This window comes from Delphinus delphis, chromosome 13 (assembly GCF_949987515.2).
Source record: "Delphinus delphis chromosome 13, mDelDel1.2, whole genome shotgun sequence".
NCBI lineage: Eukaryota > Metazoa > Chordata > Mammalia > Artiodactyla > Delphinidae > Delphinus > Delphinus delphis.
The window spans coordinates 17,611,682-17,826,827 of NC_082695.1; the positions used below are offsets into that span (position 1 = coordinate 17,611,682).

The 215,146-nt window shown below is 47.9% G+C and overlaps 5 protein-coding genes across 14 annotated transcripts; 2 read left to right on the forward strand and 3 right to left on the reverse strand.

Moving 5' to 3' along the window:
- The first annotated feature begins 6,375 nt into the window (after positions 1–6,375).
- On the forward strand, positions 6,376–29,600 carry FOXN4 (forkhead box N4). Its single transcript, XM_060029407.1, has 9 exons — positions 6,376–6,461; positions 20,279–20,424; positions 23,404–23,528; positions 23,622–23,735; positions 24,043–24,170; positions 24,802–24,898; positions 25,803–26,010; positions 27,888–28,280; positions 29,341–29,600. The coding sequence occupies exons 1-9, from the start codon at positions 6,376–6,378 to the stop codon at positions 29,598–29,600; spliced, it is 1,557 nt and encodes a 518-aa protein (XP_059885390.1).
- A 4,668-nt stretch (positions 29,601–34,268) lies between these two features.
- On the reverse strand, positions 34,269–153,535 carry ACACB (acetyl-CoA carboxylase beta). 6 transcript variants are annotated; one of them, XM_060028231.1, is made up of 55 exons: positions 153,232–153,533; positions 149,993–151,269; positions 149,028–149,891; positions 131,414–132,069; positions 111,540–111,672; positions 109,396–109,534; positions 107,207–107,316; positions 106,911–106,992; positions 105,660–105,758; positions 104,558–104,667; positions 104,352–104,462; positions 101,187–101,396; positions 100,728–100,898; positions 98,360–98,521; positions 96,330–96,493; positions 94,177–94,327; positions 93,975–94,078; positions 92,852–92,933; positions 90,258–90,403; positions 88,968–89,118; positions 87,318–87,452; positions 84,863–85,009; positions 83,237–83,425; positions 81,603–81,703; positions 79,952–80,040; positions 79,735–79,859; positions 75,622–75,735; positions 75,344–75,457; positions 74,675–74,764; positions 71,499–71,617; positions 70,271–70,408; positions 69,365–69,464; positions 69,169–69,276; positions 65,977–66,033; positions 65,699–65,740; positions 63,759–63,974; positions 62,172–62,327; positions 61,095–61,298; positions 59,578–59,733; positions 54,172–54,294; positions 53,584–53,853; positions 52,566–52,663; positions 51,412–51,532; positions 49,586–49,696; positions 48,575–48,718; positions 47,109–47,229; positions 45,458–45,554; positions 43,530–43,626; positions 42,042–42,177; positions 40,860–41,037; positions 39,147–39,259; positions 38,047–38,201; positions 37,168–37,338; positions 36,921–37,057; positions 34,269–36,690 (listed from the first exon to the last, which is right to left on the reverse strand). In XM_060028231.1, exons 4-55 carry the CDS (start codon positions 132,058–132,060, stop codon positions 36,564–36,566), a joined length of 7,371 nt encoding a protein of 2,456 aa, XP_059884214.1. In that variant the 5' UTR covers positions 132,061–132,069; positions 149,028–149,891; positions 149,993–151,269; positions 153,232–153,533; the 3' UTR covers positions 34,269–36,563. The 6 variants fall into 6 exon arrangements, with proteins under 6 accessions (XP_059884214.1, XP_059884215.1, XP_059884217.1 ...); XM_060028232.1 differs by lacking the exon at positions 131,414–132,069 and having other exon boundaries at positions 34,270–36,690; XM_060028234.1 differs by lacking the exons at positions 131,414–132,069; positions 149,028–149,891; positions 149,993–151,269 and adding an exon at positions 117,127–117,281 and having other exon boundaries at positions 34,271–36,690; positions 153,232–153,532.
- A 9,543-nt stretch (positions 153,536–163,078) lies between these two features.
- Positions 163,079–175,590, reverse strand: UNG (uracil DNA glycosylase). The gene is made up of 7 exons (XM_060028238.1): positions 175,462–175,590; positions 174,586–174,792; positions 173,769–173,864; positions 171,142–171,239; positions 170,406–170,494; positions 168,641–168,819; positions 163,079–164,451 (listed from the first exon to the last, which is right to left on the reverse strand). Exons 1-7 carry the CDS (start codon positions 175,588–175,590, stop codon positions 164,311–164,313), a joined length of 939 nt encoding a protein of 312 aa, XP_059884221.1. The 3' UTR covers positions 163,079–164,310.
- Positions 175,591–179,008: 3,418 nt separating this feature from the next.
- ALKBH2 (alkB homolog 2, alpha-ketoglutarate dependent dioxygenase) lies at positions 179,009–182,823 on the forward strand. 2 transcript variants are annotated; one of them, XM_060028243.2, is made up of 4 exons: positions 179,009–179,166; positions 179,540–179,979; positions 180,768–180,966; positions 182,503–182,823. In XM_060028243.2, exons 2-4 carry the CDS (start codon positions 179,703–179,705, stop codon positions 182,807–182,809), a joined length of 783 nt encoding a protein of 260 aa, XP_059884226.1. In that variant the 5' UTR covers positions 179,009–179,166; positions 179,540–179,702; the 3' UTR covers positions 182,810–182,823. The 2 variants fall into 2 exon arrangements, with proteins under 2 accessions (XP_059884226.1, XP_069397415.1); XM_069541314.1 differs by lacking the exon at positions 180,768–180,966 and having other exon boundaries at positions 179,009–179,979; positions 182,503–182,822.
- A 325-nt stretch (positions 182,824–183,148) lies between these two features.
- Positions 183,149–211,100, reverse strand: USP30 (ubiquitin specific peptidase 30). Of its 4 annotated transcripts, XM_060028239.1 has the most exons (14): positions 210,925–211,100; positions 208,067–208,176; positions 206,740–206,922; positions 200,704–200,807; positions 196,171–196,269; positions 195,381–195,426; positions 194,168–194,262; positions 189,456–189,515; positions 188,877–188,963; positions 188,028–188,108; positions 187,713–187,932; positions 186,108–186,228; positions 185,268–185,442; positions 183,149–183,987 (listed from the first exon to the last, which is right to left on the reverse strand). In XM_060028239.1, the coding sequence occupies exons 1-14, from the start codon at positions 211,005–211,007 to the stop codon at positions 183,871–183,873; spliced, it is 1,581 nt and encodes a 526-aa protein (XP_059884222.1). In that variant the 5' UTR covers positions 211,008–211,100; the 3' UTR covers positions 183,149–183,870. The 4 variants fall into 4 exon arrangements, with proteins under 4 accessions (XP_059884222.1, XP_059884223.1, XP_059884224.1 ...); XM_060028240.1 differs by having other exon boundaries at positions 183,149–185,442; XM_060028241.1 differs by lacking the exon at positions 208,067–208,176 and having other exon boundaries at positions 210,925–211,044.
- Positions 211,101–215,146: the final 4,046 nt, after the last annotated feature.

Here is a 215,146-nt window from a genome sequence, read left to right on the forward strand (position 1 = left end):
AATCAATTATAGAATTCAGAGGCAAGAGCCTTCCCCACATGCTGATTGCTGAATGGGAATTCCTGGTGGATAAATGAAAGAAAGGGCTTAGATTGGGTAAAAGTACAGATTGGGGCAGGAGATAACGATCTTGGATATTTTTTTCGTACCTAAAACAGCATTATCTTGAGGGAGCCTAATCTCATGTCTCCCTGGATGCCAGAAAAAGGCTGTCCAACCTTTCAGAGCACGAGAGAACTGTAGTAAATCTAGACTATTGATTTGAAAGGTTGAGAGCTTCCCAGAGTGACTCAGTTGATTCCTTATTTGCTCCAGCAGAATCTAGCTACAGAACAATTAAGGACCTTTAGGAATTCTGGAAACACAAGCCCGTCATTGGTTGAGCATCTCCTATACATCAGGTGCTATTTCCAAGCTTCACACAGCCCTGACAGATGGGTGTTGTTTTTTCAAAATGGGGAAACAAAATTACGGGAATAACTCACCCCAAAACTACTCAGAAGGGAGGGGCAGCACTGAGACTTGAACCCGGGTTGGCCTCACAGCTGAGCCATTACAAAGTCCCCCTCCTAGGGTGCTGTCATCACATTTAGAGTCTGCAGGGAATGGGCGATTCTAAATCTTCTAATTCATATGGAATTGCCATGTTAAGATGTCTGTGATTATTTACTTTCCAAAAATAAAATATGCTTCAGGTCAAGATTACGCCAAACCATTAGATATGTCTTTTTTTATTCAAGAAGTATCTCACAGTTTTTCAGGGCCGGATAAATGAGCGTTACATCAAGGAGCATTATAACAATGTAGGTAGCCAAGATCACCCAGCTTTTTAAAATATTTTTATTCTAGGAGCCTGTTTTAGTCTCTAAAGTCTTTGGGTTTTTGTTTTTGTTTTTAAGTCTTTGTGTTTTTAAACTGAAGCCAAATAGAAAAACAGGCCAATAGTTTCAATGGGGTCACTGCCCAGATACATACATTGAAATTGATACCGGATTTTAAGGGTTTTTTTAAAGCATTTTATTTTTTTTACTCTGAATTATCACGATTAGCTGTAATTAAATTTGTTAAAACAACAGAAACTTGCTTGTCCATGTTCAACAGAAAAATTGCTACTTGTGTACATGGACTTGGCACTGACATTCTAGGGTGAGGTGTAGAACTCCATGGAATTTCGGCACTGGGTGAACCTCAGAGCTCTAATCCGACTTGTCTCTGGTTTGTGAATCCCCCTTCACCTTTTCTTAACCTTTGCATCAGCAGCTGGGTCAAGGGCACTTTCTACCATCAGAGGAGACAGGCCAGCCTGGGACTGCTCTTAGTGTTAGCAAGTTTTTCCTTATCCGGGTTAAAATAAGCCCTGGAACCTACAACCCAGTGATCTCAGTTTGGCTTTGGGGAAATCGCAGAAAAAAAAGCCTCTGGGTTTTATTCTTTCAACACTCAAATTCTCAAAAGAAAAAAAATTCATAAAAGGAATGCCTAGACATTGCCAAAACAACAACTAAATTAAGTTATTATAAAGGGGAGGACAAAGCTCCAACAACCTGCTTGGAGCACATTCAAGGGTCCCGCTCCATAAAAGGCTGAATTTATTAGCTACCAACCACCTTTCTGAAGAGTAGGACAGGGCAGTGATTGAACTAGCGGAAGCAATAGGGTACCATCAAGATATAAAAACCTTAGAGTACTCCCTTCCTGGAAACCTCCAAGGGTTTAGCATCCTTTTATTAAATAAGACGTATGCCAACAATTATAAGTGGCATTATCCTCTACAGGCGCACTCCCAAAGAACCATAATACACGTATCAGTCATGCTAACAAGAGCAAAAGAGATCAACGGCCCGCGTACTTTCATGATCTCCCACAGAAAAAACCCATTCTGTCCTCCCATCTGCAGAAACTGTGTTTAGACATCAAACAGGGGCTTCACAGCGCCATGGAACCGACATCTTAGGAAATCAGAATCAGAAGTTACTTTTAGAGGCAGCATCAACCTTGGGGAGTGAATACTGGGTAAGCTTTCTGTTGAGAACTTTCTTATGAGAAAATGCCACCTGACTAGATTTTGCAATTGACAAAGCAAGAAAAAAAAATTTTTTTTAAGCCTGTAAGTCTCCTGCGTGCCAGACACAGTCCAGGGCGCTGTGGCCTAGACGGGTTGTTCTAGTATAATCATTCGTGAAAAAGCACCTTGACGTTTCTGCTTCAAAGATACGCCCTGTGGTTCACTACACCAGCCAGTGAATCAGGGTGGGAGAAAGAGAAGTGATTATTTATTGCTACAAATCATATATTCCTGACCATGCGCCCTTTGCCCCCTCACTACCGGAAAATTAGAAAAAGCAAAGCAAAAGTCAAGAACTTAGGAAAAAGAAGAAAGAGTCATAGCCTGTAATAATATCAAGCTGCTTTCTGGTCAAACAAAGCCTGCTTTAAACTTGCTAAGTGTGTGAGTAGTTTTTAATCCTTCAAGAGCAGCACAGTTCCTACACACTGCCTATGAACTGGTCTTCCCAGTTATGACTGAGTTGGTTTTAAGCTCATCAACAACATCCCAAACAAACATTTCTTACATAGCCTTGGGCACCCTAGCTCTGAACAGACCAGGCAAATTAATCTACTGCTTAACTCCCAAAACTTCAGAAATAACCAGCCCAAGTTGGAACATTCTCTGCTACATCAAACCGGAGAGCAAGCAGAAAAGCCATATACCTATTGTTTTTGCTCCTTTCTGCATTTCCTTTATAACCAGAGGACTGAGGAACTGTTGAGGCTTTTGGAAATCTTGCTAGCAGGGAAGCAGATCCATTTGCAAACTCAGAATCGATCTGAGGCTCTCCGTAGCCAGAAGCAAATGATAAGGTGCTATAGAGCCATGGAAACAGGTGAATTTCACATTCTTTCATTTAAAAAAGAAAAAAGGGTAGTATTGGCCATCTTTATGTAATTCAGTAAGATCACCTGGTACAGGCGCCCATATTTATTCAATCAGAGAATCGCCGGAGACTTGTTACAAAACAAGAATTCCCCAGCTCTTCCCTTTTATGGTTCTAATTTCACCCCAGGTGACTCTTATAATTCAGCAAGCTTGAGAAATACCATACATTTATAAAAGGGAAAATACATTAACCTAACAAAAGAAGGATTTCTGCTAAGTTACCTGGGTTTTCTGAATAACTCTAACAGTAGGCGTTTGAGTGCCAATATCGTCACCAACCAACCCTGAAGCAAAGAACTCAAAAGCTCAACTCTTTAGGGAAATGATACAGTTGCTAACCAAAAATCCCTGCAGAGAGGCCAAGTTCCTAAGGAAAACAAGGGGGTTTTGAGGACTGCCCGGGACAAACTGAACCTCTATTTTTAAAAAATGTTTTATTTTAGTGAAAGGTCTTTGCTCTTTTTTCTCCATAGTGCATGAGTCTACAGAACTCAGATTGTCTGCCTTTTATTTTAAAAGCTTTACTGACTCCACCAGGCTTCAGAAGGGAGACTTTCTTTCCAAACCACTCTAAAGATATAAAATTATACCTGGATGAAAAGGACTGTTACTTCAAAAGGAGGTTGTCACGTCAACCCCACACCCCTCCCACACTATTTACTGACAACTCCATTAAGGATTAACAGAAATAAACCCAAATGCTTTGAATGCTTACAACTTAACCTCTGAATTAATTGGAGGTCATTCGGGGACATTCAAAGCAATGTAAACTACATTGCTACATTAGTGACGTAGTGAACTACATTACTACAACGTAAACTAGAACCGGTCAAAATACACATTTTCAATATATGCAGGTCGCAGAGAGATGAAAACTGAGACGTTTCATGACCATGACCATGACCTTAACTAACATCTGTAAATTACATTTTCCCCCCTAGAGACTGCAAGCTGATCTATTTACTTCTGGCAGAGAAGAAAGGAGCAAGGGCGCCCAGGTGCTACAAGAAAACCATTCGGGACATGGAGCAACGCCAAGGTCACAGCCCACCTGAGTGAAAAATGAAATCCAGGTACTGTACACTCAGCCTAGGCAGTCCCGGCTCCTTCTTGAAAGTAAACAGTAGGTCGGAAAGGCTTCCCAACCACAGGTGCGGAGACGCGGTTCCCCTGCCCGCTACGGGATAAATAAACAACGTGAGGACAGCCTGGAGAAACCCAAGAAGCACTGGATGCCCGGCCTCACTCGGCCAGAGGCGCAGATTTGAGTCGAATATCCACACGCAGGGGCAGAGGCTGTGGAGTCGCCGTGGCCTAGTTCGAATCCCCACTCTGCCCGTGCGCCCTTGTCCACTCATTACCTCCCAGAGCTCCAGTTTCCCTCTGTGCCAAAAGGGGACCATCCTCTCCCCTAAGGGGATGGTGTGAAGGATAAACGAGGCGGCAGAAATAAGCAAATAAAGGATGACTGTGACTATTATTGCTGTTGTTATTTCAAACTATTCCAATAGAGGCTCAAGAGGGAGGGAGTCGAAAATGCAAGCTTTTTCGGGGGATCAAACTAACTCAAGCCCCACTTCTAAGGCGTCTGGGGAGACCTTTGTCCGCGCTCGACCCCGCCGCCGCCCGCGGTCCGCGCCACCTTTCCCGCGGCGGGCGCGGGGCGGGGCAGCCGGCGGCGCGGGCCGGGCGGCGGGGAAGGCGGGAGCGCGGGCGCACCGGCGGGCCGCGGCTCCCAACGGCTCGGCTGCGCTCCGCTGGCCGCGCGAGACCCCGACCATCGCAGCCTCTACCACAGCCGCTGGCCCAGCCGCGCTCGCTCCGGGCCGACTCACCCTCCACGCGGGACAGGGGGGCGCGGCGCGCAGACCCGAAACGCCCCGCACCCGGCCCACTCCCCCCTCCCAACCCCCAGCGGTCCCAGCAGGTGGAGGCACCCGGCGCGAGCGCTCCCGGCTCCGAGGGCTCCCTCCGGCCACGCGCCGCGCCTATGCGCGCGGGCGCAACTTTCTTAAAGAGACAGGTGGCCCGAATCCGCGTCTACCTGGTGCCCCGACTCGGCCTCCTGGCCCGTTCCCCCTTTGGGGAAGAGAGGGGGCTGCTACAGATCTCCACACCACCCACCTCCTTTTCCCCTGGGCAGTGACGGATTGCAAATTTTAATGCACCCAGCATCCTTTTGCAACTTAATTCTTTTGGCCTAAATCACCCTCCCACTGCTCCTCAACGCATGCTCGCAGGCGTGCAGCTGGGGCCACTGCTGGCAAAGTTTGAAGAGGGGTGTCCCTACCCCTGCACCATACCCCACTCGGAGCCACGGGGCGTGCAAGGCTCGCTGCTGGTGGGAAACGCCCGTTGCAATCCCCTTGACCCTGCCCTGTAACTGACCCTTGGGGAAAAGCCCCCCGCACAGCTACTGCGCATGCTCTGAGCTGGACAGCTCCAGAGAGGGAAATTTAAAAACGGTTCGAGCTGCGACGGCGGCCAAATTGCAGAACGCGAGGGGCGAGCGCGAGGGAGTCCCCCTCAGAAACCCCATCCCGCCCCAGGAGCGCCTGCGGCGGCGGCCCAGCGAGGATCGGCTCCAGGTACCGCCTTGCAGGGTTGGCTTTGCTCCCTCCTCCCGGGCAGTGCCCTGCATTGCGTTTCCTGGGGGGAGACCCGGGGCAGGGGCAGCGGGGGGCTGCCTCTCTCTTTGCCCCCCTTTTCTCCTTTCCAGGGGTCCTTGATGACTTTGGGGGCGGATCTGAGAGTCTAGTGGGTTTCTGTGTTCGTTTCAGCCTCTGAGTTTGAGAAACTTAGGGAAGATTTCTTTTCAAGGTTAAGTTTGTGTGCAGCGGGGGCTGAGGAGGTGGAGTGGGGAGTTGGGTTGGGTTTCCAGCAAGGGCATGTGGCATTTTTGAAGGCATTTCCAGGGCGGGAGCCCTCCGGAGATTATTCCCTTTGCAAGTGGGAATTTGGCTCCCCCAGAGAAACATACATGACACATCAAACTGTCCTTTTTTGTTTATTTTTTCCAAAGTGGTCAAGCCAAGCCGTGGTTGAAAACACTAGGCTTGGAAGGGAATCGGGTTTTTCTGCTTCCTATTTTGCAAGTCCACATTATCCAAGACTTGACATTTGGATTCTAGAGGCTTCCTCTGCCCTTCCCCCATTAATTTGAAAGAACCTGGAATTTCATTCCATTCTCTTCATTTGCTTCTAAAGCCCTGTAGAATTGCCCTGGGAAAGTGACCTGTGACACCCAGGAATCCTCTAGTACTTTTTTTTCATTTATCTTTATTGGAATACAATTGCTTTACAATTTTTTTTTTAAAGTGTTCTGTTAGTTGTTTGAGCTCCATCCTTCTGAACTGTGGGAAAACTATGAGTTTTCTGCCCTGTCCACATCGTTGCTGATGGGAGCTTTGTTTTCTGCTTGTCTTTTCCCCAAGGAGATGATAGAAAGTGACATCTCACCCATGATGTCAGGAATTATTCGAAACTCAGGGCAAAATCACCACCCCTCTCCACAGGAATACAGGTGAGGGCTTCAACAATAACAAATGATAGCTTTTTGAATTGTTTAAAGTGTTTATGTGCTGGTTACAGTTTGTGAAATTGACCAAGAACTATGGTTACATTAAATTCTGTGATTTTGCAGGAGAGCTGGAAGATTTTGGTTTCGAAGGTGGTCTCTCTGAGGGTGTGTGACTTGTGGCGTGGGGCAATGGGACCACTGAAAGCCTGCAGTTTTTTGTCCCCTCCTGGGTGAGAGGCTGGGCAACTGGGTAGATGTTAAGAGGACAATAGCAGTTATTGCTTCTCCTCCAGTGGTCTTAACAGGGCTCCAGGAAATGCCCCCCCAAGAAAGGAGAAAGGGCTTGTCCAAGGTCACCAGCAAAGGGAGGGAGGAGGAGAAAAAGGAAGTATCGCAGCCTCTCTCCCTTGAGCCACTGAAGGGCTGCCCTGGTTCCCAGTGCCCCACCCACAAGGCAAGTACCGTGTCCATGGGTAGAGGGGGCACAGCCCAGATTGTGGAGTGGGGACAGGACAGGGGCTGGCCTGGGAAGAGCAGGCTGTCACGTCAGCTCAGCCCTGTTTCCCCAGCGGCTGTCTGACCTCCCGGAGCCATTGCAACTCACCAGCGGTGCCTTTGGCGAAGACCGAAGCCCCCAATTAGCGGGTGGCTGCTTCCCGAAGGCTGTGAGCCTGAAGGCTGCCTTCTGAGGCCCGAATGAGGCCACACATTCAAACAAATATTTGCGGAGAGACTGCTGTGGGCGGGGCTGGGACCCCAGATGTGGGCCAGGCACACAGCAGTGTGTGGGCACCTACTGTATGCCCAGCTTGGGAGGCTGCTCAGATGAGCCCCCATTGTACAGGTGAGGAAACTGAGGCTCAGAAAAGTGAAATGGTTTTCCCAATGTCGCACAACCAAAGACCTATGGGCTTCCTTTCTGCGCTGAAAGGGTTTAAATTATGGCAAGTGGGCTGGGGACAGCCTAAGGGTTAGGAGCTTGGCTCTGGAGTCAGTTAGAATCCCAGCTTCTCTGGTTGTGTGGACCTCTGAGCCTCAGTTTCCTCATCCATGAAATGGGGACAGAAATAGTACCTACTGCATAGACTTGTTAGAAAGATTAAATAACAATTTAACTCTATCACTTGCCAACTATATGATCTTGGAAAAATCCTGGGGGTCCAGCTGTTCCTTTCCACATGGATTCAGGGCTGTTTTCTTATGTTAAACAGCATAAACAGAAGGCAGAATAACAAAATAACAACAACAACAATAATAATAGCTGGTGGTTTCTTAACCCTTTAGTACCTGCCTGCCCTGTGCCACAACCACCCTATGAGAGTAGCACTCTTGTGCCCATTTGGCAGATGAGGAAATCAAGGCTCAGCCAGATTAAGTGACATTACAAGATGATGCAGGTAGTTACGGGGACAGTGGGGACTCGAACCCTAGGCTGTCCCACCCAGAGGGTACCATGACCACCGCCCCCCCCCCATGCCCCACTGGTGAAGAGCGCATGGGGTTGGAACAGAGCAAGTTTCTCCACCACCTCACAGCTGTGTGACCCTGGACAAGTCACTGCCCCTCTCTGTGCCTCAGTTTCTTCATCTGGGAAATGGAGCAATGAAAGAGCCCAATTCGTGGGTCACTGGGAGGATCCTGTGCTTCCATCTAGAAATGGTGTTCAGCCAGGCCTGGGGTAGAGTGCTTTCTCATGGAGGGGAGATTTTATGATTATACAGAGACTCCCCCACCCCTTCCAACCACTCCCATTTTTCTCCCTGAATAATAGCCCAGGAGAAGTTTATGGGCTTCTCATTCCCCCTCCCACATCTCCAGAGAATGACTCTGAGGACCACTCAGGCTGCTAGTGCAGCCTGGTTCCAGCCCCCTTGCAGCCCTCCATGCAGCTGCCTGCCCCTCCATCCCCAGGGGCTGAGTTTGGCCGTTAAGCCTCAATGGCTGTGTGCAGGGAGGGTGGGGGGCGTAGCAGCTGGAGGCAGCTGCCCTGTCCCCAGGGAGCTGTCGAGAGTCAGTGGCCCGGCCTAGACAGCAAATGGGCAGCAGCATCCCGCTAACAACAGCTCGTGCTCAACGTGGGTTCGCTGCTTTCCCCTTGGCTCTAAACTAGGAGGGAATCCACTCTTAGAGGCACTAGGAAATAATGAGAGTTATTAAGCACTTACTGTGTGCTAACTCCTTATTTTAGAGGTCAGATCTAACAACCTCCTTTTACAGATTGGAAAACTGAGGCCCAGAGCTGCAAAAGGAGGCAGGCTGCTAGCTCCTCGGAACTTCAGCTTCTCCCAGGGCCGTGCGGCTCAGTGGTTATCATTACAGAGCCTTGTGCCGGGTGTTTATTCCCCAAACCCTCAGTCCCTCCTCTAATAAAGGAGGTGACTTTGGGCAAAACCCTTTCCCTCTCTGGACAGTGGTTTTCTCATCAGTGAACCACAGTGCCAGGCACACAGTAGATACTTTATAAATATGCATCGGATGGAGAGATGGATGGATAAATATCACATGAGAAATAGCACATCCACGGAAACTCAGGGAAGTTTCACTCTCAAGTGATGACAAAGTCCTGTCCCGTGGACCAGGGCAGGCGGACACCACCTGCCTTTCCTCTTAAGCCTCCCACTGCATTGACTGTGGGGGACGGTTTACCCCCATTCCAGAGTGGCTCCACCCATAGGTTGTAATCTCCGTGGGTGAGGGGCTCCATATGGCAGAAGCAGTGACCATCTGAGCATCTTTACAACCCTGCACCCTTCAGGGTGTTCAGGGTGGCCAGAATAGCTCCTTAGCCCACCCTCGGACAAGGAAAGAGGGGTAGCCTTCGTGGGGTGCAGTCCTCCTTTGGGGTCTTGTGTTTCCACCCCTAGAAACACGCACACAGCATGCCTACGCACACCAAGTCCTGAGCCAAGTTCTAAAAAGGAAAGAGTCTCTTTTCCAAATTCCTAATCCAATCATGTCACATTACGCTCACTCTTGGCCCAGTTGGGAATTTCTAAGCTTGCTAAAATGGCATTAGATTTTCTTTTTCCTGTAAACGGTTAGGAAAGATATTACAAATGATACGTTCGCTAAATAAACAGCTCCGTGAAATGTTTAATCCCTTTTGTGTAAAGGTTGGATTGTAAACAAGAACAGTTGCTAACGATGTAACAATTTCTTACTAACCATATCTCCAGAAGGCAGGTAAAACCTCCTGGTTATAATCATAGCGGACGTGCCTCTCTGTACTGCAGGGATGCTGATCTGACACCCCACTCCCGCAGAGACAGTATTTTCTTGGCAAACCCCTCCTAGTAGCCATGAAAGGTCAGAGGAGAAAAGAAAGAAATGTGGTTTGAGTACCTGCCTGGTGCCCTTTCTTACAGGTTATCTGATCTTATCCTCACAATTTCCCTTTGCGGTGGGAATTCTTATTCCATTTTACAGATGGGAAAACTGAGGCACAGAGATGTGAAGTGACTTGCCCAAGGTCACACAGCTACAAAGGGGTTGAGATAGGACTCGAACCCCAAACAGGTGTTCCTTCCACTGCACAATTGCTGTCTCAACTCAGAATTCCCAAGATAGGAAATAAAGGGTTAAATGTGGGCTCTGCCCTGAGAAGGCAGGAGTAGACAAGAGAGTTAAAATTAATGAGTGATCTCAGGAATCTATGCCATGGGTAGATACTGATGGCACTAGTCATTCCCGTGGATGGAAACACTGGGAGATGTTGGACTGGTCTGGGAGGGCTTCCTGGGGGAGGGGGTGTCTAAGCTGGGCAGGAAATGGATAGAGATTGGGGAACATAAGATGTGTTGGAGCTGAACTGGGCTGGACTGGGGGGGATCCCTCTTCCCTTTCCTACTCCAGCACGTATGGAATAAATGCCCACAGGGTGCCTGGCCCTTTGGTGGGTGCTGAACAAAATAGAAAGCCTCTCCATCCTTGCCCTCCTAGAGTGGAAAGACTAGAAACATGTATAAATGAATATACCTCATGGCAAAATGCTAAATGTTCTGCAGACACAAGACCACCAGGGGTGGGGGTGACCAGGGAGGACCTCTCAGAGGAGGGAAATTTTAGGCTATGGCCAGAAACATGAGAAAGAGCCAGCTGTGAATGAGTGCATGGAACAGCATTCCGGACAGAGGGAACAGCATGTGCAAAGAGAACATAGAATGTTTGGGGAACTGAAAGATGGACAGGTTTGCTAGAGGAAAGGGGAGAAGGAAGGAAATGGCCAAGGACCAGATCATGGCAAGGAGCTCGACTCTTACTACCCCGATGGATTTTAAGGACAGTGACAAGTTCTAGTTCTAATGTCCCTTTTGAAAGGTTGCTCTGAATTCTGGGTATGAAATCCATCCATTCCACAAACACTTGCCTAGCACTCGAGCCACATACTGTACCACGTCCTGCAGTGATTTACCTACCCTGAACCAGGAAGCAGGCCAGGCCCTTTGATCACCTCTATTCTACACCTGAGAAAACTGAGGTTCGAAGGCATTGAGTCACTTGCACAAGGACCCCCATTAGGAGTGGAGCCAGGACTGGAATCCAGGCCCCCCCTGGGCTCACCCCATCCAGTGCCCTACTCTCCCGGCTCATCTTCCATCCCTCCATGGGATTAGCTAACACGGCTGATCAATTAAGGATATTGTTAATTAATGTTATCAGCTTGGTCCCCTGGCCAGTGCAGAATGGCAGCCATGGACTCCAGTTGTATCTCACTTTGCCCAAGGCTACCACAGAGTCCCCTGACCACTGGCCCCATCACCATGGAGGCACCCTGCAGCCTGATCCTTCTAAAAATAACGTGATAATGGTTTGCCCTTCCTGCTTACGTCTTGATTTGTTTCAGCCATACTGGCAGAACATCGAGTGAAGAGGCTCCAGGGTGGGTGGTTTAAGTCCCAGCTCCTTTGCTGACATGCTGTGTGGCTGAGGGGTATCCCTTCCTCTCTCTGGGCCTCAGCCATCCCTACGAAATGGGCATGACAAATAGCCATCCCACAGGCCGTCAGGAGACAAGGGAGATGCAGACCTAAGAGGGCTGGCAGGAAGGTGGGCATGCCACGGGGCAGACTCCCCCTTCTTTGAATCCCTAGGTCAATTAGAAAGTTCTCTCCTTGGAGAGAGGGAACTGTGTCTGTCTGCCAGAACAGGGCCTGGCAGGTAGGAGTTCAGGCAAAATTTGTGGAATGAAGCTGGTGCTTCCTGAGTGTCGGGTACTCTGCACGTTGACCTCTCCACGGAGCCCACTTTACGCTGAATCCATACTCTTCGGAGGATGTTGACACTAATCTGAACCACTAGCACGCAATACACATTGATGGGCTGGGCGCCCTACCTGAACTATCTCATTCAGTCCTTACAGCCACCAATGAGATGTGTGCAGGCGTTAGCCCTCCCATTTTACAGATGAGCAAACTGAGGCTCAGAGAAGCAGATGACTGCAGACAAATCTCACAACTACTAAGTGACTGAGTGGGATTCAAAGCCAGGCCTGGTGGACCCCAGAACCTACCCTCGTAACCAACTACACTGAAATGCTGCAAAAAGAGAAACACGGGAGCCAGGGCCCAGGCTTTCTAGCTGAGATGGGCTCAGAATGTAGCATTACAGAGGGCAGGCCTGGGCCTTCTGATAAGCCCAGAACCTTTAGAGCAAAACTCATTACAGGAAACACAGGTAAAGTGATAAGCATGGAGGAAGCACTTGAGAAATGGCAGCCCCATTATTGCACTGACAAGAAAGGGTTATCACTCTGATGTCGACTTTCCCGGGGTACCACCTGGCTCCTAACCAGGGTCTGCCACCTCTCAGACCCTCCATGCCGCAACCCCCTCAGAAGGGGACTGTACCCTTCAGCATTTCACTTCCCGGCAGAGGTGGGCTGCCCACCTCTACAGTCTTCCACCCCACGTGGCCCTGTAGGTGGTGTGTCCCAGTGGCCGCCCCATGGAGATGGAAGGGGTTCAACCCCCTTGTGTTCCAGATGGGGAAACTGAGGCCTGGGGAGGGTCAGGCTGGAGGTGTTGAGGCCAGTACCTGGGGCCACTGCCAAGAGGCTGCTGAGGCGAGTTCACCTGGCTTGGCCTCACCTTTCCTATCTGTGAAAGGGGATGATGATGCCCTCTGGGTGTGTGTGCGCGCGTGTGTGCGTGCGTGTGTGTGTGCGTGTGTGTGTGTGCGCGTGCGTGTGTGTGTATGTGTGTGTGTGTATTTTAATCAGGAGAAGATGGATGTGGCCGAGCTTTGAAATGAAACGCCTCCTGTATGGGCGGGGAGCTGCGAGTGAACCCTTTTATTCAGAAGGGGACTCTGGAGTGCTACCTAGGTCTTTTTCTTTTCTTTTTGCCCCCAAAGCTTTCTATTCACTAATGAGGATCCCCTGCTGGTGACAAATCCTCCACTTGGTTTGAGAAGGATGCATGGCCAGGGGTCCCCTTTGGAACCCTTGAGGTAATAGCTTAACCTGCTTTTTCAGGTTAAACTGAAATCAGATGCTTCATCTGATATGATGCTTAAATGGACTCTTAATGTGTTCTCAACAGCCCCCTTAGGGTAGGTGCTATTATTATTATTATTCCCATTTTATATGCAGGGAAACTGAGGCCCAGGGCAGGTGATGGTCATACAGCCAGGAAGAGGTCAGGCCCGGGCCCACCTGTCTTGGGGTTCACACCCACTCCTAACCTTGGGGTGCTACTCTGCCTTCCTAGAGCCCTAGGACCAGTGGGACCCTGTGGGAACTTCTACTCTGCCAGTAATGCTTTATAGATGGGGAAACTGAGGCCTGGAGAGGGAAAGGGGCTTTTGCCCAAGATGTTAGAACTTTGCAAATGCAACCAGGGATTTAGCTGCAGACTGCTCCCCTGAGTTACAGGGTCTTTGTATCAAAAGGAACCTTGGAGGTTGCTTAAGGCTCATCTTTCATCCAACAGGGGCCTGACAGGCCATCCCTTGGCTCCTACTTGCATGCTCCCAGGATGGAGAGCTCACTACTTCATGAGTTGCCTTCTATGCAGCTCCAGTTTTTACAGAGCCCTTCCCCATAACTTCCTCACTGGTGGGTGGGTGGGGTGGAGGACCCTTTTACACCCACATCTAATAAAACTCAAATGTTTTATTAAATGTCCAAATCCAAATCAAATGTCCAGTTGTCTTAAGGCAAGGTAGAAACACCACAGACTGTTCCACCAAGATTGAAGAATGTTCCAGAAGGCTGCCGCCTAGTAGGATGCTTTGCGATGATGGGAATGTGCCACATTTGCCCGGTCCACTATGGAAGCCATTGGCCACGTATGGGCACCAAGCACTCGAAATGTGACTGGCGTGACGAAGAAACTGCATCTATCATTTTATTTAATTTTAGTGAGTTTAAATTTAAATAACCACCTGTGGCTCCCTGTCAGGCAGCACAGTGCCTGGATTTTCTAGAACTCACAGAGCACATTTCTTCAACTGTTCCTTGTAGGGCAGAGAGAGAGGACGGTGGGGCTGTATTCAACCCAGGCTCTGGCTGGGGGACCCTAGACAGGCCTGTTTCTCCTGGGCCTCAGGGTCCCTACCTGGCAAATGGGAAGGTAGTAATGGTAACATACCTCCCTGATCAGGCTCTCTTGAGGATGACGTGAGATCAGTCACTTCCATTAGGGACAAGGTGCACCCCGGGGGCTCACTCACCCCAACCTGTGTCCACAGGCTGTAATAAGATTCAATTTCATTTAACTGTAAAATTAAATAAAATTACACTGAGTCTTTCACCCCCGCCTGGGCCCCGGGGGCAGTGGGGGTGGGACATCTAGACAGCCGGATCTGTTTGCTCACTTGTCCAATCTTTGAGCAATTATTAAGCACCCACTGTATGCCCGGCCCTGTGATGGGCTCTGGGTGTGTGGCCCCTGCCAGGGTGCAAGGGTCCTGCTTTACCATCAGCACCCAGCAGCGAACTTGGCCCCTGTCCCGGCCTCCTCTTTGCCAGATCTGGGACCCCCCAAGATCTGGGAGTGCAGCCCCTGTCCTCCCTGGGGACATCAGCCAGGTTCAGAAGGTGGAAGCTTGTGGCCCACTAAGGGGCTCCCTGGAGCTCAGAGAAATGGGGGCTCAAGTGAGGGGATGATGACAGGTCCAGAGAAGGAGAAGGGAAGGCATCCTTTGTGAAAGAAGAGAAGATACGCAGGCACAATGGAGGGTGCTGGAGGAGGTGGGAACATTTGGTACCCTGGGGCCCAGGGCCCGTCACACACTACACCCGTGTCAGAGCATGGGGTCACCTGAGCTGGCAGAAGGGTGTGGCGGGGGCCATGGCTCCCCAGCACTGGGCGTGTGGGAATTACCTGGGCGCGGGAGCATGGGTTAACTGCTTTCATCCCCTGAAAGCCTGGCTCAGTGTCTTTAAATAGTGCTGACACTGGGGACACAGGAATGATGGGTGAATGAGTGTGTGGGACGGAGACGGGTCTGCAAGAGATCTGGGGGCCCTGGATGCCGCATCAGAGAGAGATGGGACAGGAGAAGAGGATGGACGTTTGCTAAGAGCCTCTTGTGAGCGCTTTGCCTCTGTCATTGTTACCCCACTCTGCAGAGGAGGAAACCGAGGCTCAGGAAGGTTTGGAAGCAGGTCTGATGTCACCAGGCAGGACAAGTGGGGCCAGGACTTCATCACTGGGCACCATTGACACAATGACAGAGAGAGAGAGACAGAGAGACATACACAGAGACAAACACAGAGATACCAGCAAGGAAAGAGTGGGCGAGAGTCAGAACAGAGGGACGGGGGTGAGATAGCAGCGGGGGCGCGGTGGGGAGAGCGGAGGGAACAGATGGAAGGAGCTGTGTCTCTGAAGTTTCATAGTTTTGTTCTCCTTGTAGCTTCCTCTGGAGGTGACCCTGGGTGGGGAGGCATCAGCGACATGGTGACCTGGGGCTGGCTCTCCTCCTCACCCAGAGATGCAGAGAGTGAGTAGGACAGGTCTTGGGAGATCCCAGGGCGATGGGGCTAGGTTTGCCTCTTCCTTTGCATTGCAAATATCCCATCATTTTCCAGCAGATGAGAAACCCACTCAGGAGACTGACACAGGGTGTCTCTGTCTCTGTCTCTGTCTCTCCCTCTCTCTCTCTCTCTCTCTCTCTCTCTCTCTCTCTCTCTCTCACACACACACACACACACACACACACACACACACACACACACTCCAGGGAATAATCCCAAACCCTCGCAGATGACAGGATGGTTCACAAGCCACTTGGCCTCCACACCAGCAAGCCGGTCTCAGGAAGGGTATAAGATATTACAGCTCATATTATCATTTGTGCCCATTTTATAGGTGGGAAAACTGAGGCTAGGGATTAAGTGCCTTTCCAAGGGCTATGGCTCAGAAGCCATGGTGGCTCCTGAACCAAGAAGTCTTTCTCTTGTCACAACTGCCAAGGATCCCATGGTTTATGCCACTTAAAATGAAGTGCTAGGAGAGGGCAGGAATGGGGCACACGGGGACACCTTGAACGAGGGGATTCTAGGCATTGGTAAGGGAGAGGTTTGGGGGACCTTTACATGCCACCGTGGAGAGGGGGCTTTGTGCCTCTTTGCAAGGGCACAGGAGGGTGGGAGAGGAGACAGAGATGGTCAAGGCCCCGGGCCGGCAGTGGGTATGGGACACTCCCATTTAGGCCCTAGAGCATCACCTCCTGGTTCCTGTGACACACAGTGAAGAGGTGCCTGGATGCCAGGTGAGCCTAGGGGGCAGCAGGACATAAGCCAGGCTTTGGGGCCCGCAGACTCCATCACAGAGCTCTGGGGCATCCACAGCCATCTCAGGAGACCAGCAGGGCCAGCTGGGCCAGACACGTGGAAGCAGGCATTCTGGCCTGAACTGGAGGGGGGACCAGACCACCCTGGGATGCCTGAGGCAGCAGGGGAACAGGACCTGGCTGCCCACCCCCAGAATGAGCAGCAAACCCCCAAGAAGGGAGAATGGGGGCCAGGCCTGTGCCAAAAGTTGAACACACACTGGCTCATCTGATCCCTGCAACAACCCAGGGAGATGTGGTCTGTTCCTCTCCCATTTTCCAGATGAGAAAATGGAGGCTCAGGGGCCGGAAGTAACTTGTTTGAGGTCTCACAGACCGGGGGGGGGGGGGGGGGCAGGTCATAAGGACTTGAACCCAGACCCATCCAACCAGAGCCTGAGCTGTGCCGAAGCCCCTGCCACACCCCCTCAGGGCTGCCCTCCCCCCAGAGCTTAGGGAGGCACTAAAACACAGCTTCCCAGGCCCCACAGCCCCAGGGTGGGATTCCAGGGTGTGGGATGGACCTTGGACTCTGCATTTGAACCAGCCCCTGGGTGATGGTCATTCACACAGCCCCAGCTGAGAGCCCAGGACTCAGGGTGGGGCATCTGCCTGAGAGGATATCAGGTTCTCTGCCTGTGGTGCTGCAGGTACAGCCCAAGATGTCAGCAGATAGACCCGAATTCGAGTCCTGGTCACAATTTTGCTTTCACCAGTCTGGCCTCAGTTTCCCCATCTGTAAAGTGGGGCTGTCTGTTCCCTATCCTTGTCCTGAGGCTGTCTCAAGGACTCAAGGGGGCAGAGGACAGCTAAAAGTGCTGGATGTGACAGTCACTGTCAAGCAGTTCTCTGGGTTGGTGGCCTGGGGTCAGCCTGTTTCAACTGGCCAAGCAGGCATTTAAGTAGTGCCACTGTGTCCTGGGATACAGGGTGATGGGGGGGCTCAGGGCCAGCCCTCAGCGAGCCAAGGGGCAGGATGTGGGCAGAGGGATGGCAAGGCAGGACTCACTGGCCCAGGGAGCAGTCAGGATGCAGAGGGGGTCCCTGAGCTTGGGGTCTGGGTGGCAAAGACTTCCCGGAGGAGAAGGTACTCCTGGGCTAGGAAGGGCCACGTGGGAAGCCAGGAGCCCCTGCCCTGGTCGTTTCCTGGAGTATGACATTGGAAGCAAACTGCCTCCTTTCTCTCGGCCTCAGTTTCCCCACGGGTAAAATGAGGGGTGGGGTCAGGTGATGTCTGAGGAGACTGGCATTAAGAGGCCAGAAGACAGAGTTTGAAGTGAGCCTCCAGGGATAGGCACAGTTTGGGTGGGGGAGGAAGAGCCAAAAGGGCTTTCCTAGCATGGAGGTGGGGCCATGGGGTGTTGGGGCTGCTGCTATGAGGGAAGGGGAGGCCCAACAGGGCTTACAAACAGCAGGAAAAAAAGAAAAGAATGATCAGAAGAGCACCATTAACTCAGCCCCTACCACACGTGCAGCTGTGTGCTAAGCAGTTACATTATGTGATTCTCACTCTGGGGGAAATAAGCTCAGAGCATTTGTGAGCTCGGGGCCTCAGTTTCTCCATCTGTAAAATGGGCACATCATGCAGCCCAGCATCTGGCATACAAGAAGTGCTCAGTAAGTGGAAGCCGCTAGTGGTAGCTGCAGCAGGGGAAGGTCTGTGTGACCCCAGAGCCCAAAGCTTTGATATATTTCCAGTCCCCTGAGGACTTGGCTAATATTATCATTAACATTAATATTGATATTAATGACAGCAAAGTCAGACATGGTTCCAGGTCTTTTCATGCAACTCTATGTTTAATCCTGAGCATACCCTATGTGATAGGAACGATTATTTTAGCCCCACTTTACAGATCAAAAAGTGAGGCTCTGTGGTCATCCATTTACAATGCTTGGTGTCAGTTTATCTCTTGTAAAAATAAAATACAGTGCATGTGTGTGAAAAAAAAAAGTGATATGAGAGAAAAGAAACAAAAAGGATATAAGGTCTTTCTAAGGTTACCCAATTAACACTGTCTCTCAGTCTTTGTATTAATACTCCACCTATTTCCTTGTGCATTAAACTTATAGTTATTTATAAATTCTTAATAATTGTTTTTGTGTAGTTCACAGCTTTCACAATCATTAGTTATTGTGGCATATTACTTTTGTAGTAATAAATATACATTATTTAAAAAAAAACAAAAACTGAGGCTCAGAGAGGTTAAGTCAGTGGCCCAAGGGCACACAGGTAAGTGAAGATCAGGAGTAGAGCCTAGAGTCCAAGCTCTTAACTAACACATAATCTAACAGATTCACCCTGCCGCCAGAGATCCTGCTCCGTGGTGATGCCCAGGAACCTGGTGTGTTTACAAGTCCCCCACCATTCAGGGGGCTCTGATGGGCCCCCCTCTTGAGAAACCTGCCACCAGGGCCTCATTTCCACTCCTCCCTGAGGCCCCAGCACCAGGTAGAGCAGCAAGGACACTGGGGAGCCATAGCAGGTTACTGAGCGGGAGTGGAGCTCGTACCACCAGATGCTGGGAGGTCGGCTGGCCGTGGGGTGAGGAGGAGCCTGGGTGGGGGCTGGCCAGGCTCCCCCGACAGCTACAGCGGGCGGCACGTCAAGCCCTGCCCCTCAGCCTCACCCCATGGTCTCCACGGGCCTGACGGGACAGATGGCATCGCCCAGGCCTGGCCTGTGGCTGTCACTTGTCCAGATGAGTTATGAGTGGGTCAAATGGGCGGCAGCCGGGGGGGCTGTAAAAACAATTGCAGGGAGACCCCAGTACAATGGGAGCCACGTGCCATGGGGGCAACAGTCGTTTGTCACACAATGGGCCGCCAGGGGACAGCAGCCGGGCCAACTGCTGCTACGGACACGGACCAGCCGAGTTTTCAAATCGTTTCCAGGCCCTGTTTTCCTACGAGGCAGCCAATCACCGGGGCAGCCGGGTGGTCACCTGATGCCAGCTTGGTGGGCTGAGGGCCCAGGCCCGGCTACAACCGAGCAGCGGGTGCCATGGCAACGCTAATTGTGGCCCTAAAACACAAGGAAAGAGAGAGCAGGAGAGATGGGAAGGAGGGGGGAAGAGAGACAGAGTGAGGGAAGGAGAGAGAACACAGGCCTGAGGCAGCCATGCAGATGGCAGGAGCGGGTGGAGACTGATGCCCCAGCTGGGTCCACGGTCACGTGCATGAGAAAACCACAGGCTGCGTCCCTCTCTCTCTCTCTCTGAGGCCCCAGGACACCTAGTTTTGAAACCTGGAGTTTAGAATTTGGACTATGGGCCTCTGGGCAACAGACCAGAAGGCGCCTGGCCTGCGGGGCCTCAGGTGTGCTGGGTGTGGCGTGGGCTCCTGGCCGGTTTGCAGCCACATTATAACACGGGCAGGATGCTGCTGTGAGGCCCAGGGCCCTGGAGCTGTGGGGTGAGCATGACTTCAAGGGCACCGGGGAGCCATGGTTACCCCAAATTGGGGTACCTGCCTGCTGTCCTCGATGGGCAGACTTTTTCTTTCCATAGAAAGCTATGCTTTTGCTTGTGAATCAGTTGAGGGTTGGTGGGTGTGGGTCCTAACTGGAACCTCCAGGGGCTGCCTGGGGTCACGGTGAAGAGTTCAGGCTGGGCTCCCAGCCCCACCCCTTCCTGTTCCGTGTGGCCTTGGGCAAGTGACTCAGTGCCCTGAGCCTCAGTTTCCCCATCTGTGAAATGAGAATAATAATAGCACCTGCCTCATCAGGTGACTGGGGTGTTCCGTGGGTTAATACCTGTGAAGGACGTGATTCAGTACCTGGCACATAGTAAGTGCTCAACAGACATTAGTGCTTATTACTTGGGGGTAGGGACTGAGTAAGACGTGTTAAGTGAATAAAGGAAGGGAAGATTTGAGGGTGTGCGATCTGGCTGCCAAAGGGGGATCTCTGGGAGTGGGTAGATTGGAGGATTAGGGTGGCTTGGGGGAGGTGAGAGGCTAAAGGGGGTGATTCCAGAGGTAGGCGAGCGCCCCAAGAGCTGGCCTGAGCTCCCCACCCCTGCCCGAGCTCCTGCCCCTCCCCGCAGGCTCCTGGCCGCCACCAGCAATGATGACCTTCCTGGGGACCTGCAATCACTGTCGTGGCTCACGGCCGTGGACGTGCCGAGGCTGCAGCAGGTGACGAGTGGCCGTGTGGACCTGGGTGGCCCCAGTGCGCCACACGCGCACCCAGGTAGGCGCGGGGGCGGGGTGGGGTGGCGGGGGAGGGGCGATGCCCAGCACTGCCATCCACCACTGTGTGGCCGTGGCCAGGTCACCCTCTCTCTCTCTGGGCCTCTGTTTCTTCCTCTGTAAAATGGGACTAACTCTACCTTCCCCAGGGGGATGTGGTTTGTTCATCGTCATCACTGTGTGCCAGGCGCTATGTGAGCTAAGTTTTCAGCAACAAATAAAGACAGACCTTCCCTTACCCCTGTCCATCTTGAACACCTAGAGCAGTCAGCAAACGATGGTCTCCAGAACCAAGTGCAGCCTGTGGCCTGTGGCCTTTGTGTTAAGATTGCTTTTACATTTTTCAAGGGTTATTAAAAAACAAAGAAGGCAGATGACATGGCTGGCAGAACCTAAAGTATTTGCTGTCTGACGCTTTACAAAAGTTTATTTCATTTACCTCTAAAAAGTAAAGAAGTACTTTGAGGGGGAGGAGAGATAAATTAGGAGTTTGGGATTAACATATACACACTATCATTGATTATATATAAAATAAACAACAAGGACCTACTGTATAGCACAGGGATCTATACTCAATATTTTGTATAACCTATAAAGGAAAAGAATATGAAAAAGGACATATAGATATGAATCGCTTTGCTGTACACCTGAAAGTAACACAACGTTGTAAATTAACTACGCTGCAATTTTTTTTTTTGGTTGCACTGGGTCTTAGTGGTGGCAGGCGGGCTCCTTAGTTGTGGCCCGTGAGCTCTTAGTTGCGGCATGCATGTGGGATCTAGTTCCCTGACCAGGGATCGAACATGGGCCCCCTGCATTGGGAGCGCAGAGTCTTATCCACTGTGCCACCAGGGACGTCCCTACGCTGCAATTTAAAAAAATGATCATAAAAAAAATTTTTTTTTAAGTACTTTGACTTCTTCCAAGAAAGTGCTGAGCTCAGGACCTGGCACACAGTAGGTGCTCAGTAAATGGCAGCTAGTTGCAGTCAAAGCAAGTGGATTAAATGTTTAGAGACAAAGAAAGTGTCAAAGAAAAACAGTCAACAAAAACAATCACTGCAGTGCATGCACTAGGCAGCCTTCCTTCCCCAAGACGGAGGATTAACTGTACACAAACACTGGGTTTGCTTCTGTCCTCTTATGAGTGGTTCTCAAGTTCCTATATTTTATAAAGCTATATTCTTAAAATAAAACACAGATGCTACAAGCAGGAATATATTGTTCTCACAGACTTCTGTATTTCTGTGCTAAAATTAATGGAATCAGATTTTTAGATAAGTGTAATTTTCTCTCCAGCAGACCAAGTGGTTACATCTGAATTGAATGCCTGTCAGTGATCAAAAGAAACTCAAAAAATGGACCAGAGAGAGGCTTTTGGTATTTAAAAATAAATATGCCGTGGTAATTTTAAGCCAGAAAAAGAAAATCACCACAGTACATTAAAAGTACCCGTAGTTGAAAAATTAATGCCTAGGAGTCAGTCTTTCTTTCTTTCTTCCTTTCCTTCCTTCCTTCCTTTCTCTGTGCTGCGTGTGGCATGTGGGAATCTTAGTTCCCCGACCAGGGATCGAACCCACTCCCCCTGCAGTGGAGGCACAGTCCTAACCACTGGACTGCCAGGGAAGTCCCCAGGAGTATGTCTTTCATTGGACAAATTGTTCTTGGCCAAGTAGCAGGGGTCAGCAAACTTTCTATAAAGGGCCAGTAAATATTTTAGACCCTGTAACCCAGATGGTCTCTGTTGAAACTTTCCAACTTTGTCACCGATGTGCAAAACCAGCCATACACAATATGTAAGTGAATGGGTGTAGTGTGCCAATAAAACTTTATATAAAAAAACATGCTGTGGGGCTTCCCTGGTGGCGCAGTGGTTAAGAAGCCGCCTGCCAATGCAAGGGACACTGGTTCGAGCCCTGGTCCAGGAAGATCCCACATGCCGTGGAGCAACTAAGCCCATGCACCACAACTACTGAGCCTGTGCTCTAGAGCCCATGAGCCACAACTACTGAGCCTGCGTGCCACAACTACTGAAGTCCGTGTGCCTAGAGCCCATGCTCCGCAACAAGAGAAGCCACCACAATGAGAAGCCCGTGCACCACAACGAAGAGTAGTCCCCGCTCGCCACAACTAGAGAAAGCCCATGCGCAGCAACGAAGACCCAACACAGCCAGAAATAAGTAAATTAATTAAAAAAAAAATGCTGTGGGCCAATTTGGCCTAGTGGCCAATAGTTTGTCAATCCCTGATCTAGAACCCCAAGGGACAGCTGTGTGACCTTGGGTGGGTGCCTTCCCCTCTGAACCTCCTTCCTCATCTGCAATGAAAAGATAATAAAACTGGCCTCATAGGGTGCTGTGAGGACTCGATGCAGAAAGTGCCTTGCACACAGTAGATGTTCCGTAGATGTGGACTGTGAAATAAGAAAGCCCCTTCCATCACTGCACACCTCCTGCGTGCCTGTCACTATGCCAGGTGTTTGGAGCACTGAGTCACATAAAATAAGGTCCTGGCTCTCAGGGAGCTAAGGATCTGGTCAGACAGAAGGACAAGGCAGACAGACCAAAGCACAAAGGATGAGCCCAGGTGGCAGCCAGAACTCAGAGGAGAGCTGAAGGCCCCAAGGCAGGACCACCTTGTACATCAGCTTTGCTGGATTGGAGGTGGCTACCTAAAGGCAGGCTGGTGCAGTGAGAATCCGTGACAGATGCAATGTCTGTCACAGGCCCAGCACAGGAGAAGGGGGTACATCTGCTATCCCTGAGCTAACGCTTGGCAGAAGAGCAGATAGGGGCCGGCAGCTGGTAGGAACCCACTCTCCCCCACTATACCCAGAGGAGTAATTTGTCAAGTACCTACTATATGCCGGGCCCCAAGGGTGGGGGATGGCTCCATTCTCTGCAGGTGCCCAGGGACTGAGCTGTCCCTGCCCGCAGCCACCATTCCCCCAGCCTGGGCATCTCTGTGCTTCCTTCATCCAGGTGCCTTGGCCAGGGCAGCTGACCTGCACGTGGGAGCCGCCCCAGGTGCCCTGCTCCATGGCCCAGCTGGCATGGCCCCCCAAGGCATGCTGGGTCTGGGTCACCTGACCAACCAAGGAGCCAGCGTAAGTGCCACCACAGGGGTCAGGGAGGGAGGGGGGTGTCCGACAGGGCTGGAGTGCCCCTTGACCCTCCGTCTCCTTCTCTCCCGGCCCCAGCAAATGAACCAGTTCCCTGTGGGGGGCCAGCCCGCATCCAGCCTGCAGGACCCGCCACAGCTGTACTCTCCCACCTCCCAACCACAGTTCCCGCTACCCCCGGGCGTCCAGCAGGTACCGGGGGCTTGGAGGGGCCCTGGACTCAGAGGCAGACACTCCTCACTTGGACTGGCGAGGGACTGTTCTGAGCCTCAGTTTACCTACATGGAACATGAGAATAACATGCTTCACCATGTCATGGGGTTGTCCATTCGGCTCCCCCGAAAACCCTGCGGTGGGCGGAGACAAGATGGTCTGCTGGGGGTGTAAACCCTGCATCTGGCTCTCTGAGGTGGGGTGGGGCGGGGTCATCGTGAGTGACTGATGCTCTCTCTCACCGTCTCTCTCTCTGCCACTCTTCCCCGTCCCCACCCGTGGGAAGTGCGCTCCTGTGGGCCTGTATGGTTCCCCGTTTGGGGCACGGCCTCCCTACCCCCAGCCCCGCATGGCTGTGCATTCATCTCAGGAACTGCACCCCAAACACTACCCCAAGCCCATCTATTCATACAGGTGAGGTCCAGGGGGGCTGGGGCTGTGGGGACCTCAGGGAGGAGAGGGGTGAGGGCTGCCTTGAGGGCACCTCAGACAGCTGGGTGTGGTGGCCCAGGCTTCCAAGGGGGAGGTTTCGGGGAGTGGGGGACCCCCAGGTGGGACTCGTTCGTAGGAAGGACCGTCATGTGGTCAGTCAACCCCCAGGGTTGAGAACCCACCCCAGACACAGAGCCCAGCACTCCACTCTGTCACTCACAAGCTGTGTGGTCTTGGGGAAGTGGCTTGGCCTCTCTGAGCTTCAGTTCCCTCTGATGTAAAAAGTCATCAAATAATAGTATTATGTACCTCACAAGATTTTGGGGAGGGGGGTAAGCAGCCCAGTGAAAGTCTAAAGGCCCATTAGTTATGGGAAATGGATAGAAAGGAGGAAGAAAAGACAAGGTTTCTCAAATCGGTACCAATGGCTGAGCTCAGGGTCAAGGTCAGCGGGTGGGAAAGACATAGGGCCAGGAAAAGGTATCAAGAGCTAACACTATGTGTAGGGGCTGGAACCAGTAGGATTAAGCAGGGCCAGCTTCCTGGCAGAGGAGGCTTAGGCTGTCAGCCTGAGATGACTTCATGCCTGGCCTGCCCCACATTTTGCCTCCAGCTGTCTGATCGCCATGGCCCTGAAGAACAGCAAGACAGGCAGCCTGCCTGTGAGCGAGATCTACAGCTTCATGAAGGAGCACTTCCCCTACTTCAAGGTGAGGGGCCCAGCCAGGGTAGGGATGTTGGAGTAGCTCTGGCCTCTCCCTGGCACTGCTAGAACCCAGGATTGGCCCCGGGCCAAACGGGACCACCCTTTTAGTCCCCTAGTTATGTCCATAGACACCTGCAATGTGCACTCACACAGACATGGGCCAAGAAATCCAGAAAGAGAAGGGGGCATTTGAGTTGGGTTCTGATGGATGAAGAGGAGTTCACCAGGCATCCCAAGGGGCAAAGGGTAGAGGGCCAACCTAGTTATTCAGCACAGATTCAGTAAAACATAATGATGCTACACACAGACTTGGTGAGAACCTTTGCCTCTCTGAGCCTCAGTTTCCCCCTCCGTGCCTCAGTTTCCCCCTCTGTAAGATGGGGAGAATGATACCCAGCTGGCAAGGTTAGTAAGGATCTGCATGTAAAGGCACTGGCAGCTCCGGGCACCTGGTTGACCACTAGTAAGAGAGAGACAGAGAGAGAATAAAATGAATAAGGTATGAGGTGCATTGCAATATCTGGTTACCTAACAATAAAGTATGAGCATTTATAAAAATGATCAGCATTTAATGCACTCGACCAGTTATCCACATATTAGCATCATCTTGCTTGCTTCCTGAGTGGGAGAGAAAGAGCGGGAGATCTGGCAGCCCTGGGCCTTGTCCTCATGTCTTAACCACTGCCCAGAGCTAAAGTGCAGCTGACCCATGTACCATCAGGGCATGGACCCTCCCGTTTGCCACTTTGCCCCCCTGCTCTCTCTTGTCTTCCTGACTCGAGGTTGAGCATTGGACACTGACATCGTCCCCCTGCCCCTCTAGCCCTGAGTCTGAGATCCCCAAGGAGAGAGAGGGTTCAGAGGGGCGTCCCTGCAGGGGTCTCCCACAGGCCCACTTCTCCCCACAGACGGCTCCCGACGGCTGGAAGAACTCAGTGCGACACAACCTGTCCCTGAACAAGTGCTTTGAGAAGGTGGAGAATAAGATGAGTGGCTCCTCGCGGAAGGGCTGCCTGTGGGCCTTGAACCTGGCCCGCATCGACAAGATGGAGGAGGAGATGCACAAGTGGAAGAGGAAGGACCTGGCCGCCATCCACCGGAGCATGGCCAACCCCGGTGAGGCCCGGGTGCCCCGCCTCACACACATACACACACACACACACATCCCCACCCGGCATCCTGCCCATCCCACAACGAGCCCAGTCACCATGGCGGGGACAGGGGCGCCTGGTGACCATCCCCCCTCCCCTCCCCTGAATACCCGTCTCCTCTCCATCCCTATGTGGTGGCTGGTCCATTGAAGGGTCTGGTCAGAAACGTGAACAGCTGTAGAATCTCGCTAACAACCCCAGTTTCTCCCACAGACATGTCGAACGAAACACCCATGGGAAAGCACGGCTTCCTTACCTTTCTTACCACATCAGTACAGATTCCCAAAGTAACAGAACAATAATACCCAGTGTGGGCTAGGATGTGGAGAAATCAGCATCATCATGTACAATTGCTGGGAACGTAAGCTGTGAAACTTTTCCAGGGCAAAGTAATGTAGCGAAACCTTGCAAACTTGGTCCTCCAATTTGGTCCACTTATTCTACTCATCAAAGATTTGATCAAAAGGTTTAGGAACAAAGTTATCCATCATGAAGTGATTTCTGATAGTAAAAAATTGAAAGCAATCTAGACATCCTGCAATAGGGGATTATTTAAATAGATGTAATGTTATACCGTGCAAGTATCAGAGATAAGAATATTTTGGGAATATAAAGAAATGCTCCCAATACAATAAGTGAAAAGAGGCAGGTTATGAATCAATATACACAGCATGATCACATTCTAAAATTCTAAAATATATCCACACCCATTTGTGTTTATGTGTGTGTGTGTGTCTGTGTATACATATATATACATACACACACACACACACACACACACACGGACTGGAAGAAATATACCAAAATCTTTACTGTGAATGGAGAGACCACTGAAAATTTTTATATTCTTCACGTTTCTCTATTTTCCAAATCTTCTACCCTGTTCGTGAATTACTTTTAGATTAGAAAGAAAATATTGTACCCGCTTTTTTTTTTTACTTAAGAGATGGAAGCTGGGGACATACAAGTGACATATGAATGGAAAGAGTGACATGGGAGGCTAATGCCACCCAGCCTTAGGAATATTTGGCCTGGCCCTGTGAATGTCATCGTGTTTGAGGTTTGAGTATCGGGGGGATGGGAGTCTAGCTCAGAGATGAACAATTCAGTAAGATGGGGAGAAAGACCATAGCAGGATCCACTAGGCCCTCAGCTGAGAGCTCCGGGGTCTGGTTCGAGATCCAGGGCCCATCCTGACACATATTTGGGGTGACGGCTAGGGCAGGCCATTTCACCTTCTAAATTCCAAGTGTCCTCGTTTCTAAAATGCGTGCAACCCAAATAGATCCTGGGACCCTAGTGATCCAGTCTCAAAACTGTGTTGTAGTCAATGAGATACAAGCCAACAACCAAAAAGAATTCAAGAGTAATTTGCGTCTTGTTCTATCCAAGAGCATTAAGGAGGATCCGGGTTTCAATCCACAGCAACGCTTCATGTCTCTTTAGCAGCAGGGAGTGGCTAGGACCCCTTGTATGTTAATAAATTTTGTCCCAATCTCGTGGGATTTGTAACCTCTGCCTTACCTCCCTCTCGTAGGGCTGTGATGAGGTTTAAGTGAAGTCCTAGAGTTACAGGATTGTCCTGTAAAACACTGTCCCCATGGGAGGAGCCCATGTTATCTGAGACTCCTCTCACTCCTCAAAGTCCCTATGTAATCTGTGATTTCACTCCACTTTCACAACCCTGTGCACAGCGTGTGATGCCATCTCATAGATGAAGCGGCTGAGGCCTAGAGAGTCAGGAGGCTTGCTAAAATCACTGGGATGTGAATCCAGGCCTGGGCTGGGGCCCAGAAACCGTAGGGTGGCTTCTGATGAGTGACCTCTCCCACTTGCCTGCAGAGGAGCTGGACAAGCTGATCTCGGACAGGCCAGAAAGCTGCCGACGCCCTGGCAAGCCAGGGGAGCCTGAGGCCCCCGTGCTGACCCATGCCACCACGGTGGCCATGGCCCACAGCTGCCTGGCCATCTCCCAGCTCCCACCCCAGCCACTGATGACCCTGTCCCTGCAGTCGGTTCCCCTGCACCACCAGGTCCAGCCCCAGGCACATCTCACCCCAGACTCTCCTGCCCCGGCCCAGACCCCGCCCCTGCATGCCCTGCAGCACCTGAGCCCCAGCCCCCTCCCCCAGCCCACCGTGGGAAGGGCACCTGTGGACTTCATCAACATCAGCACCGACATGAACACCGAGGTGGACGCCCTGGACCCCAGCATCATGGACTTCGCTCTGCAGGGTGAGGCTGGAGGGAGTGGGGGAGGGGCACAGAGGGGGGAGGGGCAGCCCGGGGGAGGGGCAGCCCGAAAGGTCAGGGAGGGCAAGGGAAAGGAGGGCGGTCTGCATTTACCCCACAGCGCGTCCCTTCAGAAAACACTTCCCAACCACCTGATCCTAGCAAATTCCAGCAAGCATTTAGTTAGCACTTGCGGTATACCAGGCCTTGTGCCAAGCACTTCAGAGGCACCATCCTGCAACAGTCCTGGGAGGCCACTGCCATTTCATATTCCCATTCTGCCGATGAGGAAACTGAGGCCAAGAGGAGTGAAGTCACTGGCCTGAGGTCGCCCGGCTAGTAAGTGGCAGAGCTGGGATTTCAACCCGGGCCTCTCTGACCCCAAACTTTCAACCAGAAACTGCTTCAACCTGCATGTGCCAACCTCGTGCCAGGTCACACTCTGACCCACATGGTCATCCTCAATCCACGGGGAACGAATGAATGAATGAGCAAGGGGAGTTCAGGCTTCAGTGAAGGCTCATAAGTCATCTGTTCGCTAACACTGGTGCGCCTACTGTGTGCCAGCCAACGGCCGAGAAATCCTCTGCCCTCAAGGAGTTGCGTGTCTAGTGAGGGAACTGGACGAGGTATCAGGTTAGTTAGTTAGCAAGTTAGTCAGTTATAGCTGTGAAATGGGTATGTCTGAACTGCCCTGCTTCTCCGCCTGGATTACCGTGCAGTTAAAACGTGCTGGGAAAATCATGGTTTTGTCCCCTGGCTTTGGCCATGATGGTACCACCTAACGAGGGCCGAGCGTTTCCCACTCATCGCCTAGTTTCAGCCTCTCAATCCTAGGCGGTGGGTTCTCTGATCATCTCATTCCCTCCCGAGGAGCCCAAGGCTCTGAGATGGTAGTGACGTTCCCAAGGACGCCCAGTGGAGAGGGAAGGGCCGGGAACGCTGGCTCCTCCATGCTGTCCTGTGACGCGTGACTTTAAACACCACACGTGGTCTCTGCCCCAGCCCTAAGACGGCCTTCGAACTCGGGTCCGTTTGACATGAACGCTCTTGTCTTTGAAAGGGAACCTCTGGGAGGAGATCAAGGATGAGGGCTTCAGCCTGGACACACTGGGCGCCTTCGGAGACTCCCCACTGGGCTGTGAGCTGGGGGCCTCGGGCCTGACCCCCGTCTCCGGCGGCAGTGACCAGTCCTTCCCAGACCTGCAGGTGACCGGTCTCTACAGCACCTACTCGACCCCGGACAGTGCGGCCACGCCAGCCGTCACCTCCTCCTCTCAGTACCTGGGAGCCCCGGGGAACAAGCCTATAGCCCTGCTTTGAGCCCACAGCCTCGCCTGCCCCAGAACCTGGGCCCAGGAAGGATGCTCACCGAGCCGGGTGTTCCTGCAAGAAAGGCCCCTCACCCTCCCACAGGCCTCTGAACGGTCGCTGGGACTGCTGGCCGACAGGGCAGTAGCTGCTCTCCTCCCTGACCTCCACGGGAAGTTTCTGGGGCCTCCCCAAGTCAGGAGGACAGAGGAGAGCGGACAAGCATCCCCGCCTCCCCCACTCTTGATGCTTCTCCGAGGCCTGGCCGAGCTGAGAACAAGGTCTCTCTAGACTGCTTCCCCAGTCTGGCTCCCAAACAACCTGCAGCCCGCCTTGGGACGCATTGGTGTGCCATGCAAACACCCCAGGGGGAAGGCCTTTAATTTATTATTCTCCTAGGACGAAACACCTGCCTTAGCCTCCAGCGGACAGGCCCTGAGGCTGGGAGCGGGGCTGGCAGACCGTACGACTTCCCTTGGACTGGAGCAACTTGAACTCTGAACCAGGCACCTGCCCCGCTGGCCTCCGGGCCCCCTTCTCCCTTAGTCCGTTAGGGTTTCACAGAGCGAATCCCTGGGCCATGCCGGGCACTGTGACCCTGCGAACATTTATTTATATTTATTGGAGCACGTCCAGGCCACTTCTTCAAACTCAGCCCGTGGCCCCTGGCACAAGACTCTACGGTCCCTCCCGGCAGCCCAGCGATCCTAACTCCTAAATTACCCGCGCACCACGTCTCCAACTGGCTCTTCAGCTCTTTGCGGCCTTGGGCTGCTTTTTAGAACAAGCAAGCACTTTTGATACTGTGAAACATCCTATTTTTTAAAATTAGAGACCAGATATTTTTCTAACCGTTCAGTCATGATTCGAATCTCTTGCCACGTGTACCTAAAAAGAGAGGCGCCCTAGTTTTGAGCGCTGGGGGCTTCAAGTCAGGATGGGAATGGGAGGAATGGCAGGGGGCTTTCTGTACTGGAATCGAAGACACCCCTGATGGAAAGAAAGTAAACTGTGAACCAGGTAAAACTTGACCCACGTAGCGAGTGGGGCTGTCGAGGCCGCAATGCAGAGTATTTATGGGTACTTTTTGGCCTGTCTCACTGCCCCGTGACCTTTTTTATGTTTCTTTCCCGCCTCTTGTTGCCAGTTACTGACTTTCCAAGTGGCAGGTTCTGCAGACAGTCGGGTTAGAGGGGACCCAGGTGAGTGGGCTGGGACCAGAGGAGGTAACCAGGGATCGGCCTACGGCAGCAGCTTATACCACTGTCCTGACCAACATCTGGGAGTTCCTGAACCCTAGAGCCAGAATTTTCTGATTCATCCACAGCCACCTGGGAGGCTTGGTGTTCAGGCCTGTCTCAAAGGACCATCTCTAACTTCTTCCTAATTCTGGAACTTTCCACCAAGCATCACCATTGTTACACACAGCTCAGTGCTGCCCGTCTGACTGGCACTGCTCAGCTGCTTTGTGTGACGTGACCTGCCCCCCGCCGAGAAGATGTCTGAGTCATTAAGGAAGACGCGTGTTCGGGTGATGCCAGGACTGTGTACCATTGTGGTGGAGAACCGTCTTCTGTCAATAAAGGCTGAACACAGCTCTGTGGCTTGGGTGGGTGGGTGGGGTTGACGGGGGAGGGAGGCGTAAAGGACAACAGCGCCCCTCGCCCCTCACAGCAGAGATACCCCCCTTACAGATGGGAAAACCGAGGCCCAGAGAGGGAACACTGAGCCCAGGTCTTCTGATGCCAGGTTCCCATTGTGCCAGACACTGGGAGGACTTTGTCGTTATCGGTAAAATTAGCCCGGCCGCCGGTCACCATCCCATGGTGCCAGGCTCTGGATGGGCATTCGCTTACTGTTCAGAAGGCGAGGCTCAGAGAGGTTGGGTAGGACTCGGGGTCCAGTGAGGAGGCAGGACTGAGTCCGTGTGTGCCAGGTCCAGAGCCCGAGCTCAGCAGCATTCCCCAGAGCTGGCTCTCGGTGCCCACCTGGGGTCAGAGAAGGCAGCAAGGTGGGAGGAGGGGGCACCCTTTTCAGCACCAGGCCCTGCGCCAGTCACTGCTGTAAACTAGCTCATTCCATCCTCGCTACAACCCTAAGAGGCGTGTCTTACTAGTTATTACACCCATTTTGCAGACGGAGAAACTGAGGCTCAGAGGACTAATGGAGGTGACTTGCCACCCAAGGTAACAGCCAAAGGGCATATTAATTAGGAGTTGGTTGAACTCTTAAGCCCACCCAGGAAGGGGCTTGCAGCCTCACTGGGGAGACCAGATTCACACACATGCAACAATTAGCAAGTAGGGGAGGTAGGGGATGATGGGGCTGTGGGTGGTATCGGGAAGTGCTGAAGGGGGCCCCACCTCAGTGGAGAACAGGCAGGCCGCAGGGAGGGGGTGCCTGCAGCAGCCCTGGGATGCCTTTCTCTCCCCAGCACCCCTCTTCCTCAGCTTGGCTCCAGGGTGGCCCTGTTGACTGAAGCCTGACCAATAAGAGCATCACAACCCCCGGGCATCTCCGGTGACTGACTGGGGGGCAAGTGACTCAGGCCATACTGGTCACAGCCAATAAGCATCACCTGGGGGCTCTGTAGAAGCTCTGAGACACAGGGGTGCCCTCCTCCTGGGGTGCTAAGCTGGGAGGATGGCGGCTGAGTGGCTGGATCACCACGTGGAGAGGGCTGGGGAGCCCTTTCTTGAGTCGCATCCATTCCTTACCACAGGCAAATGGGGCCAGGTATGTACAGAGTCAGGGCAAAAATGCCAAGGCCACAGGGTCACGGGCTCTGGGCAAGAGCCCCAGTCACAGCCAGAACCCCACCTGTGCAGGGACCACACTGACGCCAGAAGAAAGCATAGAGGAGAGACGGAGGAATGAGGCTTAATTGAGGGTTTCTCTGCAGTTGGCCAACTAATGGGAGAAACATACTCATTGCCACCCTTTGAGGGCCCGCCGTGTGCATCGTGGAGTTAAACGCTGCTCCCGCAGCATCTCCCTGAAACAGCACAACCAGACACCCAGCCAGTGGGATGGTCCCATTTCCCAGATGAGAAAACTGAGTCTCAGATCATGATTGTGCAGCTTTTCTTCCCCCTCCACGAGAAATCACCCACAGTCTAACAACAAAAAGACAAATAACACTGGCTTAGGAGCAGAGGGGGCTTACTCCATGCTACAATGTGCACTATGACACAGTGTATCTTATTTTTCCCTCCTACTCCCCATGGTGTAAAGCCGCCACCCCCTGTGGTGGGCAGAATAATGGCCCCCAAAGGCAGCCACATACTAATCGCCAGCACCTGTGACTGTATGCTACGTGGCAAGGGGAATTAGGGTAGCAGATGGAATCAATGTTGCTCATCAGCTGCCCTTAAGCTGGGAGAGCAGCCTGGATTATCCAGGTGGGCCCAATGTAATCACAGGCTCAAAGTAGAAGAGGGAAGTCAATGTCAAGCTCTGAAGATGGAACGAGGCCTCTAGAAGCTTCAAAAGCCAAGAAAACAGATTCTCCCTTAGAGCTTCTAGAAGGACTGCAGCCTTGCCAGCACCCTGATTTTAGCCCAGCGAGACCTATTTCGGACTCCTGACCTACAGAACTGTAAGAGAATAAACTTGTGTTGTTTTTAAGCCACCGAGTTTGTGCTAATTGTTACAGCAGCCGTAGAAAACAAACACACCCCCATTTTACAGAAGAGGAAACGGAGGCTCAGAGAGGCCGAGTAGCTTACCTGTGATTAGCAAGGGGTAGAGATGGGATTCCGATGACACTCTGCTTCCCCACGGTCAGTCGTCTGTCTCAGAGGGCTCAGTGGACACTGTCTACTTGCTGGTTTAAAAAGGAGCCAACGCAGTGGTTCAGAGTCCGCCTGCCGATGCAGGGGACACGGGTTCGTGCCCCGGTCCGGGAAGATCCCACATGCCGCGGAGCTGCTGGGCCCGTGAGCCACGGCCGCTGAGCCTGCGTGTCCGGAGCCTGTGCTCTGCGGCGGGAGAGGCCACAACAGTGAGAGGCCAGCGTACCGCAAAATACATAAATAAATAAATAAATAAATAAAATAAAAAGGAGCCAAAACTCTGAGGTTACGCTGCTGGGATTTAACCCTGGGTCTGTAGATCTCCTGGCCCCTTCCACGGCACCGTACTGCCTGGTGTAGTGTTTGCTCCTGAAAGGCAGCTGGTGGGGGTTAGAGGAAGGATAAAAGGTCAGAAGTAGGAGATGAGGTGGTGCCTCTGGAGGATGCTGGTTGTACCGATGCCGTTCCTCTGGGTACAGATGCTGAACCTTCCATCTCCAGAGTCACAGTCCCCCGAGTGCAGGGGTAGCAGGGCAAAGACTAAATAGGCAGCTGAAACACGGGAAACTTCATTGGCGGAAGGAAGGGAGGCAGGGCAACCGGGGGAGGAGCAACTGAGTGGGCAGCGGAAGCGGAGGCAGAGGAATTGGGAATTTACAGGCTCGCTGGTGGGGTCTGTACATCCCGCCCAAGATGTCTGAGGGATGCAAGGAAAAAGGTTCAATGTCTTTTGAGTTAAAATGGCTTCTAGGCTCCACCCAACAGGATGGCTACCATAAAAAAACAACAAACAGAAAACAACATGGGTTAATGAGGATGCGAACACATCAGAACCCTCGTGCAGTGACGGTGGGAATGTAAAATGGTGTTGCCCCACGGAAACCGGCGACTGTTCCTCAAACACTTAAATACAGATTTGCCACGTGACCCAGCAATTCCCCTCTGGGAATATACCCAAAAGAAAAGAAGTGAAAGTAGAGACTCGAACAGATATTTGCCATTCATGTTCATAGCAGCACTATTCACAGCAGCCCAAGTGTCCATCGACAGATGATGGATAAACAAAATGTGATCTATATAATGATGGAATTGTTCAACCTCAAAAAGGAAGGCAATCCTGACACCTGCTACAGCATAAATGAACCTTGAGTACATTATACGAAATGAAATAAGCCAGTCACAAAAAGACAAATACTGTATGATTCTACTTCTATGAGGCACCTAGAATAGCTAAGTTCAGAGAGACAGAAAGTAGACAGAATTGTAGCATCCACCTCAAAAGCTCATGGGATTGCACGGGACGAGGCCAGGGCACTGGAGGTAGCCAGTTGCCGTCACCCTGAGCATTCAGTTTAGACCCGGGCTGCCCACCCAGGCCTCTGTGCACACTCAGGGGTCTGATCCTTTCTCCCTTCCCTGGAGGCGCCTGTGCTAAGTCTCTCGAGGGAAGAAAAGTCGACCCCATCAGGGAAAGTCTGTTCAGCTGCCGGCAGACAGCAGCTTGCGTCCATGTTTGAAATTGAGCTGCAAGCATGAAGTGGTCCCCCGCTCCCCCGGTGGCCTTCGGGAGGGGAAGTCAAATCAGAGCTTTGTCCTCCTGAGATGGGGGCTTGCACAAGATCTCAGTGGTTGTCGGAGAATGGGCAGTGATTCCCCAGTGAGGCGGCCTGCTTTCTCTGGTCCAAATAAGCCAAGGTCAAAGTACTTCCTTCAAAAAATTATTCATTCCACATATTTCCCGGCAGGTTCCTCCGCCCACTGTTCCTGGGTAGCAGCTAGTCATCGACTTATCATCCCTCCCAAACCAGCAGGGCCTCCCCCCAACAGAAAGCATTCAGTTCCCAAAGCAGCATGGACTCTTCCCTGCCCCCTCCAGTCTCAGGATGCGACAACGGCTAATTTATCTTTCTCCCACCCCTCGCTGCACCCACACCACCTTCATCGGCCAGAGCTGTCATTGGCCGACGGCCTCAAACATCCTCCAGCATCCCAGCTTGTAGGGGCTTCCCCGGGCAACCTCGCTGGCCTCCAAGTTGGACAGGTGTAATGTTTGGTGTCCTCAAACTGCCCATCACAGCAGTGGAGGGTGGCCAACTCCCTCCCATCACTGGCACCCAGGGACAGATGGACGGGGCCAGAAGGGTCGCAGGTCCTGATGCTGTGCGGCCTTCAGGTACTGGCGGATGCAGCGCGAAGCCCTCCCTGAGTGAATCAGTGTGGTCCTCGTGCTCCAGTCCTCGGGAACCAACAGCTCTGTCCGTCAGGGCCAGATCCCACCGACGGACATTGAGGCAAGAGGCGAAACAGTGAAGGTGACCCAAAGGGCCCTCCAAGGCAGGTGATAGCAAGCACAGTGGTGACACCTGTGAGCAAGATGGGCTGCGAGTTTGGAGAAGGCTTTCCTTCTCTTCTTTGTCCTCCCAACCTGGGCTGGAGGATGCCTGCCTCTTCATGCACCCTCCAGGACATGGGAGGGTTCGTCCTCTCCTCCTCGGAGGGAAGGGGCAGGCAGAGGGCTGTGAATCACATAAAAGAAGTCTCCCAATGCCCTTGAACCTACGGCTATGCAATTCTCTGCTAATGAGAGAACTAAGCCTGGTAATGGGACGTTGCTAGTGATTCACTACTAGGGGCCACATGGGGAGCAAAATACCATTTTACGCTCTTAATAAAAAATCATTCATACCCTTTCCTGGGTGACGCAACAGGATCCGAATAAGCACCATTACAAAAATAGGTTTTCTCTTGTCTTGTCTCTATTTTTCTTGCTTTGTTATGCTGCTATAAGATGATTACATCATGAGCTGGTCTCAGAGTAAAAATAATAATAATAAGATTCTATGCTCTGATATAAAATGAACCTAAAAAGAACACCTGGATCCCACAAAGCAGGCACCGGAAAGTGGCTGGAAACTGGGGTGTTTGGGTTCAATTCAATTCAGTGACGCAGCAAAATGTCTTAAGAGACAAAACACAGACTTGCCAACAATGGAGAGGAGGTGATTTCTGCTTGGAAGGGGCCACTTCTGAGACTTTTATTGAAACAGGAGCGACTTGGGGGTCAGCAGCCTTGCAGCAGTTTTAAAAAGCAAATTCCCAAGGTGCAGGCGAGGGCCTGCAGTCAGCAGATCAGTGCGGTTTCTCTTGCCCGTGGACCTGCAAGTGGCCGGCAGGACCGGGGTCAGGTGGAGGCCGGGCTGTCCATGGTGGACAGGAGGTGAATGATCTGGGCCCGCTCGGCCGGGCTGACGTGCTGACATATGTACACCACGGAGTCCACGGCCACCTCGGGGTTTTCTTGAACCAGGCTGCATGGGAGGGGAAAGAAGGGTGAGGTCATTCCTGCTCCTGAGTTCAATGGGCCCTACGGCAGCCCCAGATCCCTGTGCAGGGCCCCTTCCCATTCCTGGGGCGGGGGGCAGCCAACCACCCAGAGCTCCCAACACTCTTCCTGCTGTGGTCACTGTCACACGAGTCCTGGCTTTTGCGCTCGCTGACAAGTCCAAGAGGTGGGTGGGCAGGCGGGGCGGGCACTCACCCTCGGATGGTCTTGAGGACAGAGTCTCGCTTCAAGTACTCTATGTTCTCGCGGATGGTGGAGCGCAGCCCCTCTCCCGCCTGCCAGTGCTGCTCCAGCCACTGCACTGCCGTCTGGTTGTTGTCCCACAGGTAGGCCTGGGGAGCGAACAGAGGCTGCGTCAGGGAGGGACACCCTGCCGGGCGGGGCTCCCCCTCGGGCCCCCCTTGGCCCCCGCCTGCCAGCCCACCCATCTCTGCCCCAGGACCTTGACGGCCCCCTCCATCTCCATGAACCAGCGGCGCAGCATGGACTGGACGTGCACGTGGCTGAGGTCGCTGCAGGCCTGCAGGACCTCCTGCTTGACCTGGTCCTCCAGCAGCAGGCGACGCAGACGCCAGTACAGGAAGGTGCGGGCGGTCTTCCAATCCAGGATGTCCTGTGGACAAGCCCCGGGCCTGAGCCCCCAGAAACGGTGGGGCGGGGGACTCGGGAGGTTGCCGGGGCCCGGCCCTGTGCTGGGGAAGGCTCTGGGACCATTCCCATTTTACAGGCCGGGAAACTGAGGCTTGGAGAGGCGGCAGAGGCAGGACACTGCCAGGTCTCTAGGCTGCCTCTCCTGGAGAACAAACCTGGCGCCCACGTCCACCTCCAGACACAGAACACGGGCTCACCAGAGGTACGGAGGGCTTAGGCGAGGTAGGAAGGAGCACGGGACGCAGGGGGAGCAGGACTGGGGATGTCCTCGTGGGGACAGGGCAATAGGGCGGGGTTGTGATGGTCAGTGGTGGGTGAATGCAGGGTGGGAACAATGGTTCCCAAATCTGGACCTGCAGTTCTAAACACACACAGAGGTTAGACTGGTGGTTCCCAAACTTGGCTACTTATTGGAATCTCTTGGGGACCTGAAAAAAAAAAAATACTGATGTCTGGCTTCTCCCCACTCCCACCACCCATATTCTGATTTAATTGGTCTGGAAAGCCACCTAGGCACTAGGATTTTTTTGTTTTAAAGCTCCCCAGGTGATTCTAACGTGTGGCATTTGACTCATCCCAAAGCCCTGAGCCCAAATATCCTCTGTGTGTTGGAAACCAGGTGACCTTAGGATGGGCCATTCGCGCCGACCCTAGAGCTGCAGGCTCTTACAGAGATGGTACCCTTCTCCAACATCCTGCTGGGCTTGTCGTGGAGGTCGGCGAACTGCACCGCCACCTGGTGGTAGATGGGCAGCAGCAGGTCCTCCCGGGCCTTCAACTGGCCCTCCAGCTCCTTGCGGTGCTTGTCGGAGAGCTCAGACATTCCTGCAGGCAAGGGCAAGAACCAGGGTGGGCAAGACAGGCCTCAGCTTTAACTCTGATAATGCCCAGAAGTCAAGTCGCTCGTGCAGCCTCAAAAATGCACCCAGAGTTGCAAGACAGCATTCAACACGCAACTTCAAATTTATCCCCTTTTATCAGGCCCGCTGTGCTTACAGGACACTATCAGTTACCATTTGTAATATATATGGTAAAATCTAAGGGGGAATATTATAAACAAGTCTATGCCAATTCGATAATTTAGATGAAACAGACCAATTCCTTGAAATATACAAACTATGAAAGCTCACCTAAGAGGAAACAGATTAAACTGAACATTCCTATATATAATAAAGGAGTTGAATTTGTAGTTAGAAACCTGCTATCAAAGATTTAAAGACATAGTGCCAATTCAAACTCAGAAAATAGGAGGAAACACTTCTCAACTCGCCCTGTGATATCAGCATTACCCTGATACCAAATCAAAGAAATTATACACCCGTCATCACCATCATCATAAATCCTGTGAATTTATGATGACACAGATCAGTTATCAGTTATAAAGACACTGACACCTAACATGGACTTTTTAAAGAGAATTACACCTAAAGTTACAAGTGAAACAAAGCTGTCACTCAAACAAAAATATGTCTGATGGAAAAATTCTAAAGGGTAATTTTGCTACCAAAATTCTAATGTTTCTTATTGGCTCGAAATACTTCAATTATTATATCTTGTGTGTGCCGAGAAATACATTCACTAAGGCATAGTGTATATTTTTTAATGTTAAAGGAGTTGATACACTGTATGTGAACATTTAAAATATCTCATAATTTTTGCTGCTGTGTTTTGGTATGTCTTCACTATTTTTAACATACCAGAAACCTCCAGCAATGAGAGGGCTGAGCCTCTGTTGACCTCTGAGAAGTGATTCATTTCAGACCCACTCACCTAGCTGTTCCACAAGCTTCTGGTAAATTGGGTCGATTCTTCTCATGGTCTTTACCAGATCTTTCTTCCGGTACTTAATCTCCACTGTTCCCTCTGGCTCCAGAACACTCGCTCTGAAAAAAACAGCAGCAGGGGTGGTGGTGTGTGAGGTGTCCCCCAGCAAGCGACAGCCAGAGGACACGGCAGGGGGAGGCAAGACAGCCAGGAAATCTGGTGTCAGTCCTCTGCTCTTTCATTGACTCACTGTGTGACCCTGGGCAAGTCACTTCTCCTCTCTGGTCATCTGCTTCTACATCCATAGAATGAAGAACTAAACCAGCTTTTAAAATAAAGTGTTCTGGGACTTCCCTGGCCGTCCAGCGGTTCACACTCCGTGCTTCCACTGCAGGGGGTGCGGGTTTGATTCCTGGTCGGGGAACTAAGATCTCACATGCCTCATGGTGAAGCCAAAAAGTAAAAAATGGAATGGACTATTCTGAACTCTGGAAGGCCCTTTCAGCTCCAAGAGCCTATGACTTTCTCCAGAACAACATAAGCCTCGAGCTCTTCAGCCACAGTCCTTTGTGGCCTTCCTAATCTCTGCTCTCCTAGGGCCAGGGTACTGTTTCTGATCTCTTTAAAGCACACAAAGGCACACGGAGGGATCCAAGGTATGAGTGACCCTCTCATTCCCAACTCTCTCACTCACCCCTCAGGCTCCCCCTGCCCCCTTTTCTTTTGATAGCTTGGAAACCCTGAGCAATACTATATGTAGCTCTGAGCTTCCTGGTGGCCAGAGTGAAAAGTTAATGATGGCCCCATTCAAGGCTGTTCTCGTCCTGAGTCTTCCGGGAGGGTGATCTCAGCAGCCTTCCATGAAGGTCTAGGGCCACTGAAGGCAGGGCAGGTTTGGCTCATTTGCACCATATCACAATGCCTAACCCACCACCTGAGACATAGGAGGTACCTAATAAATATTCATTGGATTAAGGAATGAATAAGGGAATAGACACAGGAAGAAGGTGCCTATCTATATTTTGGGCAGAACTACTCTTGAAGCCTTTAGAGTCTACACAGCATTTGGCATAGTCTTCATTTTGAAGGCACTCAAACACTGAGTTGCAAGTATTATTGTAATTATTCTTTCTGTAAAGTTCCTGGGATGAATTCCTGATTCAAAAAAAAAAAAAAAGTGCCAAGAAGGTTTCTCTCCCCTGAAGAACTGGTATCCTCTCATGCAAGTATTCATTCAGTCATTTGTTTGGCCAGTATTTCCCAAGCACCCACTAGGAGTCAGGCACTGTACTGGGCCCTGGGTTATATAAAACTGAAAAAAACCCAGTCTCTACAGAAGAGCTTTGGGAGAGACTCAGAGTCTAGTAAGAACTAGATGACTGGTCATATTTCCCTTTTCATCCTGGCTGCCAGGAAGCTCAGATGCTTTGGGTCTTTCTTAATTTGATTGCAAACTTCCTTGGGAAGCAGGTGAGTATAAGTGATGAGAGAAGAGACAATTCCTCCACCACTTCTGGGCTCCAGCCACTAATTCTACTGAGACCATCCAGTCGCACACTGGATGCTAGTTTCAGATTGGTAAAACTGGAGGCTCTCTGTCCTTTCAGAAACTCAGAACACCCCTGTGATCCTCAAACCAGTGGCTCAAAGGTGATGGGGCCTAAGGACTGGGAGTGAGAACAAGAAAAGGCTAAGGTGGGTTGGGGGTGGCGCATCCACCTGCTCTCTCTGTCCGCGTATATTTCTATGCACAGTGGGTTGATGGAGGTGTCCATGACCGCCCAGGAGCCTCCCCGGAGCTCCGCGCAGGGCGGGATGTAGATCAGGACAGGCTGTTTGTACTTCCGGAGGCCATCTACGATGTAGGCTCCAAACTTCAGCACCTGGTCGTACATGTCTGAAAGGCAAGGCAGCCGCCCGGTGAGGTGACTGCAGGCCCCGGTCTTCGCTGTCCTGGGGGTTCTGGGAGAGCGTGGTCAGCTGGGAGGCTGTACAGCGCTACGGAAAGACTCTCACTGGGCCGAGAGGCAGGAACCGGCCCAGGCACAGATTGCTCCCTAAGTGCTCACGGGACCTTGGACGGGTCCCCCTCCCTTCCTGGGCCTCAGTGTCCGCACCTGGAAAAGGAGGCACAGAATGATTTCTAAGATTCCTTCCAGCTCTGACTCCGAGATGCACCTGGCCTGTCCCACTATTCCCAGAACAGAATCCTCCCCAACAATAACACAGGCCCTTCCCTCCTGTCCACAGGCAGATGGTCCTTATTTTCTACCAAGAGGCGTCCATCCAGTACCAAGCACCCCACATGGTAACAACAGCACCATAACAAAATCCACCATAATCAAACTGAGAGTAAACACCACGTGCCAGTGATGGGCTCAGCGAGTCCTCACCTTGGCCCTTGAGTTGGTCCTATTCTTACTCCCCTCATGGAGGAAGGAAACTGCGGCTCGGAGCAGTCACCCACCCAGCAAGGATTCAGACCAGGTCTGCCGGCCCCCGTCCGGCTCTTTCCTCAACATCCCACTGATGGTCACTGTATCTTGAAATGCGCTTGGTGGCTTCAGAAGCACTTGCCTGACTGTCAGGTCACTGATGCTCACGGCAGCCCCCTGAGGAGGGCAGGCGCCTTCTCCCCATCTTACCAAGCGGGGAGGTGACAGCCCAGGTCACCGGGCAGCTTCCCGGGGCCGCCCCTGCCTCCCCTGCCACTCCTGGTGTGACCGTGACCTCTAGCAAGTCACACCAGGCACCCTCAGTTCCTCAACTGTAAAACGGGCAGCGTTACCTGAATGGCTCAGGGTTGGGGGAGCTGAGCTAAAGTGATGGTGGGACCCCGAGGGGGCTGTCCTGAGTGCCGACCCCGAGGCTTCAGGGCACCCACAAGGAAGGCCACTTTACCTTTCATGCCACCGGAGAAGCCCCTCCAGTTGGCAAAGATCATGAGGGGCAACTTCTCCCGGTTGAAATCCTGGATGGCCTGCGCCGTCTTGTAGGCCGAGTCTGGGAACCACACCTGGCCGGCCTGCTGGATTATCTGCAACACAGAGTGGCCCGGGTCCGATTCCTCTGTGCAAGGGCAGCCCCGGAACACGGGACGGCCACACACTTCACCCCGGAGGACAGGCAGTCTGATCTGAGTTGGCACCTAGCCAACAGCTCGTCTGTAACCCTCAGACACGTGACCCTCACGCTGCAGCCCAGGGAGGTTCCCGTTGCCCGCTGACAGGCACAAGCTAGAAGAGGCCACTGAGTGGGGTCCGAGGACCTGCCCTCTGACTTCTGAACTCCTCCCAGTATGCGGTGTGGCCCACCCTAGAAATAGCAACAGCGATGGGGGCTGGAGGTGGGAGGGATTCCTAGGGACCCGTCATCCTCTGAGGAAGACAGTGCAGAGCATTATGCACCCCATAGAGTGTGCTGAAGCCCCCCCAGGGCCAAGGGCTCCCTTGAGTCTCTGAGCGGGAAAGACAGACGTGTGACCACCTAGGACCCACTCTTGTCAGCTGAGCCAGCCAACACAGCAGCCCCAGCAAAACTACCGTGAGATGTCACCTCACACCTGTCAGAATGGCTATCATCAAAAAGTCTACAATAACAAATGTTGGTGAGGATGTGGACGAAAGGGAACCGTCGTACGATGCTGGTGGGAATGTTAATTGGTGCAGCTACTCTGGAAAACAGTAAGGATGTTTCTCAAAAAGCTAAAAATAGAACTAGCATACAATCCGGCACTTCTACTCCTGGGTATATATCCAAAGAAAACAAAAACACTAATTTGAAAAGATACACGCACCCCAATGTTCATAGCAGCACTATTTACAATAGCCAAGACATGGAAGCAACCCAAGTGCCCACCAACAGATGAATGGATAAAGAAGATGTGGTATATATATACAGTGGAATACTATTCAACCATTAAAAAGAATGAAATTCTGACATTTGCAGCAATGTGGATGGACCTAGAGAATATTATACTTAGTGAAATAAGTCAGAGAGAGAAAGACAAACACAGGATGATATCACTTATATGTAGAATCTAAAAAATAATACAGATGAACATATACGCAAAACAGAAACAGGCTCACAGAAAACAAACTAGTGGTTACCGAAGGTGAAAGGGAAGGTGGGAGGGGCATATTAGGGGTATGGGATTAAGAGATACAAACTGCAATGTATAAAATAGATAAGCAACAAGGATCTATTGTATAGCACAGGGAACTATAGCCATTATCTTGTAATAACTTTTAATGGAGCATAATCTATAAAAATGCTGAATCACTGTGCTGTACACCTGAAATGAATATGATAATGTAAGTACACTACACTTCAATTAAAAAAAACCCAAAACAACACGAAAATAGCAGCCCCAGCTCCCTGGCCCCTAACCTTGGCCTCGGAATCCAGGTTGGCAGGGTCCGCGGGCACAGCCAACTCCACTGTCCGTGTCTCTGCAGCGATCACTCCGACGGGGATCCCCCCCAGCCTGCAAGGTGGAGCACAAGGGAACTGGGGCGCTGGGCAGCATCCCAGGCAGATTCGGGGACCGGTGGGTCCAGCCAGCCCGAGCTGGTATTCTACACGTGATAGTCTACGGGCATAGGGGCTGGGTCCTGGGTGGCCGGGATGAGGGCATACAGAAGACAGTGCTGTTTTCAGTCTGGCAGGTTATTCTACCGGAAGGAAAAGCAGCAGCCCCAAAGCAGTGAAAAGCCTCACAAACTAGCAGGCTGGCAAGGTCCTCTGGGTGACCTTGTTGGGGCAACAGCGGTCATGTTTGGGGGGAGGGTCAGGCCAGTGCAGGGACGGGGGCAGCACTGTCCGCTAGAACTTTCCTTGATGATGGCCACGTTCTCCACCTGCCTGACCAGTGTGGCAGCCGCGAGCTGCACGTGACCACTGAGCATTTGGAATGCGGCAGGGACAGTGGAGGAACTGAATATGTCATGCTCTTTCACTGTAACTCATCTGAATTTGAACTGTCACGTGTGGCCAGCAGCTACCACGGTGGACAGCGTGGGTCCAGACACCACGTCACATCTGGAAAAGGGCTGAGGGATGCTGAGCCTGAAGGAGCTTCAGTCACGGGGAGTCCGTGGCATCGGCATCTATCACCGCTTACCACTGGCTGCCCCCAGCCACATGCAGCGCTTAATTACTCTCATTTACACTCCCAACAGTTGTATGAGGCAGGTTTGGGGAGAGCAGTCTTCAGATAAAGAGCTTCCTTATGGAGGGAGGAGTAGATTTCATCTCATGTTTAAAAAACATATTAAAAAAAATAAAACACTTATGGAGAAGCAGCTAAGTTCTAATACTAGGCTTAGTATTTTCATAGTAATTGCAGGGAGGTAAATAATAACAACAATAATGACAGTGATGGGAGCTGCTACCACATGTGGAGTGGTTATGATTTTTTAAAAGCTTTTTATTTATTATTTATTTTTTAATTTTTTGGCCGCGTTGTGTGGCATGCGGGATCTTAGTTCCCTGACCAGGGAGCAAACCTGCGCCCCCTGCGGTGGAAGCGTGGAGTTTTAACCACTCGACCGCCAGGGAACTCCTTTTTTATATTTTAAGTGCCTAACGTATGTTATCTCTTCTAATCATCACAACAATCCTTTGGGGTGGGGGAGGTGTCAAATTATTAGCCCCATTTTACAGATGAGGATGTAAAGGCCCAGAGAGGGTGAATGACAGAGCTCAGGTCCAACTCCAAACCTGGACTGGAAGCAACTACATCGTGTCAGGAATCTGAGTGGTAAATTATGAGGATGCTGCTTTGGGCTCCATATAAAGAGGAACTTTTGGGCAGCTGGAGTGATCCAAAAAGATACGGGCTACACCACTGAGGAATGAGAGGCTCCGCTTTCAAAGCATTCAAGCATTTAAGGCTTCTGCCAGCTATGGTCTACAACAGGGGTTCCTGCCTGTGGCCCTCCTGAAATGGGAATTCACGGTTCTGACTGCGCAGTTTCCGGGGGGAGTACCACCTTCTGATTCCCAAAGGGGTCCATGGCCCCCTGGCTAGGGAGCCCTGCCCCAGGGGCAGACACGAGGGACAAGGGTGCTGGCCCCCAGCAAGAGGTTGGCTGAGATGCCTAAAGCCAGAGACAAACCCAGACTTTATGAAGAAGTTCATCACCCAGAAAACCACGCCCCCTGCCCCCCACTGGCTTTTCTTTCAGAAAATCCTGGGCCCAGGAAAAAGGGTCCCTAGGGGCCACCTAGGAGGAAAGAACCCCTGGCTTTGTACCTGGGAGTCCCAATACCTGGGGAGGCCAGGTGTGTGCTGCCTGCCCCATCCTCAGGGTTACCTTGCTCGTCCCGTGACCACGGTCTGGGCCCAGGGCACCATGATTTCCTTGAAACTGCCCTGGTCGAAGAATCCACTCTGCCAGGATCCCTTCAGGGCTGTGGGCAGAAGGGCAGAAGTCCAGGCCAGGGGCTGGGTTGATAAGGGCCCCCCAGCATCCGCCTGGAGGAGCTGACTGCTCTCCCGTCTCTCTAAGGACAGCCTGACCTTGACAGCCCAAATACCTTTTTTCCTGGAAAACTACACAGATACCGACCCTTCCCCCGCCCCCCAACACACAAAACCAGGGCTGCAAAAAATACAGCAAGTCAGGAATTCAGTCCATATAGAACATCCAACTATATACATCAACTCCTGTCAAGGCCAAAGACAAGGAGACCCTAATCACCGTCTCTGCCTTTTCTTCCCAAGAGGCAAAGAGAGCTGATGGATGCTTTCAGAAGGTAGGATTTCAAGAAGGGACCACCTGCCCCCAAAAACTCATCCCTGACATGGTGGCTGCAGCTTCAAAACCATTTAACTGGGAAGAAAGTGTTCAATTTGAGAGAGAGAGAGAGAGAGAGAGAGAGAGAGAGAGAGAGAGAATGAATATGATGATGTCAATTGCAGCCATCCCTGGAGAGGACGTGGGGCCAGGAATCCACACCACGGTGTAAATGACTGCAGTTTGGACACGAGGTGCCAGGTAGCACGAGAGATCTCAAGTTGCAGGAGCGGGAGGTTGGGCTTCTGGGAACAAAGCAGCCCAGCCTCAGTGTCTGCCTGGGGGCTGGCCTGACTAGCCGGAGAAAACTGTCAGTAATGTATCAGGCGTTTTTTAAATCAAGATAAAGCCAGTGCTCGCAGGCGAGAGAGCCCAAGAGAAATGGCAGAGGGAGAAGCAGGGCCTGGGGCTTCTTCTGCTGGCAAGGCCTGGCACGCTCCTGGCAGCACGTCCCCTGCCCCACACAGCTGGATGGGGAGGCCAAGTTCTAAAGGGGACAGCGTGTGAAATTCTAGACTCGGGATTGTGGTAACAGGGGCGGCTCAGCTTTCCTGTTCTGGTTGCTCCGAATGTAATCAAATCCTTCCAGGAGGCCTACCTGTCCCTTTCAGAGAGAGAGAGAGAGAGAGAGAGAATTGTGTGTGTGAAAGCACGTGGGTGCACACGGGGGTGTTTGAACCTGTGTGTGCACATCTAGCCACGTGAATCTGCAAACGTGGGGACAGAAGAGGCTAAGTTGCTGGTCCTGAGTAAACTCATGGAGAATCACCTTATTAGGTTTGGCCAAATAGAAAAAGAAAGAAAGAGAGAGAGAGGGACAGAGAGAAGCATTCTTCTCTTTGAAACCCTGATGTCACAGCACCAGAGTTTTCACCTATGTTACCACATTTGGGGAAATTTGGGGAGGGAGGCCATGACCTCTGCTACCCTTCACCTCCATCCATCAGCTCCAGAAACCGGAGGCTGTTTCCACCCCTTCTTGGTCAATAGCTCAGGAAAAGCTTAGAGAAAAATCTCCATTCCTCCACCCCCTTTGCATTCGATCTCTGGTGTATCCCTCTGGGATATCTGACCAAGTAACAGTGCTTCTATCGATACGTTCCTTTATCCCAGGTGCAGAAAAGAAGCCCCAAGACCCAGGTCTCAGGCAAAGCCCTTTAGAACTTACTTGGGTGAGGCCTTCCTGCAAGCAACCACCGGGGGTCATAGGGTGAGCGAGATGGCTGGAATTCAATCTCTCTGTCAATGGGGTCAGTGGGTGTGATGATTGGGACAGGGCTGCGATTATCCTAGAAAAGAAAGCCAGGTCTCCAACTCAGTCCTCTGTGCTTGTCAGTAACATCTGCAGCCTGCTCTTTGCCCTCCTCTCCTCCTCTGGTGGTGATGCCTGCTTACGTGACAGAAGCTCAACCCCAAATAGCTCATCATCACATTTATGAGTAGCATTTGGTGAGGGGGGGCTAGTAAGCGCCGGGCTCTACACATCATGTCACTTAACCATCACGATAACACCCTGGGGTGGGTGCTATTGTTACTCCCATTTCACAGATGAGGAAACCGAGGCTCAGGAAGATTAAGAGATGGTCCTGAGGCCTCATTACTATGGAGGAGGAAGCCAAGAATCAAATCGAGCCTGACTGCAAAGCTTGAGGATTCTCTGTTGTCCAATGTTACCTCTTTTGATGAGAGGAAATGCCACCTAGTTTTTGTTGTTGTTCGAGAACAGCCTTTTATTCTGTTTGTTCAGGCACCAACCATCGACTATTCCCTTAGAGAATTTACAATGACACGGAAATAGTACAGAGGTGATTTTTTTTTGTAAATTATTTCAAAATTATTTTGTAATTATTATTACAAAAATTATTTTTTTGTAAATTATTTTTTTGTAAATAGTATAAACTATTTCCCTGGGTATAAAGAGGATATTTAGCAATTAACTTTCTGAGTTGTGGGATTAACAAACAAAGATTTAAAAATAAATATTAAAGTGGTTGATGTTTGACATTAAAATTCAAAGCACCTTGTGTGTAAAATTCTAGCTGTATTATTCAGGGTAATTAGTTTGCTAGTAACTGTCATACAGGATGGCATGTGCATTTTAGAGGCTTGTTTCCACCCGCTTACTGGCTATATTACCTTGGACAAGGTACTGCATTTCTTTAAATCTCAATTTCCTTATCTGTAAAGTGGTAATAATAATAGCAGCTCTCCGATAGGGCTGTTGTGAGGATTTAACAACATCATGAAGATAAAGGGCTTCACATAATGGCTTTAGTAAGTGCTCAGCAAATATTAGTGATGACTCTTAAATCTTGGTCTTGGTGTAGGAGTTGTAAGAACTCTATTTTGTTTTTAAATTCATTAAATACATCATTCCACATTTAACACATGTCCACCCACACTGAAATTGCCACCTCTTTCTAAAGGATTGACAGAGAGCATCCTTACAGTGGCATTTAAAAAAAAGCAAAGAACAGCAAGTACAGGGCTTGGTATCAGAGAGGGAAGGAGGGAGGAGTAAAGAAAAATTAAACCCAGACACATCTTTAGTGCTCCCTGTTTCCCACACCACCTGGCAAATGAACTTGACAACAGAGTCTTCCAGGCTCTTAGCTGCAGGGGGGGATACTGCACCTTTGGCATATAGGACAGCCACTCCAGGATGGTACAAACACCCTCGAAGTCATCCGGCACGGTGACATGGGAGACACCATTGTAATGCATGATCTGCACACCGCCCAGCTGGTTGTTGGATGTGTAAACCTCTCTGCCCAGGACCTGCTTTGACATGGCAGGGTTAGCAAGGTTCTGCCCGGCCCAGGGCCCTTCCACCTGTTCGGAAGTCATCTCCCTCAGTGGTCCTCAACCCTGGTTGCATGTTAGAATCATCTGGGAGCTTTCAAAAGTCCCGATGCCCCGGCTGTACCCAGACCTATTACATCAGAATCTTTGGTATTTTCTTTTTTAACTTCCAGAAAATTCCAACATGTAGCACAATTTGAGAACCAGTGATCCAGCTGATTACTCTAGTCAACTCCAAAGCAAAACCCTACCTAACATTTCTGATGCAGCAGGTCTGCAGTGTGGCCTGAGAATTTGCATTTTTATGTGATCCCAGGTGATGCTGCCGGTTCAGGGGCCGGACTTTGAGACCCTCAGTGGGGTTTTAGCAGATATTATGTTATGGAGGCTTTACAGCAATGTGGAAAGCATTTTAATACAGGGAAAAATGTCGAATGAAACTGCACTCACTAGGAGTCTAACCATGTTAAGATATAAGACGAGAGGAAAATACACCAAAATTATAGTAGGAGCAAAATTACTTTTTGGGGGGTCTTTTTCCAATTTTCTGCAATGTGTAATGCCATTTTAATAATTTTTAACATTTCAAAAATATTTAAAAATTTAAATTACAGTAATACAGAGTTAGTTCCACCAGAAGAGCCTAATATATGTACGTATTTTTTTTGGCTCATAAGAGGCCCATATAACTGCAAAATGGAAAAACAGCTCTTACATCAGTAGGCATGAAACTGGTTTCATGTTGAGAAAAATCCCCCATCAGGGACACTGGGAAAGTTAAAATGACCCCTCCCCCACCCCGCCCCCTACATGTCCACTCCCCAGTGGCCCCTTCAAGGTCACCTTGTTGAGAGCCATTGCCCCTGTCAGGATGATGTGGGAATTCTCCACCTGGATCACTCGCTGGCCCAGCCTCACCAGGTAGGCCCCGATCCCAAGGGCTCGGCAGGTCACCTGTGGAGACAGGATCCCTCCTGCATTCCCCAGGGCCACGTGCCCCACCTCCCACAGTGGGGACAGCCCAGGGACCCGCTGGGCACCAACGGAAGCTAAGCTTGGCCACTGGCAACCTGATTGGAGGCCAAACAGCGTGACACAAGCCTTCCTTCAGGGTGCCTGACCTCGGCCTCCTAACCAGAAAGAATGGGGTTAGCAAAGAAGAGTGCTGTAAAGACAGCGGAAGTGGAATGTTCTGGCTCTTGCTTCAAGAGGCATGTCTGTGGCTCTTCTGAGCTTGGTCACTCCTGAGACATTGCAGCCGTTCACACAACCAAAGGAGGCCTAAGAGGGCGTGTGAAACTGGAAAAATCCGAGCGAGGTCTGCACCGAGTTAACAGTATTGTGTCAACGTCAATGTCGATCACGTCCGATGGTTATACTGTCATGGGGGAAGCTGGGTGATGGGTACATAGGACCTGCCTATGCTATCTCGTATCTGGTGTGTCCTAAACTATTTCAAAATAAAAAGATATACACAAAAAATAAAAAAAAATAAAAAAATAAAAAGACATACAGGCAGATCTCATTTTATTGCACTTCACGGATATTGCTTTTTTTTTTTTTTATAACAAACTTAAGGTTTCTGGCAACCCCGTGTGTCAGATGATGGTTAGCATTTTCTAGCAATAAAGGATTTTTTTTTAATAAAGGATTTTTTAATTAAGGTGTGTACATTTAAAAAAGACATTAATGCTATTGCACACTTAATAGACTACAATATAGTGTAAACATAACTTTTACATGGACTGAGAAACCAAAAAATCTGTGTGACGTTTATTGCTATATCCACTTTATTGCAACATTTGCTTTATGGTAGAGGTCTGGAACCAAACCTGCAACATCTCTGAGGTGTGCCTGTCTGTATATATATAAATAAAAGATACATATATGTTTATATATTTTTGGAATATGTAAAGATATACATATCTTTTTATATTCTTCAAAATAAAAATATTTTGGAATATGTAAATATATGCATAAATCTTTTTATTTTGAAATATATATGAAACATATTTAAATGACATCTAGAAAACAAGCCTAAGGAAGACACTCATGGCCAACATCTTCCACCTTGGAAACTGAAGATACAACACTGAAGGTAAAAATCGTATCTTGAGGGACAGTTTACCATTGAAAAGTACTATTACTATGACTCTACCAGAAACAGAAAATATTTTTGAAAAGGCCAAACTGGGGAGCGGGAAGAGAGTCATTTAGTACCAGTTAAAATTGGACAAAAGTTCTTCTAAATACTCGGTACCTTTTAAATAAGAGGTGATTGGCCCCTGATTCAAACCAACCAACTCTTAACAGGATATTTTTGAGATAACACTTCAAACTGAACCCAAACTGTGTTCTGATGATATTAAAGAATTGCCACTGATACTGTTGGGTGTAACAGTACCGTGGTTATGTTTTTAAAAAATTAATCTAGTCAAGATCCACATTGGGGTACTTACAGATGGAAAGATATAAGTGGAGTTTGCTTTAGAATATTCCAGAACAGGGGGGCAGAGGGACTGGGGACATAGGAATCGTTACACGTTGATAATTGTTGGAGCTGGTGATGAGTACATAGGGCTCATTAACAATTCTCTTTGCTTTCTTGACTATTTGAAAGTTTCTATAATAAAAAGTTGAGACGGAAAAGAAAATAGGAGGGGACTCACCAAGCTGATGGTGACAATCTCATCATAATCCAGGGAGGTCTCCCCAGCAATCATGCCTGAGCCCCTCAGGTTCTCTACGCCCAGGCCATCCTCCTTCCCAATGATATCCGTGATGACATACCTTCAAGAACCAAATGCGAGTTAAACACTGAGCTCTAGCCCAGAAAAATCCAAGGCTGATGCGTTTCCCAAGGACCCGAGGAAGGAAGGCTAAGCAAGGTGAGGGATTGGAAGGTGATAAAGCAGCCAGAGGTGAGATGAAGGCGGGGGTCTAGGCCCCCGATGACTGGCCCTAAAGTTTCTAGAAGGGCAAGTACAGCATCGATAATCATCACCCCTCCAACCAAAGATAAAGTTTGCCTATTCAGAGGCTGTCCTGATGAAATGTCACCCCACCCTGCATTCCTCCAGAAGCAATCTAGAATAGCCTTTGGTCTACAGAGACATGGGGGTATACAAGGAGAAGCCACGTGGTTCATAATCAATCAGTCAAGATTCCGTGGCCATATAAGTACACTGTACAGCCTAACCCATTAGGGATTCACACGGCATTTCAGTGCATTAAATGTTCTGAGAAGGCCTGCGATAAAGATGCTTGTTGGATCTCATTTAACCCAGTGTTTCCCAAACTTACTTGACTACGGAAAATTTTCACTCCCTCCCATCCTCCCAAATCACCAACTAACATTCCAGGAAACTCAGCCTGGGAAATTCTGATTTAAATCAGAATCTGATTTTAAAAACCCACAACCCACAAGCCGGTATTGCCCTTGACGTTCTCACGAAGCAGGCCCTCCCGGCATCTTCCCAGCTCACCAAGTCACCGCTGAGTCAGTCTGGCTAATTTGGTCACAAAATGTGAACCTGCAGCTCTGGGGACACTATGGGAATCCAACCTAATTCTCCTTGCATGATGTGGTATTTTTGCGAAGGACGTGCCTCATTTGGGGATGACAAGGATGGGCTCACCCTAAAGGATGCCCCAGGTGTCTGAGCTATCAGTGCCCCCAGTGGAGCTCGGGGGTCCCATTGTACAAACGCTACCACCTGCTTGATATACTGTCATAAGCCCAGAGGCGAAGAGGCAGATTCCCCTGGGAGTAGCTGAAATTAACCACAGGCAAAATGAAGGCGCTGGCTGGTCAGTTATTTACCTGGATTCTCCTTCTTCCTCGACGTGTTTACAATGGACGGAGTTCAGGGAGCTGACTGTGGTGTAGTCTTGGGGAGTCAGGTACAGGTATTTAATTCCCTTAAAAATATATACTTCAGTAAGGCTATGAGTCCAGCTTCCTGCACTCAACAGCCACTGTTTTGTTTTAACGTCAACACTGGTTTGGGTGGGTGGGGGCGGGGGTGTTAATAACACCATGTTAATAACACAGTTACCTGTCTGATGTTAATACCATGTTAATAACAGTAATAAAGGGAAGGTCTGCTCTGTGCTTTCCACTGGTCCTTACAATACAACCTCACTTTCTTCCTGGGCTCTCTGATTTAATGTTTTTTAATCATCTTTTCATTCTCTTTCCCCTACGGAGCTTTTTTTCCTTAATGCCAACCCCCCCTGCCCCCCCAATAAAATTTTATTGTAGATATATTGTTTATGTGTGTATGTATGTATACATATATGTGTGTGTGTATGCTTTTTACATGAAAAGAATCATTTTTTGCCCCCATGGCGGGGGCAATACCACCCCCTTGAGAACTCATGCTCCGGTTGCACAGAATGACTCTGTCCCCTGCATTTTCACATCACAAGATGTGTGCTTTTCTCTATTCATTTTGCCTTTTATGGTAGCTGGTGTCTCTAGGTCTCCTGGATGATTTTTAAGAACTTCCTGAGGCCAGGGATTACGCTGTCATTCACATTTGCATCCTCGGTGTGCACTGCGTTCCAAGAGATGCTCAGTATGTATAAACTCTGTGTTTACATAAAAAATAACTTTTTTTCATTATTGTCCCCCTAAGGATCCCATTTAGACCTTTTTTCCTAATCGTCACCCCCTCCCATGAAATTTTACTGCCTGTTTATGTACTTTATGGATATCTATGCTGTCTACACAAAGAGCAAGAAGATTTTGTCCGCCCCCTTGGAGCTGCTGTCACCCGCACAGAAAATACAACATGAGCTTAGCGCAGTCACACTGCCACCCCAGCTTTATGACGTACCTTGTGGGGGTCTTCCCGGTCCACCCAAGCCACCTGGAACATGTGTTTGATCTCCTCCGCAAGGCCAATACGGGCCCCACTGTTGGCAGCGAGGTAGATTTTGGGGATGCCCTCTGCCCGGGCCATCTCGGATGCCCGCAGGTACAGAAGGTCTTCTCCAAGGCCAAAGGATCCTATCCGGAAGGTGATGTCATTGCTGATGAGGATAACGTCGCGCCCTTCTGGGTACTCAAGGGTCTTAAACCTCATTTTGAAGGCCACCATGCCCACCTGGCGAGGACACAAATGCACAAGAAAACGGGCTTGTTTCTTCAGGAGGAACTTATTTATTTATTTTTGGCCGCACTGCACAGCATGCAGGACCTAAGTACCCTGACCAGGGATTGAACCCATGTCCCCTGCAGTGGAAGTACAGGGTCTTAACCACTGGACGGCCAGGGAAGTCCCCCAGGAGGAAATTTTTTTAAAGGGTGATTCCGGCCAGGGGCTGGGCTCTGTGAGCGTTTTTTTTAAAATTTTATTGAAGTATAGTTGATTTACAATGTTGTGTTCATTTCTCCTGTACAGCAAAGTGACTCAGTTCTTTACCTCATTTCCTCCAGGAAGTCGGTTCATCTCCACCAGCTGGCCCTGCGGGTCCAGCACTAGTTCGGTGTATGTCAGGATGTCTTTGGGGTACTTGTCCGGGGAACCCCACATTTTAAAAAGAGCCTACAGAGAGGACAGGAAAGAGAAAAACCTGAAGTCATCAGTAAGGAAGTATATTTTCTACTGCTTTCTCTCTTTTTCAATCACGAACTATTTAAAGCATACATGCAGAAAAATAAATACCCAAGCATCTATCTCATGGCTCTGTCAAATCAGAATTTTTCCACAGTAGCTTAAGATTTTTTTAAAGAAATAAGAAAAATGCAGTTGAAGTCCCTGGTGTACCCCTCCCCATCCCATTCCCATCCCTCCTCCCCGCTGCTCCCCTCAGGTAACTATTATCCTGAATTACTGTCCATCAGTCCTCTGTAGGCTTTTACATTTTTATTTCATCATATGTGCAGACATTTAAAACATAGCATGGGGCTTCCCTGGTGGCGCAGTGGTTGGGAATCCGCCTGCCAAAGCAGGGGACACGGGTTCAAGCCCTGGTCCGGGAAGATCCCACATGCCGCGGAGCACCTAAGCCCGTGTGCCGTAACTACTGAGCCTGTGCTCTAGAGCCCGTGCACCACAACTACTGAAGCCCGCGTGCCTAGAACCCAGGCTCCACAACAAGAGAAGCCACCGCAGTGAGAAGCCCACGCACCACAACAAAAAGTAGCCCCCGCTCGCCACACTAGAGAAAGCCCGCACACAGCAACGAAGACCCAACGCGGCCAAAAACAATAAATAAAATAAAAATAAAACCCCCCAAAAAACATAGCATTATTTTGCATGACTTATACTTTAAATAATGGTATTGCACTGGACACGTTCTTCCACAACTTATTTTTCCAGTTCTCCAATATATTTGAGAGATTTATCCATATTGATAAATTTAGCTCTGGTTTATTCATTTTCCCTGCTGTTCAGTTTTCCATGATATGAACATATCACAATTTATTTATTCATAACCCTTTTTAGGAACATTTAGGTTTCCAATTCTACACCAACAATGCTGTAATCAACATTTTTATGGTCTTTTTTTTTTTTTTTTTTTAATAAAAAAAAATGAGTGTTTCAATGGGTGTATACCTAGGAATGAAATTGCTGGGTCATAGGGTATGTGAAAATTCAGATTTACTGGATATTGTCAGATTGTTTTACAGTTCTAGTAAGAATGTGTGAGAGCTCCTTTGCTCCATATACTTGTCCACACTTGGCTTTGGCAAATATTTTAATGTTTACCCATCTGCTGGGTGTGAAACTGTACTGTGATTTTTTTTTTTTTTGTACTGTGATATTGGTTGGTACTTCACTGATTATCAGTGAGGTGAGCACCTTAGAATATATTGATTGATCTTGTAAGTTTCTCTTTCTTTTGGTCAATTTCCTATTTATAACTCTTGCCCATATTTTTTATAGTTTTGCTTGTTTTTTTTTTTTCCAACTGATTTATAAATGCTCTGTAGATAATATTGCTCTAACCCCTTGCTGGAAACAGATATTTAAACATATTCTCCCAATCTGGGGTTTGTCTTTTCTCTTTTACATAAATAACTTTTAAATTTTAACATAGTCACATTTATGGGATTTTCCTATGCTTATGCTTTCAACTCACTCCGAGCAGTTTTAATCCTCTCGAAATTTATTTCTGTACACCAGATGAGGTAGAAATCGAAAAATTTTTTTCCCAATTAGATAAGAAATTTCTTTGTACCTTTTAGTGAAATTTATTCCCTTGATTCAGAATCCCACCTCTGCATTCAATCAAGGTTCTGTCTGTGAGTGGGTCTGACTCTAGACTCTATTCTGTTCCATTGGTCTATTTGTTTAGCTCTGTTACAATAATATTACACACTGTAGTACGTACTACTGCTTGAAAGTAAATAATGACTTTTTTTTTTTAATTTTTTTTTTTAATTTTTGCGGTACGTGGCCCTCTCACTGTTGTGGCCTCTCCCGTTGCGGAGCACAGACTCCGGACGTGCAGGCTCAGCGGCCACGGCTCACGGGCCCAGCTGCTCCACGGCATGTGGGATCTTCCCGGACCGGGGCACGAACCCGCGTCCCCTGCATCGGCAGGTGGACTCTCAACCACTGCGCCACCAGGGAAGCCCAAATAACGACTTATTTTAAAGGATGGCTAAGACAAGTCCTCCTGATTTTGTTCTTTTTCAGAAGTGTTTTTGCTATTCATGAACTTTTGCTTTCCCTATGAGTTTTTCAGTTGCACCAAAACTCCAGAATTATACTGAATGTATTAATTTGGGGGGAACTATTATCTTTACAATATTGAATCTTCCCATCATACATAAGCATGATATATCTCTCTATTTAGGCTTAAAGTATTTCCGTAAAGTTTCAAAATTTCCTCCATAAAGGTCTTGTATGTTTTTTGTTTGATTTATCCCTAAACTTGGAGCTGATCTTAATATTGTAAATGGCATTTTTTCCAATTAGATTTTACAATTATTGCTGGTCTATGAGAGTACAATTAAGTTTTGTATATTGCTCTTGTATCTAGCGATCTTGCTGTATTATCTAATTGGTTCCATAAATTCTCTTTGATTTCCTGTATAGGCATTTATATCATCTATGAAAAACGTAACTTTGCTTCCTTCTTTCTAGTCTTTATACCTTTTATTTCTTTTTCTCATATTTTTGCATTGGCCAAGAACTCTAGTAAAAAAAAGTTGAATAGAAGGGGTGTTAATGGCTATTTCTATCTGTACCTATCTTTGAAGCGAATACTTCTAACATTTCACCATTAGGTGCTATTAATTTTAGGTGGATGTCTTTTATCAAAATAAACAAATTTGAGGCTTCCCTGGTGGCACAGTGGTTAAGAATCCCCCTGCCAATGCTGGGGACACGGGTTTGAGCCCTGGTCCGGGAAGATCCCACATGCTGCGGAGCAACTAAGCCTATGCGTCATAACTACTGAGGGTGTGCTCTACAGCCCGTGAGCCACAACTACTGAGCCTGCGTGCCACAACTACTGAAGCCCATGTGCCTACAACCCATGCTCTGCAACAAGAGAAGCCACCACAACAAGAAGCCTGCACACCACAACGAAGAGTAGCCCCTGCTTGCTGCAACTAGAGAAAGCCCGCGTGCAGCAACGAAGACCTGATGCAGCCAGAAATAAATTAAAAAAAAAGTCCCCTTCTAGTCCTAGTTTATTAAAAGCTTTTATTATAAATAGATATTATCTTTTCAAATACATTTTTTGCACCTATTGAGAAATTTAAGTTCGTTCGTAATCTATTAACATGGTAAACTATAGACTTCCTAATACCAGACAAGCTGTCACAAGATAAATACTACTTAGTCTAAATTTTTTTAAAAAAATCATTACTGGGTTTCATTTGCTAATATTTTAATTATGATTCGTGTCCGTGTTCATAAATGAGACAATAAACTTCCTTTCTCCTAATGTTCTTACCTTGGATTAATATTAAAGTAATAATAACCTGATAAAATGAGTTAAGAAGCATTCCCTTTGTTTTTTCTATTCTCTAAACAGTTTGTATACAAAGGGAATTATTTGTCCCTTGAAGGTTTGACAACAATTGTTGTAAAACTGTCTAGGACCAATTTTAGTAGATGGGTGTTTCTGACCTACGAATTCAATTTCATTAATGCTTTTTTCCAAATTTATTTATTTATTTATTTATTTATGGCTGCTTTGGGTCTTCGTTGCGCGTGGGCTTTCTCTAGTTGCAGCGAGCGGGGGCTACTCTTTGTTGCTGTGCACGGGCTTCTCATTGCTGTGGCTTTTCTCGTTGCGGAGCATGGGCTCTAGGCACGCGGGCTTCAGTAGTTGTGGCTTGAGGGCTCTAGAGCGCAGGCTCAGTAGTTGTGGCGCACGGGCTTAGTTGCTCCGCGGCATGTGCGATCTTCCCGGACCAGGACTCGAATCTGTGTCCCCTGCATTGGCAGGTGGATTCTTAACCACTGTGCCACCAGGGAAGTCCCTGGCTGGGCCCAATTTTAGTAGATGGATGTTTTTGAACCATTAATTCAATTTCATTAATGCTTATAATCTATTTACATTTTCTATTTCTTCTTGAGTCAGTTTTGATAAGATATATTTTTCTCAGAAATTTTCATCTGTTTTCAAATTTATGTGTTGTCCACCATACTCTGTTTCTTTATCTAAAAGAAAGTGGATGGATTTATTCCTGATTTGTCTGTTTCTTATTCTTATGGCCTGTGACTTCTGAGGCAAAAGGATACAGACAATGACATTCTTAATTATAAAAGTTTCCATTCTACTGAATACTTTATATATATTTCTTACCACAACCTGGGGAAGTAGGTAATATTATTAGCCTCATTTTACAGAGGAGGAAAGTGAGGCCCAGAGAGGTGAAGGAACTTGCCCAGGGACACACAGGAAGCAAAGGACAGATTTGGAACTCAGGCCCAGGCCTTACGGACCCTAAACGGCAGCTTTTCCTACTATCCTGGATCTCCTATGCCTAAAGTACACTGATGCTTTCCTGCGGACAGTAGAAGTCCACGACCTCAGTTTCATGAACGTCATTCACAAGGCAACGGAGAAGATGTACACAGGCACCCATATCACCAATGCCAGTGTGCTCAGTCTCCTGGAAGGGCCCTTCTACGTAAAAAAAAAAATAAAGGCATAGAAAGCATACTTGAAGGAAATACACTAAAATGGTATTGCAGTCCTCAATGGTAGACAAGTGATTACCTACGAGTGAAATTTTATTTGCTTATTCCTATTTTTCTGTATCCAGTGTATATTTAATAATCATAAAAACATAAAACATTATTTTTTTAAGTAGACCAAAAAGTCCTCAAAGGCAGTGACCCCATCCTCTTCCTCATGGTCTATCTACCCTTAGAACGGTTCCTGGCATGTAGCCAGCACTTAATATAAGCATTAAAAAGACCAAAAGGAAGTGGTAAACAATTTGTCTTTAGTACGTGGAACAAGGAGTCACTTTTTCCTTCTTTCCGTTCTCCTTTACCTACCAAAGTTTCTATACTATATTCCTTTTTATCACTGGGATGAAATTAGGTTTGTTTTAGAAAAATATACTATGAAGTCATTCTCAATATTAGCTTCTTTTCCTTCACGAATACTGTGTTCTTTAGAGTGGGGTCTTCAGAAGAGTAACTAAGGGGAATTCCCTGGTGCCCCAGTGGTTGAGACTTGGTGCTTTCACTGCCGTGGGCCCAGGTTCAATCCCTGGTCAGGGAACTAAGATCCCACAAGCCGCACAGTGCGGCCAAAAAAAAAAAAAGAGTAACTAAGGATGGGGGGTGTGGATGCCAGTGGAGTCCCTAAGGGGACCCTGGGCAGTGCTGAGTCTCAGCCTCAGGACTTGCCTGCCTGAACATTTCCGGGAAGTCATACACATAGGTGGTACCCAGGGACTGGGCCTGGAATCGCTTAGCCTGGAGCAGATCCTTGGTGACGTAGGGAGTATTGATCAGCATCCCGTGCTGGGGCCCTTGTTTGTTGCCGAAGGAGTGAAACATGATCTGGACCAGAAAGAAAGAAAAACAGAGAGTGAGGAGGGCAAGTCTCAGAGAACCACACTCCTGCCCAATTTATTTCTTCCCAGTCCTCAGTGAAAATGCAATGAGGGAATACTACTCAGCCGGAACAAAGAATGAAATAATGCCATTTGCAGCAACATGGATGGACCTAGAGATTATCATACTAAGTGAAATAAGCCATACAGAGGAAGACAAATGTCACATGATACCACTTATATGTGGAATCTAACATATGACACAAAGGAACTCTTATGAAACAGAAACAGACCCACAGACATAGAGAATAGACTGGTGGTTGTGAAGGGGGAGGGTGTGTGGGAGAGGGACGGACTGGGAGTTTGGGGTTAGTAGGTGCAAGCTATTATATATAGAATGGATAAACAACAAGGTCCTAGTGTACAGCACAGGGAACTATATTCAGTATTCTGTGATAAACCATAATGAAATAGAATATTAAAAAAATAATGTGTGTATATATATGTATAACTGAATCACTCTGCTGTATAGCAGAAATTAACACAACATTGTAAATCAACTACAATAATGAGGGGAAGCATAGCACATATCACATAACAAAGTGAGTGCCCGGGAGAATAATCTCTTCTCTGCCACTGTGGGAAACAGATGTGGAGACACAGCTCCAAAACTGTAATTATCATACTACTAACACACACACACACACACACACACACACACACACACACACCAAACAAACCAGAGTGCATGTAAAAATTGGTGAAACCCAAATAAGGTCTGCATTTGAGTTAATAGACTTGTCAAGACAGGAAGTGGACCAGTGTCAACTTCCTGTCTTGACAATGTCTCTGGTTAAAAAAGATGCTATCATTGGGGAAAGCTGGGTGAAGGGCACATTAATATTCTCTGTCCTAAATTTTCTCCTCTGTGCTATTTTTGCAACTTTTTGAGAGTCTTTAAGTGTTTCAAAATAAAACCATTATATACATATACATGTAATCTACTACATGTATATATAGTAGTCAATAGGAAACTTGATTCATTTTACAAAAGTCTATTCCAAAACACGGTTGGGGAAAATAACATTTCCCTAACTGAACTAACTTGGGAACTGTATTATAATAAGCCGTAATACTCCACATCTTATCCCAAACATGGTTCTAGACTGGATTAAACTTTGGATTCATTCTCCTTCCCAGAGGAATGAACAACTGGGATTCAGAAGCTAACGCGTTTATCATAAAACTCAGAGGAGCAGCCCCAGTCTGACACAGCAAAGCTTCCAAGTGCCATTTTAATCTACGTCTTGCTCTCCGGGCAGCCTGCCTCCACTTTGACTCGACCTCTGTGAGCCAGCCCGGCCTTACGTTTCCAGATCTGGGGTCGGTCACTTCTTTGTAGAGGCTGATGTCCAGGTAGTAGCCTGACTCGTTGGTGATGAACAGGCGGATGGGAACGGCGCGGTCGGTGGTGGTCTGGCGGATGTTGATCTTGACCTCAGCCTGGAGCACGCGGAGTTTCCACAACCGGCTGCCGTAGCGCATCACCATGGACCGCACTGACTCCTCAATCTGCAGCATACCACAGCAATTCAATTTCAGGACCCATTCCGTGCACACTCGTAATAGTTCTAGCTCTGATTATAACAGAAAGATGAGATATACTGAATGCAAAACACACCGCATGTATATAGCAGAGCAATACGTAGCATGTATCCATTAACTCTAAGCTGATAATAATCAAAGGTATCATGCTAAGCATGTAAGCTCATTATCTCACTCTGTCCCCATCATTACTCAGAGAGGCTGGTATTTTTGTCCCCCACTGACAGATGTGGAAACTGAGGCTGGTAAGAGCTAGTGCCCCTATGTTACCCTGTCTTCCTCTCCATCATGCATCCCAAGCCTATGCATTTTCTTCTTCAAGGAACTATGTGAACTGGTGGAGTTGGGGAATCAGCATGGGCCTCTGCACCCCACACATGCCAAGCTGATGGACTAGAACTTCTTTCATCCAGAATCACCACCACAGACTCTGCCTGCTCGTGAAGAACCAGCCAATGGAGAATGGCTGAGCCACGGACCTCAGGTTCTCACCCCGCTTCCCCCACCCACATGCAGCCCCCAACAGAGCCTGCAACTAGGGAGAGGACAAAATTTTGTTTTGTAAAGGACATTTTGGGCATCTGTGTCTTCCGAAACGTGAAGCGTGCCCACGGAGGGGGAATATCCTTAGGGACAGTCCTAAGGGTGGTGGCTGAAAAACGGCTCTACAATTAATCGATGGAAGGTTTGTTCTCCACCTGCAGCAAGTGAGGCTCAGACATGCACATACGCATCCTGGAGCTCAGGTCTCGAGCACCAGGAGACGATACCCTGAAGCAGGAAGGTCCCAGTGAAGGTGAACCTGGAGCCTGGTGAGAGCCCCACCCCCAGAGGTGAGACCTTAGAGGGGTCCATGATGACGGTGGGCACGAAGTTGAGGAAGATGTGGTTGCAGTCGGTGCGCACGCTGGTGTTGTTGAACGCCACCTCCAGCTCGTCCATGGCCTCCAGTAGCAGCCGCTCGCCTTCGTTCTGCAGGTACTCGAAGGAGGCTTCCTGTCAAAGGGGGAGAGGGGCAGCCGCTAGGCCAGGGGCGCAGGGCCCAGAGAGTCAAAGGGAAAGGAGAGCATCCCCCTCCTCCAAAAGGCGTGCCAGGTCAGACAGCAGAGCCCTGCCTCCAGAGGTAACGGGATGTCCAAGGCTGTCTCGTGTATTCAGCACCTCTGTTATTTTCTGTATTCTGATGCTTTGACAGCTGGGCCTTGCTGACCCTGGAGGGACTGCCCCTCCCAGGTTAGCCAATTCCTAGAGTTTATAAACAACTCACCCATGAGCATGCGTTTCAGGCAAACCAACCAATCCAGACCCCACACCCCAACGACCTCCTTGTCAGGCTCTCACCCTCCAGGCCACTATCCACTGGCCCTAATCACCCCAGGGCCAGGTATCAGACAACTAGAGACAGTCCCTACGCTCACAGCCTGCTGAAATTACTCAAGCTAGCCAGTCCCAAGCCTGCTCACCCTGCCTCACCCATTCCTTCCTGCAGAATCCACAATAAAGGCTCCTGTCCATGTATCCCCCCTCCCTCTGCCTCCTGAGCAGCCCTGGTGCTTCCCCATGTGGCCCCCACGGCTCAGCACGCCCCCTCCTCTTGGAATCTGTGATAACAAATAAACCGTCTTTTCGATCATAACTGTCTCCTGATCTGTCGGCCTTACCGTACCTGGATAATCATAAAAGCTATTAAAATATCTAGGTGACAGAGGCAGCAAAATACTGATTAGCTTAACATCCACCACTAGGGGATGTGTTAAAAAACATTACACACACAAGATATACATCCATGCAAGGGAACTGCATGAAGGAAATCATCTTCATTAACATGGAAAGAGGTCTACAGTGAAAAAAAAAAAAAAGCCTTTAAATGATTTGTCCAGCCTGAGCTCCTATCTGTAACATTACACCTACAACCCAATCCCAATGCATATATGGAATTAGGCCTAGAAAGGGTCACCAACAGGGCTGACCCCTGAATGGCAGGATTCTGGTCCTTTTCCTTAATTTTTAAAAATATTTTCAGTATTTTTTGCAATCTTCACAATATAATCATGAATTACTTTTCTAAATGCAAGAAACAATGGGACCTGATCACTCACGCAATGAGCAAGTACAAAAAAATCCCCTTAACAAATCAGGATATTTCTTTTCTATCCTCCCAATTCTCTCCTCATGCAGAGAGATCTCTGTGACAGAAGGAAGAAACCACATGACGCCCCATGAAAACAGACCACTTCATTTTCCACCTCCCACTCCGTCCCCAGACTGGAGTGTCAGTCACAAGGGCAGGGCTGTGTGTGCCCTGTGCACCCTGAGATCCCCAGAGTGCAGTCCAGGGCCTGACCCAGAGCAGGAACTCAATGAAGGCAAGGGCAGCACGTGAGTGACAAGTTCAGGGGGAGAAAGGAACACCCCGTGACATCCTACCTTGGTGATCAGGTCCGAATGCCTGATGATGACGCGGATGAAGAACCTGTGGTCCGTGACCTCTGCGCCCTCTTTCACTCTGGCAGCGCCCAGGTACAAATGCATCTTGTGGTTGGCGCAGGGCATGGCAGTTATGTCAAAGTTACGCAACCGGCTGAGCTCCAGCTGGAAGGCCAGGGCCGGCTCCAAGTGACGGTAAATGCGATCTTCTGCAAACTGTGGGCCGACCAGAGAGAGAAAACAGATGGACACACAGACACAGGTGGCGTTGGACACTGGGGCTGCGTGCCTGCTTGATCCACGCCCTGTCCTGCAGATCCCTGGTGTTTGCGGGTTTAGAACTCAGGAATGAAGCATTCATGATGTCCTCTAATTGGGAGCTCAAGAGATTTGGGATTTTGCGATGGTGCAGAGGAGAGCCACGAGCATGGAACCCTGTGCTGGCATAAGCCTCTTGGCCCCAGGGGAGCCCAGCTAGTCCCCAGCACCTGCTGGCACCACCGGGCTGTTCTCTATCTGCCACCACACAGAGTATTTCTCAAGAAGTCACTAAGCCTTAGCTTCCTTGTGGAAATCGGTCCTCAGAAGGAGGCGACTGACTGTGCTGGAGACTGAAGAGAAAATGAAGAAGCTGAAGAAAGGATGCGTCTTAACTAGGAAAGTAAGGCTTTGGATAAATTAAAACACTGTTCAGTGGAGACTGGCTTTGTGCTGGGAACAAGCCCACCTGTTCTAGAATAAGGATGAGCAAACTTTTTCTTAAAAGGCCAGAGGACTGATGGAGTATACGGTCGGTCACAACCGCAGTCCACCTTCCGAATCCGCGGGTTCTGCATCCGCGGACACAACCAACTGCGGAGATTCCGTCCATGGTTGGGTGAATCCACGAATGTGGAATCCGTGAACACGGAGGGCCAACTGTACTCGATTCAGCTGCTGGAGCGAGAAAGCTACAGGAGACAGTAAGTGATTAATGGGTGTGGCCTCCGTCCCAATCAAACTGTGGTTATAAAAACAGGGGGCTGGCCTGCAAGCCATAGTTTGCCAACCACTGTTCTGGAAGAACATAAGAAAAAGAGGTTGGCCAAATGTCCATTGACAGATGAATGGATAAAGAAGGTGTGGCACATATATACAATAGAATATTACTCAGCCATAAAAAGGAACGAAATTGAGTTATCTATAGTGAGGTGGATGGACCTAGAGTCTGTCATACAGACTGAAGTAAGTCAGAAAGAGAAAAACAAATACCATATGCTAACGCATATATATGGAATCTAAAAAAACGGTACTGATGAACATAGTGGCAGGGCAGGAATAAAGACGCAGACGTAGAGAATGGACGTGAGGACACGGGGAGGGGGAAGGGTAAGCTGGGATGAAGTGAGAGAGTGGCATTGACATATATACACTACCAAATGTAAAATAGATAGTTAGTGGGAAGCAGCCGCATAGCACAGGGAGATCAGCTTGGTGCTCTGTGACCACCTAGAGCAGTGGGACAGGGAGGGTGGGAGGCAGGCTCAAGAGGGAGGAGATATGGGGATATATGTATACGTATGGCTGATTCATTTTGTTGTACAGTAGAAACTAACATAACATTGTAAACAATTATACTCCAATAAAGATATTAAAAAAAAGAAAGAAAAGAAAAAGAGTTTGGGAGAACCGTCTTACAGAGTTACACCGGCAAGTACAAAAAGTATCCAGGTGAGACAGAAACCTGTAGTGAAGGCTGAAAGGGAGGGAAACGTGGGGTCTGAGCTCCACAGAGCAACACGGGGCTCTCACTGGAAATACCAGCCCAGAGGAAGGCTGGAATCTACACAAAAGTTGCATGTTCTAGAATATGGGGACACCACAAGGACTAAGAACCATATTCTTGCTGAATATCAAATCTCCCAGGGAAGCCAGAACCAGTTCATTGCTCTTCACCATACCTCGTCTCTTGCTCTGAATGTGAAAAACTTGGGAAATTCTTTCTGCAAAAAGAAATCCATATGAAAGACAAATCAAGCAAGACTCATTTAAATATTTATAGACCTGTTCTGTGATTTTTAACCCTAACCCAGTCCACTTCTAGAATGAATCGTTTGGAAAGCCATCTCTTCTCTAGGGACTGATTTTTTCCACCCCAATCTACAGAGTAAACATCAAACAGATGGCACCCAGTCTTGAAGAATGCGAAAAACTCAGATGCGCTGAGAATCGGACTGACCTCTTGGGCAATCAGGAACGTAATTCTTCGGAGTCCATACTCCACAAGGATGTTTTTCTGCATGAAAAACCAAAAACACAGTGGGATCATATTTGGCCACAAAAAGGAATGATATCTGTCACCACCCGGATCAACCTTGAAAGCATGCCGAGTGAAAGAGGCCCGTCCCCAAAGACCTCAGAGTGTATGAAATTCCATTTATCCCATTGATAGGAAATACCCAGAACAGGCCAATCCACAGAGACAGAAAGTAGATTAGTGGTTGCCTAGGGCAGGGGAAAGGGTTTGGGGTGGAGGGAACGTGGGGTGACTGCTAATGGGTATCTTGGTGGGAGTGGTGAAAATGTCCTAAAACATAATGATGGCTACACAACTCTATGAATACACAGTAGTCCCTTCTTATCCATGAGCTGTACGTTCCAAAATCCCCAGTGGACGCCTGGAACCACGGACAGTACCAAACCCTATACATACGATGTTTTTTCCTATATATACATACTTAGGATAAAGTTTAATTTATAGATTAGGCACAGTAAGAGATTAACAATAATTATAACAAAATAGAACAATTATAGCCATATACTGTAAGAAAAGTTACGTGAATGTGGGCTCTCAAGATATTTTCCTGTACCAATTTAATGCCTTTTCCGTCTTAACTAGGCACTTACCACTCACTGTGGCCGTAATGTTTGCAATTTAGGGTGTGGCAGCAAAACCAGCACACATTTCTTTTCTCCTCCTTCACAAGTTCATGGATAGAAGACTTGGTTTTACCATAGATCTTAGCAACTCAGCATACATTTTTTTCCCTTCCTTATTAAGTCAAGAATTTTCACCTTTTCATTTAAAGGAAGCACTTGACAGCTTCTCTTCGGCATGTCCGAGTTGCCAGCATCACTTGTGCTTTGGGGGCATAATTAGGTAAGATAAGGGTGACTTAACATGAGTACCGCAATACCATGACCGTTGATGGGATAACCGAGCTGACTACTAAGTGACTAACGGGCGGCTACGCTTGGACAGAGGGATGATTCACATCCGGGCAGGACGGAGCAGGATGGCACACAACTTAACACTTACAAATTGCTTAAACTTAAAAATTTCTGGAATTTTCCATTTAAGACTGCGGTGGACTGTGGGAAACTGAGACTGCAGAAAACAAAACTGCAGAAAAGGGGACTACTGTACTGATAAGCACTGAATTGTACACTTTAAATGGGGGAATGGTGTGCTAAGTGAATTATATTCAGTAAAGCTATTAATATATACATACATATTACATATATATATATATATATATCTTAACATTTCATGAACTCTTTAATGAAATTGGTGGGATGGGGCACTGCTGTATTTAAAAAAAAGAAGACGACAAGCTGAATAAAAAAGCCTGACACAAAAAAGTACAAACCATATGCTTTAGTTTATACAAAACTCTAAAATAGACAAAACTAATCTCTACTATTAGAAGTCAGGCTACTGGCTGGTTATCTCTGGCGGGGGAGACGTAGTGATGGGAAGAGGCCCAAGAAGGGGCCAGAGCAGTCATTTCTTGATCTGAATGTTGGTCACACTTGGGAATTCCCTGTGCAAATTCACCAGGCTGTACATTAATGATTTGTGCACTGCTGTGTATATTCGACTTCAGTCAAAAATTACCCAAGGAAAGTACTAAACTGTTTTTAGTTGCTCCCTAAAGGAAATAAATACTATTCTGTATAGTTCTCTGGGGAAAGGAAAAAAACCCAGAAGACCAGAAAACAAGGATATTTTTAAATTTCTCCATGTGATAAGGAAAATTACTAGGAGAAGTGAAGAGTCTTAGCCTATTTCAGAAAGAGGTAAGGCACTTAACAGAATGCAGGTTGCAAAGAAAACGGGATAAATTGGAAAATGAAGAGGATTCTACTGGGAGCCTGATTACTCTTCTCAGTTAAAGGTGTGCGTGAATGTACAGGTGTGCGTGAATGTACAGGTGTGTGTATGTGTCTGCGAATGTGTACGTATGTATCTTCTTAGTGCAAAAGTTTTTAAATAATATAGAAATATGTAACATTAAAATGTCTCCCACTCTCCTGGTAGGTGTACATTCTGCTAACTTGCCTCTCTTTGGTATGCTGTATATAAACACTTATTTGTACAGAGACACATACGTTTAATCTTTTCTAGTTCGTGCATATCCTCCTGGGTCGATATGTAGAGAACTGTCTCCTTCCCACACACAGCCACGTTGCCCCCCATAGCACGGCTGTTCACAGGTGATTCTGACACCCCTCCACTGCCCCCTCGGGGGAAGAACCACCAAGTATCTTGAGCATCCTCTGATTTGGTTAGGGGGCAGGCAAACTGCCAACAGCTCAAACGTTGCCTTATCTAAGCCATGGGATGCCAAGCTCGAAGTCCAGTAAGGACATCAGCTATGTTAAGAAACAGGCTAGAGGGAAATATACCACAGTCACTGCCCTGGATGGGGGGGCAAGCTCTTCAGATCCGTCTGCCCCTTCAACATTTTCTACAATGTACGTCATTACACTGTTGATTAATCAATCACACAAGGCTAAGTACATCACTAACAACAATGTCCCTAAGCTTTCATGGCATCATCCGTGCATTATTCACCCAACATCTCCTGCCTAGGAAGCACCAGGCCAGGTCCTCTGAGGGACACCAAGTCAGAGGAGGTAAGAAGCGTCCCTCCCACCAGAATAACATGGGGGATACAACACATGTACAGATGAACACACTAAAAAGCGACAGCCAAAAATTTCCAAGTGTTCTTAAAGTTGAGACCAAGTCAGGAGGGTAAAGAACTAACAGCTATACAGTGTGCCTGGCAGATGTGATTAATTTATGAGCTTAAGTATCCCTTTTTACAGATGGGAAAACTTAAGGATCAGAGAGATAAAGTAACCTGCTGGAGGGCACACAGCACCTGCCCCGTAATTCTACTACCTACACTTGCCAAGCTGCTCCACATCTGTCTGCAGCTGGGGTCATTAAGCATATGTAACAGCTGTCCCTACTGCTGGGTAAGAATCCATGCCGGCAATGGACACCACATGTTTACCAAACCAACCCACAGTTATATGCATACATGGTTGTTTATGTAAGTGACTTGGGCACATGGACACCTCACCAAGAGAGCCCTTCCTCCTTCTCCAGGGACCCAGAACCAGAGGCTGCCCAGCATACCTTGGACTGAACGAATGTCCGGAAAACAGGCACCAGCTGCTCGTCCTCCAGGTAGTCTGCGTACTGGATGGCCACGTTCAGGATGTGGATCGGCTCTTCTCGGAGGCTCTGGGAGAGAAAACCAAGGGTAGGCAGTAGAAGGGCCCAGGGCCCCAGCCCGCCCCCTCCTCCGCTTGCTCCCTGCTCAGACACTCACCTTGCTGTCATCCTCGGAGTACAGGGAAGTACGGGCCTTGCTGAAGAGAGGAACGTCCTTAGGCACGTTGGCAAAGCAGGAAATGACCTCATCAAAGTTCCTGGGGGCACGGGGCAGAGAGGGAGGGCTGAGGGGCCGCTGCCCCACAAGGCAATAGGTCAGGCCTGACCCTCACTCTTTCCCAACCACCACTCTACAAGCACATCCAAGTCTGTGCAGAATTCCTGTGGTTCCTGACTAGGTCCAAGGCACCATCGATGGGGTCTTTCCCAAAAGGGAAGGATGAACCTATGTGATTTGAGATGCTGAATAAAAGAAATGATTCCCAACACTTTGGGGGCATGGCTGGGGTCCCCCTTTTACTGGCCGGTAGACCCTTGCAACCTCATCTCACTCCTCTGAGTCAACTGAGGATAACAAAAGTAACCACTACACCTCCCAAGGCTGCTGCAAACACAGATAGTCCAAGCACGATGCGTAACATACAGGACCAAGTTGAAAAAAGGGCAACGATGCTGACATTTCTGAGCACGTTATTTACATATTAACTATAGTTTAAATACAATATTTTATATGTATTATCTCATTTAATTTTCCTTGTGACCCTACGAAGTCAGTCCTTCTCTTATGCCCATTATACAGATGAGAAAACGAAGGTACAGAGAGAAATCATTTGTTCGGAGTCTTATAGTCAGGAAGCAGTGCAGAGCCAGAATTCAAGAGCAGGAGGTGCTGACACGAAAGCCCACGCTTTTGATGATATTATTATTCTGTTATTATTAACTCGCTGTGCCATGTGTCTGCGCCACACCCACCTGTGTGTGCAATGAATGGGTGGGGGTCAGGGGAAGCTCACTCAACCCCTGTGCATGGGGTGTTCTGGGGAGACTGAGCCACACTGGGTACCTGGTGAAATCCTCAAATCTCTGGAAGGCAACCATGGCCCCCATCCGCTGGGACTTGGGGGAGAAGCCACTGTCCATGAAGAGCTCCGTGCTGTGCCTCAGTAGTTCAGGGTTGGTGATGCTGATGGGTACGGCCATCCTGCAGAGGAGTGGGAAGGAGGGGGTGAGGCAGCCACCCGTGGATCTAGCCCCAAGAGCTGTTCCTGCCCTGGAAGCTTCGGTGAGCCAGCGCCACATTAGAGCCTTCTGGAAGAGGGGGGCTTAGAATCGGGGTGGAAGGGATGGGGTAGAGCGACAGGGGCTGGGGAGTCTCATCTGATTCCTCAGGACCTGGTATAGAGCAAGAGCTCCACACGTGAATGAATAAATGAATGAACGGTACGTGCATGCAGGCAAGTCCAATTCCAACATGGTCGCCTGATAAATCCACAGTAGTGAACTCAGCCCAGAGTAAGAATGCACTCAGCGCCAATTCCTCCTGGAGAGCCCCAGCCCCCGGAGGCTGGGGAAGGGCCAGCCTTGGTTCTGAAAGACATTCCAGGCCTCTGCTCCCCTAACCCCTCCCCTCCATCAAACCCGCCCTACGGACAGGGCCAGAAACCAAAACTGACCCCCAGGCCAGCAGCCCACTGGAGTTCAGGTGGCCATTGCCCCCAGAACTGGCTGCACACCAGGGGCAAATCCAAATGGGTCCCCCGGGGAGTTAGGATAGGGTCCTGGAATCAAGCAAAGGAGGGGCTGCTCATCAGACGGGGGCAGAAAAGAGTCCACAGAGCAGGCCTGAGTTGCTCTCCTGAAAAAGGGACCTACTTGCAAGGCTGGCCCTTGGCTGGCGTCCAGGAAGTTGGGGTTGCCCCCATTCCCTAAATGATGAGGGAGGCTCACTGTGCCCACGTTGTTTGTACAAGCCACATGTGAGCTTGTGGCTAGTGCACACTTTGAATGCAGCTGGTACAACCGAGGAACTGAATTTTTAATTTAATTGTAATGCATTTTAATTTCAATATCCCACAGGTGGGCAGTGGCTACCGGAGATAAGCACTGGGCTATCTCCATTTCACAGACGAGAGAACAAAGATGGGGGGAGATGCCAGGGTGGGGAAGTGGTGCACCTGACGTCTTCCCAGCAGTTCCCAGACATCCCTGCTGGGTCCCTCCAGAAACAGGGCTACAGTGGTCAGGGAGAAAAGCAGCACAAGCTGGCCCCCCAGGTGGGTACCACTCTGTACCGGTTTGGGTGGGAGGAGGGCAGCATGAACTGGAATTCCACCACGCAGGTGCCGTCCCGGAGCTGCCGGTGCTGCAGGCTGGTTAACTCGTAGGCGATGTAGCCCCTCCGCACATAAACCTAATGAAACAGAAGCACAGCTGACGGAGTGCCCTCAACACCTGAGAAAACTCAGGCTGAAGGGTCCCAGAAACGATCTTGAAATATGATCCCTAAAGTGGTAGCTAACAGCAAATTTGCTCACTCTTCGGGATGCTACTTTCTCTGCAAAGGACCAGATAGTAAATATTTCAGGCTTTTGTGGAATATATCTTTATCACAACTACTCAATTCTGCTGTTGTAGGGACTTCCCTGGCGGTCCAGTGGTTAAGACTCCACGCTTCCACTACAGGGGGCATACATTCGTGCCACTGACAATACGTAAATGAGCAGGCGTGGCTGTGTTCCAATAAAACTTTATTTACAAAACCGGGCAGTGGGCCAGATGTGGCCCACAGACTATAGTTTGCTGACCCCTGCTCTAGAGTAACACTGTCCAACAGAAATACAACACAGGCCACGTAGGCAATTTTAAATCAATTTCAGATTTTTCCAGTTCATACTTAAAAAAAGGCAAGAGGTTAAATATAATTTTAATAATATATTTCATGTCATCCCCAATACCTAAAACATTATCATTTCAACATGTAATCAATTTAAAAAAATTAAGATATTTTAAATTCTTTCTCCATACTGAGTCTCTGGAATCCAGTGTGTATCTTACACTTCAAGCACAGCTCAGTCAGACTGGCCACACTGCAAGTGCTCAAAAGCCATGCGTGGCCAGTGGCTGCCATATTGGACCACATGGTTCTAGAGTCTAAGCATTGGGAATTGTTTTAATTGAATAGGGAAGCCAGGGACTGTGCAGCAAAAGTTAACACAGCAGGCCTAATTGCTATCCTTTGAAAGGCCTGCTTGCAAGGCTGGCCTTTTGCTAGCAACTAAGAACCCAGATTTAGGGAGGATTCCCACCATTCCCAGATAAGAATGGTTGACGTTGCCTAATCTATGCAAACAGCATGATTTATGTTGAACGTGTGTTTTCTTCCTGGGAGTTTAGAATTTTGGTATGTGTCAGGCAGAGAGTGCCTATGTGACCAGCCCCCAATAAAACTGTGGGTGTTAAGTCTCTAATGAGCTTCTGTGGTAGACAACTTTTCCATGTGTGGCCATAATTTGTTTGTCAAGGAATTAAAAGTGCCTGGAGGACCACTGGAAGCTTGTGCATGGTGTCCTCTGGCCTTCACCCCATGAGCCCTTTCTCTCTGCTGACTGTGCTTTGTATCCTTTTGCTGTAATAAACCACAACTGTGAGCACATCTATATGCTGAGTCCTGGAGTCTTCCTAGAGAATCAGTGACCCTGGGCATGGTCTGGGAGGACCAGACACATTTTACGCGGGGACAAAACTCTACACAACTCAAGAGGCCAAGTGAAAACCTTATGTTTACAATGCTCATCTTGAGTCGTGAAGAAAAGGTTGGATCCTATTCAATAAAACTGCCCAACCAAGTGATGGAACGTGTTAAGAAAGCGTCCTAGAAAAATCACAAACAGAAATAAATGGGATTCAGCACTTTATTAAGTGGGGAAGGTGGGCTGCTGCTTTCTATCTGACTCAGGACCCCTAGACTTAGGACCCCCTACACAGGACAGGTGTTTGGATGATGGGTGACAATGGTGATCAATACTCACATCTGATGCTTACTCATGCTGTGAGGTCAGCATTACTATCCCTATCTAAAGTACACGAATCTAAGAGTCCAGAGAAGGAAAGCAACTTGCCAGAGGTCACACAGCTTGGACCTTTGCACACGCCACTGACTGGAATCTCTCTGCTTCTCCCTCCCACAAATTCCTACTTGCTCTTCAGACACTTTCATGTCACTTTCTCATCAAAGTCTGAGTCGAACCTCCTGGTAAGGTTAAGTACTGCTGTGCAATTCTCATCATGGCCTGCATTTTCCCTCTGTGGCCCTATCACGCGTATAATTAAAGAAATACTGAGTGTGTGTCTCTCCCCAGCCAGAGAGGCTCCACTAAGGCAGAGACTATGGTTATTCTCTAATGTATCCCCAGCAGCTGGAATACAGTAGGTCTCAATAATTACTGGTGAAAACTGAAGACGGGGGAAAACACTTGGTAGCTACTTAAGAGTTGTATTAGGTCTCACTGCTGCGAACAAAGAGTGGGGCCTGGAGGGGTTCTTGGAGTCGAAACCAGGGGAGGGGTAAAAATTGCAGGCCCAGAGACACTGGCTGTAACATGCTTACAAGCCCAAAATGGTCTCCATGGAGACCCAGTCAACCTTCTGGCATCAGGATGGGTGACCCATGGGGTCTAAAAGATGGCAGAAGAGTGGGTACCACAGGGGACTGAGACTCCAAGTTCAGAGGGTAAAGAAATGAGGAGAAATCACCAGGGGAAGACAGTCAAGTTGAAGAAATGAGGAGAAATCACCGGGGAAGACAGTCAAGTTGAAAACACCCATCATCTCATAACTCCTTGAAAGGATTCTGAAAGAGCAGATGGAACATCGTGATGTCCTGAAATTAACCAAACACCTCTCAGCCCCTGAATTCAGGAAGACCAGAGCGGAAGCAGACAACCTGGCTCTAATCCAGGTTTTGCCACTGCTCGTGTTCATCTCTGCCTGACACACAGGGAGGTCACCTTAAACTGTCACCTAGGCTCCTTCCGGCTCTCATAGTTCCAAGTGGAAAAGTCTTTCAAAGGTATCTAAGGCAGGTGAGTTGGAAAGTTTGGATGAAGTGCCTCAGACTTGGCCCTTGGGGGTTCATATTTAACTGTGCCTGGTCCGGAGGAGGCTAGAATGGCACACAAGATAGCAGGGCTTACCAGCAAGGACTCTGGACTAAGACAGACCTAATGTGAATCCTGGTTTTGCTACTTCCTAGCTGTGTGACCTTGAGCAAGTTGCTTCACCTCTCTGAGCCTCCGTTCTCTTCTCCGTGAGACAGGTGTAAGTAACAGGACCTACCTTGTACAGAGAATGATAAGATCACGTTTGCCAGGCACGTGGTCCAGGGTCAGGCATGTGGCAGGCGGGCAGTGGATGTTAGGACCGGCATGGTCAGTACTGGTGCTGTTACGGGGGCCTCTCTCCTACTTACCTCCAAGGATGCCATGCAGACGACTTTGTTAGCATGATAGAAGAAAGTGGGCAGGACGTCAAATATGGTCGTTTCTGAGAGTATTAATTTCTACAGGAAATGGAAGTGGGAAAAAGAAGGAAAAGGGAATGTTAACGAGTTCTAACCAGCAGTCAGATAAGCAGGAGGGATGGGGGCAGGGAAGGAGGTTGGTCGTATTGTTATCACGAAACGTTGCCCATTTCCCAGGCCCACGAGATCTGAACATGGAGGCAGTTCTGGGGTGACTGCTCCCAGGGCTCCCAGCTCCAGATGTGGAGGAGGTGCCTGGAAGCCTGTGAATGAGGCAGATTTAGGAGGTGGGGGAGCCCTGGGAAGATGAAGCCATGACCCAACCATGTGAGTGCTCCCAGCTTCCAATAAGCTCCATGACACATGAACTTTTAACATCACACCTCCTGGGAGAGCCTGGCTGCCTGAGGCTCTGTCCATCCTGCAGGACTCAACCTCTCCCAGAGCCTCCCCTGGGCAGCCCTGGCCACACTGGACTAAACCACTGGAGTTGGCAGCTGTGCCCTGCACCCGAGTGCCAGCCCATCGAGGGAAGGGGAGCCCGCTTCCCCACCCCCAGGCCCCACGTGGGCCACGGCGCATGCTCTCTGCCAAGTGCATGGATGGAGGTGGCCTCACCTTGAGGTTTTCCGGGCAGAACTGGTGGCCATACATGTCGATGGCAGACAGGAAAATGGACTCCACCTGGTTGTGCCTCAGCTCATAGGAGGGGAGGTGGGAGGCAATCAGGACCTGCATGGGGAGGGGACAGAGGGGCTGGGGTGAGCCATCCTCATGGGGAGGAGCCAAGGGGCGGGTCCTGCAGCAGAGGGGACATGCACGGTGGGGGCCGCGTGTGGGGAAGGGCGGCACCCTGTGACGTCATGCACGGTGGGGACCACGGCTGGCGACCCTACCTGCCTGGCTCTGAGGGCCACTTTGCAGTGCTTGCTTTTGCTCAGCTGAGTGAGCTCGCTGAGGATGGAGGTCAGCTCATCTGACAGGGAAGGGTCTGGGCCACAGAGCTCATCCTTTGGGGGAGAGAAACAATCCAAATGGCTCTCTGTTCTACCAGAAGGAAACAGGCCAGCATTCACCCTTGGCCAGGGGGGTGGGGGTGTGGCTGCCCCCGCAAACCCGCACAGTGTGATACACATACCCTTGGCCACTCTCCACCAAGTACCCCCCTATTCATTCACTCTCCCATTCATCCACCCCAAAACATGCCCTAAATTCCTGGCATGAAGAAAAAGACAACAAAGTCTCTGCCTGCATCACTGTTAATGGCCAGCACTTATCAGGTACTTACTATGGCTGGGCAAGCAGCTAGACCCTTTCCACTCATTTCCTCAAATGCCCCCAACCCACTGACAAGTTACTACATGATTCCCATTTTACAGATGAGGAAACTGAGGCTCGGAGAGGCAACGCGCCTTGCCCCAAGGCTACCAAGCACGTGCGAGGCAGAGCCAGATTTGAACCCAGGGCTCTCCTGTCGCTATGGCCTCTCCGTCCTTCCTCTAAACGTTGCTGCCTGACTTATGGAGCTCAGTTTCAGAGAAGAGGGATGAGGGGAAATAGAGGCAGTTATGAACAAAGAGTAAGGGCCACATGGGAGGCTTTGGTGAGGGTGTGTAAGCTACCCTCCAGGAGCCCCAGTGTGAGGGGAGCATCTAGGGCCTGGATAGGTCAAGGGAGGCTTCCTGCAAGAAAGAAGATCTAGAGGTGGAACTTGCAGAAGAGGCAGGGATGAGGGTTCCTACGTGCATCCCTCCTCTCTGCTTCTGAACAAGGGACCTTTCTGCTGGAGACCAGGGCCGCATGCGACTGGTCTTTGCAACTCCTCTTATGCCCTAAATGCAAGAAGGGCTCGGTAATGGCTCAGAGCTTATACTCCCTCAATACCCACAAAGACAGAACAATGAATGCTGGGAATCTGAATGCCTGGGCATCACACCCCCCCTTCCTTGCACCAGGCCGTTCTCCAAGTGGTCACCAGGTGGTGGTGCCAGGGGTCATTCTTTTCCGCATCTGCTTCTGCATTTTCCTAATTAGAATGAGACCACACTGTTTTTACAGTCAGAAAAAAATTTTTTTAACATATTAATATTTCACACTTGTACACAAACACATAGCATGTCAGTGCTGAAGAAATCTCGTGGGAAATTATTCTAAACTTTCTCTCCCTCCCAAATTCTGATTTGCTTTATCAAGTGGCGGTGGCATTAGTCTCCATCATTCCACCAGCCTGTGACTCCAAGGATAGCACAGAAGGTAGGCGCTGTCCAACAACCAGGCTAGTGGTTTTCTAAGAGAGGAAAGACTCAGGAGTTCCCTGTGGCCTAGTGGTTAGGATTCTGGGCTTTCACTGCTGTGGCCTGGGTTCAATCCCTGGTTGGGAAAGATCTTGCAAGCCGTGTGGCATGGCCAAAGATAGGAATAAAAAATAAATAAGAGAGGAAAGACTCAAGACAAGTTTTGTATGAAAAATTTTAAAATCTGGCCACCACACTCTACACACAAAAGTCTAAAATACTCTCTTTCTTGTTAACTTTTGTGAAGTGGTCCCATGGCGTGTATTTTAGTTCACAGCATCATGTTTTGTTTTCTCTGTTTTGTCATTAGCAAAGTCCTATAACCACTGAATTGATGTTCAGAAATGAGGTTCCCTGTAAAGACTCAAAAACATTTCATTTCCAAGTAATCACTCAATTAACAAGTCTTTGCTCAAAATCTCCAAAGCATCAAATACCGTCAAATGCAAAGAACTCACCATTTTCTAGCAAATGGAAACAAGAGAGCCAGAAGAATAATGAATCTCACATGTAACCCCCAAACCACACCTGCTACAACATTTTTAGCCTCCTTCACCAAGAAGCCCCTGGCAGTGCCCTAGTTCTCTGATCTGGGGGCCATTCCACCAGGCCGTCCTCTTCCCCAGGCCATCCTCTGATGAACATTATTTTTAAGAACTTCATGCCCAAAAGAGAGTTATTATGTACACAAAGAGTAGCAAACAGCAGAATAACCCACAGACCCAAGCCCTGGCCTATGAACAAATGGTGAGTGGACTGTAATAAATTATAGGCATCCTTTGTTTTACAGATACTCACACTTAAGAAGACTCCATCCAAAGGAGGTACTTTGAGAAAAGGGTTATATTATTTTAGCAATGAAATTCCCCCCAAGACTAGATATGTCCTTGGTCTTAAGTGCCCAATCCTGGCTGCATATTGCAATCACTTGGGGATCCTTCCTCCCAAATTTAATTTTTTTTTAAATTTTATTTATTTTTGGCTGCATTGGGTCTTCGCTGCTGTGCGTGGGCTTTCTCTAGTTGCAGCGAGCGGGGGCTACTCTTTGTTGCGGTGTGCGGGCTTCTCACTGCAGTGGCTTCTCTTGTGGAGCACGGGCTCTAGCCACGCGGGCTTCAGTAGTTGTGGCATGCGGGCTCAGTAGTTGTGGCTCGCAGGCTTCAGTAGTTGTGGCGCATATGCTTAGTTGCTCCGTGGCATGTGGGATCTTCCTGGACCAGGGAATGAACCCGTGTCCCCTGCACTGGCAGGCAGATTCTTAACCCCTGCGCCACCAGGGAAGTCCCCCAAATTTAATTTTGAAGAACTTCAAAACTACAGGAGATCAGTACATCGAAAATTATCCAGATTCAGCAATTGCTAAACTTTCACATTTGCTTTTCTAGTAAGCATACGTGCATGCCTGTACACACAAACACACTCTCTCACTCTTTTCTCTCTCTTTCAGTTGCAGACACCATGATCCTTCCCACTACTTCAGAATGTACCCCCTTGAGAAAAAAGATCTCTCCCCAGCTAACTGTAGAACTGTTAAAACACTCCAAAAATTGAACACTAGACCAATATTATTATCTAATATACAGTCCCCGTTTAAACTTCCCATTGGAGAAGCTTTCAGAAAGTACTAATGCCTGGGCCCCATCCACAGAAACCCTGAGTTAATGGACCAAGGGTGGGGCCTGGGCATCTGTATTTTTTAAAAGCTCCCCCACCCCCACCCCAGGTGGTTCTCAAGTACAGCCTGGATTAAGAGAATCTCATGCTGCATTAGGAGATTTTTAAATGATTCTCTACAAAAATATCAATATTTATGAATCCATTTTGTTAGGGTGTTAACTGCCCTATAAGCCCAGGCCCAAATCTGGCCCACTGCCCAGTTTTGTAAATAAAGTTTTATTGGCACAGAGCCACACTCATTCATTCACATATTGTCTATGGCCACTTTCACGCTACAATGGCAGGACTGAGTAGTTTCAACATAGGCTGCATGGCCAAAGCCTGAAATATTTACTCTCTGGCCCCTTACAGAAAAAAGAAATCTGCCGACCCCTTCCTGCTATAAGCCAAGCCCAAGTCTCTGCTACTATCTGCTGATCCTGCATTTTCTAAGTCACGTCAAGGAAAAAAATCTTTAGCTATAAAGGATTGCTAATTATTACCCAGTAGGAGGAGAAATAAGAACAAAGACATTCCACGCTTCACCAAGAAGGCAAAATGAAAGCCCTACCGGAAGACTCGGAATCCAATACCCCTTGACTAATCATAGCTCATGACTCTGGAGCCATGCTGTGGGTTCAAATCCCAGCTCTGTACTTATAAGCTGGGTACCCTTGGGAAAGTGATTTCACCTCTCTGTGCTGTCAAAGGAGGATGAGAACGGTACCGACCTCCTAGGGCTGCTTAGGGAATTAAACAAGTTAGTATTTGTAAAGCATGTCAGGAGTGCCTGGCACACAGTAGGTGCTTTGTGGGTTAGTCATGATCTCCCCCAGGGGTCAACAAATCCTACCTACTGCCTAGTTTTATAAGCAAAGTTTTATTGGAACACAGCCATGCCCATTTGCTTACACTGTGCCACAGCAGCATTGAGAGGTCAGGGCAGAGACCATATCCTGGGCTAAATCTAATATATTTACTCTCTGGCCCTTTCCAGAAAAAGTCGGTGGAGCCCTGAGCTACCCCCACTCTGGGTAAAGGGTGACTTTTCTTGCTTACGATCAACATGATCACCAGCTGGTTCTTCTTGGCCACCTGCGCGTGGGAGAAGATGCAGTCCAACACCTGGGACATGTCTGGTTTCAGCTGCTCCCTGAGGTTTATCACACACTTGTCGTAGTGGGCTGCAGGGAGACAAAAGGCCACGTGGGGTAAGGCTCGGGGCCCCTCCTGCCCCCGTGGGCTTGTCACCAATGCTTGCGGTGGCGACTCTTGCCTTGTTGGAAATGGTGCTCAACCAGCAAATATCTTCGCAGGAGATCCAACACCACCGCCTTCATGTAGCCCCGGGTCCCACTGCGGTATCTGGGGAGGAAGGGAAGGCTGGCTTAGTGATCAACTCTACTTCCTGGGGTGCCGGAGTTATCCACAGCCAGGACTTTTATGATTTGAATAAGGAGAAAACACTAATAAAGAAACTGGAGGCTGCTCCCTCTAATCTTTAGGCCTGGGAGGGATGTGTGAGTTAGTTCATTTGTGCTAATAACTCCGCAGGCCAGAGAGAGCAGTGACTTGCCCAAGGTCACACATCCAACGAGAGGCCAAGCCTGAGCCTTTGGATGATGCCTGCTCGTCCCCAGAGAGAAGGAAAAACACTTACAGAGTTGGGATGCTGAAAGGGGTCAGCCTTGCATGCATGGTTGAAAAGCAAAAATTTTCAATTAACCACTCAATGTATAAAGACAGATTGGAAAACAAAACAAAACAAAACTTGAAGGACATTTACCAAAAGATCCCTGTGTAAATTTCACTTCCGTTTTAAAACCAAATGGTAACCTGGATGTTCCTTAAACCATTTCCTCTTCTAAACTATTTCAGAACACAGGGAATTGAGTGTGTAAGAGAATGTGATGCTGAGTTTTAGGGAAGCTGAAAGCAGCTTCACCCCAGCATCACCAAAGGGCAACAAAAGAGAGGAAGAACCTAAAATACTCTCTTATTCAGATGTGATTTTAAAAACACACACGAACACAACATAAGACAGAGCTTTGCGATTTATATTTAACACACAAAATCCTGCTATGGAATTTGATTCGTTTGTCATTTGTTCATTTCTCCCAGGCATTTCCATTGCTGAAGGATGGGTTAGCGTTAGCAGCCTAAGGGAGGCAAAGGGATCCTGCACATCCACCTGTGACTCTCACTTGGTGGGGAATCCAAACTCCCATCTCCTTCCTCAGCTGCGATCCTGTCTTGTTAGTATGAGTCCCCATGAGCCAGGGAGCGCCCTGAAAAGGACGGCATTTTCCCATAGTCCTATATCCTCTGTACCTCTGATAGTTTCTGCCTCATGGCTAACATGCGCTGAATGAATTCGCTGAAGTCTGAGAATGTTTGGATTCTGTCCTTATAGGCAAAGCTTTCTTGCTGGGTAGAGTTTTCATGCAAAAGGGCAGTTCTTTTTATCATCAGAATAGTTCTCCCTGCTCAAGAACTACTTAAGATAAAATACAAATTCTTCGCCAACTCCTCCTTTGCAAGGATCCCCCAAAACCGCAAGGATAATCTGTATAATCCTTTACAGCCTATAAAGCCATCTCATCCCACTGTCTCATAATCAAAGCTACCACAAGGACTCACTATGTGTCAGCACTTTACAAAAATCAATCTGCTCATAGCTCAAAATGACTTATGGTGTGTGAAGTGTTTTTATCCCCAGTTTACAGACTGGCAAACTGAGATTCACGGAGGTAAAGGGTGTTGCTTTGTTCTGCTGTTAGGAAGGGCTGTGCTGGGGCTGTAAGTGGGGTATCGGACCCCAGGCACTGTCTCTCAGTCTTAGCCTGCCCTTAAGATAGCACCACCCTGGGGCAATACATGGATAACTGAGTGTGATAACCACACCCCAAGGAGGGCCCGGGACTCACTTCTGGACCAGCTGCACAATGCTCTGGGTGTTCATGAAGAAGACCTCCCGATCGGCCTTCCGCTGCAGGGTGGCCGCATGGCAGTCCAGGATGGTGGCTATCTGCATGGGAAAACAGGACAGGTCACAGGCCACTCAAACCACACAATCTGGTTGCCACGCAGAAGTCACCAGAAGGACCCACCACAGGCTCCCATGGGGATCCCATTCAAAAATTTAAAATTCCAGCCCCAAAGCCCTCTGGCCACCCAGAAACAGCTCTGCACACCCCACTCAACACGTGGCTTGAGGATTCAAGAGCTCAGAATGACAACAATCACATAAAGACACGCACCACTGTATCATCCCTCTCCACAAATTCAAATGCTCTGGGGAAAGAGGAGAAGGGAATTTCCAACCCCAGGGAGCATGAGGGTGTTGGCTATGGGGGTCCTATTTTTACAGTTAGATTTAATGCGATTGGCATGTTGTCTGTGGCGACAAAAAAAAAACATGTAATGAGAAACCTGCATCAATAACAAATTCCCAGAAGGTTCCAACATGTATTTTTCTCAACTGGGGTCCCTGAGAGCTTTGTTTTCATTATTTTTTGGTTGAGATAGAATTCATATACCATCACCTTCCGCCCCCCTTCTTTTAAAGTGTACAATTAATTCCGTGCTTTTAGTATATTCACAGAGTTGTGCAACCATCACCGCTATCCAATTTCAGAGCGTTTTCTTCTCCCCCAAAAGAAATCCTATAACCATTAGCAGCTACTCGCCAACCCCCCTGCCCCCAGCCCCTGGCAACCACTGATCTACTTCCTCTTCTCCGTGGATTTGCCAGTTCTGAATGTTTCATATAAATGGAATCAGGCAACACGTGGTCTTTAATGATCGGCTTCTTTCACTGCGCATCATGTTTTCAAGGTTCATCCCTGGGGTAGCATGAATCAGTATTTCATTCCTTTTTATGGCCGAACGATACTCCAACCTAGAGGTTGACCTCTGGGAATAAACTGACTTACACTGACCTCGGGCGCCCCAAATTGCTGACATGTGGGTGGGGTGATGGTGGGAGGCAGCCCTTATAACCAGGCAGAGGGCATGAAGATAAAAAAGAGATGGCTCTTCAAAATGCAGATTTCCTTTAAAACGCCTGATAAAAGCGACCCCAAAAAAGAACAAAACGAGGCCATTGTAGAATTATTAGAGATTTCTGATACTACCCGGGAATGGTTTCCATTCTTAAATAATATTATATATACATATAGCCCCAAGATTGTCACCTTACACAAAGCAGAGGGGGAGAATCAGTTCTACACACTGGCAAGAAGAACTCACAATGTCCTCTACTGTGTCAGCCAGCGTATTTTTGGAAAACGTTCACTCTGTTTGCACCAACTGCTTACTCCTGTTCCGCAGCCAAGTTATACAGAGTGAGGCCTAATAACTGTTTATGTTCCTCTAAACAACTGTCGTTTTGGGGGAAATGCTGCGATCCTGCAGAGAAGACGTGAAAGAAAACTCTCAGTCCCCAGCATCTTGGCTGTCAGTGGGTCTCGTGAAGCCCGATTTGATCAGAGACCGGACGTCCGCACTGATGGGGAGACAAGTTCCCAGCGGGGCTGGAGTGGGGGTGGGGGGCACCCACCTGCTGGCTGGGGAACTGGCACAGCACCGAGGTGATGTTGCTGGCGTACTGGGCCATCACCCTGCGGACAGCCTTCTCCACGGGGGCGGGGATGCGGCCCGACACGCTGGTCATGATCTCCTGCAGATCCAGCAGTGGCAGCGTTGGGTGCCGCAGGGTCATCAGGAGCTTCTGCACCCAGTCCTTCAGCTGCAGCGGGGAGCACAGAGTCGGCCCAAGGCTGTGCTGGGGGCATGGGCACGGCCGCCCACCATGGGGCAGCTGACACGCTCAGCCCATCCAGGCCCCGTGCACTTGAGTGGCCAAAGATCTAGACCCAGTGGCCTGTGGAACAGTCCAGAGTAGAATGGCCCCCTGACCACAGGGGGAATGAACACCCAGTTTCCCGACCCAGGAAGGCCCCACTCCCCTCTCCATGCATCCAAACAGCCAGCCTGGTGTGGGGATAGAACACCAGGCCCTGGGAAAAACGAACATTTGTGGGACGCTGGCTTTGTGCCAGACACTGTCCTAGGTCCTGGATTTGCATATTCTCATTTGATCCTCAGAGACAACCCCACAAAGTAGGAATAATCATTATTTGCATTTTCCAGTTGAGGAAACTGAAACACAGAGAGGTTAATTAAGTTACCCAAAGTCACCCAGCTAGTAGGAAGCAAAGCCAGGAGGCAAACTCAGGCAGACTCAGAGACTCTTAACAGCTGCATTGCACTGCTTCCGGCTCACCCGGAAGCAGAACTGTTGATGGTCTTTGAATGGGGAGGATAATGGCGCCAACCCCATAATGTGGCTGTAAGGTTTAAAAATGAAACCATGCACACACAGGCAAGTGCAAAGACTTAAAAAAATGTTGTAATTCTAGCAGTTAAGCAGCATAACCTAGGGGCTAAGTGCATGGACTCTGAAGCTAGGGGGCCAGGGTTCAAGTCCCCTCTTTGCCTCTTCATGGGTGAAACCAGGCAAATTTTGTAGCCTCTCTGTGCCTCAGTTTCCTCACCTGTAAAATGGAAATAATAACAGTTCTTACCTCCTAGGTTGTTGGGACGGTGAAATGACTTAATAAGGTTCAAGTACTTAGAGTAGTAGATGGCACATAGCATGTACAGGACAAGGGCTGAGTTATTACTACGACCACCAGCACCGTGATTGGCTTTTCTGGGATGGAATGGGATGTAGCAGTTTTATAGTTACTGACGTTGAGTTTAGCAGCATGGGTCTTTCACGGAGGTCTGAAAATTTGAGGACTTGTTTCTCTACAGACAACGGGACCCTGGGATGATGAACAGAGTTGTGTTTCTGGACAAAGCCCTTCCTCGCTGTCTCTTTAAGAGGGTGACCCACATCGACTCCTTTCTTAACTTACTATGTGAACATTCTCAGTGTTGAGCTGAAGCCAACCCCAGAAAGCAATGTCACCTTTACAACAGTTTATAATCAGAGAGAAACATACACTGATGTTTACAATGAAACTGAGGAACTTCCTGAGAATGGGTCCTTGATAGAAACAACAGAGGATGAATCATTTTCTCATTTCTTACCTCAATAAAGATCTCTGGGATCTTCTGGCTCTCATGCGGACCTATGCACGTGTGTGTGATACACACCTACCCTGCCCACGTGACCCACCTTGATGCTAAAAATAGGCTCCGGCAGACAGTAGCCCTTCATGATGTTCCTCAGATTTTCCAGGACACTGCGAAAAACCTGGTGCAGTTTCTCTCCGAGGATGGGCAGCGTTGGTTGGGAGGGGAGCTCTCCCGTGAATGGCTCAGCCTGATGGGACACCACAGGAGTCAGAGGTCAAGGCCACTGTGGCCTCTGAAAGAGACATGCAAGCCAAGGGCCGAGGCAGAGCTACCAACACACAATATACACAATACACATAATGCGGTTATCATGAAGCCTGCGGGGGAGGGGGGAACAGAAGAAAACATTGTATTGGAAAGTTAAAATTGCTACATTCACACCCCTGTGTGAGGTTTCCACATCTTCCCCTTTACAAATGTCAGAGTCAATTATGTACCCCAGATAATTCTGGAGGGCATTAGATGTGATTGAAAACAAAACGTTCACATGTTGAGATCTGGGGAAGTGATTCTGGCTTCTACATGAGTTAACTTGAATTTCATGCTAACTAGAGCAGCCAGTTTGTAGCCAATCAAACATACACTGTACATGAGTTTTAATTGTTAAATAAAAGTAAAGAATGTCCACGTTAAAAATAAAGATGAAATGCCTCCCTTCCTCGGACGCCCATGCTGGTTCTCCTTTGATGATAAGATTCCCTTCCCAGGTGCCAAGGCCATATGGACTCGCTGTGTGCATGCTGATCTGTTCTGTTTGTGTGTGTGTGTGTGTGTGTGTGTGTGTGTGTGTCCTGAAACCTTGAAGGAATGTATCCCTGACTTGTTTCATGTTCTTTGTTCTGACAAGACATAAAACTGTGCTGAAAAAAATGCTCCTTGGGAGCAGTTCCTCAGAGTTATCTGAAAGGTTGTCTTTCGGGCTATGGTCCTCAGTTTGGTTCAAATAAAACTCTTTGCTATTCCTATTAAAGACTGTTTATTATTTTTGTCGACAGATGTTTTTGTTTTGCTTTGCTTTCAAACCAAGATCTATTTATTTCTATTTATTTCAGTCTCACTCGAACCCCAAAGATGAATGCCTAGCAGGGTGAAAATTTAGGAAACTGTCATGCAAGTGTACGTGTTTTTTTGTTTTTGTTTTTTTTTTTTGCGGTACGCGGGCCTCTCACTGTTGTGGCCTCTCCCGTTTTGGGCTCCGGACACGCAGGCTCAGCGGCCATGGCTCACGGGCCCAGCCGCTCCATGGTATGTGGGATCTTCCCGGACTGGGGCACGAACCCGTGTCCCCTGCATCGGCAGGCGGACTCTCAACCACTGTGCCACCAGGGAAGCCCGTGTACGTGCTTTTTGTAAATCATAAACATTTAGCCTTAAAGGATCCCCAAATAAAAAGCTCCCTAAAGGGGCAACACTGACTTAATGTATCCATTCGTCTGTTAATTTATTCTACAAATATCCACTCAACACCAACTGTGGGAGGCACTGGGACCCAGGAGCTGGGGCATGCTATTCTGCTGGCCCAGAACCCTCAGCTTCCTGTCCCTCGACTCCACTCCCAACCCTGCAGGCTCCTCTCACCCTTGAAGATTAACCAGAGGGTCTCCCCTCTCCACAATCTGCTGCTGGCTTCTCCACCTGGGGCCTCACAGCCAGCGGCCAAGCGCAGTCCCTCTGACTGCACTTACTGAGCTGAATTACAAAGGCTTATCTGCCTGTCTTTCTCACGGGCATCTGTGAGCCTCCTGACCTGTGGCTGGGCGCTGTCTTAAGAACCTAGCCCGGGAAACGTTTGCTAAAAGGAATCACAAAGCAAGCACAGACCTTCCTGGTGATCTAACAAAGCTCAGTCTATTTCTAGCTTTGGTAACCCTCTAAAAAGAATAATGAAAAGAAGGAGAAGAAAACAAATGAAACTAATAGAATAGTCTGAAGAAAAGAATCGATTTGATTTTTTAAAAAAATGCTTTTCTAGCTTTTCTTTTTTCCTGGGCATATACACTAATTATTGTAGAGAAAACAAAATTACATGCATAGATGGCAAGCCACCTCCCCGCAGGCCTGGCTCACTCTAGGAGGGTAAGTCATGTCATGTCACAGAGACCTGACAGCTCTATATAACGTACTGGGGGGATGATGTTTGCGTCAAAGTTCACAGGAAGAACCCTTCCCCTGTAAGCGTCTGGGAGAAGGTTCTTCCAGGCAGAGGGAGCTGGCCCCAGGGGGACGGGTCTGGAGCATTAGATTAAGGGAGGGGTAGTGGGGGAGGAGATGAAGCCAGGGAAGAAAGCAGGGCACAGCTCAAGGGGGGTCTTGGAGATCATCGGAAACACATGGCTTTTATTCTAAGTGGGATGGGAAGCTGCTGAGAAGGATGTGAGCACAGGCAGACACACTCCTACGCCCATCGTGCTGGCTGCTGGGAGCAGGTGGTGGCGGGAGATCCGGGGCCACAAGCCTATCTGGCTCACGGGGTAGCTGTGCCGGGTGCCACATACCGGGTGCACTTTAGAAGGGTCATCGAGGTCCAGCCTGGCCACCACACAGCCTGCTTCCAACACAGCCCCTGGGCGCTTGACGTACTTCACCCGGCCACTTTCCTGCACATTCAGGGTCGTGATCATCTTCATCACCTGTTTTGCAGAAAGAAGAAATTAGACGGAGCCCACTAGGACTGGCCGGTGTCACCCCAAACTAGTAACTCTGGAGCAGGGGCCGTGTCATTTACATTGAATGACTCCGTGGGCAGAGTTCAAGCGGAGGGGAGAGAGGGAACCAGCATTTACACAATCTGTTGTGTACCAGGCACAGTGCTGGGCATACATTTTTTCCATCTGCAAAGCCAGCCAGAGAGGTAGGTGTTCATTGTGCCCATTTTACAGACATGGAAACTGATCTTTATTTCCAAAGAAGGCCTCTCTCTTAGAAATACAGATGAATCATACGATGTAGGGTGACTGACACACACATTCCTAAAATGCGGTGCATTTTGTGACCAGCTCCGGTTTTTAAAGGCAGTGAGAAAACCCTCTGGGGAATGAAGAACATGACTGCAGTACAGTCATCAGCCCCTTGAACTGGTCTGAGAGTCGGGCCGTGTGGACGTGATGAGTTTTGTTAGTACGTGTGGGCTGCAGACCGACAGGACTGTCCCACCCTTTGCTCAGAAGTTCACAGCTTGGGCACCCAAGTCAGCCAGGCCTGGGATGGAACCCTGCTCCCACCCATCACTCTGTGATCTCCACACGTGACTTCCCCTCTCTGAGCCTCAGTTTTCCCAACAGTAAAATGGGAGGAAATGACAGTCTTGCCTCACAGGGCGCTGATAAGGATGAAGCAGGATGGCACATAGTAGGAGGCCGACAAGCGTCAGCTACTACCGTTGCTGTATTTTCATTACAAAAATCACTATTTTCCTGGGCAGCAGAGAATGGAGGCCGGGTTTGAATCCTGGCTTGATGTGACCTTGAGTGAGTTCCTTAGCCTGCCTGGGCCCCGTGTCTTCATGTACAAAACGGGGGTCCCATTTGTGTCCAACTTATATGATTGCTGGGAAGATTAAAGAAGGTAATTAAAGACAGATAAAATGCTTAGAATAGTGCTTGCCATGTGGGAAGTGCTTTGCTTCTGTTGGCTTACCACTTTTTGGTTTTTTTTTTTTTTGCGGTACGCGGGCCTCTCACTATTGTGGCCTCTCCCGTTGCGAAGCAACAGGCTCCGGACGCGCAGGCTCAGCGGCCATGGCTCACGGGCCCAGCCGCTCCGCGGCATGTGGGATCTTCCCGGACCAGGGCACGAACCCATGTCCCCTGCATCGGCAGGCGGACTCTCAACCACTGCGCCACCAGGGAAGCCCGGCTTACCACTGTTTAATTGTCCGCATCATGATCGTTCATCGGTTCTTACTCACTCCTGGGGAGGTATACATTTCTGAGATTTTTTTTTCCCTTTGGATATTGCAGGGAATTGGGGCTGAACCCCACACACATGGCTCTCTTAGGAATCTGCAGATGACAGCCCAGGTGAGAGGGGAGGTCTGTTGGCTTAGGTGAAGCAGCATTGGCAGATGGCCCTCCCTGGGGGAGGGGGTGTAAGGGAGACCTGGCTGCAGCCCTCCCTCCCTCCCAGGGGGCTAGCTCTGCAGTCACCTCTATCTCAGCATAGCTGCCCCCAGCCTCGATGTGGTCCCCGTCCTCCACCATGTACTGTATCAGCTTCCCCGTCGAAGGGGCTCTCAGGACCGTGGGATCATTCTCCTTCTCAAACACACACGTCTTGTTGCCGATGGTGATTCGGTAACTGGAGAGAGAAGGAGTGGGGAGGTGGTGGGGAGACTGGGGAGGACCGTCGACCCAGGTGCCCGAGTCAGGGTTTCGACAGCCTCTTCCCTTCCTAAAGGCAGCCGGGAGCATCACCCTGTGTGTGGGTTGAGGGACTTACTCCATTTTTCCCAAATGGTAGCATTTGACAGTTACCGCAGAGACTTTGGGAGTGAGCTGGGTGGGACCCTTTACTGGCTGAAAACTAGCTCCTTTTCCTGACATAATTCCAACAGGCCCTGGCATAAAGAAAGCGATCAATCACTATTATTCAGTAAATACTGACCCACTGAAAGCCTTCACCTTAGAATTGGGAAGAGCATGCCTTATCATCATCTTGAACATTCTTGGCAGATAGAACACGGGTTAAAAAGAGGTAAAAAAAACACCGATCTGGGATGAATCTAGTCCACCTTCTTCCATCGAGGATTCGGAAGGGAATCTAACTGGAGTTTTTTCAGGCACGGTGCCTCTGGAACCCCACTCCTCCCCATCTTATTCTCTTGGTGGGGGGGGGGTCTTTGCTGCCTTTCCGTGGGGGTGGGCGGGTCTGTTTCATCGTGTGAGCTCAGGGTGGTCAGACACGCTGGACCAGGAGGACACGCGATGCCCCCGTGCAAAGTGCTTCCGGATCATCCCGTCCTCCACCCATCCAGACACAGAGCAAGCTTTCCTGCCGCCATCTGTTCGTTCGATGTGTCTCTTCCCCCACAGACTCCATGAGTCACGACCACGGCTGTATCCTAACACCTAGCGCGGCATCTGGTGTAAGCAGATGCTCAATAAATAGCCCCTTCCCTAATCGGACGACCTCATCTTCTCCAAGCCTTGATCTGATGGGTGTGGACACTGCAGCTCAGACCCGGAGCCTCTGGCACTCAGCACACACCTTGCAGGCCGTGGAGCTGGGAGTCACGTCCCATTCGGCTCTGAACCCTCCCTAGTCACTAGAAAAGGGCCTCCTGGGAGCCTCCCATAAATGCCTGCCAGCTGCATGGAATTCCAGCCGAGAGATTAACCTCTCCAGGAGCCCCAGAACGTTCCAGAGAAGGTGCCTTAGCTAAGACCCTCAGACCTGCAGGGGACAGCTGGCTCTGTGTGCCCTCCATGACCACACACCTGTCGACCTCCTCCTTCAGGTACGTGGTGTAGCTGCTGCCACTGTAGGACAGCAGCAGCCCCCCGTCGTTCAGCCGGTGGGCGTCAATCTCGATGTGACAGCCGTTCATGATGAGGACGAACATGGTTGGAGACTGCCGGGCCACCTGTGGGGACAGTTCAATGTCCCCACCTGAAATGAGGATGCCTGCTTGACCCGGTGCCCCCAGAGCACCGCCTGGCCCCCCTGACCACAAGCAAAGGCTAGTGTCCACAGCGGGAGTGCTGGGGTGGACACCTCACCTCTCGAGACCCAGCCCTCGCTCACCCCAAGGGAGCAGCGACGGGGAGGGAGCCCGGGGTCAGCGAGCCACACCTGCGCTGTGGGTGGGCTAGTGGCTGCCGGCCGCAGGTGTAGCCCCAGGCCGGGCATCACTGTCCATTGTGTGCCCTTGAGGGCTGGGGGCTTTCTTCTGATCCTGTCTCCAAGCAGGGTTGCCCTGGGAGCCCGGGAGATGGGGGTCTTGCTCTGGGTGAGGCAGACCTGGGGCCTCCATCAGTGGCCTGGACATGGACTTGGGCTCTGCCTGCTAGACCTGGCCCTGCCCAGGGGCACACAATGGATCTGGGACACTGGAAGGAGACATATACGGCCAGGCCCTGGCCTCAGCTCTGCATTTCAATCTGAAATACCAGCCCCACCTGGCCCTCAGTTCAAAGTATGTGCTCTCTCTCAGAAAACTAACACCCTAAAGAGCCCTCAACCTCTAAAAAATATATATAGTGACAAAAGATGGCAAGAAATAGAGGAATATTTATTGCCACGTTATTTATGGGAAAACCTAGAATCAAACGAGCTCTCCAACAGTGGGTGCCGCCATGGAATGTTCTAGACTGCACTGTCGAATATGGTAGCCCCTAGCCAGATGTTCAAATGTAAGTTAATTAAAATTAAATGAAAGATAGAATTCAGCTCCTCAGTTACACTCGCCACATTTCAAGTACTCCATAGCCCCAGGTGGCCCATACTGGACAGAGCAGATTTAGAACATTTCCGTACCTGCGGAAAGTACTATTGGACCGTGCTGCAGACTCTAAACTGATGTTAGGAAAACTTGCTAATAACAGGGGGAAACTATAGGCCATGACAATATCAAAGCAGTAAAAACATCTGCACTATGATCTTAACTTTATAAAAGCAATGCATAAGGAAAAAAATAACTGAAAAGAAGTCTGCTAAAACGTCTGAACCCGGGCCACAGCAGTGAACGCGCAGAATCCTAACCACTAGACCACCAGGGAGCTCCCCATGGTGGACTGTTTTTCTGACGCTTCATGCTTGTTTGCTGTTTTGAAATCTTCTGCAACGAGCATGTGTCATATTTAAAATCAAGTTGAGGGGACCCCCAGAGGTAGCCAGGAAGCATCAGAGGCAAAAGGGAAGCGATTTTACACACGTTACGTGGATAACACACTTGTGTGGCTGAACGACGCCTGAGAATCTCCAAAGCTGAAAGTTCAATGTATGCTCAGCAACGTTCAAAATCAAGTAAGAGAAAATAAAAATTCTGTTGCCTTTTCCATGGAATGTGAGGCTGGGAAGTGCTGGGGAGGCCCTGGCTTCCCAGGGACACATCGCTCCAAAGGTCACCCCGACTTGGACCCGGGGGACTCACCCTGTGCTCGCACATCTCAAACATTCTTTGATACTCTGCTGAATTGGCCTGGGACGGCTCAGGACGGGTAACTAGATATTTCCAACAGAGAAGAGCGACCCTGACAAGCTCCAGGGATGCCGGTGACAGACCCGGAAGCAGTCAGAAATCCACACATTGATTCTCGGTGCAGAGACGCTGGACAAAGCCAGTCTCACAGCCCTGGGAAGTGCAGCCAGATGCTCTGCTCTTGAGCAGTGGTCCGGCTCACACTGTGTAAGGGGTTGAATTATGTCCCCCCAAATTCAAGTCCTCCCTGGAACCTCGGCTTGTGACCTTAATGGAAATAGGGTCTTTGCAGATGTAGTTAGTTAAGGAGGGGTTGTGCCGGATTAGGCTGAACCCTAAATCCAGTCTGACTGGTGTTCTTGTAAAAGAAGAGACCCAGAGAGACAGGCACAGAAGGATGAGGGTGTGAAGACAGACAGACAGACACAGACACACTCAGAGAAGGTGGCCGTACAAAGCCAGAGACTGGTAGAGACTGGAGTGACAACCTACAAGCTAAGGAACACCAAGGACTGCCCACAACTACCAGAAGCTAGGAATGCATGCTCCCTGGGACCCTTCAAAGAGACCATGGCCCAGCCAACACCTTGATTTTGGACTTCCGGCCTCCAGAACTGAGAGACTATAAATTTCTGTTGTTTGAAGTGACACCAGTTTATGGGACTTCATTACGGCAGCCACGGGAAACCAACACATGCTCTAACGTGCCTTGTGAGCGTGGCTCAAGCCTACGGGTTCTGGAATCCAAAGACCTTAGATTTCAAGGTCATGGGACTGCACGGGGAGTCCTGGGACCAAGCACGAGAAAATCCACTGCAGGGATGGCCCACTGCAGAAATAAAACTCCCTTGAGCCACCAGAGTGTGGGAGACATCTAACAGGGACCTTTACCTTGAGGATGTATTTAACGCCTCCGTAGATTAATTCTACATCCACAATGTTCAGCAGAGAGTCTGCGGGGAGGACCTGGCCCCTGAGAGAGAAGACAGACCTGTGGTCAGTTTGGGAGTGACCAAGAACTCCGCAGCCGTCCATCCCCTGGATATGAAAATCCACCCACTCTTTGCCTCTTCTAACTATCAACACACCTGATTGATAAAAGGCAAGGAATGGAGAGTCCCAAGGAACCTGACATCCCTTAGAACTTAAGGAAACTGCTCTTGCTACAGGATGTGACATTTCAAAAAGGCTCCTCTAAGAAGCAATAACCATATTGCTTCTTGAAAAAATTCCTTATGTGGGAATTCTGCCACCCGCTTATGAAAGAAACGAATCACGGATTGGGATTCTATTACCATCCAAAAGCATATTCTCCAAGCACTAAGAACTTTCGCCCTTCTAGTTCCCTTTCAGTAGCTTCCTTTGCCTACCACAGTGGTTTTCAAGGTGGGGTCTGCCTCTACCCCGAGGACACCTGGCAATATCTGGAGACATACTGGATTGTTCTGACTTCCAGGGGGAGAGGGGATGCTGTGGATGGGACCAGGGATGCTGCTAACTTCCTACCCTGTCCCACAGGACAGCCCTCACCGCAAAAGAGGACCCAGCCCAAAAGGTCAGTGGTGCCGAGGTTGGGAAACCCTGGTCTATCCCAAGAGGGAGCTCCTGGCCACTTCCACAGGGTCCATTTCACTGGACCTCTGATTCAGGTGAGGGTCTGGGAAAGGACCATTTGTAGAGGTGACCTATAACCTGCTTTGCTTCTCAAATCCACCTCCTCCTCTCTGGACTCCTGAGTGTTACGACGTATCTTGCACAGGTCAGCGCGAATAAGCGCACCGCTGTCTATAGGATGATGGCTGTGTTGGCCTCGAGTATCCCTCCCCTCCCGCCCCCTACCCCAGCGTCTTCTAGGGCAGCCCGGGTTTATCCAAGGACTTCTACAGAGGCAAGCACGTAGGAGAGGGTCACTGATTGCTTGCTGATGGATTAACACCCAAACAAAGCGTGTTTCTGCCTCACTTGCCACCAGCACACATCCCAAGAGGGGAAAGGAAGTACCCATGGGCCCCACCTCTCCAGCGAGTGTAAGAAATCCGTCATGCAGGTCCTGAACATCGAGTCGGCCACGTTCAAGGCTCCGCACACCACCCCGAGCATGATATCCGGCTTCTCGGCCTGGGAGAGACTCTGCACGTCAGTATCCACAGTGACCAAAGCCACGCGGAGCCAGGAGGGCTCCAGGACCCCCGGGGGAGACACGTGCAGCTCCCCACCTGCACTTTCTCGGCAATGAGATTATCCAACCAGCTGGTGTCAATGTCGTTGTTCTGGAAGCTCTCGGTCTCCAGGAGGTTGGTGAGATATTCCACAGTAGTCCTGAAGTCGCCCCGGATGGAGAGTTCCTTCAGCGCCACCACCATGTTCCTTGAGGGGAAGGCACACGGATTGTTTTCCCAATGAACATACACGTCATCAGAGGTCTAGAGTGGTTTCCAGTGAGTCAGAACCACACAGAAGTTTAGGGAGGGCCCTGAGTCAGACGGCTCGGGGCAATGTCAGCTCCAGCATTGACTGGTACAGCAAATCTTGGGCCAGTGGCTTAAATGCCTGGGCCTCAGTTTCCTCATCTGGAAGATGGGGGAATAACCCTGCCTTCACACAGATGCTTGGGGATTAAAATGAGACAGTCTGTATAAAGCACATGGTCACTGATCAATAAACCTTAACTGCTATGAAATGATTTATTACAGTGATTATAATTGTTATTAACCATGCCAGTTGCTCTGACTCCCTCTCCCGCTGGACCTACCAAAATCCCCCAGTGTCCCAAGAACGAGCCGCTCTTCACCTGTCCACACAGCTGTCCAGTGTGCCTGGGTTGCACGAGTAGGCGGCTAACACCAGTGCCCCCCTCTGGGCGTGGCGGTCACCAGCCCACACGTGCTTGGCTGTAACCACCTCCAGTTTCCCAGAGGGGCTGCCTCCCCCCAAACAGGGTGTCCAGTCCAAGGGGCAGAAACCTCCGCTCTCCATGAAATAATAGGGAGAGAGTTATGGGGAAAAGGCACCAGACGAAGAGGGGGCATAGGAACCCTTCCTGGGAGAGGAGAGCTTTCACACCAGTTACGACGCTCCTGCATGCTGCCAGCAGGTGTGACAAAGGGGCCACGAGACCCCAGCAGGAGGGTGAGAAAATGAAGACGCAGTGAGCTTAAATGAGGGTGTCAAATAGGCTACTGCAAGTTGGGTGTGGGACCCGAACCTGCATCTACAGGCTGAGTCACTGGATTCAAAGGTGACCAACTTGTCCCGGTTGGCTCAGGACTTCCCCAGTTTTAGCACTGAGAAATCCCACATCCCGGGAAACACTCAGTCCTGGGAAAACAGGGACAGTTGATCCCCCTCTTGGACACTGACAGCAATAAGAGCTGGAATTTTTCCTTCCTATTCTGCTGAAGTGATTACTGGCCACTCACAGTGTGGGACAAGACACAGGTCCCTTCACTCAGAGACAGCTGGGCTGGCTGACCACCATCCCACCTTTTACTAATCCTTATTTGCTCCAAGCGTCTCAATTTTTCACTGATTAAGATGAATTATTCAAAGCTGGCAAAGAAACTCTCTCCCTCAAAGCAGCAAACGCCATTTAATTCATGGCTAAGTGCCCCAGCCCAGACAGATTTAAATGCTTTGCAAATGAAATGTCTTTCACTCTAAAAGACACCTCCACAAGAATGTTTAATTTTACAAACTGAACTGGTGTTTACCTTTTTGTTCCCAGGTCAAGGCAGGAGAAATGTTAAGATGAGGGAGTTTTGATCGCTAATTTTTAGGGAAATGCAAATCAAAACTACAGTGAGGTACCACCTCACGTGGGTCAGAATGGCCATCATTAAACAGTCTACAAATAAGAAATGCTAGAGAGGGTGTGGAGAAAAGGGAAACCCTCCTACACTGTTGGTGGGAATGTAAGTTGGTGCAGCCACTGTGGAAAACAGTATGGAGGTTCCTCAGAAAACTAAAAATAAAATTACTGTAAGATCTAGCAATCCCATTCCTGGGCATATATCTGGACAAAACTCCAATTTAAAAAGATACATGGGGCTTCCCTTGTGGCACAGTGGTTGAGAGTCCGCCTGCCGATGCAGGGGACACGGGTTCATGCCCCGGTCCGGGAAGATCCCACATGGGCCCGTGAGCCATGGCCGCTGAGCCTGCGCATCCGGAGCCTGTGCTCCGCAACGAGAGAGGCCACAGCGCTGAGAGGCCCACGTACCGCAAAAAAAAATAATAACAAAATAAAATAAAATAAAATAGGATCTGCTCCCCATCTCCTAAAGTGCTGCTACATCTGAAGCAGCAGGTTAATTTTTAGTTTCTCAAAGGGAGGGAGGGAGGGAAGGAAGGGAGGCAGGGAGATACTGACGAAATGGCCTCTTCCCGGTTCTCTCCCCAGGAGAAGCAGTGCCCAAACTGGGAATCGGCAAATTCATGTAAGCCTCCAGTGGCAGCCACGCTGAAATAACCCCACACGTTCTTGCTGCTGCGGAAATTCAACTCCTGGACCGTTCCAGAGCTCGGCTTAAACCCCTGGAGCCCAGAACAGAAAAAGCAAAATGGAAGAAATAGTTACTCCAGATATATTTTCATCAGAATTAAATCCTAGGAAAACCCAAGAGCCCCGCCCCCCCACACCCAAGAGCTTAGCGTGACGAATAAAACACTGATACTTCTCACTAGGGGTGCAGGTGTTTCCAGGTGAGCACGTCAATGTGTGTCATTTTTACTTAAAAAAAAAAAAAAAGTCAAAAAACCACCACCAAGTGGGACCGGTGATCACTGATGGAGCTGAGCGAAGGTACATACTGATTTTAAATGTTTGCCATTGTTGATAATAGAAAGTGTAAATAAAAGAGGAGTTGGCGGGATTTCCCTGGTGGTCCAGTGGTTAAGACTCCATGCTTCCACTGCAGGGGCCACGGGTTCAATCCCTGGTCAGGGAGCTGAGATCCCACATGCTGTGCAGCACAGCCAAAAAAAAAAAGAGGAGTTGGATTTCCAATTCCAGATTATGAACATTTCAGCAGGTAAGGAAATCCAGGGTTAGCCCTTGCTGATGCTAACACACACATAATTCCCTTTGCGGGGATGACCCATCCCCTTCTGAGTATAACTGTGGTAAAGGGAGGGGTGGGTTGGATCCTCTTGCTGGGATTAGAACCCTTGAAGCTTGTGATGGAGGCATTCGTTTTGGCAGACATGCCTGGAGGCAAGAGATGGAAAGTTCCAGGTGCCTGGGCTATTTCTACACATGATCCTCCATCCTCCCAGGCACCTGTGAACAAGGCATCAACCCTCTGAAAATTTCCCCTTTTGCTTGTCCACCATCAGAACTGACTGTTGGCCTGTAGCCAAAGATCCCAAACTAATACAGTCACCATAGTTTAAAATTCTTTCATTAAAAAGGTGGGGGTGGGGTGGGAGGACTTCCCTGGTGGCGTAGTGGTTAAGAATCCGCCTGCCAATGCAGGGGACACGGGTTCGAGCCCTGGTCCGGGAAGATCCCACATGCCGCAGAGCAACTAAGCCCGTGTGCCACAACTACTGAGCCTGTGCTCTAGCGCCCACGTGCCACAACTACTGACCCGCGAGCCTAGAGCCCGTGCTCTGCAACAAGAGAAGCCACCACAATGAGAAGCCCGCGCACTGCAACGAAGAGTAGCCCCTGCTCTCCACAACTAGAGGAAGCCCAGGCACAGCAACGAAGATCCAATGCAGCCGAAAATAAATAAATAAATTTATTTACCAGAAAAAAAAAGGTGGTGGGGGGGGGTAAAAATAAAAAAACCCAAACCTCTCTTATCCCAAATTTCTTTTTTTTTTTTTTTTCCAAATTTCTTAAATGTAGTTATTAAACAACTAAATTGTGGTAGGTCACGGAGATTATGTGACCATCAACTGTCAGTAAGCATGTAAACTTGATAGATGCCAGCTGGTTGGTATCTTAAGGCACAAGTAGGAACAAGTCACACAGGGACTTCTTAGAATGAACCAGATTGTATGTTACAGCAAAAAGTTCATGGGGCCAGAAATCCAAGGGCCTGTGCTCTAAACCTGGCTGTTTGTCCCAAAGATGGACGTGGTCTATAAAGTCCACCAGTGGGCCTTGGCCATGGCCTCACCAAGTCCCGGGTGTGAAGGTGGTCACCCCAACCTCCGAGCTGTAATGTGGGGTCACAAAGCCCAGCGGCAGGGCTGTCATGTAACTGACATATGAAGGCATCTGCCTGGTACCTGGGACACATCACATGTGGATAAACTGTGGCATGTCCCTTCCCGCATCCCTGCGTCCTCGCCTATAAACTGTGAACCTGGGTGTCTCAACAGGCTAAGGTTCGGGGTCTGCCACATGCTGAGAGGTCGGAGATGGTGGAAACTCAGGGCCCTCAGACTTGCCTCATCTGGGTTTTCGCTGGTGATTCTGGCCGCAATGACGTGGCCTCGGGCGATGGGAGGGTTGGAAGGGGTCTCAAAAGAAATGGGCGTCACCCCCCATGGGGACTCTCCGTAGAGAAGCCGGATATCCTTCAGCCGGTGCAGAGGCACGCCCATGGCGATCTGAAATCAAGAAATCCATCCCAACAGAGGGTCAGTCCCCCAACGTGGAGGCCAGTGCTAGAGGCGATGCAGGTGGTGGTAGGGGGTGAATGATTTCGGATATACTGAGCTCCTCCTGTGCCCACCAGACCGGGCGACATGGTGGCAGGAGAGGCACGGAGAGAGAAAGACAGATGGCTTGACCCTGTCCCCAAGGAGTGAACTGTGTCGCTGGGAAAAGAAGCGACAGTCACAGAACAACATTGCAAGCATCAAATAAAAGTTACAGATCCTGAGCGCTGTGGAAGGAGTGGGGGAATGGTGGTGTCCAGCTGCAGAGTCAAAGAAGGTTTTGTGAAGGACACAGGGAAAGCTGGGCTGGAGGACCGAGTGAAAAACAGACAGTGACGGACACCAGGTGAACCAAAAGATCAAACTGAATCTGCTGGGTCTTTGGATGTGACACACTAAAAGGGACCCAATGGCACCTGTGTAATATCCTGCCAAAGTGTTTAAGTGACTTCCAGCAGGAAGAAATGACCAGGCAAATCCAAATGGAAGGACATTCTGCCGGAACACTTCACAAATGTCAACATCCAGGACAAAAAAATAAGACTGGGGAACGGTTCCAGATTAAAGAGATTAGGAGACATGAAAATGGAAAGGGATGTATGGGTCCTGGATTGGATCCTGGACTTGAAAAACAAAGGACAGCAACAAATTATTGGGACAACAGGGAAAACTTTCATGTAGACAGTAACATTAGATAGGTAAGTGGAGGGCGTCAAAGCTCTATTTCTGGAGTGGGGCGATCCTATCACTGTATTATTCCCAGGAGGTTCTCATCTGAAAGAGTTAGAGGCAAAGCGGCATGAAGTTCAAGCCAAAACATCTCTCAAAAGGTTGAGCGAAGAAAAAACAAAAATTATACAAAAACACAAATAGAGAGAGAGGAAGCAAATGTGGTCAGATGCTAACAAGTGGTGGACCGAGGTGCAGGGTATGGGTGTTAATTGTATTATTTTTGCAACTTTTCTGAAATTTTTCAAACTGAAAAAAATAAACAAAATAAAAAACGGAATAAAAACTCTGGGAGGATTTTTAAGAAATTAAAGTTAAATTCTAATGAAATCAAAGTAAAACTAATTAAATTAAATTTTCAGTGAATTAAATTTAATCAAAATTTAAATTTTTAAAAATTTAAAAGAAATTTTCAAGAAAGAAAGAAAGGGAGGAAGGAAGGAGATATTAATTAAAAAATGAAAGAGTTTCTATTAATGCAAGAGTTCCTAACTCTGGGTGACATGTTCTTAGCAGGGGTGAGCCCAAGAGGGCAAACATTTGTTCTTGGGGGTGAAAATAATCTTACTCTTTCTATGTACAGGCAGACCTTGGAGATATTGGGGGTTCAATTCCGACCACCACGATAAAGCGAATATTGCAACAAAGCAAGTCACACACATTTTTTGGATTCCCAGCACATATAAAAGTTCCATTTACACTCTACTGTAGTCTATTAAGTGTGCGATAGCAGTATGTCTGAAAGAACAATGTGCGTACCTTAAATAAAAAATACTTTATTGCTAAAAAATGCTAATCATCACCTGAGCCTTCAGAGAGTCTTAATCTTTTTGCTAGTGGAGGGTTTGAAATATTGCAAGAATTAGCAAAATGTGACACAGACACGAAACAAGCAAATGCTGCTGGAAAAACGGCACCATTATAACTTGCTCGACACAGGTTGCCACAAAGCTTCAATTTGTAAAAAACAAACAAAAAATGCAATAAAGCAAAGTGCAATGAAACAAGGTATGCCTGTATAACGCACAGCTATATCTACAGTACCCAAACCGATATACAGTATATCTGTGATATTAACATTTCATAGGGGAGAAATTAGGGGCGGAAATGTCTAAAAGGGCTCCATGAGGAGGCTGGGATGAAAAAACGGTCTATGAATGGGTACTGGGGAGGTCTACAAATGCTCCCAAATTGTATAAAATAGATTTTTCCAGGGTGAAGGGCCATGGCTTTTGCCAGCTTCTCCAAGGGCTATATGGCCAGACGAAGGTGACAAACCATTGCATGGCTCTCCGTGCTACCCACACATTAAAACAGTCCCTCCCCAGGACACCAGCCAAGAGACGAGCAGGGAGGTCTAATCTGAGCAGGACAGGGGATCCCCACTCTGTGCAGAAGCCCCAGGGTTCGGAGCCCATTTCCTTGCCTGTAGCTGGGCGGCCGGCAGGTTGACATCGGCGATCATTTCCGTGCAGGGATGTTCCACCTGCAGGCGGGGATTCAGCTCCAAGAAGTGGAAGCTGCCATCCTGGCTGTAGAGGTATTCAACGGTCCCCGCACTCACGTAGCCCACGGTCTTGGCCAGGCGCACGGCACACTGCAGAGAGACGGAGGTGCGCGAGGGGCTTCCAGCGGTTTTCTCGGGGAAAACGTACTAGCTCCCTCACGAAAGGCAGGCTGAGGACCTGCTGTGTGTAAACTGCCTTGGGACCTCTGAGATCGTACTCTAGTAACCCCGTGTGAGGCTGAAATCATCTCCACGATGGGCCCCCCCACGCCAATTGGTCTCCTCTTGGACACCCACCCCACTTTGGCAACTTGGACTCTTGAGAGCTCTTGATGGTTCTGAGCTGAGATGCGTCCCCCCAAACTCCCCAGAGCCCACCTGTTCCATGATCTCGAACACGGCTGGCGTGGCAATGGTGGCCGGCGCCTCCTCTATGATCTTCTGATGCCTCCGCTGGATGGAACAGTCGCGCCCAAACAAGGACACGGCGTTCCCGTACTGGTCCGCCAGGAGCTGGACCTCCAGGTGATGGGCGTGCTGGGCCAGCTTCATGAGAAAGACTGGGGAGCCGGGGATCTCGCTCTGCACCTGGGGGGACGGCAGGGTGGCTGGCTCCTCCCTGGGGAAGCAGGACTGGAGCAGGAAGTTCTCCAAAGGGGGCGCAAAACGATGGCAGGGATGCCCGCGGTTTTGCCGATCTTTCAGTTTTACCCCCATCAAAGACATTACATTCTCGTGGTTTTTAAGTCAAATATGTGAAAATACATAACGCAGAAACTGAAATTCTCCTGCAACAACATCTCCTAAGGATAATATGCTGTTAAGAGTTGGGTACAAATTGGTTTTCTTCTATGCGTACAGAGAAAATGTTTCTTGAAACAAAAATAGAACCAAAACCCACTACTCTGTAGGCTTCTCTTCCTCCCACTTAATTCACTCTCTCAGCTAGCTCTCCTCGGTGGAACCTACAGACCGATTTACTCCATACTTTTAACAACTGACAGGCATTGTCTCATAGGCATGCTGTCCAGAGACCCTTAAAAATGAGGTAAAAATAAGTGTTCACATGGAATTATTTCTAAGACAAATTCTTTGTAAGAGCAAGTTGCAATAACACATGGGATGATCCCACCTATGTGAAAAATAATAAAACAGAATTATATGAAGGTCTATGTAAAAGTCTATACTACAGCAAAAGTACTGGAAAGAAACCCAGTGGCTAACAGGGGTTACATCTGAGAAGGGGCAAGGGGTTGAGAGGTGATGTTGCAAAAGGGACCTTTCCTTTTTTATTCGTAACGTATTACTGAATTGCCTGAATGTTGACACCGAGAATATTTTCATATTGCACTCATGTAATTAAAAAAAGGAAGCTTGGGGGAGGCTCTGCATGCAGTTGGGGAACAGGGGGGTATATGGGAACTCTGTCCTTTCCACTTAATTTTGCTGTGAATTAAAAACTACCCTAAAGAGTAAAGCCTGCTTTTTAAAAAAGAAAGAAAAAAGCTTTAAAATCTGTACAACCCCTAAGTGCAAGGTAGGATCCAGGACTGGATCCTGAAACAGAAAGGGGATATTAGTGGGGAGAAGTGGGGTGATTCAAATCAACTCTGGAGTTCACTTAATAGACATGGATTAATGAAATTAATCTCTTAGTTGTGACAATCATGGTACTGTTACAAAAGATGTTAACAATAGGGGAAAGGAGGTGAAGGGTAGATGGGGACTCTGTACTGCTGTTGCAACTTTCCCGAAAACATAAATTCTTCCCCCCAAAATACTCCCAAACCAGTACACCCCAATAGGGACATGTGGTAGTGAAACCACTACTTTATATAATACTCACACATGGCCCACAGCTGTATAAACGGTAAACCTTTAGAGAACGCAATTTACTGGTATGTATTTGTCAGTGCATGTAAAGTACATGCTATTTAACTAAATCCTTCTTCCCCCTTTCTTACGGTCTTTACCCAAGAAAATAATTCAGAAGAAGAAAAAAAAGCTAAATATTATTTATAGTATTAACTACCATATTATACTAGAGTGGAACTGTGCATAATAATGAAAGCAAGCTTCACATTTCACGAAAAAGGAAACGTTTGATAAATGAGACAATGGCCACATAGGGAGTGCTGTGCAATCGTCAGAATAACTCTAAGGACTGGACAGGGTAAAACTGTTTATGATCCACAATTTGAAATTTTTTAAACGTAGAACAAAATATTGTGTAGGCCAAAGACAACTCTTTAAAATATACATGTGAATATTTTGTAATAACCTATAAGAGGAAAGAATGTGAAAAAGAAGAGATATGTATGTATAACTGAATCACTTCGCTGTACACCTGAAACATCGTACATCACTATACTTCAATAAAAAACTAAAAATTTAAAAAATAAAATAAATTAAATATACACGTGAGCAAGGTCTACAAGAAAGCCTAGAAATATTAAAATAGTTGGGTTCAGAACCGGAAGATTTCCGGTATAAATTTTTATAAACATTGCCAACAATGGGCATAACGGGTTTTTCTTTAATCTATAGTTAGGTGACATTTTAAAAAATTTTTTAATTGAAGTATAGTTGATTTACTCTATCATGTATGTTTCAAGTGTACAGCACAGCAATTCAGTGTTTTTTGTGTTTTTAATTTTATTTTTGGCTGCATTGGGTCTTCGTTGATGCGCACAGACTTTCTCTAGCTGTGGCGAGCGGGGGCTACTCGTTGTGGTGCGCGGGCTTCTCATTGCGGTGACCTCTATTGTTCTGGAGCACGGGCTCTAGGTGCACGGGCTTCAGTAGTTGTGGCGCACAGGCTTAGTTGCTCCGCGGCATTTGGGATCTTCCCGGACCAGGGCTTGAACCCGTGTCCCCTGCATTGGCAGGTGGATTCTTAACCACTGTGCCACCAGAGAAGCCCAACTCAGTTTTATATATACATTTTTTTCTTTTTCAGATTCTTTTCCCTTATAGGTTATTACATAATATTAAGTATAGTTCCCATGCTATACAGTAGGCCCTTGTTGGTTATCTATTTTATACGTAGTAGTGTGTATATGTTAATCGCAGGCTCCGAATTTATCCCTTCCCCCACCCCCTGCGTATAATGTTTTAAAAGTGGAAAACCAGCTACAAATAAGTAAATATACGATTCGTTCAGACAATAAAAATCAATTGTCTAGAAATGTTAGAAATACTGAAACTGCTAAAATGTACAAACTAGCCCATCTCTCGATAGACAAATATTGACACAAACAGATATTCTCACAAACAGATACCTCTGAAATCCTTTAGAGACACACCGGTTCATAGACTCAAACCATCTTAAGGAAACAGTGTACAGATCAACAAAAACCTCGGACTTCTGCGAGTCAAAATGTATACATTTGTTTTGCAACACAACACAGCAATATTGCAGCTCCCGCAAGTGTCCTCTTAATTGTGACACAGTAATGTTAGTGGAAAGAATCTGGTGGCCACCAACTGAATAAACACAATTCCCAAAGACACATGGAAAAATACGCAGCGCGAACAGCTCACTTGTCTGAAAAGTATTGGGAAGTCCTCAGCAGTCTCCACCTTCCGGATGCCTTTCCCTCCACCGCCTTCAGAAGCTTTGATCATCAAGGGAAAACCAATTTTTTCTGCTGCCTGGGGGCAAAGGACAAACAGACCACTTTAGAGGTTTCCGCTGCTACCAGGATGATGAGAAGGTTCTGGCATCTGACCCCCCCAGGAGTGTTTACCTCCAAGCCCTCATCGACATCTTTCACGCAACCATCGTTGTAAATGTACTCTGGGACGCTGATCCTTTGCCCCTGCTGCAGACTATCTTCTGTCCACTCCACCGTCAGACCTGGAGGGTCACAAAGAAAACGGAATCTTCCCCAAAAGAGCATAGACATGACACAGAAACACAGGGCCTCTTCCCACCAAAGCCACTCTAGACCTGGCCTCTGGACCAGCAGAATTCAGACACAGCCCTTCAGCTTCCTGCAGTGGATTTTAATTTCCTTAAGGACTGACTCAACCCTGAATGGGAAACCAAGCTTAAGAAAATTCAGACTGAGTCTACTAAGAACAGCCATATTAACCTGAATCCAAAAAAATCCCAACTCCAGCTCTACCCTACGGAGTCATTCGTATGTGAATCATTACTTTCCAAAACCCTGTGAAGATTAAAAAACAAAAACAGAAACAAACTTTTCATTCTAAATTTAAAATTCAATCTTTGGAGGAAAAAAATCAAACTGAATAAGAAACTCTTGAGACGTTTTTCCTGTTTATTTTTTTAATTTATCCTAGAAATTCCACTTTTAGGAATTTATCCTAAGGACGTGATTAAAATGAACATAGAGAGTTAGGTACAGGACTATCAAAGCTTTTAATATTTTCAAAATTAGAAAAAAATTCGTCGGAAACAACCTAAATGTATAGCTATAGAGGATTGTTAAGTCAATTACGGTACATCTGTATAATATAGTCCTATGCAGGCATTTTAAATGTTGTAAAGTGTATTTACTGACATAGAAAGATTAGTGAGAAAAAACAAGTCACAAACTATTAAATGTAAGAACTCTGGTTTTTTAAAGGATGTGCCTAGAAAAAAGGCTGGAACAATATAACAAATGATCAAAACCGGGTCAGTCGATTATAAAGGATTTCTATTTCTTCTTCTGTACTTCTCCTAGTTTCTAAGTTGTCTACAATGACATAGGACCATTTTCATGATCATTTAAAAATTTTTTAATGAAAGAATTAAAAAACTATACTCCTGTCACCCCCTCTGCTCACATTAGCAAGATTGGGCCCAGGAGTTCCCCCGACGTGAGGTTCAGGGTCCCTTACCGCTTCCGCTCCAGGGCAGCGTTGGGATCTGCAGCGTCTGGGCCACGATGGTGGAGGCGATCTTGTCTCCCACTGCCCACATGGCCTCGCTGGGAGGGCCTGAGGGATTGGGGCAAAGGGGAAGGCAGACTCAAGTCAGCCACAAGGCCCTGGAAGCCAGGTGCCAACCAGGTGCACAAAGAAAAGTCCCCAAGTCCCAGCTTCCAAGGATTTAACATCAAGTTGGGGAAGAAAAAATCTATTAGTCTGCTACTTTACCAGTCAACTTTCAATACATGTGGATTGTAAACATGATTTACAACCTAAGCTCTGTGGCCTATACAAAGTTCACTAGCAAAAAGCTAGACCAAGGGGGCAAGCCGGCACCTCAAAACACTAGACCACGCAAACTTTTTCTATAACGAGCCATAAGCAATACATAAATGAATGGGCAGGGCCGTGTTTCAATAAAACTTTATTTACAAAAGCAGGCAGTAGACCAGATTTGGCCTGGGCTGTAGTTGGCTGGCTCTGGGGCTGGATCATCAATCTCCAGAATTAAACATGAGAGATAATGAGAGTCCCATGTGACAGCCAATCAGAGGTCGCGGACAAAGAATACATCAGCGAGCACAGGCCACCAGGCAGACCCTTAGGTGAATATCAGGTATTGACTTAGCACCAAGCTGCTTTATATGCGAGTCTGGGCTGTGGGCCCAGAGATAAGGAGCAGCGATAGGGATTTATTGGGGATGGTAAATGATTCCCATCACACGTAACAGATAGTGTAACTGAGCAAAGTTTACAAAGTTCAAATCCAAATCCTGAAACAAACAGATGCCATAGACAATAAGTATCATTTTACCTAATAAGGAGTAGAGATGATAGGCTCTGGTCCCAAGGGGTGAGGGCATTCCAAAGGTCTGAGAACAGCCCAAGAAAAGGTGTGGCCTTATCAGAAAGGTTTCCAAACCTAGTTAGAAATCTGAACATGACTGGTATCTCAGTGCCAACAGGAACACCAGCAGAGGGTTCTGCTTGCCCGGCATTATTCTGCTGTGGTAACCATGGTAATGGCTCCTATTTCCCTGGGCTGGCCGACCTATCCACGTGACCTCCCACCCCTGGATTCATTTGCTCCTGACCATGGAAGTGTGATGTGGGGATATCAAACTGGTCCCCTCCTTACAGGGCTGTATTAAAGAGAATCTGACCCACCGAGCATCCCATCAACACCCCAATTCCCACGCATCTGATGGAGGCGCACTCTACCTAAGAAAGCAATCTCGTGCTTGTGCAGGAGCTCCGGAAGTTTGGGGTTTTCAGAAGCATGGCCCCAGCCAGCCCACACCGCCTGCAAACACAAAGAGGCATGAACAAAGGTCTTTCTTCAAGAACCCGCCTCCCATCACACCCCAGAAGCTCTTTGCTGGGTCACATCAGCCCGGGATTTCAGGGTCTCCTAGGACCCAGCTCCTTCATCCCTTCCAAACTGTGGAATCAGGTTGCTCCAGAGCTCAGGGCATCACCCCCGCCGTGGGTAGACTGGGGTGTCCCATCTGACTTACCTGCACGGGGATCCTCTTGGCAATGTCCACAATCAGCTCCACGTTGGCATAATTGTTGTTGTTGGGCCCTCCTGGGACGGGGACGTACTGATCTGCCATCTTGATATACTCTGGGATTAAACAGGAGAGAAAAGAAAAGAAGGGCTGGGCTTCCTTGGTGGCGCAATGGTTAAGAGTCCACTTGCTGATGCAGGGGACACGGGTTCGTGCCCCGGTCCGGGAGGATCCCACATGCCGTGGAGTGGCTGGGCCCGTGAGCCATGGCCGCTGAGCCTGCGCGTCCGGAACCTGTGCTCCGCAACGGGAGAGGCCACAACAGTGAGAGGCCCGCGTACCCCAAAACAACAAAACAAAACAAAAAAAACAACACATAACAAAATTTACCATCTAATCATTTTTGAAGTGTACAGCTCAGTACTGTCGAGTATTCACATTGTTGTGAAACACATCTCCAGAACTTTTTCATCTCACGCATCTCAAACTCGATACCCATAAAATGACAATTCCCCCTCCCCCTCCCCGAAGCCCCTGGCAACCACCATTCTACTTTCTGTCTCTATGAATCTGACTACTCTTGGTGCCCCATATAAGTGGAATCATAGAGTATTTGACTGGCTTATTTCACTGAGCATAATATCCTCAAGGTTCATCCCTGCTGTAACATGAGACAGGATTTCCTTCCTTTTCAAAGCTGAATACAATACAATGTTTTGATTTAAAAATATTCATGTTCTTTAAAACCAGAATCCCACTTCTAGAAATACGTTCTAAGAAAACACTCATCAACGAGGCCAAAGACTGATGTAAGAGGGTGTTCACGGGGCAGTGTTTTGAACTGTGAAAAGCTAGACTCAATCAAAAGTCGGGAGTTGGTACATCTGTACTATGAAATTCTTGAAGACCTGAAAAGAAATGATGTCGAACTTTATGTGCAGACTTGGAAAGAAACTCGAGAGCCATGCTTCCTTCCGGGCCCGCCGGCCTCTGATGCTTACCCAACACGTTGTGCTGGCGACTGGAGAGGTCCCAGAGATTATAAAGCAAGAAGTCAGACCATGACCCTCTCCTCACTGAATTTTACTATCATGTTGGAGAAGATAAACAAGAGACAGACATGATAACTACAGGGTGTGAACAGCACCGGGGCTCTCTGACAGCGCTGCCCAGGAGGACTATGAGACCCAAGTCGTGCGTGGAGGGGTGGAGACCTGCTGTACAAAGAGCTTCGGGGAAGCACTGCCAGCAGAAGGTCCAGAACATTCCAAGTCTCTGCAACAGGAAAGAGCGAGGCCAAAACTGACGAGGCCAGTGTGACTGGGGCCCAGGGATGGATGTCTAGAGGCGGGAGATGGGGGTCCAGGAGGCCAGCAGTGGCCAAGTCATGTGGGCCTTAATTGGCCTGAGTGAGGTTCTGGAATTTTAGCCTGAGCACGATGGGAGACCCGACAGCCTAAGGCTGTGGACTCAGCCCAGTGTTTCAATCCCACCTGCATCACATACTGGTTGCATGACCCCGGGCAAGTGAGTTACACGCTCATGCCTCGATTTTCTCATCTGTAAAATGGGGCTAACAAGGAAACCTGTCCTCACTGTAGTGAGCAAAAAGGAGGCCACGTCTGTGCAGAGCAGAGCCAAGGGCCTGAACTCTGGGGAGGCTCGGGGGGCTGAGGTAGCTGTTGCTGGACACAGGAGGGGGCTGATGGGACCTGAGCTGTGTTTTTAAAAGATCTGTTTGGCTGCTGTGTGCAGGGTCTGTAAAGGGATACAATTGTTCAGGGAAAAAAGCAAATTGTCCAATAGTTATTAACAGAATGATCAATGGTAATAGACATGGAGAGGTAAAGAAATAGAAAAATGAAGGAATGATTGAAAAACAGTACATACAAGTGCAAGAAGAAAACATATGGAGGAAGAAACACCAACCTACTGTAACGTTTCTCAAAGGCGAGATTTCCGCTTTGCATGTTAACCATTTGCATTTTTATAAGACATATGGGTCACTCTTGTTGTCAGCAGAAATTTTAATTAAATAAAGAAAGGGGAAACAAATACGAGCTCAGGAGAGGTCCCCTGCGATGCTGTTTGGGGTCCAGGATGGACTTGGCCCAGGTGGGGTGAAGGAGGTGAGCGCAGGTAAGGACGTGGGGACGTGGCAGAGGGGAAGAAAGTCAGGGCCCAAGTATCAATACCTGCGTTGGCTTTGAGGTCCTCGGGGGTTACCAAGACTACAAACCGGATGGCCCGCTCATTTCGGAACATCTCATAGGCCCACCTGCGGATGGAGCGCATGCATTTCACGGCGGCGATACCATTGTTGGCGATGAGCACCTGGACAGGGGAAAACGAGGGAGGGGCCAGAGTTGCACAGCTACCTGTGCTGGAGGCCGAGTGCTGCCCCAGGGTTCATCTCACCTCTGTGAGCCTCCCACGGCCCCTCTTCGTAGTTCTATGGCACTCAGCCCAGCACAGAGCAGGTACTTAAAGTCTGCTGGATGCATGAACGGATGACCCAATGGATGGATGGTTGAATGCATGATGGGAGGATGGATGACCAGGTGGATGGACGGATGGATTAATGAGTGTTGATTCCTCTGTTTGGCACCATCACGTTCATGTAACATTTTTTGAGCGTTTAGTATGTACCAAGCTACAGTACAGTGTATTTCACCGGCACCATTTCATTTCAACCTCACAACAGCCCTTTGAAAGAGGTTGTATTTGTATCACTATTTGGGGTTAAAGACATTAAAACCCAGAGGAGTTAAGGCACCTGCCCAAGATCAAACAGCTAGTAAGTGGCAGCGCTGGCACTGGTGGGCCCTCCACAGCATGACCTATGCTCTGAACTGTCCTGGTGACTGCTTCTGTGTCCAGAAGGTTAAAGGTCCCAGATTTGGGAAGGAAGAAAAAAAGTGAGGCTGGCTGTCCCCAGCAACAGAGGGGTCCTAGTTTCAGTTCTCACTGTGTTGTGAACTTGCTGTGTGGCCTTAGGCAGATCCCTTCCCACTCTGTGCTTCATCTTCATACGAGGAGCTCAGACTGGTAAACCTCCTGGTTTGGTCTCTATAAAACCAAGCTCTAGTTTTCTTGTTAAAAAAAAAAAAAATTAGGTGTATAGGTTCAAAGCTCCAACTTCTGTACCAAGTCCATAATTTTAAGGTCCTTCCATCTCTGACTAATCTTCATGATGGCCCTGAAGGACAAGTCCCACTGGAGATTTGGGATGTGATCGCCTCTATTTTACAGAAGGGAATGCGAGCCCAGACATCACATCCCGCGAGTGGCCACCGTAGTTTTTGCGTTCCTTATCGCCTTTCAAAAATGCCTCCCATGAGTGATGACAGAACGGCTGGGCTATGCTTCCTCAACCTAATTATCAGATCAAGGCTTTGGGGCGGGTCGGGTGGGGGTCGTGTGGGTGTGTGCATTTTCAGCCAGGGAGACTGGTGGCAGCCAGGTTGGGGAACCTATATGAGTCTCTGTGGCTCAATGCTGTACTTAGGATGCTGGGGTGAGGGCATGGGCTCTGGTTTCAAATTCCAGCTCCGCCACTGATTAGCTGTGAGACCCAGGCAAGCCGCTTCCCCTGTCTGGGCCTCAGTTTCCTCATCTGTAAAGTAATACCCACTGACAACGCTGTGGGGATGGTTCAATGAGACACAACAATGTAAGCAGTTAACAGGATGCCTGGCCCAGAGGAGACCCTCAATCAATGGTAGCTGGCGCCATTGTTGTTGTTGTTATCATTATTATTACCACCCTCAAATAAAATGGAAAAGCAAAAGGCCTTTCAGTCAAACTGAGCTGGGTTCAAGTCCTGACTTCAGCACTTACTACCTACGTGACTTTGGACAACCAATGTCAGATCCCTGAGCTCTAGCTTCTCCGTGAATACGACGGGAATGATCAAACAGCACGAGGTCAGGGCCTTTACCAGCTAGAACAGGAAACAGTGTGAAAAGCCTTCACAAACCACCAATTTTAGCTGTTTCCTTCCATCCCTGTCATTCTAGTATCTGGGTCTGCTCTCCTGTAAGGAGCTATACCCCTCGAGAGGGCAGGGCTGGGTTTTAGGCTCCCCTCCTAGAAACCCAGAAAGCAGCCCCCTGCACGAAGGGTCTTTGCCTCCCCACCCTTCTCAGAGGCCCCAGTCTCCTCCTCTGTGACATGGGGTCACGCACCTGTCACTTAAGCTGTCGTGAGGGTGAAAAGCTGATGAACCCCAGCGCCCAGCCCTTTGCAAGTGCTCACAAAGGGGCAGGACTTTTTCTCTGCAGCCTGAGGCTGGTTGGCCCACCTCACCCCACACCGAGTGCCGGGATCCCATCTGTACCTTCTCGATGACCCGATCCCCCCCAAAGCGCACGACGAACTCGGCAGGGGAAGCCACGGTAAAGTCTCTGTGCAGGTCCGGCTTCTTCTGTTCTCGGCCTCTTCTCGCCAGGTGGAGTCCGGACATGCTGGGCCTGCCAGGGAACAGGACTGACCCGTGAGCAAGCAGGTCTGGGATGCCCGGGGAGGGGGTCGGGCACCCGGCAGCTATGAAATGCACATCCACAGAGAAGCCAAAGCCCACCAGACCCCAGCTGCGTTGCAGTCCCTCTCCAGGGAGCCTGAAACACTTTACTAGGAAACTCGAGAGGTCAGATCACAAATGAAGTAGGAATGACCCCCTGACCTGCTCCAAGCTGCACGATCACATTTTTCATCTTAGAGTCATTCTTACTTTATATGCCCATAATTTAGGAGCTCAAATAATACAAAAAAGCTTAGAACAGGGGTGCAAGTTTATGATCGGGGAAGTTCCCACATTCTAATACTTTACACTTGTTCAACAGTTTGTATCTTTCATGTGCTTTTCTGTACGTGTATATCAAATTTTTTGAAAAAACTGAAAACAAAAAAATGTATAACAAATAGAGGGTCCTTGCCCCATCCCCCTCTAGAACCCCACCCCAGAGGAAATCACGTTTGACTCTTTCTGGCGTTTACACATCTCCACGGTTCTGAACAATGTGTGTACATTATCTCGTGAGTCATCCATTTAAGACACCATCCATCTATGAACTTATCTTGACAGATGTGGAATTAGTGCTCTTAAGCAGCCATCCCATCTGCTCCCCTTTCCCCAACCTCTCAATACAGGTATACTGCAATTTGGTAAATTCAGTATTTGGTGTTTTATGAGTCTGGGATCATTATTCACAGGTGAGGGGCTGTGGTATACCAGATGTTCCTTTTTTTTTTTTCCTGTAGTGATTTTTTTTCCTTGGCTTGGTTTTCCTTGCATCTGTTGCTAATTCATCTCACTCCTCAGCCTCTTAGTACACATAAGATAATTGATCAGTTCCATTGTTTTCCATGGACCACATCATTCCTGAAGGCCTCGACTCTCCTTTCATCCAGACGCTGTTCTCTAAACCCCTAGGCAACCATCAACTGGGACTTCCCTTCACTGGCATCCTTAGGATTCCCTTTGCATTTCCTTGGGGTTTGATCCTGAATGAGGGACCACATGGCTCCCTCTTTCTTGATGGACTCCCATGTTTTCCTGGGGTATATCTGCCAGTAGTTTCATCCAGTTAAAAAGATGGTACAATAGCAGGACACATGACAATAATGCCCCCAACATGCCTGTCTTAGCCTGGCTGCATAGGGTTCCCTTGCCACTATCACCTCGGAGACTCCTTTTGGCTCTCTCGGATCCCTTTTTTCTGTCCTCCGTGTCTTGCTCCTCTTTGCTTTACTCTCTTGTTTCAATGGAAGACATCCTTCAGTAGCTTTCTAAGAAAAGGTGTTCAGGGGAGTAAACGTTTTGTGGCCTTGCATGTTCTAAAACTGTCTTCCTCTGCCATCACATTGGACCCGATCATTTGGCTGTGCATGGAATTCTAAGAGGGAAAACCTTCTCCTTTAGAATTTTGGGAGCCTTATGTCACTGTTGTTGTGGCTTCCAAGAATGCTAGAACCAGAGCCATGATGATCCTTGATCCTTTTGTAGGTGACCTGTTTTTCATAACCAGAAGCTTATAGGATCTTCTCTTTGCCCCAGTATTCTACAATTTTAGGGGATGATTTTAGTGATGCGCTGAGGTGTGTGCCTACTTCCATCAGTAAGGCTGGGAAGCTGTCAGGCTCCTTCAATCTAGAAACTGAGGTCTGGGAATTTATCTTCAAATATGTCCTTGGTGGGCTTCCCTGGTGGCGCAGTGGTTGAGACTCTGCCTGCCAATGCAGACGACACGGGTTCGTGCCCCGGTCCGGGAAGATCCCACATGCCGCAGAGCGGCTAAGCCCATGAGCCATGGCCGCTGAGGCTGCGCATCCGGAGCCTGTGCTCCGCAATGGGAGAGGCCACAACAGTGAGAAGCCCGCATACCGGAAAAAAAAAAAAAAAATGTCCTTGGTGACTTCCCTGCCTTTTTTCTCCATTCTCTCCTATTACCTGGATGTTGAAATTCCTGGACTGCCCACTAGTTTATGTATTTTTCCCCTCTCCTATTTTCTCTCTCTTTTCTTCTACCTTCTGGGCGATTCCCTCAGTCTTATCTCCTAACTGTTCAGTGGAGTCTTTAACATCTAAGAGCTTGGTTTTGGTCTGTCAATATCCCCTTTTCTATACATCCTGTTCCTATGTGTATAATATCCTCCCTGCCCCCGATGAGGGTATTTATGATAGCTTCTCCAAGTTCTCTTCTCCTGATGTGGTTTCTGTGTCTCCCACGTTTCCTGTGTCCCCTTTGTTGGTATGTTTGGGGCCTGCCTTCCATCTCAGAAACTGCACCCAAATGTTTCATAAGCTGTGGTTGCTTCCTCATGACCAAGAGCAGGAACTAGAGGGCTGATGAGAAGTACTGAGCATGTGCTGGGGTCACTAGACCCTGACCTCAATGCAGGGTGATCTGGGAGGACTGTGTGTTGGGGAACCCCAAGTATTTTTAGAGTCATCCTCCCTGGCTGGTCCAATTCCCCCAGTAAGGAAAAGTTTTGGGGTCTTCTGCCTGGAGGATAAAGGTTGGCCAGGAGCCTAGGGACCAGGGGGAAGTGGGAGAAGTGTTGGGACAGGTCTGGGGGGCAGGGCAGCTTTCAGGATTCAGCACGCACACAGCACCCATCCTCCGGTTTGGGCTCCATAGTGCCCATCGGTCTCCAGCCCAAAGACCCTCTGCCTTTCCCTCTCCAGAGATCAAACCGCCTGCCTGCTACTGGGGTGGAAGTGGGAAGCTCCCAGCCACCTGGAGCAGATGAGGGGTCTGGGATTCTTTCACCCAATCCTTCTCATGTAGATGCTCCCAGACGCGGAGGCACCCAATGTTGCCAATCCCTGCGCCTTCTGGGGTACAGGTTCTCAGCTTCCCTCACTGCTGCCTTACGGCTCAGCCACCTTGGTTCTGCTCAGCCAGTGGCTGCTTGTTCTTCTGCTTTTCTGGCTTCCAAAATGTTGCTGCTAACTTCCCTCCTGTTCTTCCAGGACCTGATGGGTTTCCAGCTCTTTAAGAAAATCTCTGTTGGGCTTCCCTGGTGGCGCAGTGGTTGGGAGTCCACCTGCCGATGCAGGGGACACGGGTTCATGCCCCAGTCCGGGAAGATCCCACATGCCGCAGAGCGGCTGGGCCCATGAGCCATGGTCGCTGAGCCTGTGCTCCGCCACGGAAGAGGCCGCGACAGTGAGAGGCCCGCGTATGGAAAAAAAAAAAAAAAAAAAAAAAAGAAAATCTCTGCTGTCATTTGGTGGGGTTTTCACAGGTGCAGGATCAGGCATTCAGCCCACTCTCTCAACCCGGAAATGGGCTATTCAAGCAGGGAGATAGCCACCTGCCAAGCCACCTGCCAGGCATTAAGTTAGAGGTTCGCCATCCAGGGGTGCATCCAGCAACTGTGTCACCAGGCATTTTGGGAGGCTGGGGCTGAGTGGGTTTGGGGGCCAAAAGTTTTGGTGAAGAACTGATAGACCCGGGACTTCCCTGGTGGTCCAGTGGCTAAGACTCTGTGCTCCCAATGCAGGGGGCCTGGGTTCGATCCCTAGTCAGGGAACTAGATCCCACATGCTGCAACTAGGAGTTCGCATCCTGCAACAAAAGATCCCACACGCAGCAACGAAGATCCCACGTGCCGCAACTAAGACCCGGTGCAGCCAAATAAATAAATAAATATTTGAAAAAAAAAAAAGAACTGATAGACCCTAAGGAACACTGCCAGCACGTCACCGGGAAAAGCAAAGCTGGAAGCCAATAAGCCACTTTGGGGAGAGAAAGCCCAGTTTACAGATGGGCAAACTGAGGTCCCGTCAGGCAAAGGGAATCACCCAGCAAGTCAGCGGGACTGGGGCTCTTTCCATCACACCAGGAAATGTTGGGTGTGGGCATTTTCTGTTGTATAAAGTCTATCCATGCAGGACAGTTCCCCGTGGGAAAAGCCTCTACAAACCTGCAGTCTGTCCCCCTCACCCCTGCCCCAACCCAAGCCCTGCCTATCAGAAACGAAAAAACGGACTTGTTGGCCGGGAAACAAAACCAGAAATGAATGACAGAAACCGATAATGATGCTATGCCACCACAGGATTTGTATTTTCAATTAAGACTGTCTCCGTTCAACAAGGCTTATGCATGTTGTCCAAAAGAACAAACAAATGAACAAATGATTTCCGGCCCCTGAACTGGCCTTCCTGCCTCCCACAAACTGCAAGCAGCTTTTCTTCTAAAACCTCCTAGGACTGAACTGCTGAAACGAAACAGGACTTAGCAAAGGACTCTGAAGGTCAATATGATCTTACAAATATGAACAGTGCTTTCATCATAATTACATTCCATTAACCAACAAGCAGTTCAGTTTGTTTTTAAGAACTTTCTTTCTTTCTTTTTTTTTTTTTTTTGCGGTACGCGGGCCTTTCACTGTTGTGGTCTCTCCCGCTGCGGAGCGCAGGCTCCAGACGCACAGGCTCAGCGGCATGTGGGATCTTCCCGGACCGGGGCACGAACCCGTGTCCCCTGCAACGGCAGGCGGACTCTCAACCACTGCGCCACCAGGGAAGCCCAAAAACTTTACTTTCTTTATTTCTTTAGAAAACAGGCATTCGGCCTGAGGGCCATCGTTTGCAGACCCCTGATCTAGGGAAACAGATACCAAAATGTTAACAGCAGCTTTCTCAAAGTGGTTGAATTATGGGTGGTTTCTGTTTTCTCCTCTTTGCCTATCTTTGTTAAATCTTCTGCCACGATATATTATTTTCAGTCAGAAGAAAAAGCTATTAACTTTGTAATAGGGACGCTGAAAGCCATGGTCATTTTGGTATCCATTCGGTAAGGCACTCAGTATCTTCCACTGTAAAATGAGGATAATAACATGTACCTCATTGGATTGCGAGGATTAAATAAGCTCATATCAATACATAGAAAGTAAAAGATGGCATCTGGCACACGGTAAACTCTATATTATTTCAATGCAGTGATTCCAGGAGGATCAGGGGCTACTGATCTCCCAATCTAACCAAGAACGGCATCAGGCCACTCCTCTGCCCATGGCCTCCTCCCCAACCATCCACCCTCCCCACTCTGTCCATGGTCTTCCCCAACTGGCTGGCTTGATCCTGTGGCTTCAGAAAGTCTGAGACATCCCACTTTTATACACAGAACATTAAAACTCAGCAATCTGACCTAAAGAGCAACAAAGAAAAACTCAACCATTAGACAAACACCATTCTGTGGCCTGGGAAAAACCATTCACGGCGCCATTTTGACTTCAAAACTGGTGACACAGCCCCTCCACCAGAAGGGTCCCAAACCCATCCCAGCAAAGCACACGGGTGAACACACAATGCTGGTGTGGCTTTGCTTCGGTGGGGCCAGCCTGAGGCTAGTGGCTATTTTTATCTGTTTTTGATGAAGTTGGAGGCCAATCAACATTGGCTCTGGGGGACTGACCTTTGGCTGGTATTCGTTCCAAGGCAAGTGTGGAGGCTGAAATATTCCACGGTGACTTTGGAAGTGGCTTCAGGTGCGGTCAACTACACAACAGAGCTGTCAGCCAAACACCCAACACCATGAGCTGCCCAGGCATGAGACCAGGCAGGACTGCACTGGGAAGGAAGGAATAAACATCCTCAAATGTCACCATATATTGGGCACAGGGGGGCTCCTCCCTGAATCCCCACAGCCTTATGCAGGGGAGACCATCATCTCCTGCTCACGATGAAGAAACGGAGGCTCAGAGAGGCCCACTGACCTCAAGTCACACAGCTGGCAAGTGGCAGAGCTGGGCTTCCAATCCAATTCTATCTGACCCCCGGGATCTAATTTCAAGGCACAAAGCTATCTGAGATAAATGGAAGTAACTCTATGGTCTGGACTTTCAAAAACAAGCACTTAACATTTGAGAGACAATATGGTAATCCGGGGTTCTCAACTGGGTGCAACTTTGCTCCCTTGGGGACGCACAGCACTGTCTGCAGCCATTTTTGGTCATCACAGAGTGGAGTGTACTCCTGGCATCTAGTGGATAAAAAGCCTGGATGCCACTCAACACCCTGCAGAGCCCAGGACAGCCCTCAACAAAGAATTACAGGGCCCCAAATGTGAACAGTGCCACAAGTGAGAAAGCCCAGTAGACTAGAACCGTCCTCCCAGGCTTTGAATCCAAAATCTACTACTTATGACCTGTGTAATCTTGGGAAAGTTGCTTCAATATTCTGTGCCTTGCCTCCCTGATAGGATGTAAATATTTATAATATGAATAGGATCTGCCGCCTAGAGCGTGTGTCCAGGGTTCACCGCCGGGCCCGGCCTGCAGGAAAGAGCTTTAGCTGAGGTGCCTCTCTGCATGGGAGCCAGTATAAAAGCCCCAGTGTGAGGCCACCAGGCTAAGGCTCTGGCATTAACCAGCTCTTAAATCCCTTACCCTACCATTTCTTTCATAAAACAGGGATGGTCACTGCTCTGAGCTGATGCCCTGATGGAAGTAAAGGCCTTACTATCATCACCCAGCAAGTAAGCAAGAAAGGACATTGCATAGCCCAGGAAAGGTCGATAGCTTTGAACTCATCTTTGGACCCCCAGATAAGTGGACGCTTGGAAATTTCTCAGGCCAACTGCCCCCTCGGTGCCTCCAGAGATGGCCACTTTGGCTGGGCCAGGGGTCAGCAAACTAGGGCCCAAGGGCCAAATAATCCAGTCTGTCACCTGCTTGTGTACCTCCCACAAACTAATAAAGGTTTTTACATTTTTGAATGGTTGAAAAAGAAGCGTACCTTGTGACACGTGCAAATTATATGAAATTCAACTTTCAGTGTCTGTAAATCATGACTGGAATACACTCAGGCCCATTCAATTACACATTGCCTGTGGGAGCTGGGGCAGTAAAAGACAGGGCTGAGTAGCTGTGACAGAGACCATACTGTCACAATGCCGAAAAGATTGATTATTTGGCCCTTTATGAAAAGTTTGCAGGGCTCCCCTGGTGGCGCAGTGGTTGAGAGTCCGCCTGCCGATGCAGGGGACGCGGGTTCGTGCCCTGGTCCGGGAAGATCCCACATGCCGCTGAGCGGCTGGGCCCGTGAGCCATGGGCGCTGGGCCTGCGCGTCTGGAGCCTGTGCTCCGCAACGGGAGAGGCTACAACAGTGAGAGGCCCACGTACCGCAAAAAAAAAAAAAAAAAAAAACTTTGCAGACTTTGGTTTTTCAAAAGCCCCTCAGGAAATTCTAATGTGCATGACATAGGAGTGAGACTACCCACAGATCAACAACCAACATTTCAACATGGGCAGCGGGCCTCGGTCCTGAGCAGGATTCCCTCGGCAGTGACATCATAACGGGATATTGTGGGGCTCACTGAAGACCAGACTCTTCTGCCTTCCGGTCCTCAACTTTATTTCATCCCAACAGAGACTCAAGTCTCTTCTTGAGATGTCCTCCAACCACTCCGACCCACATTCACTTCTCTGTTCTCTGAACTCTGGCCCTGTTTGCACACCAAGGAATGCTGGCCAGCACTTGGGACCTTGCCTGCCTATTATTTCTGGTTCCTTAGTAGATGGTCCAGGCCTCCAGGACAGGATCCCAAATGCGTCTTAACTGCATAGGCCTCTTTTGCAACAGAATTCTGTCATCACTGTTATCAGTTGTGCAAATGTTTGTGCTGACTTAGGACCGCACCCACGGCCCTGAGTGCTAGGCATAAGAACCCCTGGAAAGGCCAATTAGAATCAGCCCCATTGATAGAGGAGGAAACCGGGGTTCAAAGGGTTGACGGCACTTTTCAAGGCTACAGAGCTCAGCGGCAGAGTGCAGCTGTCTATCTTCATCTTTTTAGCGACTTTAAGCTAAGAGAGGAGCCATACAGTGACCCAATAAAGCATCTTCCTATTATTATATATACAGTGGTCACATGGTCTGAACTTGCCGGGACAATTCCAATTTCGTGCAAGTTCATTCTTTTGGATTACAGTGGTTTGTGTCGGGGCTTCCCTGGTGGCGCAGCAGTTAAGAATCCGCCTACCCATGCAGGGGACATGGGTTCAAGCCCGGCCCAGGAAGACCCCACATGCCGCAGAGCAACTAAGCCCGCGAGCCACAACTACTGAGCCCACGCACCACAACTACTGAAGCCCATGCATCTAGAGACTGTTCTCTGCAACAGAAGAGAAGCCACCGCAATGAGAAGCCCACGCACCACAACGAAGAGTAGCCTCCCCTCACCGCAACTAGAGAAAGCCCGCATGCGACAACAAAGACCCAATGCAGCCAAAAATAAATAAATAAAAATAAATTTTAAAAAATAAAAATAAAAAATAAAGTGGTTTGTGAAAGCTATTCTTTTGGATTAAAGTGTACAATTAAGTGTGATTCAAGAGTTATAGGTTAAACTTTTTGTGCTAATAGTTTTATAGATCAGAAAAAAGGTATCCTTTGTAGACCACGTGGCCTGCTTTCGTTCCGGTAAGACTTGAGGGTTTTGGCCAGATGGGTTAGATCAAGGCTCCAAATGTGGAAGGAATGTGACTACCATGCTCCACAAAAAACTCAGCGCACAAGAATGACTCTGATTCAAATCTGGGACCCCTATCCTTCTGTGGGCCCTTTGCTCAGACATGCTCTGAGCACTCCAAGGAGGGTGCCCCTGAAGGCTCTGTTAGTCTCCTCTGCGGAAAAAACAAAAAAACTGGAGGGTCAGCCTCCCTCCTGGTGGGCTGGCCACACATCTGGATCTCTTGCCCTCTCTGAACCCTGCATCCGAGAAACTAAACAACCACTGAGGCCCTTCTGGCTCTAAGAGGCTTCACTTCCCTGGCACGCTCACCAGCCACAGTAACTAGTTACCAGTCGAGTCCTTTAGTCTTCTGACTAGTCCAACATTAGGAAGGGCTTATATTTGGAAAGAGTCTATTCAAGCACATTATGCATTAAAACCTGGCTGCCCATGAAGAGCCCTTTGGGCAAGAGCCTGAGCGGAATCCCCGTTACGCTATCACCAGCACTGACATCCTCAGTTTCCTCATCTGTAAAATGGAGATGACAGCACCCACTGAGTGTCCCATGGTGCTGTTGTAAACTTGGCATGAGATCACACGTACAAAGTGTTCAGCCTGGCATCCTGAAAGCACCCCATGAAGGGTAGCAGTTAATTACTGTTGCTCCCATGGGCCTTGAATTTGAATTACTAAGAAAACACCTGCTTCCCCCATTAGATCAAGAGTTCCTAGGGACTTCCCTGGTGGTCCAGTGGTTAAGACTCCATGCTCCCAACGCAGGGGGCCCAGGTTCGATCCCTGGTCGGGGAACTAAGATCCCACATGCCACAACTAGAGAGGCCCGCGCGCTGCAAAAACGAGCCCAAAAGCCACAAAAAAGAGCCCACAAGCTGCAACAAAGACCCAGCGCAGCCAAAATAAATAAATTTAAAAAAAAAGAAAAAGAAAAAAGAGTTCCTAAAAGGCAGAGGTCATGTTTCCCAAACAGTTTTGTGTCCCTTCCTGGATCCAGATGCAGGCCTTACACTCAGGAGATAGTCAGGTAATGTTTATGGACCAGATGGATACATCCTGGGAAAAGAACAAAGGATAGGGAGAGGCTTAGCTACAAGGCTGTTCTTCACTGTGTTAGTTATAATAACAAAAAGGGAGAAAGAGCCCAAATATCCACTCTCTGTAGGAGACTGTTTATAAATTTTAAAGTGTATCCATTTAAAGGAACACTATGGACCCCTAGAATGCACCATGCGGAACAAGCGTCGGCAAATGATTTCTGTAAAGGACCAGACAGTAAATACTTCAGGTGTTGGAGTCCATTCAGTCTCTATTCCACTACTAAATACTGCCCTTGAAGCACAAAAGCAGCCACAGACGATACATAACGTGGCTATGTTTCAGTAAAACCTTATTTGTAGACATTGAAATCTGAACTTCATGTAATTTTCACATCTCACTAAATAGTAGCCTTCTTGTGAATTTTTTCAACTGTCCTTTTTCTTTTCTTTTTTTTTTTTTTTCCGCCGTGCCGCGCTGCTTGCAGGATCTTAGTTCCCTGACCAGGAATTGAACCCAGGCCGCCACAGTGAAAGCATGCTAACTGCTGGACCGCCAGGGAATTCCCTGATTTTTTTTTTCAACCATTTAAAAGTTAAAAACTGGGACTTCCCTGGTGGCGCAGTGGTTAAGAATCCACCCGCCAATGCAGCGGACACGGGTTCAATCCCTAGTCCGGGAAGATCCCCCATGCCGTGGAGCAGCTAAGCCCCTGCGCCCAACTACCGAGCCTGCGTTCTAGAGTCCGCGAGCCACAACTACTGAGCCTGCGCGCCTAGAGCCCGTGCTCCGCAACAAAGATAAGCCGCCGCAATGCGAAGCCCGTGCACCACAATGAAGAGTAGCTCCACTCGCAGCAACTAGAGAGAAAAACCTGCGCGAAGCAACAAAGACCCAGCACAGCCAAAAAACATATAAATAAGTAAGTAAGTAAGTTACAAACTATTCTTTGCTCGCAGGCCACACAAAAACAGGCTGTGGGCCACAGTGAGCTGAGTCCACTGGTAGACTACTTAATGCCCAGTGAAAGAGCAAGTTACAATATAGGGTTCTGTATGATTCGAGTTCATAAATTAAAGCACACCTGCACCAAAAATAAAAAAAGGCTGAAAGACTATAGAGCAGCTGTTAATAAAGATCAAATGGAGGGGAGGTGTATGGGTGAGTTTGTTCTTCCTTTTTGCTTATCTATAATTTTCTGAATTTTCAACAACAAACACATTTAGCATCACTTTGGTAACCTTAAAAAATGCAATAAAATGAAGACAAAAAAAAAAAAAGAAATGAAATGAAGCAGGTGGTGCTAAGAAGGGCTCAGGCACAGAAATGCCTACACTTAAACTGCTCAGAAAATAACCGTAAGTGGGATGCCTGCCCAAGGGTACGTGGATTCGCCCCGGGCTTCACGATCACCAGGCTTCAAAACGACCTGCCATCAGGCAACCATCACCTTTATCGAGGCTAAGGGGAGGAGGAGGGGGAAAGCGTGGGCCCAGCCAGCCAGCCAACCTTGAGGCACCTGTGCGCTCCCGAGAGCCCTTCTCCAATCAACATCTCTGCCAAATCTGGCAACCACCTGCACCGTCAAGACCAGCTAGAGTTTGTGAGGCAGGCTCCATCTCCCCAGCTGCCAAACTGAAGCCGGCCTTTCTTCGGCTGGGGGCGGGAAGTGGGGGGTGGGAGGGACCCTGCAGGAGTTTATAAAAAGATAACTTGCTGTACACCTGAAACTAACACAACATTGTAAGTCAATTATCCCCCAATAAAATTTCTTTTAAAAAAAGATAACAACGGTCATCAAAGTTGAAGTCTTACTTACTTTACTTTGCGATCGGGGAAACAGACCTTGCCCTTGGCGGGACTCATGTTGACCCTCCCGCCGCCCACCAGGCTCCTGCTCGGATACACAGCATGCACCCCCTACCCCTGTGAGGCAGACCCCTGTCCCGGGGCCCAGCCAGGTAGCGACAGGGAGGCGGAAGCGCGGTCGTAGAGCGCCTCGGGCCGGGCGGCGCACCACCCTGCAGAAGCCCAACTCGGCGCGGATCTTCCTCCATCCCGAAAGGCGTCCTGACCTCCTGTGTCCGGGGCAGACGCGCCCGCCCAGGCCCCGCCCCGACCAAGCGGACCCCGCCTCCCTAGAGGTCCCGCCCCCTGACCGAGCCCCGCCTCCTGTCCCGGGACAGGACACGGACCCCGCCATCTCCCACACCGGGTCCCGCCTCCCCCCCACCCCGCCCCGGACCAGCCAGTAGCGCAGCCTCCGCTGACCTTGGGCGCCGGGAGAGTGTGGCCCGAGACTTTAAGAAACCTCTTGGCTCCCCAGCTCCCCGGACTGGAGTAGAACAATTCCAGGATGGCATCCCCCCCTACAGACTGGCAGCTGGGAAAAACTTGCAAGCAATTCACATGCTGGAATACGCACACAATAGGGAAGTAGTGGAAAATATGGGTTATTTAAAATGTGAGTCAGACGTCACCACGGTGCCTGGTAAAAGCCCCCGCAGTCAACTTTTGGCTTCCAATTTCCGGTTTTTGCTTATTCTTTCACCTATACTTCCAGGGACGTGTCTGCTCCATGCCTCCCCTCCCCTCAGTGAGCTTCTACAACACACTTGGAACCACCTGGGTCCCCAGCTAAAATAAGGGCCTCCAAGACAGGAAAGACGCAGATGCCCTGTGACCCTAAGTAAGTTTCCTTCTGATAAGGTATTTACCTCTTCTGATAAGGTATTTGCCTCTGTCTCATTTAATCGTGGCAGCAATCCTACTGTTTTATTTCCGTAATACAGATAAGGAAAGAAGACGCAGAGATGTCTATCGCCCAAGGTGCCACAGCTGGCGACTTGAACCCAGGCAATCTGATTCCAGTTAGAATGAGTGAATGAATGAACTTGGCTTCTCCAAGTAGTTATAATAAATAAAAAAGGCCCGACACACTGCCTAGCAAGCATTGCAATAGTAGTAAATGTAGCTTATGTGGATAGCAAACCCGAAAAATTAGAAATAAAATAAATGCAAAGGAATTCTCTTCTAAAGGCACAGCTAGGGCCACACGTCCAGGGGGCGCCATCCAGGCGGCCACAAAGTGAACAGTAACCTTTCCCTGCAGTCGTGTAAGCAGCCTTGCCTGACGGCACTGGTTAGCTGGTTAGTCCTCTAACTATACATTCAACAACATTTCAACAATAATTTTAAAATATATATATTCAATATCTTGTAATAATCTATAACGGAAAAAATATGGAAAAGAGTATATGTATATGTATAACTGAATCACTTTGCTGTACACCTGAAACTAACATAATATTGTAAATCAACTATACTTCAACAACAACAAAAAATTTTTTTCATAAATAAAATAGATGAACAAAATTCTTAGTTCTTCAGAGTTTCCAGAAGCTTCTTCATGGCTTTATCTTTTTTTTTTTTTTTTTTGCGGTATGCAGGCCTCTCACTGTTGTGGCCTCTCCCGTTGCGGGGCACAGGCTCCGGACGCGCAGGCTCAGCGGCCATGGCTCACGGGCCCAGCCGCTCCGCGGCATGTGGGATCTTCCCGGACCGGGGCACGAACCCGTGTCCCCTGCATCGGCAGGTGGACTCTCAACCACGGCACCACCAGGGAAGCTCTTCATGGCTTTATCTTTAGTCCCTCCAAAAAAAAAAAAAAACCTGCCGTAGGCTGATTTTTTTTTTTTTTTTAAGTTTCAAATAAAAACCCCAAAGTACTCATGACCCAAATGGCCCACACTTCCACGTAACCACCTCAAAACAGGAAAAACAATTAAAATCAGAAAATGAAGGTATTTCAAAACACCCTACCCTACCCCAAGTCAGTTAGGCTCTCCAGTTTACTCACGTTTTTCTAGATATTTACTCTCTATTGACAAACCCCAATACTCATTGACACTGGATATTTCAACTTCTCTGCTTTGCATTGTATCCTTCGATCAGAGAGCTTGACCTGCCTCTTCAGTCCATCTTCCTCTGTGGACACAGGTTGCTATACCTTAAAGGTGTATGCCCGGCGGGGCTTGGAAATAGCCGTGGCCACATATAAGAACTTTGGGAGATGCCCATTCAAATGATGGCAACTGAAGGATGGACTGGGAGTTTGGGATTAGTAGATGCAAACTATTATACATTGAATGGATAAACAACTAGGTCCTACTGTATAGCGCAGGAAACTATATTCAACATCCTGAGATAAACAACAATGAAAAAGAATGTATAAATATATGTATGAGTCACTCTGCTGTAGAGCAGAAATTAACACAACATTGTAAATCAAGTATACTTCAATTGAAAAAAAAAGCAAATGATGGCAACCGAGGCAGCCTCTGGGCTGTCCACTCCCAGCACTTCCGCTCTCCTGATCTCTGCACCCTTCTGAGGTAGACACTGATGTTATCCCCCTTCAAGAGAGGAGGAAATTGCAGCGGAGAGGGCATGGGACTGGTCTGAGATCTGAACCCAGACCTGTCTAACCCTCCACACAAAAGCAAAGACTATGAGAGCCACAAAGGACTTAGAGCATCCAGTCCAGCCATGGAGAGGGTAGGTGACAATCCCAGGAATGCACAGCTGAAGGCTGCCTGATACACTGCCTCATCTCCTCACGCTTCCCATTTATAGAAAGAACAAGTTAGGAGGAGGGTGGAGGTGCTTCTTCTGGGGCCCAGGTTAGGCGGCAGCATCAACACTGGGAGTTTGAAGACCACCTTCTGATCTGCCTCTGCTGAGGGTCTGGGTCTGAATGGTTGAAGGGCCTGTGATATCTTGTTGGGAGGCCTCAGACAGACCCCTGCACCTCTCTGGGTTTCAGCTTCTTATCTAGGAAGTGAGATGACTGATTTGCTTTTTCCTCCCCGTAATTTTTATACTGGTTTATTATTAAACATTGTTAAAACTTCTTATAACAATGATATTTACAGCAGAAAGTTAGAAAATGCAGAAGAAAATTTAGATGACTCATAAGTGTACCACATAATTAGACAATTATTACTATAGTTAGACAATGATTACTATTTGGAGACATTCCTTACAGTCTCTCCAGCCACACACACACACACACACACACACACACATTTATTAAGGATGAGTATTTTTGTGCTTATTATGCACCAGGGAATATTCTCAGCACATGACATACATGTGCCCACAATCCCTTACCAGAAATTCCCAGGGCCCAATGTATTTTAGAATTTGGAAATTTTTCTAGGAAGGTAAAGCCTTATGTGGCACGTTATGGTGTTAATATTTCACCAGCAGAAGGCATAAATATTCACACAAAATGGGACAAGACTATAAATAACTTTGCATCGAGGCAGGTTTTGCTAGTGAGTTCACTGCCAACTTATAAACTTAGGTTTCAGAACTTTCAATTTCAGGACTGCAATTGCGTGATCCTGAATGCGTCCCATCCCACTCGATCCACATATGCACCCCATAGGGTAGGATTATTAGGGTTACACGATAGTAAGAGGCGGCTTTGAACCTGGTGTCTTGGCCCAGGTCCATCGTGTACTAACCACTTTGCTGCTTGTTAAACATGTGGGATTGCCCTGTAACCTTCATTTCACAATATGTGAGCAACTATTTTGCTATTAACATCATGTAATGTTCTCATCAGCTCTGTTTTGAAAGGTTGCATGGGGGACTGTTTCCAAGTCCAAAGAAAGACCAAGTTCCAACTCCTGGTTTGAGATGAACCCAAAAGGAAAGAGACAGGAGGGAAGCCCTGAGCAGATGGCACAGTCACTGAATCTGTAATCAATCTATAATCGTAGCCAGCCCTTGTCCAGTCGGAAAATGGAAGCGAAGTGTGAGGTTGCCTAACTGTATTAAAGGGAGAAGAAACATTTGAAATTGGAGTTTAACCTCAGAACTAGTCTACAAATCACAAGATTTATACAAAAAGGATTTTATGAAAACAGAAATTCTACTGCTTCTAAAGAGGGACAACAAAACGCCTAGTCATCTGTTCATCCATCCATCCATCCATTTATTCATTCATTCATTCATTCATCCCCAGACTCATTCACAAAGTGTCTTGCTTGCCCCAGAAATTCAGAATTCTGTCTTTGGCAGGTTTGGGTTGCTTGTTTCATTCACGCATTTGGTGAGTATTTCTTCAAAGTCTGCCATGAACCCACACTAGGCTAGGCAGTGGAGAAAAGCGGAGACCCCAAAAATATGGCCCTGTTTTCATGGAGCTTGTGGTCCAATGCAGGAGACAGGTAACAACCAAGTAAACAAATAGAGAAACTAAAGACATGATCTCAAGGAGTGATTAAGTTTTCACGACACATCAGGGTGATCGATCAAGAAACTAGGGGCACGTGGGCAATACTGTAAAGGTGGGCCTTGACTCCCTGGAGATACTTCCACATGGGATTCTCGTGCCAGGTCATTAGAAACAGCGAACACGTGCGAGTCCCCTCCATCAGAGGCCCCGGACTCGGGGACTCAGCTAGGGCTGGAAATGTTCTAATGGAAATACCAGGATTTTGGGAAGCACCAGCAGAACCACCTGAGTTGCCCCTGGTACTAAAATTCAAAATTCTCAACTTTGAAAAGCACATGTATTGGGGGCAAAAGTGAGCTCACAGTGCCCTGTGAGCTTTCAGGAGTCTGGTCCAGCCTCCTCAAGCTGCAGATGAGGCATTGGAGGCTCAGAGAGGGGAAGAGGCCTACCCAAGTCACACAGCACATTGGCCCTCCCTGTGCCCCATCACCCCACAATGCACCTTCATCTCTATGTTTCGGTGCCTCTGGTTTATAAAATCCAAGATCCTTCTACCCCTCCCCCAGTCCTTTGCTGGGACAAGGCAGGAAAAATGATTCACCTACAATGCTAAGTTTTATGCAATGAAGATACCAGGGCAGAAAATTCACTTCCTGTTTTGGCCCACAGCCATATGCAAAGATAGGCCCTCAGTTAAGTATCGTTTACCTTTATAAATTTGCCAGTCCAGAAAAGCTGTTTTTTTAAGAACAAACCAGCAAAGACCCCTCAAAATAGTAGTGGAAGACAGGGAGAAGAAACTTGGGAGTCTTCCCCCCGCCCTACCATTTTAATCTACCATTTATTAAGTGCTTTATTCTCTTGCTAAGCACCTTAGAAATATGAGTTGATTTTAATCTTCAGAACTTTCTTGGAATCCAAGACTCAGGAGAAAATAATAATGTAACATTTATTATTTTGGCAAGCCTATTTGCTTGATAAGTTCTTAATTAGCACCAGTAGGAAGAATTCACACAGTTGTTTCCTTTTTATCAATTAGGGCTGGGTCTGTGCCATACAAGACAACAGCCACCAGCCACGAGGCTATTTAAATTTAAATTAATTAAAACTTAAATTTAAAATTCAGTTCTGGGAATTCCCTGGCAGTCCAGTGGTTAGGACTCTGCACTTTCATTGCTGAGGACGTGGGTTCGATCCCTGGTCAGGGAACTAAGATCCCACAAGCTATGCAGTGCAGCCAAAGACAAACAAACAAATACATAAATAAATAAAATTCAGCTCTTTAGCCACACTAGCCACATTTCAAGTGCTCAATAGTCACATATGATGAGTGGCTGCCATATTGAACAGCAGAGTTCTAGAACATTCCATTCTGGAACATCCCAATGTGGCAGAGAGTTCTGTTGGACTGCTCTGTTCTGGCTTGAAAGTTGCCTCTTCCAAGAGCTCTTCCCTGACCTGACCACATCTTTCTAAAACATCCTCACAGGTATTTCTTCTGTAGCCTGTTTCCTTCCTAGCGTTGAACATACTTGGAAACTATCTTATCAGTTTACCTGTTTATTTGTACATTTCCTATCTCCCTGCTAGGACTCTGCATCTTGTTTCCTGCTGGAGCCAGTGTGGGAAATGTATCTCACCAGTCCTCCTCCTTAGATGCCACTTAGCAACCCCTCACTGGACATCCACATCTAACATAATCTCTGATGCTTTTTCATTTGGGTGAATTGGTTTAATAAACTGTTTTTCCCTAATCCCTGCTGAAACCGTCATAATGAGGGAAAGAAGGGTCTGGAAGGAAGAGAATGTTGGAGATTACTGGAGAACACACTGTGACACAGTGGAATGAATCCTGCTGTCCAACAGATCTGGCCTCGAAACTTCGCTCTGCCACTTCCTAGCTGCGTGATCTTGGAAAAGGTACTTTGCCTCTTTTTTTTTAACCATTTTTAAAAATTGAAGTACAGTAGATTTACTGTGTTGTGTTAGTTTCAGGTGTGCAGCAAAGTGATTACACACACACACACACACACACACACATATATATATTCTTTTTCAGATCCTTTTCCATTATAGGTTATTACAATATACTGAGTATCATTCCCTGTGCTATACAGTAGGTCCTTGCTGTTTATCTGTTTTATATATAGTAGTGTGTGTATGTTAATCTCAAACTCCTAATTTATTTCCCCCCCGCTATCCCTTTTGGTAGCCATAAGTTTGTTTTCTATGTCTGTGAGTCTGTTTCTCTTTTGTAAATAAGTTCATTTGTATCATTTTTTTAGATTCCACATGTAAGTGATATCATATGATATTTGTCTTTTTCTGTCTGACTTACTTCACTTAATATGATAATCTCTAGGTCCATCCATGTTGCTGCAAATGGCATTATTTCATTATTTTTTAAAGCTGGGTAGTATTTATTTCACCTCTCGGAGCCTCAGTTTTCTCATCTGCAAAATAGGGATCTACCACCAGCCTTGTACCATTGTTATAAAGGATAACTAGGTAATTTATATAAACTGTAGGTAGAAGAGGGGTAGGTAGAAGTGGGGAAGCTCTGGGTGAATTCGAGTGCTGGGTGAAGTGGGTGCTGGTGGGAAAGGAGCTGGGGAGGAATTTACTGCTTACTGAGCACCTACTGTATACCAAACTCTGTGCATACTTTATAAACATTATCCGATTTAATCCTTCAGAATTTTACAGATGAGGGACCTGGGCCAGGAGAGGCGATGTGCCACGCCCAAGGTCACACAGTGCGGGGTGGCAGAGCCAGGGTGGAACTCAACTCTGACGTCTGACTGTTCCTTTAACCCTTCCAGAAACTCAAAACAGTCTTCCCCTAAGGATCATCAGCATAGGGAATATTTGCATTTTTCTCTTTTCTCTGTCTCCAATTTCCAGTAACCAGGGTTAAAAATGTTCCAGCAACCATGCTCACCGGGAACATGGTGCCTTTGTAAGAGCCCATGTCCTAGTCCAGGTTTTCCTCGTTTTAGCAGAGAGCGTGTAAGAGCTGCTTAAAAGGGCCAACAAGATTCCACTCCCAGGGCAGAAGAACAGACTGGAAGCAGGAACAAACACTAGAACACAGCAGAGGTTCTTTCCGGCTGGCAAAGTCATGGTGGGTGGCTCTTTTGTACTCTCTGCTCTCCCATATTTTCCATGTTTTCTACCTGGAATTACCATATTCCATTTGTAATTTGGGAGTGGGGGGTGGCAAAGTCTGATAACAAGAACAGAAATGAAGCCACTGACTACACTCCCGGGACAGTCCCACCTGTGATGGCCCCGTAGGTATTTGTTTCCAACAATCAGTCTGATGGATGTGTAATAGTATTTGAATTTCTGCCCCTTTTTTTTTTTTTTTTTGGCCGTGCCACATGGCTTGTGGGATCTTAGTTCCTTGACCAGGGATTGAACCCAGGCCCTCGGCAGTGAGAGTGCAGAGTCTTAACCACTGGACAGCCAGGGAATTCCCTTGAATTTCTGCTTTTAAGGCATCACTGGGGGAAGGCATGTTTTACAGTTGTTAATTACCTATTGGATGAATGAACAAATGAACGAACAAGTAAATGAATGTCTCATCAGGAGTCAGGGAAACTGTCCCTCCCTTTGGGTTCCCATCATTGCTTTGGCTCTTGCCAACCTGAGCTCATTCTGCTTAAATTATAACTAGTTGTTGCATACAAGGTCATCCTCCCCAACCAGACCGCGATCTTCTAGAAAGCCAGTTTCCTGGCCTGGGGCCCTGTACACGCAGCAGATGCTCAATAAATGACTTTGATAGGAGGGAGGGAAGGAAGCAGGGAGGCTCATGTCTTCTGCTCGGCACATAGCTACCCTCAAAGCATTGGCATGAGCGGGGAGCTGGGCTGAGCAGGGAAGGGTGTGGACCCCACCCTAACTCTGCGCCTCCTGGTTACGAGGACAGAGGGTACGTTACCTTATAGTGGGGACAGGGGTCTCAGTCTCGCCTGCGGTCTGAGCAGCCTCCAGGGACAGGGTCCCCAGGCTGGCTCGGCTGCCCTTCCGGGAAGATTCTCTGAACAAGCCAGTGCCAGAGTCCTCATCGGAAGAGTTGTCGTCAAAAGAGCCCAGGATGAAGTTGGTCATCAGTTGCTTCTTGATGTGCGCCCGCTTCCTGTCTTCTTTGGAGAGGGTTCTGGCTCGCTGGCCCTGGGGTCTGGCTAGCACGGACGGGCCACTGGTATTTGGGGTCTCCAGGCCTTCGTTCTCTGTCCTGTTAGCTTGGCGTGTTGGGAAGGGGTCATCGGAGGAAAGGGGGTTTCCTTGGGGATTCTGCAGCAGGGGTGGCTGGGAGTTTCTTTGCTGGCAGGTGTCTTTGGGACCTTTGTGGGAGGCTGGCTCAGCCTGGTCAGGGGTCTCTGGCAGAGAGCTGCTGCTGCAATTTTCCTGCAGTGGCTCCCTGGAGCTGTCTGAGGCTGGAAGAGGCTCCTGACTTGTGATGAAGCTCACCTTCAATTTACTCTTGGTGACTTCCTTGGAGTCCGTCATTTTCCCCCAGCTTTTTAACCAGGAAAAGATCAGGCAGGAGAAAATCAGATAAGATAGAAAAAGAAGCAGGATCATTCACAAAATCTGTAAGGGAATAAGAGAGGCGTTTTAGGATTTATGTAATCGTGTTATCCAGCTCTTAAAGGAGGTGGTGGTGAGAGCCAGTTAAGGTTCTGTGTATTCGGCTGAGAGAGCTGGAGAGGAAAAGCACTAGACAGGGAGCAGAGAAGGGGTGCTCCTCCCGGCTTACATGCTCTGTGGTCTGCGGCATGTTTCTTTTTTTTAAGATTTTTTTTTTTTTTTGATGTGGACCATTTTCAAAGTCTTTTTGAATTTGTTACTATATTGCTTCCGTTTCATGTTTTGGTTTTATGGCCACGAGGCATGTGGGACCTCAGCTCCCCAACCAGGGATCAAACCTGCACCCCCTTCATTGGAAGGCAAAGTCTTAACCACTGGACTGCCAGGGAAGTCCCTGGGACATGTTTCTTAACCTCTCTGGATCTCAGTTTCCCACCTCTAAATAAACTAACACACACTCACCATAAATCATAAACATGCATGTGAGAGAGAACTAAATGAGATCAGGTACATTAAAAGACTCTGTTAGAGCATCATGAATCATAGTATCCCCAGAGCGGAAACAATCTAAGTGCCCAATAACTGATGAATGGATAGACAAGATGGGGTCTATCCATACAGTGGAATATTGTTCAGCCACAAAAAGGAATGAACCACTGGTACATGCTACCACATGGCTGAATTTGAAAACACCATGCTAAGTGAAAGAAGCCAGTCCCAAAAGACCACATCTTGTACGATTCCATGTATTTAGATAACATGCCCAGATTAGGCAAATTCATAGAGATGGAAAGATTGGTGGTTGCCTGGGGCTAATGGGATGGGGGTGAAAGCTAAAGGGTACAAGGTTTCTGTTTGGAGTGATGAAAATGTTCCAAAGCTGATTGTGGTGACGGTTGTACAACTCTTTGAATAGACTAAAAACCATTGAATTTTGCGCTTTACATGAGTCAAACAGTATATGAGTTATATCTCAACAAAGCTTATCTTAAAAAAAGACTTCATTATATTCCAATTTGTAGATGCAAAGGATTGCTGGCTTCTATGATCATCATCTTCATCACTACCAGGACCATCAGTGTCACTGTATTATTATCACAGTCATCATCACGGCCTTGGAAAGAGGAATGGGCACCTTGTCGCATTTTCTTTGTAGTGCTAGTACACCTGATGCAGGTACGCTCATAGCTAGAAAGAAAGTTCAGCAAGACCAAGGAGGGTCTGTTCTGTTCCAGGGTCTAGAACAGCACCTGGTACAGAGTGAGAGCTTAACAATGGACAAAAATTCATTTTGTTGAATACATGAATTCAGATATTCCGACTTCTAACCCATGCCTCTGACCACCACACTAACTCTACCCTATTAATGAACAGATAATTATTATTTGCAGGAAATAGTTTAAAAAGCAAACAAATGAAAACGCAACCTGAACGTATTGAGATTTCTGACCCAATTTTGCCATAATTATCCAGTAGAAGCATTAAAAAAGCGGGACCAGGGCTTCCCTGGTGGCGCAGTGGTTAAGAATCTGCCTGCCAATGCAGGGAACGTGGGTTTGAGCTCTGGTCTGGGAAGATCCCACATGCCGCAACTAAGCTCGTGCGCCACAACTACTGAGCCTGCGCTCTAGAGCCCGCGAGCCACAACTACTGAAGCCCACACGCTCTAGAGCCTGTGCTCCGCAACAAGAGAAGCCACCGCAATGAGAAGGCTGCACACCGCAACGAAGAGTAGCCCCCACTCACCACAACTAGAGAAAGCCCGCGCGCAGCAACGAAGACCCAACGCAGCCAAAAATAAATAAATTTTAAAAAAAAAGGAGGACCACAAAACTCAAGCTTATCACTTTAGTATCTAAAAGGCATATTCTTTTTATTTATTTATTTATCTATTTATTTAGTTGCACCGGTCTTAGTTATGGCAGGCGGGCTCCTTAGTTGTGGCATGCAAACTCTTAGTTCCAGCATGTGAACTCTTAGTTGAGGCGTGCACGTGGGATCTAGTTCCCTGACCAGGGATCGAACCCAGGCCCCCTGTATTGGGAACACAGAGTCTTAACCACTGTGCCACCAGGGAAGTCCTGCATTTTCTTTTTAAATTTCAATACAACACTCTTAAGGGAAGTGGAAAAGTTCTCAAGATTTCCCAGAACTACATGGTCCAAGTACTTCTTGCACAGTTTGGGCAACAGAATTTGCTGAAATGTTGTCAGGGGTATTTTCTAGGTAATACACAGGGTCAGGAGATTTTTTCTTTTAAGATCATCAAGTTTCCTTTTAAAAAAAAGTCAATCAAGGGGTTTGTTCAATATCAGTGAACAAACCACATTAATAGAACAAAGGGTCAGGAGATTTTTTTCTTTTGAGATCAAGTTTCCTTTTTAAAAAAAGTTAGTCGAGGGGTTGTTCAATATCAATGAACAAACCATATTAATAGAACAAAGGGAAAAAACACATGATCCTCTCAAAGAACACAGAAAAAGCATTTGACAAAAATCCAACACCTTTGGGAATTCCCTGATGGACCAGTGGCTAGGAATCTGCGGTTTCACAGCCAAGGGCCCGGGTTCAATCCCTGGTTGGGGAACTAAGATCCCACAAGCTGCACAGCACAGCCAAAAAAAAAAAAAAATCCAACATCCATTAATAACAACATTCAGAAAAGTAGGAATAGGAAAGAACTTCAAAAGAATAAGGCACATTAATGAAGAAAAACCACAGAAAATATATACTCAATGTTGAAAGATGGGAAGCTTTCCCCTAAGATCTGGAACAAGACAAGGACGCCCACTTTCACCACTGCTATTCAACATCATACTGAAAGTCCTAGCCAGAGCAATTAAACAAGAAAAAGAAATAAAACGCATCCAAATTGAAAAGACATAAAATCATTTCTATTCACAGGTGACATGATTCTTTATATAGAAAATCCTAAAGGAACACCAAAAAACACTAATAGAGGTAATAAATTAAGTAGTTGGTGGCTACAAGATCAATATGCAAAAATCAGTTGTTTCTATACACCAACAATGAACAATCTGAAAAGGAAATTAAGCAAATAACTCCATTTATAATCACATCCAGAAGAATAAAATATCTAGGAATAAATTTAATCAAGAAGGTGAAAGACCTATAGACTGAAAACTATGAAACATTGCTGAAAGAAATTAAAGAAGACCTAAATAAATGGCAAGACATCCCATCCTCATGGATTGGAAGACTTACTATTGCTAGGATGGCCACGCTACCCAAAGCAATCTACAGATTCATATGGAACTGCAAGGGGCCCCAAATAGCCAAAGCAATGTTAAAAAAGCAAAACAAATTAGAGGACTCACACTTTCCAATTTCAAAATTTACTACAAAACTATAGTCAGTGTGGTATTAGAATAAAGACAGACATATAAGGGCTTCCCTGGTGCGCAGTGGTTGAGAGTCCGCCTGCTGATGCAGGGGACACAGGTTCGTGCCCCGGTCCGGGAAGATCCCACATGCCGTGAGCCATGGCCTCTGGGCCTGCACGTCCGGTGCCTGTGCTCCGCAACGGGAGAGGCCACAACAATGAGAGGCCTGCATACCGCAAAAAAAAAAAAAAAAGGATCAACGACCTAAATACAAGAGCTAAAACCATAAAACGCTTAGAAGAAAACATAGGGGTAAATCTTCATGACCTTGGAGTTGGCAATGGATTCTTAGATATGACACCAAAAGCATGAGCAACAAACTTAAAAATAGATAAATCAGACTCATCAAAATTAAAAACTTCTGTGCACCAAAGGGCATTATCAAGAAAGTGAAAAAACAATGTACAGAATGGGAGAAGATTTTTACAAACCATATATCTGGTAAGGGCCTAGTATCCAGAACACATAAAGAACTCTTACAATTCAGCAACCAAAAGACAGACAACCTGATTTTAAAACGAGCAAAGAACTTGAATCGAAATTTCTCCCAAGGAGATATACAAAGAGCTCATGAAAACATGAATCCTTAGTGATTATGGAAATGCAAATCAAAACTACAATGTACCACTTCACACCCACTAGGATGAAAGAAGGAAGGGAGGGAGGAAGGAAGGAAGGAAGGAAGGAAGGAAGGAAGGAAGGAAGGAAGGAAAAGAAAGAGGGAGGGAGAGGGGAGGGAGGGAAGAAGGGAGAAAGAAAGGAGGAAAAACAATATCAAGTGTTGGTGAGAATGTGGAGAAGTTGTAAGTTACTAGGGGGAATGTAAAATAATTCAACTGCTATGGAAAGTGGTTTGGGGGTTCCTCAAAAAGTTGAACATAGAATCACTATACAACCCGGGGATTTTACTCCTAGGCATATCCCAAAAGAATTGAAAACAAGGGCAAACAAATACATAAACGCACGTGTTCACGACGGCACCCCACCTTCCTGACGCTCAAGCCTTGTTCCTACTTCTGGGTTTCTCAGTCAGTGCACTACTGACATTTGGGGCTGGGTAACTCTTTGTGGTGGGGACTGTCCTGTGCATTGTTGGGTATCGAGCAGCGTCCCTGGTCTCTACCCACTTGATGCCAGTAGCACCTCCTCCCTCTCAGCTGTGACAACCAAAACTATCTCCAGACATTGACAAATGTCCCTGGGGGGTAAAACTGCCCTCACGTGAGAACCCCTGGTCTTAACTCCTGTACCTCTGCACTCCTTTCCCCCTGCTTCTAGACTGTGAGACGGGAGCTTCTGGGGAAAAGGTGTATTTCTTACTCATCTCTTGTATACAGTAAGTTCTCAAGACAAGTTTAAAAAGCACCAGCAAGAAAGGTCAGAGTCCTGAAATTACTGACTCACACGTGTTCTCTGGTAATTGGCAGATGGCATTGCCAAAAATGGTGCAAAGGCTATCCTGGCTTTACTGGAGGCTCGACAGCTTAAAACCCTACATCCTCCTCCCCAAGCAGGAGGTTATGGTAGTGCGTGAAGTTATTCAAGACTGTGCCGACTGGCCACTTCCCCCCTCACACCCTCTGCTGGCCACATGGGCCAAGTGCTTTCACAGCTCCACTGCCCACCCCCTGCAAGTCAGCCAGTACAGACCTCCACCATGGAAACAGCCTGTTCACTGGTCTTCCCTGGCCAACTCAGAGACCTTTGGAAACACAGACCAATTGTCACCCATTTCTGGATCCTTGTGCCCAGGCTAGTAGTGCTCAAAAAGTATGTACCGAATGAATGATAAATCCATGAACACCCACTGAGCACCAGCAGATGGCTTGAGGCAGGCAGGAATTTTGGTTTCAGGATCTCATTTCTGAAGCTGCATTCAGGAACACCAGGGCAACGAGCTGGGTGTCTCCATGGCAGTTCTGAAGTAGAGTGCCAAGCAGAAGACCTCATACACATGTGGCCAATTTTAGGTACACTTTAAATGTACCCACTGGAAATTCTGAGAAATAAGAAATACTAAGTGCATTACATTGAAATGCTGAGCTTCCCCCTACCCCAAATAGAAAAATACTTGAGTTATTGCTGAGGAAATAAAAGAGAAAAAATATGCTACAATGGTTCAGAGTTTGGGAACCCTGAGAATGAATACTTTACATTGATTTCCATTGGAAAACCAATCGAACTATGCGGTTTTGCATAACACAAGCACTTTGGGAACTTGCTGGCTGGATGAATGGATGGCGGATGGGGACTGTGGGTGGAAGGATAGATAGGTGGTGCTTGGAGAGGGGTTGAGTGGATGGCCAGGTTGGCAAGATGGCGAGACACATGCATGGTAAGCAATTGAGGGTTGGTGGGTGAAGTTACCAAGCTCTAAATTGGAAGTTCTAATGAATGGAGGGACCGGCAATTCTCCCCAGTTCAGCCCCCTCCCTCACTCGACAAATCCTTTATGAGCTGCTGTTATTCTGATAGGAGCCGGTGGGTCAAACATCCCAAACCTACCTTGCAGAGGTTACCCGCACAAAAAACCTCAGGGTCTTTCCCTTTTCTTGGCAGTGTGATGATGGTGGACCCACAGGCCACCACATGAGAACTTTTCCCAAGTAAGTACATAGAGACAAATGAGGAACTCTCTGAGAAAGCTCCCAAAGAAACCCTCTGATCCTCAGTTTCCTCATCTGTAAAATGGGGATGCTGAGTCTTGCCCCCTTTACCTGTCTCACAGTTGCTCTTCGAATCACCTATATAGCATTGTGTCAATGCTATCAGAAGCATCAAAAAGCCACCAAGCATGTACAGTGCCTTCAGGCTTCCAATCCTCAGAACAACTTGGTGGATCTTACGATTGCTATGGTCTTTATTACAGTCCCATTTTACAGTTCGGTAAACTGTGGCTCAGAGAAGTTCGGCTCCTTGACTTTGCTCACATCCAGGCCCAGTGCTCATACCTTTCCCACTGCTCCACCACTGAAACTGGATAAAAATAAATTCCATAAAGCGGAGGGTGTTCCCACAAGCACCTGGATACGACCCTAAAATCAGATACCTGGCTGTGTACCTGGAGGGTGGAGCCAGATGTGCACAGTGGTCTAGATGGAGCACGGTGCATGTGGTTCAAATCCACGGACAGTCAAGGCCAGAGAAGTCCTTCCAGTGAACCCTGTGGACATGCCATGCCGAGCTGCTGCCCTTTGCTGAAACAACCCAGCTGACCTGAAAACCCAGCGAGGGCCGAAGCTATTTTTGTTTGTTGCAAACCGAACTCGAGCAACAGCTGCCTGGTGCAGAGCAATCGTGGCCCTGACCGTAACGAACGCAGGAAACTGCTCGCTTCCAGCAGGTGCTGGCTGGCAGCCAAGCAAGGGCTGGAGAGGGATGGGGGTCGGGAGTTTGTTCTCCAGCCACCCGCCTCCAACACAGCCACCCATACCTGGCCTGGCCTTTGCGGGACAGAGGAGGGCAGAATGTCAGCATTAAACCAGCCATCCTGTTCCCCACTCGGATGTTTCCTCCCGCCAAGATGAACTCCCGATTGCTCGCTGCCACTTACCGCCACTGTGGCCACGGCCACCGGCTCCATTCTCATGTGGGTCTGACAGGCTCCCACAGGGTGCCTGACGGAACTGGGGCCGTGGAGTGTCACCTTTCAGCAGGAGGCTGGTGTCATGCATCAGTCCATGGGGAGGAGTTTGGACCAGCTCACGCTGGACACGAGTGAGTTTTCCCCCAAGTCAGGTGCCCTTATCTGTCATCCACAAATATAAGCCATTTGCCAAGGTCCTCGCCCTTCCCCCTCCCCCAGCTTCAAGCTCAAGTACTTAAGAGGCCGTGTATACTCTCTGGCCCACAAGGCCACCTCCTTCTGGCTTGCCACACTCCTGGACTTAGAGCCTACTTAGCTGCTCGTGTGATCAGCCACCCCTTTGCCCAACGCTGAGCCTCTAGAGTTTGTTTGTTTTTAAACATCTTTATTGGAGTGTAACTGCTTTACAATGTTGTGTTAGTTTCTGCTGTATAACAAAGTGAATCAGCCATATGCATACATATGTCCCCATATCCCCTCCCTCTTGCGTCTCCCTCCCACCCTCCCTATCCCACCCCTCTAGGTGGTCACAAGGCACTGTGCTGATCTCCCTGTGCTATGCATAGAGTTTTAAACACTCTATGAGTTTTAAACACTCCCATAATCACGCCAGCCTCCTGTTCCCATGTGTTCATCTGTAAGACACCTGCTAGAAGGGGAGCATGAGTCCCAGTAGAACCTGGGTTTGGCCAAGGTGATATTGATGGAAAGAGAAGCAAAAGCATCAGGACGAAGTTTGAGGACCCTCTGGCTGGCAGGCGACGGTGCAACGACGTTTTGCAAATTCAGAGATCATTAAAGTGATAGAGGAAGCTATGCCGGGCCGCCAGTGTGGTCAAAGCTGCCAGGTGGATACTTCAACCTGCACTCCAGTCCACAGGGCAGGGGGCATCACAGGTCACCCTGCGTTTCCCAAAAAGCCACTTAGCCTCCAACCTGCAGCCTAAGAGGGGGACACTTGGCGTGTCCAGTGTCCTTGCCTTGTAGGTGAGCAGAGGCCAGAGGTCACATGTGAAGTTAACGACACAGCCGTGACTAGCACCAAGGTTCCCTGCTCCAGGCCTGTGTGGGGTGATATTCACAGTAAACAGCCACTGTCGGGCTTCCCTGGTGGTGCAGTGGTTGAGAGTCCGCCTGCCGATGCAGGGGACACGGGTTCGTGCCCCGGTCCGGGAAGATCCCGCATGCCGCGGAGCGGCTGGGCCCGTGAGCCATGGCTGCTGAGCCTGTGCGTCCGGAGCCTATGCTCCGCAGTGGGAGAGGCCACAGCAATGAGAGGCCCGTGTACCGCAAAAAAAAAAGAGCCACTGTCCTTGGGTACCTTGTTGGGTGCCCTGATCTGGGTTCTCACGTCAGCTCTGCTGCAGAGCCGGGATGGAGTTCTATGCTATGCAAAGCAGCATAAGGAACGCAGCTCCAAGATGGAGTTCTCGACAGTCCAAAGTGGTCACTCATGCAGGGCGCTGAGCACAGGGCCAGGCGCAGGTCATCTTAGTGATCGTCATTAGCGATCTGAGCTGAGAGCCTCAGGCAGGATAAGTCACCGCGTGGTGACACTCTGCTACCCACAGAGTGTTGTCTCGGCTAAATCATGTCCCCTCTCTGAACCTCAGTTTCCCCATCTACTGGGTTGGCCAAAAAGTTCGTTCAGGTTTTTCCGTAAGATGTTAGAAGAGGAGGGAGAATCCCCAGCCTCACCCACCTCACAGGATTACTGGCAGGATCAACCAAGATCTGTTTGGTCGCTAAACACCACCTTCCCCTTCCTGGTGAGCCAGGATGGAAAGAATGCAGCTGGTGATGGTGAGTAAGGGTCCTCTTCCACCAAGGCACAGAAATGGATTCACGTGGGTGGGGGCACCCGTCCGACACTGGTCAGGTGCCTGGATGGGACAGGCAGATACTCACATCAGAAACAGTCCTTGGACTCACTTCAGCTTTTCAGCCCCGCAGGGCAGGTGCTTTCCCAAAGGGGAGGCATCTCTGGGGCTTCAGCAGCCTGCGTCAGGCTGAATTAAATTCTGTAAATTAAATTCTGTCTGTTCCCTGATCAGTGGAGATGGTCCTGAGAAGTGTGTGTGTGTGTGTGTGTGTGTGTGTGTGTGTGTGTGTGTGTGTGTGAGAGTGTGTGTGTGTGTGTGTGTGTGTGTGTGACTTTTTATGTTATTCAGAGAGAGGATATTCTTAAATGCCAATACAGGGGTTAAAAAATGGAAGAAAGGGGACTTCCCTGGTGGTGCAGTGGTTAAGAATCCGCCTGCCAATGCAAGGGACATGGTTCGAGCCCTGGTCCGGGAAGATCCCACATGCCATGGAGCAACTAAGCCCGTGCACCACAACTACTGAGCCTGCGCTCTAGAACCTGCGAACCACAACTACTGAAGCCTGCGTGCCTAGAGCCCATGCTCTGCAACAAGAGAAGCCACCGCAATGAGAAGCCCATGCACCGCATCGAAGAGTAGCCCCCGTGTGCCACAACTAGAGAAAACCCGCATGCAGCAACGAAGACTCAATGCAGCCAAATAAGTAAATAAATAAATTTTAAAAAATTTTTAAAAAGGAAGAAAGGAATAGAATCTATACGAAAAAATAAAACTAATAAATGAGTTTAGAAAAAAAAAAGGGGAAGAAAGGATAAGTTAAGGAGAGGAGGGTGGTAGGGGAAGGAGGTTATCCCTCTAATAAATCAGAGGGAGTGCTTTCCTGCCACCAGCACTTTCTGGTGCTAAGAGTTTCACACACATGATCTCATCAACTCCCTGCAGCCCCTGCAAGAGGTCCCGCTTCTTCCTCCCCTATTATAGGCTCCACCACTCCCCAGGTTCACTCTTTTAGGACCCAGGTGGCCTCCCTTTGTAGCCCACACTCCTAATCTTCACGCCCTCCGCTCTCTGTGCAGAATTTCCTTCTATAAACCCTGAGAAAGGTCCTAAATCAGCGGACCTGAGAAGTGAGTGTCAGGGGGTACTGCTTGGTTTCTTAGAGCCACGGGTTTGTTTTTAAATCTCTGAGTCCACTCCCCGAAGAAATGAAAATGCAAACAAGAAATAAGTAACAAAACTACTTCTCTAGCCTTGGGGTTTTTCTCCTGGGAAAGGCTTTGGGGGAAACAGGAGAGTTCAACCCAAAGGAAAAAAAAAAAAAAGCTTTTCAAATCAAGATTTAGCCACCACGCAGTGGTTAAGAATCCACCTGCCAATTCAGGGGACACAGGTTCGAGCTGTGGACCGGGAAAATGCTACAGAGCAACTAAGCCCGTGAGGCACACCTGCTGAGCCTGCTACTAGAGCCCGCGAGCCACAACTACTGAGCCCACGTGCTGCAACTACTGAAGCCCGCATGCCTAGAGTCCGTGCTCCACAACAAGAGAAGCCACCGCAGTGAGAAGCCCACGCACCGCAACGAAGAGTGGCCCACGCTCGCCGTAACTAGAGAAATCCCACGCGCAGCAACAAAGACCCAACACAGACATAAATAAATAAATAAAATAAAGATAGGGATTCAGCCAAAGTTACTAAACCAGGAGCAGCGATTAGCAAATTGGTTCTACTGTGAAGGATAGTCATTTGTTTTCTTTAGTATTTTGGCATCTGAAGAAGAAATATGACATTTCGGGTGACAGGAGAGGGAGGTGTAGCTCCCTAAAAACTGAGAGACTTGAGAAGTCACACACCCCGTGTAATCTAAAAACATCACCTTCCCCTGCAATTATGGCTGAAGGCATTGGTACAAGGTCATGTTTCCTTACCCCAGAGGAACCAATCAATGCTCAGAGACAGGAAGAGAACTGCAACCCTCACCTCTAAGAACAGATTCTGTTCTCTGTTATTCTTTAACTACAAACATTAACTAATAAATAACAACAACTACACCTCCCATTATAATGAGCACCTTGCATTCAGGATCTCATTTACTCCTCACAGCATCCCTACAAGGGAAGTACTATTCTTACCCTGTTTCACAGACCAGGCATGAGAATCCAACCAGGCGTTGAGAATCCAATGCCCAGAGAGGGGAAGTGAATTTCCCAAAGTCACACAGCTTTGGAGGTAGATAGAATCCAGCCCTGCTCTGCCTGGCTCCAAAGCCTAGATTGATAAGAGGTGGAGGTGAGCAGACTATTGATTCAATTGATTAACCGGCTACCGTCTTGGATGGGGGGAATCAGAAGCCTGAAAGAGACCCAGGGAGGGTCAGCAGTTCTGAGACTTATCACCTGCCAGAACATCTAGGTCTCTGGAAAATTTTCAGCGAATACTGAAAAGCCTAAAGTAAGCCTAAAACAAAAGCCTTTAGAGTAAGCCTAAAATATCTACAACCACTTGATCCTAGAATCGAGCAGGTATGCAGCCTCAGGGGCCACCGATCTGAGAACAGCTTCCAGTAGGAAAACACATTTGAGAAAAGTCTGTGAATTTCAGTTCTCCCCCAGTTCAGAAAAGGTTCAGATACCACAAGTCCCAGGGTCCTCCAGGACTGCTGACCTAGAAAGGGGCACTTCCTCGGTGCCTGTCGCATTGCAGGTGCTTGATTAACACCTGGGGAGCCAAGCCAAGCTTTTGATAGGGTTGACCTGTGCGGGGGCCCAGGCAAACCCAGCCGGAACGGTTCCAGATTGGCCCCTGCCTCGAAGAAATGTAAGAGGAGCGGGTCCCCCGCCTCCAATGGAAAACTTACTCTGCTGTCTCAAAGGCCTATAGGGCTCATATGTTCCGAGCCTGTCTCACTTGAGTCATCCCTGTAGAAACTGCCGAAGTCAAGTGTCCCACACGCCTGAGGTCCTGGTCCCCTGCCACCTTCGCAGATGGAATTCTACCCTCCTTCCCCTCTATTCTTTCTGTGCCGGGAATCTGCGTTCTTCAACCATCACTCGTTCACCGGCGGGTAATTCCTGGGCACCTGCCAGGCATGGTGCTGACTGCCATAGATACGGGCCAAACAGTGCAGGAATGGTCCTGCCCACGCAGGGTTTACAGTCTCACGGGGAAGCAAGTAAGATCACGGAGGACTGTAAGGGCACGACCAGGAGAATCACCACAAAGGAGAAGCGCTTGAAGAGCCAGTAACAGAGGCCCCGGTCTGGGTCTGCAAGGGAAAGCTTTCTCAGGAGTATCTCTGCTGAGACGGAGGGAGTGTGATTTCACCAGGCGAAGGTGCCAGGGCAGGAAGGAGGAGGAATAGTGTTGGAGACAGACGGAGCAGGAGATACAGAAGCCCGGAATCGGGAGGAGACAGAACCTCTCCAAGAACCCCACAGTCGGCCTGGCCCTGAGAAAACAGTGAGGTGGGTGTGGGGCAGCAGACAGGGATGGAGACTGAGGCAGGGCCATGAGATGCTTAAGGGAGTCAAAGCTCCTTCTTGGAGCTATGGAGGGACAGCTACAGCGTGGGAGGCGAGAGCACATGCTACAGTCCGGCCGCCTGGGGTGGGATCTTGGCTGTGCCACCTACAAGCAGAGCGCTTAACCCGAGCCTTAGTTTCCCCAGCCCAAGCAGCCCATCGGGGCGATGAAATGCACTCACACAGGTAGATTGCTTAGGCTGGCATACGTGAAGCAGGCAACCGGGAGGAGCTGCCGTGATTGCTAGAGCAGCAGTGCTGACGGTCCCTGCCTTGGGGACCAGGGATCCTATGCAACTCTTTCCCCTGATGTCGAGCTGTTATGTGACGGGCACCTCTTCCACCTGTTGCCCTGGCTCTGCTGGCTGAGGGCCTCCACCCAGGCTAGCCCAGGGCAGGGCCATTGCAGCATCCAGACTGAAAGGCAGTGGTGTAACTCAGGAGGAGGCGTCCTCCTCCCCACTGGAGCCATACACCACCCTGGGGATAGCGGCTCCCCTCCAAGGCTGCCCCACAGCTTCCTGCCAACTTTGGAAATCTGGTTGCAAATGTCGGAGCAGAATCGACTGAGCCCCAAGGATGATTTGCTCCCTAAAAAGAAGCAACCTCTCCTCTGTCCAGACCGAAAAGCAAAAATGGCTGTAGATACAGAATCAGAGAATCTGTGGGTTCAAGCCCTGGTGCCATCACGAGGAAAATCTTTAATGGTTTGTATTAGACTCTTGGGACCTCAACTCCCCAGTTTTGAAACATGCCAGCCTCACGGGGCTCCTGCAAAGACTGAATAATGAGAACGCTTGGGAGAGCTCGTAGGTTGTGTGGAGAGCAGTAGCAGTAGCAGTCTCGAGGGCCACTTCCTGCTAAGGTACAGCGACACAGAAGGTCAAGGGGCAGGGAGAGGGTCTGAGGGATGGCCCAGCCCTTGGGACGCACCCCCACACCGGAATCTCAGTTTACAGTCTCATGAAGTGTGAGCAGGTCGGCCTCACTGATGGATCAAGTTTTGTGCCAACAATTAATCTAGGTCTTTTTTTTTTTTTTTTTTTTTTGCGGTACGCGGGCCTCTCACTGTTGTGGCCTCTCCCGTTGTGGAGCAACAGGTTCCAGACGCGCAGGCTCAGCAGCCATGGCTCACGGGCATGTGGGATCTTCCCGGACCGGGGCACGAACCCATGGCCCCTGCATCGGCAGGCGGACTCTCAACCACTGCGCCACCAGGGAAGCCCAATCTAGCTCATTTTTGAGTTTGAAACTAAGACCCCTATGGGCAGCACAGTGTATTGGCTGGAGCACAGGACCTGGAGGTGCTAGATTCTACATTTCCTGTGTGACCTTGAGCAACTTTCCTCGCCTCTCTGAGCCTTGGTTTTCTTGAGAATTCAGTGGGGATGGTAAGAATACCTTCCTCATAGTTTTGGTGAGGTTTCAATTCACTAATACCTAAACAATGCAAATCATGAAAGAACGTTTCATTTATTCATTTAACATTGGTTGCACTTTCCATGATGTATCAAGCCTTGTGCTAAGGGCTTTCCCTAAGATCAAGTTCAAGCCACTGTTATCTCTCACATGGACCATTGCACCAGCCTCCTAACCCATCTGGCTGCCCCTGTCATGTCCCTCCAGTCCACTGTGCACAGAGAAACCACAGGGAGCGTGTAAAATGTTCACAGGCTTCCCTAGTGTCCGGATTATGATTCCTACTAAAAGGAACCAGGACCCCTTGGAGAAATGGCTGACTCCAGGGCTGGGGCAGAAATGGAAACACAGAAGGCACCACGTGAATGGGCTTCCCTGCCAAAGAAAAGATATTTGGGGCCAAAAAAAGATGACAACTGCAGTGGATTGAAATACATCAAATATATTTTCGAAATCATGAGGTCATAATGTTACTCAAAACAAACACAAAAACGACCTCATTGACACACTGGAAGGTTGCCATGGCACCACTTAGTACTTTGGAAATTGACTTACAAAATACGGGGTGTAATCAAGCATTTATCCTGCCTTTCCTATAGGAAAAGACCCCGTATATTTCAAGGTTACCAAACGGTGGGTGAAAGTTGTAAGTTATAGCTAATAAACGCAGAAGGATTGGTAGAGGTAGAAAACCACCAACCACAATCAGCAATGAAATGAAATGTTTTAGGCTCCGACCATCAGTGGCTTGTAAAACCATCTGGTGAAAGGTTGATGGGGATTTTCACAATGGAGATCAGGCTGCCATCCCCAAAGTCTCTGATGAGTCAACATCACTAAAAGTGGGATGACTATGGAAAGGGTGTGGAGAAAAGGGAATCCTCTTGCACTGTTAGTGGGAATGTAAACTGATACAGCTACTATGGAGAACAGTATGGAGGTTCCTTAAAAAACTAAAAATAGAATTACCATATGACCCAGCAATCCCACTACTGGGCATATACCCAGAGAAAACCATAATTCAAAAAGACACATGCACCCCAATGTTCACTGCAGCACTATTTACAATAGCCAGGTCACGGAAGTAACCTCAATGCTCATCGACAGACGAACAGATAAAGAAGATGTGGTACATATATACAGTGGAATATTACTCAGTCATAAAAAGGAACGAAATTGGGTCATTTGTAGAGACACGGATGGACCTAGAGACTATCATACAGAGTGAAGTCAGTCAGAAAGAGAAAAACAAATATCGTATATTAACACATATATGTGGAATCTAGAAAAATGGTACAGATGAACTGGTTTACAGGGCAGAAATAGAGACGCAGATGTAGAGAACAAATATATGGACACCAAGGGGGGAAAGCTGGGGCGGGGGGGGATGAATTCCGAGATTGAGACTGACATATATACACTAATATGTATAAAATAGATAACTAATAAGAACATGCTCTATAAAAAAAAATTAATTAAATAAAAATTTTTAAAAAAAGTGAGATGACTAGACATTCTGTTCTAGTCATGTGACATGACACAATGCACTGGATTTGGACCTGAGTTGATTCAAACCTCTAGACTTAATACTTATTAAGAGGGACAGAGGATGAGCTCCCTGGTGGCCTAGTGGTTGGATTCTGGGCTTTCACTACCATGGCCTGGGCTCAATCCCTGGTCGGGGAACTGAAATCCCACAAGCCGCATAGTGCGGCCAAAAAAAAAAAGAGGGACAGAGGAACGTGCTAAAAGACACTTGGAGGATGCTTAATCAGCCAAACCCAGGATGGGGAGAATTCTACAGGACAAATGACTCCATTTCTTCAATAAGTAACTGGCATTTAATAATGGTGGTGAAAAAAACAATAAATAATGGTGGTGATTATTATAGATTAAAAGAGACAATAGGACGTTTTGTGGGTCCCGATTTGAACAAAACAACCTCGAAGACACCTTTGAGACAACTGGAAGACACTGAGCATGAGCTGGATACTAGATTAAGGAAATAGCATTAATTGTGCTGGCGGTACGGGACTTCCCTGGTGGTCCAGTGGGTAAGACTCCGCGCTCCCAATGCAGGGGGCCTGGGTTTGATCCCTGGTCAGGGAACTAGATCTCACTTGCATGCTGCAACTAAGAGTCCGTATGCCCCAACTAAGAAGCCCGCACGCTGCAACTAAAAGATGCCGCATGCCACAACTAAAAAGATCCTGTGTGCCGCAGCTAAGACCCAGCGCAGCCTAAATAAATAAATAAATAATGGTGCTGGAGGTAGATAATCATGGCAATGGCTTTTTTAAAAAGTCCTTATAGGGCTACCCTGGTGGCACGGTGGTTAAGAATCTGCCTGCCAATGCAGGGGACACTGGTTCGAGCCCTGGTCCGGGAAGATCCCACATGCCATGGAGCAACTAAGCCTGTGCACCACAGCTACTGAGCCTGCGCTCTAGAGCCCACGAGCCACGACTACGGAGCCCACGTGCCACAACTACTGAAGCCCGCACGCCTAGAGCCCGTTGCTCCATGACAAGAGAAGCCACCGCAATGAGAAGACCGTGCACCGCAACGAAGAGTAGTCCCCGCTCGCCGAAACTAGAGAAAGCCTGCGCACAGCAACGAAGACCCAACGCAGCCACAAATAAATAAATAAATTTTAAAAGTCCTCATCTCTTTTAGAGATATGTACTAAAGTATTTATCTGGCTCTGAGATTTGCTTGAAAATACTCCAGAAAAACAGAACTCGAGCTACTGATATGTACACTGAAGTATTCAGGGGGAAAGGTACTGATGTTTGCAATTTATAAGAAATGTGTAATTCCCTGATCGGGGAACTAAGATTCCGCATGCCGCGTGGTGTGGCCAAAAAGAAAAAAAACAGAAATGTGTAAAAAGTGTAGGTAGAGGGCTTCCCTGGTGGCGCAGTGGTTGAGAGTCCACCTGCCGATGCAGGGGACACGGGTTCGTGCCCCGGTCCGGGAAGATCCCATATGCCGCAGAGCAACTAAGCCTGTGTGCCACAACTACTGAGCCTGCATGCCACAACTACTGAGCACACATGCCACAACTACTGAAGCCCATGCTCTGCAACAAGAGAAGTCACCACAACGAGAAGCCTGCGCACCGCAACGAAGAGTAGCCCCCGCTCGCCGCAACTAGAGAAAGCCTGTGCACAGCAACGAAGACCCAAGCCAAAAAACAAAAAAAACTCACCCAAGGTCATGCTGGCAGTGAGCAGCTGAACTGCACTTGCACTGCTTCCCATGGTCCATGTGGTCCTGGTGATCTGGTCACAGTGGTCCCCTTCAGTCCCAGAGGCGTTGGCCCATGTTCTGGAATGCTCTTCCCTTCCCTGCCTCCTTCTGCCTCCTGGCATGGTTATCTCTTGCTCCTTTATTTTTGTCTTTGGCTCCAGTGTTCCCCCGCTAGACTTGCCCTGACCCGCTATGGGTCTGTCTTATTCTCTATGACACATCCCTTCCCTTGTCAATTATCACCTGCTGAAATGATACCATATTTTCACTCATACTCTCATCCATCTGCCCCAGTGGCATGTAAGCTTCCTGAGGACAAGGACCAGCTTTGTCTTGCTCTCCGCTCCCCAGTGCAGTGCCTCACACACGGAAGGATCGGTAAGTACCTCTTGGACGCATGGATGCCCGCACCTGGCTCAGGTGTGTCTGATCGCCCAGCCCTCCTGCCTCCCGGCACAGTCCTCCTGCCCCAAGGGTGTGAGTGCCAAGTTGAGGCTTGGGGCAACCACCTGGACAGGCACCCTGCTCCCCCTCCCTGTGATATAAGGGACTGCAGGAGATAGAACACCTAGAATGCCCAGCATCTGCTCTGCACCCTCATGACTCCCTGCCCTCGCCCTCCTGGCACTCATCAGAGCGTGCAGTTGTGTGTGAGGTCACTGTTACGGGCATACCTGTCTCCCCACCTTGAAAGTCAATTCTGGGAGGGTAGCCGGGGCTTGAAACCCAAGTTTACCCAGGTTTAATCTTTCCCCACCCACCCCTTTCCTAGCAAGCAGGCATCTGAAAAAATGACTCTGGAAATAGGGCTCTTCGGTAGATCCTGTGTAGACACAGCGGGAGGAGCGTAAGCAGTTCTTCGAGAAAGCAATGAAATTGTTGAATAATAATAAAGGCTAAATTTGTTGCACACTTACTACCTACCAGGCATTATGCTGCGTAGTTTACATTTATCATCCCTTTAAAGGTCTGCAGAAACTCTATGAAGGATGTACTCCTGCCTTGCGAACGGAGACGAGGTGCAGAGGGGGAGTCTGTTGCCCAAGGTCACATCATCAAGTGGCAGGTCGGGGACCTGAGTTGGGCTGTCCAGCTGCTGTGTGTGCGTGTCTGTGTGTGTGTGCACGTGCACATGTGTTTTCTCCATCCCTTCTCCTATACCCAGCTCCACCCAAAGCTGAGTTAGTGCAATCATCTGTTAGCAGATCTCCCTGTTCCAATCCATCCAGAGCCCTGGGAGCCTGAGCTCCGTATACTCAAACACACACACACACACACACACACACACACACACACACACACACACAGAGTCTTTGAACCCTGCTCAGGAGTTCAAGCCTGGAATCTTATCCTTCCACGATCCTGCCTCCCAGGATTCTTGAAAGGAAGGGAGGAAGGCATTAAATCGTTCCATGCTTCTCAAGAGGTGGCTGTGCGGTACAAAAGACAGTCCCCATCCTTGCCAAATCCCAAAGTCACATCCTGGAGGGTCCCACTGCAGGTGAGCCCAGGAAAGGCTCTGACAAGTCCTGCTGGAAAGGGTCTGGATTCCCCACAGGCAGCCCAATGTTTCCAGAACTGCTTGGAACCAGAGGAGTTTTTCCACGTTGCACCGGTTATTCCACAGCAGGAGGGCTCCGAAAGCCCCACTTTATTGGGAGTGTGGAAATGAGAGAGCACAGCTTTCCTTATAACAGAGTGGAGGAAGCCTGCTAAGAGAGGCGTTTCCAGCAACCGATTATTCCAGTTAGTACTGGAGCCTGCGACCGATTTACTTCTAAATAGAAAGGAGGGTGCATTCAAGGTTTCCCTCTAATATCACTGCCACTCAGGATTTAATTTGATTTGAAGAGGTGGCGCTTTAGTGAGTCCAACAGGACTGGCACAAAACCCCGGAAGAGTGTGCTTGTTTTCCTGGGGCCCCAGCACAGGTCAGGGTGGCTAAATGTGTGCTGGGTGCCCCAGGGGGGCAGAGAGCGGGACTTCTGATGTGGGAGTGACCTGGGTGGAGGCTCTGACATTTGTCATCTGACTGACCTGAGCCTGTCACCAAAATTCTCCAAACCTTGGTTTCCTGCTGTGAAAAGGAGTAAATAATATCTCCTTACCAGGAGTGTCCTTGTGGGTAAACACCTGGCACATGCCAGCCACTCAGTAATCCATACCTCGGTTTCCTTGCTGTACCCAGCAGCCCTGGATCCCTAGAATAATGGAACACAGACTATCTTCCTGGAGAACCATCTTACTCTATGGTAATAAGCTTACTGTTATAATAACAAAGAGATCTATTAAAACAGAATGTGAACTCTACATGATGTTTTCAGATAAAATGCAAGATTTCTGACCATGCTTCCAGGCTTCCCCAAGGAACAGATAACACTCTCCTCCGAAGTAAGATCCCTGAGTCAAAATGTGGAGGAAGCTTTAGAATAAGGTATCCCAACGTTTCTATGGGAATAAGACTTTGAGGAAACTCCATTTCAAAAGATTAAAATGTTTATTTCCCAATAAAGATCAAGTATCTCGGAATTCCTTGGTGGCGCAGTGGTTAAGAATCCACCTGCCAATGCAGGAGCCACAGGTTCCAGCCCTGGTCCGGGAAGATCCCACATGCCGCAGAGCAACTACGCTCGTGTGCCACAACTACTGAGCCTGTGCTCTAGAGCCCACGAGCCACAACTACTGAGACCGTGTACCACAACTACTGAAGCCTGTGTGCCTAGAGCCCGTGTTCCACAATAAGATAAGCCACCACAATGAGAAGCCCGCGCACCACAACGAAGAGTAGCCCCCGCTCGCTGCAACTAGAGAAAGCCCGTGCGCAGCAACGAAGACCCAACGCAGCCAAAAATAAATAAATAAATTTATTTTTTAAAAAAAGAGCAAGTATCTCATACAACCTCATAGTCTAAATTCTGTCTCACGTCTGAAGGTGATTAGAGTCTGAGGGAGTTCACGTGACACCAGAGCAGGAGCAAATAAAACTCTTTTGCATGAATATAAAACGCCTTCCGAGAGCTCTTCAAATAACGTCACGATCTGGGGATGTTTGCACCTCTGACCACCTGACTTAGGATTGGCTGGGTCTTTCCATTTAAAATCTGGAGAAGTCAGTAAAGAAATCACATCTTGTAAAGATCCCCCAAGACACTGTTAGAAGGAAAAATTATTTAGAAAACAATGTCTATACCTTTCAGCTTTTAAATGGAAAGACCTGCTTCCCGGGAACTCCCCCTCAGGCCTGCCTGTTTATGTTAAAATAACAGTAATGATTGACGTGAGAGATATGATTACGCACACAGTGAATGCCCAGAACAAAACGTCTGAAGAAAACAAGTCCTGGGAAGCTTTATACCAAACTGTGCCTTGTAAAAGGTGAGGGGATAGTGCCTCCCGGGAGGAGGAGGGACAGACAGAGGACGGTTCACGAAGACGCCTCATCTTACTTTGTGCTGCTTCAAGGCTTTTACTCTGTACTACGCTTTTTAAAAATGAAAGAAAATTGTGTCTTTCTAGCAACAGAGGACCACCAGAAATGCTTTACTCTCAGAGTCTGCTTTTTTAAAACAAAATGAACAACAGTCTGAGAGATTGGACATCTATAAGAAACAGAATTCTCTTCTTTTTTTTTTTTTTGCGGTACGCGGGCCTCTCACTGCTGTGGCCCCTCCCGTTGCGGAGCACAAGCTCCGGACGCGCAGGCTCAGCGGCCATGGCTCACGGGCCCAGCCGCTCTGCGGCATGTGGGATCCTCCCGGACCGGGGCACGAACCCGCGTCCCCTGCATCGGCAGGCGGACTCTCAACCACTGCGCCACCAGGGAAGCCCCAGAATTCTCTTCTTGAAGACAGAAGCTTTGGGGGCCAAAATCTCCCAGAATTGCATTGTAGGTAAAACTAAAGCCTAAACTATTTTGGTGTGTGGAGCTGATGAAAGTTTGCACAGGGATCCCCAGCAACATAACCACTTACAGAAGCAAAGAAAAGGTCCTTCATCTACATTACATTTCGAGCCCTTTACATCAGCTTCCCGCAAACAGCCGTGCCTCTGTGCCCGCATGCAAGTCTCTGTCCAGGGGCTGCCCTCACTATGTGTTAAATTCCTGTTCACATGGATGCTGGCTGAATGGTCAGTGACCCCAGGGAGGGGGGGAACTCACTTACCACTATCTCTCCACCTTTTCTTTCCCCGTGTCCTCTCAATTGTGCGTTCAGGCTGAGGTTTTCCGGGTTCCCTGTTAGCCGAGGACCTGCATCTCAGCCAGCTAGTTGCTCACTGCCGTGACTGTAAATGTCACTTTTAGATTAACTGGCCCCTGCCATTTAAAAATATCCCCAGAGCGCTTAACTTTCAAGACTCTGAAGAGGAGGCATAACCCAGGTGAAGTGGGAGCAGTTCTGCCTCCCTCCTTTTAATCCCATCACTCGCTTTATTTCAAAATCCCTAGATATCTAAGCCACGGCGCAGCTAAAGTCCAAAGTCATTCTGGCCCTCCTGTGACATGCTGAAAATTAACCCCATGCAGGTTGTTGGGTGTTTGAGAAATGGCTTCTGGAACAAGCCCACAGTGAAGGCTCAAATGGGTTAATAAATGATCGTTATCAGAAACTCTTCTGGCTCCTCTCCCCGGAAGAGATTTTGTAAAACCCTCTCCAGGAAGATGCCACTTGATGAAATGTTTCCTATTTTTCGGGACTTGTGGGGGAAAAAGAAACAAAACAGCTCCGTTCCCAGCCGGGGTCAGCTGGCTCTCGCTCGGGCTGGCGGGGAAGACAGAAATCCAGCCTATGCCACAGTGACAGAGTGTTCTACAGCTCGAGGAGAGCCCGAGGCATGTAGGATAAAGGTCACGTCCAGGTCCAAGCCAGAGCAGGGAAAGCAGAGGCCACACAAAAGGGCATTGCAGCAACCGATGGGAACGTACTGTATATCACAGGGAACTCTACCTAATGCACTGTGGTAACCTAAATGGGAGGGAAGTCCAAAAGGGAGGGGATATCTGTACGTGTATAGCTGATGAATTCTGTTGTGCAGTGGAGGCTAACACCACATTGTAAAGCAACCATACTCCAGTAAGTGGGGGTGGCATTGCATTGTGCTCCAAGAAGAGCTAAGGGGACCGCAGTTCAGTGGCTTGGCAAGTGGAAACATCTGGAAGGGCCCTGAACTGATGCAAAAATGATTTCAACAGTGACTGCAGGTGCAGCCTTCACCATGCCAGAGCAACTTCATTTCTGGGCTTGTTTTCCAAGAAGGAAGAGTTATCAAATAGTGGACTTCTTGGAATCTTCTTCATTGGACTTGTAAGCGGGAAGCATATTTCTCAACTGCTGCCGTGTCCTCTTGGAGCCTGGGTATCACAGCGGGAGCCTGGGAGAGCAGCACATGTGTTTCATAGGAGCTGGGGATGAAATAATGCAGCTCGAGGACTCAGCCGATGACGGTGCTTAGATTATTTATCAAGCCTGCTTCACTCTAGAGTAGCTCATACAATCCTTCGGAAGAAGCATCTCTCAAAATATAGACATGGTCTCCTATGTCTCCGGGGAGAGCCATCTGTGACTCAGGGAAATTGCGTTAACACTCCATTGAAAATCCCTCCTCGATGACTCCAAATAATTGTGATCTGGGCAGAGTGTCAGGAGTGGTAAGGCTATTGGGCTTTGAAATCAGGTTGACTTGAGTTTGAATCCTTGCTCTGTCACCTGTGGCTTTGGGCAAATAGCCAAGCCTGTTTCTTCATCTAATTACTTCACCATGTGGTTGAGAAAATTAAACGAAATGGTGTGCACTGAACTTCTAGCATGGTGGCTTGCTCAGAACAGGCACTTAAAATTTTTTTTTATGAAATTCCTTATTCTCAAAAGACTAGAAACACTTCCCCCTCCTGTTCCACACACACAAAGAACTCTTTCTGTCACTCAGTTTTCCCTGGACACTCTGTTTACGGCATAGCATTTTCTAGAAGCCAGATCCCCCCTTCATCACCCCAAATACCACTAACTGAGAGGGACACAAGGACGCAGGAAGTACACAATTGAGGAGCAATGTATTGATCTCTGGGGATGCCCCTCTCACGAATATCTGCATTTCCAAACATACTTCAGAAATTTTAAAACTGGTTCCCACTGAGATCAGACAAGGTCATTGACCAGGACCCTCCTTCAAGTAGCCCAGAGCCCCCACCAGTTCTTTCTTGTACGCCTTGAAGCTTTGACAAGGATGAAAAGCCACTGTCACACACACAGACACCAAAAAGTTTGCTTCTCCAATCCAAAACTCTTAAGGCTTTTTATACCAGGAGCAAACTGAAGCCGCAGAGGAATTTTAAGAGGGAGAGAATGTATTGTCTAATAATGAAAGCATACCCACAACATGCTACAGTTTAAAAAAAAATTCCCACTCCCTGTCCTTGCCCCACTGGACTTAAGTCACAAACAAGATAGTAGCTTTCACACGATTAATTTATAACTTGGGGTTCCCAGAACAACGTTTTGCATAACTGAATGTCTCGTGTTTCCAAAAGCCCTCAGCAGATAGATACTACTCTCCTTGCCTGAGAAGGGAATCATTTGTTGGCTGGGCTCTCACAGGCTCCCACAGCAAGCCACGCGGAACTGGCCAGGCAGTGGGAGGACGCAACAGATGGGCCCCATCACTGCTGCCATCTGAGTGGAAGTACTAGAGCAGGGAGCCAAAATCTATGGCCCGTGTTGCCTGTTTTCCTATGGCTCCCGGGCTAAGAGTGGTTTTTACATTTGTTAAATGCTTTATTTAAAAACTCGAAAGATTGTGACACTCACAAATCATATTAAATGCCAACTGCAGTGTCCATAAAATTTTATTGGAACACAGCCACACCATTCATTTACATTTTGTACATGTAAATGAAGAGTTGAGTATTTCCCAGAGACGGGATGACTGCAAAGCCTAAAATATTTACTATCTGACCCTTTATAGAAAAAGTATGCTGATCCCTGCTCTACAAAGCCAAGACTGCCTTTGTGAAAATTAGTAAGAGGAAACCGCAACTGAAATTGGAAGGCCTGTAGAGGGCGCTCTCAACCCTCCCATTCCTCATCAATTACCTCAAACAGGAAGACATCAATTACAGATCCCAACCAGAAGAGACATACCTAGCACTCCCAAATACAACTACTTTACTACTCCAGAAGGAGGAAGATTTTCTTCCTGCCCGGTAACAAGCCCAGCCAATGGAAATGGCCTCAGCTCAGCCAATGAGAAGCTGTTATCACATGAACTTTCACTTTCCTCCAATGAACTTTCATTTTTCTCGTGTTGATTTCCTTGTCCCACCCTCCTTTCTATAAAAACCTGCCGTTTTGTACAACTTAAGTATCTCTCTGCTTGCTAGATGAGATGCTGCCCGATTTGTGAATCATTTAATAAAGCCAATTAGATCTTCAAATTTACTCAGTTTAAATTTGTTTTTTAACAGATTGGTGGCAGTGAGGGGATCCAAAGCAAACTCCTGATGACAATCGGGGACAATGAGCAATGGTTTGCGTTCACTGTCTTTCTTGCCGTTTGCGAGGGCCATTGGTAAGTTCCCCTCTGTTTGGGCTCCACCCTCTTTGCGTTCAAGCTCGCAACCCCATTGGCTTTCCTTTACAGGGCAGGTCATCTTGAGCTGGCAGATGGTTCTACCTGAAGCTAAGTCCCTAGCCTTTAAGACCACAATTTCCCAGATGGAAAAATCCCAGCCCTTAAACTCCCTTCTGGATTCCACTTTGGGAACTGCTAACAGTTTACTCTACAATTCCCCATTTATTTGGAATCCTCCCCCAGATTCCACTTTGGGAACTCCTGGTAGCAGCTGCAGCTCATTTGTTTGGAATCAACCCACAGCCCTCATTCTTTGGGGCCTGGAGGTTAAACCCTTTCCCCACTCCCCAGATTATTAGTGAGGCTCCAAGAAACCCAAAGACTTAGCTAAAAGAAACAGATGCTTTATATCCAAAGAGGTGAGCTCACCACCTTCCAACACACCTGCTTATTCTGTCTAAGAACTGTGGTCCCAGAAGCTGTAGATATCTACAAAAATGACGAAGTCTTAATAAAGACTACATAGAATTACAATGGCCATCCTGGGGAATGTTCCAGTCAGACAAGATTGTTCATTTAAGAAATACGCTAGATAAAAAAAAAAAAAAGAAAGAAATACGCTAGAGAGAAAGGGATCCCAAGTTGAACAAACAGATGGGACACCTATTTCAAATGGTACGTGGAAGCTACCAAAATGCTTCAGGATTCCAAAATAGTTTCACTGGAAGATTCATTGCAAAAGGGTAATTAAAACAATTAAAGATGCAAAAGTATCTAAAACAACACCTAGGCCTCCCCCTTTTCACCCTCTTAGCAGTTCATTATCAAAACATTGGCCCAGGGGCTTCCCTGGTGGTCCAGTGGTTAAGACTCCGAGCTCCCAATGCAGGGGGCCCAGGTTCACTTCCCTGGTCAGGGAACTAGATCCCACATGCCACAACAAAGATCCCGAGTACCCCAAATAAATAAATATATAAATATTAAAAAGAAAAAACACTGGCAGAGAACTTGATGTCTCAATTGTAATCACCTGGGACAGTGGGAAAGTGGTTGTCCTTAAAACTTTATGCAAATTCTTCAACATCAACTTAAATGCCCCCATATGGGCCCCTACCAAAGTTGACGGGACGCTGAGGGATTTTCTGGTAAACTGCTGTGTTATTCCCTTTAACAGCCAAGGGGAAACTACAAATACAACTCACGTTCGCACTGCCAGTAGTATTTATTGTTTGCCCTGGCTAAATCTTGACAAGATGTTTGAAAGGATTCAATAACTTTATGATCAGAAAAGTGGAAGCTGATATTCAGAGCCTGGTGTAATTTTTTTAGGCTCCTCCCCTAAGTTAAAATGAACTGTGTACCCAGAGAGAAAGAAACAGTCCAACAATAAGTGGAGGGGTCTGTCCACCCTTTTTGCCAATCCCCAAACCTCCCCTATTGTAATAGATCAGGACATTATAGAGCTGTCCTGCACAAAAGAAGGAAAACTTATAATCTGTTTGCATCTGTTTATATATTTGTGTACATGTATATAAAGGTATCTAGATAGATATATAGAGATAAATAGGTAGATATAGATATTAAATGTGAGATATTTTTCTACTTCCGGATGGTACTGCTAAAATTATTTTGTAAAAGAGCTCTATTTAGTTGGTTTGAAGGTCAAGCACTTTTAAAGATTGGGCATTCTAAATTCTCAGAAAAATAGAAACTAACCCAAATGCCTCATGTGATCTGGGATAATCTTCAGTAAATAAAAGCTAGTTTAAGTTTGTTGGCTTAAATAAAACAGGCATGTCTTTAGAGTTTTTAGCATTAAATATAATACTTTTATTCTACCTAGGCTTACAAATTTGTCAAGAAAAATAACTCGGTATGATGAAATTTTCATAAGTAATCTAAACATAACTGCTAAGGGCAAGTAAATTAAATAAATGTAAGATAAAAGGTTTTTTAGGTGAACTTTTCAGATAAGTTTCACAAATCTTTCCGGCAACCTGAAACTTTAGAATTTTGCTAAGTTAAATTAAATGATAGAAACTTATTGAATATATGGATCATTCCCATGTAAGATAAAATATTGAATATTAATTACTGATCATAGGTTTATCTGCTTTTGAATTCCCACTGCAGAGAAACGAAGTGGATCTATTAGTAAACATGTTTTAAGCCACACCAAAAAGCATGTTTCTATAAACTATTAAAAGTATTTATAAATTTGCCAAGCCACAGAATGCTAATATTAAAGACAGTTCATAATTACTTGCTTCTTAGTTTTCACTAGAAATTAAAGATTTCTCAGGGCTAAAAATTCTAACATATGTTATTGAAACTACTAGAAATAATAAGGGAAACAACCCTGTATGCAAGGAAAGGTAAGAAAAGGCATGAAGAATAAAGATGCATTTCTGTTAAGGGAAGTGAGTGTAATTTTGTCTAAACTAGAACTTCTGCTTATGAAGGACAAATTTACCTTCTGTAGTCAAGTGGTTTAAAATTTGGATTGCTACCAGAAGGGTTCTGGAAATAGGCTTCAATATTATGTAAAATTAAAGCTTAATTTTCTTTCATCTGCTGAAAGAACAAGTTTTCTGGGATTGTTGATCTGCTCCTGACAAAAGATTGTAAAATCTTTTTCTTTAAAAGTAATTTGCCTAGAAAGCGAAGATTTTGTGTTTTATCACAGTGATCTCCTGTGCTCTTTGTCATCAGGTCCTTGGTTACTCAGGAAAACTGAGTCTTCTTAATATTAAAAGAGCTAAAGTTTTGCTAACACCTGTATAACCTTCTATATTTTCTTGTTAATTTTATTTTTGTCACTTTGGTTAAATAGATAACTAAGTAATGTTTTACAGTAACCTGTGATCCTATCTATGCAGTGTTTTTAAACCTTTTTTTTTTTCATATTTTTAACAAGCTTCCCCAAATCAAATTCTAAATGAAGTCTTTTTGACCTGGAAGGAACTTTGGGATTTTCCCACAGGGCCCCTGGAACTTACCAAAATATTTGTTAAACTAATTAGGCTTATTTGATATGTTAAATTACACGAGAAGCACTGTCAAACAAGAAATAGTACTAAACCTTTTTTAAAAAAAATATTTATTTGGCTGCGCCAGGTCTTAATGGCGGCATTAGGGATCTTCATTGCCGTGTGTGGGATCTTCATCATGGCGTGTGGGATCTTTAGTTGCGGCATGCAGGCTCTTAGGTGCGGCATGCGGGATCTAGTTCCCTGACCAGAGATCAAACCTGGGCCCCATGCATTGGGAGTGCAGAGTCTTAACTGCTGGACCACGAGGGAAGTCCCCACTAAGCTTTTTCTATGTTGTGTTTGTACAGGTATGTAAGCGTTCCAGAAATTGTGTGAAATTCCTAGAAATCTGATAGGACCTGGTACAATGATTATCACTTGTAATTCTAGTTATTATCTTAAAATGTTGTATGACATCCTCTGGGACCCCAACAGAAAATGGGCAACAAGTAAACGATCTTCTTACTGCTATTCTCTTACTTTCTGAAATTGCTGTCATCAAAATTAAGACTCACACTAAAAGGACTGAACCTGAGTATCAGGGAAATGTCCTGGATGACTCTCATTCAAAGGCAACAGCAACAGAATCTATAAAGATTGTTAACACATGTGGATGCAATCCATTCTGCTTCTGCAAAAAATCATCCCTCACTGCCAGACTTCTGCCATCCTGATGTCCTTGTAAAATGGCAACGGTCTGCTCCTGAATCAGCGAAATTAAGGTGGGTAAACAATGGCTGTAAACTAAGTGAATGGTCAGGGCTCTTGGAAAAACCCAAGACGGCTGCCTGGTTCTTCCTGGAACCCTGGTAAATCCCTTTTTTTGTTTTTCGTTTGTGTTTACATTCCTTCATCCACCATTGCACATTTAAGATGACTCAAATTATGAATCACCATTGGTGGGGAGACGTCTACAAAACTGCAAAAAACAGACTACCAACGATTCTTATCTGCCAGGTCCATAATCCTGGAAAAAATATTCTTGCTCCTGGAGCCCTGAGACCCTTGAACACCTGCAGCTGGACTTCATTCAACTGCCACTTGGCCTGGCTCCACCCTAGAAGTAATTTCAACGGAATCCCAAATGCCACTGTGTTTAAATTGTTCCAAGGGCCCGTTTTATAAAGTGAGGGTACTAAGCCCACCTAACCTTGTTCTTTGCTTCAATCTAACCCGACCCTGGGATGGGAAAATGAGGTCTCTCGACTATCTATTTAAGAAACTCTGGGGCAGCCAATGTAATCAGGCCATTTGTAAGCTTACTGACATACCCATGTATTTAGACAGCCTTTCAATAGGTAATAATACAGTCTATGAGCCTTGGTTGAATGATGCTAATGCCTCTGTACAATGAACGGGTCCACAGATACTGTCACTTATGCGGGAGCCTTATGCACACCTCCTGGCTACATCTTTGTATGTGAAGGTTTTGGTTTAGAACCATCTTTATGGTTCTGTGTAAAGATGGTTTTGTTATGTTGTTTTAAATTCTGCTCTGCATACTTGTTAAGTTTTCTACCTCCTGTTTGTTGGACCTTAGTGAAAATGATGTGCTTAATGAGGTGATGCTAGCTCAGCGCTTTGAGATGATTTCCAACGCTTACAACCTTGACAAAATACAGACTTGGGATAAGAAATGCCTGTGAGTTCTCCCTACTACTGTCTCTTGTTACTCAAATGTGGCCTCAGGCAGTTTCTGGTCAGTGCACTTTCCCTCCAGTGTGGGACGTGACACCCAGAAAAGGTCTTTCCTGGCACCGAGGAGTGAAGGCTGAATTTGGAAAGCCTGTCTCTGGATCAGCGATGCTTTTCGAGGAAGATCTTGATCAAAAGGCAGTAACTGAAAATTAATAAAAGGAAACCTCAACTAAAACTGGAGTTGGGAAGGCCTGGAGAGGAAGCTCTTATGCCCTCTGGTAACTGACTCTGGTCAGTTACCCCACAGTGTCAATCACAAACCCCAATGAGAAGCCACTGTCACTTGAACTGACTTTCCTCCAATGAACTTTCACTTTTTTCGATGATTTCCTTGTTCCACCCTCCTTTCTACAAATGCCTTCCACCCCTCAGAGTATGTCTCTGCTAGATGAGATGGTGCGTGACTCATGAATCTTTTAATGACGCCAATTAGATCTTCATTTACTCAGCTTAACTTTTTAACACCTTTTACACATCTCTGCATACCCAGTGACCCAGTGCTATAATCATAGCAAATCTGAAAACACGTGAAAAAGTTACAACTACACAGCTAAAAGTTCATCAAAATTAACCTTGTTTCTAAAAAAATCAGTGATCGAATTTGTATTTCTTTTTCGGGGGCGGGGGTGGTCATAGACCATTTAAGATGCTGCTCTGTGTTCTTTTTAAAGTGTCACTACACTTCCAAGGTTCAATATAATTTCTTTAAAAATTAGTTTGCAGGGGCTTCCCTGGTGGCGCAGTGGTTGAGAGTCCGCCTGCCGATACAGGGGACACAGGTTCGTGCCCCGGTCCAGGAAGATCCCACATGCCGCGGAGCGGCTGGGCCCGTGAGCCATGGCCGCTGAGCCTGCGCGTCCGGAGCCTGTGCTCCGCAACGGGAGGGGCCACAGCAGTGAGGGGCCCGCGTAACTCAAAAAAAAAAAAAAAAAAAATTAGTTTGCTTTTCAATTATATGTGGTACCTCAGAGCTTTCTGCTTCCTCCCTACTCACAGCACTGCATTAGGAGATCGGTGTTAAAACCTCACTGATAAACATTCTTCTCTCACTTCTTCTTTGGATAAAGGGAATCCGTTGGAACGCTTAGTGGAGGACCCCAAAGTTACCAGAGGGAAAACTGCAAATGCATCTTCGTGCTGATTTTGCACAATGTGGGATCATAAACCCTTCTTTTCAGACATGAGAAAACTGAGGCCCAGAGGGGAAGTAATCTTCTCAAGCAAGTTTCCAAATCCCTGCCCTCCTAAGAAACGTGTTAGACTGGACGTTCTCACTGGATGCGGCCCTTCTCGCCCACTTAAACACGAGCACCCGCGTTCCCAAGACTTCTTTATTCTTTTTGCTCCCTTCATCAGACAGCAGGGGACACCGACCTTTTCTCTGGATGTTCCACCCCAGCTACTGGAGCCAAGTGCTGCCAGGTCAGTGGGCCACCATCAGGGGGTCTTCCCAGTGCCTTGGCCTCACACCTCAAGCCCAGAGAAGAGTCTGGAAAACTAGCTGAGGGAGGGTGGGGGGAAGCTGCCCTCGCACTGTCGCAGGGCTTGGCAGGACACGCAGCCATGGTGAGTATGCCAAGATCCGTGGAGAAATGCTTTTTCCAGTCCGAAGTGGCTCCTTTAGGGTCCCAGCAGACCCCGACCCCGTTCAGCCCCCATACCCCCTCCACAGCGCCCTCGCCGACTCCTGCGCGCGCCCCTCCCGGGAACCCGGCCCAGGGCTCACCGAGGCCTGGCGCGGAGGGGCGGGGGGAGGGGAGAAGGAGGAAGGGCGGCACGGAGGCGGCCCTTCCGGCCCACATTGGTTGTCATGGCGACCACGGGCCGCCCCAAGCCAAGAGCAGCCTGAAGGGCGTCCGCCCAGGGCCCAGAAGGACCAGGCACCAAGCGAAACTTCAACAATCTTTTATTACCAAACTCTCGCGGGGTTAACCCTTTAACCCAGCTAACAGCAAAACAGCGCTCTAACGGCATCTGGGATGGAGGTGCACACCTAATAAAGACTGCCTCTTAAAAAAAGGATAAAAAAAAATATATATATATATATGTACACATCTGCGTTAAGTATCTTTTTTAAAAAAGCAAAATTCACCAGTGTTGCCGAAAAGAATCCCAAAGTGATTTCAGTCTAACCGCACCCCTACCCCCCACACACGAAAAAACACTGGCAGTGTATGCTGGCACAAACCCCAGACGAGATGCAGCTAGGAAAAAAGCATCTTTCCTCTTAAAAAAAAACAAAAACTTTTCTCCTCCTTTCTGTTCAACCTCCATACCTTATTCCTAGAAACACCCAAAGAATTACATAACTAATTGCATAGACTAGACCCAGTTCACTTTCCCCAGCCTCCAGAAGTGAAAGTTCACACCAAGGATGGTTCCTTAGCAATTTTCGCCAGTACGACGGTCAGGAACTCGATCCCTAATTTCTGGGAACTTGCAAAAACCTCAGGCTTCCTGAGAGCTCCGTGAAAGATCACGGGCCAGTGTACCTGACCAAGACTGGAACGCCAGGCTGGGTAAAGAAAGGGGGCCTTTCCAAATAAAAACACCCAACACCACAAAACCTAAAGTCTAACCTGCCAGGTAAAAACAAGTAGAAGCTGGCTGTACCAAAAAGGTGCTTATCTCCTCCCTGCTTGAAAGTAATAACAAAGGGGAACAGAGTCCAGAGTATTTGACCTCATCTCCCTTCCAAGAACCTTGACCCACAGGCAGCATATTCCAGGCCAGAGGTCCCAGGGAGATTTTTGTGCTTCTGGCCAGGTAAAGCTGCTCGCAGGCTGCCTGGTTCACTGCTGCTCCTCGGAAAATGTGTGCCCTTGTGCAGTGTGCTGAAGAATTAGGAGGGAAATTGTTTTTTGACTTTGACTTCATAAATGACAGATACTTCAATCACAGCTTCTAGAAAACCACTCAAAGACCCCTGACCCCCAAGGGTCAAGGTCACAGATCCTTCCAGTTGATGGGCTCTTTGCCGGACTTCTGCAGCAGCTCATTGGTTTTAGAGAAATGCCTGCATCCGAAGAACCCCCTGTACACCGAAAACGGCGAGGGATGCGCGGTCTGCAGCACGTGGTGCCGCTTCTGAAAGAGGAGGAGACGGGGAGTGAGATTGTGGGGACACTCTCAGGACTTTAAAAAAAAAACCACTCTGGCTGTGGCGCTTTCTGTCAGCTCTGCCGCTCCCCTGTGACCGCTCTAAATTCGCCCACTTTCCTCACGGTGTTGGTTTACTTGCAGCATCCACACAGGTCCGTGCGTTCATCCTCCACTGGTTGGTAGAGCCACTACCTGGGCTAGGCCCTAAGGATGCAGAGCACCCGTCTCTGCTCTCCACTGGGCACTCTCGATAGGACTCGTAGGTGCCCTTGTCCTATGACCCAGCAGTCCCACTGCTGAGACTGTTATTTGGTAAAGGACGCCATGATGCACACATCTCCATAAAGATGCAGGCTTGAGGAGGTGCACGGCTCCTATCAGGTAAAACCTACTATAAATCCAGTGTTATGAAACATTACAAATATTTTTCTAAAGTTCTGTTAACGCAACACCACACAGCTACTAGAAGAACAAGATCAAGCTGCATATGCTGACACAGGGAGACCTCTGAAATATGTCAAGTGGGGAAAAAAAGCAAGAAAAAGTGATAAATGCATTAAATTAAAAAAAATTCTTTGGTAGGGGGGATAAGACCCAAGACACTATTTATAGTAGTTCCTTTAGGTGAAAGATTGTACCTTTCTATGCTGTTTGCATTATCTCACCACCAAAATAGAATACTTAAAATTTTTTTAAATGTCAACTGTAGTTAACTTAGTAGGAAGATTCTGGACCATTTTTGCTTTCTTCTTTATTCTTTCCTGTATTTAAATAAAAATCACCCAACAGGGCTTCCCTGGTGGTGCAGTGGTTAAGAACCTGCCTGCCAATGCAGGGGACACAGGTTCGAGCCCTGGTCCAGGAAGATCCCACATGCCGTGGAGCAGCTAAGCCTGTGCACCACAACTACTGAGCCTGTGCTCTAGAGCCCACAAGCCACAACTAGAGAAAACCCGCACGCAGCAATGAAGACCCAACGCAGCCAAAAATAAATAAAAATTAAAAAAAAAAATCACCCAACAAATAATCGTCTTTCAAGATACCCCTGCCTTCAAGGCTGGGTTGAGGAGGGGCCATCAGTGAAGCCGGGCAGCCCAGTGTGGGTCAGGGCATGGAACCTGGGTTCCTTCAGGTCCTGGCCCTGCCACTCAGCAGTGGCGCAGCCCCAGGGAAGTCACTGACCCTCCCTAGGCCACAGGTCACTTTTCACCTGTGGACTGGAAGTTAACAGCAGTGCCAGCTCAGGAAGATCCTGTGAAGAACAAAAGATGGGTCGTGTGCGCAGAGCATCCCGGGAAGGGATGCAGGCCGGGTGCTCAGCACAGGGTACAGCATATGGGGCAGGCCCCTGAACACGAGAGCTGTGTGCATTATAAAGGACCAGTCAGCCAGCCTCCAGGGAAGGAAAAGACCTCTACATGCTGGACAGAGGAAGCAGGACGTTCAAAGGCAGTCAGGGGAGTAGGGGGTGGGGAGAAGTCCAGGTGGTTCAGGGGGCCTGGAGTTCACAGAGGGTGACAGGCAGGCCGGGGCCGTGCCCAGACCCCAGCTCATGAGCCCAGGTTGAGGCCTTCCAAGGAGAAGGCGTCTGAACGCTCTGCTCTGGGCAAGATGAGATGGGGCTGACCTGAGGCTAAGTTGGGCAGGTGGTGGGGGGGCTGAGAGAAGAAAGTCTGTGTATGACTGGTTGCAGGAGGTGGGGATAGATACAAAGGGTGGAGAGGGGGAAGGAGAGGGGGAAAGAAAGGGAGGGGTCAAGAATGATATGCGATTTCTGGTTGGGCAACTGGGTAGACAGCGGCCCTTTTTATCCTTGGGCCTCCAGGGGCCCAAGTTTAGTGAGGGATGGACGAGGAAAGGAGAATGGGAAAATGTTGCATTTGATGTGCTTCCAGGTCCCTAGTAAGGCAGCAGCTGAATATACAGGTCTAGTGCTCAGGAGACACCCCGGGCTACAGATGTGCAACTTGGGTTTTAATGGTCAATCTACCAGTTTTTTTTTTTTTTTTTTGGTTGTGCCATGCAGCATGCAGGATCCTAGTTCCCCAACCAGGGATCGAACCCAGGCCCTCTGCAATGGAAGCGCGGAGTCCCAACCGCTGGACCGCCAGGGAAGTCTGGTTTTTAATGGTCAAGCTACTTTAACAACTGTTTACTTTCAAACTGAACCATTATTAAGATTACAGATACACTGAGTAAGGGCGCTTCTGACCACAAACCTCCCTAAGACACAGACTGGAAATCATTCCCACACACACTTCATTACCGAGGTAATCAGATCTTAGCAGTTAGTTCGTTCATGCCAGGTTTTATTCCTACTATTCTCTTCCCGGAAAAAAAAAACACCTGAAAACATCCTGTTCATTCACAGAGAACCTTTATAGAGAAAGCAGCTCTTCCATCTGACCTACACGCCCCCTTGCTGCTTGCATCCATGTGTATAGACACTGGACGGGGCTTCCCTGGTGGCGCAGTGGTTGAGAGTCCACCTGCCGATGCAGGGGACACGGGTTCATGCCCCCGTCCGGGAAGATCCCACATGCCATGGAGTGGCTGGGCCCGTGAGCCATGGCCACCGAGCCTGCGCATCCGGAGCCTGTGCTCCGCAACGGGAGAGGACACGGCAGTGAGAGGCCCGCGTACCGCAAAAAAAAAAAAAAAAAAAAAGACACTGGCCGGAGATGTCAGACAGTAAAGCCCAGTGCCTACCCGAGGCCAAGAAGAGTTGGAACGGATGGGGACTGGGAGGGGAGGCCTTGAAATCCTTTAGTTTCTAACCATGTGAATTGAATCTACTACCTTAAAAAAAGAAAAAAGGCCTAAATTATGAAATAAAGGTAGAACTCCACTTAAGAGAAAATGGAGGAGATAACTGACACGTGAGTCAAGTCTCTAAAGCTGATGGCTGGCTTGGAACCCTGCCACCCTCGCCCGTGGGCTGGGCAGGCCTCCCCACGGGCCTGCCCAGGTGAGCTGGCTGCTCGGATCAGAGTCCGAAGCTCCATTCACCCCAAGTGGGCAAGTGACCTCGCCTCCCTGAGCCCCAGTACAAAGCGGGGTCAGCGTATCCCTCCCACCCCCAACAGCCTGCGTCGAGGTCAGGAGAGATGCTGTGTGAAAAGTGCTGGACTTGCTCCTGACACCTGTTTGCACGTATCTGATACACCATAAGCTACTGCCATGTCGCCTCGGTTCATCCCTTTACCTCACTTATGACGTGTTTATGCTATGATTTCTCCCCCCACCCTCACTGCCCAGTTCAGTGCCTCCCAGTAGCCCAAGCTAAACACTCCTCCTTCCCGTCTCCCTCCCTCCCAGCCCCATGCCCCCTCCTCCCCTTGCCAGTCTCCTTCATACCAGCATCACCTCCAGTCCGGTCACAGGCATCCCAGAGAGAAATGCCAGTGCTCAGCACAGAGGGGAGGCAGGATTAGGATGGTTTTAGGACGGGGTTTAAGGGGATGAGGGAGGGCATTCAAGGATGACTTCCGGTTTTTAATCTCAGCAACCAAGTATACGCAGGTGGGTCGGGGGAGGATGCGGTGGGGTGGCCATAGACTGAAGAGCTGGGTCGGTGTCAGGGACCAGCAACCAGGGCCCAGGTTTAATAATTATCGCTGATGGTGTTTTCATGGGGGGAGGTTACATTTGCGATTAGGTGGAACTCTTCATGTTTCCCATATACCCTCAAACTTGTTGAAAGCAAGAGACTTACCTGGCTCATCATCTACTGCATCGTTTGTTACATGAATGGAACCTGGGGACCTGTGTTATCTTTCTGTGTATGCAGCAAGTTTATGCCAGTGTTACCAACTGCATCTAAGCAGAAGCTGGCCAGCTGCTCTCCTCATACACAACTAATCATTTCGTCTGAGTTCTGTTCAATTTTCTTTCTTTCCTTTTTTTTTTTTGGCTGCGCTGTGTGGCATGCAGGATCTTAGTTCCCTGACCAGGGATAGAACCTGTGCCCCTGCGTTGGGAGCACGGACTCTTAACCCCTGGACCGCCAGGGAAGTCCCTGAATTCTGTTCAGTTTTCGATGGGAAACCTAATCCTAATTATCACAGTTTTAAGGGAAAATAAGCTTCATTTTAGGACATGATCTTTCTAGGACCACATAAAGGGACTGCTAGAATTCTCTAACCTGTTTAAAAAAAAAAAACCCAAAACATACCCTATCAATGGCACTGCCTTTCTTCTGAGCATAAGAGCCCCAGAGCAGGAAGACAAGGCCGTTCGAGTTCTGATTGAGCCAGGACACAACAGCATCGGTGAACTGCTCCCAACCTCTCTCTTTATGAGAATTGGCCTGATGCGCCCGGACGGTGAGGACGGCGTTGAGCAGGAGAACACCTGCGAGCACACAGTGAAGGAGGTTCAAGGGGGGCTGAAACGTGCAATCTAAAATTCGACACAAATGAACATATCTACGAAACAAACTGACTCACAGATAAGAGAGAACGGACTTGTGCTTGTCATGGGGGGGATGAGGGAGGGATGGACTGGAAGTTTGGGGTTAACAGATGCAAACTATTATATATAGGATGTATAGCACAGAAAACTCTTCAATATCCTTTGATAAACCATAATTATAAAGAATACGGAAAAGAATATGTATATGTATAATGGAATCACTTTGCTGTACAGCAGAAATTAACATTGTAAATCAACTATACTTCAATAAAATTAAAAGAAAAAAAAGGGGGAGGCTGAAACGAGTTGGCCTAAACACCCAATAATGGGCTCAACGCATGACGAAACCACCCCGAGATGTAAGCTGGTGCAGCCACCTGAAATCCGGTGGTGGAGAAAGCATTAGGACGTGACCAGCTGGTGCCTCTGTGCGAGATTCATTTTCACCTCTGCACTTTCAAGACCGAACTTCTGAGTTTGCAACAGTGACCGTGCATTATATCCATCATCAGAAAGAATTGTTTAAAAAAATATACCCTGGGCTTCCCTGGTGGCGCAGTGGTTGAGAGTCCGCCTGCCGATGCAGGGGATACGGGTTCGTGCCCCGGTCCGGGAGGATCCCACATGCCGTGGAGCGGCTAGGCCCGTGAGCCATGGCCGCTGAGCCTGCGCGTCCGGAGCCTGTGCTCCGCAACGGGAGGGGCCACAACAGTGAGAAGCCCGTGTACCACCACCACCAACAACAAAAAATACCCTAACTGATATGAAATAACCCTGGAAAGTAACACAAGGAGGCCAAGACGTTTCACTGAAACAAAAATCTCACTGCAAGGAAAGAGCAGATATTCTTTCCTTATCCTGATTATAGTTTGTTAAAAAAGGAGAAAGACGTCCCACAGATAGGTATTAAACACACACAACATAACCCGTGTGTCAAAATGAGAAAACTTGAGGCCACCTTCTGAATGGTCGAAGTTGGGTGGTTCAACGTAAAATATGAATGACGAGGAACCAACTTTTCCCTTTCATGCTATGATTAAAACATGAAAAACCAATGGCTGCAGGATAAAAGCGAAATACATTTTTTTCCACTAGATTAGATTACTGGTTTATTACAAAGGATATTAAAGGATGCAGTCAAGTCGGATGAAGAGGTGCAAAGGGCAAGACAGAGGGAAAGAGCACGTGGCTTCCATGCCCTCTCTCAGCTTGCCTCTCTCTCCGATCTCCATGCGTGCGCCAACCCAGAAGCTCTCCAAATGTCATCCTTTGGGGGTTTTATGGAGGCTTCATTACATAAGCAGGATTGATTAAATCACTGGCCACTGGCATTGGATTCAACCTCCAGCCCATCTCCTCTCCCTGGATATCAGGGGGTGGTGAGATACATTCTTTGACTTACATAAACTTAGCCATTTTATTAGAGCTCTCTGGTTCCTCACGGGTATCTTTTAAAAATATAAGCAAGCTAGACAGAAAAGACAGTTGAAATCCATCCAAAACACATCTGGCAGTGGCTGGTTTACCTTGCCTGGCCCATCCGGATAAATCTCCATGACCAGGATGAACAAAACCATCTATGTCTGTAGACAGTTCTTTATAAATGTTTTCCAAACTGAAAGCAAGCCAGAAGAAAAACAAACAGAAAAACAGAATCTTAAGCACAATTCGGAAAGTCCAGGACCCTCCAGCACACACGCGAGTTAGTCTGCAAAGCCGGCCCTCGGGGCGGACAACAGGCAAACTGCACTGATTCATGGGAAACGCTGCCCTTCCTTTAGACAGGCACACCTGCCAAACGCCTTTACTTCGGTCAGTGCTTGGGTTTAAGGAAGAGAACTTTGGAAAACCTAAGCAAGTTAGCCCAGGAGTTACCACCCCACTCCCAAGTGATGGATTTAGTTTATACCTTTAATGTTCATTATATTTGTAAATGATACGTAAAATCCTCCAAGGCAGGGGTTCTTAACCAGGCGTGATGTGGCCCCACAAGGGACGGCTGAAAACGTCTGAAGACATTTTTCATTGTCACAAATGGGGTGGGGCTGGGGCGTGCTGCTGGCATCTCGAGGCTAAGGGTGCTGCTAAACATCTTACCACGCACACGGCAGCCCCCCGACCACAAAGACCCAGCCCCACATGTCAGTAGTGCAGAAACTGAGAAATCCTGCTCCAAAGGCTAGTGACGGTCCCACAAACAGGTGCACCTGTAATTTGAACGTGATCACAGTTGGAGCTGAGCCACCTGTAGAGCCTGCGTACCTGGGCGGGGGTGGCACGGGCCTTTGAACACTAAAGCAGAGCCCATGAGCTTGATTGGGTCCGTGATATGGATCCTGTCCCAGGACGACAACCTTCACCTGTGAACACCAGATGGCGAGGATCAAACACTACAGTACAGGCAGTCTGAACGGACACCTTGGCTGGCTGATAACTTATACAAAGGACTCCTTATACTATGAGGACAAGGGCAGGCCCCCCTCCCGGCCCAGCTAAGAGCCCCCAGAAGGGAGCAGGTGACTTGGCACCATCACTGCATTGCCCAGTTATCCTTCCCTCAGTCACCTGCTGCAGTGCCCCCTCCCTTCTCTGACCCACGCGTTTGAAACAAGCTGGGGTCAACTTTGCTTTCATCCCCTTCGTTTTTCGAATCACAAAAGGAAATACGCCCTTGTCACAAGTACGTCCATCCAGAAATATATCAAGATCTCCCGGTCATCCCTACCCCGTCCTGATCCAACCATTTATAATCACCTATTGATATATAATGAGGGTCATTGTACTCATCACCCTACATTTTTGTGTTTCTCACATCATACACTGTAGGCCTCCTTTAAGTCAACAGAGCTCAGTTGTTGATGGGCAGTCAGCTGGTTTCCCAGTTTTTTCCCTTAAAAAAGTAACGCAGTAAACATCCGACTACATGTATCTTTACATACTGCTGCTTTCATTTCTATGGAATAGATTCAGAAGAGTAGAGCTGCTGGTCACAGTATTAAGTGTATTTAAAATTGTCATCGACATATGCCAAATTGCTTTTCCACGAGCTGAAGAAACTCCAGTTGCCCAGCAGCAGCATATGAAGGAGCCTGCTCCCCTGGACGGGTACGCCGCGGAGACACCGTGGGTTCAGCTCCAGACTGTCTCATTAAGCAAACATCGCGATAAAACAAGTGACGTAAATTTTTTGGTCTCCTAGCGCATACACGATATGGTAGTCTATTAAGTGTGCAATTGCATGTCAAAAAAAAGTACGTATCTTAATTAGAAAGTACTTTATTGCTTAAAAAATGCTAACCATCATCTGACAATGAAAGGTTGCCACAAACCTTCGATTTGTAAAAATCGCTGGATCTGCGAAGCGCAATAAAACAAGGTCTGCCTGTGTCCTCTTAAGGGATGGAACCAGAGGAGAATGAGGTCACTGTCACCGTCAGTGTGAAAATACTACTAGGCCTTTTGATCGGGTGCCCGCCCACCCATCTCTCTTCATTCCCACACTTTTGCCGTGTTCCTTCTTAAGACTCTCCTTCCGTAGCCAACATACACTTTATTCTTCAAAATCCAGCTTCAGATGTTCCCACAATCAGGCAGCTTTCATGGGCCTCTCCATTCCTCTGGTTGGTACTCACACTGCCCCTGGCATATTCCCCAACATGAAGCAACCTGTCCGAGCGGGGAAGCTTTCCAGTCTGGTCCTGGGTAAGGACCTCAGAGGAGCCAGGTAACATCCCCGACCCTCCACATGCTCATTGGCAAAGAAGCCCCACCGGGCCATCTGATCCTCAGAAGTCTCATGCACTTTTCTTAGTCTTTCTTTACAATATTGCTCATTGGTACTCAAAACAGGACATACTTCAAACAAGGGGCAAACTAGTACTGAATTTAATAGGACTTGTTTTTTTTTTAACTTTATAAACAAGGAGGTACGTTCGAAGTGCTTGCTCTGAAATGAAAATTGTGAAGTCTGCTAAGTATTACGAGTGTCAGCCTTATCACGATGGCTTCTTCAACAATTTCACTTCTCTTTGATTTAACAGGTGCTTATTAAATCACGGGATTCCTACCCTCAGCTTACAAAATCAGTAAGGCAAAAGGAGAACAAAAAAATGGAACACCTCCAATGCAAGCAGATACTAAAACCCCCACATCACAAAGGAAACCCACATCACAAATATAGTGGGGGACAGGCCTCCTTCCGGGAGGTGCCAGAGATGCCTCTAGTTGGTTTTCAAAAGACAGAAGTGAGGAGAGGGTCACCGCCCTGTCCAGCTCCAAAGGAGGAGAATGGAAGGTGGAGGTGAGGCTGGGAAGCAGGAAGTGGCCGTATTCACCCTCAGCTTTCATAGTTTGCACCGTGGGAGGCCACAAACAAGCTTCTGACAGCGAGCAGCCATTGTATATACGCTGAACCAAAGCAAAGGAATCTGTTAACAGGAGATGTGTTCAGGCCACAAGTCAAGAGTTTGAAAGCATCAACGGTAAAGGATGGTGTGGTCAGACAGAAAGAACACTGAGCCGCAAGTCAAGGGGGGACCCCCGACAACCACTTGAAAAAGACTTAACTGCTTCGTGCCTCAGTTTCCTCACCACCACACTTTACCTCTCATGGGCATGGGGTCGGTTTAAGGATAAAATAAAATACAAGTGAGAGCATACAGACCCATGGTTTACATACATACTTTTCTTTTTTTGCCATATGAACGGCACACAGTAAAAGTTAAACAGGGTACGTACAGGCTAAAATACGGCCCGCCAAACCTCACAATTTCAGTATTTTATTTATTACTGAATTATGGACAGTGGCTTAACTCCAGTGTCCCTAATTAAAAACTACCATTTGAGTCCTACTCCCCTTTTAGTAAAATTCATCCACAACTTGTACTTACATCTCTTATGTCACACATTTGGGTCCATGTGAAGACTTGCTGCGGGGGTGGGTAAACAGTGTAATGTTTCCTTTCTTCTGCAACAAATCCCATAAGCTGATGGAAAGATAAACTAGATTTACAATCAGATTCTCACTGGAAAGCATAAGAATTCAATAAGAAAGCTTCCAATGAAAGCTACTGGAAGAGCTTTTAGCTAGCTCTTTGCCAAGTTTTATATCCAAATTCTGCGTAAAAATCAAAACAGTTCCCCTCCCGACATTTTAATTCCTTTCTTTGGGCTGCGTCAAAGTTGATTGGCCTGACAGCCTTGATTTCCTGCGGGTGCCAACCCCTCCCTCTTTTGTTTAAAGGGCAGGTTTCATTCAGTCGGGTTTGTGGTTTTACCAGGCCACTCTTTCCTTGGGAGCAGACTAAACAAATGGGTTGAAAGAAGCTATGAGGGCTTCCCTGGGAGCGCAGTGGTTGAGAGGCCGCCTGCCGATGCAGGGGACACGGGTTCGTGCCCCGATCCTGGAAGATCCCACATGCCGCGGAGCGGCTGGGCCCGTGAGCCATGGCCGCTGAGCCTGCGCGTCCGGAGCCTGTGCTCCGCAACGGGAGAGGCCACAGCAGTGAGAGGCCCGCGTACCGCAAAAAAAAAAAAAAAAGAAGCTATGATATCACCTCATAGTCTTTTAAAAATCTTAAACTGGGCATATTCAAAACATCATGGCTGTATGTTGAAGGACAGAAAGTAGGAGCTCACGAAAGCAATATCCTATAAACGTGGGCTTGGCCTGCTATATTTACAAGTGCCCGCAGTCTCCAACTTTACCTTAATAAAATATGGTTTCCCGAACTCCCCGCTGAGGTGCTTCTTCCAACTCTCACCAAAACCTACAGGCACATTGCGCGCTGCGAGTCTGAGCAGTGCGGCGGCTTTGTTCTTCTGGATGCGCACCAACTGCTCGGGGCTCAGTGGCGACGAGGGCGGCGTGCCGGGCTCCTCCTGCCCGGCCCGGATCTTCTTGGCGGAGCTGGCCTGAAAGTGGTCCCCGCAGAAACGGGTCACGAGCTGCAGCGGACCTCTCCCGGGAGCCCGCAGCTTCCGTCCCCAACCCAACAGCCCAGGGTAGAGGACACCCATTCTTGGGGTTTCAGCCCCGCTCGGCAGGTACGTACAAAACCGGACTCTGGAAACCCAGGGCTGATCCCAGTCCGGCACTAACAGGCCGCTGCCCCAAATTTCGAGTTTGGTACCAAAACAGGGCAGGAAAAAGGTCTGTGAGCAAGGCCCGCAGCGCCTCGCTAGGGGTTCGCGGAGAAGGGGCCCAGCACCCAGGGCCCCGCCCCGCGGGTCCCGCCACTAGCGTCCCCACGTGGTCTTTTCGCGGCAAAAACCCTCCCCTCCAGGACCCACCCCCTCCCTCCTCTGATTGGAGGGTGGGCCGGGCCCCTCGCCTCTGATTGGCGCCGTCGGCCCCAAGGTTCGCCTCCATTGGCTGACCCCTCAGCATGGCCGCCGATGAGGCGCCACGGCGGCTGTTTTGAACACGTGGAGGCCCCAGTTTACCCAGTCAGCCCCACGTTCCTGCAACCCCTCGGTCGCGCGGGGCCCGCCGCCCTCCTCGCCCTCTTCGCCCTCTTCGCCCTCCTCACCCTCCCTTCCCCCTGACCCCCGGCCCCACGAGCGGTCCCCGCGGCGCCTTACCGCCGCATCCCCGCTCTCAGCTACCGCCGCCACTCCGTTCCACTGCTCGGCCGGCTCGGAGCTGCAGGCACGTCGCTTCCTGGCGGGGCTCGGGGAGAAGAAGGAGTAGAGGGTCTTCTGGCCAATCATCCTGGAGCCGAGGAGGGAGCGAACGCGCGCTGCCCGGGGACCCGCGAGCTTGGCGCTAGCCGCGGCGGTCAGCAATTGGCGCCAAGCAACCCGCGCATGCTCCGACCGGGCGTGGGGGGTGGGCGAGGGGGCAGCGGAGGTCCTAGTGCGCATGTGTGGGAGGGGCCGCTGGGCAAGGTCCCTGAGGCGAAGTGGGGCTCAGAAAGGTCTTTAGAGCGGGCGGGGTTCCTTAGGTCGGTTCACTCAGATGTTTACTCTTTCATTCATTCTTCTCACCCATCATACCTCTGCCTTGGGCAAGTCCCTCCACCTCTCAGCCGGTGAAAGAACTTAAAAGTACCCGCCCCGTGGGGTTTTTTGTGGGAGTGAAATTAGCTTTAAAATAGTAATTGTTAAAAAAAAAAAAAGTAATTGTTTTGCTTTTAGTTGTCCAATTTTCACAACCTGTTTTACTGACGACAAACTAAGGCCTAGAAGCCTAACCTGTAAGGTTTGGGGGAGACTTTAACAGAGGTCATTAAGGTTAAACTCCAAACTAGTCATCCTCTGAAAGACATCCCCATACACCTGGGATTCTTCCCCTCTCCCTCCCTCCCCACATCCAAACTGTGGACAGGTCCTCTTGGGTCCATCTCCATAATAAAGCCCAAATTCAAATGCTGTTCTCAATCTCTGGTCTACTAACTACAATCCCAGCGGGTCTTCTCTTTTCCTACCTAATCATCTTTTTGAAATGTAAATTACACCATAATAATCCCCAGGTTAAAATCCTATAGTTTCCAAATATGTTTGGAATAAAATCCTTGCTTCTACATACGTACAGATGGTCAACAGGCACAGGAAAAGATGCTCAACATCTCTAATTATTAGAGAAATGCAAATTAAAACTACAATGAGGTATCACCTCACACCAGTCAGAATGGTCATAATTAAAGTGTCTACAAGTAGTAAATGCTGGAGATGGTGTAGAGAAAAAGGACCCCTCCTACACTGTTGGTGGGAATGTAAATTGGTGCAGCCACTATGGAGACCAGTATGGAGGTTCCCTAAAGAAACTAAAAATAAAGTTATCATATGATCCAACAATCCCACTCCTGGGCATATATAGGGAAAAAACTCTAATTCAAAAAGGTATATGCACCCCAATGTTCATAGCAGCACTATTTACAATAGCCAAGACATGGAAGCAACCTAAACGTCCATTGACAGATAAATGGATAAAGAAGCTGTGGTATATACACACAATGGAATATTAGCCGTAACAAAGAACAAAATAATGCCATCTGCAGCAACATGGATGGACCTAGAGATTATCATACTAAGTGAAGTCAGAGAAAGACAAATATCATATCACTTATATGTGGAATCTAAAAACATGATAGAAATAAACGTATTTACAAAACAGAAATAGACTCACAGACATACAAAACAAATTTATGGTTACCAGAGGGGATGGGGCAGAGATAAATTAGGAGTTTGGGGTTAACATGTACACAGTACTATATATGAAATAGATAAACAACAAGGATCTACTGTATAGCACAGGGAACTATATTCAATGGAACCTATAATGGAAAATAATCTGAAAAAAGAATATATGTATATATGTATAACTGAATCACTTTGCGGTACACCTGAAACTAACACAACATTGTAAATTAACTATACTTCAACTTTTAAAAATGGTTTTAAAAAAAATCCCTGCTTCTTACCAGTTGGCAAGGCTGCTTCACCCTCTCACGGAAGCCCAGCTGCTGTGACATGATGAGTCTGGTTCTCAGCACAGTCACCAGGCATACCCAGCTGTCCCTTGTGTGGTCTTACACCTTGCACGCACTGTCCCCCTGCCTGGAAAACCTCAGGTCTCAGCTCGAGACCCTGCCTCTGAAGGGCCTTCTCCTCCTGCCCCACTTTCTAGCAGGTCACTCTATTTTCAACTTCTGTACTATCTAAGATGATCTTATTGGGACTTCCCTGGAGGTCCAGTGATTAAGGCTCTGCGCTTCCACTGCAGGGCACATGGGTTTGATCCCTGGTCAGGGAACTAAGATCCCGCATGCCTTGTGGTGTGGCCAAAATAAAATAAAATAATCTTATTTATTCTCTCCTTGTTTATTTCTGTCTCCATCTCCGACACGTAACCTGGGTGAGGGCAGGGACTTGATTCTTGTTACTGTTGTGTTCCAGCGCCTAGGACAAGGAGCTTGATGTGTAAGAAGAAGAGATGTTCATAATTTAAAATTATTTTTAAAATAAGAAAAAAGCCACTGTGAAAAAGTTTGGCAGCTTTGTATAAAGTGACACATACTCTTACCATGTGCCCCTGCGATCCCACTCCTACGTATTTACCCAAGTGAAATTGGACTCTATATTCACATGAGAGCTTGTACATGAATAGATATAGTGACCTTATTTGTATTTTCCCCAAACTGGAAACAACCCAAATGCCCCTCAAGTGGCAAGTGGGTGGACAAATTGTAGGGCATGAGTACAAGGGCAGCTTACTCAGCAATAAAAAGGAATAAACTGATACGAACAACATGGATACATCTTAAAAGCGTCAGGCTAAGTGAAAGAAGCCAGACACAAAGCCTATATATTGTATCATTTCATTTACAAGAAATTCTGGAAAAGGTAAAACTCTAGGGACAGAAAACACATCAGTGGTTGCCAGGGGCTGGGTAAGGGGGCGAGTTGATAACTAGGAGACTTGGGGGAATTTTATGGGATGATAGAATTCTAGATCTTGATTGTGGTGTGGTCACACAACTGTTTACCTTTGTCGAAATCTGCAGAGCTGGACGCTAAGAAGATTCAAAACAAAGCCCCCAAACTCTTTTCATTCCATTGGCCAAGAGAGAGAGTAAATAAAAATTGGTGATAATAAAAGCTGACATTTGTTTGAAGCACAGAAACCCTTCTCACACATCCTCTCATTTACTCCTCATGGTGTTCTCATGGCATAGGTTTTGTAGTCCCCACTGTTTAGAGAAGGCAGTTCAAGCCCAGAAGGGTTAAGTGACCTGTAGGAGCCGCACAGCTACAGTTGACGAGACAGAAATGGAAGTTACGGGGTCTGATTGCAGAATTCGTGCTCCTATCTGCGACAATATGCTGGTTGGCCCAACTCCCTGTCAGGAAACGAAATTAATCCCCAGGGAGAGAGGATACCGAACAACAGCTGCCAAACCACCGGGGACCCTGCACGCTGCGGAACAAATAACGTTACCCAGAAATACGGCGGTGCTTGCAACGCGCCCGGACGGCCAACAGGTGGCGCCCGGAGGCCGCCCACCGCTTTGTTTTGCAGATTTGCCTGGATTTTCTCCAGTTCGCGGCTGAAATCTACCCGGAAGCAGTTCTGTAGAGGGGGTAAGTGTTTCCTCTTTCCCGCAGGACCTTTCTACAGTGTCTGGGAGAAGCGGAGCTTCGCGGGAGCTGAGATTTTAAAGAGACCCCCTAGGCACCACCCACCCCCCGCACGTGTTACAATTCTTATTTTCTATCAGAATTCGGCGTGCCTGGTGTATGACCACGTTTAACCGTTGTTACATTTAGATTCAGAATCTTGTCCGTGTAAGGATCGCAATACTTACCTGTTTTAATACTTGCGTGGGAGGCCGGCCAGTTATCTACCCCCCACCCCCCAGCCTGTCCTTTGCAGGGTGGAAGGGAGAGAGAGACATGCTTTTCTGGGTGACTTTGAGCAAACCTCTCCCCCTCTCAGTGTGTCAGTTTCCCCATATGTAAAGTGAGGGTTTGGGTTGCAGTTTCCAAGTTTGCCATTGGCGTGCGAATTCCGGGGGGTGGGTGTTTCTTTAAAAATTCGGATATTTGCGGGTGGAGGGCAGGCACACGTGGGTGTTGCAAGCTAGGCGGCTGATTCTAATACCTACCCAGGTGAGGGAGGGATCCTTCCAGCTTTAACCTCCTCTTACTTCCTTTATAGGACATGGTGTTAAACTTTAAAATGGAAACTTAAAAACTGGAGGAATGCCACTGTGAGACCACTTTGCAGAGTGGATTTTGGCATTTGGGACAGAGCCTGGGCAATCTCTCTCTCTCTCTTGGCCTGGCCACTGGCTACCAGGTGTTTGCTTTGTGGAGACTAGATGGACAGATTCCTGGTGAAGGGGGCTGTCAGGGGCCTTATGGGAAAGAGGGGGCAAGAGCAGACCGGAGGAGGCCCAGCAGGGTTGGCAGAAGAGGAGGGGACCAGCAGGAAAAAGCCCAGGAGAGCAGCCCCGGGGAATGGAGTCCACTCGGCAGGCCTCAGCTGGAGGCACATTGCAGCCGAGGGCCTGAACTGCGATTACACAGTCCTGTTTGGCAAAGCCGAAGCAGATGAGATTTTCCAAGAGTTAGAGAAAGAAGTGGAATATTTTACAGGTAAGCAGGGGACGGTGGGGTGTGTGTGGAAGGCTTGTTGGATAAAACTAGTGGTCCGTGTTTAGGGAAATCTGAACCCAGGAGCCATTAATTACAGATGAGTTTGTTAATTGACTGAACACATATTCCGGGCACCTCTGGGCCAAGCAACTTGCTGGGTGCTTGGGATACAGACTTAATAACAGGGATCTCCTGTCCGCTGAGAGCGGAGAGATGGTAAATTACCAGGTAATTCCTATGCACGAGGTTCTCAGCATCACCTGGAGGACTTTGTTGCTTGTGAGAACACCATGGCTTGCCCTGCCCCTGCAGTCTAGTGTCCGGAGTTTCCGGGTGCTACTGATCCGGGGACCACACACTGAGAACCGCTGCAATGTGGCGGAGCACAGGGACGGGGAGACGTAGAAATGCCCACGGGAGACCCAGCCTCCATCCTGAGCTGAATTAGCACCATCTTCCATCGATGCCCTTTGTCCCCACAGTTGGCAAAATCACCGTGCTAGCGTGTAACCTGACTTCATTTTGCTCCAATTTCAGCCTCTGTATTACGGTTCTAGTGAGCAATTAAGTTAGGGTGTTTTTATAAAAAACTTGGACTAGGGCTGTGTATCTCCAAGTGTCGGACAAGAATCACTGTCCTTACATGAACGTTTTGGACGAGCCACAATGATTTTTGAGGAGGGGGTCCCTGGTCGGGGTATTAGATGTTATTCCTGTTTTACTTCCTTTTCTGAATACTCAGGGAGTGAGTGGATTGTCTGAGGCGCTGCCATGTTTCCCCTGCACAGGTGCGCTGGCCAGGATCCAGGTGTTTGGGAAGTGGCACAATGTCCCAAGGAAGCAGGCGACATACGGTGACACTGGGCTGACCTACACCTTTTCGGGCCTTACTCTGTCTCCAAAGCCCTGGCTCCCTGTCCTAGAGCGCATCCGGGATCGCGTTTCTGTAGTGACTGGACAGAACTTCAACTTCGTGCTTGTCAACAGGTGACCCCCTAACTGTTTGTACCTTTTACTTTTTAGGACAGTGGACTGAATTTTATAAACCTGTCTCTTCCAAAAAGAAGAGTTTAGGATTCCACCGTACTTTACTCATTTGTACAACAAATAACCCTTCCGTGTAGTTAGGGGAGTAGTAGTGGAACATAAGCAATTAGTCTTCATGGAGCTGTCACCATGGCGGGAGTGAGAGGCCGCAAACTGATGAACAGGCGAACAAGATAACTTCAGACGTTGATAAGTGTCTCGTAGAAAATTGAACAGGCTGATCTAAGAACTGCTGGGAGGAAGGAGTCTGGGTTTCTCAACAGCAACTCCTGATGCTTTGGGCCAGATAATCCTCTTTCAGGGGCTGACCTGTGCACTGCAGGATGTTGGGCAGCATCCCTAGCCTCCACCCACCAGATGCCAGGACCACCCTGTGAATGAAGAACGTTGCCTGCCATATCATCCAACAGAGGATGCGGGGCCATCAAGCCGCTGTAGCCCTGAGGGAACTCAGGATGGAGACATACCCTTGCCAAGCCCTCAGCCCCGCAGCCACCGCCAGGGTGCCCCGAGGGGACTCAGGATGGGAGAGGACAGGATACTGGCCCCAGAGAGCTGAGGTGCATCTCAAAGGAATGACTTCAGTGAGCCCAGACTGTCCCCTACACAGAAAGGCGCTAAACTCATTAGCTCGAGATGTCTGGTTTTCTTTTAATGATCAGTAACCTTTTGATGTTCTAACGACCGTGTTTTGTCGGCTCCCCCCTTACCTCTTCGGAGCAGTCCCCCAGAGCTGGCTGACAGGCTGCCTCCTTTTAGACTGTGCATTTTTTTCGGGGGCCCCTTTGGTCAGAGCAACCAGAATGTCTCCAGACATCGCCTAGTGCCCCCTGGGGGGGCAGAGTCACCCTGGTTGAGAGCTCTGGGCTTAAGGGAAGATGGTTAGAGGAGGGTTCACGGAGGGGTGACGTCCGAGCTGATAGCTAAACCAAGAGAGAGTGGGAGCCACACAGGCACCTGGAGGGAGAGCAGAGGGAGCTTGGAGTGTCTCGAGTGGAAATCCCGCTGGTGGTGCTGGAAAGCAGTGATGAGCTCAGAGGCCGGCGGGGGCCAGACTTTGCGAGGAATACGGGTTTTAAGTGTAGGGAGAAACCGTCTTACGCGATGAAGGTTTACACATACGAACCCTGCAGGAGAACTCTAAGACTCGTGTTTGGCCTCTGTTGGTGTGCTTTGTTTGTTTGATGGCTTGTGGGATCTTAGTTTCCTGACCAGGGATCAAACCTGGGCCCCCTGCAGTGGAAGCGCAGAGTCCTAACCATTGGACCGCCAGGGAATTCCTTACTGGTTTTAAAGCGTGTGATCAAAGAGGGCTGATAACAAAGTGAAAGGCTTGCCTCATCTGTGGACCAGATGCAGCCCTCCAGCCCCTGCAGAAACCTGTGCTCGTGGCACTGTTTCCCTGCAGGCAAACGAGGTGTGGGCGTGTTTCCACAGAGGGCTGTTCTGTGAACTCTGCTTGTTTTCTCACCGCAGGTACAAAGACGGCCGTGACCACATTGGTGAGCACAGAGATGATGAGAGAGAGCTGGCTCCCGGGAGCCCCATCGCCTCTGTCTCCTTTGGGGCTTGCAGAGACTTCTTCTTCCGGCATAAGGATTCCCGGGGGAAGCACCCCTCCCGGAGGCTGGGGGTGGTCAGGCTCCAGCTGGCCCACGGAAGCTTACTTATGATGAACCACCCAACCAACACTCACTGGTACCACAGTCTCCCCGTCCGAAAGAATGTTCTGGCTCCCCGGGTCAACCTGACATTTCGGAAAATCCTGCCTATTACAAAGTAAAAACGTTTTCAACAGCTAGTACTTCTGTTAGTTCCTTCCTTCTCTACTCCAAGAGGGAGCTGGCATTTCCTTTACCAACAGGGAACATGGAAAAGGTTGAACCCAAGCGCAGGGCTTCTCACATACAACGCTGAACTCAGAGGATGTTTGTATCGAGTCGGTGAATTATGAAAGAAGACCAGTTGATTTTTTTCCTAACAAAATGATTCTTTTATTGCTATAATACACAGCAGATACAAAAGGTACCTTTAGCAAAAACATAAATCAGCAGTTATTATGGCATAAACTACGAGTTTAACTTCAGTTTTTGCAAAAAGAAGCGACTTTGTAAATAACTTAAAGCTAGAAGTAAGAGTGTTTGTTTGGCTGCTACTTAACGCCTAATGATTTACAAAAAATGAGAAAGTCACCTTTAAGTCAGGGGAAGAGACTTTGCACGGAGATCATTCACATTTACAGCTGTGGCTCAGTCCCTCCGACCAAAGAGCTGCTTACAACTGAACGCTAAAAGGATGAGCCCCGTTCATCTCTCTTTAATGGCAGATTGCAAAGCGTAAGCAGCGGCAGAGCAGCAGTTGCTCCAAGCTACAACTTTGCCAGGCAGGTTAAGGTCACGTGATTGAGCATTTGTTTCCCCCAGACCGCGGGTACCACGGGGACGTGCCTTTCACCGTCAAAGCCGGGGTCTGTAAGAAGTCGGGAAGGGACGTCTGCCGTGAACAGACCAGAAGCTTTGTGCGGCTCCTTTCTCCCTGAGGTGTGTGGCCTGGAGAACTTCACAGTCCGTTCTGTCAATAGCGAGAGTTCCGAGTCCTCAGGATGCACGCTGGGCCTGGGGGAATGGGGATCACCTGGGCCTCTAGCGCTTTCAGCTGACACCAAGGCCTTGTCTGGAAGTGTCTGCCAGCTGGTCCCCACCAGGGCAAGCACAGTCCTCAGCCTGACCTCAGGTGACCTTTTGGACACGTCTGATTCCAAATCTTACCTCTGAAGAGTCAGTCTGCATTTGTTTTTTGTTTTAAATAAAAGAGCCTAGCTAAAACATAGATACCCCTGTGTCATCAAAATTCCTTCGGCCCTGGGCTGCCTTCATTAGACTTACCTGAAGAGAGGGGAGGATGCCCAAGAGAGGCCTTTTGTATGAGGCTACTGGAAACGAATACATTTAGAATATGGACCTAGAACAGAATGACAGTACTAGATATCAGCCATAATTTTATGTTCAAAAAGTTTTTTTAAACTTCTTTTTTGTGGGAAGGGCTGGACTTGGATGGTCATGGAATCTAACTCATCACTTTACAGATGAGGAAACTGAGGTCCAGAGAGGCAGCAGCCCCAAGGTCAGTGCCCTTCTTTCAGAATCCAGCTCTCAAATGGAGGCCAGGATTGTCTTTCTGACACAGCCCCCGGCTCCACCTGTAAACCTCAGGAGCTCTTCATGGGCAATAAATAAATAGATGAGAATAGCTGTCCACCGTGGGGTCCTCGTGTGAGAAAGGGTTTTCTACAGAGCGGAGGAGTCCTAGGTGTGGCACACAGGCCACCGAGTTCTGGCTGTTCACACAGTTATATAATATGCGATAATCACACTTGGGAGTCCAGGATACAAAAGATAACAGCAAAGAGAAAGCTGGTCACTGGTAACTGACAAAGTAGAGAAAGAATTTCCCCGAGGGGCGGATTTGGCACATGAGCTTTTACTACATATAAAGAATCGAAAGGTTAGAAAAAGACATATAAAAAGGGAAGGCGGGTGCGCATCAGGCGTCTTTTAACTGTTCTGTTGCTCTCTATTCGGTAACTTCGGAAGGTACGGAGCTTTTCAAAAATTGTTGATATGATTCCCAGATGAGGTGTGTTTTCCAGAAGGGACGCGCTACGAAAGCAATTGAGAGTGAAAGGCACTTTTTCTTCGAAGTTGTTGCCTTTAGTAACTTCACTAATTCAACCATTTTTATGGGACTGCTTATTAAAAATAAAAGATCTATGCTGAAACGCTGGAGGATCAGACAAAATTAACTCCCCTCTGAGAACACCTAATGTATCAATCTAAAAAAGGTGGCTTCTGGAGTCTGGTTTCTTTTCATTACCTGGATCAGGTGAGTGACAAGACACGCTCTAGACGCAATGACTGTTATCCTAGCCCGGCACCGCTGCCCTGGTACGCACGGGCAGAGCTGTGCGGGGAGCCTGACCTCGTTTGAATCGGGGCCACCAGCTCCTGTGTGGAGCCTGCTCCTAGAACACACCAGAAGGCTGCAGGACTCTAGTGGGGCTGCTTGCACGTACACACCACAGCACACACGCACACGCACACGCACACAGCTTGGACGGAGCCATCAGCTCTAGCTTTGGGGCCAGGGCAGAGTCATTCTTCAGACTTGCACTCCTGACTCTGGTGCTGCATCTTGGAAAGAACACGCTCGTAAAACAGCAGGTAGGCGCTGGAGGACAGCACCTCCTGCAGGCTGGCCTTGCGGACGGTGTCGTCAGAAATCCACAGCCACTGGTTGCTGGTGGAGAGAGGGTTCTTGGCCGAAGGCGGGGACCGTCGGTAGGTCACGAAGTGTCCCGAGTGCATGTCTCCGTGGTGGACAACAACTGCCACCAGCTGGAAGAGGTACGTGGAGGAGCTGAACGGTAGGAACAAATGCCAGTGGTTTACAAATACAACAAGGAAGGTTTAGAGGCAAAGCAAAGAGGAGGGCTTCCCTGGTGGCGCAGTGGATGAGCGTCCGCCTGCCAATGCAGGGGACACGGGTTCGTGCCCCGGTCCGGGAAGATCCCACATGCCGCGGAGCGGCTGGGCCCGTGAGCCATGGCCGCTGAGCCTGTGCTCCGCAACGGGAGAGGCCACAACAGTGAGAGGCCCGCGTACCGCAAAAAAAAAAAAAAAGCAAAGAGTAAAAAATACTAGATGTTCAACAATAGGGGACTGACACAATGGTACAGCTATACAACTGAATACTATGCAAGCACTGAAATAGAGCCCTGTATTTACCGGCCTGGCAACTGTCCATTCTGTGAGTGTATGTATGTTGTGTAGTATATGCGTGCACACACACACACACACACACACACACACAGTTTTACAGAGTCGAAGACAAAGATTTAATTGGTGATCTATCTTCAGGTGGTGTCCCCAAAATGTTTTAAATTTCTTTCTTTATATTCTATGTACATACTTTCATACATATGTACATGTATACACACATAACATTTACATTTTATGGACTTTATAATTCTTATTTTTAAAGCCATCAGTGAATGAGGCATATGCGTCTAAAAAGTGGCTCACCTGTAGTCAGGAACAGCTGGGAGGGGGAAGGGCATCGGGGTTGGCAGCGTGGGCAAGAAAGATGGGGAGCAGGCGCCGTTCATGAAAATCTGTGTTTTGGGGCCCCCCGGGTGACTCCGAACTGCAAGAGAAAAAGGCCGAAGGCAATGGAAGTGAGCAGCAGCTTTGGGTAAACAAGACATGGTTTGGATTAGCTTGAAATTTAACTCCCCAGTAAGGCTACAGAGGAAAAACAGATATGTGATTTTGTCCTATGCTGATTCATAAAACTTCCTTTTTGTCTCTGCCTGTTTTAATCCCCAAATAGGAAAAATGTACCCAGCTCCTAGCCTCCTGCTCACTTTGACAACTCTGTGAGTCTTTGAGATTCCCAGCCCTGTTTGCTAAAGACCTGCACCCCTGCCAGGGAGAAGAGGAAGCCAGGGCAAGGAGGTCCTGGATGTAAAACTGGGCCCTCTTCCCACCCCAGCTGCTCCCAATGTTAAACTATTGACCTTCTGAGAAAGGACAAAGCTCGGTCTCCCTGTGAATGATGTCCTGTCAGGCCACACAAATGGATGTAGGAAAGAATAATGGTAGTAAGGGGTGTTAGGTGGGGAAAGTCTGGGGTGCAGGGAAGACAGTCCTGGCACACGGGTGGCGAGTTCAGGCTTGGAGCCTTGAAAGTCGGTGAGTTTTCCTCATTTACAAAGAACTGAACAAATTACATACAACACCTTTACAAAACTGTCCCAACGGGGCTTCCCTGGCGGCGCAGTGGTTGAGAATCTGCCTGCCAATGCAGCGGACACGGGTTCGAGCCCTGGTCTGGGAAGATCCCACATGCCGCAGAGCAACTAGGCCCATGAGCCACAACTACCGAGCCTGCGCGTCTGGAGCCTGTGCTCCACAACAACAGAGGCCGCAACAGTGAGAGGCCCGCGCACCGCAATGAAGAGTGGCCCCCGCTCGCCACAACTAGAGAAAGCCCTCGCACAGAAACGAAGACCCAACACAGCCAAGAACAAATAAATTTAAAAAAAAAACAAAAAAAAACTGTCCCGACACTTCATTCCAGTACCAGATCCCCCATCTGCTGTTTGCCCCTGGACCAATCAGCCTCTGGGAGCCTTGGTTTTCTCTTCAGTGAGACAGAGTGATAATAGCTACCTGGCTTCACTGGGACCCGATCAATAATTAGCTTCAAGGGAGGATGGTAATGGGATCAGACAAAAAGCAATTCAGCAAAGAAGTATCAACCCAAATAAGATGTTCAGGGATCTTCAGCCAGGACATTCCTCCCCACAGTTCCTGTCTAAACGAGGTGACTGTACTGGGGAGAAGAAAAGAGAAGAAATTCACTGGAATGAGTTGAGCCAATTATTGTTTAGTCAGAAGACCAGAAAGCAACATTTTGCTTTCCTGCCTACAGTTTTTCATTTGTCAGAGAGTTTTTAAAAACTAGACATCTCGTGACTGTGCCAGTTAAACCTCTTTTACAAAACCTTTCCTCTCCCACCCCCAATCCTGCTGTTCTCAAGAATTTAAGCAGCCGTCGGGTGAGCCTGGCCCTTGTGGCACAAGGAACCCGCCAATTCCAGCTGCGTTGGCCCCTCGGGCAGGCACCTGGCTTGGGGGCTGCCGGCCCGTCCTGCAGCTCCAGTGCAGGTCCTGCCTTCTCATGCAGCTCGGGGCTGCGGTGAACGGGTTTGTGTCCGAGGAGGTGATACTTGTAGATGTCCATCATCAGGAACTCGTTGAACTGCACGTGCTCGTGCCGCTTCAGGGGTGTGCCGTGGCTGGACCAGCTCAGCCGCTGGAGGTGGATGCACAGACACTGGGGGAGCTGCGGGTGGGAGAGACGGAAAGAGCTGCGGGTCGGGAGCGGGACCCGGGGGGCCCTCGGGAGCAGAGCCGGCCAAGCATGCGGCATGGGCTCACCTTCCCTAGTTTTAACTGTTTGACAAACGTGGTCCTCTGGTGTTCCACCTTCTCCCCATTCAGCGTCCCTTTCGCTTCAATCTGAAATAAAGGAAACATCTCTCTGCAGCAATTCTTTTTTTGGCAGCGTTGCGCAGCTTGCAGGATCTTAGTTCCCCGACCAGGGATCGAACCCACGCCCTCGGCAATGAAAGCACGGAGTCCTAACCACTGGACCGCTAGGGAAGTCCCCCTGCAGAAATCCTTGAAACAGGACCCCTAGGGAGAGCTGCGGGTCAGGCTGGCGTTACAAGTGCATTCACTGGGCACTTGACGTCCACCTGCTGAAGGAACTCAGCTGCCCAGTTATCTGTGCGTTGTCTTCACTCTTTTAGTCATTAACTAATGGTGACCGTGGAGGCAAAAGAAGTAAAGAGGCCGCACTGAAACTGACACTAGCATGTCATCTGTTTTGTTCTGTGTCTTCAAAATTTCTGGCCCCCACAGTTCCTCTTAATTCAGAGGGTGATGTTTAATTGCTCGGGGGAGTCGGGCAGGTCGCTCAGCTGAGGCAGATGTGAAACAGGTGGGTGCGGAGGGAACTGCAGTGAATTGGAGCGGGCCTGTCCCACCTCAAAGCATGGCATTCAAATTTTTTTCTTTAAACATTTTGTGGATGAAACCAAACTCATCTGGGAAAAAGATTTGGTCCGTGGGCTGCCAATTTCCTCAGCAACTTAGATGGACGTGGCTGTGGCTGCAGAGAGCCTCTGGGGGTAGTCGGCAGAGCTCAGGGCCGACGGTGTGGGAAGCGCTGTATCAGGACACGTGGGCCGGCTCAGGAAATGGCACTTGGGGTTAAAGCCATACCTTCGTACAGTTGTCACATACGACATCCCGCACGGATTCCGACGAGATGAAGTGGTGAAGGCAGTGGTCCAGGGTCAGTGGATGACCCTACAGCACAAGAAGGACATTCATGATTACAATTCAAGGAGAGCTAGACTGAAACTGTTAACAGTGTGAAGCCCAGAGCTTTATTCTGCTTAGGCAGGCAGTGAGGCTTCACAGACACAACTGGGTGTTTCCTGAACAGATGGGGAGCCCAGAGCATCTTGGATTTGCTCTTATGGATGGATTCAAGGGTATGAGGACATAACACTGCAGAAAATTATGGGCTTCCATGTTCTTGTAGATAGCTTTGAAATTGAGATTAATGTGTGTGTGTGTGTGTGTTCAAAAAAGCCAAAATTTCTGCAGCAAGAGAGAAAATGCCCACCTTCTCCCCCCAAGACAGGCCATGGTACCACAGATTAAAACTAAGATGGGTTCAACCAACCATGTGTCTGAGTCATGTGTAGTAGCTGAGCTACACGAAATGTCTCAAAGCCCTTTCAGATTCAAATGTCTCCAAAACAGACCCCAAGTAAACCACAGATCAGTACATACCCATGTGGCAGCTGGAATACTTAGTGAAAGGCTATCGAAGGTATCAAATCGAACGGGACTCTGAAACACATATTGCAGCAAAAACCAGAAAGGACTTAGGTTCAATTCAAAGCTTTATAGATGGGAAGATATATGCCTATAAAACAGTTTAATATTTACATGCCCAACAGTAACACAGTCAAACATAATGTACTTACCTAGAAGCAAATTCTATTAAGAACAACCTTGTAAACATAAGAACTACAATAATACTAAAGGATATCTTGGAAAAACTATACGATAGCATACCTGTCCCAGCAATTTTGGGATTTTTATCCTAAGGAAATAACCATGGATAATATAACTACAAGGATGTGGTTATCACAGCATCATTTATGACAGCAAAATGTGAATGGGTGAAAATTCCAGGGGGTGATTAAATAAATTATATCATATCCATATATTATAGAATGGAATACTATATTAAAAATAGTGCATTAGAGGGGCTTCCCGGGGGCGCAGTGGTTGAGAGTCCACCTGCCGATGCAGGGGACACGGGTTCATGCCCCGGTCCGGGAGGATCCCACATGCCGCGGAGCGGCTGGGCCCGTGAGCCATGGCCGCTGAGCCTGCGCGTCCGGAGCCTGTGCTCTGCAACGGGAGAGGCCACAGCAGTGAGAGGCACGTGTACCGCAAAAAAAAAAAAAAAAAAATAGTGTAGTAGAACTACACATGATTATATGGAAAGATGTGCATGTTATATTATTAACTGCAAAAAAAGCCCCAAAACAACAAATGATAAAACAGGGTTAAGAGGTCCTGCTTTCGGACTTCCCAGGTGGTGCAGTGGTTAAGAATCTGCCTGCCAATGCAGGGGACACAGGTTTGAGCCCTGGTCCGGGAAGATCACACAGGCCGTGGAGTAACTAAGCCCATGTGCCACATCTACTAAGCCTGCGCTCTACAGCCCGTGCTCCACAACAAGAGAAGCCACCGCAATGAGAAGCGCGCGCACCGCAACGAAGAGTAGCCCCCGCTCACCACAACTAGAGGAAGCCCACGCGCAGCAACGAAGACCCAACACAGCCAAAAATAAATACATAAATAAATAAATTTATTTTAAAAAAAAGAGTTCCTGCTTTCAATTATGGCACAGTAGTTTGGCTAGACTAACTCTCCTTGACATAACAATTGTAAAATCTGGACCAAAACAAAACAAATTGAACAACTGGAGGGCTACCAAAAGCAGGCGGAAATGGAGAAGTCAATTCGTGGAGAAACGGGACCTCGGTGGGTGAGATTTGCTATGTGTGGCTTCTTTGCCTGAGGGTCCCCCCTAATCCATGCAGTTCAGTGTTGGGTGGGAAAAAGCAGCAGTCTTACAGAATTAAGGTATCAGGAGACAGAGTTCAGGGCTGGTACAGAGGCTGGAGGAAATCCCAGAAAGAGAGGGGCCAGGAGAGGATAGGCCCTACAATCTGTGTATAAGCCCTGCCTGATTCCATGGCTGATCCCTAAAGCGCACAGACACGGAAGAGACTCCAGGGACTCAGCAAGAAGCTGCGGCTGGAGGCTGAGAAAACTGAGCGGAGAGTCTGCCGCCCAGTGTTGGAGAGGGGGGTTGGAGTTTAAGCTCAGCCAAGGCAACTGCCTGCTAGGACAGAGTTCATTATTTCTCAGAGAGACATACCAGAATCCAGAGTCTCTACTACAGTGTCAATATTAAAAAAGTACTAGACATACAGTACAAAGAAAGAAGAAAGTGTGACCCGTGGTGTGTAGGGAAGAGGAGGTGAGGACCTGGATGGTGCAATTGGCACAAGGACCCTAAAGGAGTATATTATAAATATGCCCAAGGACATATAGGAAGAGAGAGTTATTCAGATCTAGCGGAGGACAAAGAGAGGATCTCAGCAGAGAAATGGAAATTATAGAGAACCGAAAGAGATAGATAATTAAAAGGAACAATAACTAAAATGAAAAATTCACTGGGCAAGCAAACAGAGATTGAAGATGGGAAAGACAGTCAGGAAATTTGAAGATAGGTCAATAGAAATTATCTAAATTGAAGGACACGGAGGAGAAAGACTGAAGAAAAAAGAACCATCCAGGCCTCAGTGACCTGTGGGACAATATGAAATGGACTAACAAGTCAAGAGTGGGGCATAGATTTTTTTGAAAAAAACAGTGGCCAAAAAAATGTTCAAAGTTGGTGAAAATAGTGTACATAAATGTAACCAAACCAAAACAACAGCAACACTGTCAACCCAAAATTCTATACACAGCCGAACCAGTCTTCCAAAAGAAGAAGGGCAAAACAAAACCATTTTTATGTAAATGAAATCTACGTGAATTTGTCAACAGACCTGCAAGAAATGTTAAAGGAATATTTTTAGACTGAAGGGAAAAAAACATCAAATGGACCTGGATCTACAGAAGGCACTGAGGAATACTGCAAATGGTAAACGTGAAATTTTTTTCTTTTAATTTCTTTTAAACACATATAACTGTTTAGAGTAAAAATTTTTATGACAGTGTTGTGGGGTTTATAATGTATGTACATGTAAATAATATATACGACAAAGCACAAAAGATGGGGTAACAGAACCATACTTTCATAATGTTCCTACATGTTACACAAAGGAATATGATATTAACTCTAAACAAACTGTGATAAGTTAACACTGCAGGATGTAATCACACACACACAGATGTAAAAAAAATGTAGCTAAAAAGCTAACAGAGGAATTACAATGGAATACTAAAAAGTATTCAATTAACCCCAAAGAAGGGAGGAATGGAGGAACAGAGAAACAAAAACTATATGAGACAAGTAGAAAACCAACGGTGAAACAGCAGACCTAAATCCACCCTATAAATACCTACGTTAAATGTAAATGGACTAAACACACCGAATAAAAGGCAGATAGGAAGCTGGATAAAAAGGCGAGACCCGATTATATGCTCTCTACAAAAGCCACACTTTAAATACAAAGACAAAAGATAGGTCAAAAATAAGAGCACAGAAAGAGACATACCATAGAAACACTAGTTAGATGGAAACTAAACAGACAAAATAGACTTCCAGACAAGGAGTCTTACTAGAGATAAGGAGGGACATTTTATCACGACAGTAAGAGTCAACTCATCATAATTAATTCATGTGTATGTGCCTAACAGCAAAGTCTCAAAAGAAATTCAGCAAAAATAGAACTAAAGAAATAAAAAGAAACAAATTCTAGCAAACACTTAAGGAAAAAGCAATACCAATATTACCCAAAGACCTTGAGGAAATAGAGGCAGGAATACTTCCCAGCTTATTTTCTGAGGCTAGCATAACCCTTATAATAAAACCCGAGAAAGACATTACAAGAAAATCATAAACATAAAACACGAATAGCCTTCAGAAAATGTTAGCAAACCAAATCTAGTAATATATAAAAAGAATGACATCACAATAAAATGAAATTTATCCCAGCAACACAAAGGTAGTTTAACATTAGAAAAATCAATCACTGTAATTCACCATATTAACAGAATAAAAGAAAAAAAAAAGATCATCTCAATATATGTAGAAAAAGCAAGACAAAATCCAATTATTAGTCATGATAAAAACTCTCAGCAAACTAGGAATAGAAAAGAACTTTCTCAGTGTGATAAAAGGAGAATACAAAAACTCAAAGATAACATCATACTTAATTACGAAACACCAAATATTTGTTTCTTAAGATTTGAAACAAGGCAAAAGTGGAAACAACCCAATGTCCATCCGCTGATGAATGGATAGACAAAATGTGATCTATCCATACAATGGAATATTATTTGGTAATAAACAGGAATGAAGTACTGATACATGATACAACATGTGGAAGAACCCTGAAAACATTATGCTGAGTGAAAGAAGCTAGTCTCAAAGCACCATATGATTCCATTTATATGAAACGTCCAGAATAGACAAACTATATAGAGACAGAAAGTAGATTAGTGGTTTCCTAGGGCTGACAGAGTGTGGGGAGAAATGAGAAATGACTGCTAACGGGTACAGGGGTGGTTTTTTTGTGTGTGCGGGAGCAAGGGGTGGGTGATGAAAAATATTCTAAAACTGACTGAGGTGACAGTTGTACAATTCTCTATTTTTGCATCATGCTCAAAATTCTGCATAATAAAAATTTAAAATCTCAAAAGCAAAACACACACACACACACACACACACACACACACACACCCCCAAAAAACAGCCCTAGAATCTGTTGTGTTCACCATGGGTATAGACCCAACCTTAGGACTCAAAACGCTGCCAATCACAATGGGTCTGCTGCTCTTGGTACAGAAGATGCCATCTGAGAATCAACTGATATGTCAGCACTGACCAAGGTGGGGCAGTGGGTCCACCAAGCCTACAGACCCCAGAAAAATCACAGAAGCCAGACACCAATGTCAGTCCTCATGCTCTGGACCCTTCATGAATCTTTTTTTTTTTTGCGGTACGCGGGCCTCTCACTGTTGTGGCCTCTCCCTTGCAGAGCACAGGCTCCGGACGCGCGGGCTCAGCGGCCATGGCTCATGGGCCCAGCCGCTCCACAGCATGTGGGATCTTCCCGGACCGGGGCATGAACCCGTGTCCCCTGCATCGGCAGGCGGACTCTCAACCACTGCGCCACCAGGGAAGCCCCATGAATCTTAACTTAAATAAAACCTTGCCAGAAAATATCAAGTATTGGTATAGTATTTACCTGGTGCTCACAGTGTTTGCAGACCATGTTACTAGTAAGTCTTCCATGAAAAGGATGCTGGGACTTCCAGTGGCTGGATGTGGGATGAGGTGACCCTGGAATACAGAACACCTTTGGATAGGCCACCTCTAGCCCTCTGGCACCAACCTCAAAATTCACCCCCCTTCTTAGTATGTGGTAGACACACCTTCTTTAGAAAAAAAAAAAAAGTTCCTGAAAAGGACACTGAAAGAGCTTCCCTTATTGAAATCCATCAAAAACACAACCAGTTCCCTTCACAGGAGAATTTACACAGGTCCTTAAATGTGGTTTCTATATAATAGGCACAGCCACATTTAAAAAAGAAATTTGTGTTTGATAATGTCTTTTTACAAACATTTGCTTCAAATGTTTGAGATGTCACAAGAATGATACCACTGGTGAACATTCCATAAAGTGAGATAAACCTCTGAAATCATCAGAATAAGCAAGTTCTGAAAAACACGAGCTTTGGGGGGGATAGGATGGGGGCTAGCAGAATAAACACAGCAGCGTGGTGTGCTAGTTGGAACCACGGGCGCCATGTCAGGCCGGCCTGGGCTGGGTCCTGGCTTTGCTTATTAGCCACGTGGCCAGAGCCAGAGACTTCATCCCTGTAAGCCTCAGTTTGCCGGAAATGGGGATAATTATGACCCCACTATCCTCCATACCACCAACTTCATAGAGCTGTTGGGAGGCTTAAGTGAGATATTACGGTGCCTGGCACACGGTATGGACCCAAAAGAGAATTGTTCTCATTACTACCAGTGTGCAAAGGAATGGATACGTCATTTTTTTTAAGTGTTAAGAAAACAATAATTTCCTTCCAAGGAGGAAGGGATCATTTGCAGGAATAGTTGGCCAAAGTGTAGATGCTGAGGACACGGCGGTTTCAGCTTATTAAGTTCACCAGAGGACCAATTCAAGAAGGTCAAGAAAAACGCTAGTCTGAGGGAGAAGTAAGTCCGTTCAGAGGAAACTGAGCAGGGCTCGGGTGGGATGGAACAATTCAAAATGTTCACCGGGGGACAGTTTATAACTGTTCCCAAAACACAGGTTCCTTTCAAGTACACACACTCCAAGTCAGAATGGGTGTCACCAGAAAAAACATTATTTTTAGAAAACATAAAGCAAATTATTGTCATTTCTAAAAAGTACATATCTCACGTGTTACAGTTCAATGGAAAATGACTACCTCTGGTGTGGCAGGTGATCTGTCTGGGAGTCATTTCTGACTGCTGCTGTAGGGGACGAAAAAGAGAGAGGCTGAAAACCCTACTGCAATCTCTCTGATCACCCACCCTCACCCCACACCTAAATCTCACAAGTTTCTGTGCTGACTGCACAGTTCAAAATCAACTTTATTTATTTATATATTTCTTTACTTTTAGGCCATGCCGCTCGGCACGTGGGATCTTAGCTCCCCGACCAGGGATCAAACCCGAGCCCTCTGCCTTAGGAGCATGGAGGCTTAACCACTGGACCACCAGGGAAGTCCCTCAAAGTCAACTTTAAACCAAGCTTCCTAAAAGGGGCCTTAATTATGCTCTCTGGTTGGTTACTGTACCTGTTCCTTCACCAAATGCAATTGAACATACTGCCTCTCCGGAATACTCCCCCCCTTTTACTAATTAACTTTTATCGACTCCCTAAAATTTATAATGTGCCAGAGAAATAAGATTCATTTAGCATTCCTGTGGCTCCTTGTTCTCCTGTATTAAATAGGGGGGGAAATACATTCTTTCGTCTCAAGCCCAACACAGACTGAAGCAGGGAATCGTTTTTAAGAGCTCGACATCTCTAACCAAAGTCACCGGCTGCCAAGCGTGACGTTTAAGACCCTCCCCCAGCCTCACTCCCACTACTGGGTTTTTATCGAATCGTACTTTTGAGTTTAAAGTTACACGAAAATTACATTTGTATTCCCTGTACCTGTTCGATATGCACAGACCGCATTCATTGTATCGAGAGTGTTAATGGTTTACCTCTAGGGAATGCACGTCAAACAGATGTGTGACCCGGGGCTGGTGGTCCCGCTCATCCTCCAAAGACGAGGTAATGACATGGAATAACTCATGAGCGTCCTGTCAAAGGGCAAAGCATTCTTCAGAGTGGCCCGAAGAGGCCGCGGCAACGTCAGAACCACCCCTGTGTGGACCACCAGGGAGACCCCCTATGGCTAAGGTGGGCAGAATTTGCTTTCCACCTTCTCAAGGCCCAGTGCGTTACATGGAAATGGTTACATCCTAGACATCTTCACGAGTAAAGGCCCTCAAGGGAGAGGCCCAAGGAGAGAGAGAAGGAACGAATGCTGGGTGGGCAGGCTTCTCGCTGATCTGAGCCATCTCTGAGCCTGGTTTAGCTTTACTGAGACGGCTCTGACCTCTGCGCTACCTGACTGCTGTTTTGTTTTCCTTGTGGTAAAACGCTCATCCGGTTTAAGCTTGTTAAGTGTACAGCTCAGTGGCATTAAGCACATTCACGCTGTTGTGCTACCATCACCCCCGTCCATCTTCAGAACTTTTTTCATCTTCCCAAATGGAAACTCCACGCCCACTAAACACTAACTCCCCAATCCCCCGCACCCCTGGGCACCCACTGTTCTCCTCTGTTGTCTATGAATTCCGCTTATCCTCAGAGAAGTGGAATCATACAGTATCTGTCCTTTTGTGACTGACTTGTTTCACTTAGCACAATATGCCGATTCATCTATGACGTGGCACAGAATTTCCTTCCTTTTAAAGGCTGAGTAATACTCCACTATGCACACCCATCACATCTTGTTTATCCATCAGCCATCGATGGGCAGGTGAGCTGCTTCCGCCTTTCAGCTGTCGTGAATGATGCTGCTGTGAACCGGGCTACACAAAATATCTGAGTCCCTGCTTTCAACTCTTTCGGGCGTACACTCAGAGCAGAATTGCTGCCTCATGTGGCAGGGGACTATTTTTTAAGGATCAACTCAAACGCCCCTCTCCCCAAAAGCCAAAGCCACCCAGACTCTCCTGGGATGGGCAGCCTGTCCCCCCTGAACTCTGATGCGGCTGATACTCATTGGGCTGCCACTCTTGGCTCCGTCCACAGTCACCAGAGCGATCTGTTTCTAAAGGGAAATGACTTTTCTCTTCTGCTTTCAACCTCCCGATGGCCTCACTGCTGCAGTGAACGGCTCCCTTCTTAGCTGGCTGGCCAGCCCTGACACACCCCGGCCCTAGAACCTTCTCCCCGCCCCGCCGCGCCCCAGCCCCTGGCCTTCTCTTGCTCCCTGAATGTGCCAAGCCGGCTCCCACCTCATAGACCTGGGTCTTTCACGCGCCTGGGTCTTTCCCGCGCCCGGGTCTTCATGCCTTCACGCGGCCGCCTCTCTCATCCTTCAGGGCTCCTCAGGGAACCCTCCGTCACCAGCCCTCCCTGACCTAACCTCACCCCCGGCCATTCAGCAGCGGCCCCGCAGGCTCTCCCTCCAAACCACCCGCTGAATCTCTGAGGTCTCTCCACTGCCCTGCCTCAGCCCCGGCCTGAGCTGGACCCTCCCCGGCCTGGGTGTCTGCACACCGCCAGCTTTCCTCTCTGCTCCCATCCTGCCCCCCTGCACCCCTCCTGTACACAGAGGCCGGCATGGTCCTGTTCACGTTAGGTCGGGCCAAAGCGGTCCCCTGCCAAAGCTCCGAGCGGCTGCCCCTGCACGCAGAGCAGAAGCCCAGCTCCAGCCCTTGGCCTCCCAGGCCCTGCAGTCCCCACAGCCCCCTTCCTCCACTGCTTGCCCTGCCCTTCCCGCCCTTCTCAACTCTGTGTCCTTGCAGCTGCTCGAGGCTTTTGCCCCGGCTCTGCTCCTCCGGCTGGCACGCTGCGCCCACAGCACCCCGGGCCTCGCTCCTCGTTAGACTCCAGGTCTCAGCTGAAACCTCAGGCCTCTAGAGAAGCCGCCCCCTCTAAGGAGTCCCCCTGCCACTTTCCTCTCACCACCCGTCCTCCCCACGCTTTCTCACGTCACCTTCTTAGCACATGTTAAAGTTACCTGTGGACGGTCTGCAGCCCCACCCTCACTACACCGCGAGCTCCTTGAGCACAGGGTCCCTGCAAGTCACGCTTGATACCACCACCCAGCGCCCTCAGCAGGCCCTTCCCGAGGCCGGCATTCAGTAAGCATTTGTTGCACATATAAATGAATCTCCTCTGAGGCTGTGACCAGCAGTTGGCGAGAGAGTGATGGAGAGTCCAAGGTAAGTAAGGCAAGGCTCTTGCCCTCAGGGACTCACAACCCAGGGGCAGACATGGCAGCCTTGCTACTATCTAGCAGTGCAATGCTATGGCCCTGTTATGACCAGTGAGCCCTGGACATGGAGCTGAGGGAGGATCATCTCTTCCTGCAAGGCTCGGGGAGCCTTGACAGACCAGGCATCTGGGCCAGCCCATGAAGCATGAGCAACGGTTCACCACAGAGAAAAATCCCAAGACAGGATGGAGTCGGATCCAAAACCTATTCTGTCACCATCAGCCATGTGATTACTTGGCCTTGAGAAAAGGAACAGTATCGCAGAAGAGCTGAAGAGCAGCCACTTTAGCGCCAGACTGGCTTGAATCCTGGCTCTGTCACTCAAATAGCTGTGTGACTTTGGGCAAGTCACTTGACTGCTCTGAACCTCAGTGTTCTCATCTGTAAAATGGGGATAGTAACAGTAACTCCTTACGGGGCTGTGGTGAGGATTCAATCAGATAATTCACATACCTGGCCCAAAGCACCCCACAGCTCTAGCTTTAGACACTGAAAAGTGGTTGGATGACCAGATCATTAATAGTGAAGGTGTGGACAAGGCCCCATGCTAGATGCTCTGGGTACCTTCAAAGAGGAACAGAACCAGAGACAGACATGCTTTCTCCTTCCCACACATACTACGGCACTCTGTGGCTCAGTGTCAGACACTGGAAATACTCCCCAGGAGCAACTGGGACTTAAGTGGGTCCTTGACAGAAGAGCAGGACTTAGAAAAGGAATGTGGGCAAAGAATGTCGCCTGTCATATCAGTAAACAAAGGACGTTGCTGGCCACCAAGCCATCAGCTCTTGCAGCCGCCCCCTACTGTGTCCTCTGAGAGGATTCAAGATGGAGAAAAGCAGGATACCGGCCCTAGACAGCTAAGGGGCATCTCCAAGGAATGATTTCAATGAACTCAGACACTTGCATCTTCCCTTACACAGAAAAATGCTAAATTCATTAACTTGACATGTCTGTTTTTTCTTTAATTGACAGTAATCTTCTGATGCTCTACCTGTTTTTGTTTTTGTTGATTTTGCAAACACTTGATATATCCTGCTCCTCCCTTACCTCTTGGGAGCAGTCCCTCAGAGCTATCTGAGAGGCTGCCTCCCGGGCTTAAGTCCTCAGGACGTCTGTCAAATAAAACCTAATTCTCAACTTTGAGGTTGTGCATTTTTTTTCAGCCGACAGGTATCTGATGTTAAGGACTAAATCTCAGTCACTGTCTCAGTTTAGAGAAATGTAAAATGTAGCTAAATAATTCCAGTTACCAGAGGAGGATTTAAAAAGTATTCTCTAAATGGAAAAATATTTCAACATATAATGGATCAATCGAGAAGCACTGTTAAGAAAGTATAGGATACTCTCAACGTCGTGTTTAAGAAGTAACACATACATGGCTTCAGATGAAAGTGGAAACAGAGATCATCTCTAAAGAAGAGGGGAGAGAGGAAGCCTTCCCGCCTCACTTCTCCGTTTTTACATGCCTCCTGCTTCAGCCCCACAGTTTTGGGAGCCCAGGGGCTCTGGTCCAGGGGCTCCCTGGGGGAGGCAGAAGCAGCCAACCCAACGCTGGCCAGGGCCAGCCTGGAAATGTGGCGGCGGGGATGGACCGCCGAAGTGTACAGAAACAGAAGCGAAAGTTTTGGTCCCTAGAGCTTCACTCTCTCAGCCTCAGCCTCGTCCTCTGGGGAAGAGGAGGAGGGTGGCCAGTACCAAAGAAGACAAGGAAGCTGTAGTCGTGGAAAAGGGGGGTGGGAGTGGCTGGAGGAAGGCCCTGGGACTGCATATGACAGCTGCTCAAGGTTTGCGGCCACTTTAACCCAGCCTCCGAAGACTGATTTTTTTTTTAATGAAGGTATAGTCTAAAAAAGGGTCTCACCCAAACCTCTGAGCCTCTAAGGTAAAGCCACCTGCTTCTCTCTAATAGGCCCCAGATGTCCCCACCATCCACTGAAATGCAAAGTCACTCAGGAACTAAAAAGATTTGCCCTCTTTGGCAGCTGTGTGCTCACGCCCTATCCTGTGAACCTTCCCTCTCCCCTGATTGCGAGAGCAGGAATAAAGTTCACAATCTGGTCTCGGGACACTAAGGCTGTCTAAAATGTCACAGAAATGTCCACGCAGGTCAGACAACTGCAAGGTCAATGCTGGCGTTTATTTTTCCCCCTGCAGCAATGCAGCTGTTTCTGGAGCTCAGGCCCCACCTCATTAGTGGGAAACGTTCTCCAAGGAAACCTGCTTTGAATGTTGTGTTCACCTGCTCTTCAAACGAAGAGATCTGCCATCTGTACATTCTTAAGACGTCCAACAAGCAGCTTGCATCCAAGACCTCTTCATCAGTGACTTCTTGGCAGGACAAAGCTGGGAACAAAAAAGGAGCACAGTTATTAAGTGAACCAGCATGACAACCAACCAGAAAAGCTGCACAGCACACGTGTCAAAGCTAATTAATAATGTAAGGACTGTAAAATTCACCTTGGAATTATATCTCTTTCATTATTCTTCCTTGTAGCCTTACCCAATGCTTAGTACACTAGTAGACACTTCGTGTTTGTTGAATGAATGTAATTTTTCATGAGGCTGCACCATTTAAATGAAGTAATTGACTTTCAGATATCTGAATTACTATCATCAATATAAATTTACTGTTGCAAGATTTGTAGTGAATAAAATGATTTTAACTCACAACTCTGAGGGACAGGAGGGCCTTTAAACAACCAGCCTTTAAACAACCATCTGGTCCAACCCTACACTCACTGCCCTAACCCCTCTCTACAGGACTCCCTCCTGTGGCCATAAGGCCTTCTCTGGGACTTGTTTGCATTTGAGTTTCTGATTATCACCGCAAAGCATCAAGCTCTGTGAGGCAGCCTGAAACGGTCTTCTGAGTTGTTTACTTTTCAATCAAGGTAGAATCAAGCCTAACAGACAAAAATAAAAGTCTGATGGGCTTATGAATTTATATTACAATTACATCTAGATGGGGGTTGGCAAACTTTTCCTGTAAGGGGTCAGCTAGTAAACATTTTAGGCTTTGCAGGTGTCTGTAGCAACTACTCATCTCTGCCCATGTAGCACAAAAAGCAGCCATAGACGACAGATAAGTAATATTACATATTACATAAATAAAATGTCATATTACATATTACATAGATAATATGTAAACAAATGACCATGGCTGTTTCAATAAAACTTTATTCACAAAAACAGGCGGTGGGACTTCCCTGGTGGTGCAGTGGTTAAGAATCTGCCTGCCAATGCAGGGGACATGGGTTCGAGCCCTGGTCCGGGAAGATCGCACATGCCACGGAACAACTAAGCCCGTGAGCCACAACTACTGAAGTCCGCACACCTAGAGCCTGCGCTCCACAACAAGAGAAGCCACTGCAATGAGAAGCCCGCGCACCGCAACTAAGAGTAGCCCCCGCTCGCCGCAACTATAGAAAGCCCATGCGCAGCAACAAAGACCCAATGCAGCCAAAAATAAATAAATAAAGTTATTTAAAAAAAACAGGCGGTAGGCCAAATTTGGCCCAAGGGCCATAGTTTGTTAATTCCTGATCTTGACCCCCCCCCCCCCCCCGTCCCACAGCATATTATTATGGACCAGTATATCACACTGGGCCAGTACTGCTAGTGCAGAGGAGATAAAAATACAGGAGCCTGCCCTCTCAATGCAGTTTCTGGGAGCTCAGTGATTCTCCAGATAAACTAAGCCAGCCTGTTTCTCCTCCTTGATTTGCAGTCAGTGAACTTGAGAGATAGCTCTGAATACTTCAGACTCTGACTCTGGAGGGTCTGAACATTGCCAACGCCACCCCTCTCAGAACATGGCTGGTGCCGTGGGTGGTGACCTGCGGTGGAGAAGCAGCAGCGTTGGCAGCCAGTAGCCAGTTATCAGTGCAAATAAACCCTGAGGTCAGACCTTTACCCTCCAGTATGAAGGAGACCCGTCAGGAGAGGTCTTGTTCCTTCCTTCTTCCTCCTGCATTCCGAGGCAGCCCTTCTGTTAGCTTTTACCCTCCCAAGGAAAATCTGAATGTCCCCTTCAGCCCAATTTTGCCGAAAATGCTGTGTGGCAATGTGGCAATGTCTACTAATTTTCATATCCTACAATCCAGCAGTATGACTTTCTCAGGATCTGCCTCAGGGAAAGAGGTGCCTATGTGCACGATGGGCATGTACAAGGATGCTCACTGCAGCCTGTTCATGTAGACGAGGCACCGGGAGCAAATGGCTAATTAAACCGGGATGTCTTGCGATTATGGATGCTCTGCAGCTGTAAAGGTGTGTGACGTCTGTAAATCACATGTTTGATAAGGGCTTGAGTCCCAAAATATATAAGGAACTCCTAAAACTCAACAACAACAAAAATACAGAAAACCAAATTAAAAAATGGACAAAAGATCTGAATAGACGTTTCATAAAAAAAACACAAAAACCCCTAGAAATGTCCAATAAACACATGAAAAGATGCTCAACATAACCTATGATTAGGGAAATGCAAATCAAGACCACAATGAGATATCACTTTCACACTCATCAAAAAGACAAGGGGCTTCCCTGGTGGCGCAGTGGTTCAGAGTCCGCCTGCCGATGCAGGGGACATGGGTTCATGCCCCGGTCCGGGAAGATCCCACATGCCGTGGAGCGGCTGGGCCCGTGAGCCATGGCCGCTGAGCCTGCACGTTCGGAGCCTGTGCTCCACAACGGGAGAGGCCACAACAGTGAGAGGCCCGCGTACCGCAAAAAAAAAAAAAAAAAAAAAGACAATAACAAGTGCTGGTGAGGATGTGGAGAGCTGGAACATCTGTGCACTGCTGGTGGGAATGTAACATGCCAAGGCTGCTGTGGAATGCAGTATGGTGATTCCTCAAAATAGTAAACAGAATTACCATTTGATCCAGCAATTCCACTTCTGGGTCTATACCCCCCAAAGTTAAAAGCACGGGCTTGAACAGATATCTGTACACCAGTCTCCACAGCAGCATTATTCACAATGGCCAAAAGGTGGAAACAACCCAAGCATCCACTGACCTATAAATGGATAAACAAAATGTAGTGTGTATATACATACATATACACACACAGCGGAATATGACTCATATCCAGCCTTAAAAAGGAGTGAAATTCTGACACATGCTACAATGTGGTTGAACCTCAAGGACATTATGCTAAGTGAAACAAACCAGACGTAAAAGGACAAATACTGGGCTTCCCTAGTGGCGCAGTGGTTGAGAGTCTGCCTGCCGATGCAGGGGACACGGGTTCATGCCCTGGTCTGGGAAGATCCCACATGCCGTGGAGCGGCTGGGCCCGTGAGCCATGGCCGCTGGGCCTGCGCGTCTGGAGCCTGTGCTCCGCAACGGGAGAGGCCACAACAGTGAGAGGCCCGCGTACCGCAAAAAAAAAAAATATTGAAAAAAAAAAAAAGGACAAATACTGTATGATTCCACTTAAATATGGTACATAGTCAAACTCATAGAGACAGAAAATAGAATAGTAGTTACCAGGGTCTGGGGGTAGTGGAAAATGGAAAGTTATTGTTTAATGGATACAGAGTTGCAATATGGGAAGGTGCAAACTTTCTGGAGATGAATAGTGGTCATGGTTGCACAACAATGTGAATATACTTAATACTACAGAACTGTTTACTTGAAAATGGTTATGGTGGTAAATTTTACATTATGAATATTTTACCTCAAATATTTATTTATTATTTATTTATTTATGTATTTATTTTATTTTTGGCTGCATGTGGCCTTCGTTTCTGCACACGGGCTTTCTCTAGTTGTGGAGAGCGGGGGCTACTGTTCGTTGCGGTGCGCAGGTTTCTCATCGCAGTGGCTTCTCTTGTTGTGGAGCACGGGCTCTAGGCATGCAGGCTTCAGTAGTTGTGGTGCACAGGCTTAGTTGCTCTGTGGCATGTGGGATCTTCCCGGACCAGGGCTCAAACCCGTGTCCCCTGCATTGGCAGGCAGATTCTTAACCACTGCGCCACCAGGGAAGCCCCTTCACCTCAATTTTTAAAAATGGGCAAAGGATATGAGTTGGCAGTTCACAGAAGACAAAATACATGAGACCAGTAAACTCACAAAAAGAAAAAAAAAAACGGTGAATGAGGCAGAGCTACAAGTAATGAAATGGCCATTTTTCTAATACATATCATGTTATTTGGTCATGAAAAAACAAACAAAACAATATATCATTTCTATGGGTATTTAGAAACATAGTTAAATGCACAGAAAGCGGTTTGGAAGGTTACACTTATCTTTTACTTTTGGGAAGGAAGGAAAGGAGCGGGTAGTGATAAAGAGAATTTTAGCCTTATTTGTAATGCTTTAATTTTTCAACAAGAAGAATTTACTCATGAATTACTTATATAATGGAAAACTATTTCTAAAAACCAAAATAAAAGACACTGAGAAGCAGAAGCAGAGAAGGAAGGATATAATGGGAGGACAACACCTAACCCTACATCATGACACCTATGTGGACGTGTCAGTTCTTAACACAGTCTTTGGGATGGTATGTTTTTTTTTTAACAGGGCAGTAAAAGAAATTATTTTCAAGTTGCCTCTTTTTTTTTTCAAGTTGCCTCTTATACAGAAGAGCAGAACTTACTTTTCATACTGGTTTCTGTGTCAAGCTGAGATCATACCTCAGTGAAGCAATATTTAGCTGAGTGTTTTTAAAATCCAATTGTTTTTCTGACTATGTAATACACGCTTATTATTGAAAGGTTTTTTTTTTTTCATGTTTTTAAACTGTCACCTGCACCATGCCAAAAGAGCCATGGCTAACATTTTGGCTTTTTCTGTCCAGCCTTTATCTGTGGAAATTTTTGCTTTGGCTGAAGTAAAATTATACCATATTTCGTACCCCACTCTTTCAAACTTAATAGGATAGCCTATGCCCTCTCCCAAATTAAAAAGAAAACAGAAACATTTCATAAAGATGATGCTTAATGGCTATGCAACATTCCATTGATTGCTTAATCATTCTACTGCTGGATAACCATATTCTTTCCTTTCCCCCCATTACCACTAGGCGTTGGAGATCTTTGCACATATCGTCGGCCATCCATACCCACTGGTTCAGCATCCTCAGATTCAACCAAGGATTGAAAATACTAAGGAAGGGAATTCCCTGGTGGTCCAGTGGTTAAGACTCCGCGCTTCCACTGCCAGGGGCCCAGGTTCAATCCCTAGTCGGGGAACTAAGATCCCGCTGCACAGTGCAGCCCCCAAAAAAGAAAATACTCAGGAAAACAAATTCCAGAAAGTTCCCCAAAGCAAAATTTGAATTTGCCAGGCACTGGCAACTACTGACATAGCATTTACATTGGATCGGGTATTGTAAGTAGCATAGAGATGATTTAAAGCTTATGGGAGGATGTACATAGGTCATACACAAACACTACACCATTTCATATAAGGGACTTGAGCATCTGCAGATTTTGGTATCTGCGTGTGGGGTTGTCCAGATGCTACAGGAGGAAACCCAGCTCTACAGTCAAAAAAAGTGGTTTCAGAATGAAGTTAGATTGGTGGCTTCCTAAAACCTTTACCAAGCCCGTGTACACTGTGACTCTCCAAGCTCGGGACCAGTATCGGGCCAGTCCCACACCTGTTTGCCCTGAGAACTCCACTGCAGGCTAGTGTAAATCATAGTCTACCAATTACTTGGTCAAACGGTACTGAACATTTTGCAAGCTATTACTGTGTGGTTCCACTGTTTTCCAGAAAGGCTGCCCCAAGTTACACCACCACCAGCATTTATGAACGTGTCACCCAACAGCTAGCTGGTCAGGATTGTGGATTTTCCAATCTTTGCTGACAGGCCAAAAAAATGGTACCTCACTATTATGTTATTTATATTTCTTTGATGATGGCCAAATTGCTTATTTTGTTTGTAGATGCATTCTGTATCTATCTCAATACAATCTGTATTATTTCTTTTGTGAATTACCTTATTTCCTAGGCTAAGACACTTTTTGTTTTTAAACTTTGATGTTTGTGAAACCAGAGTACTTCTTACAGTCAAAATGCTTAAATGGAAGTGGAGTTTTCTCCTTCCCTAAAAAGCTGTTACTAAACTGGCAAGTTTTAAAATAAACGATTACAGCTTTGATTAAAAAAAAAAAACACCTGTCTCTACCTATTGGGCCCTTAGTGCTTTTATCATGATAGGTATGATCTTTTTCTACATAAAGGCTATTAACCTTTTGCCTGCCATCTGGGCTGCTGCTTTGGAAATGCACAGCACGCCCTTTACATTTCCAGGTAGGTACCTTTCAAGAGACGCAACAGTGTCAAGGACAAGCGCTGCTGTTGGGGGGGCTCCTCCTGACCCCTGGTGTACTGGGTGGTGAACTCTTCCAGCCACTTGATGAAGGTGGGGCAGGCAGACAGGCCTTGCAGCAGGGAGTTCATGAAGCAGGTGTTCCCCAGGTTGACAAGGCCAGGCACAAGCCCTAAAAAAGTGGGGGGAACAAGAGAACAGCGCATCGCATTGGACCATCTCCTTTATCTTCTCCCATTTGGGACCCAGAATTCCTGCACCGTGGCCGTGGATTGAAAACCCCTACCTCAGAAAGTCCTCATCCACAGAGAGCAGGGGGCCAGGCATCCTGTCCTAGCCGAGGCCCAGTCCTACCACTGCTCCTTCAGGGGACCGTAAGCCGCAGAAGGACAAGTCCGGGCCGCGTGTGACTACTGAAATGCACCAGAGTGTCTGGCACAGCCTGGCTTCCATTGAATGTTCAGAGACACTTAGTAACCTCTCTCTCTCTTTCTCTCCCTCACTCTCTCTCTTCTTTGTTAAGAAAGCAATGTTTCTCACAACAGAAGAAAACAATTGTTCTGTTCCTGTTCCCCAGGACAATGATTTTGTTCTTATAATCAGTGGGAAAGACACCACTACTGCCATTCTGATCAGTCCTTCTGCAAAGAGATCAACAAAATCTGACACACTTCCCTCTTCTGCTGAAATTAAAAAACAAAAACAAACAAAAACAACTTTTTATTATGAGAGTTCTCAAACATGCACAAAAGAAGAGTAGATATCTAATGAACCCCAGTTACAACCATCCCCAGAATTAACAGTGATCAACATTTTGCTACACCTGTCCCTTTTATATATTTATTTATTTTGGCTGAATTTTAATCAATATAAGTAGAGCAACATGGACAAAGGGGGGCATTTTTAAAAATAAGGAAATAGATTTTTGTGTTAGTGAAGAAACAAACTTGAAACATTTACTAGTGACTAGCAGCTATTCAGTGAAAGCACAAAGGCGTCACACAATTAGGCAACTGTACAACTGAAAAACACAATGGCCATAGCAATGAGAACACTTAGACAATTAAGCCACTTGAAATTTTTCATTACGAAGCATGTCTCAAACTCATGACCTTAGTGCGGGTGAAATATAAATCTTTTTACTGTGGAGTATAACATAATGAGTCATTAAAATTAACTTCTGTTTAAAAGAAAGTACTACTGACAAAATTGAAGATACAAGAGAACCAAAAATGTCTTCCCCTTTCTGTACTGTTTTTAAACAATAAGAGTTTGGGTCCAGTCTATAGACCATGATCCAAAGGCTTCATTCTTACCTTTTCTACGCTTCTTTCTTTCTGTAATGGGACCCCAAATAACATATATTCCTGCTGCTAGTGCAGCGGCAATTCCACCTATAACACCCCAGTTCTTCATGAGTTTATATCTAAAAAAGAAAATAAGTTTACTGTCTTTCCTCATCACAAATGCAATATGTGTATATACAGGTACAGGTACACAGAAGTAACATTTCATCAAAATAACCACTGGCCTGCCAAATACCTTGCTTTCAGATTAAAGTAATATACAGTATAGGATTATGTCTTGAAAATCAGCACATTTAGACATTAGGATTTGAAACCGAAGTCAGAGCACAACCTCCCCAGAGCCCCACCGGCCAGGGCTTTCCTCCTGCTCTGCCTCTCATTCTGCTGCCATACCGCCCCGCCACCCGGGCCACAGCCAAGCTCCCACCCCAGGGCCTCTGCACTGCGCTCCCTCTGCCTCAGATGCTGTTTCCCCAGGTCCCACTGCTTGGCTCACTCCCTCCCCATCCCTTCACTTCTAACAAACTACTAGAACCTGCACTCGTGGCCCTTTTACCCAGTTCTACGTTTTCTTTTTACCACAGAGCTCACCACCTTCCAACCTAACTTTCACTTATTCACCACGTTTATTTTCGGTCTCCCGCAACTGAAATGCAAAGTCCCCACGGGCAGGGATCTTTGTTTTACACACTAACATATCCCAAGTGTTTCCAAGTATTTAGATCACATAGTAGGTTCTTGATAATACTTATTGAATGATTGGGACCTGGAGAAATACAGAAATGGATTTATCTTGTAGGTTATTAAACGGGGTAAGGGAGAGGCATACAATAGTATAAAAGATCTTCTAAATATTTATTATATTACAGTTTTCTTCATTTGAGGCTTGACTCGAATACTGAAGTTATTCTTTTACTACAAATAAAGAAATTTCACCAGTAACTTAAAACACTGTCTTCATACACAGTTATGTATTTCCACTAAATAAGGCAACCAATATATGTACCTACATATATCTGTGCAATATATACCTATATATATGTTAGCTACATATATGTGTGTGTGTGTGTTTAAAATATTCTTATCCCCATGTATGGATCATGTGAATATTGTTTTGACCTCAACTCAGTCAACGTTAACTCAGGGAAGAGCCACTGGTAATACTAGTAACTCTGTCTACAACAACCAACATTTTTCCAGTGTCATGGCTGATGTGATACACAACTGATGACTGAATTTCAAATAAATCTTTGTTCTCCCAAGACAGTGTCGGTAGAATGTGCACAGAACTTGGTTAAGAAAGTGGAATTCCATAATCTGGTTCAGTTCTGGTTCTGCTATTCCCTATGGTGTCACTGCACCTTCTAAGCCTCAGCTTCCTCATCTGTACAATGGGGACAATTGTGAGACCTACCTTACAGAATTATTGTAAAGACTGAATAAGTGCTAATGCATGGGGTGCATAGTAAGAGCCTAACAAATATTAGCTGCTGCAATTATCAAGTATTATAATCTCAGCTTCATTCATGAAAGTTATTCTTGAAGTTTCTTAATGCAACATTGTGCTGATTTTTACACAATAGGTATATTCACGTGAGGCCACGTGGATCTGAACTCATGTCTGTTGGGCTGCCAAGTCTGTGCTTCAAACCAGGAAGCTCATGGGGAAATTGAAGGACAGAATGTCAAAAGGATGGGAGAGAGGGCCTGCCTAGGTCCTATGTAGGGCATGGATAAAAAACCCAGGGCCAACTCTGGAAACTCCACAACACGAGGAGAGTAGTGGAGCCTGGGAGTGAAAAGATCTGGCTTCTCCCCGCAGCTCTGCTGTCAGCTCAGCTGTAGGACCACAGGCATGGTCACTTCAAGGCCCGTGTCCCAACTACAGAATGGGGGCACTGGACAGGATCGCCACTGAGGACTTCCAACCCTGGGATGATAAGCTCTTTAGACTGCCCCAGTTCCAGAGGGAGGAAGCTGACCTGAGCAATGGGTCTCAGTCATTTAGGGTCAGGAAGGGGGCTTGCGGGGAGGGACGGAGCCACACTGCTCAGCTCTGAAGCCTGGAGCCCGAGGGAGGGTGGATAAGAGAAGGGACATAGGGACACTGACAGGGTTGAGAACCCGTACTATTGGGGGTCCTAGCAGGAATGTGGGATCTTAACAGGACTGGGAGCCTTAACAGGTTAAGGGGTCCTGATTGGTTTAGGTGCCCTTGCAAGATAAGGAGTCACTAATTAGATTAGGGACCCATACAGACTAAGGGATCCCTGGCAAAAGTGTGTGGGGGGGGTGTGACAGGAAGACGGGTACTGACAAAGTGCGGGTGGGGGGCGCTAGCAAGCCCGGGGCACTTTACAGGGTTGTGAGAACCATGGCAGGACTGGGGAGCTTGACAGGTTGGGGAACCCTAGCAGGCCAGGTACTGACATGACTAGGGAGCCCAGAAGGATTGGGGGTGTCTTGAAAGGATGAAGGGGTCCGGTAAGGCCTGCGAGGCGCTGAGAGCTCCGAGGGGGCCACTGACAAGGCTGAGGATCCCTGCAAATTCTGGGGACAATGACAGGATTACAGGAGGCACTGGCAGGCGGAGGAGGGGGGTGGAGGGGGCACTGATAAAACTGGGAGCGCCAGCACAATTGGGGAGTGCCGACAGAATCACCGTTGCCTGGAGGCCCTGGAGGCCCGTCGCCCTTCCCGCCCCAAGGCCTGGGCCTCCAACACTTCGGAACGCAGAAACCTCTGGAATGCGCACTCCGGCCCCTGGGGACCCTTACTAGGGCGTGAAAGGGCCGCCACAGGCCAGCCTCGGTACCCTGGTCCCTCTGGTCCCGGACTCCCCGGCCGTCCCGCCCCTCAAAGCTCACCTGACGGCCGCCCCGGTCCGTAGGAAGCGCTGGATGGCCCTGTCGGCCGCGGTCATCGCCGCCTCAGCCCGGCAGCTCAGCATCGCGGCTGCGCGGGAGGCCTGCCGCCACCCCCGCCGCGATCTCCGCGGCCGGACCCAGGGCTCCGGGGGCTCCCGAGACGGCGGAACCCGCGGCCAAAGTCCCAGCTCCTCCGGGGAGGGTACACAGAAGGACGGGCTCCCGGAAGAAACGGAAGTGGTTCTCACCGGAGGACTGGAGTCGACGGACCACCGCCTTGTTTTTCCTTTTTCCCCTTAGTCACGGGCGTCTTCGTCGGTTACTAATGAAGACCGTGCGGCCCGGGGTCGCTTGGTTTTCAAGTTTTGCTCGGGCCCTGTTCATAGTTATACATATCCCATTTGCAGAAGGGACTCTGGGTCATTTTTATTTTTCGGTGTGAAGAGGGCGACCCCCGCCTGAAAACGGGATCACAACTTGGCCACCTTTAGTTATAATTGTCGTCGGAGTGGAAATGGATCGCAGAGGAAATGGATCGCAGAGGAAGGGCCTTTAATGAGCATGGGGCACATCTCTGACGACACCTATAGAGAAACCGAGACCTTTAATAATAACAGCTACCAAACTTATTGTTTACTTAAATGCATTGCTAAGTACGTAACATGCATTATTCATGTTCAGTCTTCACAGTTTTTACATCCCAGGAAATACAAGAAATTTAGAGAAAAAGTCTTTTGACACAGCTTGTAAGTGGTGGAAACAAGATTGGCAGGCAAGTCTGTGTGTCTCCAGAATAGCAGTGTCCAATAGAAATATATGGAAGTAAACATTTTAAATTTTCTAGTAGCCACATTAAAGTGAAAAACAACAGATAAAATTAATTTTATCAATATCTTTTACTTGACCCAATATGTCCAAAATATGGTCATTTATATGGAAAAATTATTAATGAGATAATTTACATTCTTCTTTTGTACTAAGTACCTCTCAATTTGAACCAGCCGTTTTTCATGTACTCTATAGTCATAAGTGGCCAGCAGCTACTGCGCTGGACAGCACTGGAGCCAGAGAGGATTTGCCCTCCCGTTTAATCACTTCCCCCAACTCCAGAGCAAGTAGTTGGCAACTGCTTTAGTAAGGAAATCAAAGTTCTAGCTCAGTGGTTCTCAGAGTTTTTGGTCTCAGGACCCCTTTATACGCTTATAAATTATAGAGAGTTTTGTTTAAGTGGATTATACCTAACTATACTTATACTATTAAAAATTAAAATTGAGGAATATGGAGAATCCTGACTCATACACTGGGTTTCACACTTTCCCTGCTGTAAACATAATAATTGAAACCGCTTGCCAAACACTTGCTAGCGGCTAGATCCCTGTGCTAAGTACCTACGTGCACTGTCCTATTTCATCCTCTCAACAACCCCACCAAGTAGGTTCTATTAAAATCTCCACTTCAGGGGCTTCCCTGGTGGTGCAGTGGTTGAGAATCTGCCTGCCAATGCAGGGAACAGGGGTTCGAGCCCTGGTCCGGGAAGATCCCACATGCTGCGGAACAACTAAGCCCGTGTGCCACAACTACTGAAGCCCACGTGCCTAGACCCTGTGCGCCACAACAAGAGAAACCACCGCAATGAGAGGCCTGTGCACTGCAACAAAGAGTAGCCCCCGCTCGCCACAACTAGAGAAGGCCCACGCACAGCAACGAAGACCCAACACAGCCAAAAATAAAAACAAATAATTAATTTTTAAAAAGATGACTTGCTAGAAAGTTGTGTTACATGTGCATAAAGTGTAATGTATTAAAAAAAATCTCCACTTCACAGAAGAGGAAAGCCCAGAGAAGTAAAATGACTTGGCCAAGGTCACACAACTGGTTTGTGACCATACAGGATGTCAGGCAGATCTGTGTGGATCTAAGGTCTGTGTCTTAGGCTGGACACTTCTGCCTCAGACTTGAGTCCATCAAGATGGGACCATTACTACCCCACACTGTGATCAGTACTCCACATTGTGTTGGTTTCAAGTACCCACTTGGGCACATGGTCTTGATTCCAGCTGGGGTAGTTAGGAAGGAAGCATAACTGGTTCTTACACCTTTGAAAAGATGCTCCACCTTACTTGGTAATGAAAGAAATGCAAATTAAAACTCCAATCAGAAAACATTTTTTCCCACCCATCAGATTGACAAAGCATGAAAAATACAATACACAGTGATGGTAAGTATATGGGGAAACAGACACTCTTGGGCATCCCTGTGGGAGAGTAAATGGGTGCCATCTTCACCCTGGGCAATTTGGACTATTTACAAAAATGACAAATCTGCATACTCTGTGACCTACATATTTATCACACACACATAAGAATGAAGATATGTATTGCAGCATTGCTGCTAATAATAAAAGACTAGAAGCATCTAAATACCTAGAAAAATTATAGTAATCCCGTGTAGTGGAGTACTATGTGCTATGAAAATAATGCACCAGCTCTTGTGTACTAATAAGGGAGATTCTAAGATGTGTTGTTAAGGGAAAACAGTAAGGGGCAGGGCAATGGAAGAGAATGCTATTATTTGTGTGAGAATAAGATTCAGTGTTTATAAATATAGAGATAATTAAGAAACTGGGGACACTGCTGGCCTCTGGTAAGGGAACTGTGTGACTGAGGCCACCTTTCGTCCTTTGAGAATTTTGTGCTATGTGCATGCATTATTATTCAAAAAATAATTTAAAATTTTAAACTTGAAAAGCATCATCAAAACACAGGGGAAATATAGCATCAAAATTATTACTCCTTCTGGTAAAAAATGCTCATTAGAAGCTCATGAAAAGTGAAAAAACAGGCCACCTAATAGGATAAATATGATTCCAAATTTGTAAGAAGACGTCTGTGTATGTGTCCCTGCATCAAAAAATGGCTGGAAAGCTATACCCCCCAAATGGTAACTCTGGTTATCTCTTTGTGGTAGATTAGTAGTAAGTTTCAGTTTCTTCTGAATGCTTTTCTATGTTATCTGAGTTTCTACCATGATCATTTATTTCTTTCATAATTAGAAACATTTTTAAGACATGACTATATAAGTCTATCTTTCTTTATGAGGTAGTTCTGAATTGTTGCAGCCTTTGTAACTCAAACCCTCCTTTCGGATTGATCTCCAATCTCCAGAGAGATCTTAAAATCAGCTTTTAAACTTGCTTTACCTCTCAGATCCTCACAATAAACCCGCCTTTAAGCCTTCTTGGGAGCTCTTCAATATAAATCCTTTATAAAAATAATTGATTTGCAATAAGTAATTGTGGGAATTATTACCTAATTTATATGGTTGATCAGTTCATATTTCACATACATTCGTGTTCTTAAATCAGCAAGCCCATGCAAGTTTCCAAGAACTTGGATATGGTGTTTTGCTTGTCTCCTCCTATTTGATGTTACTTTTTATGTTGTCAAACAGTGCCTGGATTCCTTTTTACTTTCCAGTAAGAATGAGATTAGCTTAAAAGTCACTTCCTCCTGTTCAGACAGAAGCCCTGTAAGACTTTAGCCCATTGCTTCCCAGAACATCTGATCATAACATCTTAAAAGTCACAATTATTTATTTTTCTAATCAGGAAGGACCTTAACCGAAGAGGCCATGAGAGGCCAGCTCATCTGACTCGTGAGGAAACTGAGGCCCAGAAGAGTTAATTGATAACAGAATTAACTTCTGCCATCAATTAAACTAGTCACCCCATTTCCTGGCAGAGACTCTTGTGTTTTTTCTCTACTGTCTTTTCTGAGAGTTTCAAACATGGGGAACAATACAGAAGGGAAGCTGAATGTAGTAGCCAGCCTCCAAGATATGCCCCAAAGACCCCCTTATATCCTGGATTCATATCCCGCATCAAATAAGGCTGACATGTGTAACCAAAAGATTATTGTGATAAGGACAGTATGTAAATTTCAAGGCCAGGTCATAAAAGACATTCTCACATCAACTTTGCTTTCTCTTGGACCACTTACTTTGGGAGAAGCCACTGACCATGTTAGCTGTGAAGATGCTCAGGAGAGGATCTTCTTATGGAGAAGTCTACTTGTCAAAGAACTGAGGCCTCCTGCCAACAGTCATCACCAACTTACCAACCATGTGAGTCCGCCATCTTGAAAGTGGACCTTCCTGTCTCATTCGAGTCTTCATATGAGACTGCAGCCCTGGCTGATATCTGTCTGCAACCTCATGAGAGACC

What these genes read in the sequence shown, in the direction of transcription:
- ACACB (XM_060028231.1), bottom strand. Translation starts at nt 132,060, where the DNA reads ATGATCCTGCTTCTTTTTCTATCTTATCTGATTTTCTCCTGCCTGATC. An exon ending in TCATTGCCGAGAAAGTGCAG is followed by an intron (nt 94,079 to 94,176) that starts GTGGGGAGCTGC and finishes AGTCTCTCCCAG; the next exon opens with GCCGAGAAGCCGGATATCAT. An exon ending in TGGAGAAGGGTACCATCTCT is followed by an intron (nt 37,339 to 38,046) that starts GTAAGAGCCTGC and finishes GCTTGTCCACAG; the next exon opens with GACATCCTGGATTGGAAGAC.
- FOXN4 (XM_060029407.1), top strand. Translation starts at nt 6,376, where the DNA reads ATGATAGAAAGTGACATCTCACCCATGATGTCAGGAATTATTCGAAAC. An exon ending in TGCGCCACACGCGCACCCAG is followed by an intron (nt 20,425 to 23,403) that starts GTAGGCGCGGGG and finishes TCCTTCATCCAG; the next exon opens with GTGCCTTGGCCAGGGCAGCT. An exon ending in AAGCCCATCTATTCATACAG is followed by an intron (nt 24,171 to 24,801) that starts GTGAGGTCCAGG and finishes TTTTGCCTCCAG; the next exon opens with CTGTCTGATCGCCATGGCCC.
- ALKBH2 (XM_060028243.2), top strand. Translation starts at nt 179,703, where the DNA reads ATGGACAGATTCCTGGTGAAGGGGGCTGTCAGGGGCCTTATGGGAAAG. An exon ending in AGAAGTGGAATATTTTACAG is followed by an intron (nt 179,980 to 180,767) that starts GTAAGCAGGGGA and finishes TCCCCTGCACAG; the next exon opens with GTGCGCTGGCCAGGATCCAG. An exon ending in AACTTCGTGCTTGTCAACAG is followed by an intron (nt 180,967 to 182,502) that starts GTGACCCCCTAA and finishes TTCTCACCGCAG; the next exon opens with GTACAAAGACGGCCGTGACC.
- UNG (XM_060028238.1), bottom strand. Translation starts at nt 175,590, where the DNA reads ATGATTGGCCAGAAGACCCTCTACTCCTTCTTCTCCCCGAGCCCCGCC. An exon ending in ATCCGGATGGGCCAGGCAAG is followed by an intron (nt 168,820 to 170,405) that starts GTAAACCAGCCA and finishes GTGTGCTCGCAG; the next exon opens with GTGTTCTCCTGCTCAACGCC. An exon ending in AAGGCAGTGCCATTGATAGG is followed by an intron (nt 164,452 to 168,640) that starts GTATGTTTTGGG and finishes CTCCTCTTTCAG; the next exon opens with AAGCGGCACCACGTGCTGCA.
- USP30 (XM_060028239.1), bottom strand. Translation starts at nt 211,007, where the DNA reads ATGCTGAGCTGCCGGGCTGAGGCGGCGATGACCGCGGCCGACAGGGCC. An exon ending in GCAAACACTGTGAGCACCAG is followed by an intron (nt 189,516 to 194,167) that starts GTAAATACTATA and finishes TATGTGTTTCAG; the next exon opens with AGTCCCGTTCGATTTGATAC. An exon ending in GCCGGCAGCCCCCAAGCCAG is followed by an intron (nt 186,229 to 187,712) that starts GTGCCTGCCCGA and finishes TTTCTCTTGCAG; the next exon opens with TTCGGAGTCACCCGGGGGGC.